This window comes from Dermochelys coriacea, chromosome 7, assembly GCF_009764565.3.
Source record: "Dermochelys coriacea isolate rDerCor1 chromosome 7, rDerCor1.pri.v4, whole genome shotgun sequence".
In the NCBI taxonomy this organism is placed as follows: Eukaryota; Metazoa; Chordata; order Testudines; family Dermochelyidae; genus Dermochelys; species Dermochelys coriacea.
In genome coordinates, this window is record NC_050074.1 from 75,965,437 (window position 1) to 76,221,533 (window position 256,097).

Here is a 256,097-nt window from a genome sequence, read left to right on the forward strand (position 1 = left end):
ACACCCACAGAGGAAGTGGAGTATGTATATCTTGGGCCAGATTCCCAGCTGGCGGAAATGGATGTACAACCATCTCGACCAGCTGAGTGTGGCCTGATGTTCAGGTTCAGAATCAGTACAGTAACTGTTGATGCACTGACAGATTAGTTGTTCATTTTACATGGTCATATCTGTGCATTTCCCCTTAGGTAAGTGCAGACCTCCATGGGCTTAGCATTACCCCATGCTTTTCTAGCCTGTTGCATCTCTAGTACTGTTTATTTCCTGTGATATGTGTAAGAAATGTGTAAATTAGACATTAAATCCAATCTAAAACACTTTTTTTGTATACCAACCGTAATACTGTATTTTTGCTGTGCCTTAGAAGAATAAAGCTTCCTAGATCAACCTTCTTAAATCACTCTCATCTTGTTGATCTTTTCCTTAAATACATTTAACCAATTGTGTGTGTATGTGTGAGAGAGGGAGATGGTTACAAGAGGACCCTAAATGAAAGGCACTGGAACAGATTCATCCCTCATCTAATCTGAATGGAATCAATGGTGCACACCCAGAATGAATTTGGCCCACTGAGTTCAAATGTTACATTTGTACAGTAAATTGAAAGATATGTGTATTTGAAATACAAAGGTAAAATCAGATAAAATGTTCTTAGTCTATTTATTATAAAATGCATAACTAATTTTCTTTGACCAGAATAAGTAAAACTCCCACTTACAGTTTAAGTTAATAATTAAAAGACCTTTCCCAGAGGTTAACTGAGTCCAGTTAGTTATTCATCTTAATTTAAAAATCAATGTACTAGGGATAAAAGATATGGGAATTTGTTTAACTCTTTCCTCTTTCATCCATATATAGCACGACATTATATCTACAGACAGTAGCATGATGAATCAAGACAAGAAAAGTAAAATATCACCAAACTTTCATGGCTTCATAAGAAGAAAGTATAACTGGGCTTCATACCATTAGCCATCCAACCCTCTCAGTGCCCCCTCATATTTTATCATGTAGTTTTCAATGGAAGTCATATCTATACAACTCATATAAATCAGACGGATAATACAGTTTTCCAAAACCCTGTGGCACTGCTCCAGAGGAAGACAGCAGTCTTAGACATGTCTAGATGCCAAGGCACAAACAGGGTTGCTTTCACTATCTTCTACCTCCCATAAGGTCAGAGATGAGTTGTCAATGAGTGTGTCAGCCCATAACTGCTCCCACACAACTCTCAGGCACCCAGATTAGAGCAGTGTCAGCACAATCGTTAGCAATTTTGATCAAAAATAAAATCTTGGGAAGAGAGAGGTTTTGGGGGAAGTGACACAGGGAAGTAAGGTGCCTGTTTCCCATTGACTTTGAATGGGAGTTGAGTGCCTAACTCCCCTTTGCTCTTTTGAAAATCTCCCTTGAACATATATACCTAGGCCAGTGGTTCTCAACTTTTTTTTTTTTGTGGACCACTTCAAAATTCCCGAGGGTCTCAGAGGACCACTTAATGATCTTTCCAAATGTTGTTTGTACTGTTAGCTAACTATTGTAAAGCGCTTTGGATAAAAGCACTATATATATATATAAAAACCTTAATAATTAAAGTTTTTTTTATTCTACAAATAAAGCACACAACTCATATTTTAATATCAGTAGTCTTACCTTTCTAATGCGATGGATGTACTCTCTCCCCCACCGCGGCAGCCCCCGAGCTAGGGCAAGTTGCCTTTTTCTCTGGCCACACCAGCCCTGCATGTCCCAAATTCCCCCTACCCCCTCTTCTCACCCCTCTGCCCCCTCCCAACTACCCCCTATTTCCCCCAAGGCCACCACCTCACCTTACACGTGCGTCTTCTCCAGGGTCCAGACGGCTCCACTAATTAGGTGGGTGGCCCTTCATTCTCTCATGTGCGGCCACCCAGGCAAGCACCTTAGAGGGAACTATCCGTGGACCACCTGAATGGAGCTCGTGGACCACCAGTTTGAGAACCACTGACCTAGACAAATATTACAGAAAGTATCACTAAACAGCCACAAAATTTAAAATCATGATATATTGCAAGAATAACTAACTTGTCTCCAGTTTAGCATTATAGAAAAACATCTGTGGTCTCTTTACTTGCCTGAAAAATGGTCAGCAAAATAATAGTATACTCCAGAAAGTGTGTTTCTGATATCAGGCTTTACAAAAGATGACTATTTCCTTGAGGTCACATCTACATGATATTATATGCAGCTCCAGACCTACACTTCTGTTAAACTATGTTTCTTTATGCTACAAACATGCATAGACATTAGGTAATATTCTCTGGAAATATCCATTTCTTCTAGTCTATGCCAACTCTTCATTTCCTTCTCTTTGCTATTTAACTCACGTCAATAAGTTGGCCCCTTCTGATGCAGATTTTCCCACCAATAACTTTGCTGTTGTATTTCACTTTCTATCCATGTCCATTTGCCAGTTCTTCGTAGGACTAATGTCTCTAAAGAGCAGTTTTATCCAAGATAATACATTATTGCACCATAATGTATTGAGATGTAGGAAAACAATGACATATTATGATTGCTACACAGTCTGTAAAGGACTAATTCCTTAGCTCTGTGTTGTTTGTATTAGAAAGGATAGCTGGAGAAAAACTGATCCACAGCTTCATATTGTTAAAACTGATGCAATTCCCTATTAAACACCATATCTATCAATGTCTCCCAACTTCTCTTTTTTTTTTTTTTGCACTTTAATAGTAACTTTTCTTTTACCATTTGGGATAAGGATCAAGTCCTGACAACTTTGTGGAGGTGACAAGATATTTGAATATATTTCTGTATTTTAGATTTAAAATAATAGATGCCCATCATAATTAATGATACAATAAAATCCTAGCAGCATTTGAGTAATCGTTTCAACAGAAACTCCTTTCCAACCCTTTATCACTATGGGAAGCATATCCTCAACCCTGCTCCACAGAGCCTATCAAACAGATATCCTTGCAATGTGCATGGAAGGTCATCAAGTTCCAGCTATTTCAGAGCAAGGAGGGGAACCAGTTCCAGAGTCTTCACAAAGATTGTCCCTCTCTGGTCTAATGACGGGTTCTAGCTCAGGCACCCTTCGAGTTATGGTAGGAAGGGAGATTTGGCTGAAGGTAATGTTACTGATTCAGAAGCTGAATCATTATTAAATTCTATTGTTAATGACTCTGAATAAATGCTAAATAACTGTTTTACCTAATACGCTCTCTTTTTCAAATGGATTCCATGCCAAGGTGCAATATTTTAAATTATAATATAAGTCTGGGTTAGCTATATGTTTAACTTTACTTCCTGTTGTTTTGTTTATTAATACATCAATACGAAGTTTGTAGGCCTTTGCAAAGGAAGCTGGGTCAGAGTCGTACAGATTTTTTCCTCTTCTCTGGTCAATAAATATGTATTTATTGATATTAAGTGTGATTTTTTAAAAAAGGCACAATTGATACACAACACTTAAGCACTTGAAATCCTCAAAGGCACAACTGGGAGATAGGCACCTAATGGATAAGCTGGACACCATGTGTCACAATACTAATCATTGTCAAAAACAGGCAAAGAATACTTGTGACCGTGAGATCATTGGGACAAATTCTGCTATCTTACATGTGTTCAAACCCATTCACTTCAATGGGGCTGCATGCACATAACTGAGAGCAACATTTGTCCGTTCAAAACTATCGAAGTTCTTGGCCATTTACAGTCCATAACCTGATGATAACAATATTGCAGGCTCATGTCAGGAATGTAATTCAGTCATTTTCAGTGCTTCCTATCTCTGTCTCTGAGGACTAGTAACATTTACTTCAACAGTATGGCTACATTATCCTAGTTTTTCTTGCCATTACAAGGCTGTTTTTCTTTCTTTTGAGCACTATGAGTCATTTCCTTAAGTTTTTGCTGTTTTGGCTGCAGCATTTTAGGATAGCAGGTAATTGCCAATGATCCTCTTCTCCACTTTGGTTTTAATTCTTTTGGGTACTAGAACCATTTTTGTATCCTGTTATATCCAAGGGAGTTCATGTAATAAACACTTGGGACCAAATCGTCAACAGACGTAAATCATCTTAGCTCCACTGACAGCATAACTTTGTTGATTTTAATGAAGTTTATACTGAGGGTTAAATTTGATCAGAGTACTGTACAGACAAAGTCTTTGCTGACTACTAGGGCTGTTTTCCTTGGCTTTAAAAAATAAAAACAAGGTTGCACAACTAAGCCGTAAGGCAGAAATGTTAAATATTGTCTCCTTGAGATGCTCAATGATCCTTTGAGCATCTTTTACATCCCCCTCCTGAAAACAGATGGTTTCCTGAATCAGGGACTACAAAATGGATTCTCATTACTGTTGTTATACTGATCCACAAGGAGAGGAAGCAAGACTTGAACACTGAATACATTGCAAACTAATTTTTACACATAAATTTAAGGAAAAGGAAAAATTCTTGGTTCACTTTTGAAAAAAAATCATTACAATCTACTCATCAGTATTTGGTGTTCTCACTAGATACCACGTCATAATGAATCTGACGATTTCCAATTATCTTTAAGAGAATACTATTGTACAGACCCTGATCACTCAGAAAAAGACATAGAATTTACCAAACGAAATTCCCAAATGTATAACTTTCTGCTTAGTGTAACTCCATATTATGGCAAAGATGAATATGACCCATTGAATAGTATCTCATTAGTACAGATTTTGCTTAAGCATAAACCTTATGATTTGCATAAAAATGATGTCCTTTGCCTATTTCTTAGCAAACATAACAGCAGACTGTGGTAGTGAGATCTCACATTACCCACAATATAATTTTTGCAAGAAGTACATTTTAGTTGAATATTCTGAAATAATTTCAAGTAATTAAAACTAAACTGCAGTTGCCAAAATAAATGAACCAAGTGTAGCTTCTAATACATTTCCCTTTGTAAAATTCCTTATTTATTTACTAAGTAAACAAATTCAGTAAGTTGCACACAGTCTCCCAATTACTGGTATCAGCATATATCAAAATTACTAAGGATAGTTAAGACCCAGGCTGTGAACAGCTACAAAAGGATCTCTCAAAACTGGGTGACTGGGCAACAAAATGGCAGATGAAATTTAATGTTGATAAATGCAAAGTAATGCACATTGGAAAGCATAATCCCAACTATCCATATAAAATGATGGGGTCTAAATTTGCTGTTACCACTCAAGAAAGAGATCTTAGAGTCATTGTGGATAGTTCTCTGAAAACATCCACTCAATGTGCAGCAGTCAAAAAAGCGAACAGAATGCTGGGAATAGTTAAGAAAGGGATAGATAATAGGACAGAAAATATCATGTTGCCTTTATATAAATCCATGGTACACCCACATCTTGAATACTGTGTGCAGATGTGGTCTCCCCATCTCAAAAAAGATACATTGGAATTGAAAAAGGTTCAGAAAAGAGCAACAAAAATGATTAGGGGTATACAACGGCTTCTGTATGAGGAGAGATTAATAAGACTGGGACTTTTCAGCTTGGAAAAGAGATGGCTAAGAGGAGATATGATTGAGCTCTATAAAATCATGACTGGTGTAGAGAAAGTAGATAAGGAAGTGTTGTTTACTACTTCTCATAACACAAGAACTAGGGGTCACCACATGAAATTAATAGGCAGCAGGTTTAAAACAAATAAAAGGAAGTATTTCTTCACATAACACATAGTCAACCTGTGGAACTCCTTGCCAGAGGATGTTGTGAAGGCCAACACCATAACAGGTTTCAAAAAAGAACTAGATAAATTCATGGAGGATAGGCTATTAGCTAATGGCTATTAGCCAGGATGGGCAAGAATGGTGTCCCTAGTCTCTGTTTGCCAGAAGCTGGGAATGAGCAGCAGGGAATGGATCACTTGATGATTACCTGTTCTGTTCATTCCCTCTGGGGCACCTGACACTGGCCACTGTCAGAAGACAGGATACTGGGTTAGATGGACCTTTGGTCTGACCCAGTAGGGCCATTCTTATGTTCTTATCCCAATACTATATGCAGGTCATACAAACACACCCATAGCAGCATTTATAAAGCCTGTTGGAAATACAGCTCATCTCTGGAGAAAAAACCCCCAAACTGCCAAATAAGCTAAGCATCACTGTACAAACAATAGAGTTGGTTTTAACTTACAGTATAAGGCCCTAAAGCCTTTACTCAACCTTTCGAGACTACTGTACCTCTTTCAGGAATCTGATTTGTCTGAAGTTTCACCTCACTTAAAAACGACTTACTTACAAAATCAGACATAAAAATACAAAAGAATCACAGCCCGCTATTACTGAAAAATTGCTTACTTTCTTATTTTTACCATATAATTATAAAATAAATCTATTGGAATATAAATATTGTACTTAGATTTCAGTGTATAGTATATAGAGCTGTATAAACAAGTCACTGTCTATATGAAATTTTAGTTTGTACTGACTTTGCTAGGGCTTTTTACGTAGCCTGTTGTAAAACGAGGCAAATATCTAGATGAGTTATTGTACTCCCTGGAAGACCTCTAAGTAACTCCAGGGATACGTGTACCCCTAATTAAGAACCACTGCCCTAAAGCAATGGTGTCTGATCTCTTTTGCCTGGCAGCCAAACATGTTTCTTCAAACAGGTCAAGAGGACACAATCAGTATCTCAGGCAGACACTCTCTCCTGTTCCACGCCCTTTGCTCCAATCAGAGGATGTAAAAGGAAACTACCTGCAAGGCCCCGGTGGTGATTCCCCTGACATCAGAGTCCACAGAGGGTCTACAGTTGGTACAGGCATCTTCTAAGCTTCCCTCCCCACAGTACAAGGAGTGTGTCAGAGGTGGGAAGTAGCTAGAATGTGCTGAATTCCAGCTGGCACCAGCTTGAGCATAGTCCCGGGTTACTGTAATTTGGGCTGGGGAGAGAATCAGGGAGCTGCAAGTTGATGTTTTTTCTCAGCTTCTCCTTTCCCCCATCCCCTTGCCCGGGTTGCCCAGTGTAACCATGTGTGGAAGAGAATCCATCCTTTGCTAGGCACTCCCCTAGACTTTGACAGAGATATTTGAACTCCTAACTCACCTTAGAGGTGAGGCTTTCAGGGGAGTTTGTGGAAAAGCAATGCATCCTATCTCTTCCCCTTAGCAATAGGGAATCACAAGACATGATTCAGAGAACACACATCCAGCTTATAAACAAATACACATGTTCTTCCAAACAGTTACCCTTAAATCCACAGTTTAGAGTTTTGAGGGACACAACTATCCTCTGGGCCACAGATTGGGCAAACCTACCTTAAGTGGTTTGGTACCAGGTGACCTAAAAGATCATCCCTTGGGCATTACTGTCTCAGCTGAGATGAGCAGTTGAAAAAGGGAGGAGGCCACCAAGAGGGCATTCCCCATGAGAAGGACTGGAGTCTGGAATTTACTCCCTTGTGGTTTGCCAGAGTCTAGGTTTATTCACATTCAGAACACATGGAAAGGCCCATCTTTTCTTCCAGGAATTTGAGGGCTGGGTGGGTTTTACATCTGTTCAGGAGGGCTTTTATTTGCTGGTATCTTAGCTAGGTGTAGAAGAGCATTCCCTTATATTGGGCTAGACTGTGATCCTCTTAGACACTGAAATGAATGGCAGCTACAAGTGGAGTAAGGTGAGTAAAGGTACCACAGACCAGCCCATTTTCACCTGTTACTTTTGCAGAGCATGTATGGGTGTTAATTTATATTTTAAAAATCCAAATAAATAAATACAATAAGGCAGGCCAAAGAGCCATAACATATGTATACAACCAGCATCAACAAAAAATTTTCACCTAAAATAAGCAAAAACCAGCATTAATTTCCCCCCATAAAAATATTCATATATATATTTTTTAATTCAATATTCCCCCTTTTCTTCTTCCATCCCCTATCTCAGAACCCTGGGGCTATTTTATGTGCCTTTTGGCTGGTTGTAGTCCTCCTATGATTGGCTGAAGCATCCTGGGTTTGTAGAATGTGGAAATGGCAGGTATAGACAGCCCTTGCAAATGCTGCAAATGCCTGATGCACCTGGCTGAGTTACATGCAGACAGGATTGGCTGTTGCCTGGTGAACCCTATGCACCTTACCTGACTCCTGATAGCATGACATGAACTTGACCCCTAAATGTAATCTGAGTGGGTCTTCAACCATAATCTCAGGCTAGTAGGTTATCCTCTTCAAGCCATAAATGGCCAAATCAAAGTGAACAGGAGACTAGGTTTAGCAGGGGGAAGGAAAGGAAAAAGGAAAGGAGGGGAGCACAATTGTTCCCCTTTTTGTGCGCAGCCAGTATTTAGCTTCACAGTGCAGCTGCTGCCGTGAGACGGGCCATAAATCCACTATTTAGTAGTTCTCACTGCCCTGCCAATGCTTCCTCAGACCTAGTACTAGACCCAAACACTCTCTAGCAGTGATCCCCTATGGATCCAAATTTTGTGGCTCCATGAGATTCAGATCATATCTCAGGATTCATGGATCCTGCTTAATTTTTCCTTCATGGTATCCATTTCACCCCCATTTATGTATCATGCAATAGACTTTCATTATAGGTTAGGTCAGATTAAAGCTATGTCAAAAGTCCCTTTTATTTATCTATATAGCTATGTTTGTCTGAGATGTGTAGCTATTATGTATATAAGTGGTAAGGAAAAGAGACTAGAATGAAAAAAGGGAGGAAAGAATGTAAGAAAATAGGAGCAATATGCCAAAATGAGAAAGATCCTGTTATTCTTTTCTTTGATCAAGCTACTAGCCACACAAAAATGGCCAGCATAAGTTGTGTGCCAAAGTCAACTTCAACTGATGATCTCTCTAGCCATCAGATCCAATATCTGCCAACTTCTCCCCATTCTCCCCAGTTGTATCCACATATAATATTGTTTTAACCATTAAGAATGTGGTTTTCTACTTAGATTAAGTTCTCTCTGTAACTTACATTTTATCCCTCCGTTGAAATATATGGGAGAAATCGAATATTTTTATACAGTACATGACACTATGCTGTATATATAATCAGTACAAATTGTAATAACCAAAACTGGGTGGGTTTTGGTTTTTTTGCCAATTTACATGGACTTAAATAAAGAAGCAAAGTGTCTTCTTTGTATTTTTAGTAGAAAACCACATCATGAAGGGGGTTTATTTCCAATTTAAGGGAAATGGTTAGGAACTAAATTGGATAAATCTTTTTCAAAAAGACCCATAATCTCTTTTATTGTTTATATGGCTGATGAAAAAAATACTGCTGTACAATATGCTGCGTGATATGTACCATAGCCAGATATGTGGAAAAGTAGGAGTGCTCCTTGACTATAGATGAAAGATTTGAGAAAATGCAAGGGTGGTGAACTCCTACATTGAGAATCTAGGACTATACATTTCACCAGCTTATGGATGAATTTCATGGAGCAGGGGCAGGCAGGGTAAAAATACTTATATGCCTAACTTTCAGAGGTGCTAAGCAACCGTAAGTGCCATTCACTTCAAGAAGAATTACAGACACATTTCACTCTGAAAATCAGGCCCATATTGCCTACCTGTACGTCTAGGCATAAAAATTGAGACTACTTTGGCTGCTGATGACCTGGGATGGAATATCACAGTCCTTTCAACTTCAAGCTGATTTGATGAGAGCACTGACCCCTTCCCCATGTGTGGTACAGAGTGGGATTTGGGTAACATCAGAACTACACTGGATCACTTCCTTTTATTTATACTAATTTATAAAATATGCCTTATGCCTCTTTTTACCTCACTGAATGCATACAAAAAACTGAATACAACCATACAATGTATGACTCTTAACCATGAAGTAAAGTGATATTTCCCTCTTCAATGAATATCCTTCCAAACTATCCTACAAGCAAATTCTTGGTAAGAGATATGGGCATCACACTGTGTCCTGATGGGTTTCAGACGCTGTCAAATCACTGGGACTCAAGTGCTAGAGTTGATATTTTGCTACCTGGATGTTTAATAAATGTTAAATCTTAAGTGCTCCAAAAGACATACTGCCAGGATGGCACCTGGGGAAACAAGTGGTGTCCCAAGTAGCCAGAATCGAATCCATGTGGGGCTTTATAAATCAAAGTCAACACCTTGAATCACACCTGGAGACAACTAGAACACAAGTGCAGCTCCTGAAGAAGTGACTTTCCGCATTTATTACAGCTAACAGTGGATAACAGGTGAGCAATCACTTTCTAAATCAATTGTAACTTCTGAGCTTGCCTTCAAGACTATTGTAAAGTGCATTACACCAATTCAATTTACAGGTCACGAAGGTCTGGACTGCAATGATGAGGTCCGAAACTGAAAGGAAGGATTGCAAACATTGCAGAGTTCAAGAAAAAATATGGTACTCTTTGGCACTGACAGCACTTAAGATTCCAGCAAGAGATAGGGGTCAAGAAGAGCCCCTAAACTGTACACTCCTTGAGAAAAGGCAAACCACCATTAACTGAAGCAGAACTATCCCTGCCAAAAGCTCAAAATCTTTCTCCCCATGCCCCAGCAACGATCATCTTTCAGTTCACTTTTATGTCAGTCCAAACCTCGGCCTGGCAGTGATGTAAGCACAGGCACTGCACTATCCAGCTTTGATGGAAATGACTTGAGCTATGTTTCATCTGCATACTGAGGACACTATAGCCCCAATTGCCTTACTATCTCCATTAATGCTTCCTCATACTTGTAGCAAAACAGAGGCTTGAGGAATCCCATACCAGATATATCTAAGAGCAGTTATGAATTACTGTTAGCATTATTGTTTATTTTTATTATAATTATATATTATTTATTATATACAAGCATCTACAAAGCCAATTTAAGGATCAGGGCCCTATTATATCCTGTACAAACAAGTAAAAAAAAAACAGTCCTGCCCCAGACAGAATATACTCTGTGTCAGAGCTTGTCTACAAGTGGAGTTATTCCAGAATAGCTAAAAGAAAAGGAGTACTTGTGGCACCTTAGAGACTAACAAATTTATTAGAGCATAAGCTTTCGTGAGCTACAGCTCACTTCATCCGATGAAGTGAGCTGTAGCTCACGAAAGCTTATGCTCTAATAAATTTGTTAGTCTCTAAGGTGCCACAAGTACTCCTTTTCTTTTTGCGAATACAGACTAACACGGCTGCTACTCTGAATCCAGAATAGCTATTTCACATTAATTTCACTCCCTACTTTATTCAGGAATAACTTTTACATGTAGATAAGCCTTCAGACAGGATGCAACAAGGGCATAAATGCCCAGAACCACACTATACGATGCTTCAGCTAAAAAAGAAAGGGACCACTCTAGAACAGAATTAGTGTCCTCTAGACCATCCAAGGACTACAATCAATATATCAAAACTTCACACTCGGTGGTTTCAAAAGTTACTGTCAGATCTTAAAGCATCAGCATCTACAACTGATCACTGCCAATCACCATAGTGATGATCTCCCATCATATCACTGAATCATAGATGTAAAAGTCAGAAAAGTATTTTAAATCATCCATTCTCTCCTCCAGCTGGCATATAATGAATTGAGTCGACAATACACATTGTGGAAGGGTAGATATATCAGCTGAAGGCTTGTCAACATGGGAAATGTTTCCAGTTATACGAGTATAATTATACCAATATAGTTAAATCTCTGTAGTTATATCAGTATAACTCCCTGGGTGGACACTTTTATTCTGGAATAAGAATGGCTTTTTCCCATTTTGTTTAAACTGCTTCCAAAAAGACATAAACTAAATCAGTTTACCTTATACTGTTATAACTTTTCCATGTAGACAAGCCCTGAGTATATTATTGTATAGCTTTTTTCCTTGTTCTAGATGGCAATCAGTTGTGCCTTGAAGTCTGAGGATTGATAACCCTTATTTTTTTTAATCCTAACTAGTGTAACCACCCATACATTCTTATTCATATAAATGCATATTATTTTACTGAACTATGATAAGCTATTCTCTTAAAGAGATATGTTGAATTTAAAAATCCTGGGCCAGTTTCTTAGCTGGAGTTATGCTAATTTGCATCACCTGCTACATCCCCATGTGTTGTAAACAAACACTTTTCTTAACTTATATTACTACAAGTTAGAGTATCAAAAGTGAAAGGCATTTAAAAATTTAGTTTATGTCCCACTTCTAATACTTTTTATTTACTTTTTGCACTTCTCTCAGTTTCAATAATGAAAAATCAGTGAAGACAATTTCAGTTTGTTTGTTTGTTACACCTTCTGCATTGTTTTGGTTTTCAAAACTGAAAATGTAATGTAAGAACATTTTTTATGGAGCTTAGGTTTTAAAAGTTTAGATTGGGGGCCAATTTTAAAGTGACATCCCTTTAATTATGTTATTACTTAATTTTTGTATTTTGGAGCAGATTAATTGAGATCAGGCAGTCGACCTTTTCACTGTTCATAATTTTATATCATCTTATTATATCTGCTCTTTTTCTTCTCTTTCCTAAAAGATATAGTCATATAAGCCCTGATCCTACAAACATTTAAGTGTGTGCTTACTGTTTGAGAAGACTATGGCCCCAATCCTGCAATCATTGTATTGACATATAGTCCCCACACCCTGTGCTTCTAATCCTATTCACTGACTTCTCTGGGGATATCCTATTTTTGTTTGCCCCTAGGATAAGGTATCTCAGCAGATGGGGATATAGATCTCCTCTTTCCTAATAATGGGGTGTCTCCACTTTTGCTGGCATCCTCCTGCCCCTCCTCCTCAGATGAAGATCCCTTTGCCCCCCTGCCAGGCGTGGCTCCCTCCAGGACGGGAATCCCTGTGCCCTTCTGATGGGGTATCTCCCCACTGAGATGGGAATCATCCATACTCTCATGATGGGTTCTTTTCTCCCCCAACAGGGATCCCTCTATGTCCATTGTGGAGTGTCTACCTGAAGATAAGGCTCCCCATGATGGAGTGCACCCAGGGTTGGGGATCTATCTGCCTTATGAGGGGGCGTCTTCCCTCGGGTTGGGGGTCCCCCTACCCCAGGATGAAGTGTCTTCCACTGTGGGGGAGGCTCACTCTACTCTCCAAGGTAAACTACCCATTCCAAGAGAATGGGGATCCCTCTGCCTCATGATGGGGCGTGTCTCCCATGCAGGATAAGGATCCCCATGCTCTAATGATGGGGTTCTCCCTCTGGGATGGTGATCCCCCTGACCGGGATCCCCCACCCCATGAAGGGTGCCCCCCAGGATAAGGATCTCTCTGCCTCAACGATGGGGTGTCTTCCCCGGGGATGAAGATCCCGTGCTCCCATTATAGCGTGTTCCCCACGCCCCCCCATGGTAATGGGGTCTCTCTGGGATGGGGATCTCCTGCCCCCGATGGTGGGGTGACCCCCGCGCTCCCAGGAGGGGCTGGGGATCCCCGTGGCCAGCGCTGGGTGCCCCTCACCGCGATCCCGGCCCCGCGCCGCCAGGCTCACTCCACCCCCATGGCGGGGGGGCTCCCGCCCCCCTCCCCCGGGATCCCCTGCCCCCTCCCCCGGCCCGGGGATATCCCCTGCCCCTCCCGGCGGGCCGCGGGCTGCCCAATGGAGGCGGAGGTGCTGTGCGGACTGCGGGCGGGGTGGGGGCGCCGCAGAGCCGCGGCCGGCCCGGGGACTGGCGCACTCGGCGGGGAGCCGGAGGCGGAGGCGGGCGCAGGCAGCGGCGCCGGGGCCGGGACTCTGGCAGGCAGCGGCTGGGATGAGGCGGGGGGGCGGCTGTGGGGGCAGATAGCGTCCCGCGGGGAAGCGGCCGAGTGGGGCTCGGAGCAGAGGCGGGGGCCGCCCGGCAGCGCCATGGCGGCGCAGTGCGACCCGCTGAGCGGCTACCTGCCGCAGCCGCTCTCCGACCCGGGCTCCAACAGCGAGCGGAGCGCCGACTCCCCGCTGCCCGGCTCCGAGGAGGACTCGGCCGGCCCGCGGCCCCTGCGCAGCCCCGAGTGGGGCGAGGAGCGATTCCGGGTGGACAGGAAGAAACTGGAGGCCATGCTGCAAGGTGAGCGGGGCGCGCGGGGGAGCCCCGGGGCCGGGGCCGGGGCCGCTGACTCCCGCTGGCGGGGAGAAGGGGCGGGGGCTCGAGGCGCTGGTGGCGCCGGCGCGTCCCCGCAGCGGGCTCGAGCGGGTCCCCCTGGCGGGGGGTGCCCCTCTCGAGTCCAGCTGTGGACTCGCCTCTGCCTCCGCAGGGCCCCCCAGGAGCCGGGGCACTCGCTGTTTGACCCCGGGGTGGGGGGCGTAGCATGGCTGCTCCCGCTGGGGGGTTCCCGGTTCCGCGCTTCTCCGCAAAGCGGCCCCTCGGAGACCGCCTCAGGAACGGTGCCCGGAGAGAACGCTTGAAATACCCTGGCCCTGGCTCTGACTCTTCCTCCCCACCCCCTCCCCGTTCCTGTTCCCTAGCCCTTCCAATCCCCGACGTGGAGAAACGCGCTGCTGTCTGCAGATGTCCGGGCTCGCAGACCCAGCTCCTCTTGGGGTGGGAAGGGATTCTCCCACCAAGCGGGGGAGACTGAGCTCGAGTGTGTTCATCCGACCCGCTTGCAAAATTAATCTCGTTACCCTCACTTCGTAAAAATCTCACTTGCTATTGATACAGGTGTCCGCTTCGGTCCCTCATATCACTTCGCAGCTCTGTGGCTTCACGGGCAGCATCCTAACTGTAAACGCTCTTAGCATTACCGGTATTGAAATAAAGCCTTGCTCTACGGTGAAAACTGTAAAAGAGGTTGTAATAGGTTTCAAGGTAATCTTGAATGCCCTGGGCTACTGGAAATTAACAAAAACAAAAACGAGCTTTAAGCTAATCTAAAGCATTTCAGATTTTTCAGGGATAGGACAAAGTTTTGCTACTTAGCAAAGTGAGTTTTCCATAAAATGGAAGGGTTCAGAATTGCAAGAAAACATTCCATTTCTGGAGTTTTTTGAATATGAGTCCTTTAGATAATGACTATTCTAAGTTGATCTATATATTTTTCTATTTTAGTAGGAGAATTGGCAGTGTAGTTTTTTTTAACTGATATATTATCCATACCATATCACTAAAATAATACACCTAATAGTGTAGTGCTTTTAAGGCAAATGATTTAGAGTTTATTTTAGGTGAAAAAAATCTTAACTTATTAGATACACATGAGTAGTAATGTTTGATAATGTGTGTTTTAGGGTTAGGATTTGTTATACATTTGTCTGTATTGTTTCTTGCGATGAAATCTCTTGCATTTTGTTCCATCATGTGTTGAATATGTCACTCTCTATGAAAGTTAAGTAAAAAGGATTTGAAAAAATATTAACATAAATAGAAAATATTGTTTTAAAGGTGCATGCAACACCAGGTGGGGTATCCTTCACAGTTGTGTAATTTATTTAGCTTTTCTAATACCTTTTGCTTTATTCCAGTGAGAATGGAGCTGAGTGCAAACTGCTACCTCTAAAATTTCAGTGAGGATAAAGTATATTTGAATTGAATGAGAGCGATTATGGAACTTTTAAAAAGTGCCATTTTATTTTCTTAAATGTTTAGAATGACACATGATAGTTGATCTAGCTTGTGTGTGTGTTTTTTTTTTTTTTTTTTTTTAATAAAGAGGAGGAACTGGAGTACATTATTAGCATGCATTTAGTATGGCCTCTACAAGCCACATAATTTTATGGCCACTTATAAGTGTGTGATGTATAAATACTGTATACTTGACTGTTAAGGCTCCATTTTTCAAAAATCAAACGGGAGACTGATAGCTCTTCATCATTTATGTATTATTTCACAAATGGAAATATTTGCTTTTGTGCATGAGAGCAGTCATTCTAAATCTGTAAACATAGTGCTTTTTATTACCTTCTGAATTACTTGGAAGTGCACTCAGTAACTTAAAGCAATGTTAGAAATTGTAATCTGACAACAGGAAAACAAAATGGAAGAACAAAATCTAGTCCCATAATTCATATTCCCTGAATATGATAGTTTATAATTGGTGTAATTGGAATTTTGTAATTTCAGATAATTAACTGGAGTTGGAAAAATGGTATAGATTGAGGATGAGATAAGGAAGAAATGAATTCCAAGTAAATGCACAATTTTTTTGGATATGTTTTGGAGAAAACATTTTATTTTAGCTAGTTATGCCAGCAGTGAACCAAATCCTAAAAATAAAAGGGGTGGGTTTTTTTTGTTTTTGCTTTTTAAAGAATCTGTCAGCTAAAATTGTTCAGTTAATTTCCTGAAAATGTTTTACTCATCATGACTGTCACGGAACTTCTTTTTAAATTTTTTAAGACCGGTGGTGGTGGTCCGAAGTGGGGGGTGGGGGGGAGGGAGAGGATGCTGGATGAAGTAACTAGGTAAACTGGATAGTCTGCCCAAAAACTGTGGTATGACTTGCTGATTATAATGTTTGGAATTTGTTTCAAATGAGATTCTCTCTCCTGGGGGTAGGTTAATCTTTAACCAGTTAATATTTTGTTACTAGTAGAGAAATCTCATTATGTAATAAAGAGTGCAGAGAAGCATACAGTTTTTGTTATAACTAACTGAATTAATTCTAAACTAACGCTCATCAAAGATGTCTAAATTAAATTTTGTAAATTGCACATAGACACTCAAAAGAGGAGGTATTCGTGAAGAAAGGTCACAAGTTATAAGTGCTATAGGAAAATTGAAGGTTTTCTTCACTTTTCCTCCACCAGTAAAATAAACTTCCATTACCTCATCCCACAGCCTGTGTCTTTCTACTGCCTGAGGTGGTAAGGGTGGGAGGGTAAAATAAACCTCATAAACAGAATCCAGACTGACTATATAGCTGTGTCATCCAGTGCTTAATGCATATGTATAACTTAAGAGAAAAAATTGTGATATTGTATGTTGTTTCAGCCTAGGATGCATGTGCCATAGAGTGTTTAAATTGTATCCCCCACACAGCAGTGTGTTGAACAATAGTATTTTGAATTCACAGGAACAAGATTTTTTTTAATGTAAAAACTCTGACTTCCATCATATTGAATTAATTTCCAGTAAATTGGTATTGTTGCAAGAAAAAAATAGACGACTTAGGAAATGGAATAAAGAGACAAGAATAATAAATTAGTCTCTTTCCATCAGAGATGGAAGATTGGTAAAATTAAGTTTGTTGGAAAAATTCAGAAAAGGTGCTATGGAATAAAGTTACATCTTAAATTGACAGTTTATACTCACAGCACTTCCACCGAAGTATCTCAAAGAGCTTTACAAACAGAAACAAAATCTCTTGACCTTGCTGGATGCTGCTGTGCTCCTTTTATAGATGATTAAGTTAAACACAGACAGTGACTTTGCCATAGTGCCCCAGCAAGTCAACGGTAGAGCTGGGAATAATACCTAGAAATCTATGTTCACATGAGTATGATCTAGCCAATATTGAATTTCCCTTTTTTTTTTTGTATTGGAGATGACCATCCAATGAAAGTATAAACTTTAACTTACCAGGGTTCCTAATGGTCTTTGGAACAGAACTACTCTAATGCCTTAGACATACACCAGTAGGAACATATTGAATAGCTAAATCTTGGTGAACGCTCAATTAAATTAATATTTTGGAATGATTTTCTTAATTTTTGTGTGCCTATCATCATAACAGCTGGGCACTACAAAAGATTAAATTTACAGAAAGCTGTCCAAAAAGTGTAGTCTGAATAAGGCAGCAGCTATGAATAGATTTACAGACAAGATGGCCTTAATATTAAACAAATAAATAAAAACAAAACTAAAACAAACAAACCCAAACATACATTAATAGATTGGGTGTCTTACTCATTTTTTTAATATGATGATAGGTATAATATGCTTTCTGTGTCATACCTCAAAATAGGTTTTGAATGTTGTACACCTGTGTATGGTATATAGCAGTGGTTCTTTCCAGACTACTGTACCTCTTTCAGGAGTCTAATTTGTCTTGCGTTACCCCCAAGTTTCATCTTGCTTAAAAACTACTTGCTTACAAAATCAGACATAAAAATACAAAAGCGTCACAGCACGCTATTACTGAAAAATTGTTTACTTTCTCATTTTTACCATATAATTATAAAAAAACAATTGGAATATCAATATTGTACTTACATTTCAGTGTATAGTATCTAGAGCAGTATAAACAAGTCTTTGTATGAAATTTTAGTTTGTACTGACTTTGCTAGTGCTTTTTATGTAGTCTGGCATAAAACGAGGCAAATATCTAGATGAGTTATTGTACCCCCTGCAAGACTTCTAAGTACCCCTAGGGGTACACATACCCCTAGTTGAGAACCATTGGTATATAGTATATACATATCTTGTATATTTATGATGTGTCTGACACTGTAGTATTACAGTAGTAAAAATTTACATTTTTAGAGAAGTATAGTAGGGAAATTCATAGTGCTACTTATTTTTCCTTATCCTCTCTTGCAGTGTGGGAAAACATTAGAATGTATCTCTGTCAAGACATCCCATTTACCACCTTCTTTAAAAAACAAAACACAAACAAGCAGGCAAAAGTACCTAAACACATCAAAAACTAAATCCTCTCATGTTTAAGTTCTCACCTTTGTGCCACAATCCTATTTGACGGGACTCCTTTTTGATCCAATTTGATCCTTTTTGATCACTTTTTAATATGCACATTGTTGTCAACAGTGTTGTTGTTGAAACAGTTCAGAAGTACTTTATGTCTGGGTAGGTCACTGTTTCGTGCATTGCCTTATACTCGTGTACAGAAAAGGCAGAATACTGTAGCTTTGAACCCTGAAGCCCTAGAAATTTGCCATTGGTCCCCCTGGGTTTGCTTGCAATAGAACACTGTGTTGAGGTAGAATGTGACTTGAGGTTGAGTTGAGGTTCTTTGAGTTGGTCCCCATGGCCAGTTAGTATAATGTTGAACATGACTTGTCCCTGTCTATGCTGATGATTCCCCAAGATTGTGGTCTATCTTGATAAATTTTCAAAAAGGCAATCCTTATTTGACTGTATACAGGCTTTGTAAAAAGTAATTGATAAGGCATTATTGTCTGATTTTTAGGCATCGATGATAACATGTCATTCAGAATTAATATGAAATGTCTTTTCAAATCTCTCAAATAATTGTTGGTAACTTTGCATAGCTTTTTTTTTTTTCATCCTCCTCCCTCTTTCCAAACTCCCAATGGGCACAATTTTTCTTCTTAGATCCTCTCATCTGATTACTTATCCTCTAGCTGATTGGCAGAGTGTTTGTTGCCTGAAAGAATGAATGCTCACAAACTGGGAATACCTTTCTCCAGAGTAAGTATCAGTCCTTTCTGACTGGGGTAAGGCAAAAACTTTAATAGTGATGTAGCTCTAATATTTCCAGCAGTTCATCTTAATAAAGTTGCTTCTAAGTTAGAGTCTCATGATCATATTTCTTTTGCATTTTGAATTAATATTTTACTGAAAATAAAATGCCTGAGACTGCTTTGTTCAGAATTTATGCTGGTGGATAATTGTCTGATATACTTCTGCATTAATTCAGACAAGGCCTGGTTATTCTGTATTTGATCATTTGCGTATTTGTTTTTGATTCTCAAATTGTCTTTCATGCAAAGCTTTCAGTAATTGGATAAAGAAAATACACTCCTTTCAGTAATTATACAAACAGGTATGAAAGGTTTCTTCTCATACTACCCACAGTCTTATAACAGAGTCTGGTTCTGATGCCAGGGTAATACTGAATTCTCTGTTAATAAATTTTCCCTTTACCATTTTGATTTTATTTATTTTTCCTATGATACTTTAAGTTTGGCTGTCTCGAATATTGAATGTCCTAGAGAACGAAGTCTAGGACTACAAAAATCTCAGCAAAGCTGTGTTGATGCTCAGCCCTTATGCTTTAATACAGTGGTTCTCAAACTTTTTTTTTCGCGGACCACTTGAAAATTGCTGAGGGTCTCGGCGGAACACTTAATGATCTTTCCAAATGCTGTTTGTTCCATTAGCTAACTATTGTAAAGCGCTTCGGATAAAAATGCTATATAAAAAAACCCTTAATAATAATTAACGTTTTTTGTTCTACAAATAAAAGCACACAACTCATATTTTAATATCGGTAGTCTTACCTGTCTAATGCGATGGATGTGCCCCCTCTCCCCCACCACAGCAGCCTCCGAGCTGGGGCTGGGAAGGAGGGGGTCTTTACCCTGCCACAGCAGCTGCAGAGCTGAGGCTGGGAAGGCAGGCCATCTCTCCCCGGCAGCCGCAGCGCTGGACTGGGGAAAGTTGCCTCTTTCTCTGGCTGCTGCAGCCCTGCACACCCCAAATTCCCTCCCATCCCCTTTTCTCATCCCACTGTCCCCTCCCTCTACCTTCTATTTCCCCCAAGGCCATCACCTCACCTTACATGTGCGTCTTCTCCAAGGTCCAAACACCTAGTTAGTAGAGCCACGCCTGCGCAACCACATGAATGGAGCTTGTGGACCACTGGTGGTCCGTGGACCACAGTTTGAGAACCTCTGCTTTAATACAATCATGGTTTACAGCAGAAGAGTACTCGTCCAAGACCTGAGTTTAGTAGTTTGTGTGCGAGGTAGGTGCTTTGTTGGACAATCAAACTCAAATAGCGGGTTCCTGATTTTATAGGTCATTATAGTACTTGTAGAGCTGACAAATAGTATAGTATCTATAAATGTATATTGTAAAAGTTGGATTTAAATTGTGCAACAAAATTGATTATTAAACTTTCTTTTTAGTATTTTTCATTTGGAAATGAACTGTTTTAAGATAAGGTGCAAAGATAGAAATTTATCACATAAACAAATGAGAATCTTAAGAAAAATGTATAATAATGATAGATATCTGCTACCTAGAATATGCTGTATAAAGGAACATTTTTGCCATCCTTTGGTATAAAGAAAAGTGTACTATGTTGATAATTTCAGTCATGGGCAGTTAGAATTTGACTGACTTAATGTTGTGACATTTGAAATGTCAAATGTACAAGTGTTGCTGGCAGGGGTGCAGAGCAGAAGGCTCAATCTTCCCTGAAATAGTCTTTGCTAGTGAGAACCTCACACTGACTCATTAAGAAGAATAAAATTCAAGATACTATCTCTCTCTGTAGAGGCTTAAAAAGTTCTTCTACTAAAATCTCTCACTCTTGTAGTTTTTACTTTCCAATGCATAAAAAATATTCTGGATAAAGACATAGTAGTGTGGTAACTGGAACCTTTCTAAAAGCATTTACTTTTAGTGTTAACATACATGTGGCCGAAAAGGTTTTAGATATTTTTCTAGCTTTCAAATCCCAAATGGGCTGACTAGATTTTTCTATAAAATAAAATAAAATAAATTTATTTATATATATATATATATATATATATATATATATATATATATATATATATATATAAAAAAACGATTTTTGGTGACTTTTAGTTTAAAAATGTTCTTGCATTCCGTTAACAATTGTAATAATATCACTTTCTCAAGTTTCTCTGTTTTTTAAGTAGTACAACAGGCTATCATGGTTTGGCATGAACTGCTGAGTTAAGTATTGCTGGCTTGCACATTCCTTTTGGTTATATTATAATCTTTACCTCCATTGGAAAATATGCCCTGTTTTGAGTACTTATTTCAGGCTGTTTGGCTTTGTGCCTGTCTGCTGTTTAGCAATGAAACATACTTGTTTCTTATTTTCAGATCTTTGTGTAGTAGAATTATTTGTGAAGTGAGTCTTAACTATAGTGAAACATCCACTTTAAATGTTTGACCATAGAAAATAGTGATGGGCATGCTCTGTACCTCTAAATATCATATCTGAAATATTTTAATTTATTAAAAATAGTTTCTAGGTCTCAATATGTGAGAGTTATAATTAATATTCTGTCTAAAGTCTGAGTGCGTCCGTTGCATTCAGTTAATTGATGTAGTATCAGGAACGTGATTAAATGTGTGATTAAATGTGCAAACTTAAAAGGTGGCTTCTTTGAGACGTAGACTTCCTTTTCAAAGTTTCCCACCTCCTGTGTGTAAGCCATGGAGTTATGAACATTTGTAGTGGACAAAACTACTAATTGTGTTGAAACAGCTGAATGAGTTGAAAGGGGAGATGTACATTTATAAGTTTCATAGAACAGAATGAACTAGAATGCAGTAATTACTTTCATCCCTATGTACAATTATTTTAGTGGGATAATGAACTTCTTACAAGCTGTGTGACATTTGGATCAGGGCCCTTACAGTCCCTGGACTGAAAGTCCATTGAAATCAGCAGCAATCTTTACATTGACTTCAATGGGTTTTGGATCAGGCCCTTAAACACTTGGCTAGTTTCTTGAAGTCTGAAATATATTATATAAAAAGTAGCATTCCTTCCATGTTAGGTCTGATAGTAATGCCCAGGTGTTAATTTTTCTAGTTTAGATCAAAATGACCATTTTACATGGAGTTAATAAAATGACCAGATACAGTGCTACGTTTATTTGTGTGAAGCGGGTCTTATTTACCAATGATCTTGTTTTCATTTGGAAAGAATGTCAGTATAGAATGTTTTCCCCAATAATGTTTTCTAAAAACCTTCTGTTTGGGTTTTATGTTGAGGCTTCGTTGGAATTGCAGGAGGTATTTTTTTGTAAAGGCAGAAGTAAGTAATCAACAGTAGTACCTTCTTTTATTTTAAACGTAACATGCTTATTCACTTGGCAGTGGAGTATAGTGGAACTTCAGCCTTAGACACCACTGTTCAACTTAAAAAAACAACAGGGGAATCTCTAAAAAGTGACTGTCATCATCACAGCTCCAGTGTGATAACACCTGCTTGCTGATGTGATCTTAATAGATCCCTAAATGCACAGGGAACTGGCCATGATGGTAGCAGTAGTGCTGTGACTGTCACCTTTTTCATCCTTCCTGTGAAGGAGCTGAGTATTCAGCCAGCATTGTGGTGCCAGATTGACCAATAATGCTTATGTTAGGGTTGTCAACTTTTTAAAATAATCCTGGTGTGTGTGTTCGTGTGTATGTAAAAAAAGTCGGGCCTGCTGAGTAGCTTGCAAGGGAATGTAGAGATGTCTCTCTCTTAGTCAGTGTGGGAGGCTGGAGGTGGGTGAGTGGGATTGGATGTGCTTCCCTTAGAGTGTGCAAGTGAGGAATGGGATGTTGGGCTGGAAAAGAGAATCAGCTATGCACTTTCATGGCCCAATAGCAGCACTGCACACTCATGGCCATGGTGCTCTTGGTCTCTGTGATGATAGCAGCAGAGAACAGCTATTCCTACAGAAGATTTGTGAAAATAGATTGTGTCTGTATAATGTATATTATCCATTTTTCTATATGCTGAGTTGGTTCTCAAGTGGTACATATGATGTAAAATACTTGAAGTTGTTTGTTGCATGTTTTAGAAATTGGTATGTGTACACATCAGATTTTTTTTTGGTTCTTGGACTTTTGCACATCAGGGCTCCTGGTTCCTGAGAATCTTGAAATACAGGTGCTTACGTAGTAGTTCCCCATGTCACTTCTGACTTGGGAAGTGGAGTGGATGAGCTTCTCACATTGGGTTTTTGGTCTCTTTTGTCCCATTGGATGGTCAGGAATTACTCCTTACCTGATAATGGAAGTGCAAGTGCAAATCATGGGAAAAATCCTACTAATGCCTCTTAAGTGTGCACTTGGAGTGCAGGTGTATAATTGACGCACACTTCATGGGGGAACTGGTGCAATACTTAAAAGAAAAATACCTCTTAAAATAAACTAGGTCATAACACTGAACTTGCTTAAGTTTGTGAATGTAAAAGGGGGTACATTTAAAATCATAAACTCAGGGTTTGCCAACTTTTAACGTGGATAAATGTTTTAATTTAAAATTTTAAAAGTTCTTATATTAAACGTAACTTTGCAATGCATGTGCATTCTCTAGTCTTGTACATTTTATTTTTGTAGCTTGAGGTTTTAGAGTTAAGCAAGAAAAATGCTATGCAAGTAGAGACTGTGCGTTGTTGCTGGGCTTAGCGTTGATTTGGGATCACTACATTTTGTATTTTCTAACTTTGATTTTAACCATGTTCAGTGGCCTAAGTTAGGTCAAAAATACTTGATGAGCTTGTAGGCAGCATGAATATAGTGCAAGTAAAAATTTCACTTCATAGCCTGAACCAATACTACAGGGTTATTATATTACAGTACAGTATGAGAGTTGGTACCTGTCCCCAGAGCAATTTGAAACGTCTGCTAGGATCTTGCTGAAAACTTGGTTTGTTTCTCCTACCTTAAAAATGCTGGTAAAATGTAAACAGTTAACTTCTTGCATTCTTTAAAGATCAGTGTTGATATTTTTTGTGTCATTTCACAGAGCAGCTTTTTAGCTTGGAAGTGAAATTTGGGAATATGGGATACTGATTTTTATTGGAAATGCAGTCTAGCAAGGAAAGATTAGTGGCCTGGGAGTCAGAGCCAGCCAGGGAACCCAGGCCTGCCACTGACTTGCTACGATGTGATCTTGAGCAGGTCACTTAGTCTCCCACCCTTTGTCTGTCTTGCATGTTCGGAATGTCGGCTCTTTTGCGTGAGGTTTCTCTTACATGTGTCTGTATTGTGCCTGGCACAATGTGGCCCTGATCTCTAGGTGCTGCTGTAATACAAATAAAAAGTTGAATGTACGATTACTGAAAAATGATTGGATTTGGTTGAAGATCTTTCTTTTGAAAAATAACCACTCAGCTGTGGATAGTAGGTTTGCATGCAAGATTCTCATACATTTTAAGAGAAAACCCTCTGTTCATTTAAGCAAATACCAAGCCTCAATTCCTCTCTTACCTTTTTGCCTGCTGGGAACATGTGTAGACATAAGCTAACCATGAGCCTTCCATTTTCCCTTTGCTAAGCTTTTTTACAGATGAGGCCTTGGAGTCTTCATGAAGTCTTATTCCTCTTTCCCATTAAGAGGATATGATAGAATGTCTATAAGAATTGTGTTCTATGAAAAGTACGTAATAATCAGCACACTTTCATTCATCAGTAGGGCTCTACCAAATTCGTGGCTCTACCAAATTCGTGAAAAACGCATCATGGGCCATGAAATCTGGTCTCCCCCTGTGAAATCTGGTCTTTTGTGTGCTTTTACCCTATATTATACAGATTTTACGGGGGAGACCAGTGTTTCTCGAATTGGGGGTCCTGACCTAAAAGGGAGTTGCAGGGGGGTCACAAGGTTATTTTAGGGGTGATCACAGTATTGTCATCCTTACTACTATGCAGCTTTCAGAGCTGGTTGGCTGGAGAGCGGCAGCTGTTGGCTGTTGTCAGTGCCCCACCAGCAGCAGTGCAGAAGTAATGGTTGCAATACCATATCATGCCACCCTTACTTCTGCGCTGCTACCTTCAGAGCTGGGCAGCCGGAGTGTGGTGGCTGCTGACTGACAACCCAGCTCCGCAGGCAAAAGTACAGAACTAAGGGTGACAGTACTATACCATGCCATCCTTACTTCTGTGCTGCTGCTGATGGCGGCTCTGCCTTCAGAGCTGGGCTCCTAGCCAGCAGCTGCTGCTCTCCAGCTACCCAGCTCTGAAGGCAGAGCCGCTGACAGCTGCAGTGCAGAAGTAAGGGTAGCAGTCACTGTTCTCTCTAAGCTGTGCACATGTGTGCGTGCACAGAGATCCGAAACACAGCATGCACAAAAATTTGCACAGAAGAAATTTTTTGCGCACACGGTCTGTTAAAAATTAGAAGGAACATTGGTAGCAGTACTGCAACACCCCCTACGATAACTTTGACTCCATCCCCACAACTTCTTTTTGGCTCAGGACTCCTACAGTTACAACACAGTGAAATTTCAGATTTAAATAACTGAAATCACAAAATTTATGATATTTTAAAAATCCTATGACTGTGAAATTGACCAAAATGAACTATGAATTTGGTAGGGCCCTATTCATCAGATTACAATGTGTAGATATTGAAGGCTCTGTTTCTAGTTCTGTTGATTTTTTTTACAGTATTTTTCATCACAAATAAATCTTGTGTGTGTGTGTGTGTGTGTGTGCTTCAAATTTTTTTCTAAGAAGTTAGTGGGTATCTGTTGAAGTATGTTTTTAGTTGTACTGTGAAATGTATCATCCTGTGAAGCTAACCCTAATTTTTCCTTCATGACCATTATAAAGTTGTGTGTGTGGGGGGGGTGTTATTCTAAGTGCCAAAATGGAGTGGAGCTTTTTAAAAATAATTTCTTTGCGTTTTTTAAAATGATAGTGAAATGACTGGACTGATGGTATTAGGAAAAGTTCTTTTCCATTTTTAAAACATTTAAGTAAGTATTAATTTGAGTAAACATGTAAGGGAAACAGCTAATACTTTTATCGTCCCTTAATTCCCCTGTATAAAAATTTGATCTATGCAATATTAAGTGGCAGGTTGAACTATCTGCTCTTCATAGCAACAAGGTGACTGGCAAAAGATGACAAGATACCCTTTTATGCTGATTTATGTTGCAGATTCTCTGTGCTGCCTGCTTGGTGGAGCAGGGAATCAGGGAACTGGATTCACCCTGGATTCAGCTGGTTGAATTTTATCCTTGGAAGGAAGTGATGATTTTTACTTTTTGTAAGGAGGGCTTCAATTAAAACTTGAAATAACGAGGATTGTTTAAACCTATCATCTGAGATTAAAGGTGATTCTAGTGCCTCTGGAACTGAGAAGTGTGCCAGATAGATCTGGCCTGAATTAGATAGCATTTGAGTAATTGAAGTAGCTACAGAGCACAAAATGAAATCAGTAAATAGAACTGGTTCTGAAACCCCTCTTTCGGTTTCAAATACCCTGTTTAGATGGACTGTAACAGAGTCCAGTAAAAACTTTCAGAAATAATGAAACTGTCAAAGATCCAGGTTGGGCTACTTAATTTTTTGTCATGTTAGCTTTCTACTGTATAGAGATTTAGGGTTTATCTTTATTGTATACTGTATCTGTAGTGAAGTTTAAGATTGTTACTCCAAAGTTAATATTGATACACATTTCCATAGTTTATTTTAAAAAAGACTTAATTGTCGTATTCTTCATAATTTAGAGTTGTGTTGATTCAATATTGCTAAATATTTACATTTTTTTTTATTGTGTTAACCAAGTATCTTTAGGATTGTCTGTTGTGAAACACAGTTGATGGCATAATCTAATCTGTGTTCCCCCACTCCCTAATAACATTATGTGAATGGGAGACTTTGATTATATCTGTTTTTACTGGCTGTATTCTGTTTACAGTGTGTGTGTGTGTGTGTATATATTTGTGGCAGTTGAACATAGGAAATTTGGAAAGTTAAGGCCAACTGTCTTAAGAAATGTAAAAAATGAAATCCTTAGTTTCTAAATAAAACTAACGTTAGGTCAATTAAGTGGTTCATTGAAGCATTTTAATGTTATGGAAAACTTTAGTAGACTGAGATTTATTCTGAAGGTACTGCGCCTGACCTGTACGCTAAGGTAATTGAGATAGTTGATGGACCATAAACTGGGACTCTGCAAAACTGTTTGCAAAATAGATGCCATAAGCCATTTCAGATCTACAGTGTGAATAGAATATTTGCATTCTAATACAAAACTATAATAAATAAATTAAAATTAATGGTTTTACAAAAACCTAGTCTTCTGAGAGAGTGCATATGTCCTCTTTTTGGCTGCTGTTTCCCCACCCCTCCACACCATTGAGCTTTCAGGAAACCATGTGATTGCTCCTTTCTAATGCCAAATGAGTGCCTTTAGGTTGGCAGTTCATAGCCCAGGCACCTCTGGGCTTGCTGCATCAGTTCTGAATGTAAAAAATTTGCTTGAGCCCGACACCTCTTTCATTACAAATTAAGCACTGCTCCAAATGTTTGGAAAGCTGAGGTTATAATAAAGCCATGTGGCTGCAATGCCTTCTGTTCCTTCCAGCCACTTTAAAACATGTAAACATTATTTATATTAGTTATGTCCTAGGACAAAGAAAACTTGTTCATATTTCATCTGTGAAGGTGACAGTTTTAATGTTATGGGGTGTTGCGTGGTCTAGTGCTTATAACATTGGATGCTAATCAAATCAATTAGATACTTGTGTAAAAAATCTGCTCTAGGCATTAGTTTGGGGAAGTTCTGTGGCCTGTGTTATACAGGAGGTCAGGCTAGATGATCAGTGTTCCCTTCTGGCCTTGTAATCTATGAATGAATGAACAAACTGGAAATCAAGTTATTTTTCCAACTTGCTGTCTAATCATGGACGAAAAATGCTTTATAAGGATAAAATATTTGTTGTTTTTGTTAAATATTTTGTGGGTGTGTATGTTTGCAATTAGTGCTGTTTAAAGTGTCTGGCTATAGGAATTTTGGATATAGAGCAAACATTTGTAAACACTTTTATGTGACAGGAGAGAATCCCAATAAATAGCTTTTCAGGTACACTGTAAATACAATACATGTGGGTACACTTTTTTTCTTAGAAAAATTTTCTTTAGCAGTATATGTAAATAATAGATAAGAGAAAATCCTGTTCTTAATCAGGTCCATGTGCAGAAACACTGAGCGAACGTTACAGAATCTTTACGGCTTGGTAAACAAACCTCTGAAATATGAATGTACCCATGTAGAACTTTTTTTTTTGGCATTTTTGTTGTGAACACTGAAATATAACAACTGTAGAGCCTATAGAGTGTGTGTGTGTGCGCATGTATATCTGGGTAACTGAAATTTTGGAATGTCATAAACAGTTTAACATATGAGGGTTTATTTCTAGGTCCCTTAGCAACAGCCAGCAAATGCTTTTTTTGGACTAAGGTGTTTAATTTAAAAAAATATATACACACACATACATACACACTTTGGTGACATCCCTAGATAATTGAACGATTTCTTGGCAGAAATGGGAAGTTATTCCAGTGTTTGAAACATAAGGGATCATTTACGTTTAAAACTATGAAAAGTGAGGTCAGCTTATTGTAAATGTTTAAATATAATCGGAATACTTTATTAAACAATACTTTCAACATACCTTTACCATTATTCTCTGGTCTTGAAAATGTGTCGAGGCACTTAAAGCCATACATCTATCCTGTCGAATATTATAGTGAGTATTGCTTTCTTGTAAGAGATTTAACACCAGAAAGATCCACATAAAGTGGCGATGGCAATTCAAGCACACCTATTCAATGAGTTCCCCTTTGGAGATGTGTTTAAATATTGGTGAATATGCCCAAGGTGAAACTTATTCTAATTGACCTCGTCTACACTAAAAAAATGTACTGTGCTAAAATTGTTCCTCTCAGTTGATGCATGTCCATTTTGAATCCACACACAAGCATGGCAGAATGTGAGCTCTTTGCAGCCTGGTATTTTCATTTTTATTTTGTGGGTGCAGAGCATAGCGCAATAGGATCCAGATCAACAGTCTGGGCCTTCTGATACTACTATATTAGAAATAACAATTTGTTTGAGGAGCAGCTAAGTAATGTGTCTAAAAAAAAATGTAGACAAATGAGACATTTTGACATTTTGAGTTGACAGAATGACTGTTTTGTTAGCAGAACAACCATACAAAAACAGAAACACCACCCAAATATAAACTCTTGCTAAACTTTAAAACATAATTGGAAGCTGCTTTTCCTGTGAAGTGGTTAGACTTGGCTCTACTTTCCAGCCAGGCTTGTGTATCCAATGGAGAGTTCCTATGAGATTTGTACTTAGACCAGGGGTCTCAAATTCAAATGACCAAGAGGTCCACATGAGAACTAGTGCATTGGCCTGAGTGCTACATGACTGACAACCCCCACTCGCTCTTCCCGGCCCCACCCCTGCCCTGCCTCTTACCACCCCTTCCTTGCCCCCATTCCAATGAGAAGTGTAAGGTAAGTCGATGGGAGATTTTTTTCCTTTGACCCCCTGCGGTAACTCGAGCTAAGGTACGTTGACTCCAGCAACGTAGCTGGAGTTGCATAGCGTAGGTCAACTTACCGTGATAGTGTAGACATAACCAGAGACCCAGGAGGACCTTCTGCTGAGTATGCAGTTGTTTGAGGACATGAACCTTTCTAGTCACATCCCTAGTGTGCAAAGTAGTGGAGCCCTAATATTCTGCTGCTGGTATGCAAAATGAGCCATCTAAGAAATGGTTCCTTCCTGCCTTCTTTCTGTTCCTGAAATAAACTTCAGGAGGCTCTTGCCTTCTGTACAAAGTGAGGGACTGTGTGTTCCACATTACCCTGCCCTGTGAGGGAAATATCCTGAGTCACAGGTCTGCCAATTCATCATTTTTGTGAATGGGTGGCATCTGCATCCTCCCCACCCATGGGCATCCTTTGATTTCTCACACTGGCAGGGTAGGCAGGAGGGGGGAAATGTAACGTGGTAAGCACTACACTAGCCCAGTGCAGCAGAACTTCTTCCTCTTCTGTATCAACATTGGACTAGGAATTCTAGAGATGGGAGAGCTGCCTTTTCTCCCAGCCTCTAGTCGTCTTTCTCTGCACAGGTCAGAGAGTTGAGGAACAGGGAGAGAAGACTAAGGCTTTGGAGCTGGGGAGAAAAGACTGAAAGGAGAGAGGACAGGAGGTAAGGGCAAGAGAACAGACCCATGGGTAAACTGAGTAGGGAGACCCAGCCAATAAGCTGAACATATTATTTCAGAAAGGCGCCCCAACCAGGATTTTGGGGCTGATTCATGGTTCTCTTCCACTTCTTTTGCACCATTCAGAGCTGTAAAGGGGCAAAAACCACTGGCAATTCTCCAGTGGGTGTACAGCTGGCATAGCTGCTCCTATGTCTCCTTTCCCACAGCCCGAATGCAGGGGGTGGGGACTTGCCGGGAGCACACTGTATTCCAGCTATCCCCAGCTGGCATACAATCTCTATGTCAGGGGTCTCAAACTCCCGGCCTGTGGGCCATCTGACGCCTGCTAACTTCCCCAGTGTAACCCGTGGGGCTCCAGCAGTTTTGGGGCCGGGTCTCGGCTCCACCTGCCGCCCCCAGGCACTCCCCCCGCCCCCACCAGAGGCCCCGGGAGTGCAGAGAGCTAAGCAGCATCTGCCTGCTCACTCCAGTGGCTGCTGGCCCTGCCCTGTGGTCCCGAGGCGGGGCTGTGCCTCCGCGCGCTGCCCCGTCCCAAGCACTCCTGCAGCCAGTGGGTAGGTGTGGAGGCGGTGTCTGGGGGTAGCAGCATGTGGAGATCCCACAGCCCCAGCTGGGAGCCTCAGGTAGGTGCCGCACCCCCGACCTCCCTCCCAGAGCTAAGCACTGAGCTAGGCTCAGATAAAACTAGTTGAATTCCTATTCTGTTCTCTGTGGGGCTCCCAAAGTCTTCCAAGGAAGCAGGTGTGGAGCAGCCAGAATTACTTTTTGCTCTCCCCTCTCATGCAGCAGGTGGCCAGTGGGGAGCTATTGGGGGTGGGGAGCAGGGAAGGGACCATCACTGATTAGAACTGATGCAGGGGAAGCAGTGGGAGGGCAGCTGAGGGGGGGGTGCTCCTCTCTTCCTCTCATAGTGATGGAGTTGATGTGGACACTTCTGGTCCTGGCTCCAGTAATACATTCCCAATTCCTAATCCAATGCAAATTTTCTTCTCAAAACATCTGCCTTGGAGCTCTGCAGTTTACAGCCCCTCAGCTGTGGGTTGCACATGACTGATTTATATCTTTGCAACTGCTCATGTTTGGCTTGGAAATGCTTTTCTGCAAGGCTTGGAGAGAATCATCACATCTGAAAACCAACAGAAGAGGGTAACAAAAAGATAGACCCTTTATTTGCATCTTTTGGAGAATTCCGTAACATCTCAATTTGAGGACATAGTTTAAGCACAATTATTTTAGTTCCTGTGAAAGTGGGAGTGAATATCCAACGGAATATATGGCATTGTTGCCATCCTAACCTTACCATTAAAAGGCAGGGCTGTGAGAATTCATCTGCTTGTGCACTGAAAGCTATTTTGATAATAGGAAGACGGTTGGAGGGGGAATTGATTTTAAGGAGAGTCTATCTGATCTTAGCAATAATAATATAGTAGTAATACCAAACTCTAGTGCTTTTAGTCAGTAGATCTCACATCATTTCACAAAGGTCAGTATTATTATCCCCCTTTTTAATTTAAGTTCATTTTAGTACATTTTCATTTTAATAACCAAAGGCTCCCTGGTTAACTTTTTGACATGTTAGATCATCTAAACTTACACTGTATCAAGCGTTTATAGACCATTAACTAAAGCTAAAATAAAACGTGTTAGTAATTAGAGCCTTCATACTAGCACAAGCTTTCATTAAAGTTGGATGAGAACTTTCATTGTAACATCCCATTTTCAAATGCAGTTAGCAAGTGGAAGAATTCTCCTTTGGGCTGAATCTCTTTGTGATAGGACTTAGTCAAGAACTTTGGGGGGAAATCTCTTCAAACTTTTTGTAGTTATGACTGAGTTAAAGGATACTAAGTAGAGTGTAACTGACTGTATCATGCCTTGAAGCTCCGTCTTTGTAACTCCCGCAATATCTTTATGGCTACTCCCGTATAGTACCCAAAACACAGGCCTACACCCACTTAATGGTGTTTCTGGGTTGTGGAGTGCTTGGCTTAAATTTTTCTGCTAGCTATCTGCTTAACCCAGAAACACTGTACTTTAAAAACTGTAAAACCTACCCAGAAGGGGTATTTCTGGCCTTTAAAACAGAACAGAAAACTGTGTTCACCCATCCTCATCACATCTGTGCCAACAAAGGGGGCTTATCAACCCTAAGAACTCAACATCCAGAGTTTAATAAGCAGTTGTGTCTGTACTTTGCATTATTCTTATCCTTCCCCAATATTATAGTGGAGAAGGAAGAGGTGGTCTTAGAATGCTATCTCAGAAAATAGCACTGTATTAGATCACATCTAATTCATGGTTATCCAAGGATTCCAAGAGCTAGTTCTTGTAGAACAAGTATCTTTTGTGTCTAAGTGGTGGTATACCTATTCTCATCATAGTATGTGTATAATAAAAGTACTAGCTTATCTTTTAAAAAATGCTTAAGTATTGATGTTTCTGGTTGCCTCCTGACTCCCATGCTAATCAAAATAAATAGTTTTCTATACCCTGGAATATTTTCCTCTCCAAATATTGTATGTGCTTAAAACAACATTCTGTAACTGAACAGCTTTGAAGCATAAGCTTTAGAAACAGGTATTTGTGTGTAAGATGACAAAACTGTATCGAGACTATCATAGGGAATTCCTTAGAACAGCAACTTCAGTTGGAGGCTCTTTGACTCAGTTTGTCTACACAGAATTTCATGGATATGTTCGGTTTTTATTTACACACAGTCTACCCTTTTTCAGTTAGTTGTTTGCACCACAAGAATCTATAGTTCATGTTATGTGGGACATTTTGAAGTCCATTAAGCTGTAATTGAAATGGAACGTTGGGATCCTTTTCTGAAAAGCTTATTTTTGCTTCAGTGCTTTGTATATCCTTGCTTTGGATGGCTACAAGTAAAGATGGTCAGAATGTGTTTTAGTTTATTTTTGTTACATTAATACTTTGCTGAGTAAATGTTGTCAATGTGACCTCAGAACCATTTCTAAAGGTTCAATCAGAATTTGTTAGTGTGTTCCACTTCTGAATTCGTAGCAGATCTTTCCACCCACCTTTGTGAATACTGAACAAGTCTCTGCTGACTCTGCTAAGATGGCTACTGTTCTGAAATCTTGCATGCTGTGGGCTGGAGCTTTATAGTCTTTTACTCTTGGGGGATTCTTGGAGCATGTAGGATTTGAAGACACTGGCTGAGACAGCAAAGGTACCCGTTCAGAACCTATGATCAGAGATGGCATTTGGGCCCAGTGAAACTAGCAGTCAAGAGGACCACTCCCAATTTGTGGGACAATCCTAGATTTAATATAACTGTGAGGCCTACTGGTATCTGAGAGAATTAATCATCATTAGGCTAGCCTTTGCCTGTGTTAGACAAAGGTAACAGAGGACTGATCAATTTCCATTGGCTGGCCCTCTTCTTTCTCCTGTCCTTGAATGTGGGAATGAAATTATGGGGTTGTGGGGTGGGGTAGAAAGAATTTGTGCAGGACAACAGTCGAGGAGAGGAACTTAGATTGTAAGAAGAAGAGTTTGAGAGGGTAGGGTCCTCCTACAGAGAATACTAGAATACCAAAGCTGGTCCAGCTTGTGATGACGTTGGTTTTGGGGGAAATCTGAGAGGAAGTGTCGGGAGATTTTTTTTTTTTTTTAAATTAAAAAAAATTGAATAATGACACTCACCTTGGATGTTCTGGTTGACTAGTTGTGCTGGGAATGGAGTTACTACTGTTGCAGAGCTAGTTTAGCCTTTCACTCTATGTACCCCAGAAGTTTTAAATCTGGGTGTGTGTGGGGGGTGATTAAGAATTCCCCTGTATGGATTTCAGACTAACAAGAAAAGTAGTACAGAATGGCAATGCAATTTGAAAAGAAGGGTAGCATGAAGATGCGGTATATCTACTTTTCCTGAAATAAGCCACATCCTTTTTAGTGATTTTTTTTTTATATAATACCACTGCTTTTTATTTTTGAAAAGGGAACAAATATGAAATGATGAAACAGGAAGGTTTGATAGAGAGTGAAAACAAAAGGCAAATCATACCCATATCTGAGAAACAAATACTCAAGGAAGTTCACAGAAAAAAAACTTTAAAAATGCAGTAACACAGCCAACAACTAAATAATATTTAGGGAGACAGTAACCAAACCCAAACAAATAAGAATGGATATGAATATAATGTTTAATTCAAACCCTAGTCTGTCAGGTGAAATATAAAAGTGTTCCTTACTACCTGTAGCCAGTAAAGATTCCATGAGACTTCCCCCTCAAAAATTCTGACATTCTAACCACATACACTTTACCTTTGTTATTGATTTGGATATGATATCTTTTCTTTTTGGCCAAAGATATTTAATGATGCTATGCTGTTGAATAATTGCTGTGTTCCAGTGTGGATCTGGCTACTTTCCAGTGATGGATGAAGTAATTCCTGCATTTAGGCCCCAATCCAGTATGCATATAGTACATGCATACATGTACTCATGTAAATAGTACTCCTGGGGGAATTCTGTGCCACTGCACATGCACAGAATTTATGTCCCCCCACAGATTTCTCTGCTTCCCCCCAGAAGAATGATTTTCTGACAGGGAAGCAAAGGGAAACCATGAACGGTCATGTGACCCTCACCAGCCGTATGTTTCAGGTGCCCAGGGCAGCCAGCAGAGAGGTAAATCGCTGTTGGGCAGGGTCGGGACTGGGGAAAACCCAGCTGGTGGCTCCTACCCTGCGCCGGGCTCAGCTGCTAGTCCTGGCTGGGCTGCAGGGGACAGGTCTTCCCCTTCCTCTGTACGGCCTCCAGGGCCATGGCAGACCCACCCCCAGATTTCTCCTCGGCTGTAGGAAGCTCTGCAAACTCTGCATTTGCACAAGGGTCTATTAATGAGGAGAGCTCCATGCAGGACATGGGGGGTCTTACCCCATATGTGTGCCTACATGGTGATTTTATATTTATGCAAAAACGCACATATATATTTTAAATCTGTAGTATTATAGGTTATTGTATTACTCGTATCTGATTGGAGCTTGATTGTAATTAAGCAACTGGAAAACTACTGTAAATATTGTCTAATATTAGATTTGGTTCTGCTTCTGGGGTTTTCTATGTACTAAATATCAATATGATTTTCTGAATAGATTACATATTTGATATGGTCCTGCAGCAAAACCACATAATTTATAAACAAAAAGGTAAAAACCGGAAGTGTCTATAATGAAGTGTCTCCTTTTGTGTATCATACATGCTTTCAGCAGAAGGTTTTTTTGAGGTAGTTTGACTGACTTCAGTTAACCTTTTAAAGTGAGAGAACTTCCAGAAATAATGATTTTGTATTTAAAAAGCTGATTTGAGCCAGTGACATATTTTCAATAAGTACTGCATCCTTAGGATGTTTACAGAAACTTGCACATTATTTTCCAGATACTCTCCTTGCCCCTTCAGTCTCCTCTTCTCTTGTATTGTGAGTGATCACAGATGAGGCAACTCTGCCAAGCAGATTCTGTATTATTCTTAAATTAGTGAAGACAGATGAAGTGAGCTGTAGCTCACGAAAGCTTATGCTCTAATATATTTGTTAGTCTCTAAGGTGCCATAAGTACTGCTTTTCTTTTTGTGAATACAGACTAACACGGCTGCTACTCTGAAACAGGTTAACAGTTTGTAACTGTAATGAACCGTGTGTCATTTTTTCTGTTTACCTGCATTTTCTTGTGATTTTTGTTTTCAGAGGTGATGTGGTGTGGACATTAGGCATTTTAAACTCCCAGACCAATGTGATCTGCCTTTTAAGGTGACACAGGGATGGAAGAGAAAATGTCATTCTGATTCTTGCATTGTCTCAATGTTAGCAGAGTTAGTCTCTCACAAAGCTTCAGTTTTTGGCCTTGTATCTGAACAACACCTCATTCTTTGACGCTGGACATACTGGTTTCCAAGACCAGATATGAACGTAAAAATGGTCACACTTGATCAGACCTCATGTCCATCTAGTCAAGCATCCTGTCTCTGGCAGCGGCCAGCACCAAGTACTTCAGACGAAGGAGCTAAAATAATCCTGTAGTTGGTAAACGTGGGATAATCTCTCCCCTGATTAAGTCTCATCCTCGTAGCTAATAGTTAGCAAGTGGTTTAAGTCCTGAAGCATGAAGATGACTTACAAAATTTTTGTCATTATGGTAACTTTCAAACCTAAGTTCTTTTCTCTCCTTGTACTTGAGGTATTGTCTGCCTACATGGGTATATCTTCACAATAATTTTGGGAAATTATATTCACTTTTCAAAGACTGATGACATAAATCAAATAGGTGTTCCCTCCTCTCACAGATCTTGGGAGACAGGCCAGTCCTTGCTTACAGACAGCCGCCCAAGCTGAAGCAACTCACCAGCAACCACACAACAAAAACAGTAACGCAGGAACCTATCCTTGCAACAAAGCCCGTTGCCAACTTTGTCCACATATCTAGTCAGGGGACACCATCATAGGGCCTAATCACATCAGCCACATTTTCAGAGGCTCGTTCACCTGCACATCTGCCAGTGTGATATATGCCATCATGTGCCGGCAGTGCCCCTCTGACATGTACATTGGCCAAACCGGACAGTGTCTATGTAAAAGAATAAATGGACACAAATCAGACATCAAGAATCATAACATTCAAAAACCAGTCGGAGAACACTTCAATCTCCCTGGTCACTCGATTACAGACCTAAAAGTCGCAATATTACAACAAAAAAAACTTCAAAAACAGACTCCAAGGAGAGACTGCTGAATTGGAATTAACTTGCAAACTGGACACCATTAAATTAGGCTTGAATAAAGACTGGGAGTGAATAGGTCATTACACAAAGTAAAATTATTTCCCCAGGCTTATTCCCCTCCCCCCCCCCCCACGGGTACTCTCACCTTCTTGTCAACTGTTGGAAATGGGCCATCCTGATTATCACTACAAAAGGTTTTTTTCTCCTGCTGATAATAGCTCACCTTAATTGATCACTCTCATTATAGTGTTTATGGCAACACCCATTTTTTCATGTTCTGTGTGTGTGTGTGTGTGTGTGTGTGTGTATATATGTGTATATATGTATATCTGTATCTTTCTACTGTATTTTCCATGGCATGCATCCGATGAAGTGGGTTTTAGCCAACGAAAGCTTATACTCACATAAATTTGTTAATTTGTAAGGTGCCATAAGTACTTCTCATTTTAGACTAGTAATTTCCTTGCCCGTTTTCAGAGACTGTTGTTGATTCTTATGTACCTGGTCAATGAAAACATGATTTCTAGCTGTTGGTAGTCAACTGATGCCAAGCTTTTTCTGCTGGATAGGCACTTCTGTCTTTGCAACCTTCTGGGAAACAGTTTATTGTGAGTATTTTTATCTCTTTCTTCCCTCTTTCCCCAAAGATAGATGTGGTCTTACTCTCTGTAAGTTACTTATAATGGTAGTATCTCCTCCTTGATTATATATAAATATATATTTTAAAATGGCCATGGCAGAAATCTTAAGAGCTGGCAGTGAGTCAATCAGAATTACAATTAACGAATACAGCTCTAACCATGTATGTGAAATTAACTGATTTCTCTGAAGAATATAAATTGGGAGCAACGTTGTATGGCAAACTCCATAGTGGTAAAAAGCAGTTTTTGGCTTGTCATTGGGTCACTGATATTCCTTCCAAATTAATATACTATAATTTCTATGTCTCTTGGAGAAAGCAGGCTTTTTTTTCACAGTGGCATTGTGCAGGCATGAAACATATGGAGGATATTTACCAGGGCATGATATTTTTGCAGGAAATTTAACATATATTGCATGTCAGATCACATGTTCTATACTGTCAAAAGTTCTGAAATACGATTTAAAATTCTCTCTAATTGGTTGTCAGCTTTTCTATTGGAATGCCTTCTTGTGATGCATTTAATATTTGCTTTAATATTAATAAATAATTAATGAGTTCTATATTTAAGTTGTATTAGTACTGTATAACCCTTGATGGCATGCAACCCTTAAACTGAGTAGTGCGTCACTTTGCAAGTGTCCTGTTGATATCAATGAGCCCACTTGAGGCGTAAGGTAATACTCATCATGAGTAAAGGTGGTAGAATGTGATCCTTAGTGACTTTAGTTGGAGTTTTCTGCTTTAGCATAGTGTTTTTGTTTTATTGTGTGTCTTTAACTATATCTTTAGCACACAGGTTTATAGATTTAGTCTATAGTGGGAAATTACATAAAACATGTCTGAACATGTTTTTAACATAAGACATGACAGTCCTTGTCTATACTGCATGTTTAACATGTCAACTAGTCATCATTAATTTTAGGACCCACTCTATGGTTCACGTTGTCATGTTAAACATAAACATCTCTGTCTGAGGAATGTGTTTAAAATTGGTATTATAAATTCATGCTCTAATGCGATAAAATTTTCTAATGTGGACAAGCCCTTAATATAGCTTAGAGTTTGATCCAGTTTCTTAATTATCCTGAGTTCATGTTGTTTTAGTACTGTATAAATGCTGAAAAAAGCAATCAAGTTACTCAATGTTGCCAAAAACATGTAGGAAAAATACATGTTCTAGTGAACACCTTTAAAAGCTTCTCGGAGCTGCTAGTAATAATTTGGTACCTTGTTTGTTTGACCAGTAAAGCAAATTATTTTTAAACCAAAACTTTATTAAAACATCCACATTAACTTTACATCTTGCTGTTCAATGTTTTTGTGTGAAGAAATATAAAGTTCTTTGGCTTAGAGCTCCCACACAGGAACTGGAGGCAGAAGTAAGCCAAAAATTAATTCCTTACTTTTTTATCAGTTGTTTTTCCAGAGTTTGGCAGAAATCAAACATTCTTTGTTTTAGTTTTTCACTTGACGTTTTATATCCCTTAAGTTTACAATGCTCATTCTTGCTTATTTGGTATGAACTTAGTGTTTTGATATTGTAGCAGCATTTTTAGAGGGTTTTTTCCCCTAAAGCTTAAAAATGAAAATAAGGAACTAGAATATAAAAATGTTTAACAATAAGGCATCAAGATAAATCAGTTGATTAACTAAGATTGATTAGCTTCAAAACTATGCCTTCTTGTTTACTCACAATCATTAATTGGAGAAAGTAGTGAATTTTCATTAAAGTTTGCTATCCTGGTTTGCATCACATCTTTGTATAAACAGAATTTTACAGTATTTTTGACTTAATTGTTTTCATGTGATGTCTGAAACACAATTTATTTGATAGATGAATCTTTCTGGTTTTTCATTCAACAAAGTTTACTATGTTTGTTGAGGGGAAAGGGAAGTAGGACAGTTGGGAAGAAGTGGAGACTGTTTATGACATGGTCTTGCCTGTGTAGACAGGGCTAAACTATATTATAAGGTTGTTATGGCCCTGGTCTTTATAGGCAAGAAAATAGTGCACTTGACCCGATTAGAGTCTAGAATTTGGAAGATTGTATTACTTCAGTTTTTTTCAAAAGCTTGACTATTTGTAATGTTTTGTGGACTTAAAATTATTACTACACAAGCATATAGGTTATAGTTTTATTACACTAAAGATTCTATCATATTCCAGAAGTATTTAAATCTAGAGCTGACATCTGATGATTTAATGACAACTTTCATTCTATAATTCTAAGTTTGCGTTAGTTGCATATAAATCACACAAAAGGCTTTATTCTCAAATTTTGCTATGCATTTTAAGAAATATAATGCTTAACATGGTTGATTTGCATCTAATGTAGTAATAATAATAATTATTAATAATAATTAGTAGCCCGAGCACTGGTAACTCTCTTTAGACCTACAAATTTAGGATGAGTGGTTTCTGGTGGTTATCCCTGTCTTCAGAAACCAATTAATAGACAAAGAATCAAATTAATTCCAAAATCCATATACCAAACCTTCTAGCCCTCCCTTGGGATCAGTTTTAAATAAACATTGACACATCCTCTTACCTCCCGCTACCCATCCCTCAATAACTTGAGTTAAAAGATATGCATCCAAATAGCAAAAAAATACTGTACTTGTGTACAAAACCCGCTATTATGTATATGACACCTGGGGAGTATCATGCCATCTCTTTCAGATCATTGTCTTTGAAATATATTGCGTGCTTGTACAATCCTAAATAATTCCCCTCCCTGTGATATTGACACCTTCAAGAATTGGTTGGTAGATGTAGCCTCACTCTCTCAATCATCATGCAGCAAAGCAAAATAAGAGACAGTAGACATAAGTTTTTGACTCTTGTCCTTAAACACTTCCTTCGTTCACTGTCCAACCTGTACGTTAAAGAAATGACCAGGTTCTATATGCTCACAAGTATATGAGTAAAGAAGACACTGGGAAAACTGGTTTGGAGAGCACTGACAATGGAAGAACAATGGCTCTGCAAAACACTGCTCCCTGCCTTCAATTCCACAGAACCTTCTGTGCCACAAGTTAACCTTTTATGCACGTATCAGAGCAGGAGTTAATGGTGCTCCATGAAGTACTAACTCCAGTTCCTCTACTTCACCTACCTCTTTGTAGAGGTGAAGTGGGGATGGGTGAGAAGGGAGTTATCTGGACAGAGAGGCCAAGGTAGCATGGCTCTAGAGGAAGCTCTATTGCTGTGGGAGGAGGAGGAGATGGCACATTGCAGTACTGTATGCTTTCCCTACAAATCACAAAGTTTGAAGGCTTTGGCTTCTCAAATTCTTTTTCCTAGAGGGGAATAATCAAAGGAAATTATTTCGAGTAAAACCTATGGAGTTTTCTGGATTTTTTTTTTTTGGTCCCTCTTCATGAGTTTATCCTGAAATAAATTCTGTAGTGTGTGTGGGGTGGGGGAGGATATGGATATGGTGCCAGTTCCTATCATCTATTTGCATCCATTTTTCCCCCTTTTAAAAAAATATTCCTCAAAGACTTACGACAGCATACACTTACAGTGAGGGCATATTTGATAAAGTCTACATTATTGCCTCTGTACAACCTGAGCAGCTAGTCAAAATTGTGAGTCTTGAGAATGTTCTAGTTTAAAGTAGAAATTGATGAAATTTAGTGTTTTCTTTGATGCAATCTTGTTTATTTAAAAGCAATGTACAAAGTTCTGTGCCTCTAAATGCAGAAGAAACCAAGAACAAAAGGAAGAATTTCTTAGCTTACAGCCCCCAAACCTCTTTAGCAGGATCCCCAACACCAGACCCAGAAGCGCGCTCTCTAGTTTTCTCCAGGGTCACCTTGTGCTTACAGGTTCCTGCTTGGCTTTCTTGCCTTTCCCTCTCTCTTTTCTTATCTGTTCTCTGTTTCTGTGATCTCTCTTCCCACACCGACCTAGTCATCCAGAAGTCTGGGGACACGTTCTCACACACCTTTCATCTTTGGTGTGGGGTTTATGCTACATTTATGTTAACTGAATGGAATTATTAGAAGATTTCCATTTGGCTGCTAATTTTAAATACATTTTAGATGGGTCCTATGGGTACATACGTGGCTTTTGAAGCTGATATTAAAACAGACCCTTTTGCACTGGCCAGCTGCACCATATTTGAAACCTGTTTAGAGAGAATTGTGTTTAAATAGAATTCATACTTGTTTTCAAACATAATTCAAATCCCAGTGGTAGACAGAGCCTTAGTGTCTTACATTCTGGAAAAGTCATGTAGCAGATGGACTTGAAATCAGATTGTTTTTGGCTGTCGAAAGTTTACCCTCTGCTGCCTCTAAGCCAGCTGTCTGCTTCCTTAAACACAGCCTTACGAAAAATTCATTCTTGTTTTGATAGCTAGAGGAATGTGCTGTGTGTACATCTAATTCTTCATATATTTAGTATTTCTACCAGGTTTTTTGTCTCGATATTTTTCTAATAGAAAGGACTGTTTGGTTCTTTCAAGTTTCAGTCCCTTAAGAATTTTTAAAATTTTTTTAGAATTTTAAATTCTACCACAGTATAAAAGTAAACATTTGAGGCCAAATGGCTTTTTCGAGTCAAGAAGGATTATGAGCCAAGACTTAAATAGTTCCCTCTCATAAAATGTCAGTGTGTAATTGAATCACTTATGTGACTACTCTTTCTGTGTTTTGCTTGTTGGTTATAAAGGCATTCCAACAAGATGACTTGTCACTCAAATATCTATCAAGATGTAAGGTGGGTTTCTTGGAGACATCCACATCTTTCCAATATGCAATAAAGTGCCATTTTCTTACTGTTGAGTTCTTTGGGCTTCTGTATGTGGCAAAGAGTTTACATTTCTAAGTACAATTTGTCACTTTCCCTACAGCAACCATCCTGGATTGGTAAACAAGATAAATATGGAAAAAGGCAGTTACCATTACTGATAAATTACTGATCTGTTCTAATTGCCAACCAAGTTCTAAATTTATAGAAATGTCTACGACTGGCATAGGCCATTGGCACCCAGCCACTATGCTGATGGGCACTTACCTAAGGGGTTGTCTATGCTAATCCAACAATATAGGGCATACATTTTAAAGCAGAATAACTATTCCTGATTAACTTATTTATGGATGCTCTTATTCCGGAGTGTTTCAGTAGTCTGCTACAGGTCATGATTTGATGATTGATTCTGCTAGCTAGTTTATTTGAAGTATTTTGAGAATAAGTTTTGAATAATAACTCTTTAAGTTACAAAAAGGATTTGTGCAGAACAAGATGCTATGTTTTTTTCAGTAGTGGCTGTCGAAGAGTGGCATAAACATACAGAAAAAGATGTTCCTTGAACATTCACATGGAATTCACAGAGATGTGCTGGTGCCATGGGACTTTGTTGTGCTTGCATAAGTAGAGAGAGATGACCAAGGCTTCTTATGGGCAAGACTTTAATAATAAAAGACAACCTACGAAGAATTGGATGCCGAACTTTTGCAAGTAGAACTTGTCTGCAGTATACTTAGTATTCTGTGTTTCTGTTTTCAATTTAGAATATATGCATATGTTGATAAGGTAGCTAGAAAGGAAACTTAGCCTTCTCCAGTACTGTAAGTGACTTTCTAGCATTGAGTGAAAAGAGGTATGGAATTTCTGAAACAGTAATGAGTGAATTTAAGAGGTAAGATCAATGGAGGTGTTTCACTCAACATTCACTTTAACTTTTAAGATTTGGAACACTTTTGATAGAAGACAGATTGAAAAAAAAACTATCCTCAGCAGTTGCATCCTGACGTTTAATGTGCAAAACAATCTGAAGCACTGGAATGAAAATACTAGCAATACACTGTAAAGGTTAACACTGTGTATTTCTCTGTATAGTCATCTGACTTTAAAAAATCGACACTTAGCATGGGGTCACTACTTACTTTTGCCATTACAATTTAAACAATGTAAACTTTATTTTGCATTAAATCATATCTAGAAATCCTAACTATACAACTTGGCATCTTGCTTCAATGTTTATAAAAGAAAAACAAAGTTGGTGGTGGTTCTTTTAATTCTGAATCAAGGAGCTGTACACCGTTTTTTTTATCTCCTCTTTTTAAGTATGGGAGCTGATAATAAGAAAAGATGGATGTAGATTTTGAAAACAGTTAGATATAAACAGCTGTGAAAATATAACTCCTTCACCTTTACCAGAATGCTCTATATTTCTGGTGTGCTTTGATCTTCTTACCTAAACAATGACTTCATTTCCTCAGTCTCTTGAAAGCATTAAGATCTTGATAACCATGAATAAACTTTAAAAAGTAGCTTGATAATGTTATGATTTTGTAGTAATACGTGATTTGAATAATTATTTGGATTACTTGTTTACAATATATGTGGTAATGGCTGGGGAATTAACACTGATTTCAGTTGCAGTGTACTACATCGCTAAATGTATGATACTTTGGACATCAAGATTACAAAAGTTCTGTATTAAAAATGAGGTGGGCTAAGTAACAATGTACTTTGGCACAGCACCTTTTCAAGTACTACTTTGATGCTGCCCCATCCCATTCTTTATACAATTGTTTTACAGTTTGTAAGTTTGCATGAAATTGGTTCAGGCATTTGAACTCAGTCTGCTTCACAAAACATCATTTCATATTCAGAACTAAAATTTTGTGAATTCTTTACTTATTTAGCAGATTTTTGTTCAATCCTGGTTAGATTCTTTAATCTGTGAGATCCAGGAATTAGCCAATTTGGAACAAAATACTTCCTATATTTTAAAATCACGAACATTACAAATTAAGAAGTTTTATGCTGTTCCATTGGTCAGCTTATACCTTGAAGTGTAAGGATTTGTATAATCCCTTCCATTTTTTAATTTATAATAATGTAACCCTGGATGTTTTCATTATCCTTATGTATGTCCTTAGTTCAGTGGGATTACTCATATTCAACTTCAACCTTCTAAGTATTTGCAGGGTTGGGGTCTTTAATGTTTAAATTTTTGTTGTAAATTTTACTCAACACTTGCCCTCTTATATTTTGTAGCAGTGAGTTTCACAGTTTGGGTTTGTCTGCTCTGTCCTGCAGTTTAGACAAGGATGTGTGTGAATAACAGTGCGCCAAAGCATGTTAGCAGCTTTTAAATGGAGGAGTTTCAGTGCAGCACTTTGGTGCACATTGCTATTCACACCCCTGTAGTCTTAACTGTTGAGCAGTATAAACATAGGCCTAGTTATGTTTTGTATAAAAGACTTACTTTAGTCAGTTTAAAATCTTTTGCCTTTCAATTTAATGACCATTTCCTCATTCTTATTTAATAAAAGGACATATTGGAGCACCCCATTTACTTTCTCTGTCACTTATTATTTTGCATATCTGCTAGAGAGGTCTTTGTTTCAGTAAGAATTTCAGTTGTCTGATGCACTATAAATGCAATCTAGACTGAGTGTTGCACTCTACTCAGAAACTAAAATTCCAGTTAATTAGTTTATTAAAGAATATGGTACAAATGCATGATCAGACACCTCAGCAGCTACAGATTTTGGGAGTACCACATAAGTACATCAAAATGGGAAAAGATATGCTTACCATTTAGAGCATTAATTGAAAGAGATGAGGGGTGTATGCATATATATTTAAATTTTGTATATTTGTGTGAATATATTTAGAATTACTTTGTATATGAAAAATTATAATAGATATAGAACATTGAAACTTAAATTGCAGAAAATAGACTGTAAGGAATCCTGTATTTGAAGTGGGATGGAGACTAGATGACCAAAAATGTTCTTTTTAATGTGTAATTTCTGTGGTTCCCCATGTATTTGAACAATCTCTAGGAAAGATAATATGTCTGAGATGATCCTTCTGTTTTCAATCCAGCTGATTAGGGCTAAATATGAGGTCACTGTCCAAAGTTCTCAAGTTAAAAATTTGACATCTAAACTACTCATACATTCCCTCCTACTAAGGATCAGGGGGAACCTATATGCCTGCCAAAATGAGTTGCAAACAGTGTTTATACTCCATCTTTTCAGAGGGGAGTCTCTAATCTGGAAACCTCAGGCTGTGGGGTTTTGTTTCGGGGTGTGTGTGAGAGAAATGAATATGTTGCATAAGCAAGTACTTTCTGGATTGCTTGGACAGTAGAAGACTTGTCAGTGTCACTCCCCTGATGACTTATCAAAGAGCAGTGTGAATATATCTAACTCCATAATCCCAACAAGCGCTCTCTCAATCTGTGTTTCTGTTGTTGCTCCCATTTTATTTGGGATTTTAAGACTGTAGCTCTGCTTTTTGGGGGCAGACTTTTTTTTAAAAAAATTCTCCCCTCAGAGATCAAGGTGCACATGAAATCAGACTGTTTTATCAGTTTGACAATTGTTCATTCTGACAGTGTCTCAATGATGGGACAGAAAAAGTTTTCTTTTTGTAATATAAAGCATGTAAACTGCAGAGAAACAGACTTAAACTGATTGCTGTTTAACACATTGTCTTTGACCTGAACTTGGCTCCTATCCTTTAACTTCACATCTGTAAATGACTCATAACAAGCAGGGCTATCTGAAAAGAAGAATGTTTTTATCTGAAGCTGTAAAGTTTTTGTTTAATTTTTATTAGAGCCTTGCTACATATTCTCCTATTAACATACCATACAGTATCTATTGGTATGCTTATACAAGAAAAAAGCATGGTTAGACATTGGAATAGGGTTGAACACTAAACAAATGGAAAGAATGCCCTCAGTCCTAATTTTATTGCAAGTAGAGCTTTGGTGTGTTTGGCAGTTATCAAAGTCAAAATTCTTTCTCTCCTCCTCTCTGCTTTGAACGCTTATGAATAGGGCCCTATCAAATTCATGGCCACGAAAAACATGCCATGGCCTGTGAAATCAAGTCTTTTCTGAGCTTTTACCCTATACTATTCAGATTTCATGGGGGAGACCAGCGTTTCTCAGACTGGGGATCCTGACCCAAAAGGGAGGGGGGTGTGTGTGTCTGTGTCGGAATGCAAGGTTATTTTAAGCAGGTCGCAGCATTTCCACTCTTACTTCTGCACTGTCTTCACAGCTGGTGGTCGGAGAGCAGTGGCTGTTGGCCAGGTGCCCAGCCAGCAGCAATGCAGAAGGAAGGGTGGCCATACCATACCATACCATGCCTTCAGCACTACTGCTGGTGGTGGCTCTGCTTTCAGAATTGGACTCCTAGCCAGCAGCTGCCGCTCTCCGGCTACCCAGTTCTGACGACAGTGCCGCCTCCAGAAGCAGTGCAAAAGTAAGGGTAGCAGTATCACAGTACCCCCTATAATAACCTTGCATCCCCCCCAACAACTCCGTTTTGAGTCAGGATCCCTACAGTTACAACACTGTGAAATTTCAGATTTAAATATCTGAAATCATGAAATGTATGATTTTAAAAATCCTATGACCATGAAATTGCCTACAATGGACCCTGCATGGGACCTACTTATGAAATGATATTCCCTTGTATATATTCCCTTCTAGCAAGGTCTGCCTTCATTATGCTAAGGGACACAGAGCCATTACAATGGGTACTTCAGCCTGCTTGCTGCTTGGGGGCAGAACCAGACTTGTCACTCGCAGCAGGGAAAGGTCTTGCCTCCTGAAGTTCCCGTCAGTTTTGTCTGCCTCCAGGGTGTCCAGAGGCTCTACCAGACCTCCCTGTTGCAGAGCTTTTCTGAGGAAAACTCCAAACATTTTAGTTCAGATTTCTAACAGTTTGGCTCAATAATTCATCTGTTTGATTCCAAGCTGTGTCCCAGGTATATATATTTGCTTTTTGTGGAGATTGTACCCTCAGCTTTGCTTGGCTTTCTGAGGCACTTGCAGTGATGTGTATTACATGCATAGGAGTATGTACGGCTGTGTACTTTCTGCCTGTGGGTGCGTGCTGGGGCCTAGGTGTGGAGGTTTGTCGATGTGTCTCTCTGCATGCGTGCATCAATGTCTATGCAAGTTTCACAGGGAGAGCTACATCAAGCAAAGCCAGAGGTAAAAGGGGAAGGGTCTGTGTAGTCTTCCTCTCCCCCTCATTGAGTGCCTTGTTAAGGAGCTCAACCTGCTTTCTTTCCATCTCACAGCCCGTTTTGGCCTGGGTTGCTTCTGCCCATCTCCTGTGGGAAGAAAGAAGTCAGGCAGAATCAGAAAGGCCAGCTCTGCTGGGCAAAATGCATGTACAGTCTGAGTAGCCTAGTCCAGGTGGCTTGCCCTGGCCTCTCTCCCTATGCAGGAAAGGAAGTAGGCAGGGTTGGAAAAACTGATTGCAGGAGCAAATGGTTCCTTCTCTCCCATTGCCATTGTTCCTTACATGGATGAAGGGCTATGTGCCAGTTCGAAGATATCACCCAAGTCCCTAGAGCTTGCACCAGCTGCCACTTTCTTGATTGCAGAGCTCAGCTGCCTCCTCCCCATCAGCTTCTCCTCAGGACAGTGGACACAGCATCGATGCTGCCAATATAAGAGAGTGCACTTGGGCCTTCAGGCCTAGTACTCTCCCCTGCTATCACCTCAATAACAGCCTGCTGTGGATTTCCCCTACTGATATTTCAGGCTGGGGCCTCCAAGGAAAACTCAGACCCATGTGGTCTAGGTGAATCCCATGCAGAAGAGGAGCAGATCTTCTTGTGAGTCCAGATACTCAGAATGGGCATCTGTGGGGGAGGGGGAACAATAAATCCAGCTTCTTTGAAATCAGGGAGATTGCTAGCCACTCGGGAAAATCTTTGAGCTCAGTTTCACTCCCTTTCCAAAGCAGGATTATTGGGACTAACTCCCCAAAGGAGGCAAACTACAAAGTTAAAATCAGAATTGAATTCATCAGCAGAAGGGTCTTGGCCCTGAGAGCATGGATCAAGACAGTAGGCAGCAGCATTATGCGATCACTTGATTATTTTCCTTGGTATTATTTTGTCTGTTGTTTTCTCTTCAGCATTTGTAAGTGGTCTATGTTCAGTATTCTCACAAATGTTTCTTAACATTCAGGAATTTGTTCTTGTCATTAGACAATGAAGAACTATTATTTTCCATATTCTGAATGGATAAAGCTAAAGGTTCAAGCAATAAAATTAATTTTTAGTTTCTCATCGAAAAGACATCATCATCAAGCATGTCAGTGCTGATTACTCGGTGGGCAACATCTGGCCACCTTGGCTTCAACAACAGATGATTGAAGAGCCTTATTGCATATTTGAATAACTGAGACATCGAATAGGAGCTGTCTATACATTATGTAATGCATGATAGAGTGCGTGGGATCTTAATTTTGTGGTGTTTGTGTTATGAGAGGGTGAGTGGACCTTGAAAATCCATAAAAAAACCCTTGATTTAAGGATAGCTCCATGTAAGATACTCAATGAGCATCTCACAAGACTTATTCTGAGTGTGTGAAATTGAGCATCACCAATTAAATTAATTGTATGGGCAGCACATCCATAACACAGGTGTGGGTGCTCATTTATTAACAAAGCTCAAGTAGGTTTCATATTAGCTGTGTTGGTGAGTCACAACTAAAATAACCTGTGGTGGACCCACATGTTTGATTGTAATTTTAAACCACTCAGCAATATATTGGGCTGTGTGGTGATGCTCAGTTGTATATTGGAATGAATAAAACACTGTTTATGGAGTTGTTTCCATGAAGCATATGACACCCTCATTGTGCATATTGCTTCATCCATCAGGCACTAGAAGCGCTTCTGCAATAAGAACATCAATTCTTTTTCACATTATCTGCTTCTGAAAGCCATTTCTAACTTGGTACTTTGTAAATTGGACACAGTGTATGAAAAACATCTAGCGTATAAGGATTTTCGACTACCTGAAATATATTTCTGGCATAAATACAGCGAGCAAATGTATGGTTACCTTTGTTTTCCTTACTATGGGACATTCTATCCCAAAACCTCTTAATATCAATTTGATGAGCATGTGAAGACTTTCCAGGAGGGCAGAAGTTTTCAATGCCGAAGCGGATGGAGTAGCAAAATCTTCTTATTAGTAGATGAAGAAAGGGAATTAGCTTCATTTTCATTGTCACTCATCAAAAGACTCAGTGCTTCATGATGCTGTTGCTGAAGATGAGTAGGAAAATGCACAGAAGAAAAGAAGTTTTGATGCAGACCAATTATCCCCTTCTTGCTATTGGACTGCAGCAATCTGTATTTGATAGTAGCTGGACACATCACAAAAATTCAACAAATATTTCTTCATCTTGTCTATATGTGTTGCATATGCAGAAGAACGGAACTTGCACTTAGCTTTTAACAGTTTTTCCATATTCATGAATAAAATTTTCCATACAAATGTTTTGGCTATCCCTGACTTTGCATCATTACTGTTATTAATGACTCACTACTGTTCTTAAGTCTCACTACTTCTGCAATGCTCTTTCAGTATGAAGGATCTCTTGTATTTCAATCTACTAATAGCCATTCAGTGCTGTTTCTGATTGTCATTGTTCCAGAAAATTTCAGACAATCAAAATGATTTGGGGTTATGTTGCCCCCCTCCCTCCAAGGAAGGACCTTTTATAGACTCCCAGATCACATGGAAGGAGTGGGGGCCTGAAGTGCAAACAATTGATTCATAAGTAGTGGGAGGAGGAAAAGAGCAGGAAGTAAAGTGCCTCTACAAAGATGTCACCCTCTCCCTCATTAGCATAGAATTTTTGAAGTCATTAACAAGATTTGGCTGGGGCCTGTATGTGTGTGGTTATGAAGGGGATTCTTGTTGAGAGGGAAGAAATGGGGGCGGGGGAGGAGTATTTATGTGGGCATGTAATGTGGGTTGTTAGCTTACTACCAGCTTGCCAAACCTAAAGTATACAGTGGGACTCTTTTTATCTTGGAGCCACTAGGCCCCACTGGCAGTCTTACACTGTCTTGGTAGAGGTGGAACTTTTAAAAACCTTAGATTATAGCTGACCAGAGGACAACATTTTACAGCAGCTCTGGAGGGTTTCAAATTTTATATTTGCTCTGCATTGAAATGAAAACAAAACTTTTTTGAATGTTTTTGTGAAAATGGAATTATGTCAAAATGTCTATTTTCAGACTAAATCCTGAGCTTTTTGACTTAACTGCTGTTACTAGTTCCGTTTCAGATTCCACTGTTTGCAGGCCTCCTTTAATAAAGGCCAGTTGTTTGTTCATTTAATTGAAATAGTCGGTATAGAAGGTTTAGCCTCCGAGAGGCTCATTTTTTGCTAGAGAAATACAATTGGTTTAATTTCAGAGCTTTCTTTTTATCTCCTACATTGCGTATATTTTATGAAGTATCTTATTTTATGAGCTATATAATCTGTGAATAAAAATTCCTGAAAGGCCTGGAAAATAGTACAATTGGAAACTAAAACCATAGGCCGTTATTAAACCTGAGTACCTGACATTACTCACTTATACCCATATTTATGCACGTAATAAAATGGAGCATGGAAGAGACATAATTACGGCTGTCAATTAATCTCAGTTAACTGATGGGATTAACTCAAAAAAATTAATCGCTATTAATTGCAGTTTTAATTACACTGTTAAACAGTAGAATACCAATTGAAATTTATTAAATATTTTGGTGGTTTTTCTGCATTTTTCATAAATATTGTTGTTCTGTGTTGTAACTGAAGTCAGTGTGTATTTTTATTAAATATTTGCACTCTAAAAATGATAAATAAAATAAATAGTATTTTTCAATTCACCTCATACCAGTACTATAGTGCAATCTTTGTCATGAAAGTGCAATTTACAAATGTAGATTTTTTTTGTTACATAACTGCGCTCAAAACCAAAACAATGTAAAACTTCAGAGCCTACAAGTCCGCTCAGTGCTGCTACTTCTTCAGCCAATCACCAAGACAAACAAGTTAGTTTACATTTATAGGAGATAATGCTGCCCTCTTGTTTACAATGGCACCTGAAAGTGAGAACAGGCATTTGCATGGCACTTTTGTAGCTGACATTGCAAGGTATTTATGTTGCAGATATGCTAAACATTCGTATGCCCCTTTATGCTTTCTCCACCGTTCGAGGGACATGCTTCCATGCTGATGACACTTCTTAAAAAAAGAATGCATTAATTAACTTTGTGACTGAACTCCTTGGAGAAGAATTGCATGTCTCCTGCCCTGTTTTACCTGCATTCTGCCATATAGTTCATGTTATAGTAGTCTGGGGGAGGGGGGGTGTTCATTTTAAGAACACTCTTACTGCAGATTTGACAAAATGCAAAGAAGGTACCAATGTGAGATTTCTAAAAATAACTACAGCACTCGACCCAAAGTTTAAGCATCTGAAGTACCTTCCAAAATCTGAGAGGGACAAGGTGTGGAGGAGCATGCTTTCAGAAGTTTTAAAAGAGCAACCAAACCACCAAAAAAGAAAATCAGCCTCCTGCTGGTGGCATCTGACTCAGATAATGAAAATGAACATGAGTTGGTCCTCACTGCTTTGGATTGTTACCAAGCAGAAACTGTCATCAGCATGGACGCATGTTCCCTGGAAAGGTGGTTGAAGCAGGAGGGGACATATGAATCTTTAGCGCATCTGGCACGTAAATATCTTGCAACACTGGCTACAACAGTGCCATGAGAGTGCCTGTTCTCGCTTTCAGGTGACATTGTAAACAAGCATCAGGCAGCATTATCTTCTGCAAATTGTAAACAAACTTGTTTGTCTGAGCAATTGGTTGAACAAGAAGTGGGTCTGAGTGGACTTGTAGGCTGTACAATTTACATTGTTTTATTTTTGAAAGCAATTTTTTGTACATAATTCTACATTTGTAAATTCAACTTTCATGATAAAGAAATTGTACTACAGTACTTGTATTAGGAGAATTGAAAAATACTATTCCTTGTTTTTTACAGCGCAAATACTTGTAATAAAAATAAATATAAAGTGAGCACTGTACACTTTGTATTCCGTGTTGTAATTGAGATCAATTTTTGAAAATGTAGACTACATTCAAATATTTAAATAAATGGTATTCTATTGTTTAACAGTGCGATTAAGCAATTAATCACAATTAATCTATTTAATCTCTTGATAATGCTAATTATAATACAATCAATAGACTTAAACACGGACACTACAGACAGAGTGAAAGAAGTAGCCACAGATAAATAGGCAGTCTATTCATATTTCAGGGGAAGACTTCAACAATCTCATAATAAAGTAACAGTTGTTTGTCAAGTATCTTAGTGGTTTTTGAAATATTCTCCTTCCCCCCCCACAGATTCTAGGAAGGAAGCCTAATCGTATAGAACACGAACACACAAACACACACACACACACACACACACACACACACACACACACACACACACATTATATAATTTTTTTATATAAACTTTTGTGATGGCAAACACATTCCAGATCTCTTAGGCAAAGTTATTGTGTGAGGGATTTTATAAAGCATCGCATGGCTATCAAAAGATGAGAAATAAACTTGCAGTTATTCCAAAATGTAGCCATCTTTTCTTTTTTCCATCTCTTTCCTCCTTTTATAGGAAGGCCTAGAAGTACCAGTCAACGATCCAAGGTTTATGGGTTCCAATTACTTTCAAAAACTGATTCCAAGGTACATAATCAAAATATGGCTGCCTTTGGATATCCATCAAATGTGCAGATGAGGTACAATGGGCACAATCAAAAAGTTTGTTGTGGTTCTAGCATTATTCCCCATTTTAAGATTAGAGAATATCTTTGGAACTAGGAATACTGCTAAAATTGGAATGAATTTAAGTGTCTCCTAGACATTCTCCAGCAATCCCAGAATTACAGTTAAACGTATACCTATTTGAGAGGTATTGAGATGCACTGAAATGTTAGCTCATAGTGATTTTTATAAGAGGCACATACAGAGAAAGGTAGCAGCTCCCTGACAATTTGGGACCGCTACTCAGAAGAGATTTCTTTTCCTTCAAGTTTTTCCCATTTTAATATTCACATTTACCTACCATATCACTTATGAGTTGGATGTAAAATGAGAAATTGAACTTTTGTAGCATGAAAATTGGGATATTACCTTTTCCACTTCTGTGAGAGGTTTCTTGAAATCTTGTACATTGCAAGTGTTAAGATCATAGCCCAAAATTTTCTGTCTTGGATACTGAGCACCTGCAACTTTTACTTGAGAACCACAGTTTTCATTGACTTAACACATGAAAACTAGACTGCTTTGGTCTAGGTGTCTAAATTTATGTTCCCAAGTTTTAAAATGTTTGCCATAATGTTTCTCTTTCAATATCTGGTTTAGCTAACTAGATGTTAGACAAATGTATTGTTTGAGATTTCATTCAGAAATGACTTTCTTGGAGCTTCCTTAATTTTTTTTTCCTGAGAGAAGGTTAAGACTAAAAAATAATTAGAGCTTAAACAAAATCTTTAAGAAGTATTCTATTAGAGGTTTTCCAAAATAGTTATGTAAACAGAGTTTGTAACTTACTGGTCTGTTTACCTTAAAACATCTAGAATCAATGTATCTAATAACATGAAGGCTCTGTGTAAGATGAAGTTGTTCTGTTTGTAGTGTGCAAGAAAACCTGGGATTTGGTTTTGTACAGGAAATCTGCAAAACAGCTGTTCAGCTTTCTGCATACATTGAGAAGATCTTTTAAGTCGGATATCACGGCTACCACAAGAGACAGCTTTAGGTGAAAGGGTGATGCAGGCTTTGTTTGGTTACTTTCTGCTGACTTACTTGTTTTTGTTTTTTGGTGCCCTACGTCTTCCAGATTGCATGAAAAATTGATAATCTTGTGGATTTAAGTTTCTGAATGTTTTAAAGCTTATTTTTTCTTTGCTACTTGCAAATAATTACTCAGGCTTGTCCAGGCAACATCAAATACCAAATATTCTAAATACTGTATATTGTAATTGGGGATTTGTGTAGCAGACTATTTTAACTTGATAAACATCAACTGCATTATTCAAGTACCTTTTTTACAAAAATTTTAATAGTCTTACCTCACTAGGACACCATCCTGCAGAGACTTGATTCAGAATTTTATACTCCTAGCCCTGGTACACTAACAACTTATTTCATTATTACTATGTCTCTCGGGGGTGTGGAAAATCCTAACTCCTGGTTTAGGCAGTGCTAGGTTGAAGGGAGGGCTTCTCCTACCACCTCTTGGAGAGGTGGAGAAGCTTTCTTGTCAGCATCTTGTCAGCTGCACCAGTTCAGCAGCGCTGTAAGTGTAGACAAGCTCTTAGTAGTCTCACTGAAGAGGGGTGTGTGTGTGTGTGTGTGTGTGTGTGTGTGTGTAAACCTTTGAAGGATCAGGATCTATGTCTGTAATTATGTGAGGCTGGAGTGGACTATTGTGCCATATCAAATGCTTCCAAAGCCTAACTGGATATGAATTTCCATTTCATCTGCATAAGGTATAACATAATGTATCTACCTTCCATTTTCAGTATTTCAGTCCTTTACACTTAACAAGGAAAAAATGAGTTAGAGCCATTCAAAGTAAATACAGTGCAAATAGCAGCTGAGAAAATAGAACTGTTTAAGAAAATAAAAATATAAAAGAAGCACATTAATTGAAGTTGAGTATCAAATATATCTTAAACAAGAAAATTACATTATCACAAATTGAAGTCTGGTAAAATATGAGGAAGTATGATGAATATATTTGTCTTATTGATATGTAAGAACTTAAGAATGTCCATATTGGGTCAATCCAATGGTCCTGCTAGCCCTGTATCGTGTCTTCGGCCAGTGTCAGATGCTTCAGAGGGAATGAACAGAAAAGGGCAAATATGAAGTGATCCATCTCCTGCTGCCCAGTGTCACCTTGTGGCAGTAAGAGGTTTAGGGACATGCAGAAAGTGGGGTTGCGTCCCCGATCATCTTGGCTAATAGCCATTGATGGACCCATCCTTCATGTACTTACCTAATTCTTTTTTGAACCCATGTAGTAAGATTTTATTGAAATAAACTAGAAATAATCTGTGCTATATTTCCTATGATGCACCAAAGTGTATTACCTAAAACTCCTCTTTATGCATTGCCTGGTGTTTTAAAAAACACTTACATGTTTTTGTTTGTGGATGAAAAGGGCTTTCATGTTAGCAAACCAGGAACCTGTCTGAGTGAAAAATTATAAACAGGTATTAGATTTATATTGGTTCTTACCCCCCCCAAAAAAATAATGCACTCCTACCAAGGACATAAACTGATGCGCTTGATTTGTCCACACAGAATATTCTAACAAGCACTATACACGTTATAACTTTTTAAAAAGAAAACTGATCTACAGAAATTGGTCCAATAAAAGATAATACCTTACCTACCATTTCTCTCTCTCTTTATTGAAGGTATAGATTTATAATCAGAAATTTAACAGCTCTCTAAACACCATCTGTTGCTGAAAATTGAAAGTGATATTTTGCGTAGTAGTCACTTCTTGTGACCTCTGATATTTGTATATCTGCATATGTATATGTGTGCCAGTCTCACATTTTAGCATCAGATAACCATGCAAGTATCTAAAATGTTTGACACACACCAACCCCAGTGCCTATTCTGCCTGCTTCCTACCACAATGCATGTCCAGATCCTGCTATATGTAGTCCTTCGGGAAGATTGTCAGCTTGTTTCTGCTTATGAATGGGTGTCCTCTGTCTTGAGTGTCCAGACATTTTGTGTGGCCCAGTAAGCCATTCTCTGGGTCCAATTGGTTTCTCATTTTAAGGTGTAACTAGCCTCATTGAATGCGCTTTGGAAAATATTGAGCGACAGAATTATAGAGAGAACTTGATCTGTTTAAAAGATTGTGTGTTTCTACTTGACTTGTTGTTCTTTTGAGTTTTCATCTGATTTTGTCCTGTTCTTGCTGGCTCTAAAAAGAATAAAATAAGCAGGAGTATCAGCAAGAACTGACAACGCTTATGCGGACAGGTGATGCTTGAACTACCAACAGTCCAGATCTGCACTAGTAGGTCTTTCACCCTCCCTTACTTCCATCACCACAGCTCCAGATTCGCTACTGGGGCAACGTTAACTCCTGCCCAGGCGAGGCAGTTGAGTCCAGGTCCCCCATGGTCACCAGTCCCTTCACAGTAGCTACAGCTCCCTTCGATGCTGGAGGCTTTAGAAGCTGCTTGGGACCTACTGCATCTTATGATGCCATTCTCACCCCCGAGGAGAGAAGAACCTCAAGTGCTGGTGGACCCACTCCCCCTTCACCCCCAGTGCAGTCAAGAGGGAAGCAGGCTATGGTGCCCAGGTTTTCCCCTCTCCATGTCCCTTGGCACCGGCCCACTCAGACAGAAAGCCTACCTGTTCCCCGAGCTCTCGAGGCACCAAGGCTCGACTCCTCCATGTTCTTCAGTCTCGGAGACCTTGGAGTCAGAGTCTGACTCCTATCAATGTAGAAGAAGTAGGAGCTGAAGATCAAGATCCGGGAGAGACAGGAGTGAGCCCCAAGCACGGCCACAGCAGTGGCAGAATCCACCACAGTGACCATTCTGGACCCCCTGGGCCTTTCACCAAGGCCAGGGAGGGACCCAAGGACACCGCTCCGCTGCGTCTTCTGTGGCCTCAGCCACCTTCATGCTGCCATTGGCTATGCAGCTTCCCTCGGCACCTTCCCCTACACCAATGCCTCTGGCAGCGGTACCATTGCAGACACCAGCCTTGGCTGATGCACCCAACTTCAACGCACGCACCATTATCGATTCTGAGTACAGTGCAGGCACTGACGATGCTGGTGACGGGCCCACCATCTTAGTCAGTGCCGACAAGAAGATTGGCACCAGTTCAATTGACTGTTCCTCCAGTTGTTCTGGTGGCGTGCCAATACCGGGTTCGGCGTTTACAGCCCCAGTGCCAAGTGCCCCATTGGCACCAATGCTGCCCCGAGAGTTGAGGGTCCGCCTGGGGGCAGATGGCAGGGAGCATCCGCTCCTTATAAGCACTTCCTCTTCTTCGTAACCAGACGAAGCATTGGTGGGTACAGCCGTAGTCCCGGCGCTTGAGGATAACAGGGTGCTGCAGCAGTTGCTGCGCAGGGCTTCTCAGGGTCTGGACATTAATGCCGAGGAAGTAGTCGAGGAGGTCGATCCCATGGTGGACATCCTCGCCCTCTTAGAACCTTCCTGTATTGCCCTACCACTGATTAAAACTATTGAGGACACTACCAAGACCCTGTGGCAGACCCTAGCTTCCTTGCCACACACTGCCAAGTGCAATGAGAGGCATTATTTCGTGTCCTCCAGAGTGTTCGAACATATATACTCCTACCCACCCCCTGACTCTCTTGTTGAAGATGCTGCTAACCAGCCTGAGAGACAGTATCCTGGGAGGCAAAGAGACTAGACCTTGTCGGGAGAAAGGTCTATTTTACAGGGGGTCTGCAGACACTAGTGTCATGGCACCTGGGGTGTCCCTGAGAAGGGGCTCCTGGCTCCAACTCTTGGGGCTCCCATATGAGGTCCAACAGGCTATTCAGGACCTCCCATTTGAGGGTATGACTCTCTTCTCTGAAAAGACAGACGAGGCTACACAGCCTGAAAGTTTCACGAGCCACCCTCAAGTCTTCGTGCCTGCACGCTCCCGCCACACATCAGAGACATTTCAGACCCCAGCCTCCTCCGAGATTCCATCAGCAGAACCGCCATGACGGTCCTCGGAGGAGGAACAGGAGTGGCAGGAGGAGGCAACATCCATCTTCAGGCCAGAGCTGTGGCCAGCCCAAGCTGCCTTCTGGCCCTAAATCAGCCTTTTGAAGTTGTGGTCGAGGACGGCACACCAGATCAGACACTGGATCTACCCCACCATACCTTTTTTTCCTGACTATCCCCTTTCTACCGTGCATGGTACCATATCACTTCGGACTGCTGGATGTTCTGCATGGTAGAGAGAGGATACTCCATCCAATTCTGTGCCCTCCTGCCCTTCAACCCCCATTCCTTTTCAGGGACCCTTCTCACAAGCAGCTCCTTATCCCTGAGGTGCAATCACTCCTACTGCTAGGGGCAGTGGAGGCAGTTCCTCAGGAGCATAGAGGTGAGGGCTTCTATTCCTGGTATTTCCTAATACCGAAAGCCTAATAGGCCTCAGGCCTATCCTGGACCTGTGAGAACTCAACAAGTTCGTAAAGAAACTCAGGTTCCACATGGTCTCCATGGCCTCCATCATTGCCTCACTAGATCCAGCAGACTGGTATGCCACCCTTCGCTTGAAGGACACCTATTTTCATATCGCAATCACTCAGCCCCACAGGAAGTACCTCAGGTTTGTGGTCAACAGTACCCACTACCAATTCACAGTCCTTCTGTTCAGCCTGTCAGCAGCACCTTGAGTCTTCACAAAGTGCATGGCAGTTGTGACCGTGTTCTCGTGAAGGCACCAAATACAGGTATTTCTGTACCTCGATGACTGGCTGATCAAATGCCGCTCCAGGACCCAAGTGGAAGCTCAGGTGAGATTCATCGGAGCCACCTTCAACAGCCTGGGTCTACTCCTAAAAAAGCGAAATCTACTCTGGCTCCTGTCCAGAGGATAGAGTTCATAGGGACAGTGTTGAACTCGATCCAGGTCAGGGCAGATCTGCCACCGGTGAGGTTTCAGGCCCTCAACGATATAATCCGAGCCTCAGGCAGTTCCCCACCACTACAGCGAGGAACTGCCTGAAACTTCTCGGACACATGGCTGCCTGCACCTAGGTGGTGCAGCACGCCAGACTCAGGCTTCAACCACTTCAGTCGTGGCTTGTGTCAGTGTATTGCCCAGCCCAGGACAGCTTGGACAGGATCGTGACTCTGCCTCTCCCAGTGCTCGATTCTCTCTGGTTGTGGATCGATGCTCAGGAGGTATGCTAAGGGGTTCCCTTTGCCAGCCCACAGCCGTCTCTGTCATTGGTGACAGACGCGTCAGACTTGGGTTGGAGAGCTCATCTGGGAGATCGCAGAACTCAAGGCCTCTGGTCTCAAGCAGATCTGGGTCACCACATCAATGTCAGAGAGCTGAGATCAGCGCTTAGCATGTCAGACATTCTGTCCTTACCTAACCGGACAATGTGTATCAGTCATGACTGACAATACAATAGCAATGTTTGATATCAACAAATGGGGGTGCACGCTCCTCTCCCCTGTGCCAGGAAGCACTCATGCTGTGGGACTTCTGTGTAGAACATTTAATACACCTGCAGGCATCGTATCTCCCCAGGGTACAGAACAATCTGGTGGGCTACCTCAGCAGGTCGTTGCACAGACACGAGTAGTCCCTTTGCCTGGATGTCGCAATTTCAATCTTCCAGAGGTGGAGTTTTCCCCAGATAGACCTCTTGCCACACAACGCAACAGGAAGTGCCAACCGTTCTGCTCCTTCCAGAATCACAGCCCAGGCTCCAGCACAGATGCGTTTCTACTCCATTGGGGAGGTTCTCTCCTATATGCCTTTCTACCCATTCCGCTCATTCACAAGGTGTTCTTCAAGATCCGCAGAGATCGAGCTCGGGTCAGACTATCAGCACCGGCCTGGCCCCGTCAGCACTGGTACACATCTTTCCTAGACATGTTTGTGGGAGCCCCAATTACCTTGCTGCTCTTCCCGGACCTTCTGACACAAGATCATGGACATCTCTAACATCCGAACCTCTAGTTGCTTCATCTCAGGACATGGAAGCTCCATGGTTAAATCCGTTGGAGCTTTCCTGCTCAGACCCGGTTAGACAGGTCCTCCTTGGTGGTAGGAAACCCTCTACAAAAGCCATGTACCTTGTCAAGTGGAAGAGATTTTCAATCTGGTTGGTGCAGCACCATTTGCCCCCAATGCTAACTTCAGTGCGCTCATTCTGGACTACCTCCTCCATCTGAAGCAGGAGGGGGTCTTGTTGCTTTCAATAAGGGTGCACTTAGCCACCATCTCGGCCTTCCACCCAGGCGTGCAGGGCCACTCTATGTTTGCTAACCCCATGGTCAGCAGATTTCTAAAAGGGCTTGACAGGCTATATCCTAACATTCGTCAGTCTGCCCCTGCTTGGGACCTTGACTTGGTTCTTTCTAGGCTCATGGGGGCACTCCTTTGAATCATTAGCAACATGCTCCCTGCTCTACCTCAGGTGGCTTTCCTGGTAGCAATAACTCAGCCAGGAAGGTGGTTGAGCTCAGGGCCCTAACATCAGACCCTCCCTACACTGTGTTCTAAAAGGACAAAGTTCAGGTCAGGCCTACTTTCCTCCCGAGGTTCACATCAACCAGGACATCTTTCTCCCTGTATTCTACCCTAAGCCGCATTCCAGCAGCAAGGAGCAGACACTCTACTCTCTGGATTTCCGTGGGGCGCTAGCCTTTTACGCTGAGAGAACGAGACAGTTCAGAAAATTGGTTGAGTTATTCGTGGCAGTGGCAGACAGGATGAAAGGTCATCTGTGTCATCCCAAGACATCTCATCGTGGATAGCATCCTGTATTCCTGAATGCTACAACCTGGCAGGTGTTCCTGCACCTCCGATCACTGAACACTCTACCAGGGCTCAGGCTTCATCTATAGTGTTCCTGGCTCAGGTTCCCACTCAGGAAATCTGCAGAGTGGCGACGCGGTCCTCCATACACACTTTCACCATGCATTGTGCGGTTACCCAGCAGACCAGAGACGATGTAGCCTTTGGACAAGCAGTGCTCCAATCAGTGGACAACTATGACCCCGCCTCCTGAACTTGTGACTCCCAAGCCCCTGATTGGAGTGGACATGAACAAGCACTTGAAGAAAAAATGGTTACTCACTTTCTCGTAACTGTTCTTTGAGATGTGGTGTTCATGTCCATTCCAATACCCATCCTCCTTAACCTCTGTCGGAGTAGCCGGCAAGAAGGAACTGAAGGGATGGTGGGTCAGCAGGGCTCTATTTTGAGCGCCATAAAGGCACAACTGCAGGGGGCACCGAGACCGACCCGACGGATACTGCTATGGAAAAAATCTTCTGGCCACCATGCACGTGCACGCGCACACACCTGATTGGAATGGACATGAACTACACATCTTGAAGAACAACAGGTACGAGAAAGTGAGTAACGGGTTTTTTTTGTGTTTGGAGCAGTAGCAATCTGTGCAAGTGCTGCTGCTCTTCCTCCTGCTGAGCACATTGCTTGCCTTACCACTGGTGGAGAGCATAGAAAATCTAGAACCAGATTTGACCTTAAAAGGGGTTAAAATTAAGATGCTAAATATACATACATTTTAAAATATAGCAACCTTACTTCATTCTGATAGTTTATTTATTTGGTGAGGTGAATAATACTCTCTCTTGTTTGATGTATAAAATGTCCTCAGAGTTTACACCTAAGAGTGTACTGATATTGTGAAATCCAGTGTTGTGCAAGAGTCGGTATGTTGCCCGTTCCCATGAGACAAACAGTTCAGAAGAAGAGGGAATCTTGTATGCTCTGGGAGTTCCACAAATACCCTAGTGCACTCTTGGGTGTTAACTCCAGAGAGCACATAAGCATGGCCATACTGGGGTCAGACCAATGGTCCATCTAGCCCTGTCTCCCAACAGTGGCCAATGCCATGTGCTTCAGAGGGAGTGAACAGAACAGCCAATCACCCAGGGAGCTATCCCATGTTGTCCACTCAGAGCTTCTGGCAATCATAGGCTAGGGACACCCAGAGCATAGGATTGCATCCCTTTCCATCTTGGTCAGTAGCCACTGATGGACCCTATCCTCCATGAATATCTAGTTCTTTTTTGAACCCAAGTACAGTTTTGGCCTTCACAACATCCTCTGGCATCAAGTTCCCCAAGGTGACTCTGCTTTGAGTGAAGAAATACTTTCTTTTGTTTGTTTTAAACCTGCTGCCTATTAATTTCATTGGGTGACCCCTGGTTCTTGCGTTATGTGAAGGAGTAAATAACATTTCCTTATTCACTTTCTCCACACGTGTCATGATTTTATAGACTTATATCATGACCCCCCTTAGTCATCTGATTTCCAAGCTGAAAAGTCCCAGTCTTTATAATCTCTTCTCATATGGAAGCTGTCCAATACCCTTAATAATTCTTGTTGCCCTTTTCTGTACCTTTTCCAATTCTAATAATTTTTTTTGAGATGGGGAGACCAGAACTGCATGAAGTATTCAAGGTGTGGGCATACCTTGAATTTATATAGTGGCATTATAATATTTTTAGGGCTGTCAAGCGATTAAAAACTTAACCACGATTAATTGTGCGATTAAAAAAAATCGAGTCGAGTGCTGCAGCTATCTTTACAAATTTCACATTGATATCTTCTTTGCATTTTGTCAAATTTGCGCTGAATGTGTTCTTAAAATGAACAATCTGTGCTGGGTCATCATCCGAGACTTCTGTAACATGAAATATATGGCAGAATGCGGGTAAAACAGAGCAGGAGACATGCAAGTCTCTCCCAAGGAGTTCAATGTCAAATTTAATTAACGCATTTTTTTTAACAAGCGTCATAAGCATGGAATGGTGACTGCAGTATGAAGAGGCATATGAATCTTTTTCGCATCTGGCACATAAATATCTTGCAACGCCAGCTACAAACAGTGCCATTTAGTTGCCTGTTCTCACTTTCGGGTGACATTGTAATTAATAAGTGGGTAGCATTATCTTCCGTAAATGTAAACACACTTATTTCTCTTAACAATTGGCTGAACGAGAAGTAGGAGTGAGTGGACTTGTAGGCTCTAAAGTATTACATTTTTTTTTAGTGCAGTTATGTAACAAAAAACCTACATTTGTAAGTTGCACTTTCGTGATAAAGACTTTGCACTTCAGTACTTATATGAGGTGAACTGAAAAATACTATTTCTTTTGTTTATCATTTTTACAGTGCAAATATTTGTAATAAAAATAATATAAAGTGAGCACTGTGCGCTTTGTATTCTGTGTTGTAGTTGAAATATATATATTTGAAAATGTAGACAAACATCCAAAATATGTAATAAATTTCAGTTGGTACTGTTTAACAGTGAGATTAATTGTGATTGATTTTTTTTTTTAGTTAATAGCATGAGTTAACTGCGACTAATCAACAGCCCTAAATATTTTCTGACTTCTCTATCCCTTTCCTTGTAGTTCCTAACATAGTTAGCTTTTTTCACTGCTGCTTGCACATTGAACAGAAGTTTTCAGAGAACTATCCCCAATGACTCCAAGATTTTTCTTGAGTGGTAAAAGCTAATTTAGACCCCATCATTTTGTATGTAAACTTGGGATCATGTTTTCCAATGTGCATTACTTTGCACTTATCAACACTGAATTTCATCTACCATTTTCTTTCCCAGTCACCCAGTTTTGTAGATTCCTTTGTAATTTTTCACACTCTGCTTTGAGCTTTATTATCTTGAGTAATTTTTTATCATCTGCAAATTTTGCCTCCTTATTGTTTTACCCCCTTTTCCAGATCATTTATGAATATGTTGGAAGGCAAAGATCTCAGAACCGATCCTTGGGGGCTCCACTATTTACCGCTCTCCATTTTGAAAATTGATCATTTATTTCTACCCTTTGTTTCCTATCGTTTAAACAGTGACTGATCCATGAGAGGACCTTCCCATAGCTCCTTACGTTGCTTAGGAACCTTTGCTGAGGGATTTTTTTCAAAGGCTTTCTGAAAGTCCGAGTGCACTATATCCATTAGATCACCATTGTCCACATTTTTGTTGATCCTCTCAATGAATTCTAACAGATTGGTAAGGCATGATTTCCTTTTTCAAAAGCCATGTTTGTCTATGCTTATCTAAAAGAGGGCCTTTTAAAGTTGTCAGATCAGCTGGGAACAGTAAAAAAGGTCAAGATGCGCTGTACCTTGAATCTTATAAAGGTACCTCCATATCTTCTGAGTCCCAAAAATGATGGGTCACCATCCTGAAGACACACTTCTGTGTTGGAGGGAGATGTTTGAGAGAACCGTCCAGCCATTATTCTTCCCTCCCCCCATGCTGCTTGTATCATATGCTGTTCTGTTGCCACCCTGAGTGTTTAAAAATCATGAGCCATATAAAAAAAAATATTCATCTCCCCTCCTCCCCCCCGCCCCAAAAGTTGTCTGTTTCTTTGCCTTCTGGGCCTTTAAATGCTTGGATCATTCTCTGCATGAGGGTTAGAAACTTTTTTTTAAAATCTGAGAATCTCATTTAATCACTTGATTCCAGTTGCTGGGGCTTTAAGAAATATACCATCTATCAAATAAAATGACAGGATTTGACAATACTGTTATGTTCTGTCTTCTGCATCATAACGGTTAGCTTGTCTGTCTTGTCATGGCTTTAAGTTGGGCTAATAAGTGGAAGTACTTGTAAATTCTCAGAACTCTCATCTTCAGAGTAAGTGCTCTCATCTTGGGGAGGATACAGTATACTTTTTCATACATAAGAGGATAAATTCCTACTTCAAAGTGTAGAATTGAATGCCATCTTAACTGGAGTCATAACTGGCTCCTCCATACTGAATAGTTTTAAACATTTTTTTTTTTACCCTTTCTATTTGCTCTTTTGAAACACCAACATGCACCTAAAGAGATGATGGAGTATTTCTACTCTGAGTGCTGTCTTTCATTGTTTTCATCTTGTAACATTTTCTTCTGCTGTTTCATGGTATAAAAAAAAAGAGTAAATCCTGTGTCCTTTAAAAAGTCGGAAATGTGCAGTTCTTGCATCATGAGATTCTTGCTTGCTATGTTTGAGTAATAGCTCTTTAAATAAAAATCCTTATAAAGTCCCAAACCATGTGCTGATTGATTGATTTTGATACGTAGACCACCACCACATGTGTAGTGTGCAGTCACAACATGTGCAGCTGCAGCATGTTCAGTAAAGTCAAGTATTCCATGCTGCCTGCAGTTATTTACGAATGGCTTAACATTTTAAAATCACATTAATCAGTTGATAGATCTTTATTTGATGTGATGATTATTCTTTAATGAACTGTTAAGCTAAATTTTCAGTGGATTTGGCAAGGAGAACAACATGATCTGTCATTGAGATACAGTAGACACACTAATTTGGCAGAGAGAGGTTCATACATATCCCTTGTACATGTTTGCTTGTATACAACTGTAAACATTTTGTTAAAATGCGCAACTTATGTATGTATATATGTATGTATGTTCCCATTACCAGGTAAGGATTGGGAAATTAAATTTAAATTGGAAATATTAGAGAACTTCAGCAAAATGAAATCAAAAACAAATTAATGTTGCTAAGGAGAGACCAGACATAAAATGTGTACTGTCATAATTAAGAACTATGTTGATACTGACAGTCCACAGGCTCTTTCACACAGTAGTGTCTTTCTTGTGTCTTAAATTAGAAAAGGCAGACTTAAACTTAGTGAGTGTTCTCGAGGAACTAAATAATTTTAGGCCAAATTATTCTTTGCAACAATGTCGGAACAACCCCCCCCCCCAAAATGCAGTCACTCAGATAAATGAGCCTGCGTATATCAGCCAGGTGCTATCTGATTAGGCATGCTAAAAATCCTATCTTACTTTTCAGGGAATACAAAACCACTGCAAAATTTGAGTAGTCAGAATTCCTCATAGAGGGAAATGAACTATTCAACAATGTAAAGTGAGATTTGAGAAATTCCCAATGCTTGGCCCTGTGCAGGGTTGGCCAAGACCTCATCTTACAGTCTAGGTGCCACTTTCCTACAGAAATAGTCTCCAGCACATTGGTGTCTTGTAGTTTACCTTTATAACTTTTATGTAAATAATGACTTGATTCCAGTAACTGGAATTTAAACAAAAGCCTTTTGAGTCTATGGGAATAGAAAATAAATAACTAATAGTAAAACTTAAATAAAAATCCTTATAAAATTGATATGAAGTCCCAAACCATGTGCTACTGATCGATTTCAGTACTTAAGCCACCTCCCCACATGTAGTGTGCAGCTGCACAGGACAGCACTGCTCACAAATAAAAAAGGAAGCCTTTCAATGACCCAAGACCCTTACTGTTTCACAAGAATTTGGTTTAGCTTTCCCTTTAGGTGGTGGTTGGATTTTTTGTGGTTAAGCTAATTTCCAGTAACCTCCAAGACCATCACCATAAGGTGAGCAATTCATTCCTCCTCCAGACCTTAGCCTTATGTAGCTCTGTGTCAGACTTAAGCACGTCCGGCTCTCATTTCCAACTTAATCACACAAGCTTTTAGAATATCACTTAGTGGCAAAGACAGTTTAGACTGTAGAAATTAGTACATTAATTTATTTTAAAAAATCCCAACTATTTTTTTCTTATTTTTTAAAGGAATCAATTACAATAATTTACATATCTCAACTTTTATCCAAAAGTTTGAAGGTTTTGAATGAGAACAATTTATGCCTTAGTATAGCTTGATTCTCCTGTCCGTGTGTGTGTTCTAAGATTTGTAACAACTTTACCTAAACTTAAAAAAACCCTCTTGAACTGCACTTTCGCAGTAACCTTTCAACACACATGGAAATGCAGGAACTTTCTTCACAGTGAATTATGAATGTGTGTTGATGTATAGATGTAAATGTTTCTGGAGCTCTTCAACTGAAATCAGTTTTAAGGAAATATAAATTGGCAATAATGTTAGTCCAAATATAATGCAAAGTAGATAGATTTGGGTGTGGTCATTCTAAAACCATTCTCCATTGAATCTAGATCTTTCTTCCCGATTTGTCTCGTTTATCTCAAGATGTCTTAAAGGACATAACAACAACAACAACAACAAAAAGGGATTAAAAGGAAAAGGGAGGGAAACAGCAACCAGTCTGTTACCCATAGCCTGAAGTGTCTGGTATGGTGCTTGTGGCTCCAGTTGAAACAGTTCTCATCTGTCCAATTCTTCATTCACAGCCAAAAATGGTAAGATGAAGAGCAGTTTGTTTACCTGAAAAAAATTTGATATCACTCACCTGAGCCTCTCAACTACTGCTCTTCCTAATTTACAAAAAAAAGCATACACATTCAAGCTCCTTCCCCTGGGTTCCAAAACCTATTATGCTGCAACCTTTAAATACTATGTAGATATGTGAATCTTTGAGAAATATTCTAATTGGCATGAAACTTAACACTGTAGAAAGATATAGCCTCTGGAGAGACTTTAGTACATGGGTGAGGTGAAAACATTTACATGATCACATTGATGGAAGAGGAAGTTTACACTAGCTTTTGAATGTGGATAGGTTGAGAACTGCAGATTTGAGGCCTAAGGCTATGTCTACTACGCAGCTTTTAGCAACACAGCTATGTCGCTACAGCTGTGCTGCTAAATGGCGCGCAGTGAAGCTCTCCTGACAACAAAAAAAATTCCACCCCCAAGAGCGGCGTTAGCATTGTCAGCAGGAGAGCACTCCTGTTGACAAAGCACTGTTCACACCAGCGCTTGTCGTCGACAAAACTTGTCTTTCGGGGTGGTGTGCGCTTTTTTTTAACACCTCTAAACGACAAAAGTTTTGTTTTTCACTTGCCAGTGTAGACAAAATCTAAAAGACTGGAAAAGAGATTACAGTGTTCCATGTCAGAGAGAACCATGGTGTCAACCAGTGTTTTGGAACAGGCCAGGGTAGATTTTAGAAATTTATCAGAAAATAGCAAGAAATAGTGAAGGCGTAGGGAAGAGGAGAGGAGTAATCAACAATACCTCTAAGGTTGTAAGCCTGAGTGACATGAAGGATAGTGGAAATCTCAAGTGTAATGGAGAAAGATTTTGTACCTGTAGATTTTTCCCATATTCCATAAGGTCTGTGTCTGATGGGTTTGGTCAAAGAAAATCCCTCAAGACTGTCACTAGATGTGCTGGGATACCATTGAGAGCAATCCCCCTGTCAGAGAAGGCTTCCCTCCACTCCCGTCTTGCTGAGTTACACACTCCAGTAAGCTATAGCACAGACTAAGAGGTTGGGCCACGCCCCTCTGCAGTGCACAGAAACTAAGATTCACTTAGCCCAGGGACGTCACCCTTAACAGGGACTTTCCCAGCACCCAGTATTCAATCTTTCTGGGAGCCTAAACCCCCAAATAAATCTGTTTTACTCTGTATAAAGCTTATACAGGGTAAAGTCATAAATTGTCTGCCATCTGTATCACTGATGCACAGCTGTTTGCTCCCCCAGATTACTTACTTACTCTGGGTTAATTGATAAGCAAAAGTGATTTTATTAAGTATAAAAGTAGGATTTAAGTGGTTCCAAGTAATAACAGATAGATAGAAAAAAGTAAGTTACCAAGCAAAATAAAACAAAACACGCAAATCTAAGCCTAATATAGTAGGAAATTGAATACAGGTAAATCTCACCCTCAGAGATGTTCCAATAAGCTTCTTTCACAGACTAGACTCCTTCCTAGTCTGGGCCCAATCCCTTTCAGACCAATGTTGTGGTTTATGGCCTGGGTCCAGCAATCACTCACACCCCCCGTAGTTCCAGTCCTTTGTTCTAGTTTCTTTCAGACATCCCTTTGGGGTGGAAAGGCCATCTCTTGAGCCCGCTGAAGACAAAATGGAGCAGCTTCCAGGGCCTTTTATATTCTCTCTCTTGTTGATGGAAACCCCTTTGTTCTTCTGTGCAAAATCACGGTAAAAAGATGGAGTTTGTAGCCTCCTGGGCAAGTCACATGTCCATGAATGATTCAGCTTTTTGCAGGCCAACGCCATTGTTTACATGTTAGTTTGAACGTTCCCAGGAAACCTGAGGTATGTATTGGCATCTCCCAAAGTCCATTGTCAGTTAAGTGTTTCTTGATTGGGCACTTAGTCAGAATAGTTCTTTCTCAAGAAGCTGACCAAATGCTGCTTTGCTGCTGATCCTTAGAATCAAACACATTGAGATACAAGTATATTAGCCAATATTCATAACTTCAAATACAAAAATGATAAACACATATTGATAGCATAATAACGAGCAAATTACAACCTTTTCATGCCTCCGATGAACTGGGTATTCACCCATGAAAGCTTATGCTCCAATATGTCTGTTAGTCTATATGGTGCCACAGGATTCTTTGCTACTTTTACAGATCCAGACTAACAAGGCTACCCCTCTGATACTTGACAACCTTTCCATAGACATCTTACTTGACCTCCTTTGTACAAGATTTGTACTATAGGACCTTGCTGGTAACAATGATTTATATGGTCACAGTTCATGTCAATAACATCACACCGTGTTTCCCCATAGTAGTGCTGAGGTTTACGTCTTCAATATTCCATTAAAATGATGCTCCTTGTGAAATTTCAGATCCTTTTTACATATCACCTAGGATCTTTTCAGATACATTTTTAGCACGTCACTCAGCTTTTCTTGTGAATTGATCCAGCCAACCTGACTTCCATTGAGAAGAAAATTGCGTGATCTAATAGCTCTTTTACCCACACTTTAATTTTGTTAGTGTGCATAGGGAAACTGCCCATTTGAGGAAGCATAATTTTAATTAGCCAGAACCTCTCCAGGAATTGCATCTGCAAAGGATATTCCAGCTGGAAATTTCCTTCAGAAGTGATCCATCACAGATAATTGAAATCCTTCAACATACGTGAATGACTATGTAGGAGACAGACAGAGAGAGCTGAAATTGTTTAATAGCCTAGATTTAATAGGGCAGAGTAATTGCCTTGCACACATTTGGGATAAGCTACCCAAATCTTCATGCCTGATGTATTCACTTGCCTCTTCCTAATCTATGCTTTTTAATACCTTCATAAATGATTTATTATCTTTGCTACATTGGATAGGGGCATTTCTCTTTAGTATGATTGCTTAAAGATGCTATCTTAGGAGGGCCTTTTGTAATCGGGGTTTGGCTACATGGGGAAATTGGAAGCCAAGTCATTATTCCAGAATAGGGTCACTTTTATTCCAGAATGGTTTCCACACAGGGAGTTATTTTGGTATAGCTGTGCCTGGATAATTATTGCCTAGCTATTTTGACATAACTATAGCTTATAACTATATGACATCCCATGTTTTTCACAAATGAGAAATAATACAAAATAAAATGACATAAAATGAAAAACTCAACCTGCAGTAGCAACTCCTGTGGCTCCTGTCTTTTGGGACTGGGCCCCTACTCCAGCCATTGTGACTTAGCACAACGGGTCATAGTGCCACTCACTCAAATTTGGCCTGGCCCTCCCTCCGTCATGATAGGAGGACATCCAGGCTAAACCTGGGAGTGGCGCTACAACTCTGTGTGCTGAGGTGCAATGCCCAGCCTGTGAAACCAGGCCCAGCCCTGCAGGACAAGAGCTGCTGCTGTGAGGTGAGTGTAGGATGACCTTTCTCTGTAATCTCCCCATCTCCCAGGGCCTTCATCCCCCTCGGAGGCAGGAGGAAATAAAATTATTACAAAAATTCCATAAAAATAGAGGAGAGAGAAAAATTTTAAAGGAAGAAAAATTTCATGGGACTCTAACTATACTGGTCTATTTCCCCATGAAAACATGCACTGAGTATTATACACATGGTCTGAGCTGGCAGGAAATCAAGCATTCACTTCCTTACCCTCACCTGGTGTCCCTAATCTCTAGCCATGCTGCACCTCAGATAACCCAGGACCCCAGGTCCGTAGCCTCAAGAATGAGTTATTCCTGTATAGGCTCTTTAAAGGAGAGAAGTCACCCCCAATCCCACAGCCTGTTTTCAATCTGTAATTTGGTTGTAAATATTTGCTCCATGCTGAAATTTGGCAGAAAGCTTCTTTGCTAGAGATGGATTTGTTTTACAAAAATGAGAAAAATGTTGGAATATGTTTAAATAGTACAAGTGGTGTCTGTTAAATTATTGATTCTGGATGTATTTTGAAGTTACGCAACTCTAAAATAATTGACTTTTAAAATATTCTACAAGGCAATAGCCCGTAATATGACTTTACTGTATTGGTTATTTTTGCTGGTTGATTGTAGCTGCCAAATTATGAAGTCTTGAAAGAGATCAAAGGTAATTCAGTGTGGAAAAAGTGGAAATTTTGTTTACAAATGAAGTTCTCTCTCTGCTTGCGGAGCAAACAGTGTTAGGACTGTTTTGGCCCTTGTCTCTTGTTTTTCCTCCTGTTGCTCCAAATCTGCTTTCAGCGTTGCTTTAGACTTTGGTGATTTCTCCCATTCTGGGTTCTAGTCTCCTGGGGAATCTGTCATTGGTCTCTTCTCTTTTCACTCCCCTTTTTATCCCTTTGTGACTGCTGAATCCATGCACACTAATCATCTCTATGCTAATGATTCTCACATCTAACCTGTCACACCTGACCCTGTGTCCATTCCCTCATCTCTGTCTCCTGTATGTCATCCAGTATTGCTTGCTGCCAGCTCAAGCTCCTTATTTGTTCTCTCAACATTTTCAAGTACTGTGGACTCTCATCAGGTCCTCTTTTAATTCCCCTTTTTTCCCACTGAGTTGAAGCTGTTAAGACTTGCTACTGCTTCTGGCACCATACACTGAAAGTTAAGCTTATCCAGGCTCTGGTCACCTCCAGACTATAATTACTGCAGTTTTCTTCTGTTCTCTTGGTCTTCACATTATTTCTTTCCAGACTCTCAAAAATGCAGCAGCTAAAATTATTTTCCTCACCCGTCAATCTGAGGATGTCTTTCTTCTCTTTGGATAGAACTTCCTCTTTACCGCCTACCATTATCAAGTTTAAATTTCTCTTCCTTGCTTTCAAAGTTGTACATATCACTACCTACCCTGCATCTTAGATCTTGTTTCTTATCATATCCATTCTTCGTAATAAAAAGGAGTACTAGTGGCACCGTAGAGACTAACAAATTTATTTGAGCATAAGCTTTCGTGAGCTACAGCTCACTTCATCGGATGCATTCGGTGGAAAATACAGAGGGGGGAGATTTATATACACACACAGAGAACATGAAACAATGGGTTTTATCATACACAATGTAAGGAGAGTGATCACTTAAGATGAGCTATTACCAGCAGGAAGGAGGGGGGGAAGGAGGAAAACCTTTTGTGGTGATAATCAAGGTGGGCCATTTCCAGCAGTTAACACCTCACAGAGTGTATGATAAAACCCATTGTTTCATGTTCTCTGTGTGTGTATATAAATCTCCCCACTGTATTTTCCACCGTATACATCCAATGAAGTGAGCTGTAGCTCACGAAAGCTTATGCTCAAATAAATTTGTTACTCTAAGGTGCCACAAGTACTCCTTTCCTTTTTTGCGAATACAGACTAACGCGGCTGCTACTCTGAAACCTGTTATTATGCAAGGCACTGAATTTAGCCGTATGGAGTGGAAATCTATCAACTCCATGAAAATACTCGTACAGATACAGACAGACATCATCTTCCTCTCCAAATGCAAACAGATGGACATCATACCAAAAGGACTGAAGGTAAAAAATCCATTACAATCTACATACCACATAGACTGTGCTGACAGCTTGTGCCACACACTCTCAAAGAAACTGCGGAACCACCTGATCAACATCCTCTACAGCAAACAGGGAAAGATTAAGAATGAGCTCTCAAAACTGGATACTCTCATAAAGAACCAACCTTCCACACAAACTTCCTCGTGGCTGGACTTTACAAAAACTAAACAAGACATCTACAACACACACTTTGCTTCTCTACAAAAGAAAAAGGACACTAAACTCTCGAAACTACTGCATGCCACAAGGGGCCACAACAGTGGTTCCCGTAACCCACCCAGCAATATTGTTAATCTATCCAACTATACTCTTAGCCCAGCGAAAGAATCTATCCATCTCGGGGCCTCTCCTTTTGCCCCTCCACACCCACGAACATGATACAGTTCTGTGGTGACCTAGAAGCCTATTTTCAACGTCTCCGACTCAAGGAATATTTCCAACACACCTCTAACCAACGTATTAACCCTTCCTACCAACACTACAAAAAGAAGGATTCTGGGTGGACTCCTCCTGAAAAAAGCAGCATCACTTGCCCCATAATGTCAGCCATACAGAACACAATGCCATCCACAGCCTCAGAAACAACTCTCAGGTTTCAGAGTAGCAGCCGTGTTAGTCTGTATTCGCAAAAAGAAAAGGAGTACCGGTGGCACCTTAGAGACTAACAAATTTATTAGAGCATAAGCTTTCGTGAGCTATAGCTCACTGAGCTGTAGCTCACGAAAGCTTATGCTCTAATAAATTTGTTAGTCTCTAAGGTGCCACCGGTACTCGTTTTCTTTTTGCAGAAACAAATCTGACATCATAATCAAAAAGGCTGACAAAGGAGGTGCTGTCGTCATCATGAATAGGTCGGAATACGAACAAGAGGCTACTAGGCAGCTCTCCAACACCACTTTCTACAAGCCATTACCCTCTGATCCCACTGACTGTTACCAAAAGAAACTACAGCATTTGCTCAAGAAACTCCCTGAAAAAGCACAAGAACAAATCCGCACAGACACACCCCTGGAACCCCGACATGTGGTATTCTGTCTGCTACCCAAGATCCATAAACCTGGAAATCCTGGCTGCCCCATCATCTCAGGCACTGGCACCCTGACAGCAGGATTGTCTGGCTATGTAGACTCCCTCCTCAGGTCCTACTCTACCAGCATTCCCAGCTATCTTCAAGACACCACTGACTTCCTGAGGAAACTACAGTCCATCGGTAATCTTCCTACAAACACCATCCTAGCCACTATGGATGTAGAAGCCCTCTACACCAACATTCCACACAAAGATGGACTACAAGCCATCAGGAACAGTATCCCCGATAATGTCACGGCTAACCTGGTGGCTGAACTTTGTGACTTTGTCCTCACCCATAACTATTTCACATTTGGGGACAATGTATACCTTCAAATCAGCGGCACTGCTATGGGTACCCGCATGGCCGCACAGTATGCCAACATTTTTATGGCTGACTTAGAACAACGCTTCCTCAGCTGTTGTCCCCTAATGCCCCTACTCTACTTGTACTACATTGATGACATCTTCATCATCTGGACCAATGGAAAAGAATCCCTTGAGGAATTCCACCATGATTTCAACAATTTCCATCCCACCATCAACTTCAGCCTGAACCAGTCCACACAAGAGATCCACTTCCTGGACACTACGATGCTAATAAGCGATGGTCACATAAACACCACCCTATATCGGAAACCTACTGACCGCTATTCCTACCTACATGCCTCTAGCTTTCATCCAGATCACACCACACGATCCATTGTCTACAGCCAAGCTCTACGATATAACCGCATTTGCTCCAACCCCTCAGACAGAGACAAACACCTACAAGATCTCTATCATGCGTTCTTACAACTACAATACCCACCTGCTGAAGTGAAGAAACAGATTGACAGAGCCAGAAGAGTACCCAGAAGTCACCTACTACAGGACAGGACCAACAAAGAAAATAACAGAACGCCACTAGCCATCACCTTCAGCCCCCAACTAAAACCTCTCCAACGCATCATCAAGGATCTACAACCTATCCTGAAGGACGACCCATCACTCTCACAGATCTTGGGAGACAGGCCAGTCCTTGCTTACAGACAGCCCCCCAACCTGAAGCAGATACTCACCAGCAACCACACACCACACAACAGAACCACTAACCCAGGAACCTATCCTTGCAACAAAGCCCGTTGCCAACTCCTGTCCACATATCTATTCAGTGGACACCATCATAGCACCTACTCTCATCAGCCACACTATCAGGCTCGTTCACTTGCGCACCAATGTAATATATGCCAGCAATGCCCCTCTGCCATGTACATTGGCCAAACTGGACAGTCTCTACATAAAAGAATAAATGAATACAAATCAGACGTCAAGAACTATAACATTCAAAAACCAGTTGGTGAACACTTCAATCTCTCCGGTCACTCGATTACAGACCTGAGGGTGGCTATCCTTGAACAAAAAAACTTCGAAAACAGACTCCAACTAGAGACTGCTGAATTGGAATTAATTTGCAAACTGGATAGAATTAACTTGGGCTTGAATAGAGACTGAGAGTGGATGAGTCATTACATAAAGTAAAACTGTTTATTTCCCCATGTTATTTCTCCCCCCACCCCACCCCCCACTGTTCCTCAGAGGTTCTTGTTAACTGCTGGAAATGGCCCACCTTGATTATCACCACAAAAGGTTTTCCTCCTTCCCCCCCCCTTCCTGCTGGTAATAGCTCATCTTAAGTGATCACTCTCCTTACAGTGAAAAGAAAAGGAGTACTTGTGGCACCTTAGAGAGTAACAAATTTATTAGAGCATAAGCTTTCGTGAGCTACAGCTCACTTCATCGGATGCATTTGGTGGAAAAAACAGAGGAGAGATTTATATACACACACAGAGAACATGAAACAATGGGTTTATCATACACACTGTAAGGAGAGTGAGCACTTAAGATAAGCCATCACCAGCAGCAGGGGGGAGAAAGGAGGAAAACGTTTCATGGTGACAAGCAAGGTAGGCTAATTCCAGCAGTTAACAAGAATATCAGAGGAACAGTGGGGGGTGGGGTGGGAGGGAGAAATACCATGGGGAAATAGTTTTACTTTGTGTAATGACTCATCCATTCCCAGTCTCTATTCAAGCCTAAGTTAATTATATCCAGTTTGCAAATTAATTTCAATTCAGCAGTCTCTCGTTGGAGTCTGGTTTTTGAAGCTTTTTTGTTGAAGGATAGCCACTCTTAGGTCTGTAATCAAGTGACCAGAGAGATTGAAGTGTTCTCAACTGGTTTTTGAATGTTATAATTCTTGACGTCTGTTTTGTGTCCATTCATTCTTTTACGTAGAGACTGTCCAGTTTGGCCAATGTACATGGCAGAGGGGCATTGCTGGCACATGATGGCATATATTACATTGGTAGATGCGCAGGTGAACGAGCCTCTGATAGTGTGGCTGATGTGATTAGGCCCAATGATGGTATCCCCTGAATAGATATGTGGACAGAGTTGGCAACGGGCTTTGTTGCAAGGATAGGTTCCTGCGTTAGTGGTTCTGTTGTGTGGTGTGTAGTTGCTGGTGAGTATTTGCTTCAGATTGGGGGGCTGTCTGTAAGCGAGGACTGGCCTGTCTCCCAAGATCTGTGAGAGTGATGGGTTGTCCTTCAGGATAGGTTGCAGATCCTTGATGATGCGTTGGAGAGGTTTTAATTGGGGGCTGAAGGTGATGGCTAGTGTCGTTCTATTACTTTCTGTGTTGGGCCTATCCTGTAGTAGGTGACTTCTGGGTACTCTTCTGGCTCTGTCAATCTGTTTCTTCACTTCAGCAGGTGGGTATTTTAGTTGTAGGAATGCATGATAGAGATATTGTAGGTGTTTGTCTCTGTCTGAGGGGTTGGAGCAAATGCGGTTATATCGTAGAGCTTGGCTGTAGACAATGGATTGAGTGGTATGATCTGGATGAAAGCTAGAGGCATGTAGGTAGGAATAGCGGTCAGTAGGTTTCTGATATAGGGTGGTGTTTGTGACCATCGCTTATTAGCGTCGTAGTGTCCAGGAAGTGGATCTCTTGTGTATACTGGTCCAGGCTGAGGTTGATGGTGGGATGGAAATTGTTGAAATCATGGTGGAATTCCTCAAGGGATTCTTTTCCATGGGTCCAGATGATGAAGATGTTATCAATGTAGTGCAAGTAGAGTAGGGGCATTAGGGGACGAGAGCTGAGGAAGCATTGTTCTAAGTCAGCCATAAAAATGTTGGTATACTGTGGGGCCATGCGGGTACCCATCACAGTGCCGCTGATTTGCTGCTGGGAATGGATGAGTCATTACACAAAGTAAAACTATTTCCCCATTGTATTTCTCCCCCCCACCCCACCCCCCACTGTTCCTCTGATATTCTTGTTAACTGCTGGAATTAGCCTACCTTGCTTGTCACCATGAAAGGTTTTCCTCCTTCCCCCCCCCCCGCTGCTGGTGATGGCTTATCTTAAGTGCTCACTCTTCTTACAGTGTGTATGATAAACCCATTGTTTCATGTTGTCTGTGTGTGTGTATATAAATCTCTCCTCTGTTTTTTCCACCAAATGCATCCGATGAAGTGAGCTGTAGCTCACGAAAGCTTATGCTCTAATAAATTTGTTAGTCTCTAAGGTGCCACAAGTACTCCTTTTCTTTTTGCGAATACAGACTAACACGGCTGCTACTCTGAAACCTGTTCTTCTTAATGTATTCTGTCAACAGCGCAAGCTTCACTGAACCCTTTCTTTCCTTTTCCCAGTCATGTTTTTGCTTCATTTTATTATGTAACTTCACAGTTCTACTGCACCAAGTCCCCCTCCCTTTCCTTAGTATTTATCTTAGACCTTTTTTGTCCAGGAGACCCACAGACACTAACACACAACAATCAAGTACATTATTGTAGATGAGAAGAGTGAGATGATGTATTTTTAAAAAAATTTAAGATTCCATTTGCTTTACCTGTGTTGATCTTTCTGATTGTGAGCTCCTCATGGCAGGAGACTGTCTTTTTATTGGTCTTGTGTGCAGTGGCACTGAAGAGAAAGTGAAGTGTAGGTTTCCCTCTAGCTTTTTTTTAAATTGAAACTAAATTTAATAATGTTGTATTATGCCATCGTGACTTTAGCTCTGGTGGCTGCAGTTTCAAGCTCAGCAGTGTGAAACCTCTACTACTTGCTTCGGATTTAGAGTCTCTAAGACCGAGGATAGTGACATACATTTGCAATTACAAGTTCTAGTTTGCTTTATCAATTTTATTAAAGTTACAATTAAGGTTATGATTACCCAAGCATATAGAAATCCTTAGAGACCAATGCACAAGTTACAAATATAGTCATACTTACATACTTAATGATCTTCTTAAGGTTTGATGGATGCCTTGCCAATTGATCATCAGTAGAGGGATAGTTCCTTCCTGCTGGAGTTTTCCTGTAGGGAACTCGCTTTACCCTATCTGGGAGCCCTCTTTTATCTTGTGATTCTGACTACACCTAACACTGTGCGGATGTGCATTGTTAGAAAAATGTAATTACCGGGTATGTTGTAGTCAAAATTACTCTTACAGTTTAATTTTTTGCATTATGACTCCTTGATACATCTTTTCTTATAATCTTTTAGCATAGGGTCATTCTTTGGTCACTTACTTATGTCAAGTCTGTCTTAAGCCTGTGACCTAGGATGGCTAAGCTGACATTTTACAGGCCTCAGCCTGTAGGCCTTATGTTTAAGCCCTACTTAGATAGCTAATGCAAACTTATCCCTTCCGTCTACTGATCTATCTGATATTTCTATAATCCTACATTTTAAATCTATTTAGCATACAGTGATTATATGACATCACACGAGTTAATTATAAGATCACATAACACACAACAAATGAATGATAAAATGAAAACGTTGGCTATACCTTATGTTTTAAGAAGATGGCACTATAATAGTTAGCAGAATACTGAATTATGTCTTTCACTCTGTCCTTCATGCTGCGCTGCAAAAAGAGCACTATGAAGGATTTTTCTGTGCTTTGAATTTTCTGAGCTTCTTTTAAAATGCTCTTAATTATTTGTAATATGCTGATTATCTTGGCTTTGTTATTGACTCCCGGATTGTAACTCGGTGTATCGCTCTGAACACTAGAATGTCGGAGTCAGTGGAAACAGCGATGAAGAACAGCTCACGAAAGCTTATGCTCTAATAAATTTGTTAGTCTCTAAGGTGCCACAAGTACTCCTTTTCTTTTTGCGAATACAGACTAACGCGGCTGCTACTCTGAAACCTGTCATTCTTTAATGAAATTTTCATATTTATTAATTCTCTTTATTATGAATTGGCAAGTCTAGATTTTTTTTTTTGGTGGTTTACCTGGGAATGAGCTTGAACTCATAGGAACAGAATGAAAAAATCATAAATAGTACACAAACTGCTGCATCTGCCTGTTTTATAGACAGTTTTATAGAGTAGTGTGTCAGGATCATTCAAAGTAAGCTAGAAAGGTAGAGTACTGTCAAGATTGAAGATCTTCTGAAGACTGTTAGTTGCTCTAGTTGTTTTAAGTATTAGTAACCCAGTGTTTCTGGAACAAGTGAATTCCAGAAATCTGTCGTCCTATATCAAGAAGCTTTAAATAAAGCCCCAGTCAATAAACTTCCAAGGTGCTGGGAGTCCCTCTTACAATACTGTAGTGAAAAAGCACTGTATTCTGAATCTGTTGAGGGTTGTGTAATATTAGCGAAATAAGTCTCTAAAAATTATAGCACATCTGGCCATCTTTTATGAATAATTTCTTAATATTTTGCATATCAGATTATTTCTGATATAAGAAAATACAATGCAACCCACCCAAATATGTTATTAGTCTTATTACCCCTTTCTGAGCAAGCTGAAACTACTCCAGATGTCCTTAGTTGACTATTCTACAAGAACAAGGAAGTACACATGTAAAATTAATCAAGTTCTGGCTCCACTCTTTAAAGATTTCCTTGACCTGTTAATACAATGTAATACTCTTTTATTTTTCTTTAGTGCGTAAAAAGTGCAAGTTTAGTCCTCTGGTCTCAGAATAAGTAACACATGGGATTTAAGTGTCTCATTTTAGGCACCTACTTTAGAAAACTTTGATAAATTTTGTGAAGCCTTTTGCATACCCTAAAGATCTACCATGCATTAAAAAGACAATATTTAACATAATCAGTGGATTACTTTTTGAGTTAATATATCACTGTAACTCCACCAAATAATCCTTAGTATGTACTACCTGTCCCCTAGTATACACCATCTTTTAATAAAATTAAGGAATTGCTTATTTTGGATGTTAGAGGGGGAGCCTACTCAAGAAAGTCTTGCTTTGGCATTCCATTTTCTTGGGTGGCCACGTGTTCTGCTTTGCATACTCATTGTTACTTTATTTTAGTCCTTTGGTTTAATGTTGAAGAGGTTTTCAAAGTGTGTTGCATGTTATATTTGGTCTCGTGTTAATTGCGCACACAGCCATTTTGTCTCTAGGTCTCTGGTTTTATTTCAGCCCAGATGCCTAATAAAAAGTTATCTTGTATCTGTTGTGAAATATGCCTGCCTTTTTCTTTTCCTTATGGATGAGTATACACATCACAAAAACCACCACATAGTTGTCACCCTTCTTGCAGTTTTAGAAGAAAGGTCAGGGATCTCATTATGAGGAGAGTCACAATATGGCTGTAGCATGGGGATTGTATGTTGCAGATTCATTTCAGTCAGTGAGGAAAGGAAGAGCAAAAATAAGTCAGAAGTCCATTACATATCTACATATAGTTTATTTCAAACCCCATAAAATTGATTAGTTTGTCTTGAGGTGTTGATAGCATCCAGTTAGATTGTTACCACTTCTATGGATATAATTTTGTTGAAGAGTTCTGTCTTAATTTGAGCCACTAGCCATCAACTTCTGCCCCCAACTAAAATCTCTCCAATGCATCATCAAGGATCTACAACCTATCCTGAAGGACGACCCATCATTCTCACAGATCTTGGGAGACAGGCCAGTCCTTGCTTACAGACAATCCCCCAATCTGAAGCAAATACTCACCAGCAACCACACACCACAGAACACAACCACTAACCCAGGAACCTATCCTTGCAACAAAGCCTGTTGCCAACTGTGTCCACATATCTATTCAGAGGACACCATCACAGAGCCTAATCACATCAGCCACACTATCAGAGGCTTGTTCACCTGCACATCTACCAATGTGATATATGCCATCATGTGCCAGCAGTGCCCCTCTGCCATGTACTTTGGTCAAACCGGACAGTCTCTACGTAAAAGAAAAATGGACACAAATCAGACATCAAGAATTATAACATTCAAAAAACAACCAGTCGGAGAACGCTTCAATCTCTCCGGTCACTCGATTACAGACCTGAGAGTGGCTATCCTTCAACAAAAAAACTTTGAAAACAGACTCCAAGTAGAGATTGCTGAATTGGAATTAATTTGCAAACTGGATACAATTAACTTGGGCTTGAATAAAGACTGGAGTGGGTGGATCATTAGACAAAGTAAAACTATTTCCCCATGTTTATTTCCCGCCCCCATACTGTTCCTCACATGTTCTTGTTAACTGCTGGAAATGGCCCACCTTGATTATCACAACAAAAGGTTACCTCCCCCCCCCACCCCGCTCTCCTGCTGGTAATAGCTCACCTTACCTGATACTCTTGTTATAGTGTGTATGGTAACACCCGTTGTTTCATGTTCTCTGTGTACATCTCCCCACTGTATTTTCCACTGAATGCATCCGATGAAGTGAGCTGTAGCTCACAAAAGCTTATGCTCAAATAAATTTGTTAGTCTCTAAGGTGCCACAAGTACTTCTTTTCTTTTTGTTTGCACTAAATTCTTGCCTCCATGTGACATAGAAAAGTTATAATCATATAATTTTTGTTCCCATAAGAGTGCAGAAAAAGGAAAAATAAGCAAATGAAATTGAACTTATGGTTACTGATAAATTCAGAAGTTTTACTATCCATGCATATTACATTAAGTGCTGTGGGCTGGAAATTCCAACTCCTGATATCCAAGGGTTAAAAATGATGAAGACATGGGCTGCTGAAATAGACCGAAAATCTGTGGTAACTCTACATTTAAACAAAACTAAAATTTAATCTGTGTGTCTTGGTTTTTATTCCTTTAAAACATGTCTATAATGTAACAGAAAACTCTTCGGAATTAAAATAACATTTAAAGTAGACATTCAAATTCATTTTTCCATATGATATAGGGAGAATTTTTAAATTGTGTTTTTTTCAAGTTTTAGTAATTAAATAGACAAAACTCTGTAGGTCATGTCTACCGTAATAGTTAACACCTGGTTCAACTTCTTGCTGTTTTTATTGGACAGAACATTTATGATCCTGTATTTCTTGAAAAGGGAAAATATGATATAAAATATTGCATGGTATAGGGAAATTATAATAAACATAGTAGTACTGTTCAGAGTATGAAATGCTTACTATCCACATTTAAATAGTCATGTTTCAGTAGTTTAGTAATTATTACTGGCATTTTGTGTTATATGAAAACTGCTTTTCATATAACACACTAACACTCACCGGCAGGAAGCGGAGCACCACGGCTGGGAGCTGGTGTAGTGGAGTGGGCTGGGGCCGCATTGCTCCGCTTCCCACTGCTGCCAGTGAGCACCTGTCAGGGGGCGGAGTGTGTGGATAGAGGTCGGAGCAGTCAGGGGACAGGGAGCAGGGGAGTTGGGTAGGGGGCGGGGTCCTGGGGGTGATTAGGGACGGGGGTCTCTGGAGCGGGCGGTCAGGGAACAAGGAATGGGGGGCCAAAGCAAGTTCAATATAACGCGATCTCACCTATAACGCAATGAGATTTTTTTTCTCCTGAGGATCGGATTACATCGGGGTACAGGTGTCTTTGTAAATTAAATAATTTTATCAATCAAAAGTAGTTCACTGCGTGGAAGCCTTCGTGTTTATTATTAAAACATGGGCTGTTCATATAGTTACAACAAAAGGCTAGGTTAGACCAATGTGTTACTACTGACCAGGTAAAACTTTTGATTCTAGATAGAGTAGTATCTTGTCATTGGAGTTGCAGAAAGATAGAACTGTTTTCCTTTTCCACAGGAATAATGTTCATGATGATTAGCTCCACCCCAATGGGGAAACTCATGGCTCTAAAGCAGCAGGGGTTGGGGGGACATACTAGTTTTGTTTTTGTTCTTGTTTCCTTGGCTTAAGTCTTCTACAGTAACTCACTCTTTGGATTCCTGGGTCTGGAATTCAAGAATATTCTGAATGAAAATGGGGTTGACCATGTTTTTGATTGACATTAGAAATCGTTTACTGTGGGAAGAACATTTGTGGGAAGTAAATTCTAAAGCATTTTTTAGTGACAAGGTAGGTGAGGTAATATCTTTTATTGAACCAACTTTTGTTGGCGGAAAATGCAATCTTTCAAGCTACATAGAGCTCTTCTTCAGGTCTGGCAAAGGATATCAGAGTGGCTGAGCTAAATAGAAGTTGGGAGAGATTGTTAAATATAACAGGTAATGCATGTTGTAGGAGGCCACTTGAAAAGAAGTGGGCAGTGAGAGATTAACACTACAGTATTTAAAGTTGAATTTTATTTCTCAAAAGTCAGGACATACAAGGGTTAAAATTTATTTTAGAATTTGTGTAGATTAGAAAAAGAGGGTAAGATTAGGTTGCAGTGAGCTAACTACTCCCCCCTATAGACAATAATTAACGCTTGTTTGACCATAGGGGTTACTTGGCTGAAACAGTTACAGTTAAGGTTCCAAAAAGTTGCCATTTTACTGGCTTGTTTTAAGAAATTTGTATTTTTATGGAATACTTTCCTTGCTTGCTTCCTTATAAAGGGTGGGAGGCTCTTTTGAGAGAGAAAGTTGGTTCGAACAAAATCACTTTGTGATTTGTGTAAGTGAACTCTAGTAGCTTTAAAGAGTTCATAAACCCTCCAGTGAAGTTTGTAATATCTGTAAGATGGATAGGGTCAGGGTTTTTTTCTTTCCTTTTCCTTTCTCTTAAAATCTTCGCTCTCCACAAAACCAAACAAGGAACCTCTAGGAAATTAAATAGAAAAATAAAGTAACATCTGTAGGGAAGGAAAGGTTAGTACTTGAAGAAAGTAAACAGATTGGGGATATCAAATATGGACAAGAAATTATCATAACATCCTGTCTCAGCTAGTCCTTGTGATTCTGCACCTTGATTATCTTCAGGGATTTTGTTCTCTTCTACCTGTAAGAATAGTTTCAACCATTCAAGCTCTGTCTTTGAACTACTGAGTTAGAATAATGTTCTGAATCACAGTTGTGCACATCTTCTGTGTGATAACACAGCAGGGAGAATCATGACCAGATCTCCTGATACACAGCAAGCTATTTATCAGAAAAAAATTAAAATGTTGTTTTATATATGTGATATACACTTGGGGCGCCAGAAATGTAAGCCACTGTTACCCTTCTGCCTCAGCAAGAGAGTTTTGCTGGAGCTTTTACTGCCACATCAGTCTGTCTGCCTCACCAGCAAACTCCTCGAGACTCTGTCAGTTTAAACCTTGTCTTGTAGGTAACATTCAGAGAACTCCACTTCCCCAGAGATGACTCTTTGCAGTGTCCAGCCCTTTTTCACTGACCACTCACAGAAATTAACAAGTCTGTTGCCTCCAAAGAGACTGCACGCACCAGCCTGTCAGTTTAGCTGAGGGCCCATGTTTTACTTTAATACACAGCCCTGAGTTGGTTATAGTAAAACTAGGCACAAGGCTATTAATGAAGAACATGGATTTAAGTGATACTAAGCAAGAGAAAAAGAGACTGGTATGGTTGCAAACAAAACAAAAACGACACGCTTTCTAGTATCTAAAGTTTAATTTTATCAGACTATATTTTTTGGGTTAGCAGCTTTCTTTCTTACTTTGAACTATCAGCATCTCCAGCTCCTCAGGCAGGAGGATCCACCATTCACAAAATCAGAGTGTGCTGACCCTGTGTTCCCTCAGTGATGTATAACACAGGCGTCCCCTTTCTTCCATTTTTTTAGCCCAGAAAACTTTTGAAATGTATTCTTTGAAAAATTAACCCAGACAAAATTCCTCTTTCATGCTCTTGTTCTTCTGGGTGCAGCATCAAGCCCCTTCTTCATCCTCTGCTCAACTTGATTTCTGGATTGGCTTGATCCCTTTGTTTGCCTAAGATGCAAATGTGCTCTCATTGTCCTTTGCTTGAAATTAAGTCAAGCTGTTTTCTCTCTGCCTGTTAGCTTGATCCCTGCAGAAAGGGAGATTCACATTCCTTTGTCAGGTTTCAGAGTAGCAGCCGTGTTAGTCTGTATTCGCAAAAAGAAAAGGAGTACTTGTGGCACCTTAGAGACTAACAAATTTATTAGAGCATAAGCTTTCGTGAGCTACAGCTCACTTCATCGGATGCATCCGATGAAGTGAGCTGTAGCTCACGAAAGCTTATGCTCTAATAAATTTTAGTCTCTAAGGTGCCACAAGTACTCCTTTTCTTATTCCTTTGTCAAGTAGTTTACCAACTATTTCCACAATATGCTTTAAGAACATACATTTCCAGCACTCATACCCAACTTTTTATCTGCAGCCCTTACGTATATCGCACAATGATATTCATGACCTGTGTATGTCCAGTTTACATATGCTACCTTGCAAGACATTGAGTAAATATTCTGACAGCTAGTTGGGTGCCCCTTTGCCAATTGGCATAAAGGGGCTCTTAGGGTCACAATATATCACCTTCCAAACATATTATAAATAAATGCATGTGTTGCGTATTGGTAGGGTGTTAACTTACATAGAAAATGTTGTAACACTTTAATAAACTCAACAATACCTAGCAAAGACTGAAAAGACAGGATGGTCATCCATTTCTCCTTCAAAAAATGTCTTGCAATCTTCAGCTTCTTCCTTTCTCTGGATGTCATAGAATCATAGACTTTAAGGTCAGAAGGGACTATTATGATCGTCTAGTCTGACCTCCTGCACAATGCAAGCCACGGAATCTCACCCACCAACTCCTGTAACAAACTTCTAACTTTATGTCTGAGCTATTGAAGTCCTCAAATCGTGGTTTAAAGATGTCAAGGTGCAGAGAATCCTCACTCAAGTGACCCGTGCCCCATGCTACAGAGGAAGGCAAAAAAAACCCAGGGCCTCTTCCAAACTGCCCTGGAGGAAAATTCCTTCCCGACCCCAAATATGGCGATCAGCTGAACCCTGAGCATATGGGCAAGATTCACCAGCCAGATACCCAGGAAAGAATTCTCTGTAATAACTCAGATCCCACCCCAGCTAACATTCCATCACAGACCATGGGGTCTATTTACCATGACTAGTTAAAGATCAATTAATTGCCAAAATCATGTTATCCCATCATACCATCTCCTCCATAAACTTATCAAGTTTAATCTTGAAGCCAGATAGGTCTTTTGCCCCCACTGCTTCCCTTGGAAGGCTATTCCAGAACTTCAGTCCTCTGATGGTTAGAAACCTTTGTCTAATTTCAAGTCTAAACTTCCCAATGGCCAGTTTATATCCATTTGTTCTTGTGTCCACATTGGTGCTGAGCTTAAATAATTCCTCTCCGTCTCCGGTATTTACCCCTCTGATATATTTATAGAGAGCAATCAGATCTCCCCTCAACTTCTTTCAGTTAGGCTAAACAAGCCAAGCTCCTTAAGTCTCCTTTCATAAGACAGGTTTTCCATTTCTCGGATCATGTTAGTAGCCCTTCTCTGTACCTGTTCCAGTTTGAATTCATCCTTCTTAAACATGGGAGACCAGAACTGCACACAGTATTCCAGATGAGGTCTCATCAGTGCTTTGTATAATGGTAGGTTTCATAGTAGCAGCCGTGTTAGTCTGTATTCGCAAAAAGAAAAGGAGTACTCCTTTTCTTTTTGTATAACGGTACTAACACATCCTTATCTCCCCTGATGTATCCCAAGACCACATTAGCTTTTTTCATGGCCATATCACATTGGTGGCTCACGGTCATTCTGTGGTTAACCAATACTCCAAGGTCCTTCTTCTTCTTCATTACTTCTAATTGATTCGTCCCCAGTTTATAACTAAAATTCTTGTTGTTAATCCCTAAATGCATGACCTTGCACTTCTCACTATTAAATTTTATCCTATTACTATTACTTCAGTTTTCAAGGTCATCCAGATCCTCCTGTATGATATCCCGGTCCTTCTCTAAATTGGTAATGCCTCCCAGCTTTGTATCGTTCGCAAACTTTATTAGCACACTCCCACTTTTTGTGCCGATGTCAGCAATAAAAAGATTGGTCCCAAAATGGATCCCTGAGGAACTCCACTGGTAACCTCCCTCCAGTCTGAGAGTTCACCTTTCAGTATGATCCGCTGTAGTCTCCCTTTTAACCAATTCCTTATCCACCTTTCAATTTTCATATTGATCCCCATCTTTTCCAATTTAACTAATAATTCCCCATGTGACACCATATCAAACGCCTTATTGAAATTTAGGTAAATTATATCCACTGCGTTTCCTTGTCTTGAAAAACTGTTACCTTCTCAAAAAAGGAGATCAAGTTGGTTTGGCATGATCTACCTTTTGTAAAACCATGTTGTATTTTGTCCCATTTACCATTGACCTCAATCTCCTTAACTACTTTCTCCTTCAAAATTTTTTCCAAGACCTTGCATGCTATAGATTTCAAACTAACAGGCCTGTAGTTACCTGGATCACTTTTTTTCCCCTTTCTTAAAAATAGGAACTATGTCAGCAATTCTCCAGTCATACGGTACAACCCCTGAGTTTAGAGAGTCATTACAAATTCTTGCTAATGGGCTTGCAATTTCATGTGCCAATTCCTTTCATATTCTTGGATGAAGATTATCTGGGCCCCTCAATTTAATCCCATTAAACTGTTCGAGTTTGGCTTCTACCTCAGATATGGTAATATCTACCTCCATATCCTCATTCCCATTTGTCATGCTACCATTATTCTTAAGATCCTCTTTAGCCTTATTAACGACTGAGGCAAAGTATTTGTTTAGATATTGAGCCATGCCTAGATTATCCTTGACCTCCACTCCATCCTCAGTGTTTAGCGGTCCCACTTCTTCTTTCTTAGTTTTCTTCTTATTTATATGGCTATAGAACCTTTTACTATTGGTTTTAATTCCCTTTGCAAGGTCCAATCCTACTTGACTTTTAGCCTGTCTCACTTTATCCCTACATGTTCTGACCTCAATAAGGTAGCTTTCCTTGCTTATGCCTCCCATCTTCCACTCCCTGTATGCTTTCTGCTTTTTCTTAATCACCTCTCTGAGATGCTTGCTCATCCAGCTTGGTCTACAACTCCTCCCTATGAATTTTTTCCCCTTTCTTGGGATGCAGGCTTCCGATAGCTTCTGCAGCTTTGACTTGAAGTAATCCCAGGCCTCCTCTGCCTTTAGATCCATAAATTCTTCAGTCTAATCCACTTCCCTAACTAATTTCCTTAATTTTTGAAAGTCAGCCCTTTTGAAATCAAAAACCCTTGTTGCAGATTTATTTTTGTTTATCCTTCCATTCAATTTGAACTGAATTAGCTCATGATCACTTGAACCAAGTGTCACGGAGTGTGGGGGAGTCCAGGCCCTGCACCCCTCTTCCTGGGATTCACTGTGACTCTCAGCCAGCCAGTAAAATGGAAGGTGTATTGGACAATAGGAACACAGTCTAAAACAGAGCATGTGGGTACAACCAGGACCCCTCAGTCAAGTCCTTCTGGGGGTCAGGGAGCTCAGTCCCCAGCCCTGGGGTTCCCTGCATTCCATCATCAGCACCAAACTGAAACCAAAACCCCCCCAGCACTCTCTCTCCTGCAGCCTTTGTCCAGTTTCCCGGGTAGAAGTGCTACTACCCCTCCCCCTCCTGGCTCAGGTTACAGGCTCTGGGGTATCTCATCCTCAGTGAAATTCCCCTGCCACATTCCCAGGTCAGCACTCCCCCCTCCCTGCTGCATCACACCAAGGTTGTCCCCTACAACCATTTCTTTCTATGAGGTCCTCACTACTCAACAAAACAAAATCTAAAATGGCATCCCCTCTAGTTGGTTCAGCTACTACTTGGTGAAGGAATCCATCAACTATTTCATCCAGGAAAATCTGAGCCCTATTATTACTAGCACTCGTCCTCCAGTTTATACCTGGGAAGTCAGTCTCCAACAATCACGCAATTTCCATTAGTATTTACTAATATTTACTTCGTTAAAAACATTAAAGAGGGCTCTATCCATATCCAAAATCGATCCCGGCGGTCTATAGCACACCCCAAGTACTGTCACAGGGGAAGATCTAGTAGTTTTCTTCCCCAATGTGATTTTTGCGCAGACAGACTCTGTCTTATCCATTCCATCACCTCTTATTTCTTTACAGTCTGCCTCATCATTGATATACAATGTTACTCCACCACCTTTGCCTTTATTTCTGTCTTTCCTAAACAGGACATACCCTTCAATAGCTGAAGCCCAGTCATGACTACTGTTCCACTATGTTCTGTTATCGCTGTAATATCTGGTTTCACTTCCTGCACCAGTAGCTCTAGTTCCTCCATTTTACCAAGGCTCCTCGCATCTTAATTTTTGCTGTTTGGCCTAGCTCACGTTCTTTACCTGATTAGGCCTGGATATTCTACAGCCATGACCTATTAGACTGGTATCCACACTACCCTTCCTCCTTATGTCCATTCTCCTACCCACAGCTGTATCCTTTCTTACTTTGTTTTCTTCCTTCTCAATGCTAAAATCCGGTGTGGAGATTACCTGGACATCTCCCAACCATCTCCCCCAAATTCCTAGTTTAAAGCTCTCTTAATCAGTTGTGCCAGCATCCTAGAAGTCTATTTCCTTCCCTACTCAGATGAAGTCCATTCCGAGAGAGCTGTCCTCTGTCCATGAATGCCTCCCAGTGGCCATACATCCCAAAGCCCTCCTTATAGCACCACTTGCAGAGCTATCTGTTGAGCATCATAATCTTGTTACATCTTTGTTGCCCTTCTTTAGGAACAGGCAGAATCCCACTGAAGATCACCTGAGCCTCAATTTCCTTAAGCGTCTTCCCCAGCCTGGCGAAGTCTCCCTTGATGCGTTCCAGTGAGAATCTATCCCTATCGTTTGTTCCCACATGAAAGACAATCAATGGATTCTTCCCGCTCCTGTTAGGTTCCTCCTCAGCCTCAGGTCCACATCCTGTATCTCGGCACCCAGCAGACAGCACACCCTTCTGTTCTCTGGATCAGCTCTGGTTACAGGCCTGTCTAGTCTTCTCAGTAATGAGTCCCTAATCACGTAGACCTGCCTTTTCCTGGTGATGGTGCGATTCTCCAATCTATCCCCTGTTCCATCTGGCTGCAAGTCCTCTCGATTCCTATTGTCCCTTGCAATCCTTTGCAACCCATCCTGTATCCTCCTGGGGCTCATATTTGGTGGTGTTATCTCTATTGACTCTTTCCTATAGGACTAGCCGCTCTTCTCTTCTTCCTTGCCCTCTCACCTTCAGTGACGACCTGCTGTGCCCCTTCTTCATTTTCCAACTCTGTAAACCTGTTCTTGAGCTCTATTTCTCCTTCACTAGCCCATCTTTTCCTCTTCCTGGTTCTCTTAGTCACATGCTTCCACTGTCCATTTTCTTCACCCAGCAGTCTCCCCTCAGAATTCTTCAGTCCTCCTTCCATCTGCAAGTCTGAGCTTTTCTCTTCAGCTGCCTCATGTCTTTGCTCTATAATCTGCTCGAACACCCTGCTACACTGCAACCAACCACCTGCATCTCCAGTCCTCTGCTCTTCTTTTCCATCAGCTTTATCAGGCAACACTTCATGCAGATGAAACTCTTTCCAGGTACCCCCTCCAGGATCATGTACATGTCGCAGCTTCCACATCCAGTCATCTTCATTGTGTCTTCCACTACATGGGTCACTCCCACTGCTGCCTCTATATCTGTCATCGCCTTCCCACCTAGGTCCTGTTAATAAATACCTTCTCCTCCAGCAGAACTCCCACTCAAACTCCCCTGTTTATAGCTCTGTTTGCTGGCTCCTGTGCAGCTGCAGCTGTCTGTCAAGGTACTTTACAATGTCAAGGCACTGTACAATGAGCTATGGTTGAAGATCTTATACCACACCCACTCTTAATTTTGCACTCTGTGTCAGCACATGAGCATTTCTCATGTGCCTATGCTTTAGTACTAGGTTCTGATGTTAGGTGTGTTGCAATAAATTGAGAAAGTTTTCACATCCTTAATCACAAATGAAAATGAAATAGAGTTCTGTTTGTTAGTCTGGGGGAAGTAGTGAGGCTTAATTTTCTTGTTGTTTTGAGACCTGCAACCTGAATTTTTAAAGAACTGTCTGGTTTATATCTGAAGAGTGGTGTCCTTCTCAACTTGAGATGATGAAAGAAATATATATAATACAATATGTAATAATTTTGTAGTTTGGGTTCTCTGTCATGTAGTGGGAGAGTCTTCTCTGAATACTGAAGAGAGATGAAAAATGTTGTAATTTCTCTTCCATAGTAGAAGGGCTGTGGGAGTATTGGATATCCATTCTCTTTGTGAACAGTACTCACACGAAAAGCAGAATGACCATTTAGAATTTTTACTGTAACATTGTAATGAAGTTTAAGGAGCATGTAGTTCTAGTGGGAATTCCATCTTAACTAAGTGTTTGTCTGGGAATAATTAACTTTGTTCTGGAATATCCAGTGTGTTTTAAGTTGTGTGTGAAATTGTAGCATAAATAAGTCACAAATAATATAACAACTATTTATATATCTGTACCTTGAAGTCTGCTAGTGTTAAATAAAAATACTTAATTAAATTTTTACCTTGGAAATTCACTGTATAAATATAGCTGTTTCATCAGTTATTCACAGCACAAATACCATGAATTATGCATGGGATTCAAAAAGGCTTCTGGTATTTGTGGTGATACATTGATAGTTAAATGAGCCAGGAAGTACTAAGAGGATTACATAAAGGATAAAAATATTTTAAGATAAAAGCTTTTTAAGGTTAGCATTTAAAAATAGTTAATTTAAAACCAGTTAGTAGTGTTGTTGAACATGTTTCAGGGTTTAACTTAATGGTTACTGTTGCTTGCAGTTCACTACTAATCTTGACCTGTAAATCCTGTGTCTTTCTGGTCTTAGACTGCTTTTGAGCAGAGATGACCAATTAATCAATCACTGATGTTTGCATGATATGAATAAATGATTAGACTGAAGCTACAAAATATATCTTCTCTTTTACGTGAAGAGCCTGAACCCATTCTTATTAGTTTCAATAGGAACTAAATACAGCCCTCTGCCAGAACTTAAATCTCAGGCTATGTTTACAGTACAGCCGGGATCAACGCTCTGAGATTGATCCACTGGCGGTCGATTTAGCGGGTCTAGTGAAGACCCACCAAATTGACAGCAGATCACTCTCCAGTCAACTCCTGTACTCTATCCCCCATGAGAAGAGTAAGGTAAGTCGACGGGAGAGTTTCTTTTGTCGACCCTCCCCCCCCCCCCCGTGGCGTAGACCCCACGGTAACTTGACCTAAGGTACGTCGACTTACCATCAATAGATTTCACGTAGCGTAGGTCGACTTACCATGGTAGTGTAGACATTGTCTCTGGAAACTTAGGCTGTGGATTGCGTGAACTCATTGTCCTAGATCGGGGTGGGCAAACTACGGGCCGGATCTGGCCTGCGGGATTGCCACCACCGCAGGCTCCGCGCTGCTCCGGGAAGTGGCCACATCACGTCCCTGCAGCTCGTGGGGGTGGGGTGGCAGAGAACTCCGCATACTGCTCTTGCCTGAGGGTACCTCCCTTAAAGCTTCCATTGGCCAGGAACAGGTTACCGCAGCCAATGGGAGTTTTGAGGGCGGTACCCACAGGTGAGGGAAACACGTGGAACCTTGTGCTCCCCCCCCCAGGGGCGCACAGGGACGTGGTGCCAGCTCCTTCCCGGTGTGGCGCCGTGCTGGGAAGGCAGGCAGGGAGCCTGCCGTGGCCCCGGTGTGCACCGCTACCGCCCCGGAACCACTCTAGGTAAGCTGCGCCGGGTCGGAGCCTGAACCTGTCCTGCACCCTGCACCCCAACTCCCTGCCCTAAGCCTCCTGCCGCATCCTGCACCCCAACTCCCTTCTGAGCCCCCTCCTGTACTCCAACCCTCTGCCTGAGTCCCCTCCTGCACCTCAACCCCCTGCCTGAGCCCCGTCCTGCACCCCACGCCCCTCCTGCACCCTAACCCCCTTCCATGAGCCCCCTCATACACTCCTCCCCTGCCCCAACCCCTTGCCCTGAGCCCCTTCCTGCACACTGCACCCCCCACCCCCGCATCCCAACTTCCTGCCCCAGCCCTGCAAGCAATTTCCCCACCCAGATGTGGCCCTTGGGCCAAAAAGTTTGCCCACCCCGTTCTAGATACTAGTCCCTCTTTATGCAAGCTATTTGTATACTAAATAAGAAAAATGAGTAGTTGAACAATGATTGGTTATGCTTTCACAATAGTGCAAAACGTTAAAGTGAAATAAAATTGCATGTGTGTGAATTTACATTTCAGTAGTACTCCTGGTTAAATAGTATTAAAAGTTTGCTGCTGTAAAACTATTTCTTAGATTTATTTTGTTAACAAATATCATTTTATTCACAGCTGCTGCTGAGGGCAAAGGCAAAAGTGGGGAAGATTTTTTTCAGAAGGTAAGAAACCTCTTTGTTTCAATCCTAATTTGATAAGTACAGTAATTCAATATATTATTGTGGGAAGAATTATACTTCAAATTATAGTGAAATTGATATTTAGTTTAGAACTCTCTCTAATGAATATTTTCATGTAACTTCCACAATATTCCTTAATTTCCTAACCATGGTGATTATTAACACTTTTTTTAATTGTTACCATAGTTTTTTAGTAGAATATATATTTGGTACATATGTATAACGTATAATAGATTTAATCTCAGTTTATTACAGGGTATGTATCACGAAGTAAACAGTATAGTAAGTTTGATTGTAAATATGTTCTTTCAGAGCCCATTGTTAGATAGATGCACATACATAGTGAGGGGAAGATTAAATTACATGAAGGCCAACAAACAGCTGCAATACAGAAGACATTGTTTGTCAAGTTGTCTTGAGGAACAGAATTCTCAATTTTTTTTTATCCTCTTCAACTGAGTTACATCACCCTGAGAGAAGACTACCTAAGTAACTGAACATTATTACCCCTTTCCTCCCAAATATGCTAGAGAATATGTATTCTCAGATAGTCATGAGGAGTCCTCTTTTGGAAGTAATATTTTTCTTTCTTAAATCTTTCAAAATGTTCTTGAATTCCAAAACTTTCAATGTCTTTATAGTTCATTTTTATCAGCTGATTTGTTTTTGGGAAGCTTCTGCTTCCCATGAAATTAGAGAAACTTCCCAGAGGATGAGACAGCATGATCTAGAGGTGTGAAACTGGCCTTTGTGTTTCATGGGTGAGGACAGGAGAAGATTGTACGCTTTCCTTTTAGGGTCAACAATCTTTAGTTAGGTGAATTTGATCTTGAACTTGAACTGGTAGCATAACCCCCTGAGTGACCATCATGTGAGAGATCTTCAAAGAAACAAAATTACAGATCAATATTTTTCCTTGTTACTGTCAGTCTCAGTCCAGCTCTTTGAGTGTCACGAACAAAAGGCATAACTGAACATCCATGAAATGGCAACAATTATTCTGAATATTCAAAGGATGAAATCTTAGCCCATCTGAGGCCAGTGGGAGTTTTGCCACTGACTTCTTCAGTGCGGCCAGGATTTGTTAGACCAGGGGTCAGCAACCTTTCAGAAGTGATGTGCCGAGTCTTCATTTATTCACTCTAATTTAAGGTTTCGCGTGCCAGTAATACATTTTAACGTTTTTAGAAGGTCTCTTTCTATAAGTCCATAATATATAACTAAACTATTGTTGTATGTAAAGTAAATAAGGTTTTTAAAATGTTTAATAAACTTCATTTAAATTAAATTAAAATGCAGAGCCCCCGGGACTGGTGGCCAGGACCCGGGCAGTGTGAGTGCCACTGAAAATCAGCTCGCGTGCCACGTTTGGCATGCATGCCATTGGTTGCCTACCCCTGTGTAAAACCTTTTAGATGCCTTTGGCTTCTGTATTATCGCATGAAACAGGAATGGTCCATCTAACTACTGAACAAAATAGGTGACTGGAGACCTGCATAGCAGACTTTTTTCTTTATTGTCACTTGAATGGTTGAGTGTTTGGTCATTTGTATCAACATGTCCTCTCCGGCTACTCCAGATTTAAATTATTCTATCCAGATTTAACAATGTTCTGGCTTGTTATACAAAACATAATATACATTATTACCATAATCTATTTTATAATTCTAGAGTTTTATTAGATGTTGTTGTGAAGTCTAACGTGTTTAAAAAAACCCGAAACCACCTTTAGGTTGCAGTAGTAGTGTTAGATTAGTATAATGCTTCATTGCAGTTTCAAACATTGATAAGACTTGGAACTTGGATTCTAGGATGATTAAGAACAAGTTTTCTTATATGTTGAGCATCTCTAAGAAGGAAATTTGCATGTTTCACAGTGAAGGCGTGTGGTTAGACATTTGCAGAGACAATGTAGAAGGTTAAAAAAACTGTCTGATAGCATTTGAACCACAAAGAGAAGAAAAATTGGTAGCAAATGAATGTTAAAGTGAGTTATGCAAATACTTTTTCAAGACCAGTTGTAAATAGTTCTATGAATGTTATTTTAATTGAGGTCTATATGTCGTGATGCTTTTAGGTTTAGTTTGCTGTGTACTCTGTCAGTACTGTAGAGAACAAGTAGTGTCAAACAATCTTTGATTTGGAAATTGCTTGGAGCTTGTTTAGTCCATGATGATTGTTATACAACCAGTTGATATATAAATATTCTATGATTTCTTGGTTCTGCCTGATTAAAAAATTATACCGGAATTTGAAGCTCTTGCTGAGAAGTCAGTGAATGATAGATTCAAGAAATGGGTTTATTTGTTTTAGGAGTGAAAATTAATGGATAGCAACAAAAGATTAATAGTGGCCTAATCTTTTATTGACAAATTCCATGCATACACAAGCTTTGATCAGAAATGGGTTTTAATCTTAATAGTAGTACAATCCAGACTTATCCTCTCACGCCTACTTTTTATTCATAGATTGGAAGATGAAAACAGGCTTTCCTGTATTTTTAACTACTAGTTGCTTCTTTAACTTTGTGTGAACTAGCTTGAATGAATAGTCATTGAACTCAACTAGTTAAATAAACCAAAATAAAGAAAATATCCTCCCTGCACATGCAGAAAAGACTACTGTTCTCAAAAGCTGTTTTAGGATTTCAGCAATCTCTGGTTCCAGGGAGAGATGACCTGTGCATGCTGATAGTTGGGGGCGGAGGTACAGAGTGAGGGCAGCCAGTTTCAGCAGTGTTACTGGGCATACTCAGTCCACGTGAGCGTGCTCAGCAAAAGCCAAGGGGATGTGACCCCGTGAGCCTCCTCTCCTCCCCACGCATCACTTCTGGTTCCAGTCATTTGCAACGTTTTGGTGGTTTGACTCTCTATAACTTCACCAGCAAACATGTACTGCTTAATATTGCTCTTTAAATGTAATGTAATGATTTTAATATATAGTATAATTTATAGTAAATTTAGGCCTTAATATAGCTTGTCACCATTTCATATTTTAATTTTAACTAGGTTCATTTTTAAATATAAACTTGTATTTAATTCATATTAAAAATTCTATTTTTATTAAATACAATTATCAATTTTTATTCACACTGAGCAGGAGCTTCTGTGGAATCCTTTTGCAGTGTGCTGATTGATTCCAAAAAGCTGCTATCTAGAATTCATTTCTTACCTTTACAAAAGTATTCTTTTGAATCCAGATTAGACTGGATTTTCCATGCAGGGGAACAGTACATTTGTTCGCTTTTCAATTAGTAGTAATCCCCCCAGACCTCTTTGTCATTGCTACCTAGTTTCTTTTGTGGGAGTCTGTAAAGACCGTATCATAAAGGGGAAAAGAGGTTAGTTACTGAAGTAAGTTTTGTTCTCTGCATGTATTACCACCTTTATGGATACCTATTGACGTGATCTTTTGCCCTGGAGATGTAAAGGCTGTGTCACGGTTATACAGGATCCAAGGGACAGTTGGCAAATAAGGACATCTATTCATATTGTTTTAGAATGCTGGAATGGAGGGCTTCGCCATGCTCTCATAATGGATGCTTTGAAATCTTTCCATGGTAGGGCATGTGATCTTAGTATGGATCTGTAAAGGCAATACATTTGGAGAAAGCAAATTACTTCAGTAACTCTCTCCCCCCCCCCCCCCCCGCTTCATTATATTCCATTTGCAGATATATATTTTGTTTTATTTGAATGGCACATTTTCCATGAGAGACAAGGTGGATGAAGTAATACCTTTTTTTGGACCAACGTCTGTTGGTAAGAGAGTGACTTGAGGAAGAGCTTTGTGTAAGATCAAAAGCTTGTGTCTCTCACCAACAGAAGTTAGTCCAGTAAAAGATATTGCCTCACTCGGCTCATCTCTTCAGTATCCTGGAACCACCACAGCTACAACACCACATTTTCCATGTTCTGTTTCTACTTCTATCACAAAGAGGAACAAAGAATTTGTAAGGAATGTTTTCCTTTAGATGTGTAAGAATGAGATGTAAATTGAGTAAAGATTCCTTGGGGCTAAGTACAGTTTGAGCAATATAACTTCCTTTTGAAATTCTGTAGCAATTTGATTAAAAATATACACACGGTTAACTTAGTGATTTGAGGTGCATATTTTGCGAGAAAGAGTAGATTTTCATGATTGTCACTGAAATAATATAAATTACACTCTGACATTTTAAGGATCAATGGGTTCTGTCACCAGTGCCCTGTAACCTTAGGGGCTTTTGTGCTGTTCAACTATGGTTCAATTCCCTGACACAAGTAGCCTGCTCACAAGCACAAAGTCTCATCTTGGCACCAGCATAGTTTCTCTTAGCAAAGTGACACTAGCAGCCCTTCCCATCCAGCCTCCTCCCCGAGCTCTGTAGTACCAGATACTTGGACTGTCTGTCTCCCTCTGTTTCATCAACTTTGAAGGAGTGAAATTAGCCCTCCAGCTTACTTTGGTGCACACACTTCACATAGTTTACACACCAGAGGCCAGCTTGGGGTAAAAATAAACAAAGTTTATTTAACAGAAAAACCACATGTTCAGAGATGAAATAGTAATGGAAAGCAAACATACACAAGTGACACAGAAAATAAACATGAAGAAGCAATCTCAGGCTTTACACTTTCATATTAGATGAAATCGCTTTTTTAATGAAAGTTTTACGTATTGCCTTTGAACAGTTTAATCGCATACCCCCAAATAGGGTGACCAGACAACCCTTTTTAAAGGGACAGTCCTGAATTTTAAGTCCCAACTGTTTGTTAAAAATGGGCAAATTGTCCCATATCTGTCTCCCCCTTCCCTACCCATCAGTATTACTGCTGGCCGGATCCCTGCTCACCAGTTGCCCGCCCACCAGTGGTGAGTGGGAGGGTCCACTGACTTACAATGGGGATGGGTGCAAGGCTGCTCGCGGGGCAAAGCTGCAGCGCACAGGGCTGGCTGCTTCCCCGCCTGGTCTGTCTGCTCAGCCCCAGCTGCATGCTGGGTCTCGGCCAGCAGGGCTTTGCCCCCGTTTCGTTTCCAGCCGGTGGTGGCTGCATACTATGGCAGCTGGTGACTGCGGGCAGGGGCCAGGCAGTGGCAGGATTATGTATCGCCTCTGCTGCCCACCTATTGGCCTTTGTGCTCCCCCTCTTGCTGTCCTCTCCCTACTTTGCCCCATCACCCCTATCAGCTTTGCGGTTCCTCCAGATCCCCCCTGGTGGGGCATGTCCTGCTCCCATCACTGTGCGGAGAACCCTGGTTGGTGCGCTCAGCTCATCAACAGCCTGGTCGGCAGGCTCCTTCCTTCCTCCACTGCCTCTGGCTGGGCTGGTGCCCTGGGGAAGCCCAAGACTCTCGGGCCTCGTGTGCTGGCCAGGAGGAGCCAAACCCTGCATGTGTCAAAGTCCCATATAGTGCTGGCACAGGGAAGCCTCTCTACCCCTCAGCTTAGCTCTGGAGTGGCAGTGGGGGGAGTGATTTCCAGCCTGTTCACACCCCGACCCTGCAGGCTCCACAGCAGCCCCCCAGGCAGGGGCTAGACACACTGTTAACCCTCCCCCCACCACCCAAGGTCCTGCTGTTATACCAATAAAATAAAAACCAGCAGGATCTTATTAAAGGGGAAAAGGCAAAATACCAAATTTATTGTGAATACAGAAAGAATCATAGTAAGCAGTTAGTTATAGCTATCACATTCCATTCAATCCCATATTTATTCACACACACACACACACACACACACACACACACACACACACAGAGGTTCTGCAAGGTTGTTATCATAGTTACCAGCTTTAGAGTTGCTCATGCCAAGCCACTGGCCAGGTGGCCTGGACATGAGGAGGGAGCAGGGCCTTGTCACATGCATATCTGATGCTCCTGGAAGTTGGTTTGCAGAATCAGACCCCAAAGTTTTCACTTTCTAGAGTCCATTTTTAAAGGAATTTCTTCCTATGTCAGTCTATGGGAATTGCTTCATCGTGCTGTTGCTGAATCAATCAGCAGATGGCACATTCCTGATGGCTCTGTGCTGCCAGATGTTATCTTGTTCTTTGGTTCTCCCATTCTTGAGGCTGTTGGGTGGATTCCAGTCTGCCCTCCGGGGGTCCTCTGGTTATTTACACTTTACGTCTTCTTCAGCCGATGGACACTGGATTCTTAGGTTGGCACCTCCCTGATCATTCAATTATTATCCACACCAAGCATCCATCCACATACATCCTCTATCTCTATTTTAATCACAATTGTTAACAAAGCGAGATGAATACAACAAAAGGGCGGGGAGTCTCTGGGTGCTGTTTCTGTTGTTACAGAGTATTGCTTTGAGTCTCTCTCTGTATGAGTAGTTGTTGTTACAAAGAATTGCTTTGAGAACAGATTCTATCTTAGAATGTACTAACACAATTAGCAGCTTGCAAGTTTCATACATTCAGGGAGAGAAACAGTACCAAAACCCAAGAGACTTCTTAATTAGTAATTCCTGGAATTTAAACTATGGGGAATCAAACTCATTTGTGATTTTAATACAGAACTTCTTTAATATGATCCAGCGCTGCCCTCAGGGAGTGTGGGGCTGCTCTGTCCTCTAGGCCCCCTCTGCTACTGAGCCACCTCTCTCCCTGGGTTTGCTGGAGCCCCTGCAGCAGGGTGGATTCAGGAAGACTTGATTTAATCATGGTTTTCTACATAAAAGTGTGTTCTTGTTGGTTGATATAACCTTAATACATATTCTTCACAACTCAGAGATGGAGGTACATACTATACATTTTTAAACAGTGATTTATTTTGAAAATGTTTCAGATTAGTTTTACAGCTATATCAGAAAATGAATGAATGATTGGTTATTTCACTTACCAAAGGTAATTGAAGCAGATAGTTCACCTCCCAATGACTTCATAAATATCTCCAATTCAGCAGGTTAATCATTAATATTTGGAAGTTTTTCTTGCCATGCTGTATTAGAAGGAGAACGTCACCAAACAGATATTTAAATTGTTTTATTTAATTAAAACAACAACATTAAGTATTCTGGATTTTTTCTTCAAGAGCAAATATAATATTTTAAGAAAACAAGCATAAGTCCCTCGTTTCTCACGTTTATATCCAGACGATGTCTCCTTTTCCAGATCTATTTCGCCCCCCACAATCTTCTATTCATTCAACTTTTTGAAACTTTGCCCTTTGAGAGAGGTAAGGGATTGACTCTGTGTACACAAATTTGCAGAGGGGCAATAGAGTTGAGGTCTGTTGTTTCTCACCTTTATATATTATTTATTCATTTTAAACAAGCATGTTGCCTCTGGAGATACAAATCCACACTTTGAGAACTGCAAAACTAAGTATCTCTGATGGTATCTTCTAGACTGAGCACTGAGTCCCGTTGGGTAGATACATAAATAATCTGTACAGAAGCCTATGGAACCCCATAAGATTGGGTCTCTAATCCATGAACAGTTGGAACTCATTTACAAAACTTTTCTTAAACACTACATGAATATAGTGTCCCATACTGTAGAATTAGAATTTATAATCACTATTCCATGATGAGATATCTTTGAGCTATAATGTATCTTAATTAAAACTATCGTTAGATCGGATTTTTGAGGGAAAAAAACTATTTAAATAAAAATCCAATTTTTTTAAGTCATTGATTTTTATCAGTCCTGCCCTGCAGTCAGGTTCCCTGCGCCCTGGTGCACAATGCATCCTTAGGGCTTTAATCCCTTCATGCCTGCAATGCAGCCAGGGGACAGGAGGCAGCTGGGTTATGTCGGTGGCCAGCAGCAGCCTGGAGGTGTTAGCTGCCTTTCAACACTATGTGAGCAGGAAGGGACAAGCTGCTTCCAGCCATGGAGGGTGGGGAGGGAAAGAGATGAACTCTTCAAACACAGGGCCAAGTCATCCCTTCCCCTCCCTCTCCTCTCCGCGACTGGAAGCAGCTCCCGTCCCTTCCTTCCCACACAGTACCAAAAGGCTGCGGCTGGGAGCCATATTCTGGTGTGAACCCTGGCAGAAATCTGGGGCATGGGGGTCATGTGACCCTGTTGCCTTGGGAAGACATGGCACCTGGTTCCAGGAGAGGCGAGGCCATCCTGGGGGCTCAGCCAGGATAGAGGGTGGAGAGCACCATGCAGGAAGGGTCAGGTCCGTCATCGTGTCTCTCCCCTTCCCACCCCTTTCCCCCCTCCCCATGTGAGAGAGGTGTACGAGAGTTTGTGTGTCACCTTTCCCGTGTGAACCCTAAAGCTTTAAAGATGGGTAAATAAAAATAATCCAACTACGCAGTATGTCTTTTCAACAGGGGCCCAGTCCCTTGATGTTAATTTGAACATTTGTACTACATAGTTCGGATTGATTGACGTTGAACTTGTTTAAATATGAGTAATTTTATGAGGTGTCCCATATTCAGCATAGGGAAATATGGTCACCCTGCCCCCAAATGTGGTGGGGATTTAGTGTTCATGGACAGCCTCCCACATAGAGACTGTCCCTCAGGCCATGTTTACACTACAAAAGTACTCTGATTTTACAGAAGTTGATTTTTGGGAACAGATTGTATAAAGTCGAGTGCATGCATCCACACTAAGCACATTAATTCGGTAGTGTGCATCCTCAGTACCGTGGCAAGTGTCGACATTCCGAGCGGTGCACTGTGGGTAGCTATCCCACAGTTCCCGCAGTCCCTGCTGCCCATTGGAATTCTGGGCTGAGCTCCCAATGCCTGATGGGGCCAAAAATTTGTCACGGGTGGTTATGGGTAAATGTCAGTCAATCCTCCCTCCCTCCATGAAAGCAACAGCAGACAATCATTTCGCGCCCTTTTCCCTGGATTGCCTGAGCAGACGCCATAGCACAGCAAGCATGGAGCCTGTTCAGCTCACAGCAGCAGTTATGACCATTGTAAATGTTTTGCACATTATCGTGCAGTTTATATAGAACCAGCACCTGAAAAACCAGGCGAGGAGGCGATGGCAGCACGGTGACTAGGACATGAGTACAATTTTCTCTAAAACCGTGGTCCCCAGCAATTCGGAGATCATGGTGTTACTGAGGCAGGCTCATGCTGAGGAATGCCGATTCTGGACCTGGGAAACAATCACAGAGTGGTGAAACCGCATAGTGTTGCAGGTCTGGGATGATTCCTAGTGGCTGTGAAACTTTCGCATGTGTAAGGGCTCTTTCATGGAACTTTGTGACTTGCTTTCCCCTGCCCTGAAGCTCAAGAATACCAAGATGAGAGCAGCTCTCATAGTTCACAAGCGAGAGGCAATAGCCCTGTGGAAGCTTGCAATGCCAGACAGCTACAGGTCAGTCGGTAATCAATTTGGAGTGGGCAGATCTGTGGGGGTTGCTGTGATGCAAGTAGCCAACACAATCATTGAGCTGCTGCTATCAAAGGTAGTGACTCTGGGAAATGTGCAGGTCATAGTGGATGGCTTTGCTGCAATGGGATTCCCTAACTGTGGTGGGGCGATAGATGGAACGCATATCCCTATCTTGGGACCAGACCACCAGGGCAGCCAGTACATAAACCACAAGGGGTGCTTTTCAATGGTGCTGCAAGCACTGGTGGATCACAAGGGACGTTTCACCAACATCAACGTGGGATGGCCAGGAAAGGTTCATGATGCTCGCATCTTCAGGAACTCTGGTCTGTTTAAATGGCAGCAGGAAGGGATATACTTCCCAGACCAGAAAATAACTGTTGGGGATGTTGAAATGCCTATAGTTATTCTTGGGGACCCAACCCACCCTTTAATGCCCTGGCTCATGAAGCCATACACAAGCACCCTGGACAGTAGTAAGGAGCTGTTCAACTATAGGCTCAGCAAGTGTAGAATGGTGGTAGAATGTGCATTTGGACTTTAAAGGGTCACTGGCACAGTTTACTGACTCGGTTAGACCTCGGCGAAACCAATATTCCCATTGTTATTACTGCTTGCTGTGTGTTCCACAATCTCTGTGAGAGTAAGGGGGAGACATTTATGGCGGGGTGGGAGGTTGATGCAAATCTCTTGGCCGCTGAATACATACAGCCAGACGCCAGGGCTGGAGATTAGGAGAGCACGGCAGGAAGCGCTGTGCATCAGAGAGCTTTGATAACCAGTTTCATGACTGGCCAGGGTACTGTGTGACACTAATGTTTGTTTCACCTTGATGAAAACCCACCCCCTTGGTTGCCTCTAAATTCCCTGTGAGCCACTCGCCCTCCCCCTTCAATCACAGCTTGCTTGCAAAAGAAATAGTCACTATCATTTTAAAAAATGTGTATTCTTTATTAATTGATTATAAAAATAGGGAGATAACTCTCAAGGTAGCCAGGGTGGGGTGTGGGAGAAGGGTAGGAGGGAAGGAAAAGGCCACTTTAAAACTTCTTGAATGCCAGCCTTCTGTTACTTGGGCTGTCCACTGGGGTGGAGTGGTTGGCTGCCCAGAGCCGCCTCAGCAGAAACCAAACTGACCCCCACCCCATCCTGTTCTCTGGGATGATTGCTTTACCCCTCACCCCACCACGTGGCTGGTATCAGGGAAGATCCCTGCTAGCCAAATGTGAACAGCTCCGCGCCAATGGCCCCCCATCTCCCACCGCGTGGCTAACTGCGGGGAGGATTTCTTTTCAGCCACAGGCAAACAGCCCAGTAGGAATGGCCACCTCTGAATGTCCCCTTAATTAAATTCCCCTATTTCAACCAGGTTACCATGAATGATATCATTCTCCTGAGGATAACACAGAGAGATAAAGAACAGTTGTTGCTTGAATGCCAGCAAACACCAGGACCATACGCTGCCAGGCTTTGTCATGCAATGATACCAGATTACTTGCTGCTAGCATGGCATGGTAAAATGTACTACCATGGAAGACAGAATAAGGCTGCTGTCCCCAAAAACCTTCTGCAAAGGCTTTTAGATTACCTACAAGAGAGCTTTACAGGAGAGGGAGAGGAATTATTTAAGCTCAGCACCAATGTGGACACAAGAACAAATGGGTATAAACTGGCCACCAGGAAGTTTAGACTTGAAATTAGATGAAGGTTTCTAACCATCAGAGGAGTGAAGTTTTGGAATAGCCTTCCAAGGGAAGCAGTGGGGGCAAAAGATCTATCTGGTTTTAAGATTCTACTTGGTAAGTTTATGGAGGAGATGGGATGATGGGATAATGTGATTTTGGTAAGTAATTTATCTTTAAATATTCAGGGTAAATAGGACTAATCCCCTGAGATGGGATATAAGATGGATGGGATCTGAGTTACCCAGGAAAGAATTTTCTGTAGTATGGTCCCTTCTGACCTTAGTATCTATGAATCTATGTCCCTGGAGGATTTCTGCTCCATCCCTAGACCCGTTAAAAGACTTTTCCAGTAGCTCAACTGGCCATGAATGCATCCCATGTCCTCAGGGCAACTTAATCATTAAAAAATGTTTGCTTTTATAACGTGTATTATATTTAAAAAGGTACACTCACCAGAGGTCCCTTCTCCAGCTTCGTTGGGTTGGGAGGGTATTTCAGTCAGGGTGAGAGAAAGATCCTGGCTGTTGGGGAGAACGGTGAATTGTGTGCTCTTCTCAAGCTCATTGTCTTCCTCCTCATCTTTCCTGTACGCAAAATCCTCAGGTATGGCGGAGAGTACCTCATCATCGGAGTCCACAGACGGGATGAGGTACTGGTGGCGGCCCCCCCACCCTAGAATTGCATGCAGCTCAGCGTAGAAGCGGCATATCTGGGGCTCTGTCCCGGAGCATCCGTTTGATTCTTTGGTTTTCTGGTACACTTGTCTGAGCTCCTTAAGTTTCACGCAGCCCTGTGTTGCATCTCTGCTGTAGCCTCTGTCCCTCATGGCCTCGGAGATTTTTTGAAATGTTTTGGCATTTTATCTTTTGGAACGTAGTTCTGATAGCACGGATTCCTCTCTCCATACAGTGATCTGATCCAGTACCTCCCATTCAGTCCATGCTGGAGCTCTTTTTCGATTCTGGGACTGCATGGTCACCTGTGCTGATGAGCTCGCCTGGCCAAACAGGAAATGAGATTCAGAAGTTCCCGGGGCTTTTCCTGTACACCTGGCCAGTGCATCTGAGTTCAGAGTGCTGTCCAGAGCGGTCACAATGGTGCACTGTGGGATAGCTCCCAGAGACCAATACCTTTGAATTGTGTCCACATTAACCCTAATTCGAAACGGCGATGTCGATTTCAGTGCTAATCCCCTCGGGGAGGAGTACAGAAATCATTTTTAAGAGCTCTTTATGTCGGGAAAAAATGATTTCTTTGTGTGGACGGGTGCAGGGTTAATTCAATTTAACACTGCTAAATCCGACATAAACTCGTTGTGTAGACTGGCCTCACTGTCTGGATCCATACTTTCTGTCCTAAGCCTGTTTTTAAAAGGCATTTTCCTTTTTTCTCTGTCCATGATGACTCATGACTATTCAGAGTAGGGAAATTTCCTCTTGGTTTGATAGCTGGATGTCTTAATCTCTCCCCATTAACTCTAATGGCCCGTCATTGTCTTTTCATGGGCTGGACAATGGATAGTTACTTTGAGCTGGTTTCCTGGGAACACCTGATTTGGGAGGTGCCCATCCCTCCTGTGAGGTGTGGTTGGGTTATGAGCACAGTTTTCTGTATACATACATGGGTTCATAACTACAGTTTGCATACATATCTCATAAAGACCATCAAGTACAGAACATTAAAGACCTTACTTGGGATACTTTTCTAGTACAATAATACAATATACAATCAGTTAGTTCATCTGCTCATTTTTGGGGTTTTAACCTTCTGCTCTCCCTTTAGGATCTCTGGACCATGATTGTCACATTGTCTCCAAGTTTCTCTTCAAAATATTAGCGTGTATGAAGGACAATTATGTGTCAGGAATGAATATTATTCCTTGAGTAACCTACCTCTTTTTATTTTAAGCTCGGACAAACAAAGCTAAGCTGCAGTAATGCACACTTCATCTTACACTTCATTAAGTTTACAGCACTACTTTTTTTCCACACTTTTTTTTTTGCTTGTACAAAATAGCTTACGGCCTCTGAAGCCATACATAGACTATATCCTGTGGGGGGGTTGATTTGTATTACACGTTTGACTTTTGTATTTGGATACTTTCCATATGGTAGTCAGAGTATAAAAATAAATAAATAAAGCATGCCTACAGGTACCATAATTGTAATGAACCTCATGATGATTGTACAGTAGTCGGTGCCATTGGTGGTTATGTTTGATTTGTTTCTAAGACATTACCAAGATTGTTAATCTAGTAGGAAGTGTGTCCTGATTTATCTCTGTGTGTACATATTATGTAGGCTCTGCATGTAAGGATATTAATCACCCTATAAAATGTGGGTATTTTGTTATTCGTATAGCAGGATGAGACTACTTTGATGATGATCTTTTTCAGTCTATCTTCTGTGGCTTATAGAAAAGTTTAACTAAAAAAAAATATACATTTTATGTGTTTCCTTGCACACAATACTGTATCTAATCAAAACACGTGGAAACTATCTTCATAGTTAGTTTTTTTTTTTTTTTTTTTTTACACAATTCTTTGGGCAGTTGTTCATGGTTTACTAGCTGTCTGTACAGTTTCCTTTCATTAGTCTTAACATGTTTCCTTTCTCTCATGTGACATCAATAAAGCCAAGTTTGTGGAAGGGTATGTAAAGTATGTCATATGTACTTCAGGTTATATGGGTCGAGAAGGAAAGTGACCAGTGGCATTTCAATATGTTTCAATGTAAAGGCTTCAGGATACTTTGAGAATTATAAAATATAAATTTAAAGCTGTAATATATAATCCATTTTTAAAAATGTCTTTAATAAGAACTTTCTCAGAGGGCATATTGGCAGAGGCCTTGTGAAGAGTGGAGGAGGGAAGTGCCTGTCTCTGCAGCTTAGAATAGTAATGTTAGGGTCAAATGGGTATATCATGTGTACAATACAATGCAGCTTTGTTTTTTACGATTTTTTTTTCATGTAAACTGTATTCTCCAAAACATGGATAAGAAGGGTGGGAAGGGGAGAGAAAGTGAGGTAATAAGCAAGGGAGAAAGATATTTCAGCTGAGTGCTGAAATGACTGAGACAAAGAGGGAGAGACACAGAAAGGCTGTTGCAGATGTCAGGAGCTTCAGATATGGAGGATTGCATGTAGGGGAAGAGAAGAGGTCAGTGGTGGAGGGAGTGAGACACCCACTGATTTTTTGCAGATGGCCCAACAAACAGCTAATGGATTGTTGCTTGGAGGTTTTAGTTGAACTCCTACCAAATCTCTTTTCTATAGCTGGCTGGGTTTTAGGAGACCCATGAGCTCCTGTGACAGGGCTCAACAGCATGGGTGGTGGATATGGTAGGGGCGGGCTGGTGTTTGGGCCGGCTGGGGCTTGGGGCAACTGGCCAACAGCCTTGGGCAGCTGGGGCGGGGAGGCCGGCAGCCTGGGATTTGGACTGGGACTTGGGGCAGCTGGGGCGGGGCCCTCAGGCTGCAGTGGAGAGGAGAAGGGGTAGGGCCTTGGGTGGAAGGGATGGGGCTGGGGGCTAGCTGCCATGAACGGGGAGCTCACGTGCCGCCCGTGCTCAACTGGCAGGGATTGAACTGAGTCAGCTGAAGATGTTATGTTATATAATCTGTGCCCTGATGGGCCCATCATTTTTCGCAGAATTTACTCTTTCAATTTAACTGAAATTTCTAGTGAGGTTATGAGTGTAATCTATCAAATGTGAGCTGGTTCAACACTGACCTCCTCCATCTTCCTACTGAAACAGTAGGTCTTAGAAGTGTGAATTGCAGCATTCAACTGTAACTTGAAGGTTGAATGCTGGGGCTTAATGAAGACAATTTAAAAATCACCAGGAATTATTTCACTTTTGAGCAATTTAGCAGAAATATCATAGTATTGGTAATGGACCTTATGTTTCTAGAATAAGATACAATTCTCTCTCCACCATTGTGTACTTGGCTACAAAGAGCAAGCTAAGTTGCCATCCGCTATCATGTTACTAGCATGCATGTTACAGGCTGTGTTTAAGTTCAATTTCCTCCTATCCTTAATTAGATATGAGAGGATGTAAAATAAACAATCTTTGTACATTACAGCTATTAATTTTTCTGTAAATAAGCCACCTATAAAAACAATGTGTTCTGGTATATTAGTGATATTTGTTCTTGTGGCCATGCAGATAGCTTTGTTGGATGCATTTTGGGATGATACCCCAGATGCCTTCTATTGAGCTTTGTTCTGTACTATGTCTGTGGGCTGTTAAAACTGCAAAATAAGTCAATCAATCCATTAATCCTCTGTTCCTTTATGTTCAAGATCTTCTGAAAAATTCTGTTTGTGAGTGACATTTGCTGAGCTTTTTCCATCAAAACATTACTTTGTAAGAAAAAAAGTAAAAAACGCACCTTCAATCATTTTCAAGTTACCATAGTGTTAGCAAAAAGAAAAGGAGTACCCGTGGCACCTTAGAGACTAACAAATTTATTAGAGCATAAGCTTTCGTGAGCTACAGCTCACTTCATCGGATGCATTTGGTGGAAAAAGCAGAGGAGAGATTTACTTACACACACACACACACACACACACACACACACACACACAGAACATGAAACAATGGGTTTATCACACACACTGTAAGGAGAGTGATCACTTAAGATAAACCATCACCAGCAGCAGGGGGGGAAAAGGGGAAAACCTTTCATGGTGACAAGCAGGTAGGCTAATTCCAGCAGTTAACAAGAATATCAGAGGAACAGTGGGGGGTGGGGTGGGAAGGAGAAACACCATGGGGAAATAGTTTTACTTTGTGTAATGACTCATCCATTCCCAGTCTCTATTCAAGCCTAAGTTAATTGTTTCCAGTTTGCAAATTAATTCCAATTCAGCAGTCTCTCCTTGGAGTCTGTTTTTGAAGCTTTTTTGTTGAAGTATAGCCACTCTTAGGTCTGTGATCGAGTGATCTCTCGACCAGAGAGATTGAAGTGTTCTCCAACTGGTTTTTGAATGTTATAATTCTTGACGTCTGATTTGTGTCCATTTATTCTTTTACGTAGAGACTGTCCAGTTTGGCCAATGTACATGGCAGAGGGGCATTGCTGGCAATAATAATAATATAATAATAATTGCTGGCATAGTGTTAGCAATAATTCTTAATCTGCATAGTTTGATTAGACCTTGTTTAGAGGCATTCAACGTTGATAATGATGTGAAGAGAGCTAGGTAGATGATGGCTGAGATTAAGTAAAGTAACAGATTTCCCTCATGATTGGAGCACCCTCTTGCTCCAACTACTACTACACTCATTGATGTGCAGCTCAATGACAACCATGAAGTCCTAGATAGGCATAAATTGGTTGGTGTTTCACTATATATTTCTCATGTAAATGATGTTTATGGAACTTGGCATACACAGTATTACGTATTTATTCCACACCATAAGCCTGATCCAGATGTCACTGAAGTCAATAGGAGTCTGTCTGTTGTTGACTTCAATGGCATCTAGATCAGGCCTTATAAAACATGAATGGTACTTGTCAGAAAAAGTCCAGTCTTTGTTTCAAGAAGCTTATTATTTATGTAGTACTAGAGATATGCAAGACACTTCACATACTGTGAAGAAAGTGATGTTTCCCATTTTACAATCCAAGAGTTTATAATCCAAAATGAGAACATACAGACAGGAGTTGGTTTTGTGGGGGCAAAGCAATTGAGCAATTGGAGACAGGGTAGTATTTAGTGAAACTGTTGACATCTAGTGACTTTTTTTTCTTTGAGTTCCAGGCAGACCATCAAATGTTTCAGGATCCCACATGCTCCTCACTGCAAGGGTCCAACTTGCATATGGTGTTTCAGACATTCAAAAAATTTTTAGAGCTTCTGTATGTAGCAATGGGTCAAATTCTCTTGGGGTATTATGACTGTTTCATTCCATCCTGGTTCAAGGCAAGTGTGTTCTGTATGGCTTGTTTTTTCTTCCTGGGCTCATCATCCATTATAATTGTGAAAGAAAGATGCTTAATTCATTTTCTTGTGCCAGATATTTACTTCACAAATACTGGAAAATTTGAAATCCCATCTGAGTAATAAAACAGCTAACTCAGCTTTTTTAAATTTTTACCCATTTAATTGTCCCCTTGATATTCTGCATGATGTTGCTGGTTTATATGCATTATATATAGATGCTTTATTCAAAACCATAGAGGAAAAATCTGCTTATAGTGGCTTAGACCTTGAGATGCCAAGGTATGTTTTTTTCCTTTGCCGTTCACACTTATCACAGTAGAGAGTTAATGAAACTAAAGAAATTTTTCAGTGTTTTTACATGATTTGTGATTTTCTTTTTCTGAAACTACCGAGACCCAAGCAAAAAGCTGTCATTGGCAAAGGTTGCACTCATAATTTTGAGATTGCTGCAAAGTGGTTGCTTAAGACAGGATATTGTCCACTGGTGGTATTTTTTAGTGTTAATGTAATATATAACAATGTAATTAAAAGGACATCAGAGGGCTTATCTCATGACTTTCTCTTTTAGAAGCAGTATTTTCTAAGAAGTATTTTCCATAAACCAGTTTGTAATCAAATGTTGGAAAAACAGTAGCAGTTTAACAGAAAATGTAGTGATTGAAATGTTACTTGAGTGAATAGTAAATAAGTATTCCTAATCACATCTTTCCTCACATTGTCCCTAGCTCAGTGCGTTTTCCATAAACAGTAATTTAGGGCAAAAATATTATTTTATGTGTTGCCTTTGGTAATTATGCACAGAGGGCAGTAGCAAAAGTATTATGGAAGCTGTCTGACACTCTTTAATTAACACTGTAAACGAGAGTGCTGTAACTTTCCAAAACATTGATCTTTGTGACTGATTTTCTATTTTGGAGATAACTCTTTTTAAATAAGTTTGGGCAAATTCCCTTTATCTGTTCTTGAGTTATGGTAAGATGGAAAAATGCAGTTACTATGTGCATATGCAAATACACTTGTTTGATATGTATGTGTATAAATATATTAACTGCAGTATGTTATGCTTATATTATTATACACACAATAGATAAACCTCAAAGTTGACCTTTTTTGCTTTTAGGGTAGCTTATAAAAATTTCTGAAACTTCACAAACTAAAAATCAACAAAAAGAAAAGGAGTACTTGTGGCACCTTAGAGACTAACAAATTTATTTGAGCATAAGCTTTCGTGAGCTATAGCTCACTTCATCGGATGCATTCAGTGGAAAATACAGTGGGGAGATTTATATACACAGAGAATATGAAACAATGGGTGTTACCATACACACTGCAAGGAGAGTGATCAGGTAAGGTGAGCTATTACCAGCAGGAGAGCAGCAGGGGGGACCTTTTGTAGTGATAATCAAGGTGGGCCATTTTCAGCAGTTGACAAGAACGTCTGAGGAACGGTGGGAGGGGGGAATAAACATGGAGATATAGTTTTACTTTTGTGTAATGACCCATCCACTCCCAGTCTCCATTCAAGCCTAAGTCAGTTGTATCCAGTGTGATGGGGCAAGGCCAGATGGCTATAGAAAAGTAGTGGGAGATGGATACATTAGCTCCAGGCTAAACAAATCCCTGGTAACATGTTAAGTGAAATGGCAGCTGCTCCAGGTCAATTAAGACACCTGGGGCCAATTAAGAACTTTGCAGAAGGCAGGGAGAATGCTATGTTGATTGGGACACCTGAAGCCAATTAGGGGCTGGCTGAAACTAGTTAAAAGCCTTCCAGTTAATCAGGTGGATGCGCATGTCAGGAGCTGTGGGAGGAAGTTGTGCTGTTGGAGACACTGAGTAGTACACACCATATCAGGCACAAGGAAAGAGGCCCTGAGGTAAGTATGAAGTGGAGCTTGAGGAAGTGAGGGCTGCTGTGGGGGAAGTAGCCCAGGGAATTGTACATGTCATGTTTCTAAAAGGTCAGCTACCATAGCTGATACTATTAGTGTCCCTGGGCTGGAGCCTGGAGTAGAGGGTGGGCCTGGGCTCCCCCTCTACCTTTGCCCCCTGATTAATCACTGAGACTGGGAGACAACAGAGACTGTGCAAGGAAGGATAACTTCTCCTCACCTCCCTCGCTGGCTTATGATGAAAATGGCTCAGTAGACTGTGACCCTTGTCTCTAGAGAAAGAAGGGTTACGTGGAGGGTCACAGTGAGCCTCTGAGGCTAGCGAAATCTGTCAGGAAACGCAGGACCCATGGAGGCAAGGACAGAGCTTTGTCACACCAGTTTGTAAATTAATTCCAATTCAGCAGTCTCTCATTGGAGTCTATTTTTTGAAGGTTTTTTGTTGAAGAATTGCCACTTTTAGGTCTGTAATCGAGTGACCAGAGAGATTGAAGTGTTCTCCAACTGGTTTTTGAATGTTATAATTCTTGACGTCTGATTTGTGTCCATTTATTCTTTCATGTAGAGACTGTCCAGTTTGGCCAATGTACATGTCAGAGGGGCACTGCTGACACATGATGGCATATATCACATTGGTAGATGTGCAGGTGAACGAGCCTCTGATAGTGTGGCTGATGTGATTAGGCCCTATAATGGTGTCTCCTGAATAGATATGTGGACAGATTTGGCAACAGGCTTTGTTGCAAGGATAGGTTCTTGAGTTAGTAGTTCTGTTGTGTGGTGTGTGGTTGCTGGTGAGTATTTGCTTCAGGTTGGGGGATTGTCTGTAAACAAGGGTTGGCCTGTCTCCCAAGATCTGTGAGAGCGATGGGTTGTTCTTCAGGATAGGTTGTAGATCCTTGATGATGTGTTGGAGAGGTTTTAGTTGGGGGCTGAAGGTGATAGCTAGTGGTGTTCTGTTATTTTCTGTTCTGTTCCCCCCCACCCCACCCCCCGGCTGTTCCTCACACGATCTTGTCAACTGCTGGTAATGGCCTGCCTTGATTATCACTACAAAAGGTCCTTCCCCCCAACCTGCTCTCCTGCTGATAATAGCTCACTTTACCTGATCACTCTCGTTACAGTGTGTATGCTAACACCCATTGTTTCATATTCTCTGTGTATATAAATTTCCACTGAATGCATCCAATGAAGTGAGCTGTAGTCCTCCTTTTCTTTTTATCTTGAATATAGCAGCTACACTGTTCTAGAATCACAGAAATCATGGAAATGTAGGTCTGGAAGTGACCATAATAGGTATGTAGTACAACTCCCTGTGCCTGACGCAGGACTAAGTATTATCCAGACCATCCCTGACAGGTGTTTGTCTGTCTAACCTGTTCTTAAAACCCACTGGTAGAAATTTCCTGACTTCCTTAGGTAATTTGTCCCAGTGCTTAACTACCCTCACAGTTACCTTTTCCTAATGTCTAATCTAAATCTCTCTCGCTGCAATTTAAGCCCATTACTTCTTGTCCTGCCCTCAGTGGTTAAAAAGAACAAATTATCACCCTCCTCTTTATAACAACATTTTATGTACTTGAAGACTATTGTTATGTTGTCCCTCAGTCTGCTCTTCTCCAGACTAAACAAGACCATTATTTTTTTTCAATCTTTCCTTGTAGGTCTTGTTTTTTAGACCTTTACTCATTTTTGTTGCTCTCCTTTGGACTTTCTCCAATTTGTCCACGTCTTTCCTGAAGTGTGATGTCCAGAAGTGAATGCAGTACTCCAGCTGAGGCCCTTACCAGTGCTGAATAGAGTGGAAGAATTGTTTCTCATCTCTTGCTTACAGCTCTCCTGCTAATACAGCTCAGAATGAGATTTGCTTTTATTTATTTATTTTTACAATTTTTCAGTCAGACTCTCCTTTGATCAGCGTTTCAGTCACGTGGTGGTGGTGGTGGTGTCTGTAGGCGTAGGTGGAAGAGAGTGCATGGCAAAATAATTTTATAAAGATGAACATGGGGGTGTAGGGTGTTCCCCCCGAGGTACAGAGCATCACAGATACCCAGTATGATACATGATCACAAGATTGCTTAAACCTTATTAGACACAATGAATGTTGAGAATAAGATGATTTAGTTTAAGTTCTTGATGGTTATATTCAGTGTTTAGTGCCTAAACCCTTTAAAGGGAATATTTTTTCACAAAGGTGCTACTAAAGTATTAAATTTACACTGAGGATTGGGGCCCTATTGTGGTAGGCATTATACAAACACACATTAAAATATGGCCCCTGCTCTAACGATCCTACCTTAAATAGAGATTGTGCTTGAGATTTTTTTTTCTGTGCCTTTGATGCAGCGAAAAACACTCAGTCCAGGGAAAGCATTTAGGTCGCTTAAGATAACTTTGTGCCCTCCAAATATTTGGGCTTTGTGGCCACTGGCATTACACAGACAGTCGTGGAGCATTGCCTCAAAGCCTCCCAGGGTTGTCTTGTGGGCCACAGCACAGAGTGTTACACAAGGGATGGAGCTGTGTCTTCTGTGCCAGGACTTCAGGGGGTCCTTAGGAGGCAGCCTAACCAGCTCCCTTTGCAAGGTCTGTGCTGTGAGAATCCTATCCCAGCGAGAACCAGTGCCACTTTGTGAAGCAGGAGGCTGAGATTTGCACTCTGTAGGTTTTCTTTCCCTATAGAAAAAATGGGAAGGGAGTGGATAGGAATATGGTAGAGGAGTATGGTCCAAAAAAACCTTTCCATAGATTTTTGGGTCTCAACAGAATATACGGAAATTAATATAATGGTTTTTGTCTTGTAAAATAGTACTGTTACTCGTATAATGGTCTTATAAAAATTAGTGTGTATTTAGTTCATGTGTAAAACATTTTTTCAAATGTGATAGTCTGTTTTGAACATACCAGTTCACACTGAAGGAGTCATCTTATTAACTTTATCTTATGATTTTTAAAAATGTATTTAATTAGGAAACAGAATGTGGAAAGAACTAGCTTTCTTTAGAGATAATATCTATAAGCCATAGCGGAAAGGGCAGAAAAAATTTAAACCTAAGTGTTGAAAAGCAATGTTAATGTAGATAGTAACATATATTTTAAAAAAAAAGATAAGCTGCAAATCCATTGGAGAAGTGGATACAAAGTTGTTTCACTGTACAATAGAGAAGGTTCTAGAACAGGGGCGGGCAAACTTTTTGGCCTGAGAGCCACATTGGGTTTCCAAAATTGTATGGAGGCTGGTTCCAAACAGCCAGGCATGGCCCGGTCCCCGACCCCTATCCAACCCCCGCCCCCCCCGCTTCTTGCCCCCGATGCCCCCGCTGGGACTCCTGCCCCATCCAGCCACCCATTCTCCCTGTTCCCTGACAGCCTCTAGAACCCCTGCCCTTGACTGCCCCCCCACTGCCCCATCCAACTCCCCCTCTCCTTCCTGACTGCCCCCCGGGACCCCTGCCCCCATTCAACCCCCTGTTCTCCGTCCTCTGACTGCCCTGCCCTCTATCCAACCCCTTCTGCCCCCTTACCGTGCTGCCTGGAACACCGGTGGCTAGTGGTGCTACAGCCGCGCTGCCCGGCTGGAGCCAGCCACGCCACCGCGCAGCGCAGAGCACTGGGTCAGGCCGGGCTCTGCAGCCGCGCTGCCCCAGGAGCTCACAGCCCTGCCACCCAGAGCATTGCGCCGGCGGCAAGTGAGCTGAGGCTGGGGAAGGTGGGGGGGGGCTAGCCTCCCGGGCCAGGAGCTCAGGGGCCAGGCAGGAAGGTCCCATGGGCTGTAGTTTGCCCACCTCTGTTCTAGGACCTACCAGGATCTCTGAACCTGGTGCTGAAATTGTATTTTGAAGCATTGTACAACAATTGTATCACAAGATTTTTCCTCATACATCAACAGTTCACTAGAGAGGGCACTCTTTTTTCACAATAGTACAACTACATTGAAAATTGCCCTTTATTACACTTGATAGAAAAATAGTCTCTGTTAATGCAAATTTAAAACAAGGAGAGATCTGATTGAAGCAAATGGGCCTCTTAAGTAAACTCTCCCTCGGAAGTTTTTGTACTCTTCCTTCCTTCCTTATCTGATATATTAAAAATTGGATACAAATTAACATCTACCTTTGGGTACCTACTCCCCTAAAATATGATGTCTGTATTGCCCAGATTTGGGAGCGTTCCTCTGCATACACTTCAGATAATGTGAAGCCTAACAATAGGGGAGCGTGCTACTAAGCAAATGTAGTATCAGAGAAACTTTCTTCATTTCTCTTTGCTGTGCTGTTACATAATTTTATAAATCCGTAATTGGGATCAACATTTTGTAATCTGAAAGTTTGTATTCAAGTTGTGTAAGCAACCTGTTTGATATCTTTTTTATTTTAGTATAGAAAGTAAGTTAACTTTGTGACACATGATCAGTCCAATAATTACAGGTTTCAGAGTAGCAGCCGTGTTAGTCTGTATTCGCAAAAAGAAAAGGAGTACTTGTGGCACCTTAGAGACTAACAAATTTATTAGAGCATAAGCTTTCGTGAGCTACAGCTCACTTCACGAAAGCTTATGCTCTAATAAATTTGTTAGTCTCTAAGGTGCCACAAGTACTCCTTTTCTTTTAGTCCAATAATTGTTGATGATTCCAATTATTGCCCGGTATTTAATCAGTTTCAGTATTTATTTTAGACCAATATAATCTCTTCTTAATCCCTGGTAATATAACTGAGCTCTGAATGAATGCTACAGTTTTGAAAACATTTGAAAATTTGACATAGCAAAGATTCTGGGTTTCTTTGTGTTGTGTGTGACTATCACACTATGTTTCTCTTTGCCTATATACCCTGATTTTGTTAGTAGACATTTTTAAGGATTATGGTGATTGAAGCCCTTAAAAAATAAGTACTATATAAAACACCTGCTTTAGTTAATTTTATGATCTGCCTATTTTTATTCTTGCAACTCATGTCTAATGTTTTTAATTAAAAGCCATGGATATATGTTCACTTTCTTTGCTACATTTCCCATTTTTTACTCTATTTTAAAATCAGAACTATAACCAGTTTAAACAATGTAGTGAAATTTGGTTGTCTTCATTATCATTTCCATAAGTACTGCTATATCGTTCCCTGAAATATCACATTGTAACTACTCCAATAAAACAAATGGCAGATATCCCAAATTACATAGAAAAAATTACCCCCCTTCACCATATTGACACTTTTTTTTGCTTCAATAGTAGAATAAAGCCACTTTCATCAAGTCTCTTACATCAGTGCACTTTAAAATCCCTGGACTAAAAGTTCAGATTTTCAAAATAGTTTTTTATTTGTGGTGAGAAGTTTAGAGGAAAACATTCTTGGTATTTGCTTTGAATTAAATTAAAAATAGTGCTCATAGAAAATAGAAGTGCTCATTCTGAAAATGTTACACATTTTTAAATAATGGTTAACTTAAATATGTGGATGTGGATGAACCAGGTATTTGAAAACTGTCAGTTTAACATGCCATGGGCACTGATTGAGTTTGTAGAATTTAAAATGGGTAAGTAACTTATTTTAGTATGGACACAAGCCAAATGGTCTGATTGAAGAAAATCTGTGTCTGGCTTCTACAATACTGAAGCAAATGCTTTGCCTCAAAAGTATTATTTTAAAGCTATGCTAATATTCATTCTTGTTCATATCAAAGGCCATATAGAGTAGCCTATAGCTTATTTAAATATTGTCCTTCACATAGTTTGAGATTTAAAAAAAAAATCCTAGATACGGTAAAACCTCAGAATTACAAACACCTCAGGAGTCGAGGTTGTTCATAATTCTGAAGTGTTTGTCACTCTGAACAAAATGTTATGGTTGTTCTTTCAAAAGTTTACAACGGTCCATAGACTTAGTACAGTTTTGAAACATTATTATACAGAAACAAAATGTTTCTTTTAACCATCTTAACTTAAATGAAACCAGCACAGAGTGAGTTTCCTTACCTTGTCAAATCTTAGTTTTTAAACTTTCCCTTTAGTTTTTTGTAGTTTACATTTAACACAGTACTGTGTTGTACTTGATTTTTTCTTTTTGGTTTCTGCTGCTGCCTGATTGTGTACTTCCAGTTCCAAATGAGGTGTATGGTTGACTGGTCACTTAGTAAATATGGTGTTTGTAACTCTGAGCTTCTACTGTATCCGTGTACAAATTCCTCACAAACCAGTAGTTTCATAGTTACATGCAGTTAAAGGCCAGAAGGGACCATTAGGTTATCTCATCTGCCTTGTATATACAGGCCACTAAATTGCATCCTGATATCCTTATATTGAGCCCAAAGGCTTTAGTTAGACTAAAATATTGCAGCCCTCAGAAGACTGAATTCAGTGCCACAGGCTGAGGGCAAGAGAGACCAAGGTATATTAACTCCTTAAGCCCCTGCAGTGGCAAGGAATTGATTAGGGGAGATGCGCTCTGATTCCAGCCAGTGAACCACACGCCTTGCGACAGAGGAATTCATAAAAGCCCAAAGGCCCCTGCAATTCTGTCTTGGGGGGAAATTTCTTCTGGACCTAATTGGAGGTCAGTGTGACTCTGAGCATGTGAACAAGACACACCAACCAGGAATTAAGAAAGAGGATTCTCTGTAATACTGTCTCCAACTGTTGCCAGTATGACGCTTCAGGGACAGGGATTGAGGGGAAAGCACACTAGACAACAGTAAGAAAATTGTGCCTCAGGGCAAAAATTCCTTTCTGACTCCTGCAGGCTGAAGCCCTTAAGCATGAGGTTTGATTATAGTCATTATCTTAATTCAGCGCTGCTACTGTTATGAACATGTTGAGGACAGTGCAGGCAATCTTGTTCTTCCTATGGCTCATGAAGGAAGGGAATGAACAGAAGGATTCATAGTTTGGTATGAGTCACAATTAAGTATAACTTGGGAAATAAGACCTCAACCCAGCAAGACATGCATTCAAACGAGCCCTTGCACCTGGCTGAAACCCCATCTTCATTAGTGCCCTATATATGATGCAGGGGTCTTCTTGCAGAGGCATTTGCAGAATTGGGGAGCTAAATCTTTTCTCTTGTGTCTAAGGCTTTGTTTAGTGTCTCAAGAATTTTCATAGAATGTCAAGTGATACATCAGCTTATTGGCTAATCCAATGGAGCCTGAATAAAGATTGGACAATATATATCTAAGATGATTTCCTGGATTATGTTGGGGTATGCGGGGGGCATCTGGGAAAATCGGGATCTTTGTCATAAAGTTAACTCTTTCTGTAGGTTGTTGCTTTAAAAATTTTATCAGAGGATCATTGGATCCACACTTTTATATTTTATAGTGTAACACTTAACTTGTGTTTTGTCACTCTGCCTTTTCACCATTTGGGAGATTGTATGTTTCTTCTACACAAAAGTATTAATTTGTAAATTTGGTTCAGCTTTGCAAAGTTTGGGGATGCTTTGGGACCACCTAGTATAACTGGTGCTTAGAACTCTGAATTTTCTTTCCCTAGAGAGACAAAATAATATTTAAAATGTGGAGGCAAACACTTTATGCTGCAGATAAAACACCTCTAATATGGGTTTATAATGTAACTGTAAAATGGTGATTTGATTATGGTGATTATACATGGCCGCAATAACATCACATTTCCTATATCAAATGGAGGTATTCAGCCCTTTCGCTGATTAAAAATGGCTTTCTTCTCTTTTAGGAGTTGCAGATCATCTGTATTTCCTCTGGTGAGGGTCATGGAGAGATGGTGTGTGTAAAAGATAAAATAACAGAGCTTTACTCTTTAGAATTAGCTTGTTTGTGATCTTTGCAGAATAAATATAACACACATTGCCCCCAAATGACTTGCTGAAATTTGTAGAATTATTACAGTAAAACTAAATGGGCATTTGGTTGCTTGTGAAAATAATCTTCATTGTAAAGTTATGTAAAGCACCCTTTAAGCAAAGAAAAATATAAAACAATCATATTCATGTGGAGGGTTGTAAGAAGAGCTGTGCAAAACATTGCTAAAGAAACTCAAGTCAACTTAGGTTTGAGATGGGGGTTAACTTACTGACCGTAAAACTCAGGCCAGCTTTACAAAAAGAACACAGATTTGGGCTGAGTTCTGGACTGAGTTTTACTGGCTCCTCTGTAATTCTTACATTTATATTTCCCCACCAGCTCTCAGAATCTTTATCATACCACTGATGTGGCTTCTCAAACACCAGGTCTCTTCAGGTGGCACTGAGTGGTTGTCCCTCCTTCCCATGTACTATATTTAAAGTGGTTGCTGCCCTATCTCCAATGTAGGTAAAAAGGTTTTGGGGTGAGTTGAAGATCCTCTTCCCTGATACTTTAGCAGTGAGGAGAGGACACTTCTGCTCCTATTACCCATGCCTGACTGTACTGATCGTATGTCCCATGACGATCTTAGTTTGTAGCTAGGGAATTTGCGTTCTTTGAAATGTCTGTTGTGTGCTTTTTAGGGTGGTGGATGACAGTGGGAACAGGAGTTCTTGTTCTTTCTGCTTTACAATAGGAGCAGGTTATGCCCCCTTGCAGATCCAAAGCATAAAACTTTCCTTCATTTTGGATGGAGCCTTAGCTATTACAGGTAGATATCCATCCACAAAATTAAATATGTGGAGGGTAGGTTACTAAAGACCCCTTGAGAAAGGAAGGAAAATGTGTGGTTCTGTATTTTTGATGACTGACTAATTTGGAGCAAAAATCCTGAAGGAGGCCTGATAGTGTCTGGTTTGCTGATTTTTAAAGGCCCCAGGGCTCCTGCTGTGGCTGAGAGCCCTGGGGCCTTTGAATCACCTCCGGAGCTACCAGCTGCAGAGGTGGCTGGGAGCCTTGGGGTTTGGGGCAATTTAAAGGGCCCTGGGCTCCAGCCGCTAGTTTTAGATTTGGAATTGCTAGATACCCATTTTCCCCACCTCCAATCCATCCAAAATTCCTCTGAAAAATAATTTCTTACCTAGCACTGTGACTGTATTCAGCCTGCCCTACAGTCTCTCTATTGCCTCTTCAGTCTCTAGCATAAAACTCAAGCTCCTGATTTTGTCCTTTAAAATTCGTCCACAGCTTGACTCACTCCTGGCTCTCTGCCTTTGTCTCCTTTTATTCCCCTCTCTTCCGAAGATCTTTCTTCAAACCAAATCTGTCTGTTTGCCTCTTCTGCATCTTTTCCCCACATTGGTCTGGTATTTCCTTCTTTATCTTCCACCATAACATCTCCCAATCCTCCTTACATCCTTTCTCAAAACCTATTACCTCTAATTTAGAAGATGGAAACCGGGGAGGGAGCCTAGCCTACAACATGGCCAGCTAACATGGCTTCAAGCTTGTTTGCTTCCGTCTTGCCAGGGCTTTTCAGTTATATTAAGCTGCTGGCAGTAATGCGATAGATAAACAAGAAACCCTTTCACCCATGAAGACAAGATTTACCCATACCACTCTGGAAAGAAGGGTTTGGTGGTCTTCAAGGGTATGTCTATAATGCAATTAGGTACCTGCAGCTGTCCTGTGCCAGCTGACTCAGGCTCATGGGACTCGGGATAAGAGGCTGTTTAATTGAGGGGCAGATGTTTAGGTTTGCGCTGGAGCCTGGGCTCTAGGACCCTCCCCTCTCACAGGGTTTTAGAGCTCCTGCCCAAGCCCGAATGTCTGTGCTGCCATTAAACAGCCTCTGAGCCCTAGTCAGCTGACATGGGCCTGCTGGGGTTTTTTAATTGCAGTGTAGACATATCTCAAAATAAAATACAGGTTAAATCAGTTCAGCGCATTTGAGCTAAACATTTTTATACAGCAGTGTAAAGACATAACATTGCAGCCAAGTCTTGAGGGCTTTAAGGGAAAATAATAGAATTATTTTTAATTATTGACTTTTAGGGATGTGAAATATGCAAATACCGTAGGAGAGGTACTACAGTTACACACAGATATGTATAAAGAGAGAATACAAAAATGCATTGTATTCAAAAAGCATTTAATTTATATGTAGACCCATTTATTGGGATGTAAGGAAAACAAATGGGTTCATTTTAACAGTAGAGAGGGGTAAATAAAAATGGTACAAGAATAAAGCAAGGTGGTTGATAGCTTACTATAAACATGAAAAGTTACTTTACAATCAAAAGCATATTGGCAAGTTGGCAGACAACTGAATATATAAATGTCCTTTCAAAATTGCCAATAGTTGCTAGGTGAACTAAACAAATATTTCTTCACTGAAATAATGTAACCTTTAGTAACTGCTTTTTAGTTTAAATTTTATGATTCTGGCATGAAATTGGATCAGCTCTAGTGTTTGAACTGAATGTTTAATATATAATTGGATAAAATAATTTAATAAGCAGAATTTGTGTTCTGCTCCACAAAGTTCTATGCTACGTATTTTTATTTTGTCACTAATGGATTGTTTAAAAACTGAAACACAACTAAAAGCAAAACCCAAATCCCTCGTCTTTAAAGGTGATTAAGACTAAGTGCTATAAAATCCACAGGCAGCTGAATGCCCTAACATTCTATTTAGATGCTACACCAAATTCTTAATTTGCATGATTTATCTTTTGATTCTTTCTGTGACCTCCTGTCAACATTCTACAATAGACAGCCGGTGATATCAGAAGCATTGCCAATCAGTGCTGGTATGAAGGGGTCAGCCTATTTGGAAACAGTTAAGTCAAATTTGGCTGATCTCTTAAGATTTGCTTAAGAGTGTGTAAACAACATTAGGTGCACTCACTATTGAATAACATTTAATTGACTGTGAGGTTGGAGTGATTGTAGTCATCATTTTAAATCACTTGGGTATTTTTACCATTGATTTTAAATCAGGCTGAGGTTTTGTAAAATGACTTTTTGCAATGTGTGATATTGTAACTTTAGATTATAAATGGATAATGAACTAAATTATAAATGTTGCTTTTTTAAAATTGCCACTCCAGGTAAGGTGTCTTACTAGAATTTTACAAAACTGTTATGGGCAAAAAACCAACCAACCAAAAAAAAAAAAACAAAAACCCCACCACACAGCATTTCAGAAATAGGGTCTTTAATTTTCAAACAATTAAACAGGGATGCAACTTTACTCAGATGAATAGTCCTGTTGAGTTTAGAGTAGTGCTTAAAGTTAATTGTGTGAATTTTTTGCAGCATAAGAAAAGCTTGAGTATTTTTATTATACATTTCTATGGTGTCATCTTTGTCATTTTGAAGCAAGTTGCTTCAGTGTTAACAATGAAAAGTTATTTAAATTTTCAATACTTTAATGGATTCATGTGAATTTTTTACGCACATAGGTGAAAGTTTTGTTATGAGTTTCTAAGTCCATATTTAGGCACTTATGATTAATATTGTTAAAAGTACCACAGTGATTTAGGGGCACAAGTCACATTGACTTCAAACTACAAATTCTGATGAAGTATTGTTTGGTGAAAGCATTTCAGCTTTCTTTTGTTTATTTCGCTATGTTGGAAGGTGGAGTTGGTTGCCAGTGTATTGTGGGCTATTTTGTGGTTATACTACAATAAGGCCATGTCTACACTACAAAATTATGTCGAACTAACTTATGTCAGCGTGCAGCCATTGCAGTTATTAAATCGCTGGTGTGTACACATTTGGCTCCTTGTGTTGGCAGTGTGCATCCTAACTAGGAGTGCTTGAATTGATTGTATTGCCAGTGTGGGGCATTGTGGGACAACTTCTGAAAGCCACTAACAATTGACGTAAGCAACATTGTGTTGGTGCTGACACTGCGTTGACCTAGTTTAATCAACTGTGACTCTACGCCACTCGGGGTGGGGGGGGGTTGTGTTATTAAATATGCATAGCATGGCACTTACATTGGGGGGAGCCAAATTTAAGTGAAGACATTTCTGCAGCTAGGTCGAGACGATGGAGATTGCATCGATCTAACCCTGTAGAGTAGTCCAGGCCTAAGGAAGTTAATGAGGACCTGATCTTACCTTTTTCACCACAGATGAGCATTTGAAGTGTGAAACTTCGTGTTAATTGGCCATGCTACAGCCATAGTATTATATCACAGATTTCTCACCTGAGCTGTGGCGGTTGCCAGGAACATCCATCCTGCATCCATTTCTATTGATGTTGCTTTAGAACCACAGATTATGACCATTCCCACATGAGTGGCATAAAAACCAATCAACAGGAATATGAAGTATTTTATATGCAGGTATTATATGTTCTGTTCCATTCTCCTACTGTTCTTACAGTTAGAAAGTTTTTTCTGAGATTTAATCTAAATCTGCTATGCTATAGTTTGAACCCATTGGAAGAGAACAACTTTTCTCCATTTTTGATAGCAGCCTTTCAAGTATTTGAAGACTACTATCCTGTCTCCCCTTAATCTTCTCTTTTCCAAACTAAATATACCTAGTTCCTTCAGTCTTTGTTCCTATAGCTTTTAGAGTAGCAGCCGTGTTAGTCTGTATTCGCAAAAAGAAAAGGAGTACTTGTGGCACTTGATGCATTCCGATGAAGTGAGCTGTAGCTCACGAAAGCTTATGCTCTAATAAATTTGTTAGTCTCTAAGGTGCCACAAGTACTCCTTTTCTTTTTTCCTATAGCTTGTGTTCCATCCCTTGGATCATCATTGTCGCTCATCTCTGGAGCTTTTCCAGTTCCTCTACATCCTTTGTATACGTTGTTGATCAAAATTGGACATGGTGCTCCAGCAGAGGCCTAACCAGCACCTAGGAACTAGAAATACTTTGTTCATAACAAGTTTTAAATGTATCTTTTGAAAGGAAAAAGATATAACTAATGAATTTTTGGAGGTTTAACATGTATACAGGGAATTACAAATGTTATTAGTAAGAACCTTTGTTTTATTATACATATTGTGCCAAGATATCTAAATAAAGCAGATTATTTGGTTGTATTTCTTCACCTACAAATGTTGATATGCACCTGTTTGATGACAGTGTTTCAGACTTCCATACAAAGTCCTAATGTTTAGGATAACAGTAAAATAACCCTTCCAGTAAAAGTATTTGTTTATGAAAAAGCATAGTTGCCTAGTTTTTAAAGGCCATAACCATGTCACTTATTTCTCTTTCCTACACTGTTTTGCTATTACTGGACTTTGGCTCTGATTTGCTGTGTAATCTTATGCAAGTCTCTTAACTTCCTGTGTCTTAATAATTATATCAGTTGTAGAAAGGGGTATGTTGTTGGGATTATTGTGAAGCACTTAAATGAAAACTCTACGTAAATGGTAGTATTGTGAGCAGATATGGACTTTATGAATGTAAAAATGGATTACCCTGAGAATAAATATTGACTATGCTAAAAAAAGGTTAATATTTGTTTGAAAACACTACTGTTGGGAAGATACATGGGGGTCTCTTACCCACTTTGAAATGTCTCCCCTCTTCCTCCTCAAAACTGTAAAAGGCTTTCTCTTTGGAGCCATGATTCCATTGAGAAGACCAACAATTACATAGTATGTAGATGCCAGTGTCCTTCCAGGAAGGGCTGGACAAAATAATCTTGGTGGTCAGTTAAACATGTAGACAATAGATGTATGGTTACATGCTCTGCAGATGTTTTAATAAAAAAAAAATCTTTTCACTGAGGCTATGAATTTCAACAGATTGATACATTTATATTTTTCTTTTTAAATAAAACTGTGAAGGGAAGATGAAGTTGAGGAATGGGGAAACCACTATAGTATTTATTTCAGAGCCACGGAGCAGTTATCTGGAAATCAGAAAGCACAGACTTGGATATTCTATCATAAACTCATCAGGGATGAAGTTAGCTGCTTCCACCCAGGTTGCATTATATGGTTAAAATTGTTTCTGATCTTAAAGTTAGGACACAGAGAGTGATAGAAACAGTGATTCATTACACGACTGGCTTTGATCAGTCTTGACGCAGGATTTTTCTGTTTTATGTTGTTTGGCCTAATGATTTGAGGTTTTTAAAAAAATCTTTATTTTTGAATTTTCCATAGTTAAAATAGATATAATTGAAAGCATGAGAACTTGAAAGAAGATACTTTTTCTCTGAATCCTTAATATCAGGAAACGTTGCAAGCCTATACTTGACAAAGGAATATTGAGCAACACATAATCCTGAATCAGTGAACAAAGGATGAATGGAGATTTGGTTTAGCTACTGGAAACTCAGTAAAATACAGTTGGACTACTACACAAACCCCTATATATTTTTTCTCTTTCTGATTTGAACTTTTATACAGTTAATGTCCCAATTAAGGGTATACCAAAATAAGTGACTGCCTTTCTTCAAACAACTGGGTATAGGATGTCTAGCTTGGTATGGTCTTACCTACCTAAACTTAAGAAACTGTGGGTTGTCCACCAAGAGTTCTAATAGGAATATTTTATTGTCTAGTGGTGATGATGTTTAGTAATCTTATTCAGACCCTGAACTTGTATCTAATATAATTTGTTCGTATATATTGTATATAATCATCTATGCCCACTCCAAATGTGTGCGAGATTCTCTGTTGTTGAGCAGACATCCTCTCCTCTCCTTTTTTCACTTTTTTGCATTTTCCTTTCTTTATAGAGATTTCTTTAAAGAGATTTCTAAGGTGGTTAATCACCACTGTTTGAGGCAATGTTAAGAGGACAGTAGTAATTCAGGGAGAGACCAGGTTAATTGGAAGGAAACAGTGGAAGTTGTATAGAAAATATTTAGCAAATCAAATACTGTAATTCCAGTGAAACTACACTGTACTATTCTGATGGCTTTGTAGATTTTTCAATTCTGTCTTTTGCTTGTTTAGTAATATATTTTATTTTACTCTGTTTTTCTATACACTAAAGTTTTTTTGTTTTGTTTTATGGATAAGATTTTAAAAAGTATTTAGTGTTTGAGGACCACATTTCTTGGTCTCCCAACTTAATATCTTTAAGGGGTCTGAGTGTCTCAAGATGTCTAGTTTTAGGTGTCTCAAGATGACTAGTTACTTTTTTACATCTTGGCCTACAACTTTTTATTTCATCACTAAGTGCTGTCTAAATTTCTGCCAAGAATTTATTTAAATTTTCTGAATTCTGCTTATTGCAACTAACATTATAGGGCTATTAAGTAAAACTTCTTCTATTCTTTCTCAAAGTACTAGACTGTGTTATCCATCTGAACAAATCTGTGTTTCTTTGTTTTCTGAGCAGAAGACAGTTCTTTGACAAAAGATTTAAAGGCTCATCAGATTACAGTTAAATTTTCTAGCTTTTTGTGATCAATTCAGCTTTCTTAGCTTTCTTACTGATTCTGCTCACAGGAATGGAGTAGAGTGTGGGAGATCCTCATGCTTGCAAAGAAATCAAGTGCTCTGTGATTATGGTTTGCACTGGTGTCAGTCAAGTTTAGGAACCAAATATAATAGTTTTTCTTCAATGAGAAATGCAGTGAGTTACTTTCAGTATATTTTTGGACCATCAACCTTGAGTTTTCCTTTAAGTAGTGGATGCTTTGCAGTAGCAGTTGAGTAGAGTGGAGTCTTGCAATGGTGGATTCTGCTTGTCAGTGTCCTACAATTCCCAACCTTTAAAAGAGATCCTGGGACAATTCTGAGGAAGCTGGGTCTCTGAGGCCTTCTTTGGGATGATGGGAAGGAAGAGGAAATCTTAGGGTTCAAAATTTAGGAACATAGAAATTTCCATAACAGATCTGTGGTCCTTCTTATCCAGTAACCTGTCTTTGACAGTGGCCACCACCTGATACTTCAAAGGCAATGTGCAACAAACTCTGATGTGGACAGTTATGGAATAACCTGCCCCATAACGAAAGTTTCTTTGTAACCCCATTCCAATGCTGTCTTATATTCTGAAGCATGAGGGTTTATATCTCTTCCAAACTTCTAGGGTAGGGTTTTTTTTTCATTCCTACTACTGTAACTCTAGATGTTCTTGTTAGCCTCATAAATGCAAAATACTGTTTTGAATCCTGCCGAGTTCCCGATCTTGGTGACATATTGTTGCAATAACTTCCACGGGCTGTCTGCTGTGGCTTTTTTTTGTTTTTGTGTTTTTAAAAAAACCCTTCTTTTATCAGTTTTAAATTTGTGGCCTTTCAATTTCATGAAATGTTCCCTTTGTTTCTTATGTTCACAGTAAGGATAAGATTTTGTCATGCAGATCACGGATTCTGTGACTTTCAGAAACCTCCATGGCACCCTGGCGTGGTGAGGGCCCCACAGCTCTCAGCTGCCACGGTTGTCGTCACAGACTCACAGAATCCATGCTCTCTCTGCTCCATTTAGTCCCTGCGAGTTAGCCCCCTTTGATGTGACAGCCATACCCGATAGTTGCTCTAGCTCTTTGGGGTTATGCCCTTTGACCCCTCCACCTTCTGGGGCTGCATCTCTGAGCCTGCAGCACGCCTGACTCTCTCCGTGAGCCCCCTCAGGGAGTCCACTTGCTCTAGACCCCCAGGGCCTCAACACCCAGAGGGAGCAATGCAACCCCTGACACTCAGCCAGTGTAAAACGTAAAGGCTTATTGTATGTTTGAACACAGCACAGGAATTTCTCAGGGCCTCAAGCATAGAAAGTCTCAGAACCCTCCATCTGGCTCTGTCCAGCATCCAGGTGGGCTCAGGCCCCTCTTTGTTCTCAGTCCAGAGGCATCCTCCTTCTAGCTGACCAGGTTTTCTATTGTCTGTTCCATCCCCTGGTGAAGCCCCATCGAATCAATCAGTTCTTCCACTGACCTGAAGAAAACCACTTTCCCTGTTTATTTGGCATAATAATTGATCATCTGACAGGCAAGAAACCTAAGCAGAGCTGTAGCCCTGCAACCAAATTGCCTGCAGTCTGCACAATTACCCTGCTTGGGACCCAGACAGTTTTCCAATTTACATAATTCGGATAAGCAGGAATCCTCTTCCCCTATCCACACCTTTTCAAAACAATTCATCTTTGTAGTAAGTGGGTGAAACACCCATTGACCTCTCTAGAGTTGCACTTGCTTATGCAAGTATTGAATTTGACCCTATATGTTTAGTAATTTAAATACTTGTGTAATTAAAATGCAAATAAATATCCATATTATTTATTACTTGCCACTGTTTGGCTGATCTGGTTAAATTAGAAATCTACTCCTGCTTCTCTCTTGCTTGTTTTCAGCATAGTGTGCAGCTCTATATTGATCCCTGCCCAATAAAAGTCTTCCATTGCCACATCCATCAGACTCTCCCTAGGACAGTCCCGCACCAGCATCAACTTCCCTGGACACAATAATCAGCTTCAGCAGTGAAACCCTACAGACAACTATATAGATAAAACCCACGGATCACACACCTACAGTCTCAGATCCAGTAACCACTCCAGACACACCAACAAATCTGTTGTCTACAGCCAGGCACTTGGATACCACAGCGTATGCTCTCAGGAGAAAGCTCGGGATACGCACCGTAACACATCTAAACCTGCTTTCACCAAACAAAGACACTCCACCAGAGTAGAAGATTACATCATGAAATGGGCCACCCAAATACCCTGAGAGAACCTACTTCAAAACAGAAATAAAATCCCTCTGACTGCACCCCCTTAGTTGTCACCTAGCCCCCCACTCTGGAACCCATATGAGGTGTCATTAAACAATTACAACCATACTCGATGGGACCACATCCTAAAAGAAATCTTTTGCAACCCCCCTTTCTGGCCTTCAAACAATTCACCAGCTCATCATCAGAATAAGTTCCCTACAGACTGGAACTCACCAACTCAAATCAGCACCAGACCCTGCCAGAACAACAAATGCAAAACCTGCAGACATATTTCCAGTGCTATGATGATTAATACCGCCTGCGGCACAACTTTTCAAGATCCATGGGTTGTTCCCATGCCTAAGTGCTCCAATAACAACTATGTGGGTGAAACCTGACAATCACTGTGCTCTCAAATGAACTCACAGAAAAATAAAACAAAAATACAATACCACCCAGCGGCAAACACTTTCCACAAAGTAGTCACTCCATATCTGACCTCTCAATCCTCATAGGGAACCTGCACAACACCTTCCAAAGATGAATCTGATACCTTAGATTCATAACTTTGCATAATAAACAGTAAAAATCATGGTCTTAATAAAGACACTGGATCTATGATTTATTACAACAATCTATAACCTACTAACTCCTCTTTTTTTGGTCCTGTGACTGCAGAGGTGTTAACTGGCCACTTAACATTGAATGATCCCTTAGAATGTGTTAAATATTTATGCTAAATAATCTGTTCCACCTTGTTATAGCTGTGACTTTCCAAGACCAGAAGAAAAACTGTGCCACTCAAAAGCTTGTCTCCTTCACTAGTAGAAGTTGATCCAATAAAAGATATTGCCTCAACCACCTTGTTTTTTGATTGCCACATGCGACTGAGTTTTTTGTGGATTGCTTCTCAGCGTGTTTCAGAAAAAAAGTATCACTAGATGGCTAGCATTTTGGCTTCTAAAATATGAGACAACCATGAAACTAAAATAAAAGAATGTAATGTAAGAGGCAGAATCTCACTATGGCATAATTCTAGGATGAGTCTGAATTTAACTACTTTACTCTTGATAAATAGTAAATCTTCATTTTTCCTTTTTCTAAAATTCTGCAAGGCTCTTGCAGTTCTATTATAGAATTCAGTTAAAAGAAATTAAAGCAAACGAATATAAAATATGTAATGTTCATAGTTTGTTTTTATGCAACCTCAGTTTCACTCTCCAGATTGTAAGAACTAAATTGTAATAAAGTAGGTGACTGTCTGGTGTATGTGTTTGAAGTTTACTTTTGATTACAGGATGATTACATCAAGAAATGTAATTTAAATTCTTTTAAAGCTGATTGTTAGGAGTAACCCGCAGTCATTTCTGGAAAGAAACGAATGAAAACAGGAAGCTTTTTAGGTAGTAAAAATAGTTCAGAGGACTAAAATAAATGTGAAACTGAATAAGTGTATTGCTGCAAAAATGAAGAAAGAGATGCAACTGTACAATAAAGAAGCATGTTCCTTGGTGTGTAGTTGGGGCCTTGAGCTGCACCCAGTAGTAGGGTGTGGACTGAGGTTGTTCCTTCTGGTATCCGTTCCAGCTGCGACTAGGGTTGTTTCTCTCTCCTCCCTCCACCCATTTTGTTCCAGTTTGCCCCGCCTCTCTGGCGGTCTGGGACTGCTCGTATTGATCAGCATAAGAAGCAAGACTTTCTGTTGAGTCCATTTTTTTTATCCCATAAACACTGTTTTATTTCCTCCTTGGACATATTCAGGAATTGCTCCTGAGCCATCAAATCACACATTCCCTCAAAGCTAGTTACACCCCTTCCTTTGACCTATTTATCTAAAGATCCTTCATCTGGTTTAGATAAGTCACATTACTTAGTCCAGGTCCTTTCTTAAGGGCTCTAAATTTTACCCTGTAAGTTTCAGGTGTAACTTGAAATTGCTTTAAAACCAAATCCTTGAATTTATTATAGTCAGAAGCCTCATCAATATGCATCTTATTGAATATGTCCAGAGCTCTTCCAGTCAATTGTGCAACCATAAAATTCCTGAAGCTCATAAGATGGAGTGTGCACAGTCTCTCGAAGGTGAGAAAATATTCAGCAATATGACTGGATTCATCATACTGTGGACATAGTCACTCCTATTTGTAGATTGTTGGATTAGGATTATCCGGAATATTCTGCTGAGCCTTTGCTTTCTCCATCTCCAGTGCATGCTTCCACTCTTTTTCCTTTGCCTCCATAGCTCTCCTGTGGGCAGCCTCTAGGGCTTTTTCTGCCTCTCGCTGCCTCCAGTCTGGTTAACTCCAGTTTGTGTTGTGCCTTGGTTTCTGTCATCTTAGCCTCTCTGTTTTTAACTAACTTTACACCTGAGAGTTAGAAAGAAAACACAAAACAAACAAACAATTTTACTGGCTCTTAAATTTTTCTGTGCTGTAATCTGATATCTATGTTCTCTGATAGCTATTCTCAGCCTACAGAAAAATCCTTTTTTTAAAAAAAAAACACCTGTCTCCAAGCAAATAGACAGAAAAATCCTCTAGCTGCTCTTAGCTAAAAAAAAACAAACAAATAAACAAAAACCAAAAACCTCTTCAGGTCTGTGAAAAACTTGTGAATTTCCCTGCAGGAGGTAGAGAAAACTCCAGCTCAAAAAAGAAAGATCCCTTTTGTTATGTCTGCTGCTCTGTCCCCCCAGGCAGAGACACAGAATTTACAAAACCTTTTAAAATCCTGCTGTGCTTCCAGTTCAAAATAAATCTCAAAATGATCCCACCGCTCTGCCACCATGTCAAGGTTCCTTCCTCACTCTGAACTCTAGGGTACAGATGTGGGGACCTTCATGAAAGATCTCCTAAGCTTTTTCCTACCAGCTTAGGTTAAAAACTTCCCCAAGATACAAACTTTGCCTTGTCCTTGGACCCTATGCTACCACCACCAAGCATGTTAAACAAAGAACAGGGAAAGAGCCCACTTGGAGATGTCTTTCCCCCCAAACCCTACACCCCCTTTCCAGGGGAAGGCCTGATAAAAATCCTTACCAATTTGTACAGGTGAACACAGACCCAATTGGATCTTAAGAAAAATGAAAAAGCAATCAGGTTCTTAAAAGAAGAATTTTAATTAAAGAAAAAGTAAAAGAATCAGCTCTGTAAAATCAGGATGGTAAATACCTTACAGGGTAATTAGATTCAAAACATAGAGAATCCTTCTAGGCAAAATCTTAAGATACAAAAAGACACAAAAGCAGGAATATACATTCAATTCAGCACAGCCTGTTTTACCGGCCATTAAACAAAAGAAAATCTAGCGCATTTCTAGCTAGATTACTTACTAACTTTTTACAGGAGTTCTGTGCTGCATTCCTGATCTGTTCCTGGCAAAAGCATCACACAGACATACAGACCCTTTGTTCCCCTCCTCCAGCTCTGAAAGTATCTTGTCTCCTCAGTGGTCATTTTGGTCAGGTGCCAGCGAGATTATCTTAGCTTCTTAACCCTTTACAGGTGAAAGGAGGGATTTAAAGGTTGTTACACTTCCCTTTGTATTTATAACAGTCTGACATAAAGATATACAAAGATTTTTCTCCTGATATTGTTCCAAACACAGGATTCCAAATTTTTATTGAGAGGACAAGGGAATAGTGGTGTGTAGCTTTTATTCCAATGAGTTTTTTCTCCCACTGGCAGCCACTTGTATAGCTGATCTTTCTCTTTAGCATCCCACCCTTCTTGTTTTAGTGTCTTTTTAACTCTTTCCTCCCAGCTAATCATATATAGTGAAAACAAGAATAAACTTATCATCAAAGAGAGATTCAAGAAATAGTGAGTAACAATATTGGAAACAAATGGTTACATATATAATAAAATCATAACAGGCTTGCTGGAGACTAAACTAAAGAAGTTTCTAATCCAAAGCTGTTTCCAGTGTTTTCGACCAAGACTGGTTGAGATCCCACTTTCATGAAGCAAATCCGATATCCATTCACTTCCTAAGTGAGGGATGCCCATGTTTTCTTTGCCTCCCAAATATAATCAAAGACATTTTTGAAGTGAAACCTCTTCCCCCCTCCCCCGTGTTTTTCTTCCTGTTAAATTCTTTCCGAACTTTTTTTTGTAATCTTTCATTTGCTTTCAGTTTAGACCATTGATAGAACCATTGTGAATGAGAACACTCAATTTACATGTAAACAGATAGATAGATAAACCTCCTGTGTCTGACAGAAAACCTATTTTTGCTGGTGACCAACCTCCCAATACAGATTTTAAAAAACATATACTGACTCCTTACATACATTTCACAGTGATATTGGATAACCGATGTGATGCCAGCTTTTGTTTGAGAGCTCACATTACTTTCTTAGGTGTACCAGAATGTACATACAAGATTAAGGAAATTCCTATAGCCACTCTACACCCCCTTGCCAGTTGGCATTATGAGGTTCTTGCATCACAGTGGTCATGGGCTCCAGTTTTCTGAAATAACCCACCTAAGGGACTGAAAAATGAATTTAAGAAACTTTTTTCTGATTTTTTTTTGTTTTTTTTATTGAGATGAGTAAAGTTCTTTTTCCTCCTTGCCTCCCAGAAGCACAGGGTTTGGCCATCATTGTCTGTATGGAGGCCTTTTGCCTCTACATTGACTCCTAGCTAAGCGGTTTTAACATTGTCTGCGGTGGAGCTGTGCTGTCAGAGGCTTCCAAGATGGTCGTTGTCTGCAGAGCCCTCCGTTGGTAGACTGGGACACTGAACAGAACTCGTATAAGTTAGTGCTGATTTGCCTTTGAAGAGAAGTTGGCAGAATGTGGTTGGCCTTTCTAGGCTCTCTTCAGCTTCAGATCCCGAATTTTATCGTCTATCTAGAGAATGGCTTCACCTAATTCGGGAGGGATGGGAAGAGCATAACACAGTATCATTGTTTCCCTTTCTGTATTTGAGTAGACTTGCCTATGTTTTTAAAGAGTCTGCTAGTTTATTTTTTTAAACTTGTACGTTCTTTGGTAGTTCCAAAAGTGATGACCACTTCAAATAATGAGTGAGATTTCAAACAACTGAAATTTCAAATGGCTGTGTGCTCCAGTCTTTCCTTTGTGGAGTGAAATGCATATACATGAAGTCAATGTGAGTGAGAGTTTTGGTTGATCTCTAACTCAGATTTTTTACCAGTGGATTTCTTCACATCTGGACTGGAGTCTGCTCAGAAATATGTATATCTTCCTGATAGAATTTCACTCTGTTGGAAATGTCCTCCTCCAGCTGAATTTTATTATCCCATAGTTGTTGAAACACATACAAAGTGTAGGACAGTGAGTCCTGGCTGACACCTTGACTTTTTCCACAGGGTGTGCTAATCTAGAAATTGTGACTGTAGAGGAATTCTATTATTGATTTGGGCAGCAGACAGTATACATTTAGGAATTCTTAAATTAGTGTGTCTGTCCTGGACATGACTACTATTCGGAACTGATGAACATTGGAATGTTTTCTGGTTCTCTTAATATATTAGTTTTCCTTTTTTGAAGTGATCTGGTTATTTATTTTGGGAATTTAATTTATATATTTTCATTGTGGACAGTGCCAAGATGGATTTAGTTGTACTGTTTGGCATTTTTTTTCCCAATTGCTGATTGGAATTATTTCTTGTCAAATGTCTTGCTCAATAAATAAGTACTTTAAAAATTATTTTTGTATAAAAAGTATTCAAACCACTTACTGTAGAATTGCATTGTTTGAGTTATAAAAATATTGCTATTAGTATAATTGAAAAGGAAGCCATTAAAACCATATGAAATATTACATACTATTAAATAGTAAGGCATGAGAGCACAATAGCAAATCACTTACTGAACAATACATAGCCTAATCCTCTACTGGAGTAAACTGATGTAATTCCTTTGAAGTGAGTGCAGTCACATCAGATGAGGATGTGGCCCAAAGAATTGGAATTTTTTTGCACGATAACTTGTATTTTTCTGTTTATGTTCAGAGTGTGAACATTTTATAGGCAAATTGCATGCCACATCAGCTGACTTTAAAAAACAGGAATTTTAGCACTTTAAAAGGATGCAAGAGCTGCTAAATCCAATAAGCAAAAGATATTTTTGGACTATAAACTTTTCTAGGGATAAAATTTCTTCTTCAAATTTAAAATAACTAATGAATAGTGAAACATAAACTTAGGCAATATATTCTGAATGCAAGCAGAAGTAATTTAGTCTTTAAGCATTCAAAATGAGCCTGTTAAAATGTTTTTATACTTGAATGAAGAAAATAGATTTTTTCATATAGTTTTAAAGCCAAGAAGTTGTCACTATGGGCCTGATCAAATTCCCACTGAAGTCAGTGGGGTCATTCTCTTGACTCCAATGGCAGCTGGATGAGACCACCGAAGTGTGACTTCCTTGATTCCTATTTCCAACCTTTTAGGCTGTCTTGAATCACGAGACATCCACCTCCGGTCCTCACACACACACAAACCCTCCTCAAAACTCCCTTATCATTAACTATACTTTTCAAATGTATTTACTAGGGCATGTGTTAAAAATATGAATATGATCTAACCAATAAAGGAACACTAGAAGATACAGAATGGGGGGAAAGTTTGCATTTTAAATTAACTTTTTTTTTCTTCTTTTAATAGATTATGGAAGAAACGAACACACAGATTGCTTGGCCATCCAAGCTGAAGATTGGAGCAAAGTCAAAAAAAGGTATATTTGCTTGTTTTACTTTCATATTTTAAAAAGATTGAGATTTTTTTTTGTGAAAGACAACACTGAAGTAACAGCATTTAATTTAATCACAAATGAGGTGATTTCTTATAATATTAGACCTTAAAGCTTTGTTTAATCTTCTTTTATTTTTCTTGGATAAGTGTTGATTCTCTACTCATTTGAATTGTCTTGTAAGCTTTAGAAGTTTAGCTGACATTGTGTAGCAATGTATTTTAAATTACAAAGTAGTCTAGAACTCTAAATGTGTTTGAAGCTTTTGAATGGCTGTCAATGTAATCATGGCTATGTCTACAAATTTAGACAAAATTGTAAAGTCCAAATTAAGACAATATAAGCAGTGTGATTGGGTTTTTTTGGAACTGGACACTGATTGTGTTTTAAGATCAGTAGTTGAAGGAATCAAACTGTTGTCGGAATGATGTGTGTGCATGTCACCTGATTTCTTCTTGAAGCAATACTTGAATTAAAACTCTTTCACAGTGCTGAGGGTATTTTGGTTGATGCTGGTGCACAGATGAAGGTAAACATGAGAAAGCCAAGATAGATTGTCCATAAATCTATTTGAAATGTAAAGGAAATATTTGTCAAAAGGGAAAAATATTGATAGACTGACTTTTTCAGTGTTGCAAACAATTAGTTAAATATAAAATAACCACAAAAAGTAGTTGATGGTGGCAAAGTAGAAGATATCTGAAAGTGGAGTTAGGCACTCATACTTGCAAACTTCTTAAAATCCCTGATACATGGTAGACTCTTAAACTTCCATTTCATAAACCAAAACGGTCATATTACCTTAACCTTTTAAACAGGGGAAGAACTCATGAGAGAACAAAAAGGTCTGTTCATAAAGGTGCAGGCTCTGTTTTTTTACGAGCCAGAGAGACCCAGCCTAAGAGAGTTTTTTCCCCTTTCCCTATATGCTGCATGGACACAGAAAGCACATCTATGTGTTTAGAAATGCATACTGCTTGAGGAAAGAATAGCTAGATAGAAAGCATAAGGGAGAAATTTATTTAGTGGTAGTCAGACAGGTGAGGATCACATAAGTAGGAAAAAAGAAAAGGAGTACTTGTGGCACCTTAGAGACTAACAAATTTATTTGAGCATAAGCTTTCGTGAGCTACAGCTTACTTCATCGGATGCATTTGGTGGAAAATACAGTGGGGAGATTTATATACACACACAGAGAACATGAAACAATGGGTTTTATCATACACACTGTAAGGAGAGTGATCACTTAAGATGAGCCATCACCAGCAGCGGGGGGGAGGGGGGGAGGAGGAAAAGCTTTCATGGTGACAAGCAAGATAGGCCATTTCCAGCAGTTAACAAGAACGTCTGAGGAACAGTGGGGGGTGGGGTGGGGGGGAGAAATAACATGGGGAAATAGTTTTACTTTGTGTAATGACTCATCCACTCCCAGTCTCGATTCAAGCCTAAGTTAATTGTATCTAGTTTGCAAATTAATTCCAATTCAGCAGTCTCTCATTGGAGTCTGTTTTTGAAGTTTTTTTTGTTGAAGTATAGCCACCCTCAGGTGTGTAATCGAGTGACCAGAGAGATTGAAGTGTTCTCCGACTGGTTTTTGAATGTTATAATTCTTGACGTCTGATTTGTATCCATTTATTCTTTTACGTAGAGACTGTCCAGTTTGACCAATGTACATGGCAGACGGGCATTGCTGGCACATGATGGCATATATCACATTGGTGGATGCGCAGGTGAACGAGCCTCTGATAGTGTGGCTGATGTGATTAGGCCCTATGATGGTGTTCTCTGAATAGATATGTGGACAGAGTTGGCAACGGGCTTTGTTGCAAGGATAGGTTCCTGGGTTAGTGGTTCTGTTGTGTGGTGCGTGGTTGCTGGTGAGTATTTGTGGGGGTTGGGGGGCTGTCTGTGAGCAAGGACTGGCCTGTCTCCCAAGATCTGTGAGAATGATGGTTCGTCCTTCAGGATAGGTTGTAGATCCTTGATGATGCATTGGAGAGGTTTTAGTTGGGGGCTGAAGGTGATGGCTAGTGGCGTTCTGTTATTTTCTTTGTTGGGCCTGTCCTGTAGTAGGTGACTTCTGGGTACTCTTCTGGCTCTGTCAATCTGTTTCTTCACTTCAGCAGGTGGGTATTGTAGTTGTAAGAATGCTTGATAGAGATCTTGTAGGTGTTTGTCTCTGTCTGAGGGGTTGGAGGAAATGCGATTATATCATAGAGCTTGGCTGTAGACAACGGATCGTGTGGTATGATCTGGAGGAAAGCTAGAGGCATGTAGGTAGGAATCGCGGTCAGTAGGTTTCCGATATAGGGTGGTGGTTATGTGACCATCGCTTATTAGCACCGTAGTGTCCAGGAAGTGGATCTCTTGTGTGGACTGGTCCAGGTTGAGGTTGATGGTGGGATGGAAATTGTTGAAATCATGGTGGAATTCCTCAATGGATTCTTTTCCATGGGTCCAGATGATGAAGATGTCATCAATGTAGTGCAAGTAGAGTAGGGGCATTAGAGGACAAGAGCTGAGGAAGCTTTATTCTAAGTCGGCCATAAAAACGTTGGCATACTGTGGGGCTATGCGGGTACCCATCGCAGTGCCGCTGATTTGAAGGTATACATTGTCCCCAAATGTGAAATAGTTATGGGTGAGGACAAAGTCACAAAGTTCTGCCACCAGGTTAGCCGTGACAGTATCGGGGATACTGTTCCTGACGGCTTGTAGTCCATCTTTGTGTGGAATGTTGGTGTAGAGGGCTTCTACATCCATAGTGGCTATGACGGTGTTTTTAGGAAGATCACCGATGGATTTTAGTTTCCTCAGGAAGTCAATGGTGTCTATCCTTCAACAAAAAAAAACTTCAAAAACAGACTCCAACGAGAGACTGCTGAATTGGAATTAATTTGCAAACTGGATACAATTAACTTAGGCTTGAATAGAGACTGGGAGTGGATGAGTCATTACACAAAGTAAAACTATTTCCCCATGTTATTTCTCCCCCCCCACCTCACCCCCCACTGTTCCTCAGACGTTCTTGTTAACTGCTGGAAATGGCCTACCTTGCTTGTCACCATGAAAGCTTTTCCTCCTCCCCCTCCCGCTGCTGGTGATGGCTCATCTTAAATGATCACTCTCCTTACAATGTGTATGATAAAACCCATTGTTTCATGTTCTCTGTGTGTGTATATAAATCTCTTTACTATATTTTCCACCAAATGCATCCGATGAAGTGAGCTGTAGCTCACGAAAGCTTATGCTCAAATAAATTTGTTAGTCTCTAAGGTGCCACAGGTACTCCTTTTCTTTTTGCGAATACAGACTAACATGGCTGCTACTCTGAAACCTGTCATTATAGGTAGGAAAGGAATGCTTACAATCAATGGTAAAAAGCAAAGTCTCCATGAAGACCTGTTCTCCACCTGGATCCTGCTATAGCCTGAGGTGTAAATAAGAAGAGGGAAAGGGAGTTCTGTGTTCTTATAACAGAATTAAAAAAAAAGTAAAGGGAAAGCAGTATATATAATACTGTTTGGATTTTAATAAAATATTTGATATTGGGTCATATCTTATGAAGTCTTGCATGCAAAATTAATTCAAATCTGCTTGGATAGCCACACCGTTATGTGGATATCTGGCTGAAAGCCATGAACAAAGGATAGAGCAATAGCAGTGTATTGAGTTCTGGGTTGTGTTTGGGGTTGTCATGGTTACCAAGCTAACTGCACTGCTGTCCCTTCTTGGGGTGGAGCCCTACAGGTGTTATGCATCAGGCCCTTTACCTGTTTGGGTGGAATTCTGCAATTCACCCATTTTCAAACTAGGAGCTGGGTACAGTCTCCTGGCTACCAACTGTGACAATTCCATAAGTGTAACGGGTTAGACTCTGCAAGTGTTTCTCTTCAGGGGCCTGTAATAGCATACATTTGCAGTGAGACAGAAACAGTTTCTTCAAAACAAAGCCTGATTTATTTTGCCCAACAGGTAGGTTCACGGTGCTTTGAGGAGTTGATTTTAAAATAAGCACCACGCTTCCTTACCTAAGCGTAACCTCTCCATCCACAGACATCTCAAGCATATCAGATCTATTTTCCATCTCTGAGTTGGGAGGAACATCCTAAGATGCTTCTGCCTTGTCCCTAATCTCTGAATGTTTTACTCTCAGCCTTTTCACTCATGCCTCCTGGCCACCAACTCTCATCTTATCCCAAATTCTCCTTTTTTTAAAGTCTTTGAGCTTTTTGAGTTCTTTTTCATCCCAGGCTTAGTAAGGAGCAAAATGTCTTTGCTGTCTTGATTGGATATAGGTAGGTATATTCTCTCACCAGTTGATGGCCCAGTTATCTTAACTCCTTTGAAGCTGGGTACTTGAGAGGCTGTCATATCTGTGTCATTGCGCGTTTCCTGCATGGCTGCTCAACAGCCCCTTTTACAGCTTTGATTTAGCTCTCCTAATTCAGGTAGGGTAATATCACACAATCGAACAGGGAAACAGTCACAGGTAATAGCCATACGAAATAATAGACGTTTTCCCAGTTCATCACATGGGGAACAGTGCTAAGTGTAGGTGGCTTGAACATCTTCATTAATGAACTAGGAGAAGAAATAAAAAGTAAATTAATGAAGTTTGCTTATGACATTAAATTAGAAGTAAGTGTGAATGCTAGTGAGAGAAAAGAAATACAAAGGGTCATAGAGATTAGAAACATGAGCAGAAAATAACAAAGAAATCTAGCTTGGAAAAATGCAAACTAATACAACTGAGGAAATATAGTCCAAAGCATGTACACATAATGAGAATGAGAAACTTGGAAAATCTTAATGCCAAAAGAAACATAGGGTGGTGGTAGATTGCAAATGAGACATTTTTGCAATGTGATACACCATTAAAAATGGTTAGTGTGGGTTTTGGGCTACAGGGTGTGAGCAGCATCAGGGCTAAAGACTTGTATCCTCTGATCAGTCACTGTATACGTGGGAGGTTGTGTACATACACACAAGATAGCACATTACAACAATATGTAGGGAGAGAACCTATCCCTTGTGTTCCTAAATTTTAGATAGAATGGCCCATGTTTTAATAGTCCACACTGTTTCCCATCCCATTTACATTTGAATAAATTGCCCATTTGCAGCCACAGCTATTGTTTATGCAGAAAAATAATACTGGCAAAGTGTTTGATGTATCTTGACTTCATTTCATAAAATTTAGCAGCTGGAACGGAGAAGGAGAGTCAGCACAGTGTAACCAGCCAACTGTCTGTGAACGAACTCAGTGTTCTGAGACCTGACTGTAGCCCATCTTCTTGACTGGGAAATGAGTACCTAATTAGCAGTCACTTTGTTGGGGAGGAACAGAAGTAAGGCTTATAGAAAAGAATTGTTGATCCACAGATTGACAGGGAGAAAACTTTTAGTACTTTGAATGGAGATAAATGTGGTTCAGGGCATCTTATGCTCTAAATCCTAGGACGATGTTTCGCCATCACCAGATTAGTAACTTGTACTAGTAAAGATGGCTTGAAATTTTGGTAGGCTAGTACTTGGTAGATGTATTTTGTGGCCTTTTGTTAATGTCTAAAAAGACAAAACACCCCTATAATCAGGAAAACATCCTAATTCCTTATTGTATGTTTATATATTGTGTGCTTTTGAATCTAGCATTAAAACTATTTATGGTTTACTACAGTATTTTTTCACTAATGTTGTATCATCTGGCTTTTATGATCAGCAGTTGTTAATGCTATTCCAGGAATGACTGGTCTTGTTAATATATTACACATGAGCATTAAAACTTGTCATGCAAAGTGTATGTAATAGGATGCATCGTGGTTCAATAGATAGGGCATGGCAGTAGGAGTCAGGAGACCCAGCTATATTTTCTGGCTCTGCAGGAAAGTTGTGGTGTGGGATAAACCAATGCACAAAGGTTAAGTGACCTGAAAAAGGGTAAGTCACTTAACCTCTTTCTTCTTAGGCTGTGAAATGATGATAAAGCTTTGCGATCCATGGTCAGAAAGTGCTACATATGAGATGATTATTACTAAGGATGGTAATTTAATAATACATGACAGCCAACTTGATATACACCCTCCTAAATAGTTGATTCACAGAATACTTTACTTTTGGACCTTCCATCTGTTTAGAATGGAAGGAATTACTGAAGATCCTGTTTTTAGCAATTTTGTTAAAATATCCTGTATGACTTCACAAAAGCTAGAATTCACAAGTTAATTACTGACTCTCAACTGTTCTATAAAGATCAAAACAGAGGAATTTCCTGCTTTAACAAGTAACAGATGCTTTAGTGTGTGTTATGAAGAGGAGCTGAGGATTAAACATTTTGAAATGCATGTGTTCGTTTATTTTCCAAACAAATATAAATTTTCCAAACACTAAAATAAGTTTTGAAGGAAACCATGTGTTCAGATTTTGTCACTTAGAAGTAGTTATTTGTAAATTTTTGAGAGAGAATGAGAAATGAGTGACAGATGTTAGTAATGATAGGATGCTGCATAGTCCCTCACTACTAGGGGATATAATAGGCAGAATTTTTTCTTGTATATTCATATGCTTTATTTGCACATTTTTGGGGATAGTGAATAATAGAGGTAGAATCTGATGTATTCTTGAACATTGTTTTGTCTATGTCAAGGAAGCTAAAAATGTGCTCTTGTACTTAAGACCAAGTTACATTTCTTGAAGCAGGTATTTCACAAGTTTCAGGTTTTTATTAGTTAGGTGATTAAAGATCTGTGAAGGTATTACTGCTTTCCCTGCCTTTGTTAATGCAGTGGTATTCTGTAGAGGTGCCCCCGCCCCTTTTTTTAAGAAGTCCATTCTTGGATTCAGCAGTGCCACTCAGGCTGGAACTCTAAATCCTGAGTGGTAATAACTTAATTTATATGCATAATATGGGATTTCCCCCATGCTCTTAACACTTCTCTTTACTTTTTCATTCCCCTAATTCTTTTGTGACTCTATTTGTATCTGAACAAATCCTGCACTCATAATGAAACAGTAATGTGATTGGTGGGTTTTTTGTTTTGTTTTTTTAAAGTCTAAGCACTTATGGGACAATTTAATCATTCTAAGTCTCTTGACTTTTTCAAGACTGGCAATTTCACCCCAGCTTTGTGGTCCTTTGTGACACAGGAACACCAAAGCTTCTTTTCTGAGTGTGACTTTTGTGAGAGCCTTAAAGAAGAGTACATGCAGCAGGGCTTGGGCATCTAAAGCTCTGACCTGGTGAGACAAGTCAATCAGCAGGGAGAGATGGGGGTGGAGGAAGATGCCCCTTACTAAGGAGTCAAGGGGCAGGTAACAATGAGCCAGTGGGAAAAGGTGATGAGAGAAAGTAGGGGAGTATGGAGAGAGTCAGAGTGCAGGGAGGGCTCTGGGTACTCCTCACTCCCCTAACTGCTATGCCAGCTCATCAGTTACTCTCTCCCACTGACCATATTACTGCCAGCTCCCTCTCTCCATTCTTGCCCTGCCCCAGCTCATCCCACTGCCCAGAGCTCTTGCTGATCACCAAAGGCCCTACTTTCAGTTCAGCCTTCTAACCTTGCTCCCCTACCCTAGTAGTTACTTAAGAGAGGAAAATGGTTTTCTAAACCTACTATCCAGTAGGGAAACCAGCTTCCATTTTTGTATTTACATTGTGTGAATATAAACTTTCAAAGTTGAAGTCACTCCCAAGTTGAGGCAAGAACTTCCCATAATGGCCCCAAAAGATTATTTAATTATATGCCACAATTATTAATCTAATACCATTATTTTTGCCAGAGGGTATCAGCATGATTTTGAATTGTTGGAGTTGGCACTCTTACTGATGTGCACACAAGCTTCCATTAATGTTAGAGGGAGTTGCCTGTGTGTCAACAGCAGAATATAGACTTTTTGAGTGTTTCCACTTTTTTATGGTCATTTAAATTCCTTTGTTCAAAATCCGTTAAGTAGGCAAATTGTGATTTTAGTTGGATCTTGTAATTCAAGCACACTACTGTTTCATCAGTGCTGCCAAATTTGCAAGAGAATTTGAAATTGTGTAAAGTTCTTCTCATTATGAGATTCATAATTAAGAGCACACTTCCATAACTTCAAAATAATGAAAAAGTAATTTTATACATCCTTAAGAATGCTTTGTGAATGTAATTGTGAAGAGTGGTATGAGCTGTTGATTTATATTTAATTCTAGGATAAGATTTTTCAAAAGCACCCGTATCCTATTTTCAAAAGTGACTGAGGCACTTTGAAGCCTAAGTTCGATGACTTTCAATGACACTTAGGATTCTAAGTGCCCAAATCACTTTTGAAAATGAGACTTGGGTATTGTCTGCATGGTATGGGTATGAATTTACAGTGCACCAACTCGCCATTCAGTAACGTCCTGTGTGGACACTGCTTCAATGTACTGAAATTCCCAGAGTGCAGCTTTAGCTCACAACTATTTGAAAGCGTAGTACATCAAGCTGCACACTAGGATTTTTAGCATGCTGTAGCGGTGTTCATGGGGTACGTTGCTGTGTGGCAGACTGGTGTGGTATAAATTCAAACCTGGCTTGCCACTCAGTAACTATCCATGTAGATGAACCGTTAGACTCCTAAATCACTGAAGTGGGTTTGAAAATGTTACTCCTAGTCTTTTTTTCTCCCTTATTTGGTGAATATTTTCTTACCATTTCCCCCTTCCCCCCTTACACTTTTCTTCCACACAGTGGTGGTGTTTGTTCCCTGGTAGCTCCTACCACTGGCATCTCCTGTACGCGATGTGTGAGGTCATGCCAAGCAGGATGGAGCAGCTGATGCTTGGCAGTCTGGATCTGGCTTTCAAGGGGGCCCTCGCTGCCTCAGGGTCCCCTGCGATTGCAAGAGTTGCAGGTGCCTAACACCAGCACTGTTTCTACAGAGCTCAGTCTCGAGTTTTTCTTTATCTTCAGATTATATACACGATCATCTTTCTTCTGTTTAGCTTGCCATGGCTTCTTTTCTCAGTCTGTATCTGCCTTCTCGCCGTCTCCTGTTTCATTCCCCCTTCATCCTTTAATTTGAGATTTTCCCCATTTTGCCAAACCTTTTATGTTGCCATTTGTTTTTTTAAAAAAAAAGAATCTTTACAGATGTTTCTGGTCCTCTTTCTGTGTCTTATTTCCCCTACCTATTCTCATTTCTGCCTATTCTCCTACTTATTTTCTCTACTGAAGACTTCACTCTCTAGAATGAATTAGACCTGAGTGTCCCAAACTCCACCACTTCCATTAGCATTCTAAGCAGGCAGACAAAGTACTAAATACATCTTGTGATTGAACTTCTCTCCAAGCACAAGTGTAGTTCAGGAAAGCTTGCACTATTACAGCTTGAGCAGTGTATGTTTAATGGATAAACAAGTAATTTGTTAACCTGGTCACAGTTGTCAATCCAGCAGTTAATGAAAAATTCATGTAAAAAGAAGTAAAGTAAAACAAAAATGCCCTCTCTTCTCACCACCACCAGTGTTGTTCTCTTTTCCGAACAGGAAAAGAATTAGGGAAGACTCATATGACCTTAAATCCAATGTACTTAAAGAACTGCTGCTGCCATGTTTCTGTGAAGAAAGGGGCAGGCCTTGGGTAGTTATTTGTGGAGGGATATAGTAACTGTAACGTGGATTTCTACCCTCAGAATGTTAGAAGGTTTCTGTGAACTTGTATACCCTAGTGCAGCAGTTCTCAACCTTTTTCTTTCTGAGCCCCACTGAACAGGCTATAAAAACTCCATGGCCCAGCTGAGCCACAACCGTTTTTCTGCATATAAAAAGCAGGGCCAGCATTAAGGGGTAGCAAGCAGGGCAATTGCCTGGGCCCCCACTCAGCTAATTTGCTCCAGGCTTCGACATCAGCCCTGGATGGTCGTGCTCAGGGGCTCAGGCTGCAGTCCTGCACAGTGGGACTTCAGCTTTCTTCCCTGGACCGTAGCTAGTCTAACACCAGGCATGCCTAGAGTACCACCTGAAACCTGCTCGGCCCTGGTTGAGACCCATCGCCCTAGTGCACAGGCAGAGGAGATGTCAGGAAAAAAGCACTCACAAGAAGTAGTATGTCTGATGAAGTAAAGTATTGGAGGAGTGCATGAGGAGGAAGAGAGAGGACCTAAAATACAATTGCACTGATGGTATAAGTGAGGGAAATGAATCACTGTGGGTTAACACTGCTGGCATTCCTATCCCTGCAGTTGTTTGAGATTTAGTAGATTTTTTTTTTCTTCATTCAGGGCCTAAATCTTAGGTACTGTAGAGAGAACTCTTAGACAGCTGACTAGCCTGATGATTTCATTCTGTGGTTATATTGATTAAAGGTCACATAGGGAATACCCAAACCAAATATAGTATGGCCATTTTTGTTGCTGACCTGATTTTGATCTGTTAAGAGGTATAGTAGCAACTCTAGCCAAGTTAAGAAAAATACCACTGCCATTATTAGCTGGATAGAACAGGACTTGATTGGTTATTGCCCTGACAATAGTAAGCATAGACATTTCTTCTTCTTGCTTATACACAGAACAGATTAATTCAACATCATTTATGCCCTGATGCCCCCAAAAAGTCAGGTGAGCAGGCCTTGGCCTTTCAAGGAAAAATTCATATTAAAATGCAGGAAAGTTCTTTAATTTTACAGTGTATTGCCTCTTCAATGATGAAAGTCTGATTTGCATGAAACTTAGTAAGTTAGAATTTAGAATGAATGTAGGGAATAGGGTTTGTTTGAATCTGTGACCCTTAAATTCAGATATTGAACGAGGGCTTATCATCTGAGTTATTCCAAAGAGATTTTTTTATACAAATGCAAACATCTGAATGCATATGAGTGAATTGACCATCTGCTGTTTTGATATAGTTTTCAAATATAGCTGAACTCTAATTTAATGTAGTTCAGAAAAGTTTTCTTAGGTATTTGTTCCTAATAAGTACTTAATCATTTTTTCAATCACTGTATGTAAAAAGAGAGACTGTAAACAACAAGGAATTTTCAATTATATCAAAACTGGTGATTTTTAATATTTGTGATATTCTGTTTGTAATGAAGTTTCATATATAAAAGCCTGGCTTTCATAACAGCAGTTCAGCATGATAGCTTGGCCAGTTTTTAAATGTCACGTGTGCAAACACCTCTTAACTTACTCACGTGTTCCATTAACGGATTACATCATTTCTTAAAAGAAAAAATGCATCTCTTCTCATTATGCAATATAGGGGGTTTTTTGGTGAGTAACTGGAGTGAATCTCAACTTCCCTCAGAGGAGAAATGAGATTTCCCTTCTTAAATAATAATTTATCAGCATAACACTTGGCAGAAAGCCACGAACCGCATAGCAAACATGCTTTTTGTTCAGCTATATTGTGGATACATTGAGGTTGTTTTGTATTTTGCGCACCTCATTTTAAAAATAAAATATCAGTGAAAATGGGAGAGCAATTAATTTTATACTTCCAAGTGCAGTTCTGTAGTAACTGTGGCACTGATTTCATACCAAATGTATGTTGTTTGTGTAAAAAGTCTCTTTTTTAAATTTTTAAGCAATGTGGTCTCTGAAAATCAAGCTGGCCCTTTTTCTTCTCATTGTTGTAAACAAGGGTGCCGCAGGCCAAATCATGGCCTCACTTACAGCTCTGTGTTTTGATTATGCCCTCTGTGACACCTCTGCAACTTTAAGGACTTCAGCGGGATTGTATAGACGTGACTGAATGGAAGTTAGGCAGGAATGTTGAGCACAATACTACCACATTAGGCTGAAAGATAAGGGGTGCCTGTAGGAGGAGGGAAGAATTCTTTTGCTGTGTTTCAAGGTTTGTCCCATATGTTCCTCTTGTCCTCTCTCTGCATTATTGCGGTACTTGATTCTGCCTTTGCCATACCATGCTGGTTGCAGTGGACTTCTACTGCTACTTTTCTCCTCCTACACATCTGCTGGACCAAACAGTCCTGCTGCTGCCATGGAAGAGCCATATGAAGCTTCCTTGGATATCGTAGCAGGGATGAGGGTTATTCATGTTGAACAGAGCTGATCCTAATTCTGCCCCCATCCAACCTACCTTTAAAAAAGATGACTATATTGGGCTGCTATTTACCCTCACTCTTTTTTAAAGAAAGTAGAGGCTGGAGAGGCTGCCACACTGCAGCAACATGTTCCTTCTTATAAGATGCTGGTAGTTTTGGTTCAGAACTGACTCGGAAAAGAGCCAACAACTGATTCACCAACTCTACTTTCTGCTGCACCTACGTGTTCCTTGGTTCCTCTTTCAAAGTACGGACCAGCCAAACTCTGCTGAGACCCAACAGGTTCACAACAAAAGATGTCTGGCAATAGTTCTATTTTTAAAAAATTAGATAAACAGGACTGTGAGGTGGCAACAGATGTGTAGGAAAGTTTTGCCACAAAGAGAAATGTCTCTAGGGAATATTTAAGTAGTCTGGGACCCTAACATTATACAAACATTTGTGTCAGGTTTGTAACACTGCAAATCTCTTGGTATCAATGAGTTTTACTGTTTATAATAAGAATGATTCTGATAAATACAAATCACAGAGAAAATAACATTTTTCTGTGGTCGTTGGGAAAACTTTTATTTAAAAAGAAGGTACCTCAGTACTCAGTGGTTAATTTTAAAAGTTCCATGCCTGCCTTGATCAGATCACTAGGCTATTTATTGCCTCAGTTTGCTGTTTCTCTCCTCCTCTCCCCAATAATTTTCTGTTTCACATCCCTGGAGATTCTCATCTGTTGGGGAAACCCAGTTACAACACAATAGTTCCCTGGCAATTAAACATAATTTGATTCTCCTTTGTGTAGGGGACTGAACTACATTTCAGTCATGTGAGGGCATTATCATTTTACAGCTGGGAACCCCAATGAGGTGGTGATTTGAAGAGTATAATAGTAGAAAAAAGATACAAGAAAATATACTAAAATTGAAGATTATTTTCCAATTATTATTTTCCAAGACTCAGTTGTATTATGTAATTGGAAACTGGGTGAAAATATTTGTAAAACAACTTTCCAATTTTTATGCTGTTCTAAGATTAAAAGTTTTTACTATTTTTTTCAGAAAGGGGTGAAAAGGAGTTAGCATTATCTATTTATAGCTAAATTTAACACTGATTACTTGCAGATCACTTCTTCATGCATTGTACAGAACATACAATATGCAATGCATTTATACTGTTTTTTGACTAGCAGCTGTGAATAAATGTATTTTAATAGAAATGTCTGTCTTTTGTGAAACTCTGAAATGTGGGTCTACAGTGCTTCTCAAATTTCATTTTTTCTAGATAAATTACATCTGCTTCCTGGTTTTCCTGAATTGTTCCATTTTCAATGGCACTGGAATAGGTGGCTTCAGAGGTGCATAGCATCTACAGATACTTCTGTCTTTAATAGGAGTTATGACATTGAGCAACTTGAAAATCTGGCCACATGTTTAGTTCCTCTTTAAACACCCAAGTTTGAAAATTGTGATCTGTATTTTCAGTTGCTGAGTGTCCAAGAGACCCGTGATTTAAAATTTATAATTATGCTGGTTTTAAACTTAACATCTGGCCAGATTGGCTAATAGAGCTATGTGTGCATCACATTAGTCTAAGCATTTGAACTGACTTCAAGACTGTTGTTAGGCCAGCAGGCACTGAGAGCATTACAGAGCTGATGCTGGCAGTTTTGGGGGAGGAGACAAGAGAGCAGTGTATGTTGCTCTTCTTGAGGGTTGACATGGCAGCCTTGGTAGGAAAGCCTGTTTAATGTCTGACCTTTTAAACATATACATCTTCTCAACCAATATTCTTCCGTAACATTCCACTTATCCTGAGAGCAGACAGTGTATTTAATATATGCATAATTTTAAAATTACATTTATCATTAAAATCCTGCTTTCTGATATGGTAATAGCCATGCCATTACTCTTGGTATGGCATCATGAGTGAGAATTACTTTTGTTTGTTTAATCTCATCATAAATATCCACTAGGACTGACTGACAGCTAGCCAAAATGAAGAATTTCTGAAAAAATGAATCTTTATTGGAAAAGTCCTCAAATTACTACTATCAAATGTTCTACCTTTCCTTGGGCTTCAGATGTGTATGTTATGCCCCCTTCTCTTCTGATATCCCCTACCTTGATTGTTCCTCTCATCTCCCTGCACCTCCATGCACCTCTGTGGAATTCTTAGCCTCCATTTCTTTTGGGACATACCTCAGGTCATGGGTGACCTGAATTTTATTCTAACTTAAATGAAGAGCTCAACTGGGAGTAATAGTTTGCAGCTGGTTTCACACTACTGTCTTTGGTGAGGCAGTCTTCAATCGTGACCGTACCAGGCATCTAAAAAAAATGTGGTTTTCCCCTTTAAAACATCTTTTTGTTTCTAGGGAAAGTGTTTTAATCTTATTATAATTTTCATGATCTTTAATTTTTACAGAAACACTGAAATTATAGGTTTCAGAGTAGCAGCCGTGTTAGTCTGTATTCGCAAAAAGAAAAGGAGGACTTGCGGCACCTTAGAGACTAACAAATTTATTTGAGCATAAGCTTTCGTGAGCTACAACTCACTTCATGCATCCGATGAAGTGAGCTGTAGCTCACAAAAGCTTATGCTCAAATAAATTTGTTAGTCTCTAAGGTGCCGCAAGTACTCCTTTTCTTTTTACTGAAATTATATACATAGTATATAATTAATGGCTTGTTGGTGTTAGCACCTAGTTATGGACCAGTATTCCATTGTGCTAGGCATTGTACCAAACAAAACAAGAACAGTTGCTGCCCCAAAGAACTTGCAACTGAAGTATAAAACAAGAGACAGCAGATGTATATAGGCAGAAGGGGAGTACAAAGCAGCAATGAGACAAGATTAGTGAACATGACAGGCTGTATAGTATAAGTCAGAGCATTCCTTTCTATATTTGTCACATATGCGCAATTTTTTCTGCAGTTATTAAAAAAATATTGGGGGGAGTTACTGTGACGTTCCCCTCTGGGGTTGTCTGCTTTGCCCCCTCCCTCTTCAGAGTCAGATGAACATTACCTCATCGGAGTCCCAAACTGCCCAAAGGAAGGGGGTGACTCGCGTGAGGGCCTAACAGATTCTTTTGTTGCTGCCTAAGCCAGTGTCTTTGTTCCTGTGAGGCTGGGCTGGGTTTGTCCTGTCCATGCCCTGACGAGGTCTGAACTGCCTCTCTGTTCTTGGAGTAGCAGCCATGGTAGTCTATATCCGCAAAAAGAAAAGGAGGACTTGTGGCACCTTAGACACTAACAAATTTATTTGAACATAAGCTTTCGTGAGCTACAGCTCACTCCGATGAAGTGAACTGTAGCTCACGAAAGCTTATGCTCAAATAAATATGTTAGTATCTAAGCTGCCACAAGTCCTCCTTTTCTTTTTTCTGTTATTGGAGAGTTTTTGCGTGGGCTTGCTTTAAGCCATGAGGATACATTTTCAGCCTCATAACTATATACATGAAATTATAATCTATAACCTTACTATAACATTACTGTAAGAATTACTATAATATCACTGGTTTCAGATTAGCAGCCGTGTTAGTCTGTATTCGCAAAAGAAAAGGAGTACTTGTGGCACCTTAGAGACTAAGATTTATTTGAGCATAAGCTTTCATGAACTACAGCTCACTTCATCGGATGCATTCAGTCATAATATCACTATAACAACCATGTTAAGTGCATTATGAGCCTTCCAAAGACACCCAACATGACAAACTTTGCATTGAATACCAGACAATCATTTTATAAAGATGAACATGGGAGTGTAGGGTGTTCCCACAAAGTACAGAGCATCACAGTAACTTAATTGATTTTTTTCTTTTGTCCTATTATAAAACCGGCATTCCAGAAAATGACTAGATCTTTTTATCTAATTTCGTGCTGTTTTGTAGTAGTGAATAGAATGTGTTGTCCTAACCTAGAGTATGAAGCCAATAGCTATGTGTGAAGAGTAGGTAAGCAATGTAGAAGCATTGTTGTTATGCATATTTTGTCTTCGTAATGAATATCGCTATAACCTAGAAAGGAAAAAGGTGTGAGACAATGAAAATATATATGATTGTCATTTATTTTCTGTGTTCTAACCTTTCAAAACACACATGTAGGCACGCTTTAGGTTAAAAATGTTCTTTCTCAGATTACCTATGGTACCATTAAGACTTAAGGTTATTACCACTTAAATATTGTTTAAAATTCTATTACTTTTCACTGTGAATATACATTACACTTTTGAATCTTCTTCAGCTTGGGGAATAGAAATTGGCAAGTAAGTAATTCATTTTGAGATTTTTACACGCTGCTACACTGCCATGGTTTGACTTATAGGTAATGGAAAATCCTTATTTAAAATGTAAACAATTATTTTAATGTAAGGAGTATTTCTGGAAATATTTCAATTTGTCTTAAATATTGTGAAAGTTTGTTTATCCAAAGCCTAAAATTGAGGCCACATTTGATATGATAGACTTCTTTTGATTAATACTATGATGTGAGATTACTAAGAGGTGTTCCTTGGTCTAATGTGTAGAAGAAGTAGCTATTAACAGTTCCAAAGTGTTTCTGAAACTCTGACAGGGTATACCAGGCCCAGAGGCCTCAGGGTCCTGCCAGACCTCGTCCCAGAAAGGAGCAGTTGAGAAGTCCGCCAAGTGGGCTAAAGTGGCTGTGGGGGTAGGGTTGCCAGGTGTCTGGTTTTTGACTGGAACGTCCGGTCGAAAAGGAGCTCCCGGAAGCGGTGACATGTCCCTGTGGCTCCAAAGTGCAGGGGCAATAATGGGGGCTCTGCATGCTCCCCTCGCCCCATGCATTGACTCAACAGCTCCCTTTGGCGGGGAACCACAGCCAATTGGAGCTGCAGAGACGGCACCTGCAAGCTGAGGCAGTGCACGCTGTGCAGAGCTGCCTGGTTGCCCCTATGACTAGGAGCCAAGGGATATGTCAGTGCTTCCGAGGAGCCCCCCAAGGTAAGTGCCACCCCTCAAAGTCCCTCCCTGTCAAGGCTGATTCCCCACTCTGGCACTTGGAGTACAGAAGGAGGGGGCCTGCAAGGACTCTAAAAATTAATACTTGCCACTACAGGCTTTTATTAAACTCCCAAGGTTACAGCTTTTCTCTGACCTTGGCTTGGTAGATGCTGCCACCACCCAAGTGCAGAAGCCCTTTGAGAGCCCAGGATGGCTCACTTGGGAATTCCTTGCTGTGGAGTACCTTCCACCCTGCCCCAGGGGAAGAGCTAATTTTAAAAAAGAACAAGTGCACAAACCTTTTAAGACACAAAAAATACAATTCTGTTCTTAAACAATGTAAATTTTCTTTTTTTAAAAAAAGAAAAGAAAATACATCTGGGAATTCAGCTATTGCTAAATTTTAAAGGAGCAATTACAAGGATTAAGCATCAAGGATAGTTTCTTGAGGTCCAGCTTAAAGGTTACAAGCAAAACAAAAGCACCAGGATTAACGCAGAGGAATCCACAAGCCATAAAGAAATAAAAGGGATAAACCTAATTGCATCTTCCTAGACATTTCTTAATCTACTTACATATCTAGGGTTTTAAATGAATAGTTTCTAGGTATGATACTGATGATTTTTTCATACCTGGCCCAAGCTTTTCACAGCATAGCTCTAACCTGTCTGCCTCTCCCCGGGAGAACAGACAGACAGACAAAAGGGGAGTCGTTTTTCAATTTTAAAATGTTCTAGCCTTCCCATTGCCTCTTTTGGCCAAGTGCCCACTCACTTCCTTTTACCTATGCAAAGCAGTGAGATTTTTTTAACCCTTGTGACAAAGTTCCTCCTCTACCTTTGTGGGTCTTGCGCTTATTGGCAGATTTGCTCGCCATGGAGCTTCACAGTAGCCCTCAGTTTGGCCATTTTCATGAACCCACAGTCCAGGTCAACTCCTCCTGTGTCTGACCAGAAGTTGGGAGGTTGGGGGGGAACCCGGGCCCGCCCTCTACTCTGGGTTCCAGCCCAGGGCCCTGTGTAATGCAGCTGTTTAGGGTGCCTCCTGGAACAGCTGTGCAACAGCTACAACTCCCTGGGCTACTTCTCCATGGCCTTCTCCCAACACCACCTTTATTCTCACCATAAGACCTTCCTCCTTGTGTCAGATAATGCTTGTACTCCTCAGTCCTCCAACAGTCCACGTTCTCACTCTCAGCTCCTAGCGCCTCTTACTCCCAGCTCCTTACATGCGCACCACAAACTGAATTGAGCTCCTTTTTAAACCCAGGTGCCCTGATTAGCCTGCCTTAATTGATTCTAGCAGCTTCTTGATTAGTACACCTGCAGCCAATCAGCCTGTCTGTCTTAATTGTCTCCAGAAGGTTCCTGATTGTTCTGGAACCTTCCCTGTTACCTTACCCAGGGAAAAGGGACCTATTTAACCAGGGGCTAATATATCTGCCTTCTATTACTCTCCTGTAATCATCTGGCATGACCCTGTCACACCCTTTACTGGTAGAGCAATTAGAGAACAGCTGCTAAGAGGGATTTTATAGCTACTGGTTGGCTGGGTGTCCATAAAAGGGAGCTATCCCCTCTCCCCCTTCATTTATCACATTCCCGGAGCCCGCACCCCCTCCCACACTCCAGCCCTGAGCCCTCTCCCACACCCAAAGTTCCTCCTGGAGCCTGCATCACTGGCCCCAGCCCAGAGTCCCCTCCCACATGCTGAACCCCTCATTTATGGTCTCAGCCCAGAACCTGTACCTTCCTCCCACTCCTCTGCCTCAGTCTAGAGCCCCCTCCCACACTCTGAACTCCTCAGCTCCACCCCCCAGCCTTGGGAGTTTGTCTATATTCGCAAAAAGAAAAGGAGTACTTGTGGCACCTTAGAGACTAACAAATTTATTTGAGCATAAGCTTTCGTGAGCTACAGCTCACTTCATCGGATGCATTCGGTGGAAAATACAGTGGGGAGATTTATATACACACACAGAGAACATGAAACAATGGATTTTATCATACACACTGTAAGGAGAGTGATCACTTAAGATGAGCCATCACCAGCAGCGGGGTGGGGGGGGGAAGGAGGAAAACCTTTCATGGTGACAAGCAAGGTAGGCCATTTCCAGCAGTTAACAAGAATGTCTGAGGAACAGTGTGGGTGGGGTGGGGGGGAGAAATAACATGGGGAAATAGTTTTACTTTGTGTCATGACTCATCCATTCCCAGTCTCTATTCAAGCCTAAGTTAATTGTATCCAGTTTGCAAATTAATTCCAATTCAGCAGTCTCTCGTTGGAGTCTGTTTTTGAAGTTTTTTTGTTGAAGGATAGCCACTCTTAGGTCTGTGATCGAGTGACCAGAGAGATTGAAGTGTTCTCCAACTGGTTTTTGAATGTTATAATTCTTGATGTCTGATTTGTGTCCATTCTTTTATGTAGAGACTGTCCAGTTTGACCAATGTACATGGCAGAGGGGCATTGCTGGCACATGATGGCATATATCACATTGGTAGATGCGCAGGTGAATGAGCCTCTGATAGTGTGGCTGATGTGATTAGGCCTGAGTCTGGGGAGGGCTGCAAAGATACCAATGAAGGGGTATTGGAATAGGCCCCCTGTTAGACTGTATACCTCTATAGGGTTCTGTTTGTTTCACATGAACTGTATGTGGCTTAGCTGGAGGGCAGAGGTGTTGAAAACTTGCCTGAGAAACCACGACAGAAGTTACAGAAACACTTAATTATTTGATAGCAATTCTGTAAGGGGAATTTTTTATTTACATTGATTTCTCAATAGCATGAGCACGAGTGATAACATGGTTACCATGTTAGAAATTTGCTAATTACAACTTCCATGCAGGAACCAGTTTGATGAGAGATTCCGAAGAACGGGATTCTCTGGATCAGTGAAGATTAGCACATCACAAATGTGATACACTTGATCTATGGAGCAAGACATGAGATGTGTAACAATTAATTCAGTGTAGGATACGGATGCTCCCATCATCATTTATAGGGTTGTCAAGTATATTTAAAAAAAGAAATCCAAGTGAGAACTGAAAATGTTATATAGGCAGCCCCCTCTCTCTTATACCAAGTGGGGGTCCTGATCAGGTGCCTCCATGGATTTCATCTGTGGAATTGTGGCAGTGGGGAGATGCAGTTTCTGAAGGTCCCAGGCAATTTAGGAATTTGTAGGTCAATACTAACATCTGAAACTCCACTCAGCCATAGCCAGCCAGTACAGATCATTGTACACTGGTTGAATATATTTAGAACATAAGAACGGCCATACCGGGTCAGACCAATGGCCAATCTAGACCAGTATCCTGTCTTCCAAGAGTGGCCAATGCCAGGTGCTTCAGAGGGAACGAACAGAACAGGTAATCATCAAGTGATCTATCCCCTGTCCCCCATTCACAGCTTTTGGCAAACAGAAGCTAGGGACACTTCAGAGCATGGCTTTGCATCCCTTCCCATCCTGGCTAATAGCCATTGATGGACCTATCCTCCATGAACTTTTCTAGTTCTATTTTGAACCCTGTTATAGTCTTGGCCTTCACAATATCCTCTGGCAAAGAGTTCCACAGGTTGACTGTGCATTTTGTGAAGAAATACTTCCTTTTGTTTGTTTTAAACCTGCTGCCTATTAATTTCATTTGGTGACCCCTAGTTATGAGAAGGAGTAAATAACACTTCCTTATTTACTTTCTCCACACCAGGCTAGATACTCTGCTTAACATATATGTTGTCAGTGGTTTAGTTTTTAAAAGACTTCAGGTGCAGCCTCAACTGAATGGTGTTTAATCTTGAAGTGATAAAAACATTAACTGTCGCAAAAAGAAAAGGCCACAACCTCCTAGCAAGAAGTAGATGAAAAGAGCCATTTTGCACAGTACAGAAAGATGTCCATCCAGCAATAATAGAGAATGCAATTTACTTCTGTACGAGATCTTTTATGCAAATTTGGGCATCCATAATTTGCTTGATTTATAAATGCCAGGCAGACATCTATTCTGCCTGTGAAGATTAGATAATGATATTGTAGAGCAAGAATACTAGCATTTCAATTTATTGACACCAAGGAAGGAGCCTATATGGAAACATTCCAGACACTCTAGCCATGTGGACACTGCCTAGCAAAGTTTCTGCTGTCTTCCTTGGAAATATCAATAATGCTGAAGTTAGGATATTTGTCACATCATTTCAGTTTACATAGCCAGACATACATGACGGTGGCATAACACAAGATTTACCTCTTGATTGATTAACTTGTTAATGATAACAAACTGACTTATTTGGCTGAAGTGCTATAATTCTTTCTAACTGCCAATTTATGTAAAAAAAAAAATGTACTGGATCAGTGTTTGATTAGTCTAGTATTGCCAGCCTCAGGCATTCAAAAATCATGAGACTGGATTAATGAGATTTTTAAAACCGTATGTTTTGAGCTTTTTATTTGTCTTCTGGTATGTGCACTTTTAGGGTTCATACCTTCAACCATGAGGTCTAGAAATTAACTTTTTTAATGAAAGCTGAGATTCTTCTGAATTCATGTAGCAAAAGGTCTAGGGCTTTCAGAAGAACATCAAATACTGAAAGACTTGTGATATCCAGCAGTGCTGGACTACATAACCATGCAAGCTAAAAGGCTTGTTGTGCTTTCTGGTTGCAATACATCATCAGGTATGTTTGAGTTAAGGTGGGGGTAATATGAGCATTGCTGAACTGCATCTTGCAGTCTTTTTTTGTTTTGTTTTTTGTTTTAGTATGTGTGTGTGTGAGAGAGAGATACAAGCTACTGTTACAGAGAACACATCTCTAGAGCCCTGCATGGTTACAAAATTTGTGTCCACATGATCTGCAAAAATGGTCAGAGGATATCCTCATCTGCAGATATAAAGCAGATATCCGCAGATTTGCAGGGCTCTAGAAACAAAATTTGTATCCGCAAGCAGTCGACAAAAATGATCCACAGATATCCATAGATAAACACTTTTGAAAATGTTGGCAAGCGTCTTTAGAATGTCTTCCATTTGTTTTGGACTGGAAGCTAACTGAATATAGGACTACTTTTCCAACTTCTTTCACTTCGTATTTTGCCACTTAGTTTCAACTTTTACAATCACGTAAGCTGTTGCATCATATAAATCTCTAGTTAAAGACAATATAGTTACTGTGGGGAAAAAAACCCTCTGGTACTGTTTAATACTAGGAAGCCTTAAATGCCTTGCAAAAGTGTATTAAATATTTTTGCACTTTTTCATTAGCAAACTTTATACAAATACATGATCAAGTTTTAATCGTCGGTGCCGTTTCATGGTAGATTTTTGGGTGAGGCTGAATGGAACTATGAATCAAACTACCAAAGTTTAAAGCTAGTTCCTATAAAGGACTAACTTTTTTTTTATACATATGTCTGTCAGCTGATCAGTGAATAATATCCCTGAAAAATACATTTTCTAAACCCTAGATACCACATTTTTTCTTATCTTTGGATATTTATAAGTGGTGATTAAATCCAGAGTAGGCTTATCATTTGTTACACCACTGGGTTTGAAAAGCTTTATGATTTAAAGTAACAACAAACATCAACAGTCCAGTCTGAGTGTAAGAGAAAACTAACTAGTGTTTGCCAGTTAGGATTTGTGCTGGTTCCACTTAATTTAGCAGGTCATGGAACAAGAGAGACTATTGAGAACTTTTGAAAAACTGCTTTACTGATCCCTTTTTGAATATAAAAGCCTTTTTGGTTAAAAGCCTGGGACAAGAAATGCATAAATGAAGTCACTTGTTAAATCAATTGTTTCTTTTATCCTTACAAGCTGATACGATTAGTATACTTCTTTTAGTTTTTAGCACAGGTAGCTACTAGGCACTTATTATCAAGGAATGTGTTTTATCTTGTAGAATCAAAATCAGGAAATATGGGACACATAACTCACTAAATTTAGATAAAATAGCCAGATCTTAAATTTAAAATTCAACTGAGATTGGCGCATTCCAGTGTATGTCAGCATGTGATTTTATATTGTCCATGATATTTCTACAGTGTTGTCGAGATGTTCGTGTGTGTGATATGAGTGAAGCTTACAAGAAATGCACTGACTAAAATTCCAGGTTCTTTAAAATTACTAATTTAAAGTTATAAGTATGGAGGCTTGTTTGTGTAATCTCCTCCTACCTTCTCTGTCCCCCATTTTTTAATCTCCCTCGTCTCATTGAATCATCTCTACATCTTAGATTAGTTTCTTCTGGGACGGGAAGGTATTCTTAGTTACTATTATGTGAAACATCCAACAAGCTGTTGTATCCAGTACAAATATTTAATCGTTGCTTAGCTGGTGGTGGTGATAGCCATGCATTTACAATTCACCTTTGACTAGGACTCTGCTTACTAACCCTTATTCTAACCTCCCAAGTTGCAACTTAAAAAAAAAACAAAAAAAAACTCAGGTCAAAAAATGTTTCTTCCCCAAATGTGGAATTTGATACCAAAATTACATTGACCTGGTGCTAGGTGAGCAATATTCAGTCCTGCACTAGTTTGGTGTCCACTTCAGTATCTCATGATCCGTCAAAACTAGGAAAGAGGAGCTTGATACCACAGGAAAGGACAGCACCCCGCTTTATGATGGGTTACACAGTACTTGTATCTAAGCCCTTGAACATCCTTCATTTTTGTACTTTGCAGTTAATGTTTGCATATAGGAAATACATATTTTAGGTATTTTTAACAGTGATTTGCTTTTATAATTTTATTTTTAATTTGTCTTTTCATGGGGTTAGAACAGTTGGTCATAAGTGAGTAATACGCTAGCTTTACAGATAGAAGGTTACAAAACTAGTCAAAATGAAAATTTTAAGAATATGCAAATATTTCTAAAAATGTTAGATAATGTAGCATGTCCAAAACACACAAAGGAATAATATGGCATAATTTTTTTCTCTTTCTGAGTTTGAGATAGCAGAATTATTCATGCATTACTCAAACAATACCAGTAAAACTTTCAGCTACATGACCGCATTATGTTGGTTTTTTTTTTGACACACTTCTTACAGAAAAAAGTGTTTTAGAAATGTTTTAGTTGTATTTTTTTTTTATCGCTAGTGTTTCATTTCAGATTCCTGAAACTTCTCCAGGATGGAATATTGATCATCCTGCATCTCAATAATTTACTTTTTTGGTAGAGGAAAATCACATATTTGGAAAACCAGGAGGAAGGTGTTTATACTTTTTCCAAAAATAAAACCTCGAAGGTGTTTGCAAACTTTTGAGCAGCTTCAATGTTACACGTAGTTCTAGCAGAGAGGAATAAGGTGGTGATGAAAGGTATTCAGAAGTGTATGATAACCATGTGATAAATAATTGCTTTTATCTTCATCATGTCTTGGGTTTGTATGTAATCAGCTACCTGGCATTTTCCCTGGGGTGGACTTAGAGCCAGTTTACCCAGCTCCTAGGGCAAGGGGTGTGACCATGATGAAGGGGGCATTGTCAGACAGCTTGTGTAGTTGCTCTCTAGCATTCTGGTCCCTTTGGACCATAGACATTGAGTGTACTGTCCTCGAATGTGGGAGAGGGGATTCCTATGCAGAAAAGCTGCCAAGATTGGCTTCTTTGTGGCTCCCTGCTTCGTCTGGGCTCATTGCTTATTGAGGAACTGGATATTATGTCTTTAACTCTGATTTCAGTGCTTTCCTAGCTAATCTTATAACAATTGAATGACTTGCTGGATGTGAACACAAGCTAGTCTTAGCACTATGTAGATTTTTGAGCTTTTCAAAATCTGGTGGTTTTGTATCATGCTCACTCTGGTTGAGGTGGCTGGACTCCTTTTAGCTCTTCTAGATGTCTAAAGAATAAAAATAGATTTATTCTGTTATGCACATGTGAGTGCCCTCTTTGGGATGGTAAATCACATAATTTCATTATCTTAAATTTTGCAAGACATGGCATTCCAATACAGTTTTGTCGCTATACAAGACACAGGATGGCAAATGGTCTAACAGAATATTTATACATTACATAGTCTCAAAAGTGCTTTTAAGTATTTATGATATTGCACAATTAATTAACTTTTTTGAAGACAAAACAATGAGTTATGAATCAAGTTGCCATGTCCAAAGAAGAAACTATGGTCCAAGTCAACTCTTGCCTTGACTTCTACATTCTGGTAAGGAAATTATGCATGAAACTCTCATCACACCACTTTGATCATTTTACTGATTACTATATGTGGGGCTGGAAGCGTGAGTTACAATTAAAGTAACCTGAGGTATTCTATTTTAAAATCCGAATTTCAGTTTCTTAGAACTTTGCCAAACGTTAACCATTTGGGCTGAAATTTTCTATGTCGGGCATCTATCTCAGGCTGAATTTCTTTTTGGAAAATTTAGACACAGTGGTTTGGCTGTTTTCTAGGACGAGGTTAAGGAAAAATACATTTCACTGGTTGTGTACAAATTAAATAAATTTGAGATTTTCTTTGAAATGCGTTAGCACTTAGGGTTGTGAATTTTGGTTGCATGTATTCCTGGAGATTTCATCATGACACACTTTTTAATACCTGGAGACTCCAGGCCAATCCTTGAGGTTGGCAACCCTACAGTTCATGCTTTGGAGCAGAGGCTTAATGTCAGAGATGTGCCTCTTCCTGTTCTTGTGAAAATCCATCCAAATTTTGACAAAGTATAAGTGAAAAATCACAGTTCACGCTTGCTCAGGAGAGACCAAACAGTTAAAATATCAGAAGATTCAGTTGTCACTGGGTAAAATCAATCACCTCACAACTTGTGCGACCTTAGTTCTTCCCTTAATTTTTTCCAGAGAGCCCCCACCTCATTCTGTGTAGAAAATGGATGGTACTCAATTAATGTGCAACTGTATGGTATTTTTTCCTCATTGTTCAATGTGTTGTCCTATGTTTTATTTACTGCACACTATTCAAACCCAGTTACAAGAATAGAATTATTAATTTCCTCCTGGGCTTTTCTGTGGCACTCATCACTAGAATATCTGGTTTTCACAAATATTAATTGATCGAGACCTCTGTAGATGTAGGAGGTGGCTTCATCCCCATTTTAGGGACAGGGAGCTGAAGCACAGAGCAATTGTCAAAAGTATAGTTTTTGGTGCTCAGTTTGAGATTTCTATGACCTATTTTTCAGAGAACTTAGCATATACCTATAGCACTGTTGATTTTCAGAGTACAACTCCTGTTGAATTCAGTTGCGTGTACTCAGCACTTCTGCAAATCAGGCCCCGGACCAAGAAAATGAGGAAAACACAATTAATGACCACCTCTGGAAAAGTTTTAAGAGACTTACTTTGCATCATAAAAGAACTCTGTGACAGAGGCAGGGATAGAATCCAATTCTCAAGAACATCATTTAGCAGTCTTAACCATGAGATCATCCTTTCTCTTCCTGCAGTTTTGCCCCTTCCTCATTCACTTCCCGCTTCTGCAACAAATGAGACAGAGGTCTTATAGACCACAGCCTCCTTTTCTACATAATTCGGATTCTTCCACAGGGCAGGTCCTTCTTGTGCACTAAATGAGGCAAGAGTCCTGTGGAGAAAATCTACTTAAAGAGCATATTACAATATACATACACAAGGGGGCCAAATTAATGTTGCACAGGCTTAATTCTGGATTTTCCTAACTTCTGAATACTTGAGTTTGCACCCCTAGTGTTCTTTTAACATAGTTTTTTTGTGTTTTATAACACTATGTACTCTAATTTAACTTTTCAAAATTATAAGCAAATAGTGTTTGTGAGAACTGATGAAACTAGAGACGGAAGTCCTCTATCTGCTGAACAGATTAATTCAAACATCATTTTAAGCTTCTCCAGATCACCCCAATAAGATATCTTCTCTTTTCTGCAAGGACTATCTTTATAGGATAAGAAAGTTGTCAGTCTCCACACTCACTCAGTCCTTTTGAATGAGACTGCCATTAAGGATTCCAATTAGTATTAATCTGAGTGTTGTTTTAGGGCAGTAGGCATCCGTCTGCTATAACAGAGCCCACCAACTAATTACACATAAGCCTGCAAACAGCTCGTGTAGGGTACATTTAAACTAACTCCACATGTTCCTCCAATTGCTATGTGAAATTGGATCACAGAACGTTAAAAATAGACAACTTCATATGAGATTGGTATGTCCCATGATTTTTGATTTCCATATGTCCAAGATCTTATTCCATAATTTATTAACGTTGACATTTTTGTGCCAGTTGTACAATTTCCGAACATACTTAAAGGAAAGGACATTGTTAACTACTTTTAACATAAGTGAAATAAAACAAGGAGTCAGCAGCTGTGAAAACAGTCTAAACTGCACGGTTGTGGTCTTATCTCTCTTGCTTTAGTGCATACTTAACGTGTGTCTCTTAGTTTCCATGGCTACCTGCTAGGCAGCTGAATCCTCTAGCTTGGCATGCCCTGGTGTCAGAACTCGCTAATGGAAGGGGAATTCAAGACTACTGGTTTATTGAGGCCTGTGTTCTTTTGTCAGCAGAATTTTTTAAAGCTGTTTAGTTTTGGTTCCCAAGGTATAAAGTGTAGATGTGACTTTATAGCAGTTCAACAAGGGTTTTTTTAAATCCTGGCATTTAAATGGTTTTTCCTTATTGGTCCCCATGACAACAGAACTGTTGCTGTAGGTATTCTGTGTCAGTTTTGCTGTGGATTATGCATGAAGCAAAATTCCTTTACAGCTATCTTTTGGGTCCCCCCTTAACAAAAAACAAAAAAAGGATTCATTCTGATTTTAAGGTGTCTTATGGTCTGATAATTTTGTATTTAATTATCATTAAAATTATGTAAGCATTAAACTTTTTATTAAATCAGTAATATTTTTGTGCTACACTAATAGTCGAGAACAGGCACAGGCTATGGGGTCTCTTGAAAGAATCTAAGACCACATGAAGAAAAAGATCTTGCCAGTTCAGCATAAAACCGAAAACTGAGTTAGAAGAGGTGGTACAGACTTCTGTGGGTTTCTTAAAATAATTGTTTATGTTCTTTAGTATGTAAATTCAACTTATAATTTTAAGTGTTGGGTTTTCTTTACTGGTACTATTGTAATTTCTTGGGTTTCCACACTGGTAAAAAGGTAACAAATTTAAAAAGCCAACCATTTTCTAAAAACGTCAATCACTGAGTTGTAAATGCTGGTATAGAATGGCTTTTTGAAACATTCATTTTATAAGATGTGCATTATTTTGGGACTCGATCCTGCAAGGTGCTGAGCACTCTGCTCCTAATCCAGCAAAGCACTTAAGCACATTGTTTAACTTGAAGCAAGTCTATATTCCATTGACATAAATGGGACTTAGTATTCACATGCTTAAAGTTAAGCATGTGCTTAAGTATTTTTCTTTATTTGTTATAGTGGTTGTCTTTTTAGATTGTGACAAGGGACTATCTTTTCTAGAGCTGTTTGGAACAATTCTGAAAACATTTTTTGTCAATTTTCTGATTTGTTAAAATCAAAATGTTTTGCATGAGTGGTTTGTTCCCCGTTTCCTGCCAGCTCACTGCCCAGCTCCTCAGCAGCCTGCTGAGCCAGAAGCCTGGGAGGTTGGGAGTCAACATTCCCATGGCTTGTGGCCTCCCTGCAGCCTACCAGGCTCCCTGGCTGCCTGCCATGGAGTCAGGGACACTGTGGTAGCTGTGGACTGAACTTGACATAGTTCTTGTCAGTTTCAATGCTGCTCATCTCTGAATAGCAATGGTAAAAGTGACCATTTTATTGTCAAGATAACGAGTCTGGTCAGTTTCACAGTGCTGTGCAGTGATGGGCAGCAGTGAAAATGACAAGAATTATACCAAGTTCAGTGTCCTGCTCCCAAGGTCCCAGCTCTACTACAACTTACCCGGTGGGCTGCCGGGGATCCCAGAGAGCATTTTTTCATTTTGGAAACACTGTTTTGATGTTTCTGAAATGAAATATTGTGGAATTTCAGTTCCACAAAAATGTTCAAGTTTGTATATTATCCAGATTTGAGATGAAAATATTTCTGAAAACACTGGAAATTTTCCCAGAACTAAAATTAGGTTTCCTGGCCAGCTCTAGTTTCCAGTCTTGTGTGCACAATGCCCAGCACAATGGGCTGCTGATCCTAGTTGTAGCCTTTAGTTACTACCAGAATAAAAATAATAAATGCTTTGCTGGATTTAGAGTTTGAGTACTCAGCACCTTCTAGGTAAACAGACATTGGTATTGTATTTTTGTTTTACAGTTAACTATTTTTGTTTGGTGTAAATCTAAATCACAGTACTACCAACTTTAATCGATTTTGATTTTTTTTTTAGTGAATATATGAGTTAGAAATTTGAAGTTAAGTGATTACTGTCATCTGAGCTTTATTGGTCCTTTATTGTTGCAGATGCTTACATATACAGAACAAATTTTTGCTTAGTTTTTCACGTGGCCAATCATTTTTCAGGTTAATTCAACTAAGCACTAAACACATGACCCCTGCAATGAATGCAGTACATAGATTGTAAAAAATGGTGGTATAATATATTTTGTGTTTTACACTTGGTCACATCTTGAACATGGTGTAACGTAAGTCGCAAACTTCATTTTATTTGCTATAATTTTTGAAGAAAAATGAATAAAAATCTCACTAGTTTTATGCTTTTTAACAGAAATACTTGTTAATTTATAATTTAATGTGAAGTGAGTTGGCCTACTAAAATTAAGAAGCAGCAGTTAAGTTTTATGTATTACCATGTGTGTGCAAAGTCCTGTTTTCACACTGTCCATTTTCACACTGTCAATTTTCACACAGAATGTATTTGATCAAAGAAGGTAAGGCTAGGTTTGAACTCTCAATCTGGATTTTGAAGTTCAGAAACTCTGCCACAAATCTCATCATGTTTTTCATGTAAACATTTGTTTTAAAACTGTAATTTCACGCAAACTCAAATGCATGAGTGTTCACAGAAAGTAAGTTTTAACAAACCAGTGTTTGAGTCATACTGCAGGTGATCTGCTTCGTTAATGACTATAGTTAGTGATGAAAAATTTCCAGGTTAGTAAATATAATATGCTTGTTATATTTTGTACTGGAGAGGGCATTGCTTGACACAGCTGGAGAACAGAGGTCCCACAATAGGTTGCTAGAGCTATGGTAGCAATTTGGTTAAACAAGCCAGACATATATATCTCATCACATTCTTCACAACTAAGACAATTACTCCTTGTGAATCTAAAAAGACAATATTTAACTTCTGCACTTTATAGGAATGAGGGCAAGGCCTACATGGCCCATAAATGAAAAGATCTATAGTATTCTAAAAATGTACTCCTGCTTTTCTACTATCACTGTCAAAATATCTACCTCCCACAGAGAGACTCAAAGCCTCAGTGATTTCCTCAAATTTTTCTATTGATTATAGGGTTAAACTCATCTAATAGGGAACAGAAGCAATACTATGTGACTTGTGATCTGTGGCAACTAATCAAAACAGATCCTATTTCAATTATAGAGTAATAAATATTCATAACAAACTGTTTGGAGTTGGAATACAATTAAAATATGTAAAATAATGTAAAATATTTAAAATGTGAGTAACTTCAACAAAAAAAAGTTGAGGGAATCACTCTGCAGTGTTCTATGAGAAGAACAAAGCTGAATTCATGGTCTTACTCATTGAGAAATACTCTAATTTTTAGTCCCTAGCCTAAATGGATGCTTTGTAAATAACAAAAGTGATAACTTTGCCTAGTTATAGAATAGAAACCCAGAAATTATCACCATCTCTGAACCAAAGGCAAGAGATCAACATAAGCCAGTATCAATAGAAATAGACATTTCAGTGATTTGCATCTGGAAAATCTGATTTTAATCAAATTACCTCTGAACAAAGCAATACAAATAAAAGGGAGAATACCATGTAAATTACCATACACTGAATAGATTTTCAGAAGCAAAATTATCTGAAGTTTTGATGAATGCATACTAAATTGATATGAACTACACTGGAGTTTTCCTGTAAAACAAGCCAAAAAAAAGAACCGAATCCATAGGGCTAAGGAATGCACAAAAACATGATCACAAGCAGGTTTTTGGGTGCAAGGAAATGATAATTTATTGTTTTATGGTAAATGTAGTTAGTAATTCTGACATAACCTGCATTCAGACTGCATAACTGCTTTTCAAACTGCTGAGGTAGTATGCTTTGCCAGTAAGGAAACTGACTGACTTGCTTTTGCAACCAGAATGAACCCATGCGTAATCAGTGGGAGTGTCCCGATGGGAAAATCAGGCCTGCTTGATGGTACATTCCTTTTATGCATATGATCAGGTGGTAATGGGAGGAGACCTGTTGGAGTGAAATAAAGGGAACACACATTGAGAGGTGCTGGGGAATTCTGAGGCTGGTAAGAGGAAAGAGACTACAGAAGAGAGGAAAAAGTGATTCAGCAGTGAAGCACAGGAAAAGCAAGAGAGAAGAGAGTGAATGGGAAGTAGATGCTGCTTTTGAGAGATGAGGAAAGCTGAGCAAAAATAATAGAATTAGGCAGGCATAGAATGTGGGAAGACATGGTATGGAGATAAATGGAAAATAAGTAGGAAATGTGAGAGGGAGAAGGATGGGGAGCTGATTAAAACAAACAATATGTTTCATGAAATGGAGAGAGAATATTGTAGGCAGCAGCAAACTGCCCCAGGATGACTGGGATTGAATACTGAAAACATCCTGGCCTGTTTGGTAAATGGCCAAATACAAACAGGCATAATTTGTGGTATGCTATGTAATGAATCCCAAGGGAAAAAAACTACTGCATATCTCTGTGAAAAAGCAAATTTTCAGTGATTATACCACCTTTTTCTATCCCTTTTGAATCAGAATTTAAAAAAAAAATTAAACATGCATTTCCTCTTTTCACTTTCACTAAGACCTGATTTTAGTGGCTACTATCTCCAGAGGTGTTAAAAATATAACACGTCTTGTATCGTATCAATTTTTGTAATCCCAACTTCTCCTTTGAGTAGCACCCTATGGGTGCTTCACTTCAGGTGCGCATGAACCTCTTGAGCCCTTGATTGGAGATTTTTTTCCCTCTAGGAGTGCCCGGTTGGCCCAAGCATGCATTCTGTGCCAACTTGGGCCGGGCACCAAGGCTGTATAGGGATGCACGGACGAACAGCCCTCCATTCCCTCTCTCTCTTTCTTTGCCTGACATGGAGCTCTAGTATGTCCACCTCAGCTATTTTGTAGTCTTCTTATAGTTAGTGTAGTTAATTGTAAGCTTTAGTAGTGAGAGAATAGGGGGTTTTTTCTTCTCTTTTTCTCCTTGGGTAGCCTTGTCTTCCTGGCAGAGCATGCCAGGCTTGGCAGGAGAGACAATGTCTGAAGCCTGGCAAGAAACTCTGCCTGTGAGCAATGGCCACTCTGAGTGTGTCCATTGTCTGGGGGAGTCATGTATCTGCCTAGTCCTCAAGTCAAGGGCTTGGAAGAACAGGGAGATTAAGCTTAGACTGTTAATGATGGAACGTTTGCTTGACCAGTGTCTGAGTCAGGTCAGGAGCCTCCTCCTGCCATATACCTTACTCTGGGCACATTCAGGGCTCCTTACACCTTGTCACAGGCTTCCCCTAAGAAGAGGACGTCGTTGGAGTCTTCTGAGAGGGCTCCCAAAAAGAGGAGTATGGACTCGCATCAGAAGGAGCCTGCTCTGAAAAAGCCCACATCCCCGCAAGATCTTAGGTCTCTAAAGCCTTGACCTCTTGGCTTGGTACTCTTTGAGTTGAAGGACTCCTCCTCCACTACCAGCAGAGCTGGAAAGCCCCAGAGCTCACGGGAGAGACGTGGCTCCAACCGAGCTTTGGTACTCTTTCCCAGGGACAAGGATGGCAAGCGTAAGCACCCTGGTCTAGTACTGTCCAGCTCGGTCCCACTATTGGCACCTCCCCTTTCGGCACCCTCAGTACCAAGCAAGCAACGGCGCTAGATTACATTGACGCCTGTGTCAGTATGCCTGCCATCAATGGTACTGTCAGCTTCAGTTACTGCATTGGTAGCGATGGTCCCTACTCAGTACCACAAGAGTTTAGCTGCATGAGGGACCTGTCCATAACAGATGAGCTGGAATCCCCATTCCTCCATGGATATCGAGCGTCTTTTGGTACTGAAAACTGTTTCCAGGCTGCTGCTGTCCTCTGATACTTCAGGACTCTCCATCTTTTTCTGTGGGGACTCCTCCATTGAATGATGTTGAGGAGGATGAAGGGGACTTCCAGTCAGTCTCTTCTGTTTCAGTCCAGGGTTCTTCAACATATCCTGTGAGGAACTCATTCTTTGACAGTCACAGGGAAGATCATGACCATCATCAAGGGTGGTGGAAGCAACCCTGCATGCCAAACCCATTTCCATATGGGTCCCCAAAATGACTACACTGGGATTCTTGGGCTGCTTACCGACAGCAGTACTCCAGGCTACCAGTACTGTCTCAAAGGGAGACTAGGGTTATTCAGTCTTTCCTCCCCAATCAGCTCCTTGCCTCCCTCTCCTACCCCGTCTCCCCCCACAAGAGGAAATGTTTGAGGATCAGGAAGCCAGGGAAGATGAAGATGCCACCCCCAAACACCCATTTCATCCTCATCCCTAGATGAAGCAGTTATGTCTCCATCACCTTCCATTGCTGACGATTTTTGGCAATTTTAAGACCTCATAAAGAAAGGGTAGCTTACCAAATTCCACTCAGAGAGGTCAGGGATTCACAGCACAAGCTGTTGGATATCCTACAGTCAGCATCATTCTCCATGTGTGGCATTACACATCAGCGAGGTGCTCCCGGATCCCACAAAAACTGTGTCACAAACACCTACTACATAGGTTTCAGCACATACATTTTCGAAGCACTACACTTTAATCCATTCTATCAGATCCAGTGTTTCTCTGGATACTGCAGCACTATCTTCAGTTCTGGACCCAATCTCTGAAGCTCCCTCCTCTCTTTGGATAAACCTCTTGGAAGTCACCTGAAGTGGAGCACTCATAGGGACATTACTCAAAGAAGGATGAAAGGTTATTCACCTTGTGCAGTAACTGCAGTTCCTAGAGATCTGTTCCCCTTATGGTGATCCACTATCTGTCCTTCGTTCTCCTCTGCTTCAGACTGTTCTCTGTGGAGACCTTTGGCTGGAGAAGGAACTCAGGGTGGTTTGCCCACACATCCCTCTATATCCTCAGTGTCCAACATGAGGAGGCATAGTGCACATGCTCGGGCTGAACGGGCAATGCTAGTGGAAAAATCTTGGATCAAGAGGTGCATGTGCACCTGAAGAGGTGCACCCATAGGGGGACACATCTCGAAAAACTGCAGTTACTGCCCAAGGTGAGTAACCTCTTCTTCTTTCTCTCCATTCTGTGCACTCTGGGCATACTGTCAGTTGCAGAATTGTAAAAGCAGACTTAACTATTGAGAAATATGGATGTGGCCACTTCACAAAGAAATATAAACTTTTAAAATGTAATTTATTCATACTGAAAAACTCTGCTCAGAAGCAGCATCTGCTGTTCAGTGAACACTTGCTTTTTGCCCAATTTTTGAGCAAGGTTGAATGAGGCCCAGAAAAGTTGTTACTCTGCATAATCAAAAATGACTGACCTAGATTCGAAGTTGGAAACCAGGACGTTCACTTTCTTTTGTTTGTTCTGACTAGTATATTATATGAGCTCCTGTAAAAGACATTAGGCTGAATATTTGAACTTCAGAATGCTTAGGTTTCAGAAAGCCTTTCTTTTGACATGATACCTACAGCAAATCTACACTGGTGAAAGAAACTACATCCATAACTTCAAAGTACAGCACTGCTCCTGCTGTCTAATGCATTGGCTTTAGAAAGTTAGAGAAGCTGCTTCAGATGTAGTCAAGTTGCCTTAATCATGAAATATTAGAAACTGTTTTTGAAACAGTAGATCAAAGAATGGAGTCTATACAGGAGATCAAAGCAGCCTCCCTGGTTTGCCTTCCTTTGGTCTTGAAGATAAGTTTCCTCAGTTTACATGAGCTAAGACCAAACAGTGTAGGTAAGAAAAATTATAGCTGGAAATGGCATAATTCTTCCAGAAAACAGCTATGTATTCCTTCTCAGTCAGGAGCTGCATTACTGGGATAATGGGTTGTGGCTCCCAACCAGGGTAATGTTGGCACTCCCACAAACCACTGTGGTATACTGTTGGAAGAGCAGAGTACAATATGTGCGCTAAGCCGTTGTTGACAGGCTGTCTATAAACAGAAGGAATTATCCTGCAGATAAGTTATGGCAGACTGGGAAGCCCAATCACTGAAGCAATATTTTTCTTCATTGGAAAGAAACTTCATGTGATGTATGATGTCATGACATTAATTCCCTTTATCTTAGGAGCTGTAGGGAGAAAAGTCTCTCTCTCTCTCTGTGTTGTGATGTCTTGAGGGAAGATACCATAACCCTCTTTTAAAAATTAAATTTAAAAAATTATAACTTTTAAAATCCAGTTTTATTCTAATTACAGCAAGATTTTTCTTGACCCTGTTTAGGAAGCAGAATGAATGCTAGAATAGCCATTTTAACAATTCTGCTGAGAAATTGGTGGTTGCCTACATTGCTTCCCATTTTCTAGAATCTTTCAGCTTGTTATGCTGACTCCTGAATTTACCAGGAGCCTTGAAGACCCTTTATCACCGTTTTTAACTTGTATTTAACCAGTATTTGCCTTCAGTTTTTACTTTTGTAAATGATTGTACGTAACAGCTGAGTTAGACATTTGTTTCCTTGGACATAGTGGTCTGCACACTGAGAGCTTGTCTACATGCAAGTTACTGAACAGCAATCCAGGGTATAAATCTGCAGTGCCCCAGCTTGCCACTCAGTAATGTCCCCGGTGGTCACTGCTACACTGAAGTGAAAAGTCCTGAGTATGGCATCATGTACTGAACTTCGAACCAGTACTACACTAAGCTGTACTCAGGGACTTTCAATGTGCTATAGCAATGATCACAAGTGTTTCTGCTTGGCAAACTGGTGCACTATAGATTTATACCAAGGATTGCCATGTAATAATTAGTTTGTTTTTGTTTTTTAAGGGTGAAAGATAGGAAACATAAGATGCTAAGAATAAAGAGGAAATTGTAACTGAATTCTACTTTCAGTGATTACCTAAAAAATAAATTGAGAAATATCCGTCAAATGAAATTTTTTGTAACACAGGTAGAATAGAGATTGGAGGAAAGGGAAATAAATTATAAATATATCTACAGGGACAGAGAGGGAGAACAAGAGCACTTGTGCTCTGGAAGAGAGAACAGTCGTCTTGATCTTTCCCAATAAAGACTTTTTTTGGCTCGTTCCAAAGGAGAACAACAAATGACACTTTAAAAAGTAACTACAAAAGGTATTGTAGGAAGTGTAAAAAGTAACATGAGTTATAGGGTAAGAATAGCAACATGTTAATTAAGCATTTAAGCAAAAAACAGAAAAGGTAATTCCAGTGGATGAAGTTATGAATAGGTTAAGAAAAAATACAAGTAAGAAAGTAAAGGGGGAATAACAATATGTTTGAAGAAAGATGATACTTCTGCTCAGCTGATGTATTTTAAAAAAAATACTTTAGTGTCTGCACTGGTGGTTTAAATAGGATATCAGTAAAGGGAAGACATTCTCAAGTGATCAGTCTCTGCAGTTAACCCTTTAGTTGTCTACTCTGCAAGAATCCCAGACCATTCTTCAATAACTTCTGCTGACATGGCCGAACTGTCACAAGTACAGCTGCTGTTGACTTCAGTGGAAGCTGCAATTGCTCAGCACCTTTGGGAGACCAGGCCACTTATATTTAGGAGCCTAAAGTTATTCAGCCATGTTTGAAACTGTTGACGTTAGTGTTCTGTTGCCATCTGCTGGCTGGGAGTAACAATGACACAAGTGTCTGGTCTGTCATAGAGGACGTCCAAGAAAAAATTAACAGATTGGGAATCCTTTTCTAGATGCTGTTTTTGTCTTTATCCCCCCCTCCACCTTCTCAAACAACTCAAACCATATGTATCTGTACTACTGTACGGTTCTACTATCAGCTATCTCACAAACAGTGCTCAGATATTTGTAGGCAAGTGATAGGAATTTTACTCAGACTGCGTGTGCGCCTAGTCCTGGTCCTGCCAGGTTCCTCACTACGGTAAAGTAGTGCCCACAAATCCTTGTTCACTCTCCTACAGAGCCCACGTGCAACTGCCTTTGTGAGTCGGGAGCACTTTGAGCAGCTGTTCAGCAGTACTCCCATTGGCTGCTTGCTGCCTTGCAAGGAAAAGAGGTGCAGGAGCAGAGAGAGATGGAGATTTTGACTGTTGTACTGGGTGCTTCTCTGTTGTGCTGTGAGTGCAAAAGGAAGCTTGCAGAGTGGATGAGGATAGGTGTACTCCACTGAGCTAAAGCAGGGCCAATATACACACTGTCTTCATCCTAGAAAAGGATGAATTTGAACATTATGAATGAACATTATGAATTTGCAGAGCCAAGGAGTGGGGAGCCATTCATAAGCTTATTTCAGAGAAAACTATTTGTTGAGGTGGGGCAGAACTGTGCAGGATTATTTGTTTGGGAGGATTTAGAGGAGGCATGGGGTTAACTGTCTGAATGGGGATGGACAGAGGCACAGGATCAATGGCTAAGAGAGAGACAGATGGTTTGAGAGTGGCTGGGGATGTAGAGAATGCAGTTTGAAAATTTATATATGAAAGTTAGGAGAGTCTCAAGGGCAAAGAAAGAGCAAGGGAGAAAGATTAGAGAACAGAATATGTGGAGGGTGGGTGCAGTAATGAAGAAAAGGGATTAAAAAGGGGAGATTGGGGCATGACTCCACGTTTTGCGCAGAGGGACAGGTGGAAGACATGGAGGCATGATGTTTTGTTCGTACAAAGCATATAAAAATAACTGGCATGGTTAAATGTTTTTTCTGTCTGACAGGCAATATGCATATATGTTTGTAGCCTTTGCAGCAGGTTCAGTGTTTTAAAAGAAAGCCATCATCTTGAAATCTGGTCAGTGTCACAAAGTGAGTTAAAAGTAGAATTTCCCTCAGAGAGCCCATGCCTCTGAGTCCTCTTCCCAGTGTTGTGTTTTTTACAGTCACTGGTTCCTATTTTAAAATATTTTTCTTCTATATCTTTTTATTGTATGCCACACAAGGAAAGTAGACCTGACAATATTGGGGAAACAGAGGAACTGTAAAAATTGAGAGAAAATAGAGATTTTTTCCCCCCGCTCATTTTACGGTTACAAGGATTTAGAAGTTACTTATCACAAGAAAAAATGGTGGGCTTTTGGCTTAAATATTTAGTAGCAAGTCTTTACATTTAACGTCAGAAGGTTTTTACTTCTAAGTATGGGTGTAGAACTTAAAAGAAGAAAGCCTAGTTATGCTTTAGTCTCTTAGGATCTCTTTAGTAAAGCAGAAAAGTCTTTTTAAAGTGGATGTATTCTCTGTCTGAAGGAAGTCCAAAATCTTCTACAGTTTACTATATTTTACTCATAATTTGCCAAAGGTTGACAACTTCTGCAGTGTACATGCCCCAAACTGCAGGGAGCAAAAAGAATATCTCATCTCTGTCTGGAGTGGGTGGTCCTTCATGTCAGAGCTGAGGCATAATGCTGGAAAAATTCTACTGCAGTGTGAGTGCATGTTTTTGGGAATAAACAAAGATTCTGTCCCTCTACTTTAATTTTAACTTTAACTTTAATTATCATTGCTCCGAATGTTCACTTTCCATTTCATTTAAAAAAATAAGTTTTGAGGTGACCTACAAACTACTACATATTATATAGTATTTTCTATCTTAACTTCTGTTTTCTGTAATAGCCGTTTGAAAACCCTAAATATTTTCCTTGAAGCGTCACTAAGGCCATCAGTACTTAGTCAGTCTAGTGCAGATCAAAATGTAAAGCAAGTCTCCCGCTGACATCATGTTTATTGTTTGGAATGCCAGATGAGTTACAGTATGTATTGCAGCCTTTGTATTATAAGCTACATCTGCTTTTTGTTAAGTCTCTCTCTAAATAAGAAACTATCAGAGCAGTGTTTTAGTCTGCAAAAAAGCCTAATATGTTTTAAAAATTAAAATGTTGCCATCACAAGCTTCTGTTATTTTGTTTTTTGAAAGAGTTGCCACAGGCATAGGTGACCCCCCTCTCTATTTTCAAAGCATAAATGAAAAGAAAAGAACAGGAAGGTGAGCCCAAGATATAAGACTTGGCCCCTCCAATCCATGCTGATTTACGTCTGTCCTGAGCAGTCACCCGTGCATCCATCCACAAAATGTATTCGTGCTAGGACCGGGCAACGTATGTTAAATGAATCTTCAGTGGGCCTGCTGCCTGAGCCTCTACATAGGTGACCCTTGGCTGATATTTGAAAGGATAGCATTTAATTCCCTTACACATAACGGTGCAGTGGGAAGGAGACAATTAAGTGACTACTTTCAGAAATGAACAGTCCTATTTCTTCTGATTGGTTTCATTCAAACTCCTTGCATCTTGTCTCCTGTTACACCACAAACTGTGTTACAAGGGACTGTTTGTGTACACACAACACCTTAGCACCATGGGCCCTTATTTTTCTGTCATACATTATCATTATTTGTAAGTAATCAGGGAAGATGTAGTTATAAGAAAATAGTATATAGCAGTGTGGTTCTAAATGACCTGTAGAGATGAACTCCAGGGAAATAATGCAAATGAACCAAGTTATAGTTAAGAAGATGGCAGAGAAACCAGAATGTTTGAGAATGTATACGAGCTATAGCTGATCATTGTTCTATTTAAGCAGGATGACCAGATGTCCCGATTTTATAGGGACAGTCCCGATATTTAGGGCTTTGTCTTATATAGGCGCTTATTACTCCCTACCTCCTGTTCCAATTTTTCATACTTGTTGTCTGGTCACCCTATATTTAAGCGGGAAAGGGGGACTGGACAGCTTTCCTTGTATTCTGTGGGACAGAGCTAACTTTGCTTTTGAAAGAATAGCACTGAATTATTAGTTTGTTCTCGGGCCAGGTGAGATTGGGATGGGAGGGGGAATCTAGGCAGAGCTGAAATGCAAACTTAGACTTCCTATAACAGAAATGAACGAGGGGCTTAACACCCAGAAAGAGTTTGGCAGTAAAAGTAGTAGAAACTAAAACTTTGAGTGACGCACAAACGTTTTGGTTAAGACGTTTTGGTTAAGCTACTTGGGAAACAGGGCCCGGTGAAAGAAGCATAAAGGATGGCTGCAACCTGGCCAAGTCAAGGCTGGACTCAACTGTCCAGTGTTAATTCTGTTAGCAATTGGGGCTTTCAGCAGCTGCAGGATCTCTTACTATACAGTTGTAAGCACATGTTTTCCCCAAACTAACTTAGGGCTTGTCTACTCTGGCACTTTACAGGGCTGCAACTTTCTCACTCGGGGTGTGAAAAAACACCCCCTTGAGCGCAGCTAGTTTCAGCGCTGTAAAGCGCCAGTGTAGACAGTGCCCCAGTGTTGGGAGCCATGCCCCTCATGGAGGTGATTATTTAGAGCACTGGGAGAGCTCTCTCCCAGTGCTATGCCGCAACTACACAAGCCACGTTAAAGCGCTGCTGCGGCAGCGCTTTAATGTTGCTAGTGTAGACTATCCCTATGTCTCTCACCATCTGCAATTGGATTCTTCCACATACACATCCAGGAATAGGTCTTACCCGTTCTCCCCCATTAAAATTCTCTTGAACTGGAGACATGTCTACACTGCAAGTGCTATAGCAACATGGCTGCTGCTACACCACAGTTGTGAAGATACTACAGTGATGGAAGGGGTTTTCCATTGTGGTAGTAAATCCACCTTCTTGAGAGGCAGTAGCTTGATAGACGGAACTGCAGTGCACTGGCCATGAAATTTTTAAGTAGGTAGATCTAAGTTTTAGTAGGAAGACGAGACTTAATTCTGAGACTCTCAAGCACACACTACAGCAATTTAAGGAAATGGTATAGCTGAAACTGATTCACAGTAACCAATCAGTTTCTCTGAGATAAGCTAAATTATAAAATGTGCAGTTCCAGAAGTGAAAAAGGGGGAAAAAAAAGAGTGCTGGTGGTGAAAATAATTCATTTTGACAGGGACACTTATGTCAGGTTTAGTCTGTCTACATTTAATGTGTTTCGTGGACAGGATTCACATTTAGAAGACATGTTTGCTGTGGCACTTGAGGCTCTGGCTCCAATTGAGTTCAGAACTATTCATGTTGATGATCATGCAAATAATCACTTGACTCTGCTCCAAGCCCCTGCAAGCACAGCACAGAGCACAAATGCAGTGTAATGAAAATAGCACATTGTGCATTAGAGAGACTAATAGTGAAACCCCAAAAATGTAAAGTTTAAGGCAGAAATAATGTTCTAGTGGCTAGGCCATTGGAGTGCAGGAGACCTGATTTCTTTCCTGATGAGCCACAGATTCTGCATGACCTTGGGCAAATCACTTAATCTACCCTGTGCTTCCTGTTAATAGGGATGATGATCTGCTACTGAGCACCTTACACTCATTAATAGTGATGAGGCCATATAAGAAACTACATAGACTAGACAATACAGCACTTAAGGCACATAATTCCTCTCCTACACAAACACTCCAAACTCCTAGGTGCACACAAATGCCTTCTAAGCTTTCCCCGCAAGTACCAGTACCGTTCAACTTAACACAAAGTGATTGTAGTTCTGAGACTCCATGCCCTGAGTTTAAATTTTAAAATGTCCAAAGTTAAGTTATGGGAATTACTGTCAAAAAGGGATTATCAACTTGAAATCTAGTCAGTCTCAATAAATGCGTTTAAAGCATTTTCAGGTACCATACATGCTGTGGTCCCCTTCCAAATTTTGTGATTTTTTTTTTACAATTGCATTTCCTTTAAAAAAAAAAAAAAAAAAAAAAAAAAAAGGCTATTAACCAGGGGTCTCAGAGTCCCAGCCCGTGGGCCATCTTCGGCCCAAGAACCTCCCCACTGCGGCCCGCAGAGGAGAAATGCAGTCAGAGACACTGCTGGCAACGTCTGCTGCAGGCACTGCCCCCTGCAGTTCCCATTAGCTGGGAGAGATGGACAGAGATACCATCATTAGTTCCCGGGCAGAGTCAGCCATGGAGGCAGCATCACTTTTTTCCACAATGAATATAAACAAGTCAAAATACCAAACACAACTCTCTGAGGCACCCCTTGCTCCAATCCTGAAGGTTTCAACTGCTCAGTCACCAAACATCAACAAACTGACAGAACTGAAGCGTTGCCAGGTGTCTGGCAAACACTAAAAACTCTCTGGCAGGCGAAGAATTGTATAAAGTTGTATGACAGTCTTATTATTTCTAAGAAATTTGAAATAAAAATACAATATAAACGTTTTCTTTTCTGAATGCCATCTTCAGTGACATTATTGGCCCATTGGGCGGATTTGAGGACTGACACTGGCCCTAAGGTAAATTGAGTTTGAGACCCCTGATATTAACTGTGCAAAGTAGGCAAACTGAAACAATAGAGAAATATTTTCCACTTTTATTATAGTAATTTAAGGTATTGCTAATAACAATAGTAAATAAACCACTTTCAGACAGAAGCATAATTTTTAAGTTTGTGTCTTCTAAAGATATTTTCCTATATTTTCCTCTGTGTAAATTGTAGTTTCTTGACCTTCTGAACTAACAGTAATTTAAAAACCATCTATAACTGGTAATATTTTGAAATGCTCAATGTAGTTCAAAATACATTTTTCAAAATTGATTCTCCAAAATCAGAAGTAAAGGTGATTGGAAAAAACATGGCACCCTGCAACCAGATTTGGTCATCATAACCCTGGCTGAGCTCTGGCCAATGGATAAATGTGCAGGTAACCAGAAAGCTGACGTGTTAGTTTGCTGTACTTGTAATATGTACAGGGAGCAGAACTGCTACTGAGAGAATCCTGATGAATCCAGACTTGGAGATGAATGTCTGCTATACAGTAAGACCTAGGAAACGATGTTCTCTTTTCTTTTTACAAGGAATTGTTGAATTGTTATAGTTTTTCAATGCTCCTACATGGCTGTAGCAGCCCATAGGTTTCTCTTAGTGCCATATTATAGTAGTAATTCTCATACATTGTATTCCCATACAGCACAATGTGCAGAATCAGCAGACAAGCCGAAGTTGTAAGAGGTTTTTAAAATTTGCAAATTACATTAAGCTTTGATATCCCCCCCCAACCCAATGAATGCTGTTGACCCACTCTTGATGGTTTTTGTTTTTGACCGAAGATGCAGTTGGTCACTGAAAATTCTGGCTGAATATAAACAGACAAGATGCAAGGGCTGTAAAATTCAGGATGGAAGGAAATCACTGTGTAATTAATGAACACGGATGAAGATGATTTATCTAACTTTAGGCAAAAGTTCAAGTGTGTTTAGGAAATATAGGAGTAGGTAATTGACTACTAATATAGCTGCGTGAAACAAAAACATCTAAATCATATATTGTCTCTGCCAAATACAAGGTCCAAAAAGTTTTAAATTATACATAATATAGTATATGCTGGCCAACAGTGTAGCCTAACGAAAAGCTTTAATGGTCAGGGGTTTTTTGTTTTTATGCGGTGTATAAAGGGAAGAAAGAGTAGAGTATAGAATTTTTGGTACTAAATTTAAATTCTGCTCTCCAAAATAGATATATATCTTGTGAAATCAGTTGACTTTTACATGGTGATGTCAAATCTGCATATTGGTATGCTGAAGCAAATCCTAAAAGCATAAGTTAATTTAGCGTGTGTGTGTATAATATATACACATATATACACTCTATTCCTAGTTTTGTTCTTTATTCATGTTAAAGTTTGACATAATACTTATTTGACTGAAATTGCAGTACTTGGCCAAATCTACAAATATACTTGGGAAACTGTTTTAATGTATCAAAATCACTTACCAAGTCAATTGCCATATATACTGTACATGCACATATGCTTTACTTATATATATATATGCTTAAAAAATGGTTGGGTTGAAAATGCATTTCCTATTGGTAAAACACATGGGCAAAGCCAGGAATGAGAGTAAATTACAGGAGAGCACCCTGCTTGGAGCAAAATGTGAGACACTTGGGAGTTCAATAATAATCCCTTCTCTCTGGCAGGAATTGGGACAGATTTAGCTGCCAAGACTTCCCCTACCTTAATAGGTGACCTTCTGAGCTTCCCATCAGGTTACTCACCTGTACCTTGTTAGGGTGCTCCATTTTTGGTATTGGCCTTGTATGTTTCTTTCAATAGTTATTTAGACATGTGTGCCTATCTATTGTCAAACATTTAAGGACTATTTTTCTGCAGGACTGAGGTCCGGAACTTTTCATGTATATAACACTATATAGCCAGTAGCCAGTATTATACATACCTAGCAAGTCATTTTTGATGGGGATAAGCAGACAGTTTTGAAATTTAAGTGAGATTATAATTTTGTTGGAATTATTTAATGAAAAATTAGCTCCAAGGCTATTAATGATAGACACCATATATGTAGTGCAAAAGCATGGTACTGATGAACACAACTGATAATGAACTATATACACATTGAAAAACTGCCTATGAGCATGTACTAAAAATTGAAATTAATTTCAGTAACTTTATCTCTTAGCTGCTTTACTATACAGTATTATCTTTTAAACTCTTCATTGTGTAGTCTCTGTAAATTGTTAATTTCTTTTCACTACATCAGTCAAAGCATGGCTAAGTATCTCTTCTGCATTAACGTATTCCAGGCAAAAACCTACTTGAAGGGAATGTTAAGGTTGTAAAGCAAAATAAGTAAAACTTTATGGATCTTATTTCAGTCCCCTCAAGCAGGGGTTGGAAGCCAAGGTGGGATCTTCACTCTCCTCGCACCTGCCAGGCAGAACTGGGAACTGTAGCTCTGATCTGGGCTTCCCACCCTCTCCTTGTAAGGGAAAACAAAGAGAGAATGAGGTCAGAGTTTCTGTTCTTCAGCTGAACTGTTCAACACACTGTGCAGGGCAAAACTCACTGAGCAGTGTACTCAGCTATCAAGGTATTCAGGCATGCACTTTACTGAGACTCCTGATATACAACATTTGCACTTCATATTAAGAGAAGGTAGGACTTCTTCAGGGCTCTGCTTCCTAGTATATGCCATTGCTCATAGTGGGGAATGAGGCAGAATCCACTGAATTTTCTAAAATTGTGCTCATGCATTCAACCAATATATAACACTGGCAAACCATTGAGAATACAATGCAAAAATCAGTGTGCATGTGCAGGTTTCCTTTGAATAGCCTTTATGGACTTCAAGAATCATGAACAAGGCTCCCCAAGGCTTTGCCTGGACAAGGCTTTAAAGTCACATTGTATCTAAGAGTTTGGTAAAGGAAAGGCAGTGTCTATTGTTCTGAGTTAGTCAAATTAAAGCTTAGGCTCCAGTTAACAAACACGTTAGCTAACACACCTTTAAATTCTAGTCCAGAAAGCCTGAGAAAAGCATCTGTAGCCTATGGACTATCTTACCAGATTTCAAGTTTCTATCTCCAACCAGGAGAAGCTACACCTATTCAATAAGCAGATTGTAAAATGCTTTTTATACCAGGAAAATGTACATTTCCCTTCCACTCCTTTTATTCTCAAAAATGCCTCCTTAAATACTTACTCATGCATAAACTTCATTTCTGGACTGAGCGCAGAAAAGTCAAATTTCAGCCCAAATGATTAAACATTATAAACAACTAAACATGACCTACAAAAGGAAAATGCTTGTGCAACTTTAATTGTAATTGTTGCAACACTCTCTGCCAATAACTAGCTCCAGATGCTTGAGACTTGGTATCAAATATTATCCATCTCCTACACTCCAGTAAATGTATTTGTGACATATGTGGAAAATATAAACTAACGAGTTGAATTTAGTTCTTTGTATTACATTGTGATGGTGCTATCCTCTCAATCATATGAACATAGTTTATTTCCACATCTCTTTGTCTATTGGGCTAGTCTGGAAGGCAGTTCTCTTATTCAACTTTTTAATTTTGAGGAAACAGGTTATTCTGTTTTTTCTCAAGGCTGATAGTACAGTTTGGCCTCTCTTTAGTAGAGGTGAAGGAGACAGTCAGCAGCCTCTGACATAAAAGGTAGTACTGCTCCGTGAAGTAGCAGATACACATGACAGTAATTATTTATTTTAGTTTATTTCTTTGTATCAAAGTGAATATTCAAAAGCTTTAGACGCCTTTAACTTTAGAATACATAATTCATATAGAATTCTTAAAATAGTAAACCCAAGATAAAGCAACCTACATAACAAAACAAACCCAGGAATTCAATTTATTTTTAAAAATTGGCTTTTTATGTGGAACCAATGCCAATCATCTGTGATGTAATTCCAAAAAGAAAAGGAGGACTTGTAGCACCTTAGAGACTAAAAAATTTATTTGTTAGTCTCTAAGGTGCTACAAGTCCTCCTTTTCTTTTTGCGGATACAGACTAACATGGCCGCTACTCTGAAACCTGTGATGTAATTGGTTTCTGCTAAGTTCAGAAGCAAAAGATTGAGTGAATTCTTGAACACGTGTTCCCTATATTGAAGCATGTTGATTGGTTTTTCTTCCAGACAATAATCCAAACAGTCTTCCAAAAAGGCTGGTATTACATTATTGATTATTGGTTTTGGCTCATCTGCTGTTAGCAGTTATGATACCATAACGGACTCCACTGCAGGATGCTTCTGCAAGTTGTGTGGTACATCAGTTGCTTCTAGATGTCTGATAGCATTCTGTGTGTACCAAGAGTTCAAAGGCAAACAATGTAGGCATGCCATGCACTAGGATCCATGACTCTAGGCCTTGGTGAGGCCCATTAACACTTTCAAGGATACTTTATTAGGACTGCCATAGGGGTGAATACTCGGGCATGCTAGGGAAGCTCAGCTAACACTTGCTAACTGCCCCTAAGAGTAGTCCAGTACAATGTCTAAGGATAACCATATCTCAGGGGACCTCTAAAGCCTGGAATATTAGCTCCACTCTATCCTTCTGGAAGTAATGTGTCTCTGAGCTACAGGACTTCTAGACAGCTCTTCATTCTTCTGTCCATGGACTCCTCTTTGCTGCTGTTCATACATGCAGTTGTCCCACATCTCCTGCTTGCTGCCCTGTATTTTTCTGCTGCTACTAGCCTCTGGCAGCAAGTGCCAACAAGCTGCTTCTTAACCCAGCTCTTGGGCTGTCTGCTACTCAGCTTACTGCTCGCACAAAGCCTTTGGTTCTCTGCTGAGACTCCTGACTTTAGGGGGTTGCATCCTTTTCCTGTATTCTTGGCATTTATGAAGCCTTCTTCTTGCTAGATATTGAAGTGGTTGTTAATGTAGTGCCTTATGCTGACTAGATTATTTCTCTTCAGCTCCTTTGAGTTGGGATAGGTATCTGTAATGAGCCAAGAGGTTTATTGCAGTACAATGTTACACAGAAGCAGGAGCACATGTTATAACTTTCCTTGCCCTAAAGATGGCAAAAATAGCTTAAAAATGGGGTTTTGCCTAGTTTTCTCACTGGACTTTTGAGGAAGTCTCTTTTATAAAAGATGATACTCTAGTGCATTACAGCAGAGAAAATCACATTTGAGCTTTTCTTAGAATCATAGAGTTAGAAAGGACCAGAAGGGTCATGTAGTCTAACCCCTGCCAAGATGCAGGATTTCCCTCTGTTCTACATATCAATCACTTAGATATTTTTTTTTAAATCTAGTGATAAGTAACATTGTAATTGTCATGATCGTAGTCCTTGCACATAAGGGGACAAAATCAAGTCTTCTTTTTATTGAAAAGCACACTATAATACTGGTATTTAGATGAATGCTTTGTTAGGTATGTGAGGTAATATAGTTTATTGAACCAATTTCTGTTAGTGAGAGATGCAAGCTTTTGAGCTTACACAGAGCTTTTCTTCAGGTCTGGAAAATGTACTCAGAGGGTATGTCTATACAGCAAAGAAAAACACATGGTTGCCCTGTGCCAGCAGGCTTGCAGGGCTCATCAGGCTGTGGGGCTTTTCATTTCCCTCTGGTGTGGAAGGGTCCCAGAGCTTGGGCTCCAGCCCAAGCCCAGAAATTTACACAACAATGAAACAGCTCTGCAGCCCCTGAGTCAGCTGACACTGGACAGCTGCAGGTTTTTCTTTGCTGTGTAGACATCCCAGAGTGTCACAGCTAAACAAGGTGGAGCAGGTTGTTTAACATAAGTAGTTAACACGTGTTTCAAGGTGAAGAGGACTGTTAACATCTCTCCGCTTACGGGGGAAAAGGGGAGGGAAAAAAAGATGGGGATGTTAGTGGGTATTCAGTCCATGATTTTTAGTATCTAGCAGAGTAATAAATGAAAGCTCCCACCCAGGTTCATCTTTTGAAGATGATGTAGATGAGGAGTCAGAGATAAGATATAGTGTGATTGCTTTTTTAGTGGTTTTGGCTTTTACCATTTTTTCTGTGTGAGTTCAATGAACAGCATAGTGATCTCATGTCACCCATATAGTTGTTACTGGGGGCATTTAGTGTATTGGATGAGGTATAGCACATATTGTGATAAGCATGGATCTTGAAAGGTATGTTGAGGGGGGAGGCTGATCATTGTGGCAGCGGAGATATTTTTTCTACAGATTTTGAGGGGTCTGGTGCTTCTTTGACTTAGTGTGGCCTGGTCTGCAGAGAGCTTGCTTCTCATGATGAGTTTGGAGAGGCTGGGGGGTTGTTTAAAAGACAGAAGACCGGGTTCTGGGAAGATACTTTTTCAGGATGTATTTCCCATTGAGTATGGGTCGTAATTGTTTGATAATACTCCATATGAGTTCTAGTATTGGATGCAAGCTGATAACCAGGGATGTGCAGTCAAAGGGGGTTTTAATTCTGTACTGAAACAGGTTTTCTTGGGTTATTTGCGTGGTCTGTTCCATGTTGGAATTTACTTCTCTGGTGGAGTGTCCTCCTTTTGTGAAGGCGGTTTTAAGTGAGTTAAGGTACGTATCATAGACTTTCTCCCTGGAGCATATTCTGTGATATCTAAGGGTATGTCTACCCTACAATTAAAAACCCCCAGCTGGTCCGGGGCTCAGACAAAGGGGTTGTTTAATTGCAGTGTAGACGTTCCGGCTCAGGCTGCAGCCCAAGCTCTGGGACCCTCCTATCTCGGAGGGTCCTAGAACATGGGCCCCAGCCCAAGTCCAAATGTCTTCACCTCAGTTAAACAACTCCTTAGCTCCAGCCACATGAGGCTGAGTCAGCTGTCATGGGCCAGCCGTGGGTTTTTAATTGTAGTGTAGACATACCGAGTGCCTGACTGTAGATACCAGGTTTCTAGAACAAGTTATCTAGATCCTCATTTATCCAGCGGTACAGAAGATAGTATATCTTCTGCCTGTCAAATAATTTTTGTTGTTGTTTAACCAATGAATAATAAATATGTGCTTAACAGGATTCATATATTGAAGATGAAACAAAAACCACTGGTGATACTTTGCTGTGGCTTGCTGTGAGGATTGAATTTTATAGCCTTTTCTACTTGACTAGATCTAGAATAGAATTTTGCTTTCAGCTTTTTTTATCCAAGATTGTGCTACTTAAGGATATTGCTTTTTTGGGCTGCATAGGTAAAAGCAGGCTCCAAAAAAAATTACTATCCAACTTTTTTTTTTTTTACCAGATAATTCAAGGATAATAAAATTGAAAAAGCAGATCTTCAGGAAGGGGAAATAAAACTTTGAAAAATATCTCTCCCAAGCCCAGTGGAAGCCTATTAGGGCTACTAGGGCAAAGAAAATTGTTTTTGTTTTTTCAAATATAACCAAAAAATTGTCTGTCTGTAGCCTGTTCAACTGCCTAATGAACACCCAGGAATCTCCCACTTGAAATTTTTTTCATGTTCTGTCTGGTTTTGTTACAGCTTAAGTTGTATTGGTTTCAATATTCTCTGCTTCATGATTTCTCCCAAAGCCTGTTTTTTTGTGCACTAACACAGGGTTAATTGTAATCATTCAGTCAGCAAAGCTCAACTGTATTGGTCATGTCTTGCAGTGAAGAAACACTGGAATGCAGTTAGCTGGAGTAATAAGATAGTAGGAAGCATTAGTAACAGAGTCAGAAGCATAAAGATTCAAACTAAATGCTCTTGGGATAGATAATGGGAGCAGCTATGAAGCAGATTGGGTCTAAGTCACTTAGACCAGCGGGGCCAACCTGTGGCTCCGAAGCCACATGACACTCTTCAGAGGTTAATATGCGGCTCCTTACATAGGCACCAACTCCAGGGCTGGAGCTACAGGCGCCAACTTTCCAATGTGCTACAGGGTACTAACTGCTCAACCCCTGGTTCTCCCCCAGGCCCCAGCCCCACTCCACTCTGTGTCCCAAGGCCCCCGCCCCTTCCCCAAGTCTGCTGCGCCTCCTGCACACCGCAAAACAGCTGATCACGGAGGGCAGGAGGTGCAGGAATGGAAGGTTAGGTGCTGATTGGCAGTGCTGCTGGTGGGTGGGAGACGCTGGGGGTGGGCGGGGTTGCTGATGGGGGCTGATGACATGTTACTCTGGCTCTTTGGCATTGCATATTGGTAAATTCTGGCTTCTTCTCAGTCTCAGGTTGGCCACCCCAACTTAGATTCATGTCATAGGAGGTGCCATAACTTTTACTGATTTTTTTTTTAAACAAGATACAGCTACACTGACTTTTTGCAAATGCAAATATAAAATTTAAAATTAAAATTATTTGCAGGCTTAAACCTCAAAAACTTGAGTTCAAAAAATAATCCACCAAGAAAAAGGCTGTAATGGAAAATGTCAACCATTATGAGTTGCAGAGGGACATTCTCCATTACTTAAAAATGCTGTTTTTTTAAATATGTTGTTTTCTATTAAATTTATCCCATAGCAATGTTATCTTATTTTCACATTTTCTCTTTCCTGCACTGTAGTCCTATGTTTTGTGTTTTGAGGTATATGGTGACAACTGACCCTTAAGTAAAGAATTGGGAATTCATTGTTCCCATATTTAGATAACAAGACATGACGGGGTTTGTATCGTACTAAGATATCGCCTCACTTTGGGTGGTTTGTCAGGCATAAGACAAAGGAGTAGTCATCCAAGAAGTGGGAGTATTTCAGCATGGCATATTCCCTCAAGGGTCTTAATGCAATTATAAAGTATCCCTGTCAATATTATTTGTGGAAAAACATTGTAATAAATAATTTGAGCTTTTTAAACATTATGCTAAAAATGGTTCTGAATTGAAAATTATATAAACTAAAGAAATTGAAATTAAAAATCTAACCCTTTAATGAATGTAATTAATTGATTCTTCTTTCTTCTTTTCAGGTTTTCTCCTTCTCCACCTTGGCCGCATTCTTCTCCCTTCAAATCTGGCCATTTTGACTGTCTTTTTATATTACTTTCCTTTGTCTTAGGTTCTGTTAACTATTTCTTGTCTTACCTCTGCCTGTGTTTTAAGAGAAGTCTTTTCAACTTCATTTTCCTTGTCACTGGATCCAGAAATCCAGTCATCAATAGTTTTCTCTCCAAAAATACTAAAATATACAGGTAATCAGTTTAAGCTTGCTTAATATTTCTGGCTGTCTTTGGTTCTTTTTTGGAATTCTAAACTTTTCTATAATTTGTTGCTGTGCCTTGATATTTCCATGCCTATTGACAGGTCTGAACGTAGGATTTGCTAATATATTTTATAATAAAATTGTTACTCTTTTTACAGGGGCTGATTATGCAGTTACAGTTTTCAGTAATGTGATCACATTAAACAGCCACATTACTTAGTGTGCTCTTTGGATATTCATTTAAAAAAAAAATCTAACTTGACTTCTATGATGAGTTTTGATAAACAGTAAATCATTTTTTGACAACTGTCTTCCCAAATCTAAATGCCACAATGCATTTTGTCCAGTATTTAGCAATTTCTCCTGCTGTTGTAGTCAATCTCCTTTGCAAGAACTTGAATGATACTCTGATCAGTGTATAGTGTAATGAGGGGGAAATAGCAGACTTCAGTGGGTGCAGGATTGTTGTAATGCAATGTGTTCCAGAGTTTAATGTTCTTAGGGTGTTCAAATGACTAAGCAAGGAAATCATTTGAGGGGTTGCACCTACACTGTTTTCCATGAAATGCTGGGAGAAGCAAACGGAAAAGGATTTATTTTTCCTTCCCAGCTTCATTGTAATGCTCCCTGAAGGAGCAGCACAAATATTCTTCTAAGGATGTTCTGACCGGAGAGACAAGTAAGAGGGAAAGCAGAGAGATAGCAAAGACATGAGGGGAGGGAGAGAGAGAGTAGGATGCAGCCCTTCAAAATTTAATTTTTCTTATCCACTCAGTCACCTGCTTGGAGTTTAGAGTTCTTCACGTAGTACATTTCATAATCTTCAGTCACAATAAATGGACCTTTTTCTATCCGAATGCTGTGAGCCTTACTTTTAATTTAACTGTGTAACTCGAAAAATTGTAATCACGTTTGTCTAGAGACTTGCAAATCCTCCGTCACCATAAATTGAGTGCTTCACAGACATTAATGAATTTTTCCTCACAATATCCCTGAGGTAGGCCTGCTTTGTTCTATTTTGGCCGGGGGATGGGGGGAGGCGAAGGGGTTTAAACAGATTGTGATCTAAGACACCATGCGATTAAGCAATTTGTCAGAGGTCACACAGGAAATCTGTGTCAGAGGCAGATCCCCTGAGTCACATTTCAGTGTCTTAACCACAAGACCAGCCTTCTTTTCTAAGATTTTATATTGTATATTCTGTTTTAAAAAGTCAGGACCTTATTGCCATTTACACTAAGGCTACTTTAAAGTGCAGAGTGGGATAAAGGAGCTTTAGTGTAAATGAGAATAAGTCCTCAGTTTGAATAATAGAACTGTTTTAAAAATAGAAAAAAATGTGCTATAGTGTTTGGGAAAAGTAGAACACCTAACACAGAAAGGTCCTGAGTCTTCTGTTTCTTAGCTTGGGAAGGCACCAGACCAATTTGGGGGATTGGAATAGTGAGGAGAAGAGAGAAAATAAAGGCGGCTTCTTGTCCAACATCTCTGGCTAGTGGAATTCCACATTGCAAATATTAACATAGAAATTAGTGAATCAGACCAGTAGCGCATAGACTCAGATATCGGGGCCAACAACAGCGGCCAGTACCAAATGCCTTAGAGTAAGGATCAAGAAATCCCATAATGAATAAGTATGGACTAAGCTGCCCAAAAGGGATGCTTTTTCCTAACTCCTATCAGTTGTTTGGTGACCTTTGTTGTGAATCATGAGTGTTCTTTACACTCTATATACTTTTTATGTAACCATGGATGTTCTCATCCATATAAATGTCTAGTCCTGTTGAGAACCACTGTATTAAGCACTTGGCACCAATCAGTCATGTCTTGTGGCAGTGAGATCCGGGGATAACTACGTATTGTATTCAGTATTTTTTTTTAACTTTTAAAGATTTTTCTTTGAAATATCTTGCCTTTCAATTTCATTGATGTTCCTTTTTTCTTATACTTATATTTTCTTCTATTTGTATCCCATTTCTGGTATGCTCTTATGAGATGGGATGATTCTGTGGGATAGAGACATCCATCTTCTTGTGTTTGTACAGTGCCTAACACAGAACAACTTCAGTTTTGTCTATGGCCTTTGGGTGCTACTGCAAATTAAACATTTAAATAATAACTGAGTAGCATTCCTGGTGAGGGCATACCTTCCATTTACATAATGGTATTTGTTTTCAGTATGGTCTTGTTCTTCATACTCCTTAATATATTGTTTGCTTTGGACCACTGTTGATCACTGAGCAGATGTTTTCATTGGAAAGATGTTTTTGTCATCGAGAATGCCTAAGTGTTTCTTCCTAAATAGCTACATGTGTATAGGAGTTCAAATTGTATGTAAACAATGAAAACTACTTTGAATTTCTCAATACTGAATTTCATCTGCCATTTGTAGCCCAATTGTCTAGCTTTTCAGTACCTTCCGGGGTTACTCCAAGTCTCGTACAGTCATGACTAAGCTACGTGTTATTTTTAAAGCATTCAGTGTTTCATCTCTAAACAAATGATACATAATCCTTGCTCTGAAGAGCTTGCAATCTAAATGTAAATCTATATTAGAAACTTCAGTCAGTTAGGGGTGTGATTATTTGTGATGTTTCTATATTGGCAAAAGCTGTGGTTTACTGGCATAAAAATGCTTTTGCTGGAATAGCTTATTCACTTGCTGAACTGGCATAAGATATACTGCCCAACGCACTTTTTTTGACAATGTAATCTGCATCTGTACTAGAAGGGTTTGCTGGTATAGCTATACCTGTGTAGCTACACTGGTGCAAAGCTTTCTGGTGTAGACCAGGCCTAAGATAGGATACAAGAAGGGGAGAGTACAAAGGTTACAAAAAAGCTTAGGGAGTTAAGTCTGTCATGTGTGAACCTTTAATATTAGCAAGAGAGAGATTTTACTTTAATTAAATTAATTTTAAATGTATTTTTAAAGGGAGAATATAGATGAAGTAAGAAGGGTGATGGAGGAGGAGTAATGTCAAAGCAGGAGAGGATGGAAGGAAAGAGGAGATGTATGGGGAAAAAGGAGGAACATTGTGGATGGGGAAGATAACAGGAGGCAGAGTGGTGCAATACAGACATGAGGGTTCAGATTGGGTCATTACCTTGTTGTTAATGTGTACTGGAGTCCTGGAAGGTCCGTTATTGTGCTGAAAGCATATAGATTCTGGCATCTGTAGAGCAGGAGAAACAGTATGATATTTTTTGCTGGTACTGCACCCCTGAGAGAGCCGACAGCTTTGGAGTGCTGCCCTGAAAGAACCTTTGTAGAAGGTGGATGGTAGTGATAGGTGCTACTGGAACTGGTTGCCCTTCAGCTGGAGGGATGTGCATGCAGGCTATTCTATTTATATATTGAAACTTAGTCTTAGGGGTGAAGGGTTTATATTCAGCAGTCTGTATCTGACATAATTTCTACAACAAATGGGCATCCCTTATCATCTGTAATTGATGGACAATCTTATATTTGTAGTGCCAAAAAATAACAACTCCTTTGGAACAAGGATTGTAAAGGAATTGGCTCCTAGTTGATGGCAGCAGTTGCCAAAGCATTTAGAAAGGCAGAGCAACTGAATTTGTAATTAATGCTTTGTACAAAGTGTGTAGTAAACCATGCATTCATTGGTAACAATTTGAAGGCTACGGGGGGGAGGGGAGGTATGAGAGAGAGAGTGTATGAAGTAATGATTTAACACATCTGTTATCATATGCTATTTTTTGTTCAGGAAAAAATGCTTCTTTTTCACTCCCATCCAATGACAGAGCAGTTCTGAAAGAAATCCCCTGGGTAAAGGGTCCAGTTTGGGGAGTTTTCTATAAAATGTGCACAGCCACATAGAAGGATGAAATTGGGGGTGAAATCCTGACTCCATTGAAGTCAATTGGAATATTTTTCCACTTGCTAGACTGACAGTTACAATAACATATTCAAAAAAGTTACTTTTCTGTTGGGGATATAATTTTAATCCATATTTTTAAAACAGCCCCTGTAGCTAGCATATTTAATGTGATTGGATTTGTAGTTTGGTTGTGTTTTTTACATGGTTGGTATGGTAATGATATTGTAGCAAACCTCTGCTGTGTATTTTAATTTTTGGATATAGGAATTTTATTATATTATGGTGAAAGGGGCAAAGATATGGTACTCTTAGTCATGTTACTGTTATATCTGAGAGTGTCTATACTTAAACCACTACGGCAGCACAGTGCTACTGACGATGATGGGAGGTGTTCTCCCATTGACGTAGTTATTCCATATCTCTGAGGGGCAGTAGCTAGGCTGATGGAAGAATTCTTCCATCAACCTACTGCTGTCTACACTGTGGATTAGGTTGTCATAGCTATGTGTTTCAGGAGTGTGGATTGCATGCTGTGAAGTGACTGTGCAAGAACAATATATTCTTACTCAGCAGCTCCGCTTCCTCTATTTGTTCATATCTGTTCGCTTTATTTAGTAAAATAAGCTTTTACTCCTGTTAGCAATGCAGAGCAAAAAATAGCAGTGGACATGTGAACTGGATTCTGTTCTGCTTGTACATAATCAAGAGCAGGTTTCCCAGGTTTCAATAACTGTGCCAGTCGCTTTCAGTAGCTTTGTACAGGTGTAACTAATGAGATTACACAGGTGTCACTGAGAGAATAATTGGAAGATACTGGAATTGCAGAGAATGATGAGGGAAGATTTTTGTCAACATAATAGTAGTGATGAAGAATGAGAAGCAAAGAATCCAGCATGATTGTAGTTCACAATTTGAGTTTGGGACTAGCATGGAGAGAGACAATTTTTTTAATTAATTTTTAAACTGAGCACATTAGATCTGGAAATCATTGACATACAGGATTTAGTCAATTTTCAGTATAAGTGTTAAAGTGCAGTCTATTACAATAATAGTCTTAACAATCGCTGAGCAATTAAGACAATGAGCTCTGTTTAAGAGGAAGAGTCATTTATACCTGGTTTAAAGTAGGCAGTGTTTTATGATGCAAAGTAGCATTAGATAAGGTAAGCTGTCACAAGCCCCACTTTCAGATCTTACCATCCTCCTGACGCCATCATATTTACCAAGCTACACAAATCGGTGTTGTTACAGCTCTGTAAGCTGTGCATCACTTTTGTTATCTATTATGTCTGTTCAAAAATACCAGTACAACTCTTGGGAAATATTTACTTCATTCACTTCATCCAGCAATTTTATATTTCTTACAAAAAAGCAGCCATGCTTGTTCATTCTTTATGTGGGTTCTTCATTGCTTATGGTTTTATTTTTATGTAGTTGTTTAGTGACTTTTCTTTTTATGTTTGAACTCCCGTTTACTTGAATTAAACGCTAGAATTATTAACAACCCCAGCCAGAGCCCTCGCCTCCCCCCAACCCCTGCCCCAGCCTGGAGTGCCCTCCCGCACCTCAACTCCTCATTTCTGGCCCCACTCCAGAGCCTTCACCCCATCCTGCACCCCAACCCCAATTTCATGAGCATTCATGTCCCGCCATACAATTTCCATACAGAGATGTGGCCCTTGGGCCAGAAAGATTGCCTACCCCTGAGCTAGGTTGACAGAAGAATTCTTCCATCAGTCTGTCTATGTGAGGACTTAGGTCTGCTTAACTATGCCACTCAGGAGTGTGGATTTTTCATGGCACTGAGCAACAGAAATATGCTGACCTAATTTTCTAGTGTAGAATAGGCCTTAATCAGAAGAATTTTTCCAGTTCTTCATGACTCTTAAATGAAAAAAATAATTCAGCAGTTGGCAAACTTGTGAACTGAATCCCATTAACACCACAGAATGCATTCTTTTAGGACTTGTTTGCAGTGTTTTTGTACCCATGTTGGTCTCTGGATACGAGAGACCAAGTGGACGAGGTAATATCTTTTATTGGACCAACTTCTGTTGGTGGATGAGACAGGCTTTTGAGGTTCACAGAGCTCTTCAGGTCTGAAAAAGGTAACTAGAGTGTCTCACCTAAATATTAGGTGTGACAGATGTTGGAAGAAACCACTTAAAATGAAGTGAGCAATTAACACCCTGTAGTCAGAGGAAAAAGGAGGGCTAGTAGGTTACAAATTGTTATAATGAGCCATAAAACCAGCATCTCTATTGAGACCATGGTTTTTAGTGTCTAGCACAGTTATGAAATTTAAATTCCCATGTTTGTCTTTTCAAGGTGTAGTACAGGTTTATTTTGAGAATGAAGACTGAGAGGGCAGATAGAGTGCGTTTTCACCCAATGATAAGATGTTTTTGTCTTTTATCATTTTCCTATGAGTTCATTTGAGAGCGTAATGATTGTCTGATTTCAGCGGCATAGTTGTTAGAGCATTTGATACACTGGATGGGGTACAGCACACTCTGTGATAGGCATGGATCGTCATAGCAGTGGAGATATCTCTGCAGGATTTGCATCTGTTTTGGCAGAGTGGTGCCATTTTGAGGTGGTGAGTCTTAGTCTGTAGGGACTTTGCTTCTGACAATAAGCTTGGTGAGGTGGGAGGGAGGGAGCAATGAAGGCCACAAGAGGGGGTTTGTGAAAGATTTCTTTCAGGATGTGGTTGTTATGGGTGAGAATGAAATGGATAGTTTAAGGTGAATATGTGATTGTTGTCCATTGTCTTGTAGGTATTTGAGGCATGCCGCGATGCTGTTATGTTGAGGGAAATTGGTGTATTGGAACATGACCTCCATGGTAGCAAGAATAATGTTCTGAGGGAGAATGTTAATATTGTTGAGTTTCTGGAGGAAGTTGGTTGTGTCCTGGAGGAAACTGACCCTTTGTTTGGTGAGTGGTTTGAGGATTGTTTCTACGAGTCCTGATATTCCTTCATTAAGAATGCCAGGGTCGGATATAGTGTGTTTGCCTGGGTTCTCTTGTTTGTATATCTTGGGAAGTATGTAGAAGGTATGTGGGGTGAGTATGTGGGAGATGAGAGTTTCTCTAGGAGTTGTTTGGGGAACAATTTCATGATATCCTTAAATTCCTGTGTGAATTGTTGTGGGGGTGGGGGGAATGTTGTCTTTGAGTTCTTTATAGTAAGTGTTGTCAGGGAGTTGTTGGTTGGCTTCGTTGATGTAGTCATCGTGGTTGAGAACTATGATGGCACCCCATTCGTCTGTTGGTTTGATCAGTATCTAGTGGTTGGATTTCAGGGATTGTATAGCTGTCCTCTCAGTGGTGGAGAGATTGTGGTGGACGTGATGTTTAAGGATTTCACTGGCGATTGTTTTCAGGAGGTAATTGATATCATAATCAAGTGTGTGGTTTTGTCCACTGGGAAGTGGCCAGTCAGATGATTCTTTTTTCTTATGACTCTCAGTGGGGATGTGGTATATGTGGGTGATGGACTATATTACCCCTCCTTTGTCCTATGACTGTAGAAGTATTATTTGCCCACTTCATTTTAAGTCGTTTCTTTCTACATGTGTTAACCCCTTATGTTTAACAATCTGTCACACCTTGTATTTAGCTGTGACACTCTAGTTACCTTTTCCACACTTGAGGAGCTCTGTGAAGCTCAAAAGCTTATATCTGCCACCAACAGAATTGGTTCAATTAAAGACATTACCTCATCCACCTTGTTGTTAGGACTATCTGATATATATATTTTCAAAATATCCAAGTTTTCCCTCACCTGCTCTTTAGCAATGACAATTCAAACTTCATTTCTATCGTTGAAGACACTTTTGTAAAAAGTTAAGTTTGCCATTGGAGTCGTTAGTTTCATTCTCCCTCCTCCTTCACTAACAGGCTTATTTCCTCTTTAGTTCTTGTTTCCTCAAAGGCATTGCAAAAACTATTCTTATTTGCCTTTACTCCTTTTCCTATCATTAACTAACTCACTGTTGTGTACTTGTTAATTGCCCTCTGCCTGCCTCCCCTCATTTCCCCAAAAGCAATAACTCATTGAGTGTTTTTGTTTGGTGTCACCACTTTCATTTTCAGTGTGTGTAAACTTCATAACTAGGCTTCACACTACTCAATATTTTTGCCAACAATCTGGAAGAAATCACTGTTGATTAAAATTTACAGATGACACAGACTAGCAGAGCAGTAAAAATGATGGTGATAGGGCAGTCAGAGAGAGTGATCCGGATTGCTTGGTAAGCTGTGTCTCTTCAAACATCAGTTTTACTACAGCAATATGCCAAGTTATACATCTAGGGACAAGGAATGCACACCGAATCTACAGAATGGGGAACTGTACCCTAGAAAGCAGTGACTCAAAAGGATTTTGGGGTCATAGTGGATAAACAACTGAACATAAACTCCAAATGCAGTGCTGTTGCAAATAGGGCTGATAAGATCCTTGGGTAAGGATCCTATAAACAGGAAAGTAGTAAGGTGATTTTACCTCTATTTACAGCATTGGTGATGATGCTGGAATACTACATCCAGTTCTGATGTTGAACATTTAGGTAGAGTACAGAAAAGAGCCATAAATACTATTCGAGGGCTGGATGCCTCACAGTGAGAGACTTAGAGCTCAATCTGTTTATTTTATCAAAAAGATTGGCAGGAAATTTGATTACTAAGTACGTTCATGGGAAAAAAATACCAGGTATTGCAGTGCTTTAATCAAACAGAGAAAGGAATAATAAGAACCAGTGACCTGAAAGCTAAAGACCAACAAATTCAAATTAGAAAATAGGCACACATTTTTAATAGTGAGATTCACCATTAAATTAGACAAACTACCAAGGGAATTTATAGAGTCTCCATTTCTTGTTGTCTTCAAATCAAGACTTGGATGTCTTTTTGGAAGATATGCAGTAGTCAATAGAAATTACTGGGCTCAATACAGGAGTAACTGGGTGAAATTTAATCACCTGTGATATACAGGGGGCTAGACTAGGTGAAGATCTAATGATCTTCTTTGTTCTGAGTTAAAACTCTCGGAATCTATGAATAAATTACCTGAGCAGTTCCTGGATAATTCAACTTGCCACTTTTCAGTATTCAATGATTTAATGTTACAGGGCAGATATTGAACTTCTTTGTTTCAGTACCTGTATAACTCTCTTAGGAATGATAATTACAAGAATTAGAATTACAGCAGTCAGGTGCAAGACGTTCCCATAAATTGCCCTTCCCTGATGGAAAGAAAGAGAGGGCCGAGTCTGAAAGTGTGAATTCTATAGACGAGCAACATATGCACATTCTTACTCTTATATTGTCATTGTAGGAAAATTTTGTAAAGGAGATTAAGACTGTAATCTTGACAGATTTTATAGACTGTGAAAATGGTATTGAATTTCAAAATCTCTAATGGTGGCTTAGTTGAGTTTTCTTGTTTTTTGGAAGAAAATTGAATACATTCTGTAACATACTTTGCTTTTATTCTTTTTAGGGTACAAAAATAAAGGCTGAAAGTATAATAAACTTGAGAAATTTGTGAGTCTGAGAACACCAACAAAATCTAAAAAGCCAAAGGAAATAAAAAATGGAGACCCCCTGCCCCAATCTATCCTCACTTAAATTTTTTGCATGTTAGTACTGTGTCTGCCTATCTCTGTTTACTGTCAATTGAACAGCACTCGCTCAATTGGGTTTCACAAAGTTTCAGGAGATACCAAGATGGTGGCCTCAGGTACCTTCTGTCATTGGTCAGAAGTGTGTTGAAATATATTGTTAAAAATTATTTATCCACTTTTCAGGAAAATACAATTATACTTTTATGTCATCTCTAAGCGGATACTTGTAGCATTCATAATGTGCTTGGATCTCTGCTTCTAAGAATCATTGCTTGTAGCAGCTTTTTCAAACATTTTGAGCTAAAATATATTTGAACCACTTGGGTTATGCCGAACTTAAAACAAGAGAAACAAATAAAGAAAATGCCCTTTAAAAAATTGTTGAGGTGCTCAGTACCACCGTTGTGGAAAGTCTGGAAGAGCAGGATTTCTGAGCTTCTGTAAATGCCATGAGTGTACACCACATTTTTGTGATGGTTTTCCATTAAAAAATAAAACTATGCCTGTTTAAGTCTGATTAGAACTCAAAATGTTGCATATTTGTGATTTCTGTGCAATTTGGCAGCAAATTATCTATGCCTCCAGAGTTCCTTTCTCCTCAGTTGAACTTTTTAAAAACTTGTTGAGATAAAACTTGCTCCCTCTTGTTTTGGAACATAACAGTATCTAAGCATTGCAAATTGTCTCTTTTGAGTTGTAAACCTTTTGTAATCAGTTGAAAATAAAGGATGTTATGATTGACTGTTTTAAATTTCTGGTGATAGAAGAGAGGTAGGTTTTGTCTGTTGGTATATCTGTTTTCCCCCTTCCATTGAAAATTTGAATGCCCATACGTATTACAAAATGTTGGATGGCTTTTGTTAAAATGCAGTACAAGGTGTAATCACATTAGTATGCATTGTGCAACAGTGGATTTAGAAGTTCCTTGAGCAAGTGCAAATTCCACTATGGGGGAAAGGGCCACACTACACTGTGAATAGGCATACAGTCTCATTTTTAGGAGAAAAGAGACAAGACCGGATCCAAACTACAAAATCCAGATCTAATACCTGAAAATTCAGGGTGGTTTGGTTTGGTTTGGGCCCATTTCTGTTAGGGAATATTGGATTATGGTAATTCACATTTCCAGACACCAGATGGTGCTGCTCTTCTATTTAAGGTGTCCTTTTCAGTTAATGGACACTGGGGTTAGTTCCAAGTACTGTTTAATTTCCATGAGCCAGATTCTCCAATGACCATTTTGACTGAATAAGAGTTTCAGAATTTAACCCCCTGGTTTTGTTTAATTGTCATTGTACTCTGCTTGATAACTCTTTGGGGATACATCATAATCTCATATTTCATTGATAATTAAAAACTCTTATGGTCAATACCTAAGTTTTTACATTCAGTGCTTTAGGTCTGATTAAGCAAAAACTTCAGTAAGGTGATACTCCGTATTGAGTGCCTCCTAAATGTGTAAAATATATTTTGTACATGCATTAATTGTTGTTAATGGTCCAAGGAAAGGAGCTTTTTATGTCCATTCCAATGCTTTGTGATTAAGTGTAATGACTAACAACAACAGTATAGAGATCTCATAACTACATTAATTGCATAATTAAGAGTTGGTAAGCATCCACAGATTAGGTTCTGTATGGAAGAAGCATAAACTGGCATATAAAAAAAACACTGTGACATCAAATGGCTATGGGTTGCCCATTACTAGCATTCAGCAAGAGATGTCTTTTGTAGTTTTGTTACATGTCTACACTGCAATAGAGTGCTTTGTCATATCACAGTAGTAATATGTAATCTTGCATTTTTTTAAAACAGAGTTTGTTATTACGATATTACGGAGCACAATAAAACACGTAGGAAGAGTGAATGAATTGATTATTAACATGCTGGAGTAATTTAGCCAATGTCAAAAGAGTTTGGTACTCTAGTTCACCTCTAAAGTTTAACATATCTAAAGTAGCTGTTTCTTTTTAAAAGGAACAATGAAAAGCTTTTTTTAAATTTAAAAGTAGGTTATTTGTTTAATGCTTGATCATGGAAGAGTAAGTATTTTGATAGATTTTTTTCCCCATGTCCCTTGTTTGTTGATCTTTTTTTCTCTTTATTTAGATCCCCATATTAAAGTCTCTGGAAAAAAAGAAAATGTTAAAGAAGCTAAGGAGAAGATCATGTCTGTCTTGGACACAAAAGTAAGAAGAAAATTAGTTTAAAAATTGAGTCCTGGGCCAAATTCCTGTGTGCAAGCCCCTATTTCCATGCCATAATGATGCTGAATTCTGCAGCAACTTAAATATAAAAGCAGATGCTTTTATTAAAATTTTACATTAAAATGAATAATATGATTAGTAAAGTATCCCTTGCGCGGAGGGGTGGGGGTGTTGATACTGAATTCAATACTCTTCTGTTTGAAACTGTTTTTCAGTTTTATGCAGACTTAAGAAGACAACACTGTTTCTGGTTCCATTTCATTCACATTTGGAGGGAGATTTTCCTTATCTTATTGGCTAAAAACTTGAACTGAGTTTTCTCTTTTAAAAAATGCAGTCAAACTCCACTGCAAGTAGTAGATTGTGTGGCCAATTTTGTAGTACAGAATTGTGGAAAGCATGGTGTGTTTTCCTAATTTTATGATATTTCAGAAATGAAATGTTGAGTGTCAGAAATTTGACTACAATGAGGCTTACTAAATAAGTGGCTGGGGGAGTCTTTTACGTTCATAGATCAAGTTTTTCATAGATCAAGTGATTTTAAATTATAAAATGACAAGTCATTCTCTCTGCACTCAGATGTTCTGGTGATCTAAGCATTCTATATGTAAATGCTTAGGTGTAGGACAAACGCTAATATAACAGAAAAACAAACTGAGAACTAAAAGGTTATTTTGAAAGTGAATTGATATTAAAAATGCAAGGTAATGCTCAAAAGAAAAAGCTAAACTAATCTCATTGAGTCCAAAAGGAAGAGTCAGTTTATTATTCAGGTTCAAAATGCACAGATTCAGCAAGACAGTTTTGACATCTTTGTCTAAAACCCCTCTTTCTCCCTTATCCTCAGTGCTGCTGCTAGCATTTCAAACCTAGTAGTGGGACGTAGGCTGTTAAGTTAAGCCTCGACCTCAAACTGATTGAGAACTTTTCATTTCATTGGGTAATTTTTAATTTTATAGAGATAATCTTATCCACAAATCTTTTCAAAGACTTTTCTGTACTGAAACATGCTGTAGGGCTTAAGATTCCATGATGGTCCAGGAGATAGATAGATAGGTATTTGGGGACTTTTAGGCCCAGGTCTGTGACCACAAGTATACTGGAGAGAATTGTGTATCTGTTTAAAATTACAAGTCCAATGGAGATCATTATATTACCTCTGTCAATTTTAAAGCAAGTCCAAATAGGTTTATGAAAGCTAAATATAAAGGCTGGATGCTCATCGTAGAGTTGAAAATTTCCTTATATTGTACCTATTAGAATTGGCACTCATTTTGAGTCATGGTGACTTTTAATTGGGTCACCTTCTTCATGAGACTCAACACCAATGGCATGAAGCAAATATGAAGACATACTTGGGAGAAGTGTGGGTTCAAAGCATGAGGTGATCTCACTATTTGAACACTTTCCTACCTTTTTATATTTGTCTGTCATAACTCTGAAATGACTTGGCTCAGAAACTGCATATTTAGTATAGTTTAATGGTCTCATCAGCACCTGGTGCCTTTGATTAGTTTTGGGAGAGGCCTTGTGTTGAAATTATTTGTTATTAAAAATGGTTTCCATGAGATTTGGGCTCTAATGTTGAACTGTGTGTGGTCATGATGGGAGACAAGCAGGGAACCACATGCCAAGGTAAGGAGAAAGATTCACTTTAGCTGGTCAGAGTGTGGGATGGAAGGCCAGGGTCTGGTGGGAGTATGAGAGATGCATACACATAGTAGCTTGAGAGAGACTGCTGATCTCAAGACCACTCCTCAAATCCATTAACTCAGCTTTACATGCTCGCACACATTCATTCTTCAATATAGCAGGGAAGCAGGAGGTGGGGACCCACCTGGAAAACAAGGAGTTCCCCATTTTGCCTGGGGAGGGAGAGTGAGGGTGTGTGTGTAAGTTACAATTTCCAACCAGTTGCATCAGAAATAGCTGTTCTGTTATTTTGGGCAAAAAAGAAGTTGGGAAATACTCCCTTTGAGAATTGGCCAATAAGAGTGTGTCTAGCTGTTTCACATTGCTAATTTGTCAGCACATACCACCTTTCTATAGCACAGTATTCTGCATGTGAGTTTATGGCAAAGGATTGATTTTAGTTCACTGAACACCTAGTAGACTTTAAACTGCTATAGAATGAACCTTGTACTCCTCAGATTCCCCCCTACCTCCAGTTTGTCTTCCTCTTTTATGCTCCCCAGGCCAAATGGATAACCCTGATCCCCCCCAATATAAATGTTTTACAGTGGTCCAGCTGCACAGAAAGTGCCAGAAAACAATTCTTGTTTTAAACACTTTTTAAAAACCATGAATTAATTATTGTGTTATATTCTATTTTTAAAATGTTAGTTTTAATAGTCTGAGCCACATGAACTGGAGCTAGATACTGTATGAGGCCAGCTATTTCTTAAATCTCCCCTCCCCCACCACCAGACTTGCACTGTTCTAATTATGTGCTTCTCCTGTGCGCTGGCAGTCATTTCTGTCTAGATGTCTGGTGACCTAGAGATCACTAAACTGAGGTTTTTCAGAGTAAAACATGCTATTTCATTAAACCACTTTGCTTACTTGAGAATGAGACCTGTCTTTGCATTTAGACTTTAAAAAATTATTTGCATCAGACTACCTTATGCCTTATTTTAAATGGCAGAATTATAGACTCAACCAAAAAAGAACCATATAATAAGAATCCTGAAATCTGAAAGCTAGGTTTTAATTTAAAAGAATGAAAACACTATTTTTCTAACTCTTAATCTGGAAGTTTGAAAACTAAAAAGTACATCTTACTTAGAGTAAACTGACACGCATCAATACTTCTGTTGATGTTTCTTAGTCTAGTGCAACTTTTATCCACCTTTCTTTAAAAGTGTTTTGCCATTTGTGAAACAGGTATTATAGGAGTATAATGTATTTGGGTCCACACTGATTTCCTTATCTGGAAGAAAAGAAAATATTCATGGTTTAGCAATTAAATATAAAGTTCCAGTATTAAACAAGTTGTAATTCAGTTGACAATAAGCCATTGTCAGAATATTCTGGTGACCTAACTGTCTATAATATAGTTGTATAAATATAATTTACTGCAAAATAGTGATGTTAAACTATTCCACACTGAAAAATCCAATAATAAATAGATGTTTTGGCCTCTAGAGTAATCGAGTCACCCTGAAGATGGATGTTTCACATACAGAACATTCTCATGTGATTGGCAAAGGCGGCAATAACATTAAAAAAGTGATGGAAGAAACAGGATGTCACATCCATTTTCCAGACTCAAATAGGAATAATCAAGCAGAAAAGAGCAACCAAGTAAGCATTTAATATTTTATTTATATTTTTACAGCATATATTTCTAGAGAATTGTTATGGTGGTGCCTTCAGTCACACAGTCTGCTGGAGACACATCTTCAGACTATCATGGACAGGTATGAGGGTAGCAGAACAGCAGTGAGAAGCAACTGTGGCTACAGTGAGTCATTTTCTGGGAGAATAGGTCTACATCAAGGATCACTGTTCATGTTTATGATTAAAATGGACACCTGGATGTAGGAGATTAGGAGAGAGGCTCCATGAAGCCTGCTTTTTGCTGATAGCATGTTGTCCCATGAAGATAACACACTGGAAAGGGGTTTAGAAGGAGGCCCCTGAAGGTCTGCATTAGAAGAAAATGGCTTACGAATCGGCCAACAAAAGACAGAATATGTGATGCTTCAATGAGAAGCCAGTAAAATTAGGTGGTATAGAGTTAATCTGTTCAACAATTTAGATGCCTCAGTTCATTGTTGAGCCATGATGGGAATGTGCATGCAGAGATTAACAGTTTGTAATGGAGCATAGATTCTTCCCCGTCCTTGGTCACCACAGAAACCACTCAGACTCTCTTCTTCTGTGTCCTCTTTGTATAATTTATTCAGGTCCCCTCCAGCAACTCCTGTACAGTGCAATACAACAGATCTAATATTTGACCTAATTTCCTTCAGCCCTGTTTATCAGTACCCTGGGAGGAAAAGAGATCTCCCTTCCTTTGGATCTCCTTCAAACTGGGCACAGCCAGCTAGCCCTGTTCTCCCTCCCTGCCCCTTGCTTCCCAACACTTCCTTCCTTCCTTTTATCAAGCTAGTCATCTGATGAGCCAATTAGTTGCTTAACTCATCCAGCCTTCCTATCTGATTAACTAATTCCTTCCTATTTCCTCAGTCAACCGTAACAGGAGGGAACTAATTGAAGCCACAGTGATCAGAGTGCTGTCCCATCTGTTAGGCTTCAGCGATCTGTCACAGAGTCACATGAAGAGCATGTGGTGTAAATGGAGGGAGTAGACAGGAATTTTCTGCTATAAGAATATGCCAAGTAAACTAAAGACCAAAGTATGTAAGATCGTGATTAGGCCTGCTATGACATTTGAGTCAGAATGCTAGCCAATCGGGAAGAGAAGAACAACTTCTTCCACTGCCAAAATGAGAATGTTCAGATGGATTCCGGGTAAGATGAGCTGATAGACTATGCAATGAAATGGTACAGCTATGATACGAGAAGCCCTCATCATAGGAAAGGTGAGGGAGTATCTACTGAGATGGCTGGATTATGTGAGGTGTGAGATAAGGGATAAATTGACCAGAAAGTACAATAGCTAGTCGTCACAGTACAAAGACCATGGAAAGACATAGAAAAGGGTGGTTTGGGATGATGAAGAAGGTTGATGTCAGCTTGGAAGATGTGCTTGACAAGAATGCTTGGAGGTTGTGAGAGGGTGCTGATTAGAAAGATTGCAGAATCAGCCCCCTGCTATGCCAGCCCCATTTAGGTGAATAAAGAGGAGCTGGCTGGTAAGAACCTGCCCTAATTGGGGAATGAGGGCCAGCTGCCAGCCCAATTAGCCCAGGGCTAATTGATATAAGCTGCTTATTCCATTTTTAAGGTATTCTATAATTATTTTTGTTTTAATTATTTTTTGCCTGGCTTGTATACGTTGATGGTTATGGAAATTAACTCTTCATATCTAAATCGGGTGTGGAAATCAATGGATTATTCTAGGTGGACTGAAAGAAAATCTGTTTTTGCCAAAAGTTCTCCTTTATGAATAGATAGGGACAATAAGTGATGTGTTTATCAAATTCTTTCATATATTCAGAGGACAATCATTCAGTATAAGAAAGTGGTAGAGAAGCAGGGCATCTGGATTACTGATGTTTGTTTATTTTTAAAATTTCTAGGTGTTTTTGGTATGTTAAAAGTTATTTAGAAAGTTTGTAGATGTCTAACAAAAATGAAAACATCTGATGAATCAGTTCAACTTTATAGTGGTTATTAGAGTGAAGATTGCTTGTTGAATTATAATACATCAAAAAGAATCTTGCTGTTCTATACTACCAAATTTAAAGGTCATTTTTACTTTCCAGTCTGTCATTATAGCATACTAATAATTTATTCAGGTTTTTTTTAAGTGGCATATTCAGTAAAATTCCCAGTGGCAACTTAGGATGTCATTTTAAAAAAAATATATGTTCAATATCAACCTTAAGGACTAATATACAGTTGCAGAACAGGAGGACTTGTGGCACCTTAGAGACTAACAAATGTATTTGAGCATAAGCTTTTGTGGTCTACAGCCTACTTCATCAGAGGCATGCAGTGGAAAATACAGTAGGAAGATACATATATACATACATACAGAGAACCATACACACTATAATGAGAGAGATCAGTTAAGGTGAGCTATTACCAGCCGGTGGGGGGAGAACCCTTTTGTAGTGATGATCAAGATGGGCCATTTCCAGCTGTTGACAAGAACATGTGAGGAACAATAGGGGGGGAAAAATAAACATGGGGAAATAGTTTTACTTTGTGTAATGACCCATCCACTCCCAGTCTTTACTCAAGCCTAATTTAATGGTGTCCAGTTTGGAAATTAATTCCAATTCAGCAGTCTCTCATTGGAGTCTGTTTTTGAAGATTTTTTGTTGTAATATTGCAACTTTTAGGTCCTTTAAAAGTTTATGACTATGTTGAATTTTGATTATAGTTTCTTCCATTATTTGTTCAAAGTTTTCAGAATATTGTAAGAGTTTTGTAGCATAAAAATCAGTATACAAAAGTAACCCTTTACTGGAGGGATTCAGTTTTCAACTACTGTTTTAAAAAATGCCTTCTACACCAACAGAAGTACAATACATATCAAAAATAACACAAATATTTGGAGAATTTTTCAGATACTTTATATGAAAACTTAATACTATGTTGTCTGTGTTCTGACTTTTTCAGGTGTCTATTGCAGGACAACCCGCTGGAGTGGAGTCTGCCAGAGTTAGAATACGGGTAACTTTGTATTTCCGTAACTCACATCTCAAAGACACTGGAGATAGAAGAAGTTGAGGGATAGGAGTGGGAAATGATAGTTCAGTTCTGAGTATTCTAGGTTTGACTGGCTCTGTGTTGTGGTCCCTGTGCAGATCATATCATAAAACCCAAAATTGCAAGAAAATGTCATCAATATTCACAATGAGCAGTCATTTGTTTGTTTAATCTTTTTAATTAGCAGATTTTAAATAATAAAATAAGCATAAAGGGCTCATGAGTTGTGTGTACACATGTGTTACAAATATATTAAGAATGTTAGCATCCACGTGGACAAACTACAAAATACTGAAGTGACTCTTGTTTAGTCACCTTATGTTACCTAAACTGATTTAAAGCCTGAATTTAGTGTCAGCTATATAAACCAGATTTGATCTTGCAGTCCTTTTACTAAGAATTATGTGGTAAATTCTGCCTCTGCAGAGGTAATTTAGTTGCCTTTGATTGAATTTTAACTGTTATATGCAGTAGGTGTAGCTAATGTGAGGGACTGTAGCAAAATAAATCCATCCCCACCAATCACATTCTGTACTTATTTCCCCCATCATAACACTCAATCACTTTTGATTTTATATGTATCTCACACAACTGTATTTTGAACCGTATGACATATTATGGACGTTTTAATGTTCTATACTTGTACGTACATTAAGGCTGTATGTTTGTTGGCTATGATGGTTGTGACAGAAACCACGACTTATAGGACTTTTCCATAAAAAGTCATTGTTTTTCTAACCCCAGCCATTCCTCTATGGAGCAAGATCCCTGCATGAATTTTCACAAATGTAGCTCAATATATGTATGTAAGTATAGAAGAGTGTGGGAATGCCATGGGATTTTTTTTGTTTGTTTTTTAACTTTCTTTATTTGAAAAAAAAAAAAAACCTGTGGCTTTTTTGCAATTTTTCTAACGAAGTATGACATTCTCACCTTTTCCCCAACAAGGTAATGAATTTTTTCTATTTGTTTGTGATAGCAAACAACTTGCCTTGGATGATGTCACCAAACTTAAGTTTCTTAAAGAGAGCTCAAGGAGATTGTAGATATTCTAAATGTTATCACAGCAGAGTGACAGAAAATTCTGAATTTTTATTAAAGTTGTGGTAGGCTGAGTAAATGTGATTGTGCTTCGAATACATGCAATGATTTTTTTTTCTCAATCTCACTCTAGGAGCTGCTTCCTTTGGTACTTATGTTTGAATTACCCATAGCTGGAATTCTCCAACCCATCCCAGATGCTAATTCTCCCACAATTCAGCATATATCACAGACTTATAACATTTCAGTTTCCTTTAAACAACGTTCTCGAATGTACGGTGCTACTGTCATTGTCAGAGGGTCACAGAATAATACTAGTGCTGTGAAGGTAATACATTTCACGGAAGTTATTCCAGATATCCTAAATGTGTAAAAACTTAGTTGCTTAAATGGTGTCTTGTTGCAATACCCTGGTTGATCAGGAAGGCATTTATTTTATAGCTTTTAACAATTTGGATGCACTGATCTTAAATGTTTTAGGGTATTGGTTTTTTTATAAAATAGGATTTGTGTATTTATAGAAGAACGTTTTCAGTTTGAAACCTAATTTTATATGTTTACTTCAGTTTAAATTTTAAATATATCCGAGACCTTACTCAGGCTTTAGGCACTCTGAGAAATGATTAATATCGCAAGCCAAAATTAAAAACTGCTATACCAGAGCAGGGGCCAATCTCACCTACCACCAGAAACAGCAAGTAAGCAAAAAACGTAAACCAATTGACAAACCAAATCCTAACCCCCGCATACCTGAGCCCTCCCCAAATGGTTAAATAGGTGGACTTGCAATATTACCCTAAAGGCCAACAAATTTTGGCTATTTCAGACAAAGGGGGAAACAGTGAATTCAAAAGACATGGAAGGGGCCAATCACTCAGGACATGTTGTTAACAGACTTTTAAGCTAAAAGCAAGGGAGCTCCAGCTTAGTATTTCTATGGATGACAGCTGTGGTAGTATGGCACAGAGAGAGAAGGTGGTGTCAAGTAGGTAGGTTTCAAGTCCATTAGGACTTCATAGACCTAAACGAGGGTCAAATCTTGCAACTAGATTTGTTCAGATATACCTATTGGCTTTAGTGTGACTGCATGTGGGCACAGGTTCCCCCTATGTGGAACCAGGGGCAGGACTGAGGCCAAGACATTAAAGGCCAGATTTTTAAAGGTATTTAGGTGCCTAAAGATCCAGATAGGTACCCAATGGGATTTTCCAAAGCACCTAACTTCCTTTGAGTTCAGTGGAGTTCAGATGCAGTTCAAGATAAGTTAGGTACAGTCCAACTCTTTCTGAATTACAAGTTAACTTGATTTCAAACAGAATAGTTTTTTTTTAACATTAGTAAATCCTTTGTATGTTGCTGCTTACTTATTCTGGAATGTGAAATGTGGGGTGTCTAAATCAAATGTAATCTGATGAAATTCTTATTTTGTATCCACCGCTGTGCAGTTTTGGTTGTTTCTCTATAATCTATTTTCTCCTATTTGTCTGTAGGAAGGAACAGCCATGCTTCTGGAACACCTGGCTGGTAGTCTGGCCTCTGCAATCCCTGTGAGCACGCAGCTCGATATTGCAGCACAGCATCATCTCTTTATGATGGGTCGAAATGGCAGTAACATCAAACATATCATGCAGAGAACTGGTGCTCAGATCCACTTCCCTGACCCCAGTAATCCACAAAAGAAATCTACTGTCTACCTCCAGGGCACTATTGAGTCAGTCTGTCTTGCCAGACAATATCTCATGGTAAATATTTCAGTGACGTCTGTATGAAAAATGTCAAATAACTAAAAGAAAATACCACCAGTTCTTGTGTATTTATGATTCAAATGCAAATGACTTTCTGTACTGGAGCAAAAGAAATATTTATTTACATGACAGAATACTGATTGAGATGAGCGCTCGTCTTCTGACAAAAAGAAAAGGAGTACTTGTGGCACCTTAGAGACTAACAAATTTATTAGAGCATAAGCTTTCGTGAGCTACAGCTCACTTCATCGGATGCTGTAGCTCACGAAAGCTTATGCTCAAATTTGTTAGTCTCTAAGGTGCCACAAGTACTCCTTTTCTTTTTGCGAATACAGACTAACACAGCTGCTACTCTGAAACCCGTCTTCTGACAGTGTTTTATGAAATAGTTTCTATGAATTGTAGTTGTCTTAGATCTGATTTTCTCAATAAATGTGTTATATACTATCATGATAAAAGATGCATTACCAATATGAATGACATAATTAAAATTGGTTATGATGGTGATGTTACCAATTAGAAAGCAGAAATTGATATAAGCAGTTCTTTTCTTCCATTAATGTCCAGCCACCTCTTTTTTTCCATCGTTTTGTTAGTGCAATAAATGAGCAGCTTTTCTGTGCCAGTGAGAGAGGTTGCTTGGCATGTGTGTGTACCAAATGATCTTTTTTAGGGCAGGTTTCCTTGGAAGTAGGAGATGATCAGATACCTTGAAGACACTTGCTTGCATACTAGCAGGTTCTACATTCTTTAGTATTGTATTAGTATTAGCAGTAGAACTGTCAGAAATTTTCCAGTAAAACAGTTTCTTTGGAAAATGTCAATTTGCTGGATCAAAATGTTTTGTTCTGAATCCATTACACACCAAGAAATAGGCAGGCTTCCCTTGCAGTTCAGGAGGATGGCAAGCTCCCGGCACTGAGGCATGGAGCCTACCACCCCGTGGAGCCAGGAGTCTGCAGGTGGTGGATTTTCTACTCCACAGCAGGAGCCATGGTTACTGCAAGGATTTTTGGGCTGCTAAGCTCCATGCTCCATAGCAGCATCCTTGGGAGAGCCCTGTCTGGAGCTGGAACTCTCAGGGCTAGCAATCCTGAGAACCCAGTCAGGCTCACTGTTATGGAGCAGCTAAGTGAAATTGACAGGAACGTTAATTTCCTATTTTGTTTCAGGAACACCATATTTCAGTGTTCTTTAAACAAAATTATTGGGGATCTTTGGTTCAATGGAAATTTGCTTCCCCTCCCCCCAAATCAGAATAAAAGCAATATTTTGAATAACAGTATCCCTTGCAAACCAAATCTCCCTGAGCTTTGGCCAGTTCTAATTAGCAGTACTATTTCTTTAACAAGGCTAACCATATTGGGGGGGGATATTTGTTTTGTTTTTACAGGTACAATCTTAATGAACCGCTAGTGCGACTGACTGCAGCTTGTAGGTGGTCTCGTAATATTAAGAACAACAATATTAGTCTCATAACAATGACAACTGGGGCTTAGGACCGATACAGAACTCTGATACAAGAGGATTTCAAGTAATTAACAGACATTTGGTGAAGGTGTTTAGTAACTGATCATTATTTCTGCAAGTGGCATATTTGTGTTTCACCTCACTGAGAATAAAATGGGTTAGGTTTTTTTTAAATGAAATAACTGATTCAACTAGCCACATCATAACAATCTCTTTAGCCACTGTTTGCGTAATGTTTTCAAGTTTTACAATTAGTTACATCTATCACTAGTGAGTTTGTTTTAAGGCTTGAATGTTAAGCTTTTCATAGTAAACATAATCTGTAGTATAGTAGTCTTTATCTTTACATTAGTCGCAGTTTCTGAGTTTAATAGAGGCTTCTAGGAGAGGTATGGGGTATGATTTAGAGCTGTGACTGCCAAGACTGGGTGCATTATGATTGGAGTTGGTTTATTATCTCATGTGACAAAGAAAATTACCATATGATCAAGACTAACATACAGAAAACGTAGGAATATCACTTGTTGATGTAACCTCATTGCACTAGATAAATATATACAATTAATGAATAAAAATAAAAAATGAAGTTTGTATTAGAGACATAAGTATTGCAAGCCGTTATATTACTGACTTCTAAAACCCCATGTCTGTACTGTTTTGAGCTATTCGTCCTTCCTTTACCACCTCAACATACATACTCCATCTGAACTGAAAGAGAGAATATCTAGAGGGAGAGTGTGTGTATCTGTGTACATGGTTATCTATATTATAAATAATATTTAATAGTGTATTGATTCCTTAATAGACATGCTTATAAATACTGAGAGACAGCTTTCTATGTATATCATCAGTGAGCTTCAAACTATGCTACTCCGATTGTCATTCAAGCTGGAGAAGATAGGGGAGACAGTAGTGTCCCAAAACATAAATAAGAATAATATTCAAATACCCTTTGCTGCATGGAGGAAAGGAACATCAGAAACTATTGAAAGGTTTTTAGAATATTGCAAATTCAACTTTCTGGTGGTAAAACACTGCTAATTTCTATGTGCTCAGAGCTACAGGACATCTATAACCCTTAAGTATATTGACCTAAACTGAGGAACAAATTGAGATTTAGTTTGTCCAACCTGGCATTGTTCCATTTGTTTTGAAATATTTACTCATGTTTCCAATTTTGTAGCTATAACATGTTTTTAAAAGCAAGCATTACAAAAAATAAATGGACTTTTTTAATGTATGCTAGAGTCCCTATATTTGCTAGGTGATATGATAAAACTGAATGCATTTTTAAAAGGAGAAACTAATGAAGTGTGTGTGTGTGTGTGTGTGTGTGTGTGTGTGTGTGTGGAGAGAGATTAAAAATTAGGAGCAAGAGATATTTGCTAATTTAACAGTTTTTATTTACTACTTTTATTTAACCTGGTCAGCTGCATGGCATAAATAGCTGCATTCATTCCTTGGATCTTCTAAAATAAATTTCAACACAGTGTTTTTTGGCTCCATTCAGTGGACTCAAATTTCTATGTTTTTGAGACTTCTGTGGTACCAGAAGCTGTCTAGCTATAGTCAGATTTATTATTGGCTGCTTCCATCTTTCCTGGAAGCAGGCCAAATAGGTGCTGATGTTGTCTCTGAGCTAGACAACGAAACTATCTCATGATTTTTGTAATAATAGATTTGATGGCAAAATATACAACAGTGTGAACTGTTTTCCCATGTAGCCATTTCTCTGAGCTTGTCAATTTCTATAAGCAAACTTTACATGGCTCCCTAAAATCAACAAAGACAAACTAGGTAGCCTAAGCAAGCTTCCTGTGAACTACTGAAGTGCATGATACTGTAAGGGATCAGCAACCTTTGACACGCAGCCTGCCAAGGTAAGCCCCCTAGTGGGCTGGGCCGGTTTGTTTACCTGCCATGTCCGCAGGTTTGGCTGATAGCAGCTCCCACTGGCTGCGGTTCACCACTGCAGGCCAATGGGGGCTGCGGGAAGCGGTGCGGGCCGGGGGATGTGCTTCCAAAAGCCACAATATGCTGAACCCTTTGGGATAGGTGATATGTATGTTTCTTTTAGGCTATAAAGGTTGGATAAACTACACAGAAATATTGATAACTTTTAAAAGCAATTCACCACTCGCAAAATGAAACTGAGAAACTAATATTGTGGATGTAAACTAATTATTTATATTGATTCCTATATGTGTCCAATGTACTAATTATTTAATGTGACACAAACATGTCATACAAGATTTTAATAACATATATTACATTCCTTTTTATAAGATGCATACATTTTGAGGACTAAAAGTTAATTTGCATTATTCTTAAATGTAAATGTTAATATAAACCTGACATTAATACAAGTTTTACACAAGTTTACTCACCGAAAAAGCCATGATTTATATCGATTGCAGGTACCCTTAAGTTCTGACTTGGAAAACCTTCCACATTCCAGATGTGTGCTAATCAGAGAACTACATCACTTTGCCACTAGCTTACACATTTTGATCTTTATGAACCTCTAGTGTCCAAATATGACTGTTCAGATAATATCCATATGAGAAAGTGGTAAATGGCAAACCATAAAAGAAAAACAAGTTTATATTGTGACTCAAAACAAAAACTTATTGCCATCTTGAGTTGAGAGTTTTTATTTTTTTAAAGAAGCCAACAGTTAAAAGCTCAGCATGTTGTCTTCTGGGGGGTTTCTTTGGTTTTTCCTATTCATCTGTCTTTTTCTCAGTATTTCAGTATTTAGTATCACTAATCAGTAGATCAAGAAACTTAATTTCAATGACTGCATAAAATTTTATTTATGATCCATTTGCTCATAACATTAGAGTATTAATTTATTTTTCATATTGAAAAGTTAGTTTTGTTTCTTTAATCTCCCTCAAAGAACACTCTCTGGTCCATGAAAAAACCTGCTTTTGGCGAGGGGAGGGGGAAAGCCTTCCCATTTAGCATTGGCTTCCTTCTGGTTGGGCATATTTGCTCTCTTTCCTTTTTTCCAATACCATCCCCCAGGTGTTATAAACATAACAAAACTACAGTCCAGCCACCAAATCATGTTGCACGCTTATTAAAACTTACTTCCCGATTGTAAAATTTCAATTTTAGGCTGTTTTGTTTTCTTGACTTTTAGTTGAATTTGTTTATTCAGATGCTTATTGAGTAATTACATTTTTGGCTTTACAAAAGCTGTTGGAAAATCCAAGTATGACATGTGCTCAACATTTTTCTTACCACGACAAAATGGATTATAGTGGGGATTATTGATTTGAGCGTGTTGTTCATGACTATGGCTTCTTCAGCCAAGTTGACTTTCTGAAGTCAATCTGCTTTTCATAGTCTTCTCAAAGCTGATCCCCTAAAATAGTGTGGTTTTCTGTTTGCTTAAGCTTGAATTAGTTATATGGACCAACCTGTAACTTTTGACCTTCTTGGATTATTATTTTTGAAGCACTCTTATCTGCTTTTCATTTCTCCCGATATTCCTTTTGAACTTCGGTGAACTTGGAGGGTATTTTCTTTTATACATTGTTAGTTATCTGAATATAGTCTGTTTAAAAAAAATTAAACATATGCCAGCGTCTTTTTTAAAAAAAAAAATAGGTGCCTAAATTGAGGGCTGCAAAGTCCATATTCACGTGCCTATGTGAGTAGTCAGATGTTTCAAAAGTGCTGGGCACCTACCAGCTACCAAAATAATATTTTCATAAATGAAGGGCTAGGTTTTAGGGAAATGAAAGGTATGGAGTACAAGTAGTTTGGAAGTGGAAGTGCAAAGGTAGTAAAGCAAAAGAGTCAAATATGACAAAATACTATGGCTGAGATTTTCAGAAAGAGCTCTCCGTATTTATACACCTAAATAAGTGGCTTGGCTTCCTGCTTCTGCCTTCACTTTCTGCTCTAAACTGCTGAGTAGTGTAGTTTCACTATGTTGAACTGCTGCTGTTTTCCTGGTTACATTGCTTGGTGGATGAAGTGATTCTTGTACAGTCTATGGAGACTTTGAAACCCTTTGGAAAGAAAATATAAATGTGTGATTATCCAGAACTGATATTGTTGGGGTGAAGAATCATGTTTTCTTTCCTTTTTTGCATAGTATGCAGCACGCATTTGCTACTCTCTATATGATGATTGTTTTCTTCTCGGTGTTGTCATATTTTAAAATCTCTTGAATTTCAAAAGTGTTGCAGTTTAATCTCTGAAAATACAGATTTAGCTACTCAGTGGTGAGGTAAAGGGAAATTTTATTAGCGATTTTACAATCCAGAGGGATTTTCTTTTTCACAGTTATAACATTCTTTTTTCCTCTCACCCCAAATATGATTTTAAGGTTAACAATATGACCAAATAATGGTATTGCTAACTATTCTCTTGACAATAGTTTGTGGCAATTAGACAGTACATACTTTCAAAAGTCGATCCTTCCAACATCCATAATTTTGTAACCCATGAGTTAAATCTTTGTAATGTATAACCCGTGAGTTAAATCTTTGTTCACTATGTTCACACTCAGCAAATCATCATATCCTCAAGCTGTCAAACTCTCTGAGGAACAAGAACAGGAGTACTTGTGGCACCTTAGAGACTAACAAATTTATTTGAGCATAAGCTTTCATGGGCTACAGCCCACTTCATCGGATGCATAGAATGGAACATATAGTAAGAAGATGATAGATACATAGATACAGAAAACATGAAAAGGTGGAAGTAGCCATACCAACTGTAAGAGGCTAATTAAATACCTTCTTACTATATGTCCCATACTGTGCATCCAATGAAGTGGGCCATTGCCCATGAAAGCTTATGCTCAAATAAATTTGTTTATTTATTTGTTTGTTTATTTAATCTGAGGTGCCACAAGTACTCCTTTTTGCGGATACAGACTATCACGGCTGCTACTTTGAAAGCTCTGAGTTTTGGTGTTGTAGGAGGTAATACTGATCTTGTAGAATTTCATTTTCACTATTTCAATCAGATCTGCTAAGATCTTGAGCTACATAGGACAAGAAATGTTGACTGTTGTGTTTTAGCCAATGTTGTATTTGGTACAAGAGTACTTTATCATTTGGATTTAACTTTCCAGGGTTGCCTTCCTCTTGTGCTGATGTTTGATATGAAGGAAGAAATTGAAATAGAACCACAGATTATAACTCAGCTAATGGAACAATTAGATGTCTTCATCAGCATTAAACCAAAGCCAAAACAACCAAGCAAGGTTGGTGAAAACCTAAACTATTTTTTGTAAACTATGAGGTATGTTCTCTGTACACAAGACCCCCATAGCACTATATGAAATATTGAACACTTCATTCGTGGATATTGCATTTAAAGGAGCCATTCACTGTTTTGTCTTGTCCTTGCTTTGGTACTTCACTGGTGACATGACCAAATTCTGTTCTGTTCAAACAGATTGATTTGATTTCAGTGAAGCTGTACACATTAAGAGCAGAATTTGGCTCAATAGCTTTAAGCTGAGTAGTTTCCAATCAAAATGACTTTTTTCAATGAATTACAAAAATGTCTTCAGGTTGAGTATACTATACTATACTAGCTCTGTTCTACAGCAGGTTTTTTTTGTATTAAATATTTGACAAAATTTGGATCATCTGATTTGTGAGATGTAGCTCACGAAAGCTTATGCTCAAATAAATTTTAGTCTCTAGGGTGCCACAAGTACTCCTTTTCTTTTTGATTTGTCTAAGTGACTGATCCTGCAAACCCTTCATAGAAGATAACGGAAGTAGTCACAAGTAAAATTGCTCTTGAGTTGGTTTACAGGATTAAATCTTAAATCACAAAACTCCGTTATTTTTAACAATCTCTAGGCCTATTCTGATTGGCAAAAGAGAAGTCTTAGTTCATATCATTTTTTACAGCGTGTAATGGTTGAACTAAGGACTCCTGTCCTTTTAAACTGAGGACACCTGTCCTTAAACGTACCCAGTTCATCACTTTCAGATCCTTGTCCAATCCATTATGTATAAATGTTTGACAACAAACTGTAAAATGTCAGATGAATGTTCTGTTGTATCAGCAGCTTTGATTCTAAATGTAGGAACATTTCAAGTCAATAAAAGGGAATAATCATTTTCATTCCGTCCTCCTAGGCTCCTATATTGACTTTAATAGATAGCATTTAGTGCAAATAGAAAAGAGACATGTTTTTTGTTTATTGCATGAAGCATGTTTCTTGTAAATGTAATGGGAAGCAAACATGAGACTCCTATATCTAACAACCATCTCTCTTGGCTACCCTCTATAGAGCTTGGACGCTTACAGTAGCTGTTAGAAAGAACCATTCCATTATCCTAGTCAGGTCATAATTATCCTTCCTAACTTTATTAGCTTCTTTTAATTAAAAAAATGAACAATATTCCTGGGAAAGACTGTTTTAACTTTTAAAGATGAACAAAAACATTAAGAAAAATGTTCTAACCTTGCCACAAGCTGTTGAATGCCTGAAAAAGCACTAATGGATATCGTTTTTCTGCTATTTTAAGTTGTGTTCTGACTTTACTGCGGGGTATGTCTACACCGTTTGTAGACTATACTGGCATAATTGTTCTGGCATAGCCCCATAGTGTAGAAGCAGCCAGCAGTGACAGAGAAGGGGTTTATCTATCTGTGCAGGAACAGCCACCTCCCCAAACAAAGTTAGCTATGTCGACAGAAGCCCTCTTTCATTGACATACCGGCACCTACACTGGGGATTATGTCAGCAAAGCTATGTCAGTCACTGATGTGGTTTTTCATATCTCTGACCAGCATAGCTCTGCTGACATAACTTTTCAGTGTAGACTGTGGTTCTGAAGCACTATTGTAAGATTGTGTTTTCTGAAATTATATTATACCTTCATATCAATGTTTCATTTCTTTTTTGCAGTCTGTGATTGTAAAAAGTGTCGAACGAAATGCCTTAAATATGTATGAGGCAAGGAAACGTCTCCTGGGACTTGAAAGTAATGGAGTCACCATAGCAACAAATCCATCTACAATCTCATGCCCTGTTGCCCTCTCGTGTCCTGGTTTGGATATCTTGCCCGCAGCAGGATTAGGACTCACTGGACTTGGTATATACTTTACTCTTGCTTTATACTGTTTGAAATACAGTTCACACATATTGGGGAAAAAGAAAAGGAGTACTTGTGGCACCTTAGAGACTAACAAATTTATTTGAGCATAAGCTTTCGTGAGCTACGGTTCACTTCATCGGATGAAGTGAGCTATAGCTCACGAACCAAAAGCTTATGCTCAAATAAATTTTAGTCTCTAAGGTGCCAAAAGTACTTTTTTTTTTTTTTTTTTTTTTTTTTTTTTTTGCAAATACAGACTAACACGGCTGCTACTCTGAAACATATTGGGAGGTACATGACCTGCTATACTTTTGAATTATGAGTAGCATTAGGTGTTGGGAAATTCAAGGCCCACCTTTGACATTTCAGGAGTATTTGTCATTACAGAACATCCTCCAATGTTTTAGTAATGGGTAGTGGGAATAATTTCAGTGTATCCTCTGAAAGACGGAGAAGTTTAGACATTTGAAAACTAAACTCTTTATACATTAAGTTGAATGGGTAAAGGGAGGTACTCCTTTTCAGGTAGGGTAATACGTGAGAGAGATTATAAGTCAACTGTGGCACCCCATTTATGGCTTCAGAGAAACCTTTATCCAAATGAACCCCCTTACTCCTGGAGGTATTCTGACTTGTCAAATAGAAACTTAAGTGGTGAACTGGGAAAAGACTCCTTGACTACATGTAGGTAGTCTGCCATTTAACATTACTTAAAGATTAGCCTGGGGTAGCAGTAATACTTGTTTCTGACTGTAGTAACTAAATATTGAATTACACTGTTTCTTTAGAGATAAGGTGGATGAGGTAATAACTTTTATGTTACCAACTTCACTTGGTCCAATACAAGATATTACCTCACCCACCATATGTCTCTAATATGCTGGGACTGACACGGCTACAACAACACTATAAACAATATTCTTTCACTCATATGTTATTGGCACTTGTCTGTCAGTATAAAACCTAAGCCAGGAGTGTTTTATATTTTCCGTCTCTTTCTAGAAGAGAATTATTGTGCCATAAATAATCCAGGAAGGAATTAGCATTTTGTGTTTAAAAGCGATAACTGCTTGATCTCTTTGTTCACCAAAAATATGTATAAGCTTATGTATTATGTTTTTTTCCACATACTTGGGTTCTCAATCCTTCTCCATGCATGACCATCAGTGACAGGAAAGGGGTCAAACAAGTCATATTTTCTTTTGACTCACAATCCAGCAATCTTTTATGGTTGCATCCTAGAATCCATGCTTGTGTCTTGGAGTCTTGGCTTGTACCATCTGTTTACATTTTGATACCATGCTCCTCATCCATGATACTAGCCTTTTACAAATTTACAAAATGTGGGGAGTTTTGTGGATAAGTTGTGGATGTTGGATGGGGTTATGTTTTTTTAGGGATGATGAGGTTTGCTGATGGAGGGAGGCAGCACGGATATGCCCCTTTCTCTCTCCTTCCTCCTCCATGTTTGCATCACCCTATGTTCCAAGGAACGCACAGCTTAAAGAAAGTGAAGAGCTGGCTGTGAGGAGGGCTGTAAAGTAGCTGTTACCTCCTCATCACCCTTAAGCAATGCTTCCCAGAAACAATGGAGAGACATGAAAGGAAAGAGTGAGAAGCTGCTTTTGCTGGCTGTATGAGCGGCAGCAGCAGGCAGAGGCACTTAAGTACTGTAGTGGTGGGAGCCAAATTGATAGAAGGAGCAGAGATTCGCCTTCCTTTTGTTTAGATTACTCCTGCAGGTCCTAGCAGCCACTGGGTTTTGGTGATTCTCCTTGCCCCATTTGCATGTGCACACTTCAAAAATCCCTGTCCTAATTTGTGTGTATGCTCTCTCAGCAGAAATAGCACTGTAATTTTTTTAAGTATTTTAAAAATCAACACCAACACTTAATATAACCTTTTAAAAATGTTCTTTACAATTTCTGTATAAACAAATGCATAATGGATATAATTGTTTTGACAGGTCTTTTAGGTCCTACTGCCTTATCTGTCAACACCTCTACTGCTCCAAACTCTCTCTTGAATGCCCTTAATAGTTCTGTTAGTCCTCTACAGAGTCCAAGTTCAGGCACACCCAGCTCTACGTTATGGGCAACATCTCTGGCCAACACAAGTGCCACAGGTCAGTAGAAGTTAAATAGAAATGAAATTAGTTCTTAATTTTTCACTAGAAAGAAAATCAAAAAAGACAGACCCATTCATTCTTTAAAGTCTCTTACACTGAATAAGTCTTTTCTTCTATTTTCTTATAAATGCATAAATATCCAAATACTATGTAGATTTTTAAACTAACTTAATTGTGTTTTTATAATGTCACATGCAACTTTGTAGATTTAAAAAAAAAATGGGGAAAATGTCTTATCCAAAGTGTTAGATAGTACATTAAGTAATTGGGTTTGATTGGTCATTTTCAACATAATTGTAATTCAAGAATTTTATATAAAATTCCGCTTTTATTCAGCCTGATGTACTCAATTTGTCAGTGAACCAAAATATGGCTTCGTTTTTGTTAAAGGTTTTTCTGCTATACCACATCTGATGATACCATCTACTGCCCAAGCCGCTTTAACTAGTATTCTACTATCTGGAGTGCCTAATTATAGTCAGAACACTCCATCTCCGCCCCCTGGCTTGACTCCTGTTGACATCCATGTCAATGGCATGCAATCTGAGAACAAAAAAGGTTCAACTTCTTTAAACGGTCATGTAAAGGTAAGTGGCATGATGTTCGGTCTGGACAAGATGATCTCTGTTTGCAATGAGCTTCCTCTGAAAAAACTCTAGGAAAAAAACTTTGCTTTTATCTATTGTGACTCTTTAAGATCATTTATTTCAAATTGTAATAAAAATGCTCATAAAATGTAACTTGAAAAACGTTAAGCCAAATTATCCCACCTAGATCCAAATAAGAATCTTCTGCTTGCCTTAAATAAATCAGAAACCAAGATTTATTTAAACATGTTCTTGTCATAATTTCAGACATCAAATATCAAGTATGCTGCACTATCTGCCTCATCACTAGGAGAAAATGTGTTGAGCACAAACCGTAGTGATTCATCAAGGCAGACAAATAGTCATAGCACCTCAGAACAAGTGACCACCAAGTCAAATACAGCGGAAGGTAAGTTTTGGCATTTGACTTGTGTTCTTCTGGCTGGTAATGGTATTAGTTTGACAGTGTTTGTGCATTTTACAGACAAATTGTGAAAGGTAAGATTAATTTTTGAGTCAGCATTTTATTCTCAGCCACATTGGAGGAAAGCATGCCCCCCCCAATACATGTTGTCCAATGGATTACATATTGTCTGCACATAATAGTTGCACCACTTTATATTGGTAGTTAAAGTTAGTGTGGATGCAGCTAGACCGGTATAAATTGGCTTGCACCATATCTAGTTTATTCTCCTGTGGGAAGGGGAGTAAGCTGTGTCAGTGTAAGCACATTTGTAGTAGTATAAGTGCATCCGTGCACAGATATAACCATAGCAGTTAAAAACTCACCCCCTTAACCTACATAGTTCTACCGTTACTAAAACTGTTCTGTAGACTAGGCCTAACAGACATTGAATCATGGAACTTTTTTTGTGTGAGGGTCTGGTTAAACCTCGTTTGAAATGCTGCATACGATTCCAGTCAAGCCTGTTCAAGAAGAATAAATTCAGACTGGAACACATGCAGGGCTACTGGGATGATCGGGGAATGGAGAGCCTACCTTAAGAGAGGATAATAAAAGAGCTTGTCTTGTTTAGCCTAGCAAAACAAAGGCTGGCAGGGGATATGACTTCCCTTTCAAATACTTCAAGAGGGCAAACATTAGGAAGGGAGAATAGCTATTTCAGCTAATGGAAAATATTGGCACAAGAATAAATATGTATAAACTGGCCATAAATAAATTTAGGCTAGAAATTAAAAAGTTTCTAACCATAAGTGGAGTGAGGTTCTGGAACAGAATTCCAGATAAATTCATGACAAGGATTATAGGGCAGGGTTACTTGTGATAGTGGTAGGGGACAAAGACTGGACTTGATGACCAAGAGATCCTGGCCAGTTGGATGTTACTGTTTCAATGATTTAATTGATTAATTTAGTTCTTTAGCTCTTACAAATGAATTTAGTAACTTTGCATTTATTAAAAAAATCCACTCTTTTTTAAAAAAAAAAAAAAAAAAAAGCTATTAAACAAGATTGTGGCGACAGGCTACATTTCTCTCTAGTGAATACTGACGTCACGCAAAGCTAGTCTGTTCTCTTTTGTTAGGTTCATGGTCATCCTAATAATGACTTGACTTAAAACGTATGTACACCAGTAAAAAAGAAAAATATTTGAATAGTGAGTATTTAAACCAAAGATATTTGTGTGTTGTTCATTGCAAAAGCAATACTAGTTTCCAGTGGAGAAATTCTCAACTTGACATTTGGGCTAAGATTTTAAATAGTAACTGGTGATTTTTGGGTGCCTCAATTTTTGATTGCCCAGCTCAAAATTACCTTAAAAGCTTCTGGATTTTTAGAAAGTGGTGAGTATGCAGCTTCTGAAAATCATTCCCCTTAAGGTGTTTCAGACTGGTCCCAGAAACTGAAGTCATCCAAAATCACTAGTGACTTTCAACCTTGGGTAACTTGAAAAGATATCCATTAGTTTTATAGTACACATACTATGTGAATGTATGTTCCTAATTCTTTATGCATATATGAAGTGTAGTTGTGTGCTTTCTAACTTTGAGAACATTAGTACATCTTTAAATGTTAGCCCTTTATATGCTTTTATATGTGAAATAGTTTTAATTCTATGCAAATTATTGCTACTGATTTTCTAAATATACTGTACAGCAAAGGTATTGGTATATTAAAGGGTTTTATTTTACAGCTCTTTTTTCTTGGTCTTGTAGGCTGCAATGATGCTTTTGTAGAAGTGGGCATGCCAAGAAGTCCATCACATTCGGCAAATGCCAGTGATCTGAAGCAAATGATGAGTTCTTCCAAACAGTCCTGTACTAAGAGGCAAACAGTAGAATTACTGCAAGGAACCAAAAACTCTCATTTACAGTATGTTACGTTCATGAGTATAGAATCATAGAATTTAGAGATGGACCATAATATTTAGCATGTTCTTTGGGGGTGAGATGGGTGGTTCAGTCATTGATGAATATTGGAGAATTGGTTTAAATCGGATTAATTTTTAACCATATTTAATTTAATAAACTATTAGCTTTATAACGGTCCCTTTAAGTTGTTAATATTGTAAACATTTTTGACATCTAAGAATTCCTCCCTCTCCATCTGCCTTCCAGAAGTCCTTGCTTTCTCCAAGACTGGCTTCTCTGAGGAACTTTTTGTACATATAGTTCTGTAATATTTTGTGTGTGTTTTGTAATACCAGTAGATTTTCATAGCTGACTTTAATTTGCTGTGACAAATACAGTGCTTAAGATTTGTTTTCTTAGTGAAAAATAATCCTCTGGAAATACTGTTACATTTTCAAAGCTTGAATAAAGACAAAGTTTAAAAACAGAAAATTAGCAATGGAAAAAACCTTTTGAATCATTTTTCCAATGCAGGAATATTCCTTAGTACGTATATTGCTTAGTGTTTTCTCCAATGTATTTTTAGAAACTATTTTAGAAATAGAAATTAGAAATTAGAAATTTCTAATAGAAACTATTATTTCTATTTTTAGAAAAATTAGGACTGCCGATTAATCGCAGTTAACTTGCGCGATTGACTCAAAAAAATTAATCGCAATTAATCGCACTGTTAAACAATAGAATACCAATAGAAATTTATTAAATATTTTTGGATGTTTTCTGCTTTTTAAATTATATTGATTTCAGTGACAACACAGAATATAAAGTGTACAGTGCTCATTTTATATTTTATTACAAATATTTGCACTGTAAAAATTATCAAAGAAATAGTATTTTTCAGTTCACCTCATATAAGTACTGTAGTGCAATCTCTTTATCATGCAAGTGCAACTTACAAATGTAGGTGGGTATTTTTTTTGTTACATCACTGCACTCAAAAACAAAGCAATGTAAAAAATTTTTGCAGTGCTACTCAAAGTGGTGGTCCGCGGACTGGTGCCAGTCCGTGAGCCATCGGCTGCCGGTCTGCCCACACATTGGGGGGAAAAAAATTGCCGGTCCCCCACATCAGATAGCTTGAGAAGAAGCACTGCTTTAGAGCCTACAAGTCCACTCAGTCCTACTTCTTTTTCAACCACTCGGGAAGAGAAACAAGTTTGTTTAAATTTATGGGAGATAATGCTGCCAACTTCTTAATTACAGCGTCACCTGAATGTGAGAACAGGTGTTCACTTGGACATGTTGTAGCTGGCATCGCAAGATATTTACATGCCAGATGCATTAAAGAATTTTTTGCCTCTTCATCCTTCCGCCATTGTTCTAGAGGACATGCTTCCATGCTGATGACGCTCGTTAAAAAAAATGCGTTAATTAAATTTGTGACTGAGCTCCTTGGGGGAGAATTGTATGTCCCCTGCTGTGTTTTACCTGTGTTCTGCCATATGTTTCGTGTTATAGCAGTCTTGGATGATGACCCAGCACATGTTGTTCATTTTAAGAACGCTTTCACTGTAAATTTAACAAAATGTAAAAAAGATACCAATGTGAAATTTCTAAAGATAGCTAGAGCACTCAACCCAAGATTTAAGCATCTGAAGTGCTTTTCAAAATCTGTGATGGGTGAGATGTGGAGCATGCTTTCAGAAGAGCAACACTCTAGTGCGGAAACTACAAAACCCAAACCACCGAAAAAGAAAATCAACCTTCTGCTGGTGGCATCTGATTCAGATTATGAAAATGAACATGCGTCGGTCCACACTGCTTTGGATCGTTCTCGAGCAGAACCTGTCATCTGGAATGGTGGTTGAAGCATCAAAGGATATATGAATCTTTAACACATCTGGCATGTAAATATCTTGCGATACCAGCTACAACAGTGCCATGCAAGCGCCCTTTCTCCCTTTTAGGTGACATTGTAAACAAGAAGTGGGCAGCATTATCTCCTGCTAATTGTAATCAAAGTTGTTAATCTGAGCGATTTGGCTGAACAGGAAGTAGGACTGATTGGACTTGTATGCTCTAAAGTTTTACATTGTTTTATTTTTTTAATGCAGGGTTTTTTGTACATAATTCTACATTTGTAAGTTCAGCTTTCATGGTAAAGAGATTGCACTACAGTACTTGTATAAGGTGAATTGAAAAATACTATTTCTTTTGTTTTTTACAGTGCAAATATTTGTAATAAAAATAAATATGAAGTAATCACTGTACACTTTGTATTCTGTATTGTAATTGAAATCAATATATTTGACAATGTAGAAAACATCCAAAAATATTTAAATAAATGTTATCTATTATTGTTTAACAGTGCGATTCATTGCAATAAATTTTTTAAATCACTTGACAGCCCTCGAAATAATTCCCTCATTCAGCCTAAATTTTAATTTTCTCAGCTTATTTATTTTGATTTATAATGATAGTTGCTTCTACCCAGTAGTCTCAGTATATATATTTCATTCTAGTTACACAGCTTTGGAACTTCCTGGACAAATCCTGCTGATCAAATTCAAGTATCTAGACTTACTAATTTTAAATATAAATGTTTGTTTAAAATGTTTTTGTTTGATTCAAAATCCAGGCAGTCTATCTGGGGTACTTTTCTTATTAGGCATTCTTTAGAAATCTAAAGTACAATTGCTTTTCTGTTCCTCAAAGTAAGCGGAAGACTATAGCTAAAGTTTGAAGAGAAAAGTTGGTAATACCAGATGCTTTTGTAAGTAAGTGGGACTGAAGTTGTAAAGAGGTGGTTTTCCCTTGCCTTGCTTCTGATCACAATTCACTTTAATGACCATAAGCTGCAAGGCATTTCGGTTTTCTGGGGAGAAGGGGGAACTTGGAGCATTTTCTAAGGCTTCACTTGAAACTCTCTCTTTTTGGCAATTCAGGGAATTCAAGTTTAATTTTGATTCTACTGAGGGTAAACTAGATCAACAAAAATATCTGAATTGGAGAAAAAATGGAATCTGCTGGGGAAACTATTAATGAAATCCCAGAAAAACATGTAGCCATGGAAAATAAAGAAGTGAGTGTGAAGACGCATTATCTTTAGTTAACACAGCAACAGGTGTGTCTGAAAAGAAAAGTTGATGCCTTAGAAAAAGTTTCTTAAAAATGTAATGTGTACAGGTTTTTCTTCAGATTTGCTATCAACTTTCTAGCGAGAGTAGTTCATTTATTCATTGCACTGAATGTTCATTGTTTAAAACAAAGAGTAGTGATTTGAAATCGTTACAGATAATTCTGAAGAACAACTGCCTTTATTTTTCCAGCACCACAGAGAGGTTGCTTTCTGATACTGAGCTGAGTGCTTCTGAAAGTCCAGTTGCTGATAAAAAAGCTCCTGGTAGTGAACGAGCAGCGGAGAGGGCAGCAGCTGCCCAACAGAATTCTGAAAGAGTGCGCCTTGTTCCACAGTCGTCATATGTAAATATGCAGGTACCTATTGATACACCCAAATCTAGTGCATTGTTACCATTGAGAAATGTCCAATGAAATGAAGTGACTGGCTTGGCTGGCTACATGACTTTGTCAATATTTGGATTGTGGACAAAAGCATTGAACAGTGTTACCCCTTCAATTTCCTCCCACAACATGGTGCATTTTCAAACTGATAATGTAAAGCATAAATATGAGCTTACATCTAATGTAAGATAAAGACGAATTAAACTGAACCTAGGAATATGAGAAGATGCAGAAGTTGCACAGTTATCTGTCTTCTCTCCAACCCTTCTCTCAGTTCTTTTAGGCTGAATCCAGTTACCAGTTGATTATAAGAGGCATTGCCTGATAATAGCAAAAAACAATATGTGTAAAAAATGTTTTTTAGACTTTCTTTGTGGAGGTTTCTAGGCTTTTTTGGCTGTATGTGGATTTTAGATATTTTGTGACATGATTTGATGGAGAGAATTATGCAGCCTTCTCAAGTAGGCAATCAAATACATTTGTGACTTTTGTAGAACTTTCCTATCTAATTGGATTTATCCAATCACATTCTTGTATATGCACTCCAAAGGAAGTATTAGAGAGCAACAAAACCTGCTATTCAAACACACAAATCTCCTGAATATTCTTCTCAAAATTCTGATAAAAGAATAAATGTAATACAAATATAAGTAGGGAATAAACTTAATTTCATAGAAATGTAGGTCTGGAAGAGACATGAAGAGAGGTCATCTAGTACATATCCCTTGCTGAGTAAGAATTAAGTATATGTAGACGATCTCTGCAGATGCTCGTCTAACCTGTTATTTAAAATGTCCAGTTACAGGGATTGTACAACCTCCCAAGATAATCTGTTCCAATAATTAACTGTCTTGATAGTTAGAAAGATTTTCCTAATATCTAAGCTAAATCTCTCTTGTTCGCTGTGTGTGTGTGTGTGTGTGTGGACACACATGTAAAAATGTCATGGCTTTGAGAAGAGACATGTTGTTCATAGAAATGCTACTTGAGACTTTTCATAAGACTTGTCAACATACATTTGTTTCTTTATGTCTGTTAGTGAAGTCCTGCCTGTGGTTTTTGTCTACACAGGGTCATTGTACATGTGTTTTGTCTACACAGGGACACCAGCAGAGCTATATTGGTATAATTATACTGTTATAGTTATGCCAGTGTAACTCCCTGTGTGGACATCCTTATTTCAGAATAAGAGTGCCTTTTTCCAGTTTAGTTTATTTCACTTTGAAAGTGGTATAAGGCAAAATGGAAAAAAGCTCTCTTATACCAGAATAAGTGTGTCCGCACAGGGGTTATACTGGCATAAAGTTAGCAGTATCGTCATACCAGTATAGTTCTTCTGGTAAATTTCTCTCTATAGATGAGCCATTTACATAGGCTTCTGTGGAAAATAGATAGTCAATCACTGCTTGAGATTCAAAGCGTTCACCTTTACCATGACCAAAGTTCTAGTTTTTCAAGAGGAAAAAAATACCTTTGGATCATTCCAAAGCCCTGCACAACATCAGATATCCCTTTACTAATCAGACTCTGCAAAATAATGCCTTTTGCAATGCATATTTGAGTGAACAGATTTACTCATCTGTAATGGAAAGAACAAGTGTAATTTACTAAAGAATTAGCATTATAATGAGCTGTATAATGACATGTTTTCCTGTACTACATCAAGATATTTTTCTGAATAAGAGAATTTAAAATGAAGATGGAAAAGAATCTAATCTGTAAAGGGTATATAGTCCAGAGAACTTTGTGCAGAAAATTACTACTTAGTGTACTTGTTTAATTATCTGTTTTCCTATTATAATTATGACTTGTTTCCTCTAGAGTTTTAAATACTTCGTCAACAGACAATTTAGAAAAAAAAGTCTCAAGTAATGCCTTGTAAAAACACTACCTATGCAGACTTCACATACTGCTACAACTCACATGAAAGTGGAAGAGAACAATTTACAGTACTAATTAGCTAGTTTTGATGAATGTTTTATGTATGTCAGGCTTTCATTGGACTACTGTTACATTGTTGTGCGGTGCTTAACATTCTTCCTAGATGAATTAATGGACCATGATCAAAACCTTTGTTTTTAGAAAGAGCTGTGCCCGGGAATGACATTTACTTAGAGCAGCAATTAAGACATTTTGTGTCTCTTTAATTTTTAGGCATTTGACTATGAACAGAAGAAGCTATTAGCAACCAAAGGTATGCAAAGAAACAGTGACTTCTAACATGCATCTTTTTGTCAGTACGCTGGTCAAATAATATTTCTAAGGTTCAGTTTTGCAGTTTTTATATGTTTTTAGCTAAAATGAAAAGTTGATAAGTACAATGAACTCAATGTATTTCTGTCAAATGTATTTTGGGGATATTTTGATACTAGTTTATAGAATATTATTAGTACAAATTCAGAAGTTACATGGTAGTTACATTATTAGTAGTATATAGACTCCTAGTAACACTATAGATCTGAAACCTTCTGGTATTTGTAATAACCTTGGGGATGAATTAGTATCAGACTAATTTTAACAAGCACATTGCAACTCATTTGGAAAATGTTTGCTTTTTTCTTTAAACATCATGGACCTGATTCTCTTCACTTCCTTCTGCACAGTGTTTACTACTCTCTAGCTTCAATAGACTTACTCCTGTCTTACAGTGGTTTAAGAAAGGGTGGGAATCAGGCCCCATTGCAGATCTGAGATGCTGAGAATGTACTGTTCTGTGGGTTAATGAGATCCATTTGTGTCCAGAATGTCAATATTTGGCCTGAAAGATGCATTTATCTGTCAATGCACTGAGCTTAATGCTTATAAATGTCTTTTTCTTTGTATTTTTTAAGCTATGTTAAAGAAGCCTGTTGTAACAGAAGTGAGAACTCCGACAAATACATGGAGTGGTCTAGGATTCTCCAAATCTATGCCTGCAGAAACAATCAAGGAACTAAGAAGAGCTAATCATGTATCATACAAGCCGTCTATGACCACTACGTATGAAGTATGTAAAATTACAGAACATTTTAAATATGTTTTCAGTAAATTGTATAGGTATTTCTTAAACTTCAATGTGTATATGTTTGTACAAGACAATCTTGTAAATGAGATTCTTAACAGCATTAGTGCTTGCAGATATCACATAATCTCTTCCAGCAAAAAGCTCCTTGTATCTGGGAATGCTGGGAATATCAAGTCCATCCATAGAATAATGGGAATTCCATTGTTAATCTTCAGTTTTTAAAAAAATCTGTTCCCAACAATTGCTCTTGTGGAACAAATTAAGAACAACACAGGAGTGGGATGATTTGGTTCAATGCATCAGTAAAGGGAAGCAGTATCTTACACCACTCGTTGAAATCTAGCCTAGATTGGTTGCTATGTTTCATGAGGGAAAAAACAAAACATTCCTTTAGTATGAAAGTAAACTGTAATATAGCTTGCTGCGGGTCAGTAGAGTGACGTTTGTGAGTACAAGGGGTGCAGTTCAAACTCCATTTTGTCCCTGGGAGTTGCTGCACTGGGATTCACTCCTGTGCAAGGAGAGTGGCATCTTATCCCTTAGGGCCTCTGCTGGGAAAGAGCAGCTGTAAACTTCACAGAGGGCTTACTAGAAGGCCTAAAGTCAGAGAAGGCCCTGTCCTCTGCTTAAACTCCATTATTTGTAGTAATTCTGACATTGTTTTGCATTGCATTATGCTGTTGTAACCCTGTCTAGCCCTACCAAAGCCTACCTCTTCTTTATTTCCACCCTCATTCATGTTGTCTAAATTCTAGGTGGGTGGGCTCCTTGGGCAGGGACCTTGACTGACCTGGGAGGCACCTTCCCATACTTCTTTGGGTGCAGTACATATATTAAACCACAATAAAGGTGTGGCATGGAGCTTCCCCTTTGGCATGCATAAAGTTTAACATATGTCTTTCAGATACATGTGGTAGGTTTGCAGTATTGAATGTGTAAGCCAGAAACACAGAAGAAGAAGAAAAATTGTAAAGCAAAACTCAACGCCAATTTTCTGATAAAATGTACTGCTAACGTTACTTCTCAGCTATCAGACTGATTTGTCTTTGTATATTTGTTAAGCTGTTTCCCATTTTCTCCAAACCATTATACGCTCTCTGTTTCTACAAGTTTATTAGCAGAGACATTATTCCAGAAGAAAAAGGGTTTGTGCCTTAGTCACTTGGAGTCTGACCAGGAACAAACCACATCCTCAGCTCTTTCAACTGCTAAACTCTTATTTTTACAATGACTCCAGTTCCCAGTTTGGTATGTGCTGTTATGCAAACATCTGGGGAAAATAAAAATCCTACATCTCTTGTAATATATTCCCTGCTTCCCTTTGGCAGTTTTCAAGACTTTGTTATTCATATCAGAAAGCACTGCTGGTCACTTTACCCCTTACGTTTTTATTCTTGATGTGGCCCAGAAGGGATATGCTGAAGAACTGCTCTTCAGTAAATAGCAATTGTCTTGATATCCAGTGCTAACATTTGGGAAATCCATTTGCAAACTAAGCTCACTGGGCACATTTGTTTCTCCCTGTGATATTTTACTTTGTGTTTTATTTCCCAGCATTGCTAGCTCACATTTTATTGTATCACAACTTGTAATCATCACCTTGGTCAGACATATTGTAGATAGTCCTTTATTTTCTTTTAAAACAGACTTGGTTTCTGTCCCTTCTTTCACTCCATATTCACCATACTGTCCACCAACCTAATTTGTCCACCTGGAAAATAGTTCTTCTTTTCTTTCCAGTAATGGCAGTAATCCTCTGTCATTTTAAATGTATTAAGGAACAGCTCTATTAAACTCCTATGATCCTTCGTGCTTTTTGTTAGAAAGGGTTGGTGAAGCTGGTGGGAATAAGCAAAATAGTGCTAGTTTGGAAGGCTTACAGGAGTAAGACTGCACAATAGTAAAACATAATACCTGTCACTTCTACTCTTTGCTTTGGTCTTGTTCTCTTCTACAGTTCCAATTAACTCATTCACTCATCACACTTTTTAATATCTGAGAAGCTCTATAAAAGATAAACTCAAGAGAGAAGGTTTCATCTGGAGCTTTGTGAAAATGTACCCTTTTCGCCAGTCAGGCTTCACCCCATGCATAGTTCATGTATACTGTGGCTACTGTAAAACAAAACAAACACAAAAATGTCAACCTTTACCAGCCCTTATACCATCCAATTCCAGATACTGAAACAGGAATTAACTGCAGCATCTCAGATTCTACTGTCTAGTTAATTACAGGTTTCAGAGTAGCAGCTGTGTTAGTCTGTATTCACAAAAAGAAAAGGAGTACTTGTGACATCTGATGAAGTGTAGCTCACAAAAGCTTATGCTTACATAAATTTGTTAGTCTCTAAGGTGCCACAAGTACTCCTTTCCTTTTTGTCTGTTTAATGTTGGTTTCAGAGTAGCAGCCGTGTTAGTCTGTATCCGCAAAAAGAATAGGAGGACTTGTGGCACCTTAGAGACTAATAAATTTATTTGAGCATAAGCTTTTGTGAGCTGCAGTTTACTTCATCGGATTCAATCTCCCCACTGTATTTTCCACTGAATGCATCTGATGAAGTGAGCTGTAGCTCACGAAAGCTTATGCTCAAATAAATTTGTTAGTCTCTAAGGTGCCACAAGTACTCATTTTCTTTTTGTGGTTAATGTTGGTAATTTCTGACGTATTAATGTAAACAATCAAATTTAATGTGTAGACTGCAATTAGTACTGAGGTAATCTGGGCTACTTGTATGTTACTTCGAGATGCTAGGTAGATAAGCTGTGAGAGAGGAAGAGACCATAGAAAAATTTTTATGACAAAAGGTTAAGAATATAGACCATTTTGATATGAAGCTAGTGTTTTTTAAAAAGTAACTTCTGCTTAAACTTATTACAAAAACAGCAGTTCTTTCTAAATGCATAAATTGTAATAATTAGTTGGTTCATATTTAACTGCAGGCAGGATATTTAAAATTGTTGAAAAGCTGTTGTGTTTAACTGTGCTGCTTCAGAGAAACACACTGTAATTTGACAGTTAAACACTTCTGTTTCTGCAGTAATTTTCCTTGTGGTCTCTTGCAGGGTTCATCAATGTGTCTCTCACGTTCCAGCAGTCGGGAACATTTGGGAAGTGGTAGTGAATCTGATAACTGGAGAGATCGTAATGGTATCGGTCCCTCAGCTCATAGTGAATTTGTCTCGTCAATTGGCAGCCCCAAGCGGAAACAAAACAAATCAAGTAAGTAATATCTTGTCAATGCATTTCATCAGGAAATATAATCATAGTATTTGGGAGATTAAATTTCGATTTAATTCTGGGGTCCTGAATTTTTAAAACTAATGTTAAGTATTTACCTTAAAGAATTGAAAATACTTAATTGTGTTAACGATTTTTTTTATGTTTGAAAAAGTATAAAGTAACAAAAATCTGTATAATACCAAGTAAAATGTTAAAAAAAAAAAAAAAAAAAAAAATTCAAATGTAAAACGTTGAAGGTAAATAATACAGTATAGCCGTTTTTTTTTAAGCGCCTTGCTATCTTCTTTTCTGTGAAAGTTTCTGTGAAAACAGAGTTTAAAAGAGCTCATCCCTGGATGCTCATGATTCTGCTGTGTTATCCAGATACTGCAAAATACTAGCTGAATCTGACGAAAGTTATGACATCTTCCAGCTGCCATCCTTTGATGAATTTTAAGGCATAATTGTATTGATTTTTAAGTAGGGCCACCAATACATTTGGCACGGCCTGGCAGATTGCACTGTCCACCTGTTTCCTTGGATCCAGCCTGCAAATCTTGCAAAGATTTTTTTAAACAGATTTTAAACCAGTTTTCTATGAAAATTGTTTTACACCCTAAAGCAGTTTGCACCTAGTCTCAGTCTTTTATGAATAGATTGATCTTTTTTTTTTTTTTTTGCCAGGAGAGAGGAAGGGGTGGAGCAAGAAAGTGAAGAATGGGAGATTTAGATTTATAATAAGTTGCATTACTGTTGTGGGGTGGGGTTGATGAGGACAGAAATATTCTGCTGTTCTTTGTTTTAATTATTTTTGTATTATGGTTTTTCTTAATCCGTGCTAAAAGGCCTAAATCCCAGATAATGCATTCAGTAAGAATTGCACGTTTTTAGAAGAAATAGTTTAACTTAAAGAAGGAAATGTTGTTGCTCTTTCCTAGCATTTTTAATCATTCACATGCTATTAATGCAGTGATGAATTACTGCGTATGGTATTTCTACGGTGAACATAATAAAAATGAGCTTAATAGTTTATCTTCAGTATCAAGCTCACATAGTGTCTTGAAGTCAGTTGTTTACACAGGGAAGTCCTAGTGTAATCAAAATGATAAAACAAATGCATTTAATCCTTTCTTAAACTTTAATAAGACAGTAGCCTTTAAGTCTAAAAGCTGCTCAGTCCATAGAAGCAGTAGCTTCTTTCTCAGAGCCTGAAACGTCTGCAAAAATGTACTTCTTTTCGTTTTGATTTAAAAAAAAAAAGTCTTTCTTCCCCACACTTGACTGATAAGCCTTTTATGGTCAATATGTGACAAAAAGGGTACAGTAACTGTGTGTCCTGGATTGTGCTGTTTGAGATCTACAAACTTGAAATGTAATTTTAATCCTTCACTTTTACTAATTGACACATTGTACAAATCTTCTTCAAAAACTTGGGCCCATCCAGTAAAATTATCTAAGGTTCCAACTTTATCTTTTCTAAAATACATTCACAGTTCAGTAGATAAGAGAACAAAGACTTACTGAGCACGAAAGCGTTCTACTTTTTATAGCCAGGTAAGTCCTCAGGAGGCAGCAGCCAGTCTAGCTGAGGGAGTCATTTCATCTCGCTCTCCTGACTCTGACATCAGTCCTGGGGGCAGGGCCTGTGGCCTCCCAAGATAACAGCTCAGTGAAATTAATGGCATATAAAAATAACTATGGTAATACAAGGGGATATAATTGCACACTTTGCTTGTGAGCTATACTACTATGTGCTACAGTGTGCACCATGTGGCTCCAGCTCCTTTGTTACAGGCAACACTGGTACTAATGGACCTCGTTTTCAATTGTTTACAACTTTGCCAAAATTAAATTGTTCAGGCTGAAATTCTCCATGCCAGGTGTCTGCCTCAGGAGCTGTGGGAAGTGAGAAACTAAAAGAGGCAGGAGCATAGGGGATGAATAGAGGCAGGAGCCAGGTTGGTGCAGGGAAGGGGATAGAATCTGTAAGCAGATAGTGGATAGTGGGGACCATGGACACGAGCAATAGGTAAGATGGAAGTAGCAATAGGTAAGGGTGTAAGAGCAGAAGAGAACCAGGAAGGTACTGGGCAGAAGGATCTATAATTATTAACATATTCCCTACAGAACTTAATTGAACACAGGATTCTTGAGTCTCATCATTCCTCTGCTATCTAGCAAATAGCTGTAAACGCCACTGGCAATGTATCTCATTGCCCTCTAATAGGAGGTCCACATAGAAGATACCAGCCTTCTATTGCTTCCAGTTACTCTTATCAGCTCAAGCTCATGGCGGAGGACTGTGCTGTGGATCTCCCTGCTCATGACCTATATGGGGGTCAATACAGTTCCACATAATGGAATTTTTATAACACGTTATGTTCAGAACTCAGCTCCAATCCCCTTTAGTTGCAGTTTCGAGTGCTCAGCATGTCTGCAAATCAGATCTCGGATATCTGAAACTGGATAGCCAGAAAATGAGTGTGACAAAGTGGCAATGTAAAAATTCTGGTTTACATGACTTGCCCAATTTTCTGCATGTGGCCATTTTATCTTTCTCATTTTCTGGGTATCCAGTTTGAGACACCTGAGGCTCTGATTTGCAGAAGTGCTGAGCACTCACAGGAGCAGCTAAAGTTGAGAAGAGCTGTGTTTTTAAACATTTAAAGTACTAAAAATTGTGCTGAAAAATCAAGCATTAAAAATCAGGCATAATATCAAATTGGGCATGCAAAATTAGTTCACACTTCGGGTCTTCATCACCTGTTTCTTGTGTGTAAAATGAGGATAATATAACCACCTCATCTCATGGGATAATGTCTGTAAAGCACAAAGATGGTACAATGAAACCATCATAGAAAAGCTCGGGTAGAAATTAATAATTCTGCATTCAGTGTAGGATTTGGATGGTGTGCAGTAAATAACTGCACACCATGGGACCACATGCTGGATAATGAGGGCAAAAAGAAATATTAAAAAGCTGACCAGTCTGTGCATTGAATAAGGCAGGAATAGAAAAAATGGCATGTTAGCATGTAAAGACTGTATCATAATTCATGTACAAAAAGGGAACCACATTAAGTTTGTACAACTGTAATTGTGGTATTTACTAAGTTTTGAGTGCTTGACTTAGCAACCTTCATGGATTTTTAATGTAGTTTTGAGGGATGTGATATTTATTCAGGTAGTCCAAATATTTCCAAAACTACTATTTTAACAAACAAACAAAAAGGTGGAGTAGTTGCTAGATCACATGGCTATCTTTAGCAGAAGAAGCCACAGGATTCCATCCCTAGCCAAACCTAAAGGAGCTGCCTACATTTGTATAGGGAGCCGTGGAGGCAGGGAGGAGGCGCGTGTGCAGTTGCCTTCTCCAGCATTGGATAGACTGGAGGGGAAATAGAGACCTGATTCTCCCTCCGCCTTTATGTATATTAAGCTCTGAGCCCCATCCCCATTAAAGTTAATTAAGGTGAAGCCTTAATCTCCCCACTGTATTTTCCACCGAATGCATCCGATCAAATAAATTTGTTAGTCTCTAAGGTGCCACAAGTACTCCTTTTTTGCGAATACAGACTAACACGGCTGCTACTCTGAAAGGTGAAGCCTGTGTCCTTTTCATTCTCCTACATGCCCTAATCAATAATAATAAGGTATATTCTGAAAACAGCCAGTAGAGTTTCATTAACAAAAAGTTCATTTGAAATTCAGCTGGTTTCTATAGATTGCTGTTCTATTAAACAACTGAATGGAATATTCCACTAAACAATAGAATTTGAGGTAATTTGGCGGTTAAAACATTTAATTAAAAAATGCTGTTTCAAGTGATTGAAACATCAAGTGTACATCCTTTTTGCCTTTCAGCTGAACATTATCTCAGCAGCAGTAATTACATGGATTGCATATCCTCGCTGACCGGAAGCAATGGCTGTAACCTGAACAGTTTGTTTAAGGGGTCTGATCTGCCTGAGCTGTTCAGTAAACTCGGTTTGGGCAAATACACTGATGTATTCCAGCAACAAGAGGTCAGTCTTTTTAAGAGGCATCTTAGTTTTTACTGTGTATTTCACAACCCTTTGTGTATCTCCTGAGTGAAATCGCTGTCTCTCCTAGCTGCAGTATTTTCACTGACAATTCTATCAAAGCTGTTCAGTCCTTGAATTTAGAAATGACCATTCTCAATCCTTGGTAACTAAGTAACCATAACTCAATCCTAACTAAACAGATTTCCACTAAATTATCTTGACATATTAATAACATATTAAGCATGTGTTTGTTAATAAGGATATTTATGCACACACCACGTGTGTTGTGAAAGGCCATGTCCTTGAATTCACTTAAAGGGGGTTTTCACCAACTGTCTGCTATCACACATTCTGTTGTGGTTTATTGCTGTTAATATTAATAATTATGTTTGAAATAAACTTTCCTTCCATAGAGATCAGTGATTAGATCTAAGATTCCCATTTACATTTACAGTAATTTGGGAAAATAGACTCTTATGTGCAATTAAGTATCATTAACCAACATAATCTTACATGCTTCTGTAAAAATGATACCTTTACTTTTTAGTCTCTTTATTTGTCTTAAATAAGAGAACTAAAACAAGAAGGTATCTGTGTAGTCAAGGGTTGCTACATATATGACACTTCTGATACCTATTTCCATTTTTTCCTCATTTTTCTGCCATTTTAATTTTAGCAACTGTCATTGATTGGAATTTGGTAATTGTTGGTTTTATAGGCATAATAAAATGAGTTTGTAGAATAAATGTAAAAAAAAAAAGTTAAAGGAAACGTTTTTAGAGGCTACTGGCACCACACTTATGGCTAATATTTTGTGGGGAGTAATTCTCAATACAGGAAGAAAATGGTTGCCTATAGATTGTGGGTTTGTGTGTTGTGTGAATTACCCATTTTAATTTGCTTTGTTTTTGTTCATAGATTGACCTTCAGACCTTCCTTACTCTCACAGATCAAGATTTGAAAGAGCTAGGAATTACTACTTTTGGTGCCAGACGGAAAATGCTGCTTGCAATCTCAGGTGAATAAAAAGCATTTAACATATACATGATTATAAATGTCATGATTTAAAAATATACTGTACCAAAAATATATTGTACTTTTTCCCTTGGTCAGTTGGATTGTTTTGGTTTGAATAGTCATTAGAGCAGCTCAAAGGAACTGTATCGGACAGAGAATCTGACCCATAGAGAACACGTCTTACCAGCCACTCCTCATAATAAAAAGGCAGTTTTTAAATTTTGAGAGACTGTAAGAACTGTATAGCTTCCACACATCAAATGGGATTCCAGCTGCATAGTGTTGTATTGTACTATTTAATACTATTTTACTATTTAAATACTATTACTATTGTACTATTAAGGTTAGAGCTGGGCAGACAAAGGCAATTCCATTTTGCAAAGGAGTTCAAAGAAAATTTTCAAAATTCCCTGCAAAAGAGAATAGAGCTTGGGGACACTGACTCCAAGACAGTCCATCTGGCACGCTGTCCTGAACCTGGGGATCCTGGGAACTCTGCCTATTAAGCAACAGTAAGATTGAGGGCCAAGACTTCCATGCTCTCATTCCCTATCACCTCACCAGGTTGACTGCTGAGGAGCCAGGAAAGTGAGCTGGTAGGTAATAGGCAGGTTTGCGATGGAAACCTGCCTGACAGGCCTTCCTAATGTCTGTTGGAACTTCACCTGAGTTGAACAATCTGTGCAAAACATTTCCATTTCAACAAATGGACAAATTCTGGTGGAAAAAATGGTTTGCTGGATTTTTTTCCAGCCAGCTGTAATTCAGATGTCTTTTATATCTTACTACAATAAAGGAAAATCAAAGTACCACTTTTGAAGATGCACAATAGGATAGCAATGACCAACTTGAACTTGTTCAAGGGACTGGAATGGCATAAAATTTCATTTCATATATTGCATAGAATTATGTTTGCGATTCCTCTTTTCCTTACAGTGAATCTTTTTAAATCCAAGATTAAGTTTTTCTTCTCATATTTTGTGGAGCATGGCAGATTTTTTTTCGTAATTTGCTGATGTCATTCATGAATGAATTTCAAATTATGGCTTAAAGAGGGTAAATGAGTAATGTATTCAGATAAACAGTAGAACTCATCAAAAGTCTGTCTGAATCACTGGCAGCGAAGATTATACTTATATTGGAGAAAATTGTTCGCTATAACAAGGGGACTGGGAAAAGTGCTTTGTATGAGTGATGACCTTACTGCAGGGGTGGGCAAACTTTTTGGCCCGAGGGCCGCATCGAGTTTTGGAAATTGTATGGAGGGCCGGTTTAGGGAGGCTGTGCCTCACCAAACAGCTAGGCATGTCCTGGCCCCTGCCCGGATCTCCCCTTCCCGTGCTTCTCGCCTCCACACACACACACACACACACACACACACACCAGTCTCCTGCCCCATCCACCCCGCAACTCCCTGTCCCCTGACCACCCTCGGAACCCCTTCCCCTGACTGCCCCCCTGCCACCCCATCCAACCCCTCCTCTCCTTCCTGACTCCCCCCCAGGACCCTTACTCCCATTCAACCCCCCTGTTCCCCACCCTCTGACCACCCCACCCCGTCCCCACCCCCCCGAACTCGCCGCCCTCTATCCAACCCCCACTGCTCCCTGCCCCCTTACCGCACTGCCTGGAGCACCAGTGGCAGGAGCCCAGCTGGAGCCAGCCATGCACCATGCAGCACAGAGCACAAGGTCAGACCAGGCTCTGCAGCTGTGTTGCCCCAGGAGTGCGCTGCCCCGAGCACTGTGCCGGCGGCATGGCGTGGTGAGGCTGTGGGGGAGCGGAGACAGCAGGGGAGGGGCCGGGGACTAGCCTCCTGGGTCAGGAGCTCAAGGGCCAGGCAAGAGGGTCCCGTGGGCCGTAGTTTGCCCATCTCTGCTCTACTGAGAGGTTTACACATAGATCTGAATAACAGCCCCTTCGCCTATATTTTATTGGAGGTGGCAGGTACTTATTATAAAAACATTACTAATGTGTTAAAAAATAACCAATGTGCTTTGGGGAAATAATTATGTCCAACTTCAGTTATTTATAGTTAGTATACATCATGGTATGTCACATCAGATTATATAATGTTGTGCACAATGCTGTTCAGTATGTGATGTGCACATAATGCATTTCCTTTTTGTGAAGAATTTGCAGGCTTTGAACAGAATTTTTTAAGCACTCCAGCTGGGATCATTTCATCATTTTTAGGATGGTTTTGCCTTTTTGTTTAGAATTTGTATACAAAAGATTTTGGCAAAACATTATCTTTTCAGGCATTATGCTTAATCCTAGAAACCCCTCAAATAAGAGGATTAATTTCAAACTTAATTTGCCCGGAAATAAATATGGCCCTCCTCTGCATCAAAGCACTAGCATGGCACCATCGTTGAACTCAGAATTGCAGAAATTTATGACAATACCCTGTGTTTAGCCTGAACAATAATTATTGATAGAATTTCACAGCATTCTTAGTGTCCTGACCAAATACCAACTTGGGTAATGTCTGTTTCTCTAAACTCCCTTTGCAGTTTTCAATTGGAGCTGTGGTTCCCCACTTCTAATGTAATAATGAAATTGCATTATTCAGAGTAGTTTTGCTCCTGAATCATCTCCCAATATTAAAATCCAAATCTGCTGTTTTCCATCTAGAACTGAATAAAAACCGAAGAAAGCTATTTGATCCATCAAATGTACGTGCCTCATTCCTGGAAGGTGGAGCTAGTGGAAGACTGCCACGTCAGTATCACTCGGACATTGCTAGTGTCAGTGGTCGCTGGTAGCACTAAATTGTGGCTCACAAAGTGAATTGTAAAGATGGACTTGCCAATCCTGTGGACAGCTTTCACTGCACACCACCCTCTGCACTTTGGGAGTTTGGGTATCAAGGACCAAAGCATTTTGTCTGCACAAGTACTTGTGCCAAAAAAAAAAAAGAGAGAGAGAGAAGACACTTGTCTGTCATTTTTCAGAACACCAAATGTGGATTATGTTTTACTCTTGTAGATTGGACAGTATTTGCAATAATAATAATAATAATATAGGGTTCTTTGTTTAGTATTTTATTACCTATAACTATAATGTATGCACTGAATTTTTACTTTGTTGAATGAAGGAAAAATGAAGAGCTGGGATGCCAGAGAGCATAACTTTTGGTTTTATCAAGATGGAATTTTCTGGTACTGCTTAAAATAATTATTGAGGTCTTTCTGCACTTTACATGTTCTGTTTTCTTATCCTGTGGGAATTATTTTCTCTTTCATTTCCATATAAAATATTGTGTTGGCACTAATCAAATTTTGTCAGGTGATCCTGCAATAGTCAAATCTCCTCACTATAATGGTACTAGGAATCAGTCTTTATGTAGATTTTTTTTTCTATAAATATCTGAGGAAATGTTCTAAAATCAAACCACTTGCAAGTGGACCAGTCCTATTATCTCTTTATGAAGCAGCCTAGATCTGCTTACAATGAAACTTGTTCACTGTAACAGATGCAATGAAAGACCAAAATGGACCTTGCAATATTAACCCTTTGCAGTCGTCATATTTAACTGCTGCCTGAAATGCTGAAACTGATTTTAATGGTTCTTTCGAAGCAAAGGGCTATTTTTAGTATACTGCCACTAAAGGACATTTATTTATATAAAACTTTTCTTTTTAGACTCTATACACCTACAATATGCATCAGTTTAAACTGAGATCTACTAAAGATTTATGGTAGAAAATGAAAGGCATTCATCAAACTAGAGCTGTGGGCCACCAGTTTGATTAAACAGACAACTAATCTAATTTGACAAGACAGCACTGTTGCCATTTATTATGTGAAGCATATTACTTACATGACTATGCATGCAGCAATTAAGCACCATTCATGAAATAGCTGTAATAGCATCTCTTTTGTTTAATTTAGATTTGTGATCATCAGCTATGGAAGTATTTAAAACTCCAAGATGAACTATTTCTGAAAGAAGTTATATTCAACAAAGAGTCCATGTTATAAATGGTTAGAGCTAACTATTGCGTTCTCATACTGTGAAAGTCCAAAAAATCTGGCAATACTATTTCTGTGTCTTTTCAGATGTCTTGTTATGGATTGATGAAGGGTTCTCAAATAATGAAGGAAATCATAAAGTGCCTCTTTTTCTGCAATGAAATATGAAGTTTCCAAACATTAATTTGTTGAAAAGCATTTCCCTAGGAAATATTGTGACTTACTTGTACTGTAATGTATTATTTATGTTCAGTGTACAAGCCTTTTAAGATGGACATAAACCAGTGTCAAGTGCTCTTAACAGAAGGCATTAGAATAACTATTTACAGTAGTTGGTTTTTATGCAAAAATAGGGTGAGAAATAGTTTTGACACTTTCTGTGTATACATCTTCTAAGGTGAGGAAAAAAATCAGTTTTATGAGAAATTTGCACACAAAGGGAATTTTAAGAGGTAATTGCTTTGAGGATTTAGATGATGAAGCAGTAATAAAATGACGTGTTGCAATCAGCAAAAATTAACTGCTCAGTATGGGGTTCAGCCATATCCACTTAATGGTGTATAGTGGAATAATTTTCACTGCAAATAAAATAGCAGCTAACTCTTTCAGTGTTTAATATTGCAGGACAATGCAGTTTGCAAACACAGAGCTGTAAGCAACAAAGTTGTTCCCAAATTCTATGAAAATATTGGATATTTGTGTGTATAATTCAGGCACGCTCAACTTTATCAAACAACTATGGAAGCTTAAAGCGCTGATCCTGGAAATAATTACTCTTCTGCTTATTTTTATACTTTTGTGAGTAGTCCCATTGACATGAGATTACTTACTTGTTTAAAGTTGAGCACTTGTGGGCTTGCAAGACCTAGGTTTGAAAATCAAGTCTTATATGAACTTGTGTGCTTAGTTTTACATAATATTTTAAAAGTAGATTAAACCCTTAGCAAATCCACTTAGACATTTGCCTACTTAGTTTGTGTAATTTTTTAAGTTCAAACACTTTACTTCCGCAAAAACTCCACGTCGCATTCTTTCATTTTTTTATAAATACGTAACATGCAGTTTGACAGTATTACATCTGAAAGCTGAAATTCTTGCAATATTAAGTTGATGTGGTCTTTTGCTGAGCAGTGCTTATATCATCTATTACCAAAGTGAAGAATTTCCGAGTAAGAACCTTATTTTCAGTAGGGCTGCACACAAAACACACACACTGGAAAACATTTTTCTCACTTCTTTTAATTCCATGAAGGGAATATGACAATGCAATATACAGTGTTGTCAGTGTTGTATTATGCACAAAATATTTGACTTGCTAGATTAAAATGTTAGTTTTAAAGCTGTGCCTTAATAGTGACCAGTTATCTGTAAATACAGAGCAGATACAGATTGTATTTTTGTGGGTTGTCCTTTTAGTGATTTTTTTAAAATGAAAGGTGGAATTAAAAATATTAAAAATGGGAATTTTTTCAAAACTAATCAATTGTTATATGGAAAAAAATAAATGTATGTAACCCCCTGGTATTCTGTTTGGTAAGTTAAATAGTTTTTATTTTGACCCAGGTCCAGATGTGGTTGCGTGTTAATGAGACATCAAAACTATTCTCCCCATATTGAAACATATGTTTCTTTTCTGTATTTTCCCACCATGTTAGCCATTACTGATTGTTCCAGAATTCGTTTTATATCATAAACGGTGTTTGTCTCTGGCTTTTAATTTTGAGGGCAGTAGTGACTAAACAGGTTGTAGTATTAACTAATTTGGGTTATCTGAAGTCCAGTTCTTAACAGGTTGTAATGGCTTACTCTTAGCTTACAAGAGCTAGGGTTTAGTTTAGTTATTTCAGGCACCAGCAATTTTAGATCTAGTCACCAGGACTGTTCATTTGTTTCTGCATTATGGCCCTTGTAGTATCCCTGACAATGGAGAAGAGACAGGACTCAGGTGTAGTAAGTAGTAGATATTCTTTATTTGGGGTGCTAGACACAACCATTGTAGCTCTCTCTAGCTTGCAGACTGAGGAATATAGCCTTGTTCTGCAGTGTGTTAGTACACAGGGTACATCTAAGCCCTGGCTCAGATTAGACAAGCGTGGAACAGATTACTGACTGCGCTGCAGTCCTGACTAGGGTTGCTCTTGTCTTTTTAATTATATTAAGATAAATTAGCCATGAGGTACATACTAATAGCATTATTATACTATGTAATATTATTTTAGATATGTTTTAATAACCTATTTATAAATTCCAACGACACCCTCTGCAGAATGCACAGGCCCCCAGTGCCCAGACATGATGCAACCCTACTGTGGGTTGCTAGTAGTACAGAATCTTCTGCACACCTTAAACATCGGAGTTAATTTAACTTTCTATTCCTCATCTAATTTCTTTGAATCCTTGACCCCTGGATATGGTTTTAGTACAGTAAAGTCAGCACCTTTCAGATATTATATTAATACCCCTCAGTGGTATTTTCTAAAATAGGTGTAAGAGGTCACATATATTTGTGTGTAGAGATACATAAATTGTGTGTATATGTGCATATATATGCTTAATGTTCTCAAAGTAAAACTTTTATAAAGGTGCCTACATAATAGAACTTGGGATTCCCTTGGGGAGGTGCTTCCAGTGCTCTCTGCTCAAGAAATAATCTAGGACATGGGCCATAATATATTAAATATGTAAAACCTTCCTTCTGTGATGAACATTTTTATCATCAGTTTCTATAATGTAAATACAAAATAGTTATGCAAAATCTGTATGAATTCCTTATTGGATCTATTTCAAAACTATCTCATGCACAAGATGCTGTGAACATCTGTAAATATGTTCCTTCAGCTTTCTGACTTTCTCCATGGTGAAGCTGGGGGAATTTGGACAAAAGTTGGACAGCCCTCGGAAAATTCAGACAGCCCTTGGAAAATTTTCGAAAGGGGTTCTCTTGGAATTCTTTGAACTCCAAAAATGTGGAATGAATTTATTCCATACTGTTCAGATAGTCAAATCCATACCCCAAGAGTGAATGGTATAAATTCAGTGATGAACATTTTTGTCTTTATCAAAAACGAAAGTGGTGGTTAAAGCCGTTTAACTTCAAAACTCAGTTCAATCTTAACCATGCTGCTGCTATTGGGATCTCCTCAACACAGATAAATCTCATTTGGTTTTTTAATGTTTTTTTTAAACTCTCTTTAGAGAGAACCAACCTCTGTTGAACAAACTATTGCATTAGAAATAGCAGTCACTACGATGTATTTAAAAAAAACAAAACTTACCATTGCAGAAATTATGCAAGTCATGCCTTGTCCATGAGGTGGCAAAATTTGCAGCTGATACAAAAAACTACTCAAGATAGCTAAGTCCAAAGCAAATTGTGAAGAGTTACAAAAGGATCTTAGAAAACTAGGTGACTGGGCAACAAAATGGCAGATGAAATTTAATGTTGATAAATGCAAAGTAATGCACATTGGAAAACATAAACCTAACTATACATATACAATGATGGGGTCTAAATTAGTTGTTACCACTCAAGAAAGAGATCTTGGAGTCATTGTGGATAGTTCTCTGAAAATATCCTCTCAATTTGCAGTGGCAATCAAAAAAGCTAACAGAACATTGTGAGTCATTAAGAAAGGGATAGATCAGGGGTGAGCAAACTTTCTGGCCCGAGGGCCACATCTGGGTGGGGAAATTGCATGCAGGGCCATGAATATAGGGCAGGGGTTGGGGTGCGCGAAGGAGTGTGCGGTGTGCAGGAAGGAGCTTAGGGCAAGGGGTTGGGGCACAGGAGGGGTGTAGGGTGTACAAGGGGGCTCAGGGCAGGGGATTGGGGTGCAGGAAGGGATGTGGAGTGCAGCAGGGGGCTCAGGGTGTGGACTCCAGCCCAGTGCTGCTTATCTGGAGTGGCTCCAGGGTGGCTCCCTGCCTGCCCTGGCCCTGCTCCATAGCCGGCACCACATCCCTGCGGCCCCTGGTGGGGGGGGGGGGCAGAGGGCTCCTCAGGTACCTCTCCTGAAAGTCTCATTGGTCACAGTTCCCCATTCCCGGCCAATGGGAGCTGCGGGGGCAGTGCCTGGAGGCGAGGGCAGTGCATGGAGCCCTCTGCCCCACCCCCAGGGGCCGCAGAGATGTGGTGCCAGCTGCTTCCAGCAGTGGCGCCGCAGAGATGTGGTGCCGGCCTCTTCCAGCATCAGTGCGGGGCCGGCAATCCCATGGTCCGGATCCAAAGCCCTGACAGGCCAGATCCAACCTGCAGGCCATAGTTTGCCCACTCCTCGGATAGATAATAAGACAGAAAATATCATAATGCCTCTATATAAAGCCATGGTACACCCACAGCTTGAATACTGTGTGCGGATCTGGTCGCCCCAATCTCAAAAAAGATGTATTGGAATTGGAAAAGGTACAAAAAAAGGCAACAAAAATGATTAGCTTCAATATGAGGAGAATTTAATAAGACTGGGACTTTTAATCATGGAAAAGAGATGACTAAAGGGGGATATTATAGAGGTCTATAAAATCATGACTGTTGTGGAGAAAGTGATTAAGGAAGTGTTGTTTATTCCTTCACATAACACAAGAACTAGGGGTCATCCAATGAAATTAATAGGCAGCAGGTTTAAAACAAACAAAAGGAAGTATTTCTTCACACAATGCACAGTCAACCTGTGGAACTCCTTGCCAGAGAATGTTGACTCTAATGTTGACCATGACTCTAACAAGGTTGAAAAAGAACTAGATGAATTAATGGAGGATGGGTCCATCAATGGCTATTAGCCAGGATGGGCAAGGATGCAAAACCATGCTGTGAAGTGTCCCTAGCTTCTGATTGCCAGAATGGGCAATGGGTAGATCACTTGATGTTCATTTCCTCTGAAGCACCTGGCATTGGCCACTATTCTGAGACAGGACACTGGATTTAAATGGACCATCAATCTGACCAAGTTTGGCCATTCTTATGTTTTCTTAGGTATGCACCTATTGGCATAGTGCTATTGTATTTTTAAGGTACAAAATTTTCACCCATCATTCATGGATTTAATAATTAGGTGTAAGTGGTCACAGTAATCCTGCATTGATGCACAATAAATGTGTTTATATAAGGGGAAGTGAATTATCTAATGGCTTGTCTTCATGGGGACACTGGAAAATTAATCCAAATTAACTAAATGTGTGCATTTTAAAGTGAATTCAAAATTAAAGTGAATTTAGTTCAAATTAGCCAATTAAGGTTAAATCAAATTAAGGCCACTTCACTTCTGAATGAGTGTGTCCCAGATGGGTTTACTGCAGTTAAATTTATTCACTTTAAAATCACACCTTTTAGATAATTTGGATTAATTTTCTTGAGTGTCCCTGTATAGGCAAAACTTTAATTTCTTTAGATGTACTTTAGACAGATCTTTCACATGTGCATTTTGGATGAAATCTTTTCCCCGCTGAAGTTTTTGTCAGTTTTGCCACAGACTTCAGTAGGAACAGGATTTGTCCCATAATGTACTTTTCATCTGATATATTTTCTTGCCAAGCTTGTAGTCACTAAATTCTGAACAGCTGTATAGATGCTTAATGTACCAAGTTCTATGTGCACAAGGACCTCAAACTCTATACATTTCATTTATTTATGTTTTTCCACAATTGGAAAATATAATTGTAAGGTTTTGTGCCTAACTTTTATTTTATGTATGGTGCCTCTGATAATTGGCGCATGTGTAGTCGGGATTTTTTACAAGCAGAACATTTTCTTTGCCATCAAGATGGCGGACTATAGAGTGTTATGGCAGGAAAATTTTGTACAATAAATTAATTTTGCAAAGCCCTGGACAAATTCCCACTGCAGTTTTCACCAATGAAAGGATAATTCATGCCATTCCCATTTGATATTCTCTTTTATGAGGGGTTTATAATGTAGCTATTTATTTTTATTCTTTATTGTAGCACTTTGTTAATAATGAAATCATGCTCTGGTACCAATACAAAAGAGAATAAATAATTTTATAGTAGCAACGCAACCCACAACCAGCCTGTCATTTGGATCCAAAGAGAGGAAGTTTACAGCTATAACAAGGATACACAGAAAGACAGATTTGCTAGTGTGGATCAAATATAAGAACACTATTAAATTGCTGTAACTAAGCTTCAAAAGCTGCTAGAGAAGGTAAGAGTATCCAAATAATCAGAGAAATGAAGTTAAGTAAAACTCTTGCAGATATTGTCCAGTGCGGGTAAAGGATTTTTAAAGCAGCTGTTTTCCAAGGTAACCATGAGCATGGGACCTGGGAGGTTTCTGACATTGACCCTGCTGGCTTGCCGAGCAGGGCAAGTCCTAAGTCTAGCCCAGGCCGATGCACCCCTTTTCTGTATCCTCTTTCATCCTCACAGTGGGAGGGTGGTTACATTCAATTGGATCCTGTAGGCCAGATTTATGGGTTTAGGCTAAGGGCAGCCAACCTCCTTTCCCATTGCTAGTTTGACTTGTGTCTGGTTTTCCCTGCAGTAGGCTCATAATGCCTGGCAGTTTTGGAGATGGAGTTGCTGCCATTACTTGATATAAAGTGGCAGCCTGTGGCTTATATCCATCCTGTTTTGAGTGTTCATTCTCCTATACAATGAAGAGGGGATCAGTTATAGCACAGAACTCCATAAGTCAATTTATCCAGTTACCTTCCAACTTTAAATTAAAATAAAAATCCTTTCTAACCAGGGCATACACCTGAGCAGTCTGGTGTAGAAAAAGTTTGAGAGCGTGGTTGTGAGAATCAGATGAATAACAGAAACTTTTAAAACCTCAACTAAGTAGTCACTATCTACTGAGGTCCTTCATCACTAGTATCTGAACATCTCCCAGGCATTAATGGATTTTATCCTCACAACAAACCTCTGAGGTAGGGAAATACTATTATCCCCATTTTATAGATTAGGATCTGAAGCACAGTATAGATTGACTTGCCTGAGATCACACAGGAAATCCATGTCCCAGCCAGTCCCAGGCCACTGTTCTAGTCATTAGTCCTTCCTGTCATCTCTTTATAAAATATACTAAGGGTATGTCTACACTACGAAATTAGGTCGAATTTATAGAAGTCGGTTTTGTAGAAAGCGTTTTTATACAGTAGAGTGTGTGTGTCCCCACACAAATGCTCTAAGTGTGCACTGTGTCCACAGTACCAAGGCAACTGTCAACTTCCGGAGCTTTGCACTGTGGGTAGCTATCCCGCAGTTCCCACAGTCTCCACCGTCCATTTGAATTCTGGGTAGAAATCCCAGTGCCTGATGGGGCTAAAACATTGTTGCGGGTGGTTCAGGGTACATATCGTCAGGCACCCGTTCCCTCCCTCCCTCCGTAAAAGCAAGGGCAGACAATCGTTTTGCACCTTTTTTCTTGAGTTACCTGTGCAGATGCCATACCACGGCAAGCATGGAGCCCGCTCAGCTAACCATCACCATATGTCTCCTGGGTGCTGGCGGACGTGGTACTGCATTGCTACACAGCAGCAGTTTATTGCCTTTTGGCAGCAGACAGTGCAGTATGACTGGTAGCCATCATCGACGTAGTCCTGGGTGCTCTTTTAACCGGGCACCTGGGCAAACATGGGAGTGACTCAGCCAGGTCATTTCCCTTGTTTCGTCTCATGGCGATTGAGTCCTACAGGCAGTGCACTGTCTTTTAATATGCAGCCAGCAGAAGATGATGGCCAGCAGTCATACTGCACCGTCTTCTGCTGAGCACCCAGGAGGTGACGATGGCTAGCGCTCGTACTGCACAGTCTGCTGCCAGCAAGATGTATAAAGATAGATGAAGTGGCTCAAAACAAGAAATAGACCAGATTTGTTTTGTATTCATTTTCTCCTCCCTCCCTCCCTCCCTCTGTGAAATTGATGGCCTGCTAAACCCAGTTTTGAGTTCTATCCTTGAGGTGGCCATTCAGTTTCTCGCAAAGCCACCCCCTTTGTTGATTTTAATTCCCTGTAAGCCAACCCTGTAAGCCATGTCATCAGTCGCCCCTCCCTCCATCAGGTCAACAGCAGACAATCATTCTGTGCCTTTTTTCTGTGCAGACGCCATACCACGGCAAGCATTGAGCCCACTCAGATCACTTTAACAATTAGGAGCACATTAAACACCACACGCATTATCCAGCAGTATATGCAGCACCAGAACCTGGCAAAGCAAACCTGGCAAACCGGGCGAGTAGGCAACATCAGCGCGGTGATGAGAGTGATGAGGACATGGACACAGACTTCTCTCAAAGCACAGGCCCTGGCAATGTGGGCATCATGGTGCTAATGGGGCAGGCTCATGCGGTGGAACGCTGATTCTGAGCCTGGGAAACAAGCACTGACTGGTGGAACCGCATAGCGTTGCAGGTCTGGGATGATTCCCAGTGGCTGCAAAACTTTCACATGCATAAGGGCACTTTCATGGAACTTTGTGATCTGCTTTCCCCTGCCCTGAGGTGCAAGAATACCAAGATGAGAGCAGCCCTCACAGTTGAGAAGTGAGTGGCAATAGCCCTGTGGAAGCTTGCAATGCCAGATAGCTACCGGTCAGTCGGGAATCAATTTGGAGTGGGCAAATCTACTGTGGGGGCTGCTGTGATGCAAGTAGCCAACGCAATCAAAGATCTGCTGATATCAAGGGTAGTGACCCTGGGAAATGTGCAGGTCATAGTGGATGGCTTTGCTGCAATGGGATTCCCTAACTGTGGTGGGGCCATAGACGGAACCCATATCCCTATCTTGGCACCGGAGCACCAAGCCAGCGAGTACATAAACCGCAAGGGGTACTTTTCAATAGTGCTGCACGCACTGGTGGATCACAAGGGACGTTTCACCAACATCAACGTGGGATGGCCGGGAAAGGTACATGACGCTCGCATCTTCAGGAACTCGGGTCTGTTTCAAAAGCTGCAGGAAGGGACTTTCTTCCCAGACCAGAAAATAACCGCTGGGGATGTTGAAATGCCTATAGTTATCCTTGGGGACCCAGCCTACGCCTTAATGCCACAGCTCATGAAGCCATACATAGGCAGCCTGGAGAGTAGTCAGGAGCTGTTCAACTACAGGCTGAGCAAGTGCAGAATGGTGGTAGAATGTGCATTTGGATGTTTAAAAGCGCGCTGGCACAGTTTACTGACTCGGTTAGACCTCAGCGAAACCAATATTCGCACTGTTATTACTGCTTGCTGTGCGCTCCACAATATCTGTGAGAGTAAGGGGGAGACGTTTATAGCAGAGTGGGAGGTTGAGGCAAATCGCCTGGCTGCTGGTTACGCACAGCCAGACACCAGGGTGGTTAGCAGAGCACAGGAGGGTGCGGTGTGCATCAGAGAAGCTTTGAAAACCAGTTTCATGACTGGCCAGGCTACGGTGTGAAAGTTCTGTTTGTTTCTCCTTGATGAAACCCCCAGCCCCTTGGTTCACTCTACTTCCCTGTAAGCTAACCACTCTCCCCACCTCCCTTCGATCTCTGCTTGCAGAGGCAATAAAGTCATTGTTGCTTCACATTCATGCATTCTTTATTAATTCATCACACAAATAGGGGGATAATTACCAAGGTAGCCCAGGAGGGGTGGTGGAGGAGGGAAGGACAAGGCCACACAGCGCTTTAAAAGTTTAAAACTTATTGAATGCCAGTCTTCTGTTACTTGAGCAATCGTCTGGGGTGGAGTGGCTGGGTGGCCGGAGGCCCCCCCCACCGCGTTCTTGGGCGTCTGGGTGAGGAGGGTAGCAGCGGTCTGTGCTCCTGCTGCCTTTCCTGCAGCTCAACCATACACTGGAGCATATTAGTTTGATCCTCCAGCAGCCTCAGCATTGAATCCTGCCTCCTCTCATCACACTGCCGCCACCTTTCAGCTTCAGCCCTTTCTTCAACCCGCCACTTACTCTCTTCATCCTGCCACCTCTCCTCCTGGTCATTTTGTGCTTTCCTGCACTCTGACGTTGTCTGCCTCCATGCATTTGTCTGTGCTCTGTCAGTGTGGGAGGACAGCATGAGCTCAGAGAACATTTCATCATGAGTGCATTTTTTTCGACTTCTAATCTTCACTAGCCTCTGGGAAGGAAAAGATCCTGTGATCCTTGAAACACATGCAGCTGGTGGAGAAAAAAAAGGGGCAGTGGTATTTGAAAAGACGCATTTTATAGAACAATGGGTACACTCTTTCATGGTAAACCTTGCTGTTAACATTACATACATAGCACATGTGCTTCCATTACAAGGTCGCATTTTGCCTCTCCCCACCGCGTAGCTAACAGCGGGGAACATTTCTGTTCAGCCATAGGCAAACAGCCCAGCAGGAACGGGCACCTCTGAATGTCCCCTTAAGAAAAGCACCCTATTTAAACCAGGTGACCATGAATGATATCACTCTCCTGAGGATAATACAGAGAGATAAAGAACGGATGTTGTTTGAACGCCAGCAAACATACACTGCAATGCTTTGTTCTACAATGATTCCTGAGTACGTGCTACCGGCCTGGAATGGTACAGCGTCCTACCATGATGGATAGAATAAGGCTGCCCTCCCCAGAAACCTTTTGCAAAGGCTTTGGGAGTATATCCAGGAGAGCCACGAATGCCAGGGCAAATTAATCATTAAACATGCTGGCTTTTAAACCTTGTATAGTATTTTAAAAGGTACACTCACCAGAGGTCCCTTCTCCACCTGGTGGGTCTGGGAGGCAGCCTTGGGTGGGTTCGGGGGGTACTGGCTCCAGGTCCAGGGTGAGAAACAGTTCCTGGCTGTCGGGAAAACCGGTTTCTCCGCTTGCTTGCTGTGAGCTATCTACAACCTCATCATCATAATCTTCCTTGTCCCCAAAACCTGCTTCTTTGTTGCCTCCACCTTCATTGAAGGAGTCAAACAACATGGCTGGGGTAGTAGTGGCTGAACCCCCTAAAATGGCATGCAGCTCATCATAGAAGCGGCATGTTTGGGGCTCTGACCTGGAGCAGCCGTTGGCCTCTCTGGATTTCTGGTAGGTTTGCCTCAGCTCCTTAAGTTTCACATGGCACTGCTTCAGGTCCCTGTTATGGCCTCTGTCCTTCATGCCCTGGGAGATTGTCACAAATGTTTTGGCATTTCGAAAACTGGAACGTAGTTCTGATAGCACAGATTCCTCTCCCCATACAGCGATCAGATCCCGTATCTCCCGTTTGGTCCATGCTGGAGCTCTTTTGCGATTCTGGGACTCCATCATGGTCACCTCTGCTGATGAGCTCTGCATGGTCACCTGCAGCTTGCCACACTGGCCAAACAGGAAATTGAAATTCAAAAGTTCGTGGGACTTTTCCTGTCTACCTGGTCGGTGCATCTGAGTTGAGAGTGCTGTCCAGAGCGGTCACAATGGAGCACTCTGGGATAGCTCCCGGAGGCCAATACTATCTAATTGCATCACAGTACCCCAAATTCGACCCAGCAAAACCAATTTCAGGGCTAATCTCCATGTCAGGGGTGGAGTAAGGAAATCGATTTTAAGGGCCCTTTAAGTCGAAAAAAGGCTTTGTCATGTGGACGGGTTCAGGGTTACATTGATTTAACGCTGCTAAATTCGACCTCAACGCCTAGTGTAGACCAGGGCTAAGACTGTGTATTGCTGTTAGCTCCTGGGTTGGGTCCCGAGTGCCTCTGTTCTGTCATCTTGGGAGAGCAGCTGGGAAATTCCAGCTACTAATTCCCAGATTTGATGTATATGGGGTAAAACAGCAGAGAATCAGTGGAGAATCCTCATCTTGGGAATGTGCTTCCTCAGTTAGATTTAGGAAGAACTGCTTTTTTTCTCTCACTCTTTGTGTTTGGGATATGTTGCAGGGTCTATTTATTTGCTGAAGCTTTTTCTGAATATGTGACATGTTTCAGAGTAGCAGCCGTGTTAGTCTGTATTCGCAAAAAGAAAAGGAGTACTTGTGGCACCTTAGAGACTAACAAATTTATTTGAGCATAAGCTTTTGGTTCATGAGCTACTACAGCTCACTTCATCGGATGAAGTGAGCTGTAGCTCAAGAACCAAAAGCTTATGCTCAAATAAATTTGTTAATCTCTAAGGTGCCACAAGTACTCCTTTTCTTTTTCTGAATATGTGGTGTGAGCTAGGGGGTTGGGATTTTTTTTCATGTGGGGAGTTCTGCTTTTAAGTTGACTTGTTCTTATTTTTAATATTGTAAATGATCCCAGAGGATGTCAATGAAAGCATATATTAAAAATCTAAATAAAAAAGTAGGACAATCATTTGTCACGTTTGTTTCCACTGTGATATGCCAATCATAAGAGGACTCAACTGTTTTTAATTAGAAGAGATTTTTCCTCCTCCTTTGAACAGAGAAAAAGTATTGAAAGGCAGACTCTAAAGTTAGAAAGTAAGCTTCACTTGCTGTTCTTATTTCATGATAGTTCATTTTATTATAAATGTTTACCATCAGCAGCAAACGTACAATAATGGGGAAGAAATTAATCATAGCTTTCAGGCAAACAGAGCTTTCTAAAAAGATGAGCCCAGAGCAAATGTAATATTACTATTAATTAAGCAGCTTCGAGTCCTTGTGGGCCTGTGTATGCAACTTAAAGGCAAATTTTTAGCTGGCCTTACTTCATTTGTTCTGATTTTGTGAAGTGCTTTGGAAAGGGGCTGCTACTATAAAAAGTATAAATACAATCATTTTATTAAATTTTTCACATCTTTTCACATTGTCCTTTCAAATTAGTCTTAGAGAAAAAGTTCTGAAAACTCCTTGGAATTACTGAAATTCCACTTAAGGAAATACAGAGTGAATATGTCTGTACCTAGGATTTGAGTCATTGTGGGCCATAGCTATTAAAAAACAAAAAGAAATATCCCAGAATCTTCAATACTAAATAGAGTCAAAGTAGAGAAGAGTTACCCTCAACAGCAAATTTTGAACTGAACACTGTTGCTTTTGACAATGTAGTAGAATATTGTTAGTTAAAAATCATTCCTATGTCAACAGTTTTCCACTCTACTCAACTCTGTAAGAATGAGACTCTTCTCTCTGTAGAGACGTACATAACAATCCCAGATGTTGTTTAAGTAAAACATCAAGAAAGATAAATAGCTTGTGACGGAAATTACCCACTTTCTGCCAAGAACTGTTGAAACTTCATGGAAACTAACAGAAAGAAAAGACAGAACATAATAAAGAAGCAGTTGTATAAAAGCTGAAAACTTGCTGTTTGTAACAGTACATGATGAATGTTGAGGAAAACACTGTTACCATTAATGTAATAATCCAAGAATCATATGAATAAATAAGGATTATTATTAGACATTTATTATATTTATTATAGACAGCTATTATAAGAGGCAGAAAAATTAGTGGCCTGTGAAAGAGGGGAGGTTTGGAGGGGGCTGCAACTTGACTTTTTTGGTGGGCTAAGGGAAAATGCTAAAATGGAAACTAGCTAGGAAAATGGAAGCTGACAAATGCATGGGCAATGTAGAACCTATAGGGAAAAGGGAGTTTACTACCTATTACCTGAGAGCTAATTGCTGTACTTACTGTTAAATAGTAGAGAATTTTAGCAACTAAGTATTAAGTAGGAAATTGTACAGATTTTGAAAAATCTCTCTGGGGGTATGTAACGAGGCAGTGTGGTTCTCAAGCAACCTGGAGAGGGACGAGCCCCTCCAGATGCCAAAGTGGGCGGAGCCAGTGGAGCCTGTACCTGCCCCCCAGAGGTCAAGGTGCAGGACAGGAAGTACAAAAGCCCCACCCCAGAGCTTACTAGAGCCCAGCTGCCAGAGAAGCCAGATGCCTGTGGCCTAGCTCCCAGCTGGGAGACACCTGCAACTAGTGACCGACCCAAGGACTGGCAAGACCAGCTGAGGCCTGACCAGACCCCGGAGAAGTGATTAAGCCTGCGCTTGGCAAGTTACCCAGAGAAGCCGGGTACCCTGAGGAACCCATGGTGCTTGATTCCTTGGAGGACACCGTCCTGACGCAGGGACCTCTAGAGGGGCAGGTAGGAAGTAGCCCAGGGGCAGCCGACCCTAGTCTGGCTGCAGCACATCCAGAGCCTAGGTCAGTGTGTTGCGGCCAGGATCCCCACTGACAAAGCAGCGGGCCTTCTTCCACTGCTAGGGCCCCGGGCTGGGACGTAGTGGAGTGGGAGGGCCTGTGTCCCCCCCTGCCACCCAACATGTGGGTGGCAGTCTCCCCCTCTCCCAGGCCCTTCGGAGCCATGGCCTGGGCCTTTCGAACTTGCTTGTTTGCTCAGCCCCTGCCTGAGGGCTTGAGCCACGGACACTTTGCTGCCCGCCCTAGCCCAGGGCCTCAGCTTTCTGCTTTACGG

The 256,097-nt window shown here is 39.7% G+C and overlaps 1 protein-coding gene across 1 annotated transcript; it reads left to right on the plus strand.

Moving 5' to 3' along the window:
• The first annotated feature begins 13,665 nt into the window (after positions 1-13,665).
• On the plus strand, positions 13,666-243,346 carry BICC1 (BicC family RNA binding protein 1). Its single transcript, XM_038411732.2, has 21 exons — positions 13,666-14,028; positions 93,961-94,007; positions 136,960-137,029; positions 200,210-200,289; positions 203,452-203,610; positions 206,563-206,616; positions 207,827-208,021; positions 209,184-209,435; positions 216,007-216,138; positions 217,807-217,993; positions 219,963-220,121; positions 220,515-220,711; positions 220,979-221,120; positions 222,889-223,045; positions 226,353-226,518; positions 228,700-228,739; positions 229,377-229,531; positions 232,612-232,768; positions 236,633-236,793; positions 237,712-237,811; positions 240,448-243,346. Exons 1-21 carry the CDS (start codon positions 13,830-13,832, stop codon positions 240,576-240,578), a joined length of 2,940 nt encoding a protein of 979 aa, XP_038267660.1. The 5' UTR covers positions 13,666-13,829; the 3' UTR covers positions 240,579-243,346.
• Positions 243,347-256,097: the final 12,751 nt, after the last annotated feature.

Coding starts and splice junctions, on each gene's coding strand:
- BICC1 (XM_038411732.2), top strand. CDS start 13,830: ATGGCGGCGCAGTGCGACCCGCTGAGCGGCTACCTGCCGCAGCCGCTC. Junction 14,029..93,960: donor ACTGGAGGCCATGCTGCAAG/GTGAGCGGGGCG, acceptor TTTTATTCACAG/CTGCTGCTGAGGGCAAAGGC. Junction 206,617..207,826: donor CTGCCAGAGTTAGAATACGG/GTAACTTTGTAT, acceptor ATCTCACTCTAG/GAGCTGCTTCCTTTGGTACT.